We start from the raw sequence: 283179 nt of genomic DNA, 5'->3' as shown, positions 1-283179 counted from the left end.
CTTGTAGTAGTAGTTGTAGTTGATGTTGTTGAGGAACTGGAAGGCAGAGCCTGCTGCTGTTGCTGCTGCTGGGCCTGTGCTGCTGCTGCCTCTTCTTCGAGCTGCTTCTCGAGCTGCGCCTGCCACTCCAAGGCCTTCTCCTCCACAGGCAGCTGCTGCAACTGCAACGAGATGATGTATGCGATTATGACATGGACATGGACATGGACATGGACATGATTGCAGATGATTGTGAAAGGGAGAGTGAGCGGGATGTGTACGAGTGGCAGAAAAGCATTTACAAAAGCAATTTTTTCACGTGGGGTTTGTGTTTTCGTTTTGTTTTTTTTTTGTGAGGCTCGGGCTTTAATCTCTTGTACAATTTCTAAATATATAGATCTAAATGCATATCAGGTAGGTGTACGTATATATCAGTAGGTGTATTTGTGTATGTATATCAGTAGCGCAGATACCGCTTGCGGCTCTCGTATTGCCTTACATAGTTCCAGGGATACGCATGCTTGGCCGCCTTCTCGTAGGCCTTGTACTTCTTGGTCTTCGCATTGTACTTGCCCTGCTGCTTGTCGGGCAGCACAATGGCCGTGTACTTGATGCCCACACCGGGCACATACTGTGCCGCCAGTCCGGGCACCGATGTCACTCCAGCACCGTACACCGTGCTGGCCAGCTGTCCATAGTTGATGGAGTTGCCCCTGGGCGGCAGATTGTTGTAGTTGGGTGGGGCATAGGGTCCGGCGGGTATGGCCCAGGTGCGAGGACGGGATGGCGGCGGCAAGACGTACCTGAAACAGTGAAAGGCAAACAGTTCGAAAGGTGAGACTACCATTCTCCTCCTGAACTCTCTCTCTACCCCCTTACACTTACACATAGGGATTGGGATTGGGTGTGTCATTGGTTTGATCCTCCCAGACGGGCGCCGGCTCGCGGTACGGCTTCTGCGGCGGCTGTGGCGTGGTTCGTGGCGGCGGCGGCGCTATCGGTCCCGTGTTCGTGCCCCAGTCCACTCGTATGGCCTGCGTCTGTAGGCCGAGGCTGGCGACTGTGACTAGCAGCAGGCATGGAGTGAGCTGCCAAAAAACAAGTAACGCATTTAGCTGGCTTACAAAGGAGAATCTTCATCGTGCTTTGCATTATCGTGTTTGACAAATTGTTACATGGCTGTGAACAAACGGCCTTCAAAGGTGGCCCCCCCCCCCCCCCACCCCCTCAACCGCCCCCAATTCATCTCAATTTGCGTGTTTTTTACTTTCGCATAAAACTCGCTTCACCTTATCAACAAACAAATCGAAAACCACATCGATATTAATTAAAAAAGCTTTATATAGGCGCATGGCAAATTGTGGGACACAACACTCCACTCTGGACTTGAACTCGATTCGAGTTGCGTCTCGTATGTAATAATGGCAATTACATCAAGTAATTCCCTCACCCCCCTATCACCAATTCCAAAACAATGTCAAGTGTTCAATGCGCTGCAGCTGTTTCTGTATAAATAGAGAGCCTCAATTGTTTCTTGATTTGTTGTTTGAAGTTAAATGTTGAAAAAGTGCTGAAATGTTCCAAGAAATTGTTACTCCATTGCCTTGCACTTTGGCACTTTGCACCGCCTATGAATTATAATTATTTATATATATATACATATACATATTTATGGGGCCCACTGTTTGTTGGGTTAATTGAATCTTTTGTTGAATCATTTGCTCGCATAATTGATTTATTGTTGATTAATTACATTCAATTCATTTCGATTCCATTTTAATGCGATTCGTTATTGTTTGACACTTTTTATGCTCGGCTCTGCTCGGCTCGGGTCTGTTCTGCTCTTTCTGCGACTCTCAAATCGATTACAATGGGACACAGGCAACACAACGCAACCCGCTGCAGAATGCGACATTATTTATTATTCTGCACTGCCTTGTAGTTATTTTTATTGCCGTCTGGGTGTTTGCTTAACTAATGACCCATTAGGAAGTGTCTACGGTGCCGCGCCGCACCGCGCCAACAAAACGCACCCGAAACGTGTGGCAACGCGGAACAGCAGCGGGTGTGGTGTGGAGCGGGCGAAACCTTTACTCCAAAGATTGGTCAATCGTTGTGTCATAGCTGGCATTTAGTGTACTGCCCGCTAAGGAGGACAGGCATCTGGCAACAAATTTGTCAGCAGAGGTAAATGCCAAAAATGGTATCAATATCAGAGATTTATAGATTCCTCCATTGAATAGCTGGTAAATTTTGGCGCTTGGGGGAAGCCATGGGAGTGGTTTTTCGCGTTATGATACTATAGATTGAAAGCTGCACAAATATGTACATTGAAATATGAGTGGTTTTCTATATGATTGACTTGTAAGTGGTAGGTTTCATATATGGTGCGTGGTATGGGCACTTTTCTAGTCAAGTTCTTAAAAAGAAAGATTGTTAGAACGGCAGGAAAATGGAAATACACATCGAAAGGTTATGTAGATGTCAACCAAAGTTTGTTGAAAGTTTTCTTGAGGAAGAAACTCTGATGAGAAGTCTGATGAATAGATACAAGTACAGATACAAGTATTCCCACAAAGGTATTGCCATTTAGAAGTTGGTAAGTGGCTAACATTCTTGCCAAATGATTTACGACATTGACATTGTAGGTTGGGTCTTTCAACGATACGTAGAATCAAGTACATTAACTATTTCCTTATTAAGCAATTTACTAGCAAGAACTTGGGGCGGGTTGGGTCTTGGCTATATGTATCTATAAAGATTTATAGATTACTCAATTGTTTGCCGGGAAAGTAACCTACTGGCCATATGCATAATCTGAAGCTCTCTTTTCATCATGCAAATTCGCGTTATCCACTGCCATCTCCAACTCCCCTCTGCCTGCATTTGTATGCCTGCCGACAGCGACATGCAAGCCCACCGATTTTATTTATTTTTGTTACACAAGATTCCATGCAAACCAATTGCTAGCCTTGTTTTGGCTGCAACTTTTTTATGATGTCTTATGAGAGACTTGAAAAACTCACTTCACCAATCGGTTAAGTAGAGTAACCCCTCCAAAAAAAAAAAATAAGCAAAAATAAATAAAAGCAGCCCGAAAATAATTGTCATGTGCTGTGTGCATCGATCGTCGATCGTCAAATTGTGGCCTTGATTTCAGCATGCTTTTATGATTGCACACAGCAATGACACACAGACGGACAGGCAGACGGACGGACAGAGCCGAACGGGCCCCGAACAAGTACGGGTATTGCTGCAACCCGCATTGGCTATATGCCAATACTCGTACTTATGCCGTGTGCATAACAAAATAAATACTTGTCAATGCAAAATCGTCAATCAATTAGCCAAATCGAGCCCCAGACCGTCCGACGACAGGCTTGCCTTACAGTCGGGAGCATCATAATTGCTGGCATTAGTCGTCGTGGCACGATCCACAGCCATAGCCAGCATTAAGGTTAGGCTCTGGCGCATGACGTCAAAATTCGATTCATGTGCCAGCAAATCTGCCCGATCATAGTTGTCAAAAGAAATATGTATGTTTTCGAAGCAGCAGCAGCTATTCAGTGTGATCTCAATGGAGATGGAGATGGAGCTGGAGGATGGAGTGTGGAGGATGGAGTGTGGGGGGCTTTGGCATAAGCCTTTTAATGGCTCCAGTTTGACAAGAGCTGTTATTAAGTAGCATGAGATGCCATAAACTCGAATTTGTGTAACAATGGTCGCCCTGCTGCTGGTTGTTCGTTGTTCGTGTCACTTCCGACAGACATAAATGGGCTCGAGACCCTGAACTTGAGAGAACCAGCTCGCCAGCTGGGTCGCCGCCCCCTAGGAAACCGCCAAAAGCAGCCCAAGCGTGTTGCTAGTTTTCTTCTGGCTGGTATCTTTATGGCGCAATGAATCCATGAATTGCGACGTTTGCAAAAGTGTTTTCTTGCAGTTGAACGAACTGCCGGAATGGCCGGGGCAGACTCTCCTCTTGTGGGGTTGCCTTAATTGGATGGGGCGGCACTCCTTCCGCTCTGCTCTGCTCTGTTCTGTTCTGCTCTGCTCCGTCTCGATCTTGATCTCGTGCTTGATCTGAGGCGTTTACCGAAATTCTGCTCACTAATTAAAAACAATCAATAAAAGCTCCGCGCAAGTAACCGTAATCGTAATCGTAATCGTCGCTCGTACCACACTCGATCCATTACAGACCACGGCATTGCACCGCATTATCATTAACTTTGATTAACGCAGTTTAGTACGAAAATAATCATTTATTATCAAATGACTGGCCCGGCCGGCAACAGCAACGGGCTGCAGTTTTTTTTTTTTTTTTATGCCTTGGCTATAGGTTTCTTGTTTTTTTTTTTGGTTGGTTGCTTTGTTTTCCGATCTAAGCTCAAATTAAGTGCTTAGTCAAAAAAACAATATTTTTGCGAAATTTTTGTGCAGCCCAAAATGTATTTTTTTGGGTCAAGCTTAGATTTAATTTAATATGGAAAGAAAAGCAGCCTCCTTAGCCAGCTTGTTGTCTGTCTATCTGTCTGCCTGTCTGTCTGTGGTGTGGCTAACCACTGGCTAAGCAGCTGTGGCTGTGCCCCTTGGACAAATCGCTTAAGATCTCCCGTGCAGCCTGCTTGCGGTGCGGCTCTGTCGCCTAGTAAATCTCTTTTATTGCACAACATTATCAGAGATACTCGTACTTGTGGCAGTCCCAGTCGCAGTCCCAGTTCCCAGTTCCCAGTCGCAGTCCCAGTCGATGGAATCGCTCAAAAACAAAAGCCAGACAAATTTTAACGCTTGCATTTGGCGTGTTCAAATTGTAATTCGATAATAAGTATGCCATAATCATTTTTTAAACGCCTTAATTGAAATAATTTATATTGGCTTATGGGGCTTATGGGGGTAGCCCCAATCGACCTACTCCCCTATCCCCTATCCCCCATCCACCATCCTCCCCACACCCATCGATGGATACTGCTTGTGGGTCGTGCGGGCCGGGCCGTAAAACTGCAATTTAATTATGAATATGGCTTATCGTATTTCTTGTACATATTGGGGAATATTCGGGCTAGATCGTTACGAGCCTTCATTTGTGAATTGCATTTTTCGCAATGCGGGTAAAAGTTGAAGCTGAACAATCGCCTGTGACTCTGGATATGATAAATGGTTATTCCCCGAAAATTAACACTCGTTCGCTCTAGTGTATGGGGGCGATGAAAGTAAGTCAATGATTCGTCTATTGAGGAATCGGGGTTAACGGAGTTCAGAGCCACAGAAACCAAAGAGCAGCAGTGACAGCGATCTGATTAATGAAAGAAAAGGAGAGTTAAGTAAAGGGCAAAGCCGCTCATTCATCAATCAAAATGCTTTCAACACACAATGCGAGTATGGGGGAGAATGTGTGGAGAATGGACACTGCATGTAGTGGGAGATCTTGCATGGATTACTCAAGCTATAAGCGGCTTATTTTATTATTTGTTGCAACGATCTTCTTTATATTAAAGCGTTTATAATGCTATTGAAACAGTTAAAAGCATTAGAGGGGGATTAAAAGTATCAATGCATCAAAAGATTACCAAAAGCATCCATGAAGAATATCATATATTAATTAGTAGAAGATCAAAAGAAGAGCAACAAATGTGAATAATCAAAATAAGATGTTCCAAAGAAGTTTATCCGCAACAATTGATAATTGTTAGATTGCATGAAATGTTTTTTGTTTAGTGATCTTTAAATATAAATGGATTTTCCAGTGGATTACACACATCTGTGTAGCATCCGTTTGATCAGCTCGTTATTCCGTTTGAACAAGAACCACCAGAATGCAGATTAAAAGCATGGTCTGGTAACTACATAGCACCGCCACATACTCGTACACAAATCAAACAAAGTCGGAGCTACATGTGATGGTGGGTGTGTGCTCTGCCGAACGCGTCAGCGTCAGCGGCAAAATATCATCCATAAATCTGGCTTTCCACTTACGCGAGTCCGTGTACGTGTATCTCTTGTCCGAACTTAATCGTAAATTTTACATCTTAATGGGGTTCTGGTGCAGAACGTGAGAAGACATCCGGCAGATCACTGAACTGGCTCCAACTACCCGCACAGTGCGGCGCGGGTATATGCCTGACTGACCGGCGCGTCGGTCTGCCAGTCTGTCTCCATCTACGACTGACCTTCGCTCAAATCGAGAATCATAAATAAAGGGTTTAAGAATAGCAGCAGCAGCAGCAACAGCAACAGCAGCAGCAACTTGGAGAATGACTTCATCTGCCTGAAGTCGAACAGCCGAAGCGTGTCACGTAATTAGCTGCTTTATTACAACGCTGACCGGGCCATCTGGCCGCTGGCTCATTTGCATATAAAGTGCTTGCCTAGCCTCCGATTCCGATTCAGATTCACTCTCGGCTTTTGATTTAGATTCAGCTTCAGTTTTTCCAGTCATACATACTCGTACATACTCGCATATCCATCTTCATCTTCATCAGGCGGTGCGGCGGAGAAGTTCAAGGCTTGGCAAATTGTCGCTCACTCAATGCAACAACCGCAGCAAACCATCCATCAATTAACTCGCAGCGGCCTTGATAAATCAGAGAACAAAACAACCAGACAACATGGCACATTGCCAGTGGCAGCGCACGCCCGCCCCCCGTACTGCCTACCTGCCTGCCTCCCTTTGGTGCCACCCTCGGAGCGCATTAAAAAGCTGGCGTTAAATTTGAACATGGCTCTTTGACGCCAGACCATTATTTTGTGGCTCAATCCGATCCCCGCCACACCATGCCAGATGTAGTTTCGTTTTACTTTTTGGCTGCGCTCATTTGTCACAGCGCAAACTTGTTTAAATTTGTGATGTTGTCGCCAGCGCTTCAAGCATTTGTTTGCCAATTTTTTGCGAGCACTACTTTTCTTTTTTATTTGTATACCCTTGCATGGGGGTGTCTGGGCACTTTAAGCAGAAGTTTGCAGGGCAGACGAGTCTCTCGGCTCTCTGTTACTCGCCTATCCTGCAGCTACCGGAAGAGTTTTCATACAATATATAGACCTGCAAGGGTATCACAAAACTTGAGCCACAAAAGTTAGCCTTCCTTTTTTGTTCTCTTGCCTATAATTAAACTCGCTTTGCATTGCATTTGCTTGGCACTTTACCATACCAAAAATAATATTCAATTCCAGCTTCCTCATCAGTCAGAAGCCATGCAGCTCAACCAGGCCTAACCTTGTGCGGGGAGAACGTACAAGCCAGCCCCTTTGATCTCTGCGTGGATCAGCGAATTGGTGGCTGGTGGCTCACTGGATTGGTGGCTTGTTGGTGTTTGTCGGTGGATCGCTGGAAGATGTGTCTTGAATTATGATAGTTGATTGGCAGCGATTTGTCTTGGCTTCGGTGAAGGTGGCTTCGTGTTTCATATTTGCTCACATTTTAGAATGTCTAGCATCATCCAACAACACTTTGGCTATTGCATAGTTAAGTCGAGTGTTTGCCAACCGAATGGATATGAAAATGTTGAAACCCGTTGAGGGTGCTTCATAAATATATTTTTTGACAGTAAATGGGCCATTGACATAGCAGAATAATACCCCCTTAACTTTCCCTCTCTTTCCCAATAGAGATTTCTATGGTTCAATCTATGGCTATATCTATTTAATTTGCATACTTTCCAAGCCCTAACGAATATACATAAGTATGATTATGCACTTTGATTAATTGCCACAATGTTCCCATGCTATTTGCTGCGAAGTTCAGCCCAAGTCAAGTCCACAGCCCAAAACAAAAGAATATTCAACAATGTCGATAAAAATCGATGGCCAACAAACAAACAAAACCAAATAAAAAAAAATAAAAATAAATGATTTGCGAGTCAAATAACCAAAATTTATAAGCAAACCAGACGTGGGAGTCAATCAGCCAAATAAATTGGCGCAAAAAAAATACGAGACGAAATAAAAAGGTACACACAAAAATTCCAGAAGGTAATAATATATAAGTAGACATCATGTTGATTTCAATTACGTTGGCAAAATGCTGGCCTGCCCTGCCTGCCTGCCTGCCAATTAATGCGCATTTTGAACCTGCTCAATGGGGTTAATGAAATTTTGCGATGAATCTACGATATTTATAAGCAAATTTCTTGTTTCTCGTAGATCCCTCACCTCAATGGCAATGACTGCGTGGGTGGATGATTCTACTTACAAGACCCAGTCATTGTTCAGTTCAGTTCGTTCCCAGCCAAAATTGACGGAGCAGAAAACTTGACCTTTTTCGCGGCTAAAGCTGATTTCACTCTTACGGACAGAACATGCAAGGGGCGTAGGCAGCCCGGCTTTTAATTAACGCGAAAAATTGACAAATTAAATATGTACCTCCTTACAGAAGCGTTCACAGAAGCTGTGGCAGCAGCGGCAGCATCACGAAGGTTAACCGCTTCTCTCTGAAGTGTCCTCAATGAACTTAGCTTCGAGTGGAAATATTTTTAATGAAACTATGCTTGAAAAAGTTATGGATTTAACACCTTTATAATTAAAGTCTGCCTGCTGTGAATGTTCTCTGGAATTTGGCCAAAAGTGAACTCCACTTCCATTAACCCAATGAAATCTTGGAAAGCAAATTTCATCAATCTTTTTTGTCAGTTTAAGGAATTTTTGGTTAATTGTCAATTATTCTAGGCTAGATTGCAATCTTCATAAATAAGTCTTAGGGTATGCCCCAGGGTAAACAAATGTTTTTGTCAGTGTTACCCATTTCTGGTTTATGCTGGCCACTCGGCTGCCTGCTGCCTGGCTGCCTGGCTGCCTGGCTGCCTTGTTGCCTGTTGCCTGTTGATTGACTCCATCTCGATAGCAGAGGCTCATTGAATTTCTGGCATTTTGGGCGGCACAGTTTCGCAAAAACGAGAGAAAAGTAGTGGAAAAAGACCGAGACTGAGTAAAAAAACAAAAACCTTCGAGACGTAATAACTTGCATTTTGAGTAGGGCACTCGAATGCGTCTCGCCGCGGTCGTTCGTTTGGTTTGGTTTGGTTCGCTTGGTGGCCCCGACTAACCTGGGCGCTAATCATAAATCTGCAAACGCAACTGCAAGTCAAGACGCCTAATCAGTGGTTACAGACCCCAAAAGTTAATGCCTGTCAGGCAGTTAAGTGTTTTGAACTTTTCGACTGGAATGTTGTGAAAATGGGGGGGGAGAAAAAATAAATAAATCGTAACAAATCGAATCCAATCGAATCGAATCAATCGAGTGCAAAACAATGGACTCCATCGCTGGGCCCAAGACAATGGATCGATTGGATTTGTGTTCAGGAGGTCAATGTGCTACCGTTAGAGTTGAACAAAATTATAGTTTTGAACCGCAGCAAAAGCCTCACATTGATTGTTTTCCAAACAAACCAAAATCGCCTGTTAAATTGTATAATTAGGTGCTTTGTTGGCATTTCTGCATAAAATAAACATTAGCCAGGGCATGTAATGCTGTTAACCATTATGTACGGATCCAAATATTTGTCAATCCAATGCGATAAATTTGAATTACAATCAAAATGATAACCGTAAGTGCATGACAAATCACTTGGCTTGGCTTGGCCTTTGAGAAGTGTTGAAAGCGATATTAATGATATTTTCTTAATTTGGAGCTGAAGATCATGCAACTCCAATTTGGAATGTGAATCTTTGGATGCGTTTGAGGAAGTCATTTAAAATTAACAATAAAATATGAAATGAGTAAATGGCATATTAATAAATATACTTATGCTTGTCTGCGGTGCGCTGCGGTGGGGGGGCGCTATATCAGCAAATATATACATATACATACATACATGTATGTATAATCGAATACGTTAATTACTTAAATGATGTTGCACAAAGTATTTGTGCCTTTGCCTTTTGCCTGGCGTTTATTTTGACAATTAATGACGCTGATTTCACCAAGACCATACGGACGAGTGTGAGTGTGTGTGTGGTGTGTGTTCGAATTTCGTTTCCGGTGAGACATCAGACTCCACACAAGCCACAAAAGTCATTACCTAAACAAACTTGCCACAAAATAATATACTATATGCACACAATGATGCGTACAGAATAAATACACATAAGAATTGACGACAAGCCACCACACCACACACCACACAGCAGCAAGCTGATTTTGTGGGTCATTGCCTTGTCGATTGCTGACTTACAACAAAAGAAAGATAGACATACGTTTGTTTGTTTGTGGCTTGTCCTTGGGCTAACAGAAATTATGGGAATCCACTTGGGCATTTATTTAATTACTTATTTAAGAGTAGAAATGTTCTCACAGCCACGAGTATGAATGAAAAGCAAATTCTCTTTAAAGAGTTCTTTCCGCAATTAAGGGAATACCCAGAGTGCTGTTATTAGTCTTATTTAATAACATATTTAAGTTAGCTTGAGTGAAGAAATGTTAAGAATTATTCTGTAATTGTAAATCGGCGTGAGAACTTCCCCAAATTATTGAGAATTCTTTTTAAGAAATGAAATCATTATATATATCCGAGTAAATGTTCTCACACATGTCAAAAATATTTTATTATAAAGTAAATTCCAAACCATAAGTACCCTTACTTCTCTTCCCCTTCCCCCCCATACGAGTATGAGGATGAGGCAAGGTCCAATGACACGCCAGAGCCCTGATACCTAATTAATGCAGTTCCCTGGCGTGTGTGACAATTTCTGTTGTTCAGTGTGCACACCGATTTAATTACTTACTCCAAAAAATTATGTGTGAGAAACCAAATATTCGAAATGTGCATAAATATATTGTATTCGCTTTGATTGAGCCAGAGCACAAAAGAAACAATCAGCAGTTGATTGCGGGACATACACGTGTTTGAAATCAATTTACTAAACGGCAATATATATAAATAATAATTGAAAATTACTTACCATTTTGTAATTTGATGTGTTCAAATGAAACTCGAAGCTTCTAAGTCGATCGAAGCTGCAAAAATATTATATTTGAAATGTTTTTAAAAGTGATTTTCGTATTTGACAAACAAAACACTTTGAGGGTCGGTCGCAATGCGAGTATGCACAGAAAGTTGTTTAAGATATTCACAGAGATTTGGCATTAGTTTTTCTAACAGCCAGCAACCAGCAACCGATCGACTGACTGACTGGTCAGTCAGCCTCAATCAAACATCATTCCCCACTCCACTCCACTCCAAACAGACAGACAGACGCGACGCGTCAGATGCCTGGTAATTGTAGACGACTCTGGCATATCGAATGACATGTGGGACAATAATATCAAATCAGATTTAAGGTAAATATCAAATGGAACGGGCCGAGGCCCGCTACCGCCGCCTTCCATTATGCAATCCCATTACTTAGTTGGACCCTAGTGAATGGTTATTTTTTTTTTCTTTTTGGATTTTTTGGCGCTGATTGTGTTGGCGATGGCGATGACGATGTCAGTTTGGCGTCTCAATTGCCAAGTGCCAGTCGGTCCGTCCAATGGCAGCGCACATTAGGGTATCGAGAGCGAGATCGCGACCGAAATTCGCTCCACAAATGGACAGGGGCAGCCTGATAACAGAAAACGGACACTACTTTTGGGCGGTGTCCATTGATGGCGGGGGTGACTACATGACCGAATGACGGACCGACGACGACGACGACGACCTAGTCGCTGGCAAAAGACACGATCTGTCGCGCATGCGTAAACATTGGAACCAATTTAAATGTCCATTTTCTTGAAAATTTAAGGTACGAGTAATTTTCAATTGCCTTTGGGGTCTTGCGGTCGGTTTTTTTCTTTTTGGTCCGCGAACCAACCCAGCAGTGTCGCAAATATGTAGCCAAATGTGAGCCACATGCCACGCATTTTAAGTGAGTCGGCTAACTCTTTCGTTTTGGCATCGTAAATATCCCTGAGACTGTGTCTTTTTGAAGAAGGCGTGCTTGTATGTGGTTTACGAGCCACCGCCAGCGCCAGAGCCAGAGCCAGACCCAGACGCTGATGCAGACGCAGATCAGGCCCAGAAGCAGACGCAGGCCACGCCAACGACAACGCGAGCCCATGTCACGGCTAACACTCGGAACGTGACTATATAGAAGCATGATGTGTGAACGCCTCAGAGTTATCAGTGCTGGAGGAACGTAGCCGAAACTTTGGGCTGGAGGTCACGCACTAATCGCAGCCTAGAATCAGTCGAAAACCCGTTTTCGAGGTGTACTCGTAACCTTAAGTGGGGCTCTTAGGCTCTTGCGCATAAATTTAATTTAAATTTTTATATATTGCAGATAAACTAGCTGAGAATGCGGCACGGTATTCAATTTATTACGTCGTCTGTCCATAACAAAACAAAAGCAAAACTCTCAGCATCACTTTATGAGGTTCAACTCTTGACAAAAACGCGAAACCAATTTGTGCAAATTAACAAGGTTTTTATAATCACACTTTGCTCTCTCGCTATTGCTTGGTTTTTTATACATATTCATAGTCATATTCATAGTCATGGGTGGGCAACACCCAACTTCAAGTACCCACAATTATCTAAGAAAATGTTTCCGGCACATTAAAAAAGGAGAAAAAGCTATAAGGCATATGTAGATGAAACCAAATAAACTATAAGTGTAAGTACATATAATACGAGTGTACATATCTCCTATTATATAGTTAGCATGCATTATGGCCTTTTATTTCAGTCATTTCAATGTTGTTGCATTTAACAAGGCAACAAGCACTTAACCAATTTTATATTTTGTATTTTCAGTTGAGTTTTCCCTTCTCTTCCTTTTTATTTTGTTGGCCAGATGAAAGATTCATGGGCGAATAGTTTAATTTATGGCGTTTCTAGTAAACTGATTTTTCCTTCAGATTCGATTTTTGGTTATTTTATTTGACAAATGTTTTGTTGCAGTGCGTGCCACAAAATGGCTGGAAAAAACGCCTTCAATTTTTTATTTATCTCTTTTGGAATTGATTTATTTATTTGCATAAATTTAACACGCCTGTGACGGCAGCCGCAGACCCACTCGGAGGCGTAGTCCAAGTCAGAGTCGAAGTTTTGGATTGGGAGGAGAGCCTGCAGGCTATAAATTGTCTGCATTGCTGCACGCAAGTTTGTTGCCCAAGTCTTTTGTTTCTTGTTTCGTACTCCTTTTTTTTATTGGTTTTTGGAGTGTCGTATATGGTTTTTTTTTTATTTTTAGCACTTCACGAGAACCTCACAATTGCGAATGGTTAACACGGGTTTTGTTTGTTTCGAGGCTTTTGCATCATCCATTGACACGGCGGCACATACTTTGCTGGTTACAGATGGATGGACGAGTAGTATCTCCTGCTATGGGTAGGGCAAGCTGCTGCTGCTGCTGTTGCAAGTTGCGAGTATCTTTGAACCGGAGTTAGCGCTAAGGCGTGACAAAACAGTTGGAAGACCCGGGCCGCACTGAAAGCAGCGAATGTGGTAGCATCAGCACAAAGTCTCCGTCTCCCGGTTTTTCATTTTCGTCGGGCGCCTCCATCTGGTCATCAGCTGGTTTCGCGAACGAACCCCAAGACCGAACAACAGCCCGAACCCACAGCCCGAACCCCCAGCCCGAGCCCCATGGCCGAACTCCACAGCTCGACCCCAAGAGGAGCGCCGCTGTTTTGTTCGCTTTTTGTTTCGCTTTGCAAAAATGTTGCCAGAGAGCTTGTTTTCCGCCAGCAACATTGTTGCTAGGGCCGCTTCCGGCTGCTGCTGCTGCTGGCTGTGGCTGCACAACATGCTGCTGGTCTGCAGCTAAATGTTGAACAAATAATTTAATTGATTTTTGTTTTGATATTTAAACCATATAAATGCTGTTAGATGAGTAACGACTATAAATTAATACTCACAAATATGAAATTTAATTGAAAATTAATGATAATTTTAAAGATATTTATGAAGTGGCACAGCAGGATTCCCCCGTTCAAATGTTCATAACAAAAGTTAAATTAATAATTATAAAAACCATATATATATAATATAAGTGTGGTTCAATGCGTAAAGTGTATAAATAAATACTCAAATATATATTTTAATAAATAATAAATGATAATTTTAAAGATATTTATGACGTAGCTTAGCAGGAATGGGGAACGAAACCCCCAATAAGTCTGTTGAGCTTGGGGATTTCCCCTTTTAAATATTTTCGTTCTTACAGACTTTTTGTATATTATTTGGGGATTTGGGTGCCTAAAGTAAGACCACCCTCTCATAAAAAAGATTGGAAAAACCTCTTAGCTCTTTTTAGTCACATCTTTGGGCATGGTATAGGTGTGGGTGGGCATCCCTGACCTCTTTTAACAAATCAGTCAGTGATAACGCTCACACAGAGGCACTCTCACACTCGTACTCACACTTGTAGCTGTACTCCAACCGCACTTGACTCACATTACAGAGAGCGATTACGTGAGCGACATTGAAATCGGATATAGTCAGGTCTTTACGCATGAGCTGAAGGCTGACATATTTTAATTTCTTTCATTAAACATTTCAAAGCAGCCTACACACACACACTCCCGCGTGAACATGGAGTGGAGTGAAGTGGCGTGGAGTGGCGTGGCGTGGAGTGGTTGTCCCCATCAATTTGATTGGATGTCAACCGATTCAACTGATTTTATTGCTTGGCCAAGTTAATGAGCTCCAACTTGCAGCATGTCCGACATGCAGTCCACTCATTATCGACTGCCTAATGTTAATGCAAAATATTTGTGTATTTTGCATATATTTAATTTTATTTTATGAGTTCAGAGCAATTTTTAATGCAAATACAGGCAAGAGAGCTTTGGCTTTGGCTTTGAGCTTGAGCTTGGGCTTGGGGCGAGGATTTGTTTCCTCATTAAGATACAACAAAAATTAATTTAAGTGATTCTTTTGGTCAGGCGCGATAGTTCAGGTCAATTAAATTGTAAACGTAATTAAAATGGCATATCAATCAACTGGACCATTGATTAGCATACACAAGTTTTTGCCATTATGTGTGTATGTATGTATGTATGTATGTATGTCGTATCTTTCATTCTCGAATAGTAAATCAACAGAAATGTCTGCTAAGATCACTTGGGTTTGACAAGTTGCCTTTGGTCTGGTCTGGGTCTGTGCTGTGCTGTGCTGTTTAGAGGTCCATGCCATGGTGTGGTGGGACTTGGGTTGGCGGGAGGCGGCGCTCCGGCTCCTAACTCTGGCACAACTCACAGATCAGTGCTGGGCAAAACAGGTCTTACAAAAGATTATTATCGCTTTTATGGTGTTTTGATCGTTTTTACAGCATTTTTGTATGTCTTTATGATTGATCTGGTGAAGTTTTCAGTCTATTTTTTTTTTGTTTGGGCTAAACTCTGACTGGCTGCTGGTCTTTATTTTTATTTTGGGTGAGAGTGTGGGAGAATTTTTCGGCAAAGCCAGCGGACGCAGCCAAATCGGATTTGATAATTTTGATAAATTGGTATTGAAAGTGAGCGGTTAATATATGGTAATTTTACGGGTAGTACCTCGCACGGCTCTGGCTCAGAGCGAGTGATTGGATTGGATTGGATTGAAACTGGGCTGGGAGATCTAGTCGTATCTTTATTGGAATCAAACTCCACCCAGTTCTGAAGATCGTTTCTCATGTTTTTTTTTTTTCTGGTTTCAGTTCTATACCGAATGTACTCGGCAACCCTGTACCCTATATACGATTACCGTTACGGTGACAGAGTTGCGGCGGCAATGCATTAAACATGAACGAGAACGTTCGTTCGACAGGCTACGCTACCAAGATTCGCATTGTTTTCCCCCACCTGTCATAATTCATACAAATGTGCAATGAAAGGCAGCGTCACCTACCACCTACCACACTGTGGGGGTTGGGATTGTTGTTGTCGTGGTCGCCTTTGACGGCCTACGAATATGCAAATTCCAAACACTGAAATATTGATATTGAACGGCTGACTGACTGCAACAGAGTATGCCAGAGACTAGAGACCAGAGAACAATCCAAGCGAACAGCCGCAAAAAGTCACAGCTAATAACCCAGCTAACCCAGCAATGAGACTTCGGTTCGCATTTATCTCTATGAGGAATGGGGTTGGTTATTGGAAACGCAGCAGATAACAGACAAGGGAGTACTGCGGAGTGGAGCACGTTTACGAGTCATTTGCAATATCTCCAAAGCTGATACGCTCGTTTAAATTAGTTGTTTATGTAACACACACATTTCATTTCAATTCAATTCATTTGTTGGTGTTATTATTAAAACGAGATTTCCAACTGCATTTGCACACAATTAAGTGCAACAATTTATGATAAATTGCAATTTAATCAGAAGATAAAATATAATCGACGGCACAAGACAAAAGCCCCCACATTGAAAGCCACAGTCAGTCACAGCCACAGCCACTGCCAAAGCCAAAGCCAAACCCAAAGTAATTTCTTTTAATTAACAATATGTTAATCGATTGGTGGGCTCCCTTTTCAGATACAGCTACAGGTTACAGCAGGCAGGCAGGCAGGCAGGCAGACAGACAAAATTTCAGGTTCAGATCTCACAGTCGCAGTATCAATTTCAGGTTCAACAAACAGTGGAACTAATTTGCAGAAAGCAAAAGAAGGAATTATTATCGGGATTTTGCCAATGAAACTTGGTATTGGATTGGATCCCCCGCCCTCGAAAGCCGTCAACCGGCTGTCGAGTGTTTGTCGCTGCATTAAGCGTATCGGATATGATTGAACGTATAATTAATGGTCGAGGGATTAGCGACAAGTACAAGCCACACATATTGGATGGATGCTGTACAGCCGCTGGCAACAAATTAATCAACACATGCGATACGATACGATACGAATACGAGTACGAGGCGGGGTGTGTGTGTGTGGGTGTCTAGACCATATGGAGATATGGAGAGACAGAGACTCGTAGAGATGTGGAGTGGTAGCACAAAGCAAATGGAGCTGAGCTGGTTCTGAAAGGAGTTTGGCCCCAGAGCACAAAACATAAGTCAATACATCAAGGCCACCATTCATTCGCAGCGAGGGGGGGGGTTACGGTACAACTTATCAGATTCGATATCCTTACCAGCGCATGATGTAAGCCTTCCCATCCGTCTGCCGCTTTTTTGAGTTGAATAAATCCGAGAACAACAATCAAATGAAATCAATTGAATTTAATAATTTCATAACCTGTTCAGCATTAAGGTTCATTTCACATACCATATGCAAAACATCAGGCAAATGAACTTCCCACCCGATGCTAAAAATAATCAGCTGCATATTTCGACTATAATTAGAGCTTGGTTCAAAAAAAAAAAACACACACACATTTTTAATATTTATATCAGCATAACAATGACAAATTAAAGTAAAATGCATTCCCCGAAACAGGAAAAACAAATACATACATACACAATATACACAGTTAACGACGATTGAAACCAGGAAAGACAAAAAAATAGACGAAAAAAATAAACAATATATGTGTGCCATATTTATGAACTACGACAATGGCAATTGGTGGAGACGTTCCATATCCGGTCGCCGCTAATCCTGCTGCGCCGTGGTCTCCTCCAGATTGCAGAAGACATTCCGCATTTTGTCCAGATCGGGGGGCGCCGTATCCGGATTGCGTATCCACATGATATAGGCCTGCTTGTCGGTGCGTGTCAGGGGCTTGAAGTTGCGCGGATTCTGTGCCTCCTCGTCCTGCAGCTTGGAGTTGTAGCGTGCGTAGAGAAAGATGCGGTAGCGCCAATTGTCGAAGGTCTGTTTCCACTCGGTCACATGCTTGATGGCGCCCTGGGGCACCGCATTCAACAGATTGGCCAGCTTCATCCAGTAGGGATCCAGCACGGGATCGTTGCGCCGATGATCGTTGATGAACTGATGTTGCTGCAGAAAGTGCACGTAGAGTTCTTTCTGTCGCTTAGACATGCGTTCCTTGCGTTCTGTGGAATACATTACAATACAATACGACACATGGATATTGAGAATCGCGCGGGGACTCCACTTACGTCGAATGTTATTGCTGGTAGTCTGGCCATGGGCCATGCTGAAGACCTGCTGTGGGGCTGGCAAAGCGTGCCCTCCCGCGGCTGCCTGCTGCTGCTGCTGTTGCTGTTCCTCTTGCTGCTGCTGCTGCAGCAGGGCCAAATGCTGTTGCTGCTGCTGCAAGTGCTGATGTTGTTGCTGCTGCTGTATCATGTACTCGTGCTGGATGCGCTCCTGAAGCAGCTGCTGCTGCTCTTCCTCGTGCTGCTGCTGCTGCTGCTGATGTTGCAACTGATGATGATGGGAGGTTGGTGGCGGTGGCAACGGCAAGGCCGATGGCAAAGGCAATGGCGGTGGTGGCAGCTGCTGTGAATGCGGCGAATCCGGCAGCTCGTCCTGTGTATCGTAGTCCATCTTCGGGCTGCAGGCCTCATAGGCGGGCATACCCAGATCCGCCGAGGCCGCTCCACTGCTGCTTGCCTTGTCGACGCGGTATTTCATGCTCTCCTCGTGCTCCTCGTCCTCGCAGGGTGGCATGGCCAAAATGGGAGTGGTTGTTGTTTCCAATACGCTGCTGGGCTGGCATAGGTTCGTGGGCTCCTCCGGTGTGGGCGAGTCGTTCAGTATTTTCTGTTCCGCGCAACGGCACTGCCGATTCAAGACGTAGCTATCCAAAGCCACATCGTACACTGCAAGAGGAAAGCATAACATTAAAACAGTTGCACAGCGCACAGCGCACAGCGATTCTAAGAACTAGACAATGAAGATGTCAGGCGATGTGCCTTGGCGTTTGTTTTGTAGTTTTAGCTTAAACATATTGTATTTTGCGCTTAGCATTAGTTAAAGTACACATTAACAGTTTTGTATATTGCACATTGCAGATCCCAAATCAATAATCGTAGCTGTTGGTGGCCGTTGTGGCCTCGTCCAGAGGCACAAACAGATCCATTTTCTCATAGTCCTGCGGTGCTATGTGCTTGTGGCTTGTCCACATGGCATAGGCCTTCTGATCGGTGGCAGTGAGCGGCTTAAAGTTCTTCGGATCACTCGTCTCCGACATGCTCAGCTTGGAGTTGTAGCGTGTGTACATGAAAATGCGATAGCGCCAGGCATCGAACGTCTGCTTCCAGTCCTCCACATTCTTTACAGCGCCCTGCGGCACACTGTTCAGCATGTGCGCCAATTTCGCCCACAGCGGTTCGGTGAGGCCATCATGCCGACGATGGTTCGACAGCATGCAGGGATTGTCCTCGAAGAATTTCACATACAGCTCTTTTTGATCCTTGGACATGCGTTCGCCACGTTCTTTAAAGGAAAATATGCAGTTTGATTAGGCATTGGTCAGGGAACAAGGACAGATGTTGCTCTCACTTCTAAACCGACTCATCAGCCCCGGCGTGTAGGGCGACTGCTGTGAGGGATTCGGCGCATTCATTGGCGGCAAACTGTGCGTGTAGTTCGGAAAGATTTGCTGGGCCGGCAACGCGTGCTGCAGTGCGGCTGCCTGCTGTTGCTGATGCTGTTGCTGCTGCTGCTGCTGCTGGTGATGATGCTCTTGCCGCGCCAGAAACCGAGACGCCCTTGCTATCCGGTCCACCTCCGACTCGGACTCCGCTTTGGGTATGATGTCCATGGGATCGATGGACTGCGTCAGCGATTCGGGCGTTCGCTCCGCATAGGTTTGTGTGAGGCGCAGCTTCTGGGAGCTATCCGCATGATCTGAGCTGGAGGTGTTGGCCTGCTGCTCCAGTGGCGAATCCACTGGCTCATGGCACACGCCCAATGCTGGCGAATTTGGCTGCGAGGTGGGCACATAGTCGTGCGTGTGATGGGAGGCACTCTCACTCGAACGCTGCGGCAGTGGCACATGGTGCTGCAGAGGATGATGCTGCTGCTGCTGTTGCTGCTGCTGCTGCTTCAGAACAGCCATCGAGCACGAGGGCTCATAGGACAGCATCTCCTTGGCATGACCATCGTCGAGGGCTGCAAAGGGAAGCATTTTACAATTTGGGTTTTATTACAAATGGCAAATTTCCATAGACTTACAAGCAAAAGCACGTTTACGGCTGCCGCGTCTATATATACACAACAGATCTGATCTATACATAGATACATATATATATATATATATATGGTTTTGGGGTTTCTTGACTCCGAGTCGCTTAAACGCTAATTGAAACGCGGCTTAGCTGCTATACGCTATACATGTGAGTATTTACCTTGACTGATTTCTATAACGAAATTGGTAAGGTCGTGCCTTTGGGCCAGATAGTGCAGCAACAGCTCGTCGGGTATGTTAAAGCCAATTTTCTTGTTGCGAAACTCGAAATTGTATATCCCGAAGGCGGCACGCACTGGAAAATGCAACAAATATTATTTGTATAACCATTTCGGGGGGGGACTATGCTCGTCGCCGCCACTCTGCTATACACACAGACTCGGAGGGCAATGCAATTAAGTTTTACGACCTGACTTGTCCGTGGCCGCCCGCCCCATCCATCCCCATCCAGGGCGCAGCCATCCCATCCAGCTATCGAAATATGCTTACCAACGTTCTTCAGGTCCCATATGTTAAGATTTCGATTCTCCTCGGGCACGCCAATCATGAGCAGCTTCTTTGTGTCGCGAAACTGAAACGGAATTATAATGCCCGACCGCAGCACCATTTTCAATGCGCCACACACGATTTTCACAGTTTTTCATAAATTTTCCACGTTCTTTTTGTGGTTATCTTCCGTAATTGTTTTGGTCTCTCTGTCCCTTCCTTCGTTTGCATGTTTTACTCGTTCGTAAACAGCGTGATTAGGGATGGCAAAGAAACGTCAAACTGTCGTGAGCCGTGCTGCAAAATGTCAAGTGTCAACACTGCGCCGCGTTGGCATTTTACAGCACTCTTTAGCAGCCCACAAGCACGTTCATTTGTCATCTCTAATTTTAGTTATTAATAATAACAAAAACAAACGAAAATGCTCGAAAATTGCCAAAGATACCATATGGTACTGGGTCTGGGCGCCCTCACAGTCGTGACCATACTGGTGCTCATCATAGAATCCCGCTACGCAGCTGAAGGTCCTCGCAGGAGAGAGCAGCAGTTCCTGATCGAAAACAATTCGACTTGCTGGCGCCACGAACCGTATACAGTGGTCCAGGAGTGTCATCCTTGCTCGGAGTTCGACATTGTGAGCCGGAGTTTGGGCGTCTGCATACACACCCACTACAAGGAGTTGCTACGCTGCAAGAGCGGCGAAATTGTGACCAAGAGCTGCGACCGTGTGGCCCTCATCGAGCAGCACAACTTCATCAAGTTCGAGTGTGCCTGCTTTGTGCTGGGCGTGCTTAGCTACCTCATTGGCTATGCCAGGGATCGAGTGCTGTCCCGCAGAACCTACCTGAAGATTGAACGACAGCTGAACCGGGTGCAGTAGCGCGGAGTAGTTGCCGCCGCTCCCGCTGCCGCCGCTGCCAATTGAACGATTGATTGATTGATGATACTCAGTGGATGTGGGGAAGGTACATACATTATTTAATTTGTAGTATTAAGTACATTATACACTTGAAATACCTTGTTAAAATTCATTTCGCTAATACTAGAGGGAAAATATTGCAAGTTGTGGAATGCTTGTTTGTGGCAGGGGTAGGACGATGACGCCACCACACTCCCGCATTTGGTGGGCGGTGGGGCGGCGCATCTGGTCAACACAATTTGGTGCTAATAATATGTATAACATTTTGATTCGTTAATAACAATATTCGGATACCTGCAAGACATCTTTTTGGATTGTTAAAACACCCAAATATGGGAATTTCTTTGATCGATTGCAGTTTAATACCCGCCCGGTAACACTTGCGGCGGCCACTTCAATTGCGCCAGTCGGGTATTAGGTCGGGCTCCACGCCCTTGGCAGCCGTTGGCATCGCTGGTGGTGCCACTGTGGGCAAGGCTGGCGGTGGCGGTGGCGGCGACATTTGCGCCTCCAGTGTCTCCTCGCTGGTGGTGCTCGCATTGCTGCACGCCTTCAGCGAGTTGTCCGTCATGGGCAGTGGTTTGGCCACGCCGATGCGCACCACTCCCTTGGAAGCACCCTTCAGGGCCTGCACGGCCTGGTCCAGTGAGGCGTTCTCGAGATTAATGGAATTGACAAACAGCAAGCGATCGCCTGGAATCAGACGTCCGTCCAACTGGGCCACGCCTCCCGGCACCAGGGAACGGATGACAATCAGTGTGTCATTGGGGTCCAGCGGATCCTGGTAGTCCAGTATAGAGAAGCCCAGGCCGCGGTCTCCCTTGACCAGTTCGATGATTTGCGGATTTGATGACCACATGGCCAGTCCGGTCAGTGGCTCCAAGGAGCGCGATTTCAGCTTGGTGAACGAGTTGGCAGCAGCGGCCACCGAATCGGCGTCGGCCACAGAGCCAGCGGTGGCCAAGCTGCCATCGGACTTGGCCTTCACCAGGCGATCCGTGGCAGGCAACAGATTCTCAAAGTTATTGCTCAGCTTCTTCAGGGTGTCGTCGGAGAAGGGCAGCAGGGAGGTGTTCTTGTTGCGGCCGCACACCATGCGCACATCCAGCGGCAGCTCCTTCAATATGGCCACCACCTCCAAATGATTCATGCCCAGCAGACGCTCGCCATTGACCTCCAGCAGCTCGTCGCCGGAACGGAGCACCGCATTAACGCCCACCGGACCGTCGGGCAGAATGGAGCGTATGTAGTGGTGGGGTCGCACCTCGCGTCCACCCTCCACATCGACGGTTCCCTCCAGCGAGATGCCCAGGCCGCCGACGGCAAACTTTTTGATTTGTGCCACAATAACCTCCACATCGGAGCCGACAATCTTCTGCCACTTGCGAATGATTTCCGTTTCCGCCTCGTCGGTGAGCTCCGGATCCGTATAATACTTGTGACGTGTGATGACGGCACCATTCTTGGCATGCACCGGCGCCTGCAGCACAATGAAAAAAAGCGTTTCTAAATGTTCCTTCAGCGTATTGCATTCTAGAGATGACTCACCTCGAGTTTGTCGGCTAGGGGCACAACATCCGTGGGTATAATCTTCGTGGAGCCATCCAGGGAATCCCTGACAGCCACCAGCTGCTTTCCCGCACCGAACGTACTCAGCGTGGTCGTCGTGGTCATTGCGGTCGTCGATGGCGGAGTGGTCATGAAAGCCTCCGGCGCTGGCAGGGCTTCATCTTCCAGCTCTCGGGTGAGGCTGCGGGAGGGTGTTGTGGTGGCCGATGCAGAGGATGTGGTGGTGCCCACGGGTGTGGGCAGTGGCGCCCGAGAGGGTGTGCCTGGGGCACTGGATGGCAGTTTGTCGTTGGCAGCGATGGCCTGTTGCAGTTGCTCGTACTTGGGACCACGCAGATAGCGTTCCAGTCGTAGGTTAACCACCTGGCCAGACTTCTTGAGCAGTTCGACCGCCTGGTGATTGGAGTAGCCCTGCAGGGACTGCCCGTCCACCTCGATGATGCGATCGTTGACTCGGATGCGTCCACTCAGATCGGCCGCTGATCCCGGCGAGACGCTCTTCACAAAGATGCCCGACAGCTCCTCCTTCTCGCACACGTAGCCGGCAATGGTGATGCCCAAGCCGTTGGCGTCCTTTTTCAGCTCCACCTGCAGCTTTTTCCGTTTCGGGCAGGGCCAGCAGCTCCTCCAGATCGATGGTCGGATCGATGAGCATTGACGTCTCGCCGCGGTACACAAAGCGATCGTCTTCCGTCGTGGTCTGCGGCGTGGAAGCTGTGGAGCTCTCGCCAAAGATCTCCGGATATCCGGTGGAGATAAGGTAGCGCTCCAGCTCGGCAGGATCGACGAGAACACGCGTCGGAACGACCGCACAGCCCGGCTCTAAGGCATACTGAGGTGTTGGCACATTTTGCTCGATGGGACGGGCCACAACGAGACGGACATGGGTCCCCGACTGACGCAGCACGGCAGCCACCTGCTCCGAGACCATCTCGTGCAGGTTCACGTCTCCAATTTGCAGGATATGATCTCCAGAGCGAAGGCGTCCGTCCCTATCCGCCACGCCGCCAGGCAGTATTGTCTTGACAATCACACCCGAACTCCTCGCTCCAATGATGCCGAATCCCAGGCCCGTGCCATCGTTGACCAACTCGATGGCCTGGATCTGGGCATAGTCCGTGGCGTACAGATCCGCTCCAGCCGCCGTCTTGGAGTTCTGGCTCTGGGGACGCTGCTCCTCGCCCGTGGACTTGTCCGGACTGCCGGGCGCCGAGTGCGAGTTTGGCGATCTGGTGGTGGCCGATATGGACTGTTGGTCGTCAAAGTCGTACATCACCTCGCCGCCGTTCAGGCTAAGGACCAGATTGCCAGCCACATCGATATCGAAATCGTTGGGCAGCATGGACGGATGCTGGCCCAGCTGGGCGTTCAGCTCGGAGAGAGAGTCCTGCACGTGGACAATGGTGCGGAAGACGGGGTCCTGCAGGATGCCCAGAATGGTGTTCAGGCTCTCCGCCGTCTGCATTTGCAGCTTGGGGTCATCGCTCTCGTCGATGCCCTTTTTGACGGCCTCGATTTGCTGCAAAGCGCTGGAAATGTCTGCACTCAGATGCATGGTCGTTGGTGTTCCACTTTTGGGCGCGGCCTGCTGCAGCCACTGGAGCGTATTCTACTTCCGTTTTGTTTCGATTCGTTGGTGGAAGGGGGGCGTGTGCTGTTGGCACACTTTGTCCGTGGTATGTACAAAAAAGGGCAATCGAATCGTAAGTGGAGCAGCTACCGAACCTCACTCGGTGCGTCACTGTTCGCTTCTCAATGTGTGGCTCCACGTTCTCCAATAGATTTCACACTGCTCAAATGGGCCTTGTTATGCGCTGCTTTTGCAATTGATTTTTAATTATCCCACAAAATGCATGTCTAGATGGAATGTTGTCTGCCGTTCGCCAGCACCTGAACTAGTCGCTCTTGCGCGGAACTGGTTGAGGCATACGAACTGGTTCACTAATGAACTTTGTTTTTGGCACGTTTTCACTTGTATTTTTAAGTACTATGATACTTTATATATTGTTTAGTATGTATATGCGTATATTTAAAATTTAAAAATATCCATTTATAATATAAAAATTGTAGAATGTGAAGCTTGCGCTGACTAATTTCGTGCCACTGTAGTTCAATGAACTGATTGCAAGGAACTGTTTACTTTTCTGCAGCCCTGGCGCTCAGCTGTTTGCCATTTGTTATGAACTTTAAAATTTAAAAAATTAAGTTTACTAATTACTAACATGCTGGAAGCTGGAGGAGGATGAACAGATCACCCAGCCAGTAATATGAAAGATTATTAAATTTGCAACATTTGTTGCTGGCGGGGCCTTTGAACTCAAACAGATTTAATTTATTTGAAAATTACTTGAAATTTGTTTAGCTTTGCAGGGCACATATCTCCCTACAGCATGCTCCTCTCTTCCTCCTCCTGCAGTTCCACTTCCATCTTGTGGAACTCACGGAAGAACTCGCGCGTCAGGCACTTCATTGTGGGCGTCAAATACGTGGGGAAAATATCTGCAATTAAATAAAACACAGTAATTACTTTTTGGCGGGAATTCGAAGACGGGCAGCTTGACGCACAATTAAACTCAATTATGAGGTCGCCGAATTGGTCAATTTTCTTGTTGGCCTCCTTGATGGCAGTCACTGCATCCAGATTGCGGCACTTGGGCAGACCCTCCAATGGAATCACCTTGCTGTAGCCCGGTTGCACCACATCCGTGATGACGATCTTCAGCTGGCGCTTGTCCAGCGTGGAGATGAAGAAAATGAAGCCAGTCAGTGCCTGGCTTATGTCAATGTCATAGCGATAGACAAGATCGTGAAGGTTGCGACGCTCAAAGTCCGGATGCGGCCTGTCGGCGACTATAAAGATAATGTCGCCCGGAATGGAGGCGGGATAACGATCCCCCTCCTCCTTGAAGCAGAAGCGTGTGCCAGCCGTAGTGCCTGGGGCAATGGTCAGCTTCAGCGTGTGCTTGCGCTTCTCCAGTCGCGACTCCTTGGCGTCGACAATCTCCTGGCGCCACACATGCATCAGCTTAACACAGCCCGAGCGCACCTCCTCCAGGGACAGCTCAATAATCTTCTCCGTATCGGCATCTTTGCTGCGCACCCCAATGCCCATATTCTTGGTGGCATACAGGCTGGGCGGATTGGTTATGGCATCGATGACATTGGCATACGGTGAGTAGCTGGCAAAGACGCCTTCGTAGACCTTCATGTGTTCGCCGTGATATTGATACGGCGGAAAGTAGCCATTGGGCAGCATCACGCCCTGAAAGAGACCCGCCTCGCCGTAGCGGTCGTAAATGGCGCGATACAGATCGTTACCCAGCACATCGAAGGCCATGTTGACGTACGCCCATTGCTTGGTCTCTGCCATGGGCGCCAGATGCGTCAGTCGACCCTCCTGGGCGAGGGGCACAAAGTCCTGCGCATCCTTCTTGTCCCTGTGCGGACAGAGACGTATGGCGAGGCGCCGATAGGCCAGTGTAATCTGCTCCTTGGTGGCACTCCTCGGCATATCGAGCACCGCATAGTAGTCCAGCTCCGGACGATTCATTTTGCAATAGATTTTTGGTTTATTTGTGGGATTTAATTACGTTACGAATGTGACAGAGGAGAGGCAGACGACGGGACAGGCGACGGGCGACTGGGTTAAGGCAATGCGTACTGAGAATTTAGCTGACTTTATTCAAATTATATACAAAAACTCAACTTGGAAAGGCTTTGGATGAATGAATTTGGGTATTATATGCATGCGTGCGTGCGTGTGTGTGTGTGTGTGCGCGGGGGTGGTGGGACAGGACGTTAAGATTAGACTTATAGTGAAGATGGAACAGGCAACACGATTTGCCGCAGCCAATCAGTCAACATCGTCGGTGCTGACGCCAGTGTAAATGGGCTCCTCCTTGGCACTTTCCGACTTGGCATCGTCGGTCTTTTCCATGCTGGCACCGCCAGCAGTTTCAGCACCAGCACCAGTAGCAGTAGCATCAGCGTCTTCCTCATCGTCGGCTCCTTGTGGCATGTCGGCCGCGTTTGGTACCCACAGGCCCGAGTCGACGCAACGCTTCATATGATGCTTGGCCACATCCACGGGCATTGCGGCAATCGTCTTTTGCAGCAGCTCCACGTCACGCGACTCGAAACAGGCTTTCAGCTCCTGCAAGGCGAATCGTCTCGTTTGGTTTAAAAACATTTATTTGAGAAATTAACTTACGTCGGGCAGGGATTCAAAGACATCGGCTGGGTCCAGGCCACCGGGGCCCATGCGTTCTTGACGGTCCTCCTCCTCTGCCTGCGCCATGGCCTCCGCAACCTTTTCCTGTGCTCGCTTTTGGATTCGCTCCTTGAAACCCTTGATCTCGCTCTCAAACTGTTGGCGGTACTCGGGCAGACAGGACTGGATCTTTGAGAAGAACGAGCTGACACAGGCGCGTGGATCCACGTCCAGCTGCTTGGCCAGCTCGAGGATGTACTGCATGCAGATGCACTGATGGGCCACGTGAGCCATCAGTTCGTGCTTCTCTTCCATCTCCAGGTTGATTGACCAAATGACCAGATAGTTGGCCGTCTCATCGCACACCAACTGCAGATGCTCCTGGAGGAAGCGCTTGGAGTCGTCGTATTTGCGCAGCATGCCGTATTGTTTGCACAGCTTCTCGTTCTCCTTGACGAACTGCTTCATGCGCTGCTCCCGCTCCTCCTCCGACAGGTTCTCGTCTGGCTTGCGACCGGCCTTCTTATTGATGACGGTCTTCTCGAAGCCCGGCTTGCTGATTGTGTCCACATTCCAGGGCGTTTTCTTCTCCTTCTTCAACACCTCGTTCTCCACGCGATCCAGTTCCTTGCCCTCGTTCTCGATCTTCTCCAGCTCTTTCTACACGGGATTGCTGGTGAATTACTGGCTGAAAGCCATGAATTTGGGCAGTAACTTACCTTGAGGGCGGCTTCATCGCCATCTTTTTTGCTGATGCGCTCCTTGACATCCAGGAGGCGAGCCTGGATGCTTTGTCGTTTCTTCTTCATCTCCTCCTTCTCCTTGTCCATTTCCTCCATGCGCTCCACACGCGCCTGGTGCCGCCATCGGAACAGTGAGGGCGTATCAATGTTCGGGTGCGTGTCGTCCTCATCATCAGAAATCTGCAAAGTGCACGCGGGCCAGACGCCGGCTCGTAAACACGCCTCCGTACGCTATTATCGCTCGCACTCACCTCAATGTTCTTCCATTTACTGTAGTCAACCATTTTGATAGCTTTGTTCACGTTAATTTTTCGGTAGAATGCTTTTTTGCTTTTATTTTTTTGTGGAATTTCTGGAAAAGTCGTATCGATTGTGTGTGGCCTATCGCTATCGCTATCGTGAGTGCTGTCAAGTGTTTCGAGGGGCTAGTGCTGGAAAGTGTGTGATGGTGGATGCGCGCCATTGACACAAATTCGAAATTGGGACATTAGGCTAAGGTTAATGCATTCAAAAGACAAACAATGCAAATCAACAGGAAACTAAAACTCTAGCCGCAATGTAAATAGGGCGTGGTCAATACGGGGCGTGTCCGAATGCATGCCTAATGCCAATGTCTGGTGCTAAAAGGCCATGGACAAGAAAATTTCTCACAGTTTCTCTAAAATGGCCAACTATTACAGACGTAAAAAGGATGCGGTATTCCACAATGCCAAGCCCATCAACAGTGGCAATGCCCAGGCGTATTTGTACGGTGTGCGCAAGTACTCCATTGGCCTGGCCGAGCGTTTGGACGCTGACTACCAGCCGCCACCCAATGAAAGGAAAAAGAGCTCGGACAGCACGGCCTCCAATAATCCAGAATTTACGCCAGTCAGTTGAATCATTCGAATTTGGTGGCTTGTTTTGTGTAGATTATCCCTTTTCCCTTTTTTGTTTAGAGCGTTTTCTATAGGAATATTGCGCCTGTAAATTGGTTTCTGCGCATCATTGGTGTCCTACCCATTGTCCGACGTGGTCCGGCCCGTGCCAAGTTCGAAATGAGTTCGGCCTCGTTTGTCTACTCGGTGGTGTTCTTCATGCTGTTGGCGGTGAGTCCTTGGACTGTGGCAAGAATAAATTCACAAAGGTTTTACTCTTCCCTCCCCCCCAGTGCTATGTGGGCTATGTGGCCAACAATCGCATTCACATTGTACGCTCGCTGAGCGGCCCCTTCGAGGAGGCGGTGATTGCGTATCTGTTTCTGGTCAACATTCTGCCAATTATGATTATACCGATACTGTGGTACGAGGCGAGGAAGATTGCCAAGCTCTTCAACGACTGGGATGACTTCGAGGTGCTGTACTATCAGATCTCCGGGCACAGCCTGCCGCTGCGTCTGCGCCAGAAGGCGCTCTACATTGCCATTGTGCTGCCCATTCTGTCGGTGCTGTCGGTTGTGATTACGCACATTACCATGTCCGATTTGAACATCAATCAGGTGGTGCCGTACTGCATTCTGGACAATCTGACGGCCATGCTGGGCGCTTGGTGGTTCCTGATTTGCGAGGCCATGAGCATCACGGCTCACCTGCTGGCGGAGCGTTTCCAGAAGGCGCTCAAGCACATTGGTCCCGCCGCCATGGTGGCCGACTATCGCGTCCTCTGGCTACGGCTGAGCAAACTCACGCGGGACACGGGCAATGCCATGTGCTATACGTTTGTGTTTATGAGCCTGTATCTGTTCTTCATCATCACCCTGTCGATTTACGGCCTGATGTCGCAGCTGTCGGAGGGATTCGGCATCAAGGATATTGGACTGACCATCACGGCTCTGTGGAACATTGGTCTGCTGTTCTACATCTGCGATGAGGCGCACTACGCCTCGGTGAATGTGCGCACCAATTTCCAGAAGAAACTGCTGATGGTGGAACTCAATTGGATGAACTCGGATGCCCAGACGGAGATCAATATGTTTCTGCGTGCCACCGAAATGAATCCCTCGACCATCAACTGCGGCGGTTTCTTCGATGTGAACCGGAGCCTGTTCAAGGGTCTGCTCACCACAATGGTCACGTATTTGGTGGTGCTGCTGCAGTTCCAAATAAGTATACCCACGGACAAGGGCGACTCGGATGGCGGCACAAATGTCACAGTGGTGGACATGCTCATGGATAGTCTGAGCAATGATATGACTCTGGTGAGCGCCACAGCAAGCACAGCCACCACAAAGCCAACGGCTGGCACTAAACAGGGTCGTGGGCATAGGGGATAGAGCTGTATACGCACCATGGCCAAATATTAGAATTATTTAGCTGCTTTTTTGGTTGAGGGTTTCCTCTGTTTTTATTTTTTTTGTTTTTTGCTAACTTTATTTAAGTGCTGAAGTTTAATTAACGACATTCACAAACTACACGGATTATATATAGATTTAGATTTAGATTTAGATTTATAGGCCCGGCTAAGCACTACTACCACAAAAATAGTTTATGAATATGCCAACAAAAGATATGGCTGATTCGAGTTGATCGATTGGGATGGATGCACACACACAGGGAGGCCTCCTCTCGATCCGTTTCGTTGGCTATCTAAAATAGTACTCTGCTGTTTCCATATCACACAAATTTTGGAACAAAAAAAAAAAAAAAAAAAAAAAAAAAAAACAGAAAAGAAAAACCAGAATTTGTAAGACAATTTTCAAGACACCTTTTTGGATAGGGAAGTTTAAGAACTTGTTGTTTAACGCTCATTTAGTTGTAGGAGCCCAGGAGCTACGATCTACTTCTGTCCATCTGGGCATTCGGTGAGTATATGCTTGTAGCCATTGCTGCCCAAGTACATGTGCTCGCGACGGAAATGATAGGGAATCTGCCAAAGAAAAAAATAACTTAAATAATTGCCAGCTCTGGGATGTGGATCGCCACTTACGGCTCCTGGTGCCGGACAGGGTATGGCCACAGTGGCAATTTCCCTGAGCTTGTTTATGGTGCGCAAACTCTGATAGAAGCTGTGCATCGAATACCACTTGATGCAGTCCATGCTGAGCAGAGAATAGCAGATGATAACTAGGATTAAAGGGATTAAAAGAATTAGAGTCCGTGGAAATTCAATATATATTTGGAGCAACTCACAGAAGGGCACATTGCCGCAAAATAGCATTGTCAGCTTGGTGTCGCGCAGCATAAAGATTAACACAGCGCAGCCCATAATGCAGAGGAACTCGGTCACCAGCCAGGGTATGATCAGACCCGGTCGACTCTTGTAGACCCCAAAGAACAGGCAGATGGCGCACAGAGCATAGGCGGAAGAGACACCAACCATAATGTACAGGAACTTCTCCATGGCGTCCGACAGCTCGGCGGCCGAGCGCAGTCTCAGATCGTTGTGAAACGGTGCCATAGTGTAGAAGCCATTGTCCTTCTGATCCAATATATCCAGCTCAAGCAGACGATGGATCTGCTCCGCATGTGCCAGGCACAGCAGCATAAAGAACAAAATACAATGCGAAACCAGCTGCGGGTAGAGAGAAACAAAGAGAAACATTAGAAGAAAAAAAAGCTCGAGCAGCGATCTTTTTGCGCATTGAAATTCCCAACTGGTTTTGGCTCTGCTGCCATGGAGTTGCCGCACATTAAGCTTCTTGCTTCAAAAAGGGTATCCGAGTCAGGGTTGCTAGCACCAATTAGCAAGCCGAGTCGCACTGCGCCATTGGGACCATCTTGCAACCTTCGGGTGGCGGGTGGCGAGTTTCCAATCTGCTCGCCCCTTCGATGGATCCATCCCTGTGTGCCCAGTGGGGTATGGCTTTGCATATCCGAGGCTCAATTTTTGAATGTGGGGCTTGACAGCTGCACCTTGCAATGGTCCGTTTGGCAACGGACCTGTGCGCTGCGCCCCACCTGATTAATGCATTGATTTATATAAGGGAATATTCCCACCTATCCTTTTGCTAGTTTCCATTCTGTCTCCGTTTCCTTTGCACTCACCAATTGAAATATGCTCGTCAGCATGGCCGTTGTCCTTAGGTTCCTGGGTGTTAGCGGCGCCATCAGACGATCCCAGAGGCGACGGCAACAGCAGCTCAATTTTCCCGTGGCAAGCAGCATTTTTCGTGGATTTTCGTTTAATGTTTTTGCTGCCCAATCAATTTATGGATTTTTTATTTCTTGTGCACACAAAATGCGTCGCAAACTGTTCCGCGGATGTTTCGTTTCGTCATGCAATTGAGGTTTTGGTTTTGGTTTTTGGTTTGTTGTCTCGCTTGTCGCGGCAGGGAAGGTTAAATTGGGGCACCCAGCACCACCACCCACGCAACCGAAAAAGCTTTTCCCCCACAGTGCTTGGGCTTGTGGGTCAAATTGCACTAGAAAAAACACGACGCGTCGGACGAGCCAAGGTCTGGCTGGGCTTTCATCAATTTGGTTTGACTAACACTATTCTCTAAGGGGGGCTAGGGGGGGGTGCTTTGTTTTGGGGCACTTTTCCCACGGAGTTTGAGCTTTTGTGCGCGCCACTCTCTCTGCCCTTGTGGCAGGCATAAATAAGGTTGCCACAAGCTTCTGCTTCGTCGTTTGCTTGCATTTTTTTTCGGGGTTGATTTTTATCGCGCGAGTTTTGAAGAGCTTTTTGCCGTTGGCCAAAGCTGCCGCCAGAGTTGCCACATCGCGCCACTAAGAAAGCAATTAAACTTGGCGCTTCACCTACCTCCACTCCCCACCCCGCCCCACACTGCACTCTGCCCGTTGCTATGATAAATTTTTGCATTTTAAAAGTCAATTTACACTGAACTATAAAAATGTAACATAAATTTTGCCAAAGCAGCTCATAAAACTCCCGTCATGGAGCTCTCTGGACAAGGCAGTCGTCGTCGTCGGCAAGCGAAGGGAATCAAAGTCGTGTCGTGTTGCCACTGGGCAGCCCATACTCATCCTCATCCTCTGCAGCGGCAGCCTGTTCAACGATGGCGCTCCCGCTGCACGGCCAGCTACTTGTGGGCCCTTAATTGATTGTTTTTCTACGAGCTTCGAGCGGAGGCTGCCCTGCCAAATGGAAACCGATGCCGATGCCGATGCCAATGCTGGTGAGGATGTGGGACTCCAACTATAGGGCTAAGATCAGAGAGTGCTCACAATGTTGGCCTGGCTGCATGATGAAGACCTCAGGGGCAATATATTCCACGTTGTTTTCTGCCGGCTTGTTATCATTGGGCGTGTTTTATTAACTTTTAAGCTGCCATGCACGCGAGGGGCCATAAAAGTGCAACTGGCGGTGGCGCAACAGCAGCAGCAGCAGCAACAACAACTAAAAAAAAAAAATCCAAAAGTCAATTAAAAATTTTTTACATTTGTTTGCACACAAAGAACTTCCTTCAGTGCAGAACTTGGAGGAGTCACAGAACCAAACCAAACCGAAACGAACCTGGCGCGATAATCATAACTGCAAAAAAGTAAGAAAACTACGCGCAGGCGTCGCCCGGCGATAATTTATGGCCCCAGTGGATCCAGCTGGATCCAGGGGCAGTGGCAGGGGGCAGGGGGCAGACCAGGTTGCAGGTGAGTCGAGTGTATTGAAATATCATCTTGCAACCATTTGCCGTTCAATTTGCGTTCGCAACGCTCTTTTGATTGGTTTTTCCAACCCCATGCCCTGCCGAGCACTCTGACTCCCGACTCCCTACTCCGACTACAAATTGATTGCCTTAAAGTAACTTGTAAAATGCATCTAAGAGCTGGATGGGCCAACTTACCCTCTGGAGGAGGGTTCTTCCTCTTGCTCTTCCCCATCCTCTGGTGGTGGCTTCTCTTTCAGCATAAAAACAGAAGCAACATTACAAATGTGTGGCGTTATTGCCACGGGGGAGGAGCGCGCAAACTGCAGCAAAAGCATTCAACATGGAACGGAACGTCGACTGCTTTTGATTAAAAAAAAGAAAAAAAAAAAAGAAGAAACCCAAGGAGGAGTGGGAGATCAACTGAGATTCGAGAGGTGGATCTGTAGAGTGGTGTGGGACAGGGGGGGGACTGTGGGGGGCACTGTGTAGCGCTAACCGAAAAGCAATCGCCGTTTGTTAACAAGCATTTCAGCGCATGACAATTGGCATGCACACCTCCGGGCCATTAATATGCAACCGATGCTGACACATTTGGAGCTGCAGCCTCTTGTCATTGCCCGAGAGAGTGGCGAGGGGCAAGGCAGATTTAATCACAGAAAATCTTATGAACATAAATAACATTTCCGCGACTTATTTGCACAATTTGTTTGCCTGTTTTGACAGTCAGGCTTGCAGGCTTGCAGGCAGACTATCCAAAAGATTGTTGGGGTGGGTCGTGGAGTGGCACGCAGACGTGGCCATGTGTAAGCTGTGCAGCAATTACATGCAAAGCAATAAAAGGCCATTGCATTTTTAGTTTTCATATCCAAGAGATCACGCATAAAATCAACCCACACACACACACACACACACACCACACACACAATGCTTCCTCAGTTACTTCAGACCATGCTATCATTTACATAATTTTGGCTAAACATTTCACACCGCTCAATGCATGCCCAGTGGCAGCCCCCAGGCCCCCCAGCACCACCACGGGGAAGCGTTGTCACGTTTTCGGATACGGATTCGCATGTTTACCCAAAATATCAATTGTCGCACATATTTGCATAGGCCAAACACAACGTAGAGAGGAGCATTTGGGTGGGGGGCCGTATTGTCATCTGCATGCCGTTCCGCCTCGTATAAATTTGCAGCCCCAAAGCCAACCCAACGCATCGCATCGATGACTTTTGTCGCGCATTTTTGCGGCACGGCAACTCTTGCCGTTTCAGTTCCGTGGTGATGATGATGATGAAGATGTTAGCATTTGCGATTAAACGTGCACCCCCTGCACAGCACCCCCCTCGTTGGCTGGTGCACACACTCAAGTCTCAAGGGGGGGTGGTGGTGCTGTTCAATTGTGTCAATTTAACGCCTTTTATGCCACACCAACTCTAACCTAGGGCGCCCCACCCCTGCCCAAGGCTCGGTGGTACATTGAGTTGGTCCTGCCGCACGTTGGGCATATTAATTATTGCAGGGGATGCCAAAAGGATTCAAATAGTTCGGCAGCATCAGAGCTGTTGGCTGTTGGCTGTTGGCTGCTGGCTGCTGGGGCACACACACACACACAAGTGTTAATTACGCCCCGAATGCAATGTGGGCGTGGGCAGATGGTTGTGGTCCATCCGATCGAATGAATCCTCATTCGTGTATTTGCAAAATGCATGCTCGCTTTACGCTTATCAAACATGATTATTACTAGTCGGCCCTGCCCTGCCCGTCTCCGCCTGTCTAAATATTGGAAAGTGACAATATGCCAGCGCTGCTTAAATGGTTTACAGATGCCGATGAATGGCGGGGCAAGTTGCTCGTATGCGATGATGAGGGATACTCGTACTTGTGCAGCAAACATTAGCTGCAACACGGATTAAGGCAGGCTGCTTGGTGTCAGATATGGGCGGGGTTTTTGGCTCCAATAAATTGCTATTTAATTTGGAGTACTCTCTGTTAAATAATATGTCTCTGGCATATAGTAGGAGACCATTTAGCAGGCATATGCCAGCACTGGGGCTACAATTCGTTTGCCCCCCATTCATATTTATTTGTAGCTAATAGTTATGCAATATTTAACTGCCCTTTGGCTATATCTAATCAGTGTTGTCCTAAAGGTACAAATATAGCCCAAAAAAAGTTATCAGCTTTGGCTTAAAGACAGTCGCCACGCTGCTGCAGGGACTCGGACCAGTCTGCGTGTCTGTCAGGAGCTGTCAGGCGCTGCTGCGCTGGTCTGGCAAATATCCTTGATATCATTTAGTCAACTGGAAAAAATTCAATCAGCATACTTGGCAAATATTCAACAACGTTGTGGATGTTGGATGATGTCGACAGGCAGGCAGGCAGGCAGTCAGGCAGCCAGGCAGGCAGGCAGGCGATTGTTTGACTGAATGAGCATAGTGGGTGGTTAGGTACCCTGCCTGTGGGATGCCTTATGGGCTGGGGTGGGGTTTGGTGTAGCAGTCCCAGGGCTGCTGGGGACCGTGTTCGCTGCATAAATCAACAGCAAATAAATGCTGATACGCTGAAAGTTCGTCTTGGGATGCTTTTGGCTGAAACAAAAAATCATGCGAAGCGGAAACGAAAAAAAAAAAAAAAGTACAAAAGGAACAGAGCACAGAAAGCAGAACACAGCACACAGAAAACAGAGAAAGAAAAGCGAGTGGAAGAGAGGAAAAATTCGCATTCGATAATTGAATTTTGCCGTGGAGGAGAATAGGAATAGAAAAAAGAAAGCAAAAGAAATAACTAAAAGAGAAAGAGAGAGGGAGAGGGAGAGGGAGGAGCAGCAGTGGGTAGGTTGAATCCCCCAAAGCAGGCAGCGTGTCCAGCGATGCATGCGTCGCACGTAGCCCCGAGGAGGCAGGCAGCCAGATGGCGGAGGAACTGAGCAGCTACAGCTGAACCAGAGAGATGGAGCTGCTGCCATATTATGTGCACAATAAATAGACGTGATCAGCATGAGCAAGGTGAGGGAGCATCGCTGTCGTTTCTCCATCGTCTCCATCGTCGTTGTCCTTGCGCTTGGCTGAGCGGCCACATCGCTGGCTGCATGCTGAGAAGTAGCTGCGATTTGAGGGGCAGTGTGGGGGTTAGGGGAGTTAAGGAGAGTGTAGCAGAGCCACATGCCTCGAGTGGCAGGAGCAGGAGCAGGCAGGAGAAGGCAGCGAAGGAAGCACTTGAGAGGATGTTGACTGAGTTTTTCTTCAGCTTCTTTTTCTTTTTTTTTTTTGCCGACTGTTTCCGGCTTTTGTTGCACGAAAAGTGCTCGACAGAATCTTTTGTCCGTCCGTTCATCCGTCTTTGTGTCTGCTTGTGGGTGGTGTTCACTTTGGGGGTGGTATGGGCTAAGTATGCCCTACCCCACACGACCGCCCCTCGAGATGTTGAAACTTCCGAAAAACAAGGCGCCGCTAAACTTTTTTTTATGCTAACTTACTTTGTAGTTTCTTCTTATTTGCAACTTTGATTTTTGTTTATTTTTGCTTTCAACCCTCACACAGCAAAAACAAAAAAAAGCAAAAAAAAAAAACGAAGCTCCAAGCGGGGGTGGAATAAGCACACACACAACCCCTAAGAAGGCTAAGGGAGCGCGAGAGAGCGAAGGAGACACAGAGAAAATGGCGGCAAGCGCTGCTGCCTTCAACTTTGAAACATTTCTTGACATGGAAAATTTCCTTGTACTTTGTTTTTTCTCCTCCTCCTGCTGCCTGTTCGAGGCTTTAAAATGCGCCATTTTCTTGTTTGCAGACCCCAAGGCCTACCCAGCAGCCCCTCCCTGCCAACCGGAAGTTTTATGAATTTTCTACAAAGCATCAAAGTTTTTTTCTGCCATCCTGTGGATGTCCTTTGGGTTTCCCATCCTCGTTTTCGTTTGCCTTTTTGGGAATAATGTCTCTGCCGCTGCTGGTGCTGATGCTGGGGAATCACTGCAGTGTGAATAATGACAAAAAGCCGAGCCAAGGAAGTGGAGGAAATTGTTTTTGGTGGTGCTGCGTCAGGATATATTCATAAAAAAAATCATCAAGAAATTCTGGAGCTGAGAAATGTTTGCGTGTCTCTCTTCTTGCTGTCATGCGGGCTGGAATCAAACGAATTTCAAACATTTCACTTAAAGACAATTAAAACCTAACTAAAAATGGTACAGTGACATTATGTCACCCTTTCTTTTAGGGGGTTTTCGATGAAATTACGAATAACATCAACTAATGAAGTTATTAGGCGCGTCAATGAAGGTCAACGAATTGACATTTAATGAAGAGAAGGGCCCGGCCCGCACTCGGCTGAAATGATCTTTTAATTGCCAAGGAGAGCACCTAACTGCAATTAGCTTTAAATTTCGAATTCTTGTACGCATATTGCAGGGCGGTTGATAATGATGTTGCCCCGGACAATTGACAGAGCATGAAGCGTGGAAAGTAATGTGTGGCAGCTAATTAGAGAGTGTCATTTGTTGAAAGGGTTGAAGAAGGTCATTAAAACAGGGAAAATTTCCTAGGAAGGCGCACAAGTTGCTCATAAAATGATGTAAAATGTGAGTAACAATAATTTGCACAGTCTCATTATCACAAAATTTGGAAATTTGTTTAAATTTAAACGGATCGAAACAATTCATGATCATTTTTAAGCTATCGATAGTATCGATAGCAATATCAGCTGAGCGGGAGGAATATCAACGTCTTGTCGTGTCCGTCAGTATATTTACGGTATAGTTTGGCATGGTATATTTGGGTATATTTCTGTGGGTCAGGCGGTATATTTTATTGATAGAATGCAAAATTGAGCGTGCGGCGCGCTTTTTTTCTGTGCGACTTCGTTTCGTTGTTCTGTGTCGAATCTTCGTGCTTTGTGTTATTTCTAATCAATGCAAAATTATCTGGAAATGGAGGGAGAGAAAGAGGTAATAGAGTACGATACTCTTTGGGAGTTCTTAAAGAATATCAAAATGGAATCTGTGTTTGAGGACTTGAAAGGTAAGACACACCAAACCATTCCTGTACACATTTGTACCTAGTAACATATGCAATATGGGCAATAAAAATAATTATACACTTGCCTACACTCGAACATGATTGAACATGATCAATCCGCAAGCAAAAGCTGAGCGCAACGGCACAAAAATAAGACGCCAAAAACGCCGGTTTTACAGCTAAATACACACTCACATGCATACATACACATGTAGATGCACGTTTTTTTTTGCTTGCGGATCTATGTATTTATTTTATAACTGTGCTTTTGCTTGCCGAAAAGACGCATTGATTATACAATGTACGTACATTGTATGAATGTAAAATTATTCAAGGCTGTCGCAAAACATTTTATAACAGGGTCCGCGCTTGTACTTGTGCATATGTATGTACATATGCATGTGTGAGCACATGCGCCTCCTGTTTATATCAATTGGTTAGAAGAGTTCGAATGCATGTGGGGAGGAGATTATTAATTTATATGCACATGTGCATACATACTTACATATGTACATATTTACTTCTTCGCCCTACGTTTTCTTCATTTTACGTCTTGTCTTGAACTTCAGAAAAGTAGTTAGAGTTTCTTCCCATTATTGTATCTATCGCTGACTCTCTTTTAGCATTAATTAGACTGCAAATTAGTTAAAAATAAACTTAAATTTTACCCCTTTTACCCGCAAATATATCCAATTTCCAGCTGCAGAAGTCACATACGATCGCTTGAAGTTTTTGAACAGTGAGGATGTCAAAGACGCCATTCGTTTAGTCGGTCCCCGTGCCGAGTTTCGTGAAAAAATTTTAATGATGAAACGGACAGAGGTAAATAAATGTAGGTACACAGATACAAAGACCTACAAACATATACTAACAAAACATTTGAGACTTACATACAAACTACATACCATTACGTTTTCGCTCTCTTTTGATTACAGTTTGGAAACATAAAGGGATACACAGACTTTAGAGTACAGCACAAAGTAATTTGATTACAAAAAATCACAACTTTTTTTTACTAATTATTTTTATTGCCTAGAATTTGGAACAACTTATAAATAGATCTCCTGAGGGACTGACTGTGCTTCAGTCTTTCAAAACTAAAAACTCACTCAGTCAAGAACAGAGAGATTTGATGGTCAAACTTCTCATAGGTGAAGTCGACACCAATCGCAATGCCATTAAAATGCAAACATTATGCACTTTACTTGACGAAATAGTAGCTGTATTTCCATCTGAAGAATCCAGGAAGGTAATTTCCAAGCCCGCGAAATTGGAGAATTATTTTATTTGCTTACGAAATTTGCGTTTCATTTAATTTTTTTAGATTTTCGGAGCTTTGGAACAACATCCTCTATTTTTTGGTCCAGAAGGCATTCCAAAGCATTTGTATAACGATATATACTAAATAAGTTTTCACATCAGTACAAAATACATTCAATAATATCCAATCTGTTCGGAATTTGTTACCTTAAGGACAATCAAAAGAAATATGTTTTATGTTCCTGTATTTTTTGCATCTCACTCAAACGAAAAAAGAGATTATTTAAAAAGTATGATTTAATTTGATGGTTATTAAAATTATTTTGGCATTCTAACCTCTTGAACTTTTAGTTTATTTAAAGTTTAGCCATTTGCCTTGCTATTTAGTTAGTTTTTTAATTTGTTGGGTTTGGTTTCCCATGAGAATCAGCATAAATTATGCACGCCCACTTGCGAATGCAGTTCGTGCGTGTGTCTCCCCACCCGCTGTCTCACATCATCACTCTCTGGGCTGTTGCACGTGCCTCGCCTCTTGGCGGCATGGGCCGTGTACACAGTACAGGTGCGAGGCGACGCGACGCACAATTAAGCGGCAAGTGGCAAGGCGCGCGGGATGCTCAAGGACTGCCTGGGCTGGGCTGGGCTGCTTATTGAATTTTCATATTTTATGCCTGGGTCCTGGGACTCGCTCAACTATGTAAAGTGAATTTCATAAACGAATTAGGCATCTCGCTGGCTAGAAACTTTGTCCAAACAAACAAATCAACGGCAGCAGCAAAAAAAAAATACAAAATAAAGTGCCACGCCACGCCCCCGCCTCCGCCCAGGAGTGGCGCCTCAGCAGGGGGTCCGGATTCCCTTCTGTGGGCGGGTCCGGGACATAATCGAATTTATTTGTCTGAGGCTGAGGGTTTTCTTTTTGGCCAAAGTTTTTCGCAAAGCTTGCAGCGGTTTCCAGCAGCTACTCCCCGGGTTCTCGAGTTCATCCTCCCCATGGCCCGTCTTCTCTGTCGTCACATCCATGGGTCCTAACCACATTTGCACACGCTCGTCCTCACACGAGATTTGATTTTATTTGGTAGCTGAAATTTTGTGTTGCGGATCCGGATCGGGCTGCTCTGCTGTGCTCTTCCAACTGCTGCTGTGTAAAATTAGCAGCATAAGATTGGATTATCTTTATGTGTTGTACAACTTGCTCGAGTCGAGTATCTGCTCTCAACTCTCAACTCGCATCGTATCCGCCATCCCCGAACCGTAGTTCGACCCTTTTTTTTCCAGTGGCACAGACATCCCATCGCCGCCCTGTGATTATATATGTGGAAGCACGTGCCACGATTAGGCGAACGGCGTTGCGTTGAAGCGTGAGAGGATGGCGGCAGGAGGGGCGGTGAGTCAGAGGCGACACTTTTGTTGAATTGCTAATTTGCTTAAAGTCAGCCTTTCTTTCGGTTGAGTGGAGGCCAACGGTAGCGGTAGCGGTAGCAGTTCCCCCCTCTGAATTGGATTAGGTCGAGAGTGGCATCAGTTTTCGGTCATTGTCATTCCCGATGTGAGCTGATAACGGAAATAATGGTTGTATTATGGGGTTAGTCACACGATTTAATACGATTCAATGGCTGTATCATTAGAACTGTTTACACGGGCCTCAAAACGGAACGAACTTAAAGAGATGTCTTCATATGTACATATGTACATATATCTGATATCAGTTAATTTTTTCCCTGCCCGTAATTCATCTCACAGCTTGGAAAAGACTTTCCCAGCTGCTTTGGCAACCACACGAAACCCCTGTCTAATTGGAACCCCATTGGCTTACTGGCTCTATAATATAGCCATCTCCAACCGCTTCTCGGACTGCGGCTATAAAGTCAATTAATCGACTAAAGTGCGGGATAATAATTCAGAGAGCTCAGAGAAACCGCGACAACCGCCAAAAAGCGGCGAGCACCTCGAGACGTCTCTATATAAATGGGCGCCCCGGACTGGGCAATGGGAATACATACATACATACATCTCTATGCAGGATGGGGGTATGGGGTATGGGTATGGGGGGGGCTCTTGCCAGTCAATGTTTGTGGTGTGTTGTGGTGCCTCGCGCCTTTTTGCTGTTTGTTTTTGATGTTGATGAATGTCGGTTGCCACAACTTTCTGCTCTTTCTGCTCTTTCTGGCTGTTGTTTTAGTTGGGTATACAAACGCCGGGGCAGGGTACCTTTTTATATTTTCTGACCGTTTTCCGTTGTTCTCGTTTAATGTTTTCATTTTGTGGATTTGTCGGTGGTTATATTGCGTTGCGTGCTGCTTGATGCATGTTCCCTCACATTTCATGGACCTGAAGAGTGTGCGAGAGAGGGAGAGGAAGGGAGGGAGATCCACTTAACATCGTGATTGATATGTTGCAATAATTCTTATCAAACAATGACCAAACGGCAATGAAAAATCGACCGCAGCGCCTTTCCCATAGATGGATATCCACAAGCCGCCACCACCCCACTAAAAAAAAAAAAGCCAAACAAAAAAAAAAAAGCTCAATGAGAAAACATTCCAAAATTTCGTGTGTGCACAATTCTCACTTTTGTAAACAGCATTAAGAAATATTAATTTTCATTTATCATTTTGATTGAGCGATCAAATCACAAGAGACGAAGACGAGTCTCGATTCCCTCGCTGTCACTTCTCTCTCTCTCTCCTTCTCTCTCTCACTCTCTCAATCTCCGTTTGTTTTCTCGTGTGATTTCTTTATTATGATAGCAGAGATTCTCTTTTAATGATCTTTCGTCGTCTTGATTTATGATCTCCAAAAACAAAACCCAAAGTCCAAGTGGCAGACCAAGTCGAGAGCCCATCCAAACCTCAGCTTTTGGCCGCAAGGTGTCGAAACTGCAACCGTTGGGGGGCAGGGGCAGGGGCCATCGCCATCCCGTGGCCTGGGAAAGGGAGTACACACGACCGCTTGTGGGCGTGGATGGGCCTGAAAATGTATGTTAAATCATTTCCCAGGCTTAGACGTAGTGTAGTCTTGGGAGGTAGGAAGTCTGCTCAAGAAAACCAAAAGGTGATTGAATTCGATTGAATTTTAAGCTTTAAAAGGCTACGGCAAATCGCATTATATAATTTATGTGTATGGCAGATTGAAGGAAGCTCGAAATCCGTAAGATTCCTAACTTTTACGGATAATTTTGGAATTATTTGGAATCATTTTGAAGTGTGGAAATATCCCTCAAGCTAGGAATTTTTCTGACCTCTGAAGCACTGCTCCCGCCCTGCTTGCACCCACCTCCAACACCCCCTTCCGTGGCACACGAGTGCCGTGCCGTCAATTCTCTCTCTCGACTCTCGACTTTTGTTCTTTTCTTTCCTGTTCAGCCCAAGACTTAACTTAATTATACCCTGTAAATGGGCGTTCAAGTTGTGCAATCCCTTTTGGCCTTTTGAGAACCAGAGGGTTGAGTGGTGGGAGGGGTGGTGTGGTGGGTTCGTCTGATTTCCTGCCGCCAGCGAGTGCAAAAGAACCTTTTGTAAGCCGCTTAGATCCCGAGGGGTTCCCGTTCGGCGAGAGAGAGGTCCCTGGGACCAGTTTTATCGGCTAACAAATGCTGCAAGCGTGCAAATTAAAATTCGGTTTTTGTGGTTGCCACACTTGCATAATACCCCGAACCCCACACAAACACACACACACACACATAAAGATACGTAGTGTGGTGCCACCACCAACCAGCGTCACCAACGTGGCAAACAACCCACACTCCAGAGAGAGAGAGAGAGAGAGAGTACCACACTTAACCACATAGAGACATGTGCTCTATAATTTATTTTGACATGTTTGCCAACACATTTCAATTGATTTTATTGTTGTGTTTGCCCGGCAGAGTCGACTGCGACTACTCGTATATAAAAATGAAATAAAAATAAACTGGAATCAGATGAAATGTATCACAATTATTGAAATATGAGAAGCTTGCACCAGAACGCCCTGCACACACACCGACAGATATGTGTGTGTGTGTGTGCATGTAGTTATGACCGTGTTGGACTCCCTCATCTGCCAAAAAAAAAAAGAAAAAACCACAAAGCAGACAGAGCCAGCCAGCCTGCTCCTCCCTAGGCAACTCCCTCGCTGGCAAATAGTTTTGCGGATTTGAAAATTAACAAATTGAATTAAATGCGCGACTGGGCAGCAGAATAGAACCCAACCAGAAACCAACCAACAACAACCCTGGCAACCAAGGGTACTGGTACCCTCTCCTCTGGCACTCTGGCACTCCGGCACTCTGGTACCCCTCTGTCACTACCTCCCTCCAGCCAGTAGTTTAGTTGTATTTTCGGTTGCATTTACGCCTGTTTGCATTCTCTGGTTGGGCTTATGAGTCTGTCATAAATGTAACAAACAATTTTGCATATTTTTGTTGTCTGCGCGGCGATAATCATCGCGATGATAATCGCCACATACGAGTATGTGTCATCATGTGGCAAATTGCGGCAATTGTTGTTAATGATTAGGCCATGCAAAAAAAAAAAATTATACAGATCAATGGCCTTTGATTGCGGTTACAGTTTGCTGCTGGGGTTTGCTCTTTGGCAGGTGGTCTCTAGGGAGGCAGGCAAGCCTCTCTCTCGCTCTCTCTCTCTCTATGGGGGGATGTAAAATCTAAAGGGTAGCCTTCTAGTAACGCATTTTAAAGCAAAACAGGATTAACTTTTCTTGTGAGATTTTTGTGTAAAAATTGAAAATATTTTGATATTTTTGCATATATTTTAAAGCAAACAATTTGCATGTAAATACTCATACACATATTGCATGTATGTATGTAAGGGGGGGAAAAGTTCTTGTGTGTGTTTGCTATGGCATATGTCTGTGCGAGTGCCAGTGAAAATATTCGACAATATTTTCCAACAGCCAAAGCAAACATCAAAAGGATCAAAAGCAAACGGAATGCCAAATGCTCTGAATGAAATCAGTTAGGAGGGATTACGGTTGGGGAATGATTCTGAATGGATTTGATTTGGGAATAGATAAACTGAACTGATTGGAGGATTGGAAGTAAAAAGGATTATTAATTATATATCTCATTATTGTTTCGATTGAAAGGTTCCACTACAGTTCGTTCAGCAAGGAAGTTACGAAGGAAACCAATAAGACTAGCTCGCATTAGTTTTTATCTTCCATCAGCTTCGAGATACCCTTTCCTCTGTCTCTGTCTGCCATTCCTCTAGTCCTCTTTGGCTGGCAGTAAATATGCATTTTGTTGAATTTACCATTTACCATTTCCCATTTCTCCATTTGGACAACCATTTTGTTCATTTTTATGTTGTTTATTTTTGGCAGCTTTTTAAAAAAACATCAGAACTTTTCATTTACATATTCGCTTTGTAAAGAGACACAGAACGACACACAGAGAGAGATAGAGGGAAGTGGAGAAAAGCCAGAGACAGGGCGAGAGCAGTGTGAGAGAGCTCTCTGGCCTGTGTCCCTGTGTATCCTTCGGAACGTTTGCCACATTTCGCTTGGTGCCGAAAAATTTGCATAATATGCAAATGATGCCAGCCACCAGGAGTGGCGCCACAGAGCCCCAGCTCCCATCTACTGGGCACTGGGAGTCCTTGGTGGCGGGCAGCAGAGAATGAGGAAGGATGAGCTACCTCGGTTACCGCTGTGGCTTTTTGTGGTCCTTTGCGATATCATATTTATTAAAAGGATTATTGGTGCTTCACTGGCATATCCTGTTAGCGCTGCTCAACCATCAACCCGCCAGCAGGGAGCCAGCCAGCCCAGCCAGCCAGCCCAGCCAGCCACCTCCGCCCAGCGGCAGCCACCCACACCACACCACTCCCCTGTCGCATTTATGCAAATGAACAACGGCTGCCTTTTGTTTCAGGTACTACCACACCCACACCCATCCCCTCCCACATCCATTGGAAAATATGTTGAGCCACAGAAATGTTCTTCTTTTTGTTGCTTTCTTTTTCCATGGCGGCGCAGCGCCATATTTGATTTAAAAGTTGACGCCAAATTGTTCAAAGTAAAAAAATGACTAAAATACAATTAAAATACCACGAAACGGGCAGCAGTTCCCTTTACAACTTCGGTGGAATTTTCTTCTTCTTCTTCGAAGGGGGGGGGGGGGGGTGCTCCTCTGTTCACACCTGGCACTTAGCGCCTGCCGCCCGAGGACGGCGCCATCTTTGGACTTGGCGCTTTGTTAAGATTTTCAGTCTATTTACTTGGATTTTCTCACCTTCGAACTCGGTTTAGTTCTAATGAAGTTGAACATTTTTTTTTTATATGCGTTTTATGGGGCACACACAGCCTGGGATAGCGCCCCTGCAATTGGTGAGATTTCGCTGGGAATGGTAAGGATTTGTGATGTTAAGGATGGCTATGGGAATCAGTTTATGGGGGTTTCCCGATAAGTTGGGTTTTGTTTTTGGGTAGTGTGATAATTAATTTGTCTTTTCATCTTTTCATATGGGAGCGAAACTATTGAAGAATACGAAAGCAACTTAAAGCGACTGTGCATCAAACTGGGAGTTAATCGAAAGAATTACAGTCATGTGATTAATAATAAGGACACTTGGCCATGCTTCAGAAAATGCCCTTTTTTGTTCGGTGCGTCATCGACTTTTGGCTGTGCGAAATAATAGGGACACCGAAATAAAACATGTTATATTTCGTGAAAACAGCGTATTTCTAAGAGGTGTTTCGTCTTAAACTATTGATTGTAATTAGTTTTAGTAATTTAAGATATAAAGATTGAAGAATACGAAAGAGACCTAAAGCAACTGTGCATCAAGTTGCGAATTTATCGAAAGAATTATATAGCGAAGGTGGCTCTAAATTCTTTTAATACCCGCCAACATAATTAGCTCTTCTTTAAGGGTATTCCTTTCCCACTTTTACTGTAATTTCTTGAATTCAATCCTCAATCTTTAAGCAGGAATTCCGCCCTACTCCACGCCAGAGAGATCCAAACCAAACCAGACCAGACCCATTTTAAAGTCTTCCATTTTGCCCCCTTTTAGTATGTCAATTCAAGAGTCCCGGACACATGACATATTGTAGCAAGTGGAAATTGCTGAATGCCTGGCGGGCCCCAAACCACTCCATTAAATGCCGCCCAATGCTGCCACATATTCCAGAGGCTGCCTCTTGCCACATGACGTGACACCCACATGTGGCACTAACACCGCCAATTTGACGCCGACTCTGTATGCCTGTGTGTGCTGTGTTCCTACCAACCAACCCCACCCCCACCCCACTTGTATGGCTGGCTCCTCTCTGTGGCAACACTTGTCAGTCATTTTACGAAAATGTTAAAGTATCAAAATCATTCGAATGGCGTTGAGAATGTTTGACAGTTCATAAATGCTCTCGACGCTTGACTTGCATAAATATTTTGCTCGGCCTCTCGAATGCCACAGAGAGGATGGAGAGAGTGTAGGTGGCATGGGGGGCGGGGGCATGTGTGTGCTATTGGAGCACTTGAAAAAGTTTCCATCCAAAATGCGAAAAGTCAAACAAACGTCCGCGCCGAGGCAGTCTTTTTACAGTTCCAGTATTTCGGATATCTCTCGCATCGGTCTGGTGGTCCGCCTGGTCCCGTCGTCCATGGCATAGCGTAGCATTTTCCTCTTTCATGGTTGCCATTTTGTTTTGAAACCCATAAAAACAACAAAAAAAAAAAAACCGAAGAAGAAACAGCAGCAAAAACAACAGTAAAGTTTCCCCCGTTTTCTCTTTGCTTTTGTTTCGCTTTGCAACGCTCTTCACTTGTTGTTTCTGTGTTGGGGGGCTTTTTGCTTCGTTTTATTTTTGTTTTCTCTCAGCTTCGGCGCATGCGCACACCGACAGTCACTCAAAAAAGTCACTCAACAGCAAGCTAGGGGCGTGGCTTGGACTCTACTCTGCTCGTACACGTGCTCGTGTGCGTGTGCCACTCTCCCCTGTGTGTATGCGCGTGTGTGTGTCTTTCGTAGTGTGTTTCTGTGTAATTCCGCTTTTCAGCTGCCAAAAAACAGCTGTTAAAAGACAGAGTGCGACGGACAGAAAGGGAGAGAGAGAGAGCGAGAGCGTTGAGTTATGTCTAAAATGTTGATTCCTCTGATGTTATGGGCCTTTTTTCTTTATTTTATTCTATGGCCAGCGCCAGAGCAGAACTCTCCGTTCGTGGAATTTTGACTGCCAGGAGGCGTCGTTGTCGTTGCTGTTGTCGCACGTTCCAAGGCGATCCGATGTGCCCCTAGCGCCGGCAAAACAATTCAAGAGGCTGGAAATGGCAAAGGTTTTTGTGGTTTTGAAATAAGTGAAAACCTTAGGGGTTCCCAAAATTACATGCATGCGTAATTTGTATAAGAAATATATCAAATTGAGGTTTTATACAGCTCTAAGCAGTGTTTCGATATACCACAGGTGTTTGCGCTACGGGAAAAACATATTTAAAAGTCTTGAAATATTATTTGCCCTTAGAAAAATATTTTTTTATTGGCGTTTCACGTAATGTAGAAGAATTTAAATAAATGTACATATACAGTTGTGGGGGTGGGACTAAACGTGGGATTACTATATTTTTTAATTGGTTTTAATTTAATTTATTTTAATTCCTCAATTTTAATTCATTAAAAAGTTCCTAATGTTCCTTCTTTAGCTTACTATGCTATATAAAAATTAGCAGATGATATTATTATTTATTCCACAAACGTTATGGTTATATGATATTTAAAATTATTAGTTCTTGTTGTTGTTGTTTGATTTGATTTAAATCATAGATTTATGTCTTATTTGTGGCAGTTGCATCTGTAAAGATTTTTTGTTCCAGTTTTTAGATCAATTTCGAGCTCTTTGTTTCTGTAAAAATGGTAACAAAAAGGTTATCAATGACTTCAATTAGAGATTTCTTAGATTTTGAGTACATTTTGTTCTGCAAAACTTCAAGATTTATATTTCTTAGCGAGCATCCGCTGTAACTACAATCCCCACTGTGCCCAACCACTCCACCGTAGAATACCTGCCATAATTCCTCCTCAAAGCGTAATCCTCCACCTGTGCCCATTCGCAGCTCTGCTGGAATTCACTTCAGCCTGAAGCCGCGCGTTCCCGTTACACCTTCAAGTGGGTGTGGTGGTGAGTGGGTGCCGGAGGGGGGGCAGGTGCTTTTGTGGCAGGCGCCTAACAATTCACTTCCGCGTCTACAACCATTTCCGCTGCACTATTCAACAAAACAAAAGGAAAGCCCAGCAACAGAAACAGGCAAAGAAAAGAGTGGAGAAGAAAGCGAGCTAAACGCAAATAAATAATATCAAAAGCTGCGAAAGAGTCACAGAAAACAACAACAAAACAACAACACGGCGACAGGAAAAAGGTGAAAAATTCATGTTGGAGCTTACGCGGCTGCCACATGCAAAAAGTTCGAGCACTGTCCCACGTCGCTGGCCTGTGCCCTGTGCCCCGTGCGCCGTGCCCCCGCAATATTGATGGCTTCTGCACACGAAACGGGAGGAGAAAACAACAAAAGTATGACGCGATTAGAATCTGTAATTAGTTTTCGTGTATCTGCAATTGTTGTTGCTGTTTGTTTGCTGCTTCTTCTCTCTGCCACTGTGATGTGTGGCAGCGCGGGGGGGGCAGCGTGTGGGTGGGTGGCAGGGTGGCAGGGTTGGTGGGAATTGCACTTGTTTGGCGGCAAAACTTAAAAAGGCGTTAAAATGTGTGCCCCAACGCTTCTGACACGCGATGTTTGCCTCAGCCGCAGCAGCAGCAGCAGCAGCACCAGCACCTTGGGGGCGGACTGCTGTGCCTTCAGCTTGATGAATGGCTTAGAAGATGCAACAAGAGGCACTGAAAGCAGCACCAGCAGCAGCAGCAGCAGCAGCAGCCTGGCTTCTTGAAAGCCAATTGCCGCTGTTTGCCACTGGCGCTGAATGCAGCAGACAAATTGAAAAGTCAACAGGCGGAACACGGCAAAATAGTGCAGGGAGAGTCCAGAGGAGTGAAAGGCAAAAACGAAGTAGCACAGGGTATGCGGAATGTAAAGTTATCACTAGAATGCCACTAGCCGTAGGGTGGTATATTTCCCCAGGTTCTGCCATGCCAAAGCATAGCACTCCCGCCTTCCTCCCCTCCCCATCTACTGTACACACTCCACTTAGTGCAGGCTTTTTGGCTTGGTCATCGTTTAAATTATATCGATTTCGTATCATAATCAAATGTTTGCTGCTTGTCGTTTGGCGGCATCATCATCAGGCGGGAATAACAACTACAAAAACAACGGCAGCAGCAGCAACAGCAACAGCAACAACAATAATCAACGCACGACAACAGCAACAACAACAGCAACAGCAACAACCAACAAACAACATGCAACAGCAACAACAATGGCAAACAGTAGTGGCAACAAACAGGCTCATTTGCATATTTACCAAAGACACACTCGCCCACAAACATATCCATACATACATACGTTCATATATATATTGTATATATTATACATATATTTGTACATACATATATAGGGACCCCATTCTGCATGTGTATGTGTGGGCATGCCAAAATATACGATATCGTATGCTCATAATAAGTATCTGATAAGTAATGATATACAAACACAGATACAAAAGCTATAGATACTCGCACAAGCAGCACAAGCAGCACAGCAGCGTGAAAGCATCCACGAGAGTGTCAGTGTGTGTGTGTGTGTGTGTGTCGGAGATAAATGCATTCACAAAATGGCTGCATGCCACAGCCACAGAGCCAACACACGCACACACAGGCAAACACTGGGGACGACCGTTATGCAAAGTGCAATGGCTGCAGTTGTTGCAACAACATGGATGAATGTTGCAATTGCTATTGCTGTTGCTGCTGCTGCTGCTGTTGCACTTTGCATTGGCTGCTGCTGCTTCTAGACCAGCTCTCGTTTGGCTTTGTGGCGCATTTTTGGTGTAACACAAAGTGCAACACACAGAGAGAGAGACAGGGAGAGATAGGCAGAGCAAACCAAAGTCAATGGCAACAGGAAGTGCAACCAGCCACAGCCACAGCAATCCCCAACAGCCAGCCACAAGCCACCGAAACGAGAGCCAACAATTTAATGCCATTAAAAGTGCAGCAAAGAAAAACAACAACAAAATATGTATATGTTGTGTAGGATCTTTGTGGATTAAGAACAGATGGGAAAAGGAACCCCCATAGGGAGCTATCTGCCATAGGCATTCGTATATGTATGACCTTGAGTTGGCTTTCAAATACAACTAATACCATTACAGGCCATAAGCCCAGATAAACCTTAAACTTCAAGCATTCAGAGATACTTATTCCCATTTTGCATTCCCTCTTCCACTCTGACGCACGACAAGTCATCTGCCCCCCTTCGGTGTTCAAAAATAACATTTTAGTAGCGCTGCGTTATCAAAATTCATAAACGATTAAACATTTAAAAGCCCATAAGAGACATTGAAGATTTTCATAAAAAATCGATTTAACTTTGTTGCGCCGTGCCGCCCCACGCTTCCCATTGTCTTCGGCGGGCCAGAGCGGAGGTGCGCCGATCGGCCAGGGACTGGCATTAATATTAAACAAATCTACAAATCTATGGGTAGTGTGTGTGTGTGTGCGTATATGGTAGGTTTTTTTTCTGTTTAAATAATAAAACACACAAAAGAGATTTTTCAACGCAAAAGCCACAGAAATAGACACAGACCAACAGACAGAGAGACAGAAAGACAGAGAATTAATATGGGGATGACGCTGTGGTCGAAGAGCGGACAAAATTAAAAGCGCAAGCTCAAACAGAGGCAATTAATCAAAATTTCTGGGGTCCACTCTGATAACTCTATTATGCACGGTCGATGCTGGGGTCGGAGACATTTTAGTAGCGACTAGATATGGACTTACAATCATTTAACATTTTCTTTCTCCGCTCGGTTTGTCCAGATCCCCAATGCGATTAGATGGCCTGGGCCCTTTCTTCTGGCTGGGCTGCTGTTGTTCTCCCATTTATCTAGATGGTGGCAACTTGTCAACAGGTTGCCACAGACGTACACCCGATACTGGGGGCCGACTTTCCCAAGCCAAACCACAAAAAGAAATAGAAATGGAAATGGAAATCGGTAGGGCTACAATTTATCTGAGCAGCGGGATCGGGCATAAATTAACTTGTTACACAGCACCAAGGGAAAGGAGGAGTGAGAGAGCGAGCGGGAGAGAGATTTCTCTATTGCCAGGAGGTAGATCCACACACAAATGTATCTCTGGGATTGTATCTTACCACAGGAACAGAGCTGAACAGAGGGGGGTGGGGTGGGAGCATTGGGACTCCCAAAAGCCATTGTAATTACCGGATTAAGGACACGTGCCGGCAGCTTCCTTTTGACTCAATGCCCTCCCGTGTGCACTTGGCTGTTTCATCTTTTGTTTACTCGACTCCGACTCCGACTCCGAATCCGAATCCTCGCTACCATATCGTACCACACGCTCTCCCCTCCCTCCCCGCCACAGATGTAAGCCGCGTGCGAGTCTCACTTGATTTAATCATAACTATATGCGATCTATCTAAGGCGAGGACAATTTGTATGCCCAACGCATTAAAAATCAATCAAACGAAATTAACAAGTTAACAATGAGCCAAAGACACAGTAATGTGGGAAGCACCCCCGGCCATACATACATATAACTATGAGTATGGCCAGGATCTGGGCCTGGAGACTGGACTCAATCATTGTGCGACAATTATGCGACAATGCCGCACTGTGTCCCCTGCCCCGTGCCGTCCATCCCTGTGACACGGAAAAAGTCAACGAGCAACGGATAGTGGGGAGGGGACTGTAACCATAGCTCGAGGGCTCTCGACTCATTTGCTTTGATTCTTTTTAGCAATTTGCGTGGGATTCAGGGACTAGTATGCCCCCGAGGATTCGATTCGATTTCTCCAACCATCCCCCACGCCCCAGGAACGCTCATAATTCACGCTCATTGCTGGTGGTGGTGTTGTGCGGGGAGGGGAGGGGAGGGGAGGAGTTCCAATAACATTAGATATTGCTCTAGTTTTATGACGCACTCCAAAAGGGTTTTTCGAATACAGTTAAAATCGTGCTTAAAAATAGATAAAAACCTGAAAAGACCAATAAACCTTATAATTTGTACTCGTATGAGGGAGATGAAATGCCTGAAATGACTTTATTCTTTGGAATTTTATTTTTTAATTAAACCCTGCCCATCCTCCGCTCTGCGCGCCTTCCGTTGGAATAGTTTTTTAATTGATTTTCTATAAACAAGAATCTAGTTTGGAATTATTTAACTAAATATCTATCCATCTTTTTGTTGTTTTTTTTTTTGGTTTATTTGTGTGTGTGTTTGGAGCCATTAAAATAAGAGCTTCCCTTCCCCCGAATTTGATGGCTATTTAATGTGTTGCAGGCAGGGGTTATGTGTGTTATGTATGCGGAACCACTAGACCACAACCAGAACCACGATCCATGATCTATGCTTGGACTCATCAGAAATTTATGCGAGTAAAAACATAAATAAAAATCACTTTTTGGAGTGTCATAAAAACTGGAACAAAGTGTCAAAGCGGGTTTTGTATGTGGCGTGTAGCACGTTCCATGGCTAAATTGTGATTAATGTGAAGAGGTTTTTAAAAAAAAGAATAACAAAAGTGGGCAGAAAGAAAAGCTCCATTTGTGCAACTGGAAACCCAACAACCCAAACTAACATTTAAAGATGCCCCCTAACTATATTCCTTTCCTCACATTATCCATTATCCAACCCACAGAACGAACCCCACCCGCCCATTTAGTTTCCTGTCCAACAATCGGACATACATATTTATGGGGCTGGGCTTCTGCAACCCACCCACAGATGGGGGGCTACCTCAAATCAAATCTATGGCCGGTGGCAACAATGTGGCGGCGCCTCGGCCATTTGCCAATTTTATGGCCCATCCCGACACACAATTTTCCAGTCGAGTGCGGAAATGCGCGCATCATTCGACGGCTGACGACTTGGAACTTGAACTGTGGATGGAACTCCGGGACTCCGGGACTGTGGAGTCCAGTCTAAGCTCAGATTCCAAGCTGCAACTGGAGTCCAGTGCACCTTTCCAATGCCATTAACATGTTGAAAAAGAATGGAAGGGGTTAGGGTATCTTTTGGGTTCTCCACCGACTCCGTTGCGGTTTGGGGACTATCAGCGCGATGGCATCATTGTAATAGACTCTTCACAGTGCGCTTTTTTATGATGCTTACAAGCATTTCAACAAGTTTTACAGCTTTTCCACTAAAAAGCCAGCCCCCGAAATGTTGTCGGCCCACAAATCTTCATGGCGCTCCTCTCGCGCCGCATTCAAAATGAAAATTCAAGAAGAGAACCGAGTCGCCGAGAAGAGGGTCTCTTCTACGGCTGTCCGTCCCTGCAAAGCAAAAGAAATCAATTCGAAATGAGCCATTAAATGCTGCTAAACACGCGGGCATTTTCCAACGTTTCCACAGTTTCCACAGTTTCCACCGGTGGCTACGGTCGCTCTCCGGGTGGATGGGTTGGCCCCTGGGTTCTGCCTACCGACGACTACCTCTCCGGTCCAGCCATAAATTTCCAACAAAAGAATGTAACCCAAGGCCTGAGAGTCATCGGTTCGGCAGGTTTTTCGGTTTTTTCGGTGTTTCGGTCTCGGTTTCCCGTTCGATAGCAGCAGTCCCGATTTCTTCTGAATAAATTAAAATTAAAATAAAAATAAAATATCTGTTGTATGTTTTTGCTGCTCCAAACGTGGGAAATGTGTTCATCACCCCGGGGGCAGAGATACATTTTGGAAGTTCTTCTTATGGCTTACTCGTACTCCCGTACTTCTCCCATCTCCATCTCCTTTTCATTTTCATTTTCTTCTTCTATCATTCGCTCTGTGTGTTATTTCAATTTGATAATCTCTTTAAAGTGCAATAGAGCCAAAAAGCTTGACCAATGTAACGCCAATGATGTCATAATATCTGCATAACCAAAAGAAACGAAGAAAAAAAGGTGAAAAAATAAGCAACAGCCACAGCAGTCAGCTGTCTACCCTCATCGTACCTGTTCTGCCCTGTGTACTTTGTCAGCTAAGCATGACCAACTGATCTAATTAGGATATTATGTCACTTGCGGGAACAGACTCGCATCCTGGGGGGAGATATGCGAAAAAAGGGTGAGCGCAAAAGGGAAGCCAAAAAGAAAGGGAGAAATGAAAGACAGCTAAAGAGACAGCCAGCAAAGGAACTGCACGATATTTCTTTCCCTTTTTAATTTGAGTATTTTTATTTGCATTCGAGAACTTTCCTTCGCGAAAATATAGATAGATAATCCGCCATTCTCAGCTTCAACTGCATTGCCCATATCCTACCCTATTTCAGCCGAATTCCTTATAAAATAGAGCGACGGATGCCATCATAAGGAATTATATCAAGAGCTCAGTCATAGCTTGGCTGCCAACTTCTGCTGCATCTCCAGCTCTCTCTCTCTCCTGCCTTATCTCTGGTGGCTCCACTTGTAAGTTGTCACCGGCCAACAGCCACTAGCTCAATGTAAGCACCCGGCTAAGCTTCCACTTCCACTTGCCCACACCAAAACCAAGCCCCACCACCAGTCTCAGAAGCTGTCAATCCAGACCTGTAGAAAACTCAGCCACAACCCTCTGCGCAGCTCCTTAAAATTCCAGCTAAATATGCGCGCCAGTCCGATAAGATTTTTCCGCCTTACACGACGATCCGCCCGAAGCTAGGGGGACCCAGCAGTAGTCAGCGATTCAGGCAGCCAGGCAGCTCCCAATCTCAATCGCCTGGCCATTTCCATTTCCATTTCGATTCTCATCTGGTGCTCACATTTGACATTTCGAAGCGAGCATATTTCTCTCAAGTCTATGCCGCATGGGCCGCCAAATTGGTATTAAATTACTCACTTTGGTGATAATCGAAATGGACACGACACGATTACAGCAACAACAGAGGGAGCCCCAAAAGGGGGAACGGGAACGGGTGGGGCGGCGGAGAATGCATGCGATGGGATCCCACTGTGAACCAGTTCTTTGGTCTGGCCGGAGATCGTAAAGAAAGTAAAAATATTGAGACGCAGACAAGTTGAAAATGCCACCACATCACATTTTGAGCGTTTTCAAAACGATCAATTTTGTAGATAAGACAAGGTAGGGTCCCCATGTCCGTCCCCACAGTCCATTTGTGTTCCATCTGCAGCAGCAGCAGCACCAGCACCAGCACCAGCAGCAGCAGCAGTGGTTTTTGGAATGGATCCCCAGGTATGCGATCGGCGGAGGCAGTTCTGACCGAACAACTATATTAAAACGGGGTAAAGTGAGTGAGAGAGAAGGGTTCGAGGTGTTGCCTCTTCTGTCCTGTCCTGTCCTCTTCCAGTGGGATGTCCGTTTGGGCAGGGCAGGGTCCAGGGTGCCAATCTCAACATGTGTCAAATTGGGCAACTAACTGACTAATCTCACGGACAAACAGAGGCGCAGGCAGCAGGCAGTCTCGAACAAGTGTTATTATTTCTCTAAATGCTCGGGATCAAAACAATTCAACTGTCAAATGAAAGCACCCAAAAACGGAATCGAATCCTCCCTGCCCCCACCCTCATCGCATTCGTAGAATGGGCAAAAGGAAATCCTATTTGCATTTCAAACATTGCAATCCCAGGGACTATTAAAAACAAATATTTGTGGGCACTACAATAAAAGAACAAAATAAATGGAGGCAGGGGATGCGGTTCAATGAGAGGGTTAAGACTATGGGATACTCATTTGTGGTTTAGGGGAAGGTTTCAGTTGGGATTTCTTAGGTGTAGCGTGGGAGGTATAAAAGGTAGAAGGAAGTTGCTTTTAGGTATATGAAATGCAATCCAAGAAGAGCAAAAGAATTCCAAGTAATAAGAAATTTCTGTGGTATCTGAAAATATATGTTTCCATTCCTTGTGTTCCGCAAAAGACAAAGAAATGAGTGCAAAGAATAATGAAAAATGTAATACAATAAAATAAAATTAAGGCACAGAATTCTGCAATTTGTTTCTTATACCCCTGAAGAAGCCTTCCATACAATATTATATCATAGATTTATCTATAATTAAAAAAACCTACATAAATATGTGCCACTTCCATAGACCTGCAGTGAAACCCAATATACCCTCACAATATATCCACTGCTGGGTAGCGAAAAATAACAAAAAGGATCAAGGCGCGAACACAAAGTGAACATATGTATTAGACGGTGGACACCCCTTTTGGCTGCCTAATCCTCCGGCTCTGCAGCACACTCTCCCTCCTCCCTTGCCCCCGCCCGTAGTCCATGGTAGCTGCTGACTCTGCCCGCACAGTGGACATCGGCGTGGAATCCGAGCTCGAGCTGCAACTCGAACTATCCCTGGCAGCGTTTCCGCCTTGACAATTTGTACAATTGTCGCTCAATTTATGTAGTATGAAAACGGAGGTTGAACGGAGGCTGATCGAGGGGGGTGGGTGAGTGCTGACAGGGGCATGAGGCATGTGGCATGAGGCATGAGCAAACGAACAACTTCCGATTACAACTTCATTTGTAAATGTTTCCTTCGAACAATTTTTATCCACACACACAGAGAAACACAATGCCCTTTGGCACACGTGCCCCCGCCACCGCCACTGCCATCGCCACCAACGCAGAGGGCCAGGCTGCCACCGAATGGGTTTTTGTTTGTAGTCGTCCTTGTCGAGGAGGGTAGGAGGGTAGAAGGGAGGAGGAGGGTGTGCGAGTGCGAGTCCCACCAACCCACATCTGTCAACTTCAATGAAGTGTCGAATGGGAAGTTCATCATCATTCAGAAATAGTTGCCGTTCTGATTCCTCAGAACTCGCTCAACATTTTACTTTTACTTTTCCTTTTTTTTTTTTTTTTGTTTGCTTTTGTTGTTGTTGTTGTTTCTGTTATTTGTTTCTGTTACTGTTTTTATTGCTGGCTGCTGTGCTGCGGGGATTTGGTGCACACCACCCCCACCCCCAGCCCACACTCAGTACGGTAATGTAGGTGTGGGAGTTACGTAAATTAAGCCTCTGGTGTATTTGGATCCCCCAGATTTGGCCACGCTTTAGCACCCTCTCTCGCTCTGCTGCTCTGCTGCTCTGTTGCTCTGTTTCGCTGGCTGTTTCTCTCTTTGAAGGCTGCTAATCACTTTAACATACATTTGCATTGCATTTACACGCATTTTGACCCTCATTAATGACTTGGCAGCGCCGCCGTATAGCCCTAGGGGTAAGGTGGTCCCTTTTTTTTTTGTCCAATGGTTTGCGTTGATGCGTAAGGTTGCGGGAGTCAAACGTTGCAGTGGTGGTGGGGGTGGGGGTGGCTGTGTGGGGTGTAATAACTTTATTATCTGCGATATTGTTCAACAACGTTTTTATCTATTTTTCTTGGGAAACACTTGGGCTGTGGAGTGGGTGTGGAAGGGGATGGGTAGAATGGACGGTTGGGGTAGGAATATATCAAAGATTATTCGGTCTCCGTGAATGTTAATGTAGGTCTACGAAAGACAGAAGTTTCCGCTGCACATTCCCCAAGAAGTATTATCTTTTCTTTTTTCACCCCCAGGAAACCTGCTGCTACAAACACTCTGGGAAAACCCTTTACCCTCCCACAATCTTCTCACTTTCTTACAGGTTTTATGGCTCAACTTTTGGTGACAAGTTTGCCGGCAACTTGAGAAATTTCGCGCGTTCTACGCGTTCAAACAATGAGCTGAACTGGTTGAAGTTAGGGATTGGAATTCTTCTTCCGCTCGAGAGTCGAGACTCTGACAACAGTTTAGGATTTCGCTGGCAGCTGCCGCATGCCGCATGCCTCGTCCCGCATACCGCTCTCAATATATCCTGGCCGTGGCTCATTTCTATTCTTTGGGTATTTTCTTGGGCTGTTTTCGTTACAATTTTAGATTTTAGATGCGGGCTCCTGCTCCTGCTGCTGCTCCTGCTGCTACTGAGTTTCATCTTTGAGTTTTTGTGTGTGTGTGTGTTTTTTTTTTGCGCCGAAAAACTTTTGTTTACTTGACAAATAGAGAGGACTTGCAACCACCCACTCGTGCACCCACTCTCAGCCATAGACAAAGTTGCCACATGCCAAAAACTAAGCGACTGTTTAGTTGTTTTCCCCCCTACAGCCTCTCCTCTCTCTCTCTTTCTGTGTGTTTCTGCAAAGTTGTGTAAAGTTTTTGTTGCAACAAAGTTTTTGTTATGCTTCCTCCTCGTTGCCATCATCATCATCATCATCGGCGTTGCTGTCGCCGTCGTCGTCGCTGGATCTGTTGTACTTGTTGTACTTTCTAGCAAATTTTTTCACAGTTGAATTCACAGAAATTTGTCACGTTTGTTATTTTTGCGAGACGAGAGTTTCGGGTTCGGTATTTACCCAACTGATTTTGATAACATTCGTGCCACATAGCTCGAAATCCATTTTGAGCAACTCTTTTGCCCCCGTGTGCGACGGGCAACGGGCCACGGGCCACGGGCCACGCCCCGTGTGGAGCCGATGCGCCCATAAATCGCAGACACGAGCATTTTGTCCTTTATAAAGTCTAATCCGCATTTATTTTATGCTCGGCTACAAATCGTCGCTTTAATAGTGTCACCATGAGTTATTGGAGCAGATCCTCCATATCTCTGCGCCTTCCCCCGCCCTCTCTCACTCTCTCTCTCTCTCTTATTGTGCTCTCTTCCCTACTCTGCTCTTCCCTGTGGGATCTGCCCCAACAAATAACAAAAAATAAATGCATGCATTAGTTAATGTCCAGTCGTTGTCGTTGTCCCCAGTCCCAGAGCCAGTGCCTGTCCCTCACACACACACACACACACACATACGGGGGCAAGAACGGCAACCGTTTGAGACGCGGATCGCAGCAGGATGCAGTTTATAAGCGAACCGAATCGAGCATCCAGTTGCTCCTGCCCCACTTGCCCCCACCTGATGCCTCTTGTCGTTGTCGTTGTCGTCCGTCGTCCGTCGTCTTCGAAGGCGGCGGCGGCGGCGTCGCTTAAGCCAATTCAAAACGGTGGCCGCTGATCTCCTACTCTGCTCTCTGGTCTCCAGATACAGATACAGCTCCAACTCCAGCTCCAACTCCAATTCCGATTGTGATTCTCCATCTACATGTGGAGCTTCCAACGGTGGACGTTGCTCGCGTATTACATTTCGCGCTCGATAAATCTCCGCTGCCTGCCCGCCCGACACATATTTCATATCAACGCAGATACTCCCCAGAATAGTGGTACAAAATATGATTTAAAATTTACCATCAAATTTAAAACAACGAAAAGGAATTTTTAATAATTTAACGAATTTAAATAAATAAATTTAAATATAAATAAATTGTATTTTGGCGCGTATGTTTGATAGCAAAAGAAGGGAACTATTTGTAGACTATTTTCCATTAAAGATTTCTTGAGTTTCTAACAAGTAAAAAATTTTTTCTAAAAATAGATCGCTCAAAAAGTAATTCCCACCTCTTAATCATTAATTCCCTCTTTTAAATCCAATATTATTTGCCCCACACATATTTCTAAATATTCTTCTATTAATCTTCTAAATATATATTTTTTTTTGAGTTTTGAAGTTTCTAAAAGATCTTTTCTCTGAACCTTTAAATGTTTTTCCCCAAAGAAAGTGTTTCAGAAATTCTCAAAATAATTTTGCAACAAAATTCTAGCGTACTTACACCCATGCCAAGGTGCCATTTCATGCCTTTGGTGCCTGTAAGTTTCTTATTTCGAAAAGGGTTTCTCCATCTTCACTATATCTCGTGCCACTGTGCGTAGAAACGTCGCGCGGTTGCGCATCATAAAGCAAATTTCATTTTGAATTATTTTCTTATATTTTCTTTACTTATTGCAGCGAGAGAATCGCGCTGCGTTTTTTATTTCCCCCTCCCCCCCCATTTTGGCCAGCTTGTTGTTGAGACGTATTGTGCTCCAGTCCACAATGTTCCACAGAGTGGTGGAGTGGAGCGCGGCTCTCTGTGCGGCAGAAAGGTGTTAATGATGATCATCATTATAGTCATCATCATCATCATCATCATCATCTTCAGCAAAAGCAAAAGAATCAGCAGCATACGAGACTCTGTATAGACTCTGTATGCTATTGTGTGTGCATGTGTGTGTGTGTGTGTGTGTGTCAGCTGCCCCATTGATGGGGCCAGAAACGTTCAGAACGTTCTTAAGTAAAATTTAGGAGCTTTTTGGTATCTGCTGTCTCCTGTTGTCCGGGGGAACTGTGCGCACTTTAAGTTGATTTGCTGTGGCGATCATAATTCACTCGCTGGCTCGAAAGGATAGCCCGGATAGGGGGGGGCTTTGCACGCGATAACTTAGGGATTTCAATATGTACGGGCATGTCGGCATCTCAGCAGAGTTGCAAAATTGTCATAATTTATGAAATTAAACCATGAAAATATTTACTCATCAGTAGCTCGAAAGGTGCAGAGTGCCAGAGTTCCAAAGGAGTAGCACGAGTCTCACTCACTCTCACTCTCTCTCTATCTCTCTTGGTTTTGTTGCTTGCTCATTAATTCGGAAAGTGAGGCAAAACCTCGAAGACAAAACCAATGTTGTTGCGGTGGATATGTTGCAACCACCCGAAAGTGGCTAATAAAGCAAATCTTGTTGACAATACTCGATGGTAAGGGACTGAATGCAGCAGCAGCAGAAGTAGCAGCAGCAGCAGAACTCTGTCTGCTTTTGGCTGAGCTCTACATGGAAATTTCGCCAATTAACACCTTTTAGCATGTTGGCCAAAAGACGACAACGGCAGTGGTCGATGCAGCAGCAGCAGCAGCAGCAGCAGGAGGCGACAACAACAGCAACCTCATCGACTGCGTTAATTAAAATTATACTAAAAGCGGCAACAGCCAGCAGCTGCTGTTCTGCAACAGAGAGAGAGAGAGAGGAAGCAGCAGCAGCAGCCATAAGAATGAGAAATGTGGCAACAGACAACACACGAGGCGGCACACACACAAACAATCGCCTGTCGCTCAGCTATTAATATATATAAAATGGCAAATATACGATTAGCCAGCTATTTTTTTTTTTTTTGCGTACCCCGGCAACATGTTGCTGCCCGACTGGAGCGCATAGTAAATATTGACAAACAGCAGCAGCAGAGGCAGCAGCAGCAGCAACATATCCACCGATCCGAACCGATCCACAGGCAGACTGGTGCCAGAGCCAGAGCCAGAGCAACATGAATATCGCACCTTGTAAACTCATTTGCGCGTACGTGTTGAAACAAATGTTTGCGGGGGGTATGAGTAAGTAAAATACAACAAAAAAATTGCCATCCAACAAGCCAGAACAACAACAGCAACATCAGCGGCAGCGGCAGCAATTGGTGATTGCAGCGTGACACGAAAGCTCAAGAAGAAAGTGATTTTATTCGGGATTTTATTGGAGCCAAGAGTCCAGGTCACGCTGTCATCTGAATCAAGCCTTAACAACAGCAACATTTAGGGCAGTGATAGGCTGCAATTATTCCAGACTGAAGCGCACTCCAAGGGAAGCCTTAGCGAAGCCTTTGGGGCTTCTTCTAGTCTGGTCACGCCCCCATCTTTAGTGGCACAAAACAACAGCAAACAGCCAAAACAGTTCCCGTCCCGCCGGCAACAAATGTTGCATTGGCAATTGCCATAAGTCAGACAGCGGCAGGCAGGCAGGCAGGAAGGCAGGCAGGCAGCAGCAGCGCCCCCAAAAGAAACTGCAACTGCAACTGCAGCGCGGTAGCAACATGGCCACGCCACAGGAGTGAATTTCATTGCATGCAGTTTATGTGCGGCCTAATGGGGATGTTGTTGTTGCTGCTGCTGTTGCTGTTGCCCCTCCTGGTGATGGGGATGGTGATGGGAAGCCACCAGCAACACGTCCATCTTCATCATGGACAACGGGTGAGCTCTGCTCTCCTGGCTTCTGGCTTCTGTCTCCTGGCTGGCTTCTTCCTCGTTTTGCCCTGCTGTGCACTTGGCGTTTGTCTGGTGTTTTTTTTTTGGTTTTTTTTTCGGCACCATGACACCAGCAGAGCAGCCCACAGTCTCCCCCCTGCTGCCCACTGTCCACCGATGATCCCCTCCACCTTTATGCAAATGCTGCTGCTGCTGCGTCTGCCACTGCTTCCACTGCTGCTGCTGCTGCTGCTGCTGCTGCTGCGTGTCAATGCAAACTTTGCTGACTTGCATGCGAATGTTGCCTGCACAAACATTGAGGTGTACTGCCAAAGTTGTCGTCATACTCGTAGTCGGAGGAGTCGCCGTTGTCGTCCCCATGTCCATGTTGTTTCTGTTGCTCTTGTCTTGTGCTGTTTGTGTTGCAGCAGCAGCAGCAGCAGCAGCAACGGTTGTGGCTGCCACCGCCTGCCTGGCTTGTTGGCCTGTGCGACCACAGCTGGGTGTCCTGGCCGCCGCCGCCACCGCGCGTACTGTTAAGCAAACTCTGTGGCAAAAGCAAAGGCAAAGGGCAAGGGATTCTCATTCTCGCATCGGCAAATGGAAATTGGACTTGGCCAATGGCCCAGAGGATTGAACAGTAGTCCGAGTGCGTATCAGTGCTGCAATAAACTTGAATAAATAAAAGCTGTTATAGGCTAGGGGAACTCCTATAATTTCTTTGAATTTCCATTACATGGAGAGCTCTCCTACGTAGATCTATATTATCTTATGGAGAACCATTTGCCAAAGCAAATCATAATCTTCCCTTTAGCTTTAGCTTTTTACTGGTCCATTCTGCTTTAGCTTTCTTTTTTTTTGGCTATAAATTAACAAAAATCTCGCAGCACTGATGTGCGTAAGTTGTCGATGCCTCGGAATACCTCTGTGTCCCAGCCCCCAGCTCGCTCCCCCCCCATTTGGTGTTACATTTTTACGTGCTCCAACGCCCAATGATGGCACACAGAGCACTGCTGACTGCTGCTGCTGACTGCTGCTGACTGCCGACTCCTGTTGATGAAGAGAGTGAGGAAGCTGGACAGTTGACCACCGGCCAACGCCTACGCAGGCAGGCAGGCAGTCGGAATCGGAATCTGCGGGGCACTGCAGCATGATAAATGTCCGATCCCCTGCCTAGGTGTAGCACGGCTCTCGGTCTCTGTGTACGTGCCTGACAGCCACGAGACAGGGGCGCCTGCCCGAAGAGGGGGCCCTTCCGCATAGCCAAGAATTTAGCTCAGCCTCAACAGAAATTGGGGTTACGCTACCTGAGTGGAGTGCCCCTCGAGCGAGACGCCTCTGTCGGACTGGCTGAAATAGAACGTGTGCCAGCGCGAGTCATGTGGTGAGGATTTTGGCACCGAGCTTTTTGCGCCCCCTCCAAAATCAATTAAAATGCCAAGCGGCATGAGTCACATGGCACGCACACACACACACACAGAGAAAGAGAGAGACGTAGCAGACCCGGCGACCCATCAGATGAGCGCTGAGGTTGGTCCTCAGAAAGTGTTGAAAGCCCTGCCTGGCAGAAGGCTGGGGCCATCTTTTGTTTGGGACCTCCTCAAAGGCTGATCTGACGATGACGACCGTGACGACGATGCTGATGATGGCCGGCGATGATGGGCCAATAGCCAGAAATTACAAAGCTTATTGCATTGTTGGTTGGCAGGGGGGGGGGACATGCGGCATGAAACGAGCGTTGAGTTGTGTTGTCAGTTGCATGTGGTACGAGTATAAAAATTTGCATACCCAATCATCGAGAGGCAATCCTCACACTTGACCCCGTTTCTTGGCTCTGGCACGTTCTGTAATCGATCATCAATGCTTAAAGTGGCCGCCGCCGCCGCAGCCGCCGCAGCCGCCGCTGTTCATCAAAAGATATACATATGTATATCGAAGATTCCAGCTCCAAGATCGAAGATCGAAGACCAACAAAGCGCATACCACAAATATCAATTAATTTCAGCGGGCCCTGGCAGGGCAGCGCGTGAAACGCGCGGACGTGAAAAGGCCAACAAAATCGTAATAAGTCAATGCCTCCTGATGGACACTGGAGCCTCAGATCGAAGTTCTGGAACTTGAGACCTTTTTCACTGCCTATTGATAAACACAAATAATTTTGTAGCAGGATGGGGGGGGGACTCTGTCTCTGTCTCCATCTTCGTCTTCGTCTCTTGTGTGTGTGTGTCTCTCTCTCTCTCTATATCACACTCTCCGCGAGTCACAATCATCATCAATCGGTTAAGAAAATATTTAACAAGTGTTTGAATGATTTTGAAAAATGATGTGCAGCATGTGCAGGAACAGCAACAGCAACAGCGACAGCAACAGACCAAGAACCCAGCCAAGAGCCAACAGCTTCAGCCTCAGCCTCAGCCTCAAGACCAAAGTCGTCTACAAATTATTGCACGCGATCGCTCATTTCCAGCAGAAATAACACAAACACGGCAGCAGCAGCAGCAGCAAGCAGCAACCAAAACCAACCACTCGGCGGACCGGACGAGGTAACAGGAGAGGGCCCCGCAAAGAGGCCCGCGGAGCAGGCCAGGCCTGGCAGGCCAAAAACTCGAGTTGCCAGTTTCCAATCTTGAATGCGATGTAGATATAGCAAATAAGATATGGCTGGGGCATGTCATGAGGCTCGCGACTGTGAAAACATCTCAATGGCAAAAGTATCACATCATTCATAATTTCATTGCCGTAGAGAAGAGCATGGGATTGTACTCTCGTATCCCCATGATACGATCGAGATCGAGGGGCAGGGCAACACAGAGAGAGAGGGAGAGAGAGAGAGATAGGCAACAGGGGGGGTGTGGGGTGGGGTAGGGGCGGGGGCACCACTGGGAATTGAGTTGTTGTACCTTGCCACGAAAATCTCTCGCTTCAAGTGTTGAATGTTTGCTCAAGTAACAACAAAAACAACAGCAACCAGGCAACAGATCTCAAGATCTCAGATGTCTTTCTCTCGCTCTCCTTCTTTCTCTCTCTCTCTCTCTCTCTCTATCGGTCTCTCGGGAGATCTTTTGGGGGCGCGGTGAAATTTGACAAATGAAGCGAGAAGCCGGAGACCGAATCACAACAACAACAAAAAAAAAACGTATACGATATGTGTATAATACTCGTCGCACTGATAGCAACCCGTGTTTTCAAGTCTGTAGCCCGGAGTGATCATTATTAATGATGACGATTTGTTGATATTTTTGTAACGTGCTGTGGAAAGCCCTTCTGCCTCGTCTGCAATGCGATCGCACAATTATAAACCAACAACAGAAATTACAAACAAGTGCAGTGCCCCAGCAGACCAGTCCAGGCCACAGACCAGAGACCCTGTCGCTGCCCTGTCCTCTCCAAATGTCCAAGTCATTCGAAACCGCCTTCTCATATAGCCCTTTACGTATGATACCCCCGTCAAGCGATCCCAATAAGCATGATCATCATGATGATCTTCCAACACACAAATTGCTTTATCCGAACAGCTGCTGCTTTTGCTGCTGCTGCTGCTGTGGCTGTGTGGCTGCTGCAGGCAGGAAATCTTTGCATAATCTAGGCTTATAATTCAATTAATACTCGCACTCGCACTCGTCCCTCTCTGTGCACTTAACGCCCAAACTTGAAGTGCAACACTAGAATCCAACCACATGACTGGCAACATGAGTGTCCGATCGTCCCAAGTGCAGCAGATGGGTTGATGGGCGATGAGATTGAGGGCCAAGATCGTCGTCACACTGTCTGCTGTAGATGCTTTAGTTGATCCATCGGTGAATGGGCAGAGGTATACCGGTACAGGTACAGCTACAGCTACAGCTACAGGTTGATGATGAAGCTGCACCGGAAATTGATTTCGAGTGTTGCCCAAAGAGATCGTTCGTGGCATTAGCATTAGCAAATGATATTGTCGAGGAGAGAGGAGTGATAGAAATTGAGGCCTAACAAAAGAATTATAAAGGGAAAGTGATCCAGTTTATGTACTAAACGTTCTCTTTGATTTAATCTTCGTTGTTTGAGCTGCAAAAAAAATTCCAATTTCATTTCAAGAAAAATGCATTCGAATTTCTTTTATAAAATGTTTTGTTTTTTTCCATTCATTTCTTTTTAATTGATTTCGGTTCATCATTAATTGTATTTCATTATAATTTGTGTTAACTAAATGTTAGTTTTTTCTTTTCTTTTTTTTTTCATTTTCGTATCCATTGTGGCTATCATTATTATTTACAAAATGCCTGTGCTGGGCAGCTACAGCTACAAATATAGTTTATATATTTATAGCGATTTTTATACATTTAAAAAACAAGAAAATAAACAATAACAACGTTTCTCATGGTAGGTATACGATAAGATAATGATATAGGATAGGCATATACATATACATATATATATATAAATATATTACAGGAGCCTTGGCAAGCAGTTTATCAACCTTCAAATCTTATAAAACAACAAAAATGATAGATCCATTTATGTACGAGGGGGGGTGGTTGGGGAGGGGAGGGCGAAACACTTAGCCACTATCGAATATTAAACTAAATTAAATTTAAATTTCATTTAAATTAAATTAACTAAGCTCTGCAGCTTCTTACACTACAATGCAGGAATGTTTGTTTGTTTGTTTGTTTGTTTGTTTGTTTGTCTTTCTGTTTGTGGGATGAGATTTCTGGGTACGATGCTTGATGGAGTATGCTCAAAGCCTAACTGGGAGGGGGGGAATGCTATGGTATCATGTACTTTTTGTTTTTTGCTGGGTTCTTTTCATTTCATATGCAAGCGTTCACATAAAATTTTGACTAGGAAAGGACGTTTAGCGTTTTCATTCATTTCTTTTTGTTTTTGTTTCTTGATGGTGTGCTTTGAGTGTGTGTGTATCTGTGTATATCTATCCCTTTGGATACACGTAGAGGCGTGCCCCGCTAGCGATGGGCTCGTGCTGGCGAGGACTGCTCTAGTCACACCTCACTGGGCATGCAATGCACATTCGAGTCCTGCGACATCTCATCCATGGAGGATTCTGTGGCAAACAAAAATCATTCAATTAGGAATTTGTCAATGCTTAACGGTGAAATGACTTGGCCTAGGAACTACTGGCTTACCATGCGTCGGGTATAGACCCGCTTTGGAGCCGTTCATATGCATTGGATTCTGTGCGTTATTCTGAAATGAATACGTTAACTGCAGGTTAATATGACGCGCAAATGAGCTTCCTTCCGGTTCGCGTACTGCAATCAAAAATCGTTTGTTGAAAGGAGAAAAAAAAAAAAAATAGAAAAAATTGTGAATACTGGGTGTTAGCATCTTATAATCATTTCTTCTTGGAGGATACTTCTAACTGGCTGTCTACTTGTACAGGATACTGGGATAGTGGATTCTAGTGGGTACTACTTTTGGTTTCTTGGAGGGTTGTGGTGTGGTTGGTTCTAGGGGGGGGTGGGGGAGGGGAGAGCATGCTGCACTAATCCACTACTTACTTTTATTCTTACCAGCATGTATGTGTTTTTTCTGACGCGCACGCGAATTCTGGAACCACACTTGCGTCACACGCTTGCTCAGACCGGTCACCGATGCAATGCGCTCCAAATCCTGGCCATCCGGATTACTGTCAATCTGAAAGTTGGCCTGCAGCACTTGCAATTGCTCCTCGGTGAAGGTGGTGCGTACCCGTTTCGTTTTACTCTTGTGATAACCATCACCATCACAGCCCTCTGTAAAAAAGAGTCAAGAAAACAGAACAGAGAATTCGAATGAGAACAGAGAATCATAAATGGATATTCCGTAGGGCAGACGAGACGACTTATGGGCTCCAACTACTGGACTACTGGGGCTTCTAAAAGCATTTTGACATCCAACCAAATTGAAAATGTCAAAAAGTGTTTATAGTTTATAGTACTTTACAGACGCAACATCTTGGTGGTCTCGCCATGCAGAGTGTAGAATGGAAGGGGAAGGGGGGAGGGAAACGACATTCTCAAGCCGATCACGTCGTCTCAGAGGCAGAGGTAGAGCCAGAGCCAGAGCCAGACCTGACCTGGCTGGAGATGAAGAGTTTGGTTTGTGTTTTACGATTGTGACACGATTTCATCAGGGGAAGAAGGTCGGTTCAGGTCTGGTCTTGGCTCTTGGCTCTTGGCTACTGGCCACTGACTACTGGCGACCGACTGGCGCTAAGTTCTTCCTCTGTTGCTCTGTTTTCACTGTACTTAAAAACAGTGAAGCGTTCCAAATTGGCAACCGATTCCGGCCACTGAAGCGTGCATCATGTTTTCAACTTGTTTTCAACTTGTTGTTGCTTTGTTTTTGTTTTTGCGTTGATGTTTTATGCTCTTTAGGGGCTCTGTTCTGTTCTGTTCTGTTTTATGTTTTGTGATTTCAATTCGCTTACCGTCACTTGAGGTGGTGCCACCCTCGACCGTTTCCAGATAATGAGCCTTGCAGAGCACCCGGTCATCCATGAGGGCAAACTGTTCCCCGGTGGACAGTTGGCGTCCACACTGATCGCAGGCAAAGCAGGCCAGATGAAAGACCAAATCCCTGGCACGTCTCACCCAGTCCGAGGCGGAGATGCCGCGACAGCATTTCGAACATTTGGCGCCAAAACTTCTGTAATTAAAACAAAACATAAAAAAAACAACGAAAGAGAGAGAGAGCGGATATTGTAATCAGTTTTCAGTTTTGTTATAGGTTTGGAATATATATTGAAGATTGATTTTCCAAGCGGAAGTACATAGTGGGGTGGGGTCTGCTCGCTGCCTCTCTCTCTCTCTCTCTCACCCCTGGGCAGCGTTTTTCCAAATGAGTTGGCAACTTTTGGTAGCTTATTGTTAGCCTTTAAGCTTATTTTTACAACAGCCCCCAACAATGTATGGTCTGGGAGGGGGGTGTTGTGTGTGTGTGTGTGTGTGTGTGTGGAGCATGACTCGGACGTGAGTTTGTGGACCTGGACCTGGCTTTGAGTAGCAGATGGAGCTGGAGCCCCTGTTGTATGATGTCTCCATCGGGCAATGCACACTTAAAATTCTTAACTTGAAAAATAAATATTTTTACAGCATCTCACGGCGCGTCTGTTTGTTTATTTTCATTTGGTTCGACGTCGACACCGTTTTCCTACGACTCTCTTTTTCTGCCCCCCCACCCCACCAACTACCATACCATCTATCTCTGGCTGTATCTTTCTGTGTATAAATGTATCCGTAAGATACATTTGCTTGCAAGCTGCAATTGTGTTGGAAAAGTTTTCATTTTGGCTGCGGCTGCGGCTGCTGCATCTTTTTTGTCGTTGTTGACTTTATGGATTAAGTCGCAAACGTTGTCGAATTGTTACAATTATCTCTCTGGAACCCTGGAAGATGTGTGGGAAAACTATTTGGAAAACACTTGTGCACACACACACACCCAATACGAGAGATGGAAAATCAATTGGAATTTCCCAATAATAAAATACCAAAATACGCGCATACCACGGGGAAAGTTCATTGAGGAATATGCATAAGTACTATAGATGATGGAACTCACTTGCTGTAGTCGGCCTTGCAGTAGACCTGCCTTTCCCGGATGAAGCACGACTGCTGGCGGTCCAAGGGGCACATGCACATGCAGCATCTGAGGCAATGGGCGTGCCACGAGCAGCCGCCAACCTCGAGAAAGAATCGATCCGAGATTGGTTCGCCACACGCTGCGCAGGAACGCAGCTCAGTCTGTAACAACAAACAAACAAACAGAAAACAAATAGTGGATTATTAGTTAGAACTTTTAGCTATATGTAGCTCGTATAGTCTATAATGCATATCGATCTTCATCTGTTCTATGCAAATTGTCTTTGGCTTTTTGATCGGACACCGCACTACACACACACACAGAACCGGATCGGATCGGATCGAATCGAATGGGTTCGAATGGGATCGGTTTTGGATGCCGCGTAGTACGATCTCTGTAGCCGAAAAGCGTAGCGCCTCCGTCGGACTGTTTCTTCTTTTGTTGTGCCTTCAAATGAAATCGTTCAATAAATCTGCCAAATGTCCCGGCGGCTTCTGTTTTATTTCTCGGCTGCAGCATTTAACTTATGTATATTTATAAAAACAAAACAAAAAATCTCAATAGCCACAAAAGATCAGCGCCAATAGCAGCATCGCATCGGTTAAATCTTATCACAGACGAGTTTCTTCCTTTGCCTTTTTTTTTTTGGTGCTTTTTTTGTTTGTTTTTTTTTTGCTCTTTTTCCAAAAATTGAACCATAAATTTAAAAATGTTATGCTAATTGTTTGTTGCCCCGCATTGTTGCTGGCGCGACGGCAACTGCTTCAGGTCTACCAGGTCTACTCCCAAAATGTGAAATTTATAGACCCATCTGGCCGAACGATCGATCGATCTAATGAATATTCAAGATGATCTCGCCTGCATGTTACGCCGTTTTAAATGAGTGTTTCAAACAAATTTTATTACATTTCATAAAGTACCAAAAGACACCGAACCGAAACCAAAACCAAAACCGAAACTCAACCAAAAAAAAAAACATGGAGGTATTTTTTAATTGATTTTTAGTGTGCTGCGATGGCAAGTGTCGATTTCAACAATTATTTTAACAGCTGTAAAAAATCTGCATCAAATTGCAGTCACTTATTTATGGAGAGCTTCAATTAGGAGCGTATTATCCACAAAATGTATAATTCAGCTCAGGGGAATATTAAATATAGTCGTTATGGGTATGCAAAGTTATTATTTCAAATATGTACTGGGGTTCAATTTCAAGGTTTAGTATAGGGGATTATGATGGCAATGAGTGTCAATGGTTCTCTAGCTTCGTATGATATAAATAATATAGAAAAAATATAATATAATATAGAAATTAAGATAAATGGCCTACAAAACTTTTCCATATATCTGAAGAATTCTCATACTCCTATATGTGTATATGCTCCCCGAAATTTCCCAACAATTCATCTATCAATCACTTTACGTAATTCTTTTCCCATTAGTCTGTCCACCAAGTGAACTGCCATTGCGAGAACATTTCAACTTGAATGATAATTCCCTCTCATTATCCCTCACTTGATGGCACAGAAAACATTTCAATTACTTGATCTGGTTATTGGTTGATTTTGATGTGTAATTTCGGAGCGCATTTTCGTCTGTTCTGTCTGTTCTGTATGAAATTCAATGCAATACTTGAAGCATTTAATTAATGGCCAGCATTTTGCATGCATGTATGTACTCGTTTTTTTCAGTCATTAATAAAAAAAGCGCCAGAGTGAGAGAGAGAAAGAAAAGCCAAATAAACCGCGACGGGAACGGCCACAAATTGTTTTTCCATTAATCACAACAAAATGGTTTTATTTTGAAAACACCCTAGAAGAGGGTATTACGATTTGGATGAGAACTGTGCTGCGATGCACGAAAGGATGAGAAGGTAAGAATTTGTCATTTGATTATGGGGGGTTTATTCTAGATTATTCATTATTCATTCATTATTCAGTTCATTTTCTGGAATAAAAAAATATGCATCCGCAAGGGTATACTCTGCTTCGACTCCTTCGGCTAGCTTTGCTATACTTGCTTGCTGCTTTTTTTTTTTTTATTATGATATACTTACTCGGTAAATTGCTTGTTGGCAAAACAATTGTCGTTTAGCTTTGAACGGAAGCCGATGTTAACCTGGCTGACGAATGTGTCTCTCTCTCTTTCGTTTTTTGCCGGCAACCACAAACGGAAAAGTGCCATTGACAGGGAATAAATACCGAGTATAAATTTAAGCAAATAAATACATATTTAAACAGAAACTTGTGGCCGTGACTAGGCCCAAAGGCCCAAAGCGGGCGCAGCAGATCAAAGGGCTGCCCCGAAAGCTGCGACTAAAGCAATTAATAAAACAATAAACGAACCGAAAGAAACAAAAAAAAAAAAACACACACACACACAACCGAAAGGTGAAAACCCAGAAGCCAGAGCTAGAGCCAGAGCGATATCGGGTACTCGTCGTAATAGATATCTATGAGAATAATTTATGACAGTCCACGCCACACACAAAAACTATCAGATACAAATGTATCTGCGGCAGGGCCCTGGCCCTCTGGCTGTGGGCTGGAAGGAGGGGGGGCTGAGGTTGAAATTCCATTGAAATCTGACAGAAGAAATGTGCAATATGGACGCCATCATCGGTGGCGCAACATGTGTGTATCTGTGTGTGAGAGATACATGGTGCATGTGTGTGCGTGTGTGGCAGCTATAACTACATCCTAACATGGCCGATGGGCTGTTCATTGCTTTGGTGTGCGCACGCCTGCCCCCCGGCCCCTTGGCCCATGGTCCGCGGTCCCTTGCCACTGCCACAACCGCTGCCATTTAACTTTTCAACTGTGCGCTGTGCTGCGTGTGACACGTTTAATGGCAGCAGTAGGCTGCCACTTTGCCTCACTCCCCTAGGGCTGTCCCCCTACCCTGCTGCTACTCCCTATTCCCTACTCCCATCCCCTACTCTCTCCGCTGGGCCCTCAACGAGCCTGCGCGTTGACTGAATATGCCCCTGCCACTGCCACTGCCACTGGCCCTGTCCTAGTCCCTGCCACAGCCTGTCACTTTGGTTTAACTTTTCACATTGCGCGCCCGAAAAACACAACCAGGAGCCGCCGCAGCCTTGCCACGCGGGCTGAGGGGCTGCATTCGAGGGGTGTTTTTAGCAATTTGTTTTCCCAACGCCCGTTATAACACACACACACACAAACACAGACACACAGATGCAGAGGCTGTGTGGCAAGGCCAGACAGACATTGACTTGACTGGGGGACCAAAAAATATACTAGCTGCGTCTTCTGGTGGTTCGCTTGTCCCCGGTTGTTGCCATTGTTGTAGATACATGGATGCAATTGTTGTTGTCATGTCTATGCCCACTTTTGAAAATATGTCAGATGTCAGACAGCGGCAGAGGGACGGGGACACACCGCACATATCCCCGCTCGTACTCGTGCAGATTTAGGCATGGCATGTCACACAGGAGCAGAAGGAGGAGGAGAGAGGCAGGCGACAACCATTTGAAGTGGCATTTTTGGCGAGCATGTCATTTGACTGTAATTTACTCGTGAGTGTCGTGTTCTGGGTTGTGTTCTGGGTTGACTCACGTGAGTGTTTTTTGGGTGTGAGATGCATAAATCTATCTGGCCATGAATATTAAATGGGTTTCTCTTGGCTGCAAGAAGCTTCGAGGGGAAGCTTCGAATTTGTGGCAAGTTAGGCCCAAGTGTGACACAGCTTGAGGGGAAGACAATAGCTTAAAGAGATATCTGGAGTGGTTCCCCTTTCATTGTATTAATGCCTACATTAATCCTCTGATAATATCCAATAATATACACATAATACTCAGCTGTATATTAAGCTGAGTGTTCGGATCGCAGCGTATCCTACGAAGTATCAAAGATTTCCCGCACCGATAGTGAGTGATGAATTTGCGGAGATCTCTGCGGGTGTCGTAAAGTAGCCAGCCAGTTATCGGTGGCATGGAGGCTAGTTCTGGCGCTGTTCCTTTATCATTTCTCTCTTTTTTTTATGATTATTATTTGCTATGAATACTCGTACTCGCACTCGCACTCGCACTCGCACTAGCACTCACACTCAGCACTCCCTTTGCTGGCCCTCATAAAAATTCCACAATTTAAAACTTGCACCTTGCAACTTTTGGCTCGAAATGTCGTAAATAACACTGTCGGGCGGCAGGCAGGGCAGCCATATAAAGGTGGAAAAACAAAAGGCAAAGATAGAACTATAAAAAAAAAGACAGACAGACGACAGACGACAGACTTCAGCCGACAGACGACAGACGATGGGAAGAGCGGCGGGACGCTGAAGAGTATGCAATAAAATTTACAATCTGCTGCCCCCTCTCGAGGGGATCCACAAATCGGAGTGTGTGATAGAGTCAAGCAGTGAACCGAACCTGATCCAAAGGGAGATGATCTCGACAGTAACTGCAACCGGTAGCCGTAAGGGGGACGAAAACTAAATCATCTTCAGAAAATAGAGCGCTCTCTCTCTCTTCCTCTCGAGACGGAGGAGACACGCCTAGAAGATCGATTACCCGAAAAACGCACGACAATCTTCACGTCATTGCGCAAATTGAGCGATCATCATCATCACACTCTGAATCGATCGATGGATGGATCTATGAATCAATGAATCGCTCGATCGCTCGATCGATGGATGGATGGGGGGGGGATGACAAAAGCCCTTGACAGACTCTGCCACACACTCAATTTGGTTGCTGTGGTTGTGACTTGTCATCTCTTCGCCTTGGCTATCCACCGTGAGAATGTTGAGGAAAAAAAAAAAACTAACGATTCAAGAAAGAAAGAAAAAACCCAAACAAAGCCGCTTGATAGCAACAACATTGACAATGGGTGCGGGCGGGGGGCTATGTGTATATCTTTCAGCTGATATCGTAGCAGTTATGACAACAACTTGAGCACTTGTCACTTGAACAGATTTTTTGCGAATGTTTTCCTAAGGCCTTTCAATCTGACGATCGCTCGATCGTTGATATTTAAGCTGCTTTTCAATACAAAAAAAAAAATACAAGCAACACCAACAGCAAATTGCAGCGAAGGCTATACCCAAAAAATCGTAATAAAAAGAGCCCCAAAAATAAAACTATACACATATACTCGAACTACCACCAATATTTTTATTGTGTAAACTCTTTTTAGTTGATTTATATGCCATGAAAATTTTCAACGGGCGTCTGTGTCAAATAAATATAAATAATTTTTTTTCTTTCTGATTTTTTTGTGTGTCTGGTTTCCTTTTTGTTTCGTTGACTTTCGAAAAAGGCGTATCGCTTTTTAATTAGAGCTACTTTTTTTTTGTGTGTGTTATCAGGGGCTGGCTGCCTAGGCGTGGGCTTTATTGTATTTAATATACATCGAATTATGCTAAAATATTACTACCCAAAAAAAGATAATGGCATTTTACACGTCGGCGTTTGTTTGGCGTTAAGTTCAGATCATCGTATCGTATCTGATTGTTATTTAATGACCCCACGAACTGCTCTTTATGAATGGAGCACGCCCACGATCGACAGAAAAAAAAAAAATAAGAGAATCATCTGTGGAATATCCATAATACGCGCACGCTCCATAAATTCGATAAATGTTTACAAATATTTCATCGGGAAACGGTTAATGGTAATGTCGCTGACGGGACTGGATGGGCTCTTTCTCCCTCTTGTCTGCCTTCCCTATCCATATATATATATGTATGTATTTGTGTATCTGTAGTCTATAGCTTGGGCTGTTGTCGCGCCCATTGATCCAATCAAATTGATGGGCGGCTATAACAGAGCAGGGGAAACGACACACAGCCGCAGTTGCAGTTCCAGTTCCAGTTACTGCCACAGCAATGAAAAGGGCAGACTTTTCTATAGGAATACAGTGAACATTGACTAAAGTTAAGGCAGAGTTTGTGGGCTACCAAAATGGTTTGCTTATCAAAGGTGCTGACCAAATGCTATGACAATATTAATGGGCTCTTATGAGTACTGTCAAAGATCTAATAAAAATTTTGCCAGAATAGAATATGCGCGTAAATTAAAGTATATATTTTTCCCAATCTCAAATAATTTTCTCGCCTTGTGGTTGCTCTTAACGAATCCCCACTGTATCGCTGTATCCAACTGATGCACATATCCACTGCACAAAACATGTTACAACTGTATATATGTATATGTGGTATGGTGTCGTGTGTGTGTGTGTGTGTGTGCATCTCTCCGGCAAACTTAATTACCGCTTTATGTCAATGGTCCAGCGTGTTTTTGTTAAATTTATCAGCGTTATTAAATTTTATCACTGGCGACAAAATGTGCATATGCCATTCAATTTTCACAACATATTCGCACATCGCACGCACACCCAGACCTTATAGTGAGAGAGTGTTGTTCGGGCGGGGGGGGGGCCTTTCAGCCTAGGCAAATATTATGATGGCAGACAGCTCGTCGCACAGATAGGTAATCCAAAGAGTGAGAAAGCGAGAGAGAGCGATGTGGGGCCACAGGGCGACTGTCTTGTTGTTGGTGTTGTTTCGGGGCCTAACAGTTGGCGTAACATCGTAAAATATTTTACGGCCAAATGGATTCGAGGCAGAGTTGCCAACGTTTTTATGGCGGCGTACCCAAATAACGAAATGTTCTGCGATCTGCAGCTGTCTCAAGCGCTAAGTGGCCCATTGACAATTGCCAAAAAAGTAACTAAAATACAAATGTTATTCTTAAAGAAATAATATACAAGCGATCATTAAAATGCCAAACCCCAAAAGAGACACAACAAAATATTGTGGAAAACAAAAAAAAAAAAAAAAAAAAACAAATTAAAAGTTTATACATAAATAAAAAAGACAAAGACTCATCTCAGCTCTGGAGTTTAAGAAGTGTATTCCAGGGGCGGGGACAGGGTATCATCCAGTATCTCAGTGTCCCAGAGTATCCAAGAGTATACCCCCAGTGTTGACAAGTTATTGCCCAGAGAGCGGCGACGACTTAAAATGTCGCACTTTATTACACTACAAAACACAAAACTCAACTCAGCCACAGCCACAGCCACAGCCTGAGACTCATCGAGATGATCTTCGTTCTGGGTTCTGTTCGGTTGGGATATCAGTTCTGTGGACTGGTTGGGGTTTACAGCCCCAAGATGCTGTTCATTCTTGCTGTTGCTGTTGGCAAACATCGGGCTTTGTGTCCGTCCGCTTCCAGACGCGTTTTTTTTTTTTTTTTGTATTTTTATTATAACTGTTGACTGCTGCTCGCATACGAAATAAATTTCATTTTAATACTTTCTTCGTTTTAGTTTTCGTATATTTTATTTAATGGTGGGTATCCAGAGTTTGATCCGAAAGTGATTTGCATAACGGACAAAGAGACGGACACTGTTCTCACGTTATTCCCACCGAAAGATTATCCACTCAAGAACTCGTATATACTCACAGAGAGTTCCCCCCTCGTCCGCAGTCCCCTCCGCTCGTATATCTGTGGTATGGAGATCGACTGGTGATAGATCGCTCGACTTATGCAGCTAATACCGTTTTTTTTTTTGGGGCTTCTATAGCTGCCGCTGGAAATGGAATTGGTGATGGAGAGGGAGTTAGAGTTCGAGTTCGAGTTGAAGATGAAGCTCCTGGACTGCCACTTCCACTGGCCATAAACATAGACAGGTGGCAATGTTCATTTGCATAGACAACGTTTCGATATTAAATTTCAAAGCGAACGACCAGCGTCAACGACATTCCGACAACATTAAAAATAAAAAAAATATAAAAAAAACAACAAAAAGCGCTTTGGAAGGAAAAAAAAAACCAACCAAACTCTACTGGTGGCACTCTGAAAATGGCTATGCGATTAGCTTCTGGTCGCCCCCCGGTCTATAACGATTTTCTAGAGACACCAAAAATGATTTCCTGAACTTGTTTCGTGTTTTAATCATTTGCGGCTTTCGGCAGCTGCCCAAAAACCTAAACCCCGAACCCAAATCGAACTTGTAAATTATATACATGTCCCGGGAGCGATACAACCCTTTTGTTTTTCGGGGATTTCCTTTTAATGGGAGCATGTCGGGGAGACACGTTTTTGAATAGATGAATAATGGTTTAAACTCCAACTTGGGAAATTTTCCTTCAAGATATGGATCTACAATCGATTTGAATATATGTATATGTATTCATGGAAATATAATCGCCTGTAACAATGTCGCATCAAATTATGCTTGATATCTCCTCTCGTATACATTTATTGGCTCTTAATTAAAGATAATCTCTATCGAATTTGTTGTGAATGCATAAAGAATGGCAAGTTATTGCGTTACTTTGTATGATTGAGCGCCCTGTGGCTGTGGCAATAAATTCCACTTAAAGATATGCATAAATATACTTCTTAAATAGACTTGGCAACCCTTTTGGCCAAACATTTCAATTGCCATTTTTTTTTTTATTAATAAATTCGTCAACTTTTGTTTTGCATTTGTATTTTTTATTTATTTTATTTCTATTTCTATTTATTGCTTGCATAAATTTATATGGGAATTTAATCAAACGACAGTTGTGCAAATAATTTCTAGCTAGAGAGAAAATCCCCCCATCTCAGAGGGTGTCTCTGTGGCTCTCTATCTCTCTCTCTCTGGCTCTCTTGAGTGCTAATAAATCGCTTGTAAATCGCCCGCAAGTATCTCAAACGTTTTCGACACGCGTTTTTCTTGTTTTGTATCTCCTCTTTTTGCATTTTTTTTTGTTTTTGTTTTTTTTTTGCTTCGCATTTTTAAGGCATTCATCATAAAGTCGTCTCGACGGGGTCTGTTGAGGGTCGGAATCGGAGTCGGAGTCCGAGTGAATCCGAAACCGAAAATCCGTAATGCCTTTGTCTTTTCGTCAACATGTCACAGCCACTAAACATCAATAAGTTGGCTTTTTATTGATTTCGTTTTTCATTTGTGAAGTTTGTCTCTGTTTTACAGCTCATCTTTGTGCAGAGTTTTTAGGGGGATTTTGTGTGTTGATTTCTTACCAATAAAAATTGGGCATTGGCCACAATTAATTAGCTTAATCTGCATTTTGCATAAATTACCAAATAATATTTTCATATTTCCCTCCTCAGCCCAATCCCAATGCAAATTTTATTGTTTTTCTCTCATTTTTTTTCTGTTTGTTTTTTTTGTGGGGCAATAAATCAAGTCTGAAGCGGCTTTTTTTTGTGGGCCACCGCCAAAGTTCTAACTGATAATTTATTTGGTCTATGGGACAGAGGTTACTTTGAATGATTTTAGCGGTGCTTTTCAAACGCTATCGAAACTTGTTTGGAGGCAGCCCCAGGTAGTCCCCCAGAGCACACCACCGGCACGGCCACCCAATAGAGGCTGAGCAACAATAATAACAATTGGACACACACGGATGGAGCAGGCAGCAGAGCAACATTGTACATTTATTTTGCCAAACGATGGATGCTTTTGGGTAATTTTTTGTGTGTGGGGGGGGGCCAACAATCGATTGGTTTGTCGTTACGGATTGTTAGCCAAGGCCAGGAAAAGGGGCCAGCAACTAGGACCGGAAGGAGCACCAGCAGTGGGACTAGGACCAGGACCAGGACCAGTACGAGCCCTAGGAGATTGGATAGAGCTCCTTAGGGGGTTGTTGATGGTCTGAGGCCTGCATGGCGCACAGCCCTAAACAATTTAGGGGCGGGTTTTTTTGGGTAGATTGTGTCTTTCTGTTTTTCTCTTCTTTTTTTTTTTGTTGGATTCCAGCAGGAGACAGGAGTTAGAATGATTTGTGGCATTTTACAATTTTATTTGCTACGTCTGCCCCTGCCATACCCCTGCCCCTGCCCCATGGCCATGCATCATTTGTAAGCCAACTAAGCGTCCTTTAAGGACTATTTTGTGGATGCACCGCCGGCGGGGCCGGGGTAAACGAACAATTTTTTTTTTAAAAAAAAAAAAAAAAAAAAAAAAAAAAAAAAAAAAATTTTTTTTTTTTTTTTTAAAAAAAAAAAAAAAAAAAAAAAAAAAAAAAAAAGGAGAGGGGGGGAAAAAGGAGGGGTGGGCCCCGAAGAGGCGCCGCGCGTTCCTTCTCGTTTTTGTTGGGTTCCCGCAGGAAGACAGGGTTGATGTTTGTGGTTTTTGCTCGCTGCCCCTGCCTCCTCCCCTGCCCCGGCCATGCATTTGTAGCCACGGGGGGCTCCTCCTGTTCGACTCTCCTCAAGACAATTTCTTTTGTGCGGTTTTGTGCCCTTCTGCCTTCCTGCCCTCTTCTGTCCTCACCAGCCCTCTACTGCCCTGCTGCCTTCTGCATTTGATGTTCATTCGAAGGGGATTTTTCACATTTACCTGCTAAAAGTGCTGCTGAGATTTTGACACGTTTCTCCCTAGAGAATGCCTCAGCCACAGAGATCGGGCAAAATTGCAGTTCGCATGCGCAACCCAAACCCAAAACCAAGAAGAGGACCAAAAACTGACCAAAAAAAAAAAACTATGTTTATCTGTGTGCAGGCCCTCTTGAGAGATCTATTGTCTCTATACGCTGTTCGTGGGGGCATAAACAAAGGTGTGATATTTGTTTCTCTTTTGTCCCTGATCGGGGCAATTGGCTCAAGTCAAGATGCATTTTTGGCTTGTCCATTGTTGCCGCCTGGAGAGGGCCAAGGCGTAGACTTCTTGTCAGCATTGTCACGCCATACAGACGTCGACGCCGCCCTGACAATTAGACAGATTCCGATATTGGACACTGGGCACTGGGCACTGGACACTGGATGCATATGGGCATTGTCAAGCCAATTATGATCAGTGTATGGTGAAAAATCTGTCGCTAGCTGACCGCTGCAGCGGTCCAGCAGCTGTTTTTTCCATACTTCAAGATGCAACTGGCACGCGCTTGGACCAGCGGATTCTTGTGTGGGATTTAGCAGACAATACGAGGAGTTAGGCGTGTAATCTACCAAAAGGTGTTTTGTTCAGCATTCAAAGGTAATCAGTAGTTGGCAGATATGGCAAGTCGGTTAGAAGTTGGGAATTAGCTTAGAGTTATCATGATTATCATGTGTAGATTGTGCGGTTTGATATTCTCTATTGATTTGGCCAATTGTTTAATTAGTAAGTGAAAAAGAAATGATTATAAATTATTACCAGCTAATTTTCAGACGGAAGAACTTTGCTTGGGAATGTTAAAAATTTATCAAAGATTTCTATAGATTTTACTAGTCAGATATAGCAGTCATAACAGAACCCTTAAATGATTATAACATGGCTCTAGCAAGAACTCTGCTTAACTTTTAAAACTGTCTGGTGGAATTTTTAAGGATTGAACTATGAAAATTCCGAATCTCTAGACAATCCCTACACTTACATCTTGCAATTTGAAACAATAATACATAAAAACTAATAGAATTACCCTTAGGCCCTCTCAACTCATGTATTCCTGCTATTTCGTATTAACTAAAGACAAACCAAAATGTATATAAATACAAATCATTTAAAAGAACTTCACTAATCCCTAAGCTAAAACCCAACTCAAATCTCCAACTTCTGGCCACAAATTAAAGAAAAACAAGCCGCCACAGATCATTCCATGAGGATCCCATCCCATATGAGAGGGAAGGCGTCAACAAGTTTTTACACAAAACTTTTGTAATATTTATGGGGATTTCTTTCTTTTTCTATTTATTTTTCTTCTTTTTTTCACTTCTTTCAATTTTCTTGTGAATTATTAATGAAAAATCATTTATTGAAATATGTATGGATGGGTATGGTATGTTGTTGTTGTTGTTGTTTTGTTGTTTTTTATAGTGGCTTTGCAGGCATTCGACATTTAAACGCTTAAATATTTATGCCTTTTTTATATCTCTTTCTCCCGACCCGATACGTACGTACTACCTAAGAGCAGGCAGAAGAAAGACCCCATCATATACATTGTTGAATATTCATAAGCAAGCGCCTAGTGGCGTCATTTTCGGATTTGTATTTGGGATTGAGATGGGGATGGGAACGGGAATGGTTATGGTTATGGGGATTGGGATTGAGCAGCCGAAAGAGCCGAGAATAACTGGGGCGGGGGTCAAGATCGATGATGTCAAGAAAAGGTCTTGGGCCAGCGGCATAGAACTGTTGACATTTGATTTTCAGGGTTCTCTAAGCCCTCAGTTTTTGTGGTTGTAAGCGGCTTCGACTTATGTCGGGATCTCCCGCTGTTCTCACACTGACAGTTATCTCGGTATTCCTCGATCCGAGATGGAAGAGTTTGCCCCGAGAATCTATAACACTTTCGGTCCAGTGGGGGCCAGAGCAATAAGCGTCAGCACCTTGTCCAATTTGCTATGGTAATGAAAATTACATTCGTCGAACAAAGCCATGGCAAATCGATCATCGGCGAGCATAAATCATGATCAATTCTCTGCAGACTCATGGCAAAATACACTCGTATTACGGTTCGTATAGTGAGTACAAGCAAAAACCCAAAAAAAAATATATATAAAAATCCTGTGGGTGGTTCACACAGCACTCACAGCGGGTGCAAAAATCGATTAAACGTTTTAGCCCCAAAAAAGAACCGGATAAAAATGAAATCTATTTTTGTTGAATGAACATTGGGAATTGAGCAACATCATCCAGGCGACACGATCAATGCAACAGCGAGAGAATATGTTTAGCTAATGTTCAACTGAATATCAACTTTTGGTGTGCCCTGGGGTTTGGGGCTTTGGTTTGGCATCCACTGCAGATGGCAGCTCACAGCTCAGATGAGCTTCAATTCACAGCCGACAAAACTTTTTGATTCACTCAAAAGTGTGGGCTGGTGCTGTGTATAATGTTAGACGATCGTCATTCCTGCGATATGCACCCCCAACTGTGCGATCTGTGTGCTTTTCATATTCACCGCGATCCGATGTGGTTTTTTTTTTTGGTCTCTGTTTTTGTAAACTCATCGTTTTCCAGCGGTTATTAGTGCGATCAGATCGCTTTGCTTTTGAAATTGAATTGGATCTCGATCGGAATCGGAATCTGTATCTGTATCTAAATTTCGAGTTTAAGATCTTTGTCTTAACGCTCCCCCACACACACACACTCACACACACATACACACACGCTGCCATATCTATCTGACTGACGCCGCCTGTTGCGTTTTCTGGCCCAAATGCTCTCAGCGGGCTAACAAACTAAACAACAAAAATCATTTTATGGGTCACTGAGACTTGTCTTGTCTTACATGTGCACCAATTAAAAAGGAAAGCAAAATCATAAGCACCGCTGGCTGTGCGGGTGGAATATGAGAGGAATATATATCCTTGAAAGAGCTTTAAATCAAGATAAATGGGAGTAATATATAGTGAGAGATTGGCATGTTCTAACACAAGTTATCTATCACTTAATTAAGGTGTCAAGCCGTGTTTAACCTTGTGCAAGCCATAGCTAAACGATTTGTGCTCATATTTAAATGACAAGTAATATAATGTAAAGTTTCCAAGTATTTTTCAAAGTTTTAAGTTATTTCTCTTCCAATCAATTGGAGGGAACTTCAGACATTTCTGCTTTACATATCAGAACTCTCAGGCATCATCAGTAATAAATGAAATTATTATGGATAACAATTTTGTTTTTACATCTCCTTTTAATTCATAAATTATGATTTACTTCAGTTATATTTCAGACATATTTCCTATGGGCATTTCAATGCTGTAATCCCCCCCAAAACTAACTGCCAAAACTCACCTTCATTTTAATTGCCTCCACAATTTTGGCGGTTTTTAATCCAAGTCTTTTGCACAAAATTCTTTAGCCAGCTTTAGTCAGGGACTGGACCTTAGCGTGTGTGGCGTCGTGTAGATCTTAGCGAGTATCAGATCTAAGGACGACTTGATCAGTGTTTGTCAAGCGTCCAACAGTTGTCACTGGCCTCATAAGATGCTGCTTATATAATATGCTGCTGCTATAAATAAAACACCGACCAATATGCTGTATCCGATGGATCAATTTGCGAGCGTTTGCAACATTTTCATTGATTAGCACATTCGTTAACAGTTCACTCTGCCGTCGGCTATATGGATGTTGGTAGTAGATGTTGCGGCTTTTCGTACTGAGCTCGCACGGGCTGGCGGAGGCGTCGGGGCACCTTATCAAGAGCGACGCGTACGCGTGTCGCGATAACACGTTAGGGCCAAGAACGACGGACGGCAATCGTGGCTCAGACGCAAAAGAGCCACCAGCCAGAACCAGAGAAATACGTTTTCAGAGCGGTATTCGTAGCGGTGCGGTGCGGAGCGGAGCGGACGCGACGTTGTTACAGCTTCGAGGCCACTGCGTAAACTGCCGGTGCTCTAGCCACACGGATCTGACGGCAGCATTGGATGTGATGTTCTGTGACGATGACGCCCGGTTTCCATATGTCCATAGCATACGGCAAACACCACCACAACACGCACACATTCACATAGAGCGCACACACCACCACTACGACCACCACTGCAGCAGCAGCAGCAGCAGCAGCTCCGAATTTCGACTCGAAAACCCGCTCAACTGGTTCTCGAGCCACAGCTGTCGGTCTCGGGGATGTTGGTGATTGGTTGCCATGACTGCCTCCGGGTCGGCGGGCAACGCCCCCTTTCGGAACGAGTTTCCGCTTGTCGTCCCCCATTTTGAGTGGTTTCGAATGGCTCTCGCATCGTATCGCACCACCAGCATCAGCAGCAGAGCACCACTGCGCGCGGCCAATTGAGTGCGCCGGCGCGTGCCGGTGCCATTGGATGGGTGGGTGTTGTTCCTGCTGCTGCTGCTGCTGCCACACTCTGTCTCAGTGGATGGAAGAAGAGTGTTATGCCCCAGTGGATGGATGAATGAATGGATGGATGGAGAGCGGAACTCGGACGCGGCCGCACTTGACTTTTTTGGGGTCAAACCGCTTGACGGGGGAGGCGGCTGCCATGCCATGCCATGCCATTTGACAGTTGTGAATGTTGTTGAATACTTTATACGTTTTTTTCGTTTTTTGGGTATTTTTTTCATTTAATGGAATGCCAGATACTCGTATGATAGTGGAGTAGAGCTTCCTGCATGGAGAACATTTAAGTTACGGCCAAATTTAATTTGGGTAACTTTTAAAAGGGGGTTAAAGGTTACATCTGGGTACGTAGTTTAGCAGAGAATAAGAGATACGATTACTATGTTTTATTGGTGCAGATAGTCGTGCACTTTAATTTCACATTCTTCTTTGCTTCCTTTTAGAAATCTTTCCTCACTCTAATGCACAATTTCCACCTTCCTACTCTTTTTTCCAGCTCCTTATCTCAGTGGAACTTTAAATAATTTCACTTCAAAATGGTTTTGATTTAAATATAAGATCAAAACTTAGTACAAGGAACCAATCGATTAGAAAATCCATTGATCTAAGCATTGAAAAATCATTTGACACTCAAAGATCAGGTTTCAAATTCCCCCAAATTATGATCTGTTGCACTTTGAATAGTTTCCGCCATTTTCCTCCAGTTTTTAATCCCCAAAAGCATTGTTAACTTGAGGCCATTCCATCAGTTAGGCTTTGTTAGGCTGGATCTGCAGGGGTTTCTCCGTATGTAGCCATCATTTTTCAGCATCTCTTGCCCGTGTACTCGATTCTGCTTTGGAGTGTGCTGCCTTTTAAAGCCGCTTGGCATTCAATTGGCATTTTGCTGTCGCCATTCGCCAGCATAGCATCTCCTCCCACTACCGCTCCATTTGCTCGGCTCTCTCCCTCTCCATCTGCCACACGATGCTGCTGCTTCTTTTTTCTTTGCGCCCTGCTCACGTTATTTAAGGATTAACATCATTTTATGCTGCCTCGCAATGCCTTTTTTGCAGGATTAAATGCTGCCGTCTGTTGGCAGTTCTCTCAGCCTCTGCCTCTGCCTGTGCCACACCACACCCCCCCCTTTCACTCCTTTGAATTGATTGCATTGCACTTTTTCCTGTGGCTGGTGTTGTTGTTGCATAGTTTGCGCTGATGCGCCGCCTCCATGGGGCAGGAGCTCCCTTTCGTTTCCCCCATTCTCGTGCGTGCTCCCTCTTTCCAGGCTACAAAGTGATTTTTATGGCTTTTCGTTGAGTCTGTATGTGTGGTGTATCTGTGTGTGTATGCAAATGTTTGCTCTTGTGTGAGTGAGTGAATGCACTTTGATGTTTCCGCATTACAAAGGCGGCACTTTAATGGCCCCTCGCATGCTCGCCGTATATCAAACGAGAGGAAAGCTTGACAGCAGCTCAAAGCTTTAACACGCATACGCCCCGTGGCGGGCCATCTTACAGAAAAGGTAAGGCAAAATATAGACAGCTAAAAAATATATAGATGGGGAGGATACCAAGATGCCTAGATGAATAGAGAGATGCTTAGAGAATGGAGAGATCTAAGAAGTTATGAAGGAATAAGTGCATGAAGGAAAGATATAGTATAATGCAAAGATATGGCATATGATGTAGTTACTTGGAGATACAATAACTTTCAGGGAAGATATGGAGAGAACACATCTGGAGCTGCTAAGAGGTTACAGCAAGGTAAGCAGAAATCGATACGAAACATTAATAGATTCCTTTGGTTTTATCTAACATCTAAGAGCCACATCGATGCGCAGCCTTTCCACTTATCCTTGGCCACATCTGCCCCTAAAATGACTCGATCGAAGAGGCCACTAAATTGATTAACAGTAGCCCCATGCCACAAGCCTTAGCCGCAGAGTGAAAAAAAGAGACAACAGTTCAAGCTGTCAACGCTTCAGCCCTTCCCGGAATGCCTTCCATTTACATGCCATAATTTTCAAATGTCACCCGTTTACAAAAGCCTTGACCATTTGATTTCGACCGCCTTTGGGCAGTAGTAGAGTTTTGCCTTCACTCGCATTGTTTGGATCGGAACAGGTTGAACCTCGGGCATCGGGCATCGGGCATCGGGCCTGGGGCACCGCCACCGCCAGCAGACTACCTGCAACGCGAACCCTAACTGAACTCATCCTTTTCATTTCTTTCTTTGTTCGATCCATAGACCAGCGATATAATATTTATTTGGATCTTTATTGAGCTGCAACCTGTCGTTGGGTCTTGGGTCCCTCTCGCTCTCTCTCTCACACTCTCTGTCTCTCGGGCTCTACCCATTTTGCTGGCAGATTTATGTGCTGCTCCTCCACTAAGATATCATCCAAAGATACCATCGAAGGGCTGGCTGCCCAAAAGAACAGCCAAAAGAACTCTCTCACTGTCTTTGATCGTTGAAAATTTCAGGGTAATTTGTTGGGTCTGCTCTTTCTGTAGCCCAAAAACTGTTGGTGGCATGTTCGTTGGACTGCCGCTGCTACCTATCGCGCGTGTTATGAAGATGTTAACCCCTGGACTATGTCTTAATTGTCAGGGGGTTAGAGCCAGTGCCACAGTGCCTTTTGAGCGAATGTATGTCTGTTTGCATAGTTCCTATCCTGTGCCAGTTTGCTCAAGTTTTATGACCGCTTTGCTAACATGTGCCAGGGGATATCATTTTGTGGTAGTAAAACGACAGTCGAATGCGTTCTCAAACTCCATAAATCATCGGTACATGGCCGGCATGGAATTTATGTTAAATGTGCTCTGGGGGGACATATTCTGGATGAACATTTATTTGCTGGTTTGCCCCCAAACCCACCCACACCCAATTGCAAAACTCAATTTTCATTGCTTTTTTTTCTTTTTTCTCCTTATACATTATAGTATATATATATATGTATATATATATTTGTAATAACTCTCTAGTGTATATATAAATTAAAATAAATAAATACATTTTTTTGGTTTGTGATTTTTTTTTTGTTGGTTTTCTTGTTGTTTTTTTGTTGTTGTTGTTGTTTAATAATAGTTATCATTAGCATCATCATCATCAATGATCATCATTATCGTTATCATTAGAATAATCCTTGTCGGTAAAAACTCCGCTCATTTTTGTCTGTCTTTATATCTCATTGCATGCTCGGGTTGTTCGAGTTGTTCTGGTTGTTGTCGCAGTTGTTGCAGTTTGTCGTGTTGTATATAATTAGTTTTACGGTTTTAGTAGATCGGATTGACTTATCATGATGCGCAGTAATAATAATAATATTCATAATAATAATAATAATGATAATAGCAATAATAATATACTGTATAACATACTCTATTTTTAAGTTACCTTTCGGTCTGCCCATAGGTTCATTCCCATCATTCCCATCTTCCTCACACTACTACCCAATCCCAATCATCCTTCGTAACATTCCCCTATCCTCAACATGCTTTACTCGTTCAACATTTTTTGTGATTTTTTTTCTTACTTTTTCTTTCTATAACAAACAGAGCAACAAACAAAGAAATGCACAACAGGAGCAAATGTTCGATATTTCAGGATACTTTTGATATTCTTTCTACCCATGTTCACTTCCTCTTGCGCTCTCTCTACTCTCCTTGGGGGGACTACTAGGCCAACAAAGCGTTTTCTGTGTTCATATGTGGTACAATACGATTTTGTGCTTATTGATATTCCATTTGTTTTGTTTTGTTTGCTTTTGGTTTTTTGTTTTTTTGTTTTTGTTTCGGTTTCAGTTTCGATTTCGATTTCGATTTCGTGTTTGGTTTTTAATTCGAATCTTGAGCAGTTTTTTTTTGTTCACTAACTTATTTGGTACTTTGTTTGTTTGTATCTTGTATCTTGTATGTTTTTTGTATTGCAAAGTTGTATTGGTTATAATGCTATATATGTATAGTATGTATGTATATGATTTATCAAGCTGAGTTACTAATGCACCTTATTGTGAAAGCTATTCATACTCGTACTCGTACTTAGGTTAATGTTAAATGGTTCATGGTTCATGGTACATCCACCCCCACCTAACTATCCAGCACCACCACCACCAACCACCTCTATCTGCCAACGCTGGCCGCGTACCCGCGTGGTCTGTGGCCGCCTGTGGTCCGTTTTCCGTGGTTCTCCGTCATAAGAGTTTTACTTTCTATGGCCACTACGTGATTGGAAATAATAAATGATCAATTGCTTTCGACCAATACGGATTACCGCCCCCTAACCTATATATATATATATATACTTAATACCTAGATGTAGATATATATATATGTATACTATATACTATATATACTCGTAGTCGCACTTTAGATTGTGGTGTGTAAATTATTGTTATGTACATTTAGACATACGATACAGTTCTAGTAGAAGTTTCCGACTGAGTGTGGGAGAGAGAATAGTTCTGCCATTGCTTTTCGAGTTTCGTTGTACAAAAGCAAATCATAAATCCTTAAAGTAGGTAGATAGATAGATATAGAGTGTGTGTGTATCGGAGCGATCAGATCAGGCTTGGTTCTAGGCAGCGTAGTAAGACCCACAAAAAAAAAAGGTTTTGAGAGTACTACATGCAGGCAGACATACATACAGCCATACATACATACATACATACATACATATGCATGTATGTGGAAATATGTGAAAATGATAAATGATAACGAAAAGTCAACACAAGTTTTTGTAACTTTAACTAATCATGTGGTTTTTCCTTTTTATTATTATATATTTTTCGATTTTCGCATTTTTTGTTGATTTTTCTTTTTTGTTGTTTTTTGTTTGTTTCACTTGCCTATATATCGTATTATTAGATGGTACATATACATATGTAGTTTTATACGCTAAGCTAATTATTTTGTTTAACAATAAATGTATAGCTGCTTGGCTCTCCGTCGTTTTCCATCTTTCCATCTTTCAATCTCCAATATCTTTCTTCTCCATAATCGTTCTTAGTTTTTTGTTTATTTTTATTTTTGTTTTTTTTTTTTGTTGTTTAACTAAAGTTTTGTTGTTGTTTTGCTGCAGCTTCTTTGCATTAAGGAACAGAAAAATTATAAAGAAATTCTATTTCGAAAAGAACATAAACGTAATCGTAATCGTAGCGAATAATTCATGAATGAAAGAAATAGTTAACAAAAAGTGTGTAATAACTTAGACAATTAGAAAATAATAAGAATTGACTTCCTAAATCATAGATATATAGTATTTATATTATATACTTTTTTTATATAATAAACAGATTTAGTTGATTGTGTTGTTGATGTTGTTGTTGGTGTCGAGACTACTATTCGTCGAAGAGCTTTACACAAAATTTTGCAACACAAAATTAGATATAAGACTCTTGCCCCCCAAATCTGGCGGCAGATACGCTGCATAGCTCGAGTCCCAGGTCCAGGTTCAGGTTCAGGTGTCGCGTCAGTGGATGGAGTGGAGTGGTGTGGAGTCGAGTCGAGTGGTGTATCTCTCTCTGGCTTTTGCTACTGCTTTCGGTTGAGATTTCTAACATAATTAAAACGCATTCAATTAAACACACCAAAGCAAGACGGCATCTAGGAATTTTTTTTGTCTTTTGATTTCGGTTATTTGGTAGCAGCTTTGGAAAATATAATAGTGGGTCGGGGACTTCGCTTTCTTCTACTGGGAGATGCTCGGTCATGGCATAGACATGTGGGGTTCCTTCTCTCAGTATGTATGCGTTGTGGACGCCCTTCGAGAGTTCACTCAGAAGCAATGATGGGTGTTTTTTAATGCCAATATCAGCTAGAAAGGGACTGGAAGTCAGTGTGTGTGTAGGTCACGTCACGTTACGTCTGCAGGTCCTAGTACGTTTTTGTTTTTTGGGGCCGTCGTTGTGTGTGTTTGTTTGTTTGTTTAATTATTGCTTTTCCGGGTACTCGTTAGTAGTTTATTAAAGACTATTTTATAATGGCACAAAATATACAGCATTCATATTTCTCATCTTTCGGTTATCGGTTATCCTTTCATCTGTTTCTTGCGGCGACTGCTATTGTAGCTATATCGTACAATACTCCTTATATATATATGTATATATATATATATATTGAGGCTATATGCTATATGCTATGATGGTTTTAATCCCCATTTCTGTTACTGTTTCTGCGGAAGATTCTGTGTAGATTGTGGTGTGTGGTGTGTTGTGGTTTGGTTTGATTTGCTGACACTGATTCCTCAGTTATAAGTCCCTGCCCCAGCGCTCGCTTCAAGCTGCTACCAATACGCTCGTGTATGCCCCACCACTAACCGCTATCGCTCTCTGTTCCGCCAGCGATCGCTCGCCGCTCTGCCACACATATCTCTGGCGATCGCCTTCTGCTCTAGCCCGCTTTCGTTTTCGCTCTGTTCCTTTTCCATTTCATTTCTTCTTGCTTTTTGTCATCTACTTTATGTTCCACTAGATTAGGTTGCTATTTATCTTTATCTTAGGTATGCCGTTATGTTTATGTAGTTTTTGTTTCGCTTTATCTGCTTTTTATCTGGGTGTTTTTTGTTTTTGTTTTTTGTGGGCGTCCTTTCGGTGGATGGCTTTACCGCGGCCGCGATCCTTTGTAGTTGGGATTCGGATGACGGCTGGGATGACGAGCTGTAAACGAGAAAAATAGTATTAGCTGAAAGATCTTTTTGGGCACTGCAAAGGACTCCTCTCCACTCACCTTGTATCATCATTGTGGGATACATGCCGGCCATCTGCGCCATCTGCGGCCTGATATCGTTAGACGGCGAGCGTCGGCTGTTGGGCAAGGCCACCGATGGCTGCAAAAGAAACATTCAAATATATAACTCAACCATTTTCAAGGTGCATCAATATTAATCCGACTTACATGCGCAAAGTACGCCTGGCCATACTTGAAGTATACGCCGGATGCCCCATTCGGATTGTATCCGCCGAGGGCGGCACTCAGCACCGCCGCTGTGGCCTGTTGCCCGGCTGCTCCGGCTGCTGCTGCGGCGGCGGCACTGTGATGCAGCTGAGCTGGAATGTGCGAGGCGCGTGGTCCGCCGGCGCCAGCATTGTTGCCGCCACCATTCGAGCCACCGCCGCCGCCGCCACCACCCATGTAGATCGAGGGCGGTGAGGCGTTCATGGTAGCGCCCGTGGCCTGATCGAGAACGACATAGCCGCCGGTATGGCTGACCAGGGCGGAAGCTGGAGCGGCATTCGGTGTGTTGGCGGCACTGTTGTTGTTGCTGCTGACAATACTGTTCGGCGAATTGTTGCTGCTCTCGTGGCTGCCATTGCCCCCGCCCCCGCCACCACCTCCTCCACCATTGGCGCTGGGCGAATTCCGCTGCGAGACGCTGCGCCGATAGTCCGTGTTCATGGACTTCTGGCTGCGGAAGCTGGCGGCTGCCGCATTGAGGCGCACCGGTGGCTTGGACTCGTAGCTGGAGCCACCGCCTCCGCCCGGATTCGAGGGCGGGGCGTAGCTGGGCGGTGGTCCACTGATGAGAGGCAGCTGATTGGGCTTGCCCTCGCGCTTGTTCATCACATGTGGCGGCGGTCCGCGATGGTGGTAGGGCGGGGCTGACGAGGAGAGGGGTCCGCCGCCGCCGCCTCCCCCTCCGCCCAGGCTGATGCTGGGCGAGGCACGGGGCGTGGGCTCGTTGTTGGAGTTCAGCAAGGGCGTCTTGGCGCCCGACGGAATGCCGCTCAGTGGCACCGAGTGCCGGGGGTTGTAGCCGCCCGGATGGTACGGCTTGCGCGGTGGTCCGGACGAGCCGCCGCCGTTGTTGTTGCGCTTCTCGTAGGACGTGGCATAGCCACCCTCGTTGCTGCTCTGGTAGTAGTGCGGCGTGGAGCTGTTGCTGTGGTAGCCACCGCCGCCGCCGCCTCCTCCTCCGCCGCCGCCGCTGCTGCTGCCAGTGCTGCTGTTATTCGGAGCTGGCGGAGTGCTGAACAACGGCGCCTGACGTCCTGGGGCCGCGGGTGTGCTAGGCGCCGACTGTGAGGCACCCGGATCCACGGATCCCGCCGGGTAGAAGGGAGCCGCCGTGATCAGTGTGTGGTGCGGAGCTGCTTGCGACTGAGGCGGCAGTGGCTGCTGCTGCTGCTGCACCACCTGTGCTCCGGGCTGAGATCCCGCCTGGCCGACAGCTGCTGCTGCCGCCGCATAGGGGAAGATGTTCGTTGGGATCGGGGCCGTGGCATGCTGCGCTGGCAGAATATAGCAGTGGGCGCCAGCCGCGGCCGCTGCAGCAGCGGCACTGAGATCTTGACTGCCCGCCGCTCCGCCATGGGCCAGGGTCAGTGTCGGGAGCGCATGATATGTCGTTGTGCCTCCGGATGGAGCAGCGATGAGCTGTGTGACTCCCGGACCCGGATGATGGGCCGCAGTGGCGTGGCCCACTGATGTCGGCGGGTAGCTGGGATTGTAGTGAATGGAGCCGCCTCCGGGCGTGCGCTTCACACGGGCTCCTCCACCGCCGCCACCTCCTCCCCCACCAGTCATGTAGCCGGACGTGGTCACCACTTGTCCCCCGTTGCCGGCCTGCTGCTGATGGTGATGGTGGTGATGATGCTGGGCTGCGGACACCGTGGGCGGTCCAGCCGCTGAGGCAGTCGCATGCCCCGGCTGACTCTGGCCCGGCAGTGCCTGTGTGGGGGCTCCCTGTCCGCCCGGTGGCTGGGCAGTGGCTACCATTGGCGCGGCAGCCACCGCTTGCTGCGGCACGTAGTAGGGTATCGGGTGGTAGTACGGGTAGGAGTATTGGAACGGGTACGAGGCCATCGGCAGCTGCTGCAGCTGCGGGCCGCCCGGTTCGCTGGAGTAGATCAGCGGTGCCTGGTATATGGGTGCTCCGTTGGGACCAGCGGCCGCAAACTGTGCTCCTGGATAGGCCGCTGCGGCAGGCATTGGCATCACTGCGGTGGCCGGTCCACCCGGTCCCGCCTGGTAGATGGCCTGGGCCTGGATGAGACCCTCGCGCTGCTGCTGGGCCGGATCGAAGACAGGTATCATGTAGGTGCCGCCGGACAGCTCACCGCCGGCCTCCGGCGAGGCGAACAGCGTCTGTCCGGGCGGATGGGTGCTCGTCGTGAGTTGGAAGAGCGGCTGCGAGCCGGCACCGGAGGTGGTCACACCCGGTTGCGGGTAGGCGGCATACACCATACCCTGGGGCACAGCATAGATGCTGCCATCGGGCTGTGCAGGAGCAGAAGGAGAAGGATTAGCTTTAGCAGAGACAGAGCCAGAAAATGGCATGCTTACCCCCTGCTGATATGTGGTGGCGCAGTAAGGAGCCGCCCCGTTCGGGGTGGTGGTGGTGTGAAAGACGGTGGATCCATCTGGGGCCTGGTAGCTCTGCGTGTACGTCCAGGTGGTCTTTGGCTCCTCGACGGGCACGCCCTGGCTGATGCCCTGCAGATGACTGACGGGCTTCGCCTCGCACTGGCTGTAGGGCGTCGAACTGGGCGACACAGACTGCACATCGCAGTTCATCTGCGTGGCAACGACGACTGGCAGCGGTGTCTGACTGCTGCTGGGCGGCATCTCGGCAGTGCCCGAGGACGACGTGGACGAGGCAGAGGTGGATGGTGCCGGGAGCGGCTCGTCCGGCTCCTCCTCTTCGATGGCAGCTGCCTCCATTTCCTTCTCGACAGCGGCACAGCAGGCTGGTATATTCGGACTGGTGGCCTGATTCTTGTACTTTTGCACCTCGATGCGATCGTAGTTCTTGGTGGAGGTCGAGGTCGTAATGCTCAGGCAGGCCGTGGCACTGGCCAGGCTGCTATCACAATCGTCGCCCGGCTTGATGCTGACGGCGTCATTGCTGGGCAGTTGTTGCTGTTGCTGTGGAAGCTGCTGTGGCAGCAATGGTATCTGCTGCTGTGGCAGTTGCTGTGGGATCGTCGGCTGCGGTTGCTGCTGCTGTACGAGCGTCGGCTGCTGTGGCACCAGCGGCAGCTGTGGGATCTGCTGTGGAAGCGACGGCTGCACTGGGAGTTGTTGCTGCTGCTGCTGCTGCGGTGGCAACGGCTGCTGTTCGCTGATCATGTAACCAGATTCGTAACCCTCGGAGCAGTCCAAGCCCGGCGACTGCACCTCCTCGGCATAGCTCTCTGTGGGGCTGCAGGACAGCTCATTTGTGGCATACACCTGCTGTTGCTGCTGCTGCTGCTGTGGAGGTGGCTGCTGCTGCTGTTGCTGCAACTGTTGCTGTGGCGGCGGCTGCTGGTGATGCTGCTGCTGCTGCTGCTGTTGCTGTTGCGGTGGCGGCGGCTGGTGTGGCGATGCCCGGCGATAGTTGGAGTAGCTGCCGGAGTTGTTGTTCCCGGACTGATACTGGTTGCCCGCATGTTGGAGCGCCTGATTGGGCGGCAAATTGGACGGGTCGTAGTGGTAGATGGAGCTGCAAAATCGAAGAAAAATCATTAGAGATCTGCAAGCTCTCGTTTCACATCAATTGGGATTCAGTGTCATTTGGTTTTTTTTCTCGCTCGGCGGCATGCAACGTTCGAATAGGCAATATACGAAAAAAAAGAACCAAGTATAAAGTGTATAAAGGAAAGTACAGTCAGCTCAAGCGGTCTGCTGACAGGGTTGCCACAGTTTTTGCAGTGTGCGTGTGTGTGTAGGTTTGGGTGTGGGTGTGGGTGTTTTGTGTTAGCACGACGAGACGGCAGCGGCAGCGACAGCGACAGACACTTAGTATTTTAAAAAGTATTTTTAAATCGAAACAAAAACAAAAAAAACATCAACATCAACAGAATTGGCTTATTTTGGTTGCAATTTGAACAAACAACAATTAGGTTAAGACAAGTGACAAGACAACAACACTGGCAGACACTGGGGTACAGTACACACATCATTCATTCATTCAATCAATCGCTGAATGATGTGATGTGATGTGACAATATGGACAGTGGAGTGGAGTGGAGGAGAGTGAAGATTGGAATTCTCTGGAGTGAAAGAGTCGAAGAGAGCGGCGCCCTGTGGTGGTATGTGAAGAGTGGAGTTTTTGTTGTTGTTTGTGGAGTTGTGGAGCGATGATCGTGATAGCGAGAGCGAGAGAATAGCGATAGATAATTGAGATTGAGATTGAGAGAGGGTGAGACGAATAATTATATTCGATAGCAGTTGGTGTTTTGCATTTGGTGTCGGTTTTGATTAATTTATCGAGTAGTTTTCGAGTTTTAGGCAGATAATTTACAAAAACAACATCAACAAGTCGTCACAGAACAAATAAAAGCTAGTCATAATAGCATATTTCACACGTTAATAATAGTATTGTATATATATATATGAAAAAAAAACAAACGTATATATATATATTGTATTTATATATAAGTATTAAGAATATTCTATATGGTTATTACTAAAATGGCTAGACATTTGCGAGTTCTTTAAGCGAATATGCAAGGTGGGTTTTGTTGATAATATATCCTCATGTATATATATATATATATATCCTGAACAAACATTTAAACGAAACCAAAAATATATATTTATATATTTAGAAAATAAAAGCAAAAAACTAATAGACTTTTTGTATGTCTAGGTAGAAGTGAAGAAAACAAAGTTAAAACGGGGTAATGTCGGTACCGCGGGGCCGCGGTATCAGTTGCTAAATAGATTTTTCTGATTACTGATTACTGATTCGATTTAACTTGATTTAAATGCTGCCTGAAAACTATTATAATATATTTATGCTATATACAAAAATTACAGATGAAAAAACGAATCGGATCTACCTTGTAACTCATATCTTTGGCATTCTTAAAGAACACATTACAGGTAAATAAATATCATATAATTATCTATAAAAAAAAGTATGTCTGGCACTCCATTTCACGATTCTTGCTAAGCGCAAATTTCAAAGATAAAACTACTAAAATTAAACTTCCAACTCTGGCATTAAGCCGCCTGGCCTGGCCTGTCTGTCGTTTGTTTTTTATGTTCTGCTGTTAGGATTAGTGTCGCAATCGAAATCAAAATAAAACTAGAACAAAACGTAACGTAACGTAACGTATAACGTATAACTTAAGGACCAAAAGCATTGCGATAATTGTTTGTTGTTTTGTTTGGAAAAAAATAGGCTTAAAATTTTGCAGCGATTTTTCATTTGTTTTTTTCTATTTGTTTGTGTGGTTAAAATTTGTTTCGTTTTTTTTTTTTTTTTTTTTTTGGTTTAGTTTTTGTAAATTACCCGTCTGCATTGACAATTGGTTGGAGGGTTTGCGGATCAATGAGGAGGCTGCCAATTGGCACATTCGAAATGTCTGTGACGGCCCACACCAGTCCCGATGATGTCCCTGAGCAATTGGACGCCGATGACGCCGACGAGGATGAGGACGAAGACGATGCTGCTGCTGCTGCTGCTGCGGCTGCTGCTGTTGTGGATGCTGTGGATGCTGCTGCTGCTGCTGCCTGCTGTTGGTACGAAGCGGAGCCTCCGCCGCCACCCCCTACCAATCCTAATCCCAATCCCATGCCCATGCGATTAGGTATCGGCTGACTGAGCTCCGGTGTCTGCCGGTCGCTGCCGTAGCCAGTGGGCGAGGGCGTGACGGAATCGGAGCGCACCGACTGGGTGCGTGTCTTGTAGCTGGAGTTGGTTGGAGGGTGGTAGGAATTTTGGTTTTAAATGTTGGTTGGTTGGTTGGTTGTTTGTTTCGTTTCGTTTTGTGATCGTTTTTGTCGCGGGGGATTTCGCGGTTTTTCGGTTTTACAGTCATATATAATTTATAAAAAATGGAGCGAGAGCGATTCGATTGGATTGGATTTGGTTGGGCATGAGAGGATGTGGAATCGGCTAGAAAGTGGGCATCGGCTTGCTGCTGCAAGTAGTACTCACCCACTGCTGGAAGGAGACAGCCGCCAGGCTGTGCTGTTGCTGCCAGTCGAGTCCTGTTTGGCAAAGCCACCGCGTCCGCTCTTGATCGAGTTGCTGGAGTCGCCGCGCGGCAAGGAGTTGCCACCGCCACCGCCATTGCCACCAGCACTGGGCGGTCCACCATAGTTGCCAAAGTTGTGGGACTTGGGCACTGCACCGCCCGAACGCATGCCATCACGTGATTCCGTCGACTGTGGAATGGAATTTTGCTTAGTTTAGGAGGATATATCATTTGTGTAACGATCGAATCGTACATTCTGCATTTGCAGCATCTTTCCATTGGGCCGCTTGGGTCGCGGTGGCTGTGATTGCTTCTGCTGCTGCTGCTGTTGTTGCTCCCATCCGCCATAGCAATCCTCATCGCCATAATCCTGGGTGCCCGTGCGGCTAAAGATGCGACTACGCGCCCGATCATAATCCTCCTCGCGCTCCTCAAAGCTCTTGGCCTTGCGATCGAGCATCACACGCTCGGGACAGAGATACGGCGACTGGCGTACCTCATCGAAGCTGTGCGTGTCCCGCTTCAGAATTGACTTGCGTACATCATCGCGCACTAGCGATTGGAAGCGGATCTGCAAGGCAAAATTGGCATTGGAATTCAGTTTCAGCAGAATTCAATCTGAGATCAACGTACCTCTGGTATGCGTGTACCCTTTGTGGCAGCCACAATCACGCACTGCTGTGTCTCTGTATCCACATTGTGCTCCATGCCAAAGAACGCAGCCGTGCGATGGATCAGCATGCGGTTATACGAGGAAGCCGGTGGAAAACGGAACTCACAATCGTGGCTACAGAATATATATAGACAGACACATGTATAGATTGAGAAATGAATGAAAACTCATGGTGGGGGGGGGAGGGGAAAACTCACCCATTGTCCTGTATGAAATCGATTAGATCTTTCTCGATTTTCAAGAGTATATTGCGATCCTTGGGATTCTTATTGAGCGTATCGCGAAAGAACATCAGCAGATCGGTGCCTCCGAAATCGGTGTAATGCTCGCTCGAGTTCTCTGATTGATGAAAGACTAGAATCAGTGAGTGACAGTGACATGAGCCGGGTGTGATGGGCCACAGTTTGCGATGCCGCGAAAGATGCCACTTACCGCGCGATATGAAGCCCGATGTGTTGTTGCTCGAATTGTTTGAATTGCAATTGTTGGGCATGCCGCCGCCACCGCCACCGCCTCCGCCATTTGCCCCTCCACCGAATCCGCGTTCGCGTTCGCCTCCGCCGCCATCAATGCTGCCCGACGAACTGCCGCCAATGTTCTTCAAGCGTGGCTTATTCCCCTTTGAATTGGTATTGGCGCGATGCTTCTTGCCACCGCCACCGCCTCCTCTGGGCCCCTCGTAGTGGTAGCTCTCCTCGTCATGGTTATTGCTGAGATTACTATTCTGGCTGGACATCTCATGGCGTTCGTGGCGCTCGTGACGATCCGCGGCCTTGTAGTTCATTCCCGAATTGTAGATGACATTCGCGGCAGAGCTATTGCTGTTGCTGTTACTGTTGCTGTGATGCTTGTTGTTGTCCAGTCCATTGGCCTTCATATCCACAACGAATTTCTTGTTATTGTTGTACTCCATGCCGCTGCCATTGCTGTTGGTGCGATTGTGCTGTCCGCCGCCGCCGCCGCCGCCAGATTTCTTGGGTGGCGACAACTTGGGAAACTCTGCCTCATTGCTGAGTGGCATGTTCTGTGGTGGCTTTGGCGGCGTCTGGTGCTGCAGCTGCTGCTGTGGCTGATGTTGCTGTTGCTGACTAGTGACAATCACGGCAGGTGTCTCCATCAGCGGGGAATTACCCCGAATTCCGGATGATTGTGCTTTGCTGTTGTTGTTATTATTATTGTTGTTATTGTTGTGCTCGTGGGGTTCCCCCTGGAACTGCTGTTGCTGCTGCGGCTCGGAGGCAGCTCTCGGCGTTGGCGTGCGTGGAGGCGATGTGGACTCACGCATGGCATGACTGCGTGTGAGATGTTTGCCCTTCATGTTACCCTGCAAAGCAAAGAACATGGCCCAGTGGAGGGGTAGTAGCAATTAGTTTCAAATTAGTTACAAAAATGAATGCCAAAGTTGAAGAGAAGGGAAGGAGTTGCCCGCTCAGAACCCTGTGTTCCATGATGCAATTGTTGGCACACTCACACACACATAACAGTAAAAAAAAAAAAACAAAAGGAAAAGGTTAGATGGCGGAAAACTCCTCCTCCATTCTCGGTTGCCTTTTGACATTTTTGCGGCACGTGAAGGACAGAGAGAGAGTTGCTCAGGCGCCAGGCATTCAGGCATTCAGCCATCGTTCATGTTCAGTCAATGAGTCAGTCAGTCAGTCAGCCCAAGTCCATCCATTCATTTCGTTCTTTTTACTATTTGTTTGCCTCTGCATTGATTTTCCACCCAAGCCACGAATCTACCGAATCGACTGACAGACGACTGACATCATTAATCAGTTCTAGTTGAAGTCACTGAAAGTCACTCGAAATTGCTGGCAAAGTCCTTAATTAACACTTGATGTTCAATGGAGAACACGAGAACGCTGCTTTAGGTAGCTTTCAGTGAGCGAAAAAAATACTTGGGCCCTCATTGCCTCGCCTGTATCAATCTCTACTGCTCCTAAAACCCCTAATCCCAAAATCCCAACCCCTAATTATCACTACTTCGCTTAGGAATCTTTTCTTTCCCTTTTAACTTGAAGAGAATAAAACTTTCTGGCCTTAGGAAATTTCTTTGAATTCATAAACAGACTTCCTGAAATTCCAAAAACTAAACTTTTAATGTTTAATTTTTTTTTTTTTTTGTGAAAAATCAATAAATCGACCTTGGGCGCCACGCAGCAGCAGCTCCAAAAATTTCTGGTTGTCCCGAGCGCGCACATAAACAATGATTGACGATAAATCCTGCATGAGCGGAGTTAACTAAGGCAACCACAGACCTGCAGACCCACTGCCACCCCCACAAACACACACACACACATAAACCTTGAACTTTGTTGGCAGAAAAAACAGAGACAGAGAGAGAGCGAGCTGTCTGGGATTGTGGGGGGGAGGCAGGCAGGCAGGCAGGCAGGCAGGCAGCCAGCAATCAGAAACACGTTTACCAACAATTGCTGCAACTCTTTGGGACTATCATCGTCCGTAGGGGTCGATTGGGGAATTTCCAGGCATAACCGATTCCTAGAAATGCACACAAACACAAACACACACAGACACCACACCACCCCCTCGACAATACCAATCGCAATTGCACTCTCCCAGTCCCGCACAATCCCTGGGTTGCATTTGTACTACTCCCACTATAGTACCATCCCCCATTTCGCTCCATTCAGATTTTGCCAGTGACCTGACCCACTTTAATAGACGTTTTTTGGGCGTGTATCCTTTGCTCGAGAGTTCAGTTCATGGCTGCTGCACTTATGTATCTGCATCAAAAGAGACAGAGAGTGAGAGAGAGAGAGCACCGAGTCGAGAGTCGAGAGCAGCGAGAGAATGCAACATAAGTTGACACCTGACTGACCTGACCTATATACTCCAATCCATTGCTAGTTCTACGAGTATTATACACACATAAACATATACTTCTCTTAGCCCCAAAGCGATTGACTGACTGACTGACTGACTGACTGAAGGATAGATCAACGCAAAGAAGGGATACTGAATGTTGTTCTTCCTGTTGCTGAAACTTACTCGTCGATTGCCAAAACTATTTTGTCTTCCCAAATTGGCAGCACCGCCGTTTCCGTTTCCGCTTTGAGAATCTTCACAGTTGTTGTTGCTGTGCTGTTGCTGTTGTTTGTTGCACTTGCTGTTGCCGTTGGGCCTGTGGCCACAACCGATGATGAGGTGATGGCTGCCGTTGCTGTAGATGAAGCACCCGATCCTGATCCTGATCCCGATGGCGATCCTGTGATTGTTACAGCTCCTCCTCCTCCTCCAACTGCTAATCCTGTTTGGGGCGTATTTGAGGCAACGGCGGCAGCGTTGTTGGCACTGGCAACCACTACAACGGCGGCCGCAGCAGCCGCTGATGACGATGAGGCAGAAGCGGCAGAGGATATATTGGTTGGAATATTCGTAGCTAGGGCTACTTGAGATTTTGTGGAACTCATAATCACAGTTTATGTCAAGTGTACTGCAAAGAAAACAGAGAATAAAAGCCTAAAATTAGTTGGATAATTCGATAGCCCTATAGATTATAATAGGTAAAATAAATAGTTGAAATAGTTATGAAAACTATTCAATACTCATGGGGGGGAAATCGAAGGAGCAACTTTCTTGACAACCTTTCAAATTGAATTACACTTTCAAATGTTTCTGGTTTCTGGGAATTTACTGAAAAAATTTCGAATATTTTTTGTAGTATTATCTCAGTCTTTACAGGATAGTTTCTTAAACTTCTTAATTTTGACTCAACATCTGTCTTTTTGTAAGCAGATTGACTGATTCTTCAATGCAACTTTTTTTTTAATTTTGGAGAAGTCCAACAACAATAAAAACAAAACAAGCCTTATCAGCAAACAAGCGTTCAGTCTGCATGTTGTTGCAGGAGCGATCGGACCCGGGAGCCATCACACGCACGACATTTATTTTGTTTTTAAATTCTTGGGCATTCTCATTCGGACCAGTCGACAGCAAGGGAATTTTGTAATGCACAGACCAAAGGTATGCACTTTTCCACAGCTTTCTTCTAAGATGATTGTAAGAACTAAAAAACTATTTTTTTAAACCTTTACCTCAATGAGTGTTTTAGACTATTGCATTTTGTTTATACGGTTTTTATGTAGCTCCCAAAACAGTTGGTTTCCTCCTCCTCCTACTGCTTTCACCTCCTGTTTTCTCTTTCGTCCGTTTGATTTGTTAGTTGTTGTCTTTTCTCATAAGAATTAATGCATAGTTCTCAGATGGCTTTTGTTTTTATTTTTTTTTACTTTTTTTACGAGTATTTTTGTTTTTATACGAATAAAATCATATTTGTCGAAAAGATTTTTGCGGCAGTGAAGTTGATAGAATATTTATGTTGCATACAAAAATGTAGAGTAGAAACGAAGAAACTTCGGAACTGCGAAAAAGTCTTCAGTTTTCAGAATTGCTTTTAGATAATTTTGTGCGACTTAGTTTAGGTATCTCTCTCTCCCTCTATAGTTTTTTTTTTTTTTTTTGTTGAGAGACAAGGCTTTGCGATTAGGTAGATAAATAGTTATTGTTCTTTGGAGTTTCGTAGCAAAAAGTGTCGTTTGAGAAAAATAAATAAAAACACTACTTTTCGAATTTCCTTTAGGTTAATTTTTATGTTTTAATTGTATTTAAAACTTGATTCTTTGTTGATTTGTTTTTAGTTTTTTATAACGTTGTGTTTTTTTTTTATCACATTTACACCATATCACCGAAAATCAGAAGCTCGCACTCTCTCGCGCGTTTTGGTTTGGTCTCTGTCTCTTTTTGCACTTCTCTTCGATTTTCTCAATTTTTTGTTGTTGTTTTAAAATTAATTTATGCACTAAACACTTAATGGCTATATTCTATAATTAATTTATATATAATATATATACTATATATGTTTTGTTTGTTTGTATGTATGTATATTGTATAGTTAAAAATATTTTAGTTAAAGCTTTTCTTTCTCTTTTTTTTCTGTTGTTGTTTTTGCTGCTGTCGATTTTCCTCTTTCTTTTGTTGATTTCCCTTTTTTTTTTGTTTGTTTGTTTGTTGTTTAGCTTTTCAGCATTTTTGGTTGTTCTTTATAGAGTTCTTGAGGTTTCGTGAGGATTTCCTTGATTTGTTGTTTGTGGCACACATTTTTATTCTTGCTGCAAGTTCGAAGGAAAACGTTGAGTACAAGTTGAGGGCTTTTCCACGAGAAAAAATACGCGCACGCGATACACACAGAGTGACAGACAGAGACAGAAAGACAGAGAGAGAGAGAGAGAGAGAGATGGCACAAAGATAGAGCAAGAGAGTGGCCACCAAGAGCGGGAGAGATAGATTGTGTAAACGCATACGCACACCAATAAACAATATGACCTTGTTTACGATTTATTTTGATATTCAAAACTGCAAAGAGAGACAGCGAGAGAATATTTCCTGATGCGAATTTTGCCCTCGGCAAAATAAATATTTTTGCATGATTAAAAGGGTGGATACCACCCCTCTCTATCCATGTGGGGTATCCTTAAGCATATGCCCTCTCCCTGGACTGGTTTCTGTGGTTCATCTTTTCGCTGGTAATTATGTATCTTTGATTGCTACACTTTTTAGGTAGCTAATTTTGTTCCCATTCTTTGAACAAAAGGGTTGCTGGCCAGCCAAAAATCTTCTGGGACTCCTGATGCTTATCTTTCGAGTTGAATGGACTTTTGCATAAGCAGATAGAGTCGGTGTTTGAGAGGGTAAGGAGAAGAAGTTTTGATGAACAAAAAGATAATTTTCATAGAGACAACATTTGATGGAGATCTTCAGGTATGAACTCTTTCAAAAGAGTCTTCAACAGCCAAGACTTAGACCAAGATTGAAAGTTTACCAGCCTACAAAATTTAAGAACCTACAAAATAACTTCATTTGGAAGAAATAAGAGAGTTCCAGGCCTTCTCCTAATCGTTTAACCTTTCCTTTACCCAAAATCCACTTAGTCAACCCATTCATATTTTCCCTTTTTCTTTCGTTTTCATTTTCTTTTTCCTTTTGGTCTCTTTGTGAGCATTAACAGGCACCAAATCCGCAAGAAATATTAACAAAAGCTAATAATAAAAAAGAAAGAAAACCTATAGATGAATGAAGGTCTGAGTGCCCCCCCCCCCCCAACAACCCCGCAAAACACCCCCCACTTTTACACCTGACCAAATAGCGAATGTCATGTCAGTCGCATTGAATCTCATATTCTGGGAAATACCCGCGAAAATGGCGAAAAACGTGGAATGGCAGAGAAGCGGAATAAGAATAAGATTTGGAAAAGAGGCAGCGGCAGAGGCAGAGGCACAGGCAGGTGACAGATGACGTAGCCGCCTTAAAAAGAAACACGCATACGACGTGTGGCACACGACCAAAACGAAGCTGATGCGCGCCTTCGTATTTTCTGAGGAGGGTGAAAATGAGGCAAAGGCAAAGTTCGCCAAAGCAAAATTTGGGACAAAAGTCAGGCAAATGCATTCTTGATGGCAGCGGGAGTGGGGGGGGGGGGGGATAGAAGATAGAGCAGTCGTAGGGCTAGAAGAGGAGCACCAAGAGGAGTTCACAGTGAATGTGGCACGTTGATGGCCTGGCCTTCCTTCGTCTGTTTACAGCTGCTCTCCACACACACGCTAAAAGCTTTGTTCTACTAGGAAATGTGTTGCGGGTGTCTCACCAGAGAGAGATCGTGAGAGAGTGTCGCTCGAGAGAGAGCGCGCGCGAAAGCTGTAGGGCGCTTGCGTGGGAGAAAGCACATTCGCGTGCCTGCACTTTCGGAAGCTCGCGAGCCAGGCAGGAAATGCAATGATGGCAAAAGGGAATGGGCCACAAAAATGAGGCACTGAAAAAAGCCCCAACAGCAAAGCAGCAACCAAATAGACAAATGGGGCGTGCATAGAAGGGAGAGCGAAATTATTTTAATTTGTTGACATGCTTGATGATATGTTCCGCCAAAGATTCTATTCCGCTACCAACGCTATATGTCTTTTGAAACGTCACCGAATTGAAAGATTCCCTCCTCACATCCACGAAGCAAAGCGAAACGAAGGCAATCCGAGAGCACACACACACACGAGCCGAAACACGAGCAAAAGAACCGTTTGCCCCTGCCATTATTCTTTTTGGTTCGTTTTGCTGTGTATGTGTGTGTGTGGAAAACGTGTAGCACTGCCTGTGACTGTGTGTATGTACAATATAATACACCAAAAACGTCCTAAAAGAAGAAGCATATCCACACATAAAAAAAAAAAATTTAGGTGGAAAAAGAGGAAAGAAATTGTCTTCCAAATCAAATGAAAATTCCTTGGGAACGGCAACGGGAAACTCAGGGAAAAACTGTATTTTTTGCGTGCACAAAACTCTTTTGAATATCATTTCTTTGGTGCTTTGTTGTTGAAAATTTTTGTACTCTTTTTTTGTGCACATTTTTTGTTGAGCTTTTTTTATAAACAGTTTTCGTAAACGTTTTCCACTTTTTGTACACTTTTTTTCTTTTGCACCAACAGACGAGTATATATTTTTAAACACTTTTTACCCGGCACTGGCACTGGGGGGTTTTCTTGTTCCGTTTTTCCCCCCCGATATATACTCGTACTTCAGTTATTTTGGGGCTCTGTCTGCAGTTTCTTATCTGCTTTATTTGGATTCCGTTTTCAAAATCCGTTTCCAAATTCCGATTTCTTTCTGTTTTTTGTCTTGCTTCGCGCGTGCCATTTTCCATCAGCTTTTCTACCCACCCCACCGGACCACCGCCACAAGCCCCAACCACCGCCACCCCACATCCCCTCACATCACACTATACCTCTCTCTCTCTCTCTCTTGCACACACTCTTCTGCTGGGTTCGTGCTCTCTCTCTCGCTCTCTCTTTTTGTTATTTTTGTATTTTTTTTTTCACAAAAACTAATTTCTTGGGCCTGCTGCCCCGCTTCCTTGCCTCCGTTCTCTTCTTGCTTCATTGTGAAAATGTATTTTTAAGCTCCTTCTGCTGCTAGTCCGCTTCTTCTATCGTGTGCCTGCTGCTGCTGCTCCTCCTCCTCCTCTTCTTCAATAGAATCTTTGTGGTGTGGTGCTGCTGCTCCGCTTCTTCTATCTGTGCTTCTGCTGCTGCTGCTGATTCTGATGGTCTTCTGGTAGTACGGTTGACAATGACAACGTTGACGACGGCTGCGACTGCGACGACGACAAGCGCTGCGCTCCGCTGGCAGACATTATGGGAACACGACCGAATGGATACTGGCTACTGGCTACTGGGTACTGGGGCATCGCATGCTGAAAGTCCCACAGAAAAGCATCGCCACGCTCCGCAATCTCTCTCTCTCTTTTTAACGGGAGCAGCTCTCTCTCGCGTTCCTTTGTGCTTTCCACATATATATGTATGTATGCACAAAAGGGTGGCAAAAGTGAGAGAGCGAGTGCGTAAAAGCTTTGGCGGAAAACAGGTTAAAGCGTACACTGTGTATCTCCCCTCGCACTCGCTCAGCGACACACTCTCTCTCTCTCTCTCCTCTGTCACTGTGTAGAGTTTGGTTTTGATAATGTCCCATGGCCCAGAGCTAAAATGTTTATTGGGGTGGCATTTGGCCGCTCATCTACTACCCCCTTCTACCCCTAGTTATTCTCTTGTTGCTGGTTGTCCTTCTTCCTGGTGCGTATATACCAACTGCAGTTGTTCTTGTTGTTCCATCCTCCTTCTCCTCCTTTGTTTTACCCCGCACTTTGTGTTTCCTCTTCTATCTCCTGCTCCTGTTCGTTCTTTGGCTTCCAAGCAGGCCATCCACAAGACCTTGGACATGGTGTGCGCGCTTGTATGCGTGTGAGAATGAGAGACAGCTAGAGCCAGGCCAGGGAACAGGAATGCTTTCCGGGTGGGGTGGAGGGGTGTGGGGGGGTTGCAGAATAAAACTTTGTTAAAGCTGACAAGAATCGAGGATGGGATGAATTTTTATGCTCTACCTGGGAATCATCAAAATTCAATTTTAATTGAATCTAAATACCAAAAAGAGAGTGACATTTTTCCATCACACCAATCGAATTCGGGCACTTCAAAACGTTTTTAATCAAATTGTTTATGTGAAAAAGCTGCAAGCAAACTATGCCAAAATAGTTGATATAAAAAGGAAATGTGAAAGAGAGAGAGAGTCCTGTGGACTAGCGGCTGCCCCTTAAGGTGTTTTTAGCTCTGGACTGGTCGAAAGCCGATAGCAGAAGTTGTTTAAAGTTGATTCCCATTATAGATTATTGTTATTCATTTGAATATATTTATGTGCTTATCGTTCTAACAATTTTCCCCAACTTTTTCCATATTTGGCGCTATCTTCTTCATAGCCTTAGTACCGTAAACATGAATACATTTAAATATTGTCATACTTATCATTCTACGTATCAATAAATAAGACTTCTTTTCAGCCACTCGCATATTTTAGGCCATCATTCATACCCTGTTATCTCTATAAAAATCTCACCAATTCAATTACCAACATAAATCAGTGCCAAATTGACCAAAAAAGTGCCCATCAATTGAAGCAATCTCCATTTCTACCCCACCACCCACCCTCTGTCCTGTCCTATCATCCCTACCATCCCCTCTTTATGTACGATTTTCTCCCTCCCTTTGCAGCTCGCTTTCTATTCGTTTTTGTACCCCACTTTGGATATCTGTCAATTTGGAGACTGAAATTGCATTGCATTGAATTTGTAACGGGAAATGCAAGTTATTTTATTTTCTCTACTCCATCAATGTTCTCCCCCTCTGTCTCCCTCGCTTCCTCCACTGCTCCTCCTCCTTGTTTCTATTACTATTCGCCTGTGCCACTATTTCTTAGCTTTCTATCTCCATTATCCCTCGTACCTCTGACCATACTCGAATATTCAAATGAATGATAAATGCATTCATCATTTGATTGGACCCTGAAAGGAAAGCTTCTAGAATTTCCAAACGTTAAAGAAGAAAAGCTGAAGCAGAGAAAGTAGAGGAAGATCCTTCAAAGGGACAATCATTGTTGCAGCTTACTACGAGTATAATGGAGACTCGGAAATAATCTTCACCTCTCTGTCAACGCTCTCCTCGCTATATACAAGGTTCTACTGCCCGCATCCCATTTTCAGTGTGGAACGAGTGCATCCCACAAACTTTCAGATAGAGTCAGGTGAAGCATGCCCCAGATTCCACAACAGACACACACGCACACACACACACACACGCACGCACACCACACACAGAGACCTCTTTCAACCCCAAAGTATGCAACATAATTGTTGGGCAAACAACGCAATAGAAGCGAAAACATAGTCGGAAAGGGACCTTGAATTTGAATTCGATCAAAGTTTTGGTGTTTTGGTGAAATTCCAAAAGGAACCCCCTGCCCGCTGCAGCATCTTCCTGCCGCTGAATGCGCTTCTACCCCTGAAGTTGCTTCTATAATTCTCCTCCTCCTTCCACACTCTCCTCTCTCCGTTGAAATTACAAAATAATTTACATCGATTAGGCATCGGTCTCTGTCTCTCTCTCTCTCTCTCTCTCTCACCCCCCTTGGGACAACGGTTTCTTTCTCTGCTCCTTTCAGCTCTCCTGGTGGGTAGGTGAGAGGGTTGGGGGCGGATGCGTTTACCCTCAAATGCGTCGTAATAAATAATTTATGCAAAATGCCCCCCAAAGCGAAGCGGAACGAAATGGAAACGAAACGTAGCAATCTACCGTTGTGGCTTGGAAAGAGGCTGCACGCGAGAGAGCACGAGACTGTTGCTCCTCTCCCGCGCTCTCTCTCTCTCTCGGGAGCAGCAGCACAGGCACAAGCGCTGTAACGGTTAATGTAATTGCATATTCGTGAATGTCGCGCCTTTGCCTGCAATTACGACATCTTATTTGGGTCAACACACGCAGAGATTGCTCTCAGCGGGAGAGCAAAGGAGAGCGCACCGAAGAGAGCGCGCTCGAAGAGCTTAAGCTTGCCATCGGCGCCCCGCCGCCGCCGCTGCTGCTCCCGCTGCCACTGTCGCACGTGTGAGCTTAAAAGCGCAACGCATTTCGAGGCCAAGTGCTGCTGCTGCCCCAGCGCTGAGGCTGCATCGTCTGTCACTTCCGCAGGCAACTGCAATCCCCCACACCAAATAATGGGCGGTGGAGGCTCCTTTTGGGGGGAGCGGAGTACTATGACCAGTGGGTGTGGCCTAGTGGATGGATGCCCCAGTTTGGTTAGACAGAAAGAGATAGACACACACACACACCGACTGAAGGAGAGAGCGCTAGATGAGCCAATAGTGCCAGTCATTAAATCCTTTAGTATTAATCCTTGTGGGCAATATCTCCGAGCAAATCTAATCTAATTAGCCGACAAATGCCAAAGAACAGTTAACTCTTGCCATAGAATCCTCTCCCTCCACCACCCACCCCTTGCAGGCGATGGGGGGGCAGATTTTATGGCGCAATTAAAATGCTAAATGCTTTACGACATCGCCACCTGGGGAGGCGCAGGGCGGAGGCTGGGGGCGGGTAGGTCCTTTAATTAATTTGCACGTCGCACAGGCTAGAACATGCCGTGTCGTCGTCGTCGTCGGCCATGAAAGGTGTTAACAATAAACGCTTGGCTAAGGCTAAGGAGGCACACGGCACAGACGCAGACACAGACACAGACCAGCACAGAGGCGGGCAGGCAGGCACAAACGTGAGGCAAGGACAAGACTATAACATCCTTTCACTCTACCGCTTGACCCAGACAACAACAAGAGTCAAAGCAGACAGACAGACAGACGGACAGACGGACAGGACAGATAGTGAAAGAGCGAGACATGGAGAAGAGTCCCTTGGCTGCCGCCGACCCCCCAAGAGAAGTCTTCATTTAGGGGCTCCTTACAAGACCCCGCAACACCCTGCTGCCTCCTGATTATGCCCCGCTTTGATGGATGTCTCTTGGCTGTCCGTCCTCCTGCTGGGAGGCCCCGCAATCATGCTGGGGGGCTTGTGTGTGTGTGTGTGTGTGTGTGTGTGTGTCTGCTCCTCTCTCCTTACTCTTCCGCTTTTCAGCTGACACATGGCGAAAACTTTTAAGGCCAGGCCCGAGAGCAACATTTCGAGTCCTGCGGCACACTCACTCACTCACTGAGAGACAAGAGCATAAAAAGCTAAGCTAAGCACAACAGACAGCCACATGGAGGGAGGGTAAGACTAGAATAATGTCCTATAAAAGGTGAAGAAAGTTAAAGCCACGTATTTGATCTTTAAGATGCTCGATACTCGGATTTCTCAGTATCAAATTAACATTAGAGGAAGTTGCTGAAAGGGATGGGAACTTTTTTTCCTTACGGCTATAATAATTATTCCTTTGCAATGAATTTTGGTGGACAACATCATAATTTAATATGGAACTAAATCTAATTTTCATTTCTTTAAAATTGCAGATTTTACAACCTGCCACTCAGAGGAGTGTGCTCCACAAAATTGATGACAAATATCAGGTAAAATAAAATATCAGCTATTTATACAGATTAAGCTCTCCAGATCTACCCCATGCTCACTGCTGTTCCTTGAGCTATCCCTAAGCTTCCTTTACAGGGTATCTATCCCAAACCTAAGCTTAAGTTGCTCAAGCTAGCCTAGAAGATGTCCTGTAAATGGCAAGATAAAATAACCAAATCGGGAATAAAAATTTTAAATAAATACAGCGCCAACTTTCCGTCCTAACCCCCTGCCCCTGCCATAGCCATTCATTTGGCATATGAAAAATTCTTGTTGCATACACAAAGGGGCACTGGGGAGCCAGCATTTGGGGCCATTTGATTGTTGGAAAGACTGTCTACGACTAGGACTAGGACCTACGACTACGCCTACGCCCTGTGCCGACCTGTGCAAAAGGAGATTCATGCCACGTAGCCAAAGTCACCTGCGGGAATTATGAAATATGCAAAAAGCATCTGCACGGTGAAGGCCTCTAGGCAGGTGGCTGCTGTTGTCGGTCCCTTGTTCGCAACCTGCCATACAGCACTCCGTCGCCCCATGACGGAATAGAATTTCGCTAGGCAACGCAAGTTTGTCTGCGGCAGATGTGGGACCGGGACACGCCTTGGGGCTTGGAGCCAAATCAAAACGAAAACTGGCGTAACCGATGTGATGTGATGTGATGGGGATGGGGATGTGATGTGTCGTCTGCTCTTATCACAGACGATTATTCATAAGATGCAGCAGAAGCAACAACAACAACAGCAGAATAAGAGGAGGATGCCAAATTCTAGAATGTATTTTAGAAATTGTTTAATACTCGTAAAACAGAAATAAATAGCAAATGGCATGAACACAAAGGCAATAAATTAATTTACACAAATTCCTACACAACATTCTCTCTGTTGAAAAATGTTTCTTTAAGTCAAAAATATTGTGTGTGTTTCACACAGAAGAATCGAACGAACGAAGCGAATCCGAGCGAAAAAAAAACACAGAAAAAAAATTAAACAACAAGAACAAATCAAATCCAAGACGACAACAACAACAACGACGACGCAGAATTTTGTTTATAGCACTAGAACTTTATAATCATCGTCATCATTCGGTTGTGATCCCATAAGAGTTCATTAGAGTAGCTATGTAGCTTAAAAGAGTCGGCGACAATCGATCAAATGATGCAAAAAACATATTAAATTACAATATGAAAAGTTTGTTTGGACTATCGGTGAATACAAAAATGCTGATTCCCACAAATACCTCTAGATACCTCTCCAGTATTTTTCCCCAAATATTTCACTTGATTATTCGCATTCATCAATAACAAGGTCCTGTATACTCTTTAGAAAGGTCTGTAGTTTTAATTTACAAATATATTGGAAATATTTAAATACCCGCCATATGGGCATTTATTTTCACAAATCACTGAAGTATTAAACTCTTTTTTTCTTTAAAAATAAATAAATTTCTCACGTAAAGTCCGAAAGAGCCCAAATTTAATAGCGCTTACTGTAAGTGAATAAAACTTTCATAAATTCCTGAAAGCGCAATCATATCTAAAAAGCAGTGTATTTCTGCCGTAAAGCAGTTCATTCATACCTTACAAGCAGTGCACGCTCGTACAAAATCTGCATTGTTTTCCCCCTTTTTTTCACAGTTACAGCTATACTCTAGCCCACAAATTAATGTCATACCCTTGCCCGGGGTTTAGTGTGGGGTTTGCCGCAAGACAGAGAGAAAGAGAGAGGGCGAGAGAGATCCAACTGACGACATGATCGCTACGCCACCAATGTAAATGAAAAGGCAAGGAGGAGGGAGCGACTAGGAGTACGATCTGGCGGCGGCTATAGCCAGGCTGGTCGGATGATTCGCAAAATAGATTTTCAATAAAAACCCACTCGAAAAACGCCGACAATGGCGGACGCAGGCCAAAAGAGCCATTTCGAATCTATTTTAAACACAAACAAAAGCATTTCTATAAAGCCCCGCAGCAGGCCCCATTAACAGGAAGAAGAAGAGTGTTACAGAAGATGTCGTGACTGAGGGGCGCTGCTGCATAATGATATGTCACAGAAACTTGTGGGTTCATATGGCCACTGGAATCGTTTTTCATCGAAATTTACACACATTTCTGATAAAGACTCGTACCATAAATACCGAACAGATTTTCCAATAAAGTGCCTGAAATTTGAGACCACTCCAGCCCTCAAAACTCACTCACATCGCACCGCACCGAGTGGCGCCTTTCGGGCTCGGCTCCATGTTGTGGTGCAACACAAAAAAAAAAATGCAGCGGCAGCCGGCGCTCGCCGACGATCCGATCCGCAAGAAGACAAAGATTCTACGCATTAAACTCACGAAATTAGTCAGCAGAATGCAAACACCAATTGCACTCATTGCTTGGAATAGTTTTTCGCTACACAATTATTGTTTTACTTGGAAAAAACTCACCTTTTTCAGTTCTGCTGCTGGCCATTGTAAGTTTGCGTTTGGTTGACTGGCGACTCTCTGTTGATTGATTGACTTCACTGCCGTGCCGTGCGGGGCGGTGCGGATAAACTGGAGCAGGGGGCTGCTGGATATTGTTGCAGTTAGTGGCTGGGGGCTGTCCGGTGTTTGCGCCTGGCCTTTTAGTTTGTTTAGTGCTTTGTAGCAGCAGCTGGCGCTGCTTTTTCACTCGCAGTGGCGACCGCGGAAAATAGTGTTGTTGTGTCAAACCATGGGCACTATCGATAGTATCGATATTTTACAGCTAGCCTCTACTATCGATGGTTTTTGCGACTATCATGATAGTATCGAGCTAAAGTCGTTGCGCTTTTGATATGTTTGGATTGGCTGCTATAAAATACTAAGACAAATTTGTAAACAAATCGACAGGTGGCATCTAATTTTTACAATGGACAAGTTCCTAAAAGGTTTCGATGGTTTTTTAATAATTATTTGAGCCCGATACTACTACGATAGTATCGATTGTTTTTTCAAAACATTCAATGTTGATATTCCTCGATTTTGATATTCCGTTTAATATTACTAGCTAGTTGGCCCTCTCAGCGCTAAACAGATAATTTTAGTCGATAGATACATAAATTTTCTACAAGATTGGCAAGTTTTCAGAAGTCTTTTTTATTGGTTTCTTTACATATTAAGGTTAAAACAAAAACAACATAAAACGAATGTGTCGTCGTTTTTGAGGCGCTGCCAGACTCGTGCAATTCGTAGTGGCTACGGGCTGCCATACCATGATATTGCTCGATTTTGATATTCCGTTTAATATTACTAGCTAGTTGGCCCTCTCAGCCCTAAACAAATAATTTTATGCAATTCTCCAATGAATTTTGTTCAGGATTGGCTAGTTTCCAGAACTCTTTTTCATTGGATTGTTTACGTAATAAGGTTCAAACAAAAACGGCCAAAGCATAAAACGTAAATGTTGACTAAATGTGACGTCAGTGTTGCTGGTCAACCAAGTTTCTTCTATGCGTAAGGAATTTTATATACCGTATTTCCTTTAATTGATGTTAAATTTATTGTTCCAAGCTCCATTGAAACATTAATAATGCAGTTTTCTTAGATTGAGATGTTTTTTACCCAGTAATGCATATGTTTTGTGTTTTATAAATACATTTATCCCGGTTCTGATACCTATTATTGGAACCCGTGAGCTGCAAAATTTCGTTAATATCTTTAAAACAGAGACTGAGTAGTTTCTGTATTAATTGGAGCATGAAATTACCAACAAAATCTCTATTCCATAATATCCATTTTCCCAAGGTATGCAGATTGTTGCTCATTCCGATCCGAAGTTGTAGAACAATGCTGCTAATTCATTTCCACTTGTTGCTGAATTTTTTCCCATACAAATCAAATGTATCTTACGGGAACGCGTATGGAATGACGCAACAATGAATCTTCGTTCCGTACGCGTTCCCGTAAGTTGCATGTTTCTCACACCACGAAAAGTCACCACAAAAACGCTCTCTTCACCTCTGAAAAGAGAGCAAATTTTGAAAACCCACCACGAATTGAGAGCGAAAAATGTCAGTATTTAAATGAGTTTGGCGGTTATTTTCAAATGTATATATATGGAAAAATATATAGTTCACTTGATTTGTTTTGTTGGGTGTGACTGGAACACCAGGATTGGATTGCTTACATAATACGTTTTAAGCACATACGGCCAAAGCGTTTTGTTGGTCGTAAATATACTTAATTATTGTAAATACACTTTTATTTACCGAGGTCGCCGATCGATATAAATGCATATTAAATTTCTCTGTGTTCGATAGATCGAATAATGTTACAAAAGTGCATGTTAGCGCAAGCTGTTAACATCAAAGACCCTCTGTTAAGTCACTGAAATGCAAAGTGCGCCTGAATTTGATCTGCGATTAAAATATTTTCATTTGATTCCTGTAATTCGACACAATTCGCATATTTATTATACATTTAAATACAATTCGCAATAGGATTTCGAGTAAACATTTCAAAATTTCAATTCGCAACGTAAGTTTTCGAGTGCAAGAGTGTGCTATGAACAATTTTTGGATTTCTTGGCTTTGGTGCGAGATATTTAGTTTTAGCTATTAATGGATGTATTTAGTTCAACTTGGTGGTACGGCAGTAGTTAACATAATGCTTGGAATACATTTCTCAGCGCAACATTTTCCTCTTTCTGGTTTTTGCTTTACTTTAGCGGAATTTTACAATAATTTATTTATGATTCTTTTCGATTTCGACACAATTCATTTTAGTTACGGCTTGCCGCGTACTGGCAGCGGGCAGACAACTCTTTATGCTTAATTTTAAGTGGGTAATTCCTTCATTTCATAGATCTCCTCTCCGGATGAGTAGCGTACTGTTGGTACGTTCGGCTTTCGTCACACGATTTGTTCAATGTTTTAGTTATTGTTGTTGTTTAATGGCTTATCTAAACTAGCTCCAATCGCTTCATCTCCTTGAAGAGCTCATGGCCCATTTTGGCTGGACTCCTGGTCACAATGACGCCGGCCTTCTCCAGGGCGGCGATCTTATCGTTGGCACCGCCCTTGCCCCCAGAGATGATTGCACCGGCATGGCCCATACGACGGCCGGGTGGCGCCGAAACGCCAGCAATGAACGAGACCACAGGCTTGGCCTTGATACCCTGTAAAAGATCAAAACCAAAAATCAGAAGAGTTCCCCTATACCATATGGACATCCTTGCTCCTATCTTACCGTATTGAACTCCGTGAGATAATCGGCAGCCTTCTCCTCGGCCACACCACCGATCTCACCGATCAGAATGATGCCCTTGGTGTCGGGATCCTTGAGGAAGACCTCCAGGCAGTCGATAAAGTCGGTGCCGTTGAACGGATCACCGCCAATGCCAACGCAGAGGGTCTGGCCGAGACCCACTTCGGTGGTTTGGTGCACGGCCTCGTAGGTCAAGGTGCCCGAGCGGGAGACAACACCGATCTTGCCGCGCTTGTGTATGTGACCCGGCATGATGCCAATCTTGCACTGCATCCAAGAGAAATGAAGAGAAAGAGAGGGAGAGAGAGTATCGTAAGTTAAGGTCAAACCGGTTCTTGAGTCAGACGCAAAGAGATAAGCCGCATAAACAATGACAATCAGAGGAGAGCGCAACCAGGGACCGCTGAATCGATCGATTGAACTTTGCACCCAATTTTACTGGGGCTTATCTCTTTGGGGCGCCTCGGGCATGGCAATGTACGAACCTGTTCGGGCGCAATGATGCCCGGGCAGTTGGGTCCCACGAGACGGGACTTGCTCTGGCTGATCAGGGCATGCTTGACCTTGACCATATCATGCTGTGGCACACCCTCCGTGATGCAGACAATGAGTGGAATCTCAGCTTCGAGAGCTTCGATAATGGCAGCTGCGGCGCCGGGTGGGGGCACATAGATGACAGTGGCATGTGGATCCGTTGCCTTCTTGGCCTCGGCGACCGATGCGAACACGGGCAGACCCAGATGCTGGGTGCCGCCCTTCTTGGGCGAAATTCCGCCAACGAGCTTGGTGCCATACTCCAGAGCCTGCTGGCTGTGGAAGGTACCCTGCTTGCCGGTGAAGCCCTGACAGATCACCTTCGAGTCGCCCGTCAGCTTCAGGTTGCCTCGCGTCTTGTTGTACTGCGAATTGCACCGCACGCCGGCCACGAAGCCATCTAAAAATGGACAAAACAAAGACAAACAGGAGAGAATGATTGCAATTTCCATTATCAATTATCAGCTGTTTGTGTGTGTCTGAGTCTGTAATTATGTTGAAACTTTGTTTGTTCGATGGGTCACATGCGGACCTTGAACAATCGCACCACCCTCCTCCTCCTGCCGCCCCCACCTATCGGACAGTGCACCATCAGCAGCAGCTGCTGCTGCTACTGCTTCTTCTTGCCTCCAGCCACGTCGTTTTCGCTGGCATATTACGACAGTTTATTAATTCCAATTGAACCAGATTAATCCTCATTAGGCGCAGGCATACAGGCACCTGTAATATGCTGCTACTTGTATTCTTGGATTCCCTTTTCGAACCCCATAAATTCATCGAAGTTATATAATTTATGCGGGGTTCTGCTGCGGCCGCTGACTATGTTTCGCAATAGTTTGTTTGTCTCGGATTCTTACCTCGCACTTTCAGCAGCGCTCTCATCGATGCAGCCATTTTATCTGTGTGTTGCGGTTGTGCGATAAAAGCTGTGCAAACTGCCTGCAAATGGTTTTAAACGCGTTTAATTAATGCGAGCAGAGCAGAGGCGGCGCGGCTGTTGTTCCACTGTAACAGCTAGCTGCGATCTGGCAGCCCAGTGCCCGCCTACAACAGCGTTGCCACTTTCCGATTGTCTCGCACATCAAACGATCGATTTAATAATGAAACGCAGTTATCGGTATCAATGAAATAATGAAACTATTGAAATGAAATAATGAAACTTCTTTCATTTACGAAAACACGCGCTATTTTCCCCGAATTTCGGTATTTCCGAACCTGGCCCTGCGCGGTCACACTTTCAATAAAAAGTGGTGCGTTTAAGTTCAAACAAATTAGATAACAGCCCAAGTATAGTATACGCTGCGAATGTTTGTTGTCCGTCATTTAATGTGGGGTGGGCGACATTTTGCCGTGACACTGAACCTTTATTTTTGAGAAATTAAAGCAAAGGACAGTTTAAATATATATTGCCTCACTTTAGACCTAACGGTGGCTAACTTATACGTTGGCTTAAACATAAACTACGTAAACCGCGTATTTAATCTCTAAAAATATCAAAGTTTTATCGTCTCATCTCGTCAATGTTTTTAAAAACTTTCCTAAGGCCAAAAATGGGTACAAAATATACATACGTTTTGTATCAAAGTAATCTTCTCTTCTCTTCCCTTCTCTTCATTATCTTGCTTTTGAACGGAGGGCTATGGTTTGTTAGTTTTGTTGCCAGTCTCTTTCGTGGGTCTTGTTCATAAACTATGTACTTAATTAAAACGCTCATCGGAGATCAGCGACTCAATGTCCTGCTCGGACGGGAGCTGGTCACGATTAAACGCATTCTCTTCGCCCTTCAGCAGACGCTGATAGACCTGAATGGCCCGTCCAGTGCGCAACTGGCGATGCTGCAATAGAGAGGCAAGATTAGGTGGCTGGGCGCCCAGGGCATTGGACCAATCGTTCAACAGGGCCTGGGACTCGTCCATTTGGATTACCTCTGCATGCTCGATGCTGTGCAGCAGCTTGTAGTTGGCCAGAAAGTCGCCAATCTTCTCAGTCAGCGAATCGAACAGCACCACATGCGTGGGCAGTGCAGTGCGTGGATGGATCGGTATGTGAGAGTTTAGCCAGTGATTGGGCGACTCATAAAAGCGATCTGCTTCATCCTGGAAGTTCTCCTGATTCTTCAGATTCGGCTCGCAGGTCAGGAAGCGCATGGTGACATTCTCGTGGATGTGACTGGATTACAGGAAACAGGCAAAAGGTTAGCTTGGGACAGCTGAAAGATATCCAAAGATCACTCACCTGTAAAACGGTGTCGAATGGCATGGCATCAGGAAGAGTATGTTGGCCCGCTGCTCACGCTCATCGCGATATTCCTGGGCAATGTCCCTCAGTTTGGGCATCAGGTCGATGGGTCCCTTCTGGTGCACCGTGCTCAAGTACCAGGCGGGCAGCACATTTCCCAGCAGAATCACAAATGCCGTGCACCATAGCATTGTCGATGAAGCACGATAACTCCAGCGGGACAGGGCATCGACACTCACATACAGGCACAGGGGCAGCAGCGGAGACACAAAGCGGAACTCCTTATGCTCCACGGTACTCAGCACGCACAAAGTGAGCAAAATGGTAATCAGCAGTTGCTTGCTAATCTCGTACTTTTCCGATTTGCGAACCGTCTCCATGATTCCGTATATGAACGGCAGCGTGTTGATGCCCAGCACTGTGGGCAGGCCGACGGTGAAGTACCAATGCCACGGATGCGAACCATAGAAGCTGCCAATGTTGTTGAAGATGTTGTACTTGAGGAACTCGTACGGCGTCACAATCAGCTTGCCGTGCCAGTACGTGTCGATGGCAATGCCCAAGCCGGCAACAAGTAAACTGAAAGAAAACCCAATGAATTAGTAACGAATCCATGGCCAAAGTCGCGTCTACCCACTCACCCGATGAGCAAGAAACGCTTCAGAATCAGCTCCACCACAGACTGGCGGCTCTTGCGAAGATGATAAATGGACAGGGGCAACCAGATAACAGCAGCCGTGGGACGCAGGAAGCAACTGATGGCAGCGGGCCACAAATATGCCGTTCCCTCGCCATACCAGGGGAAGTAACTCAAGGCAATCGTAGTCAGCGATGCCTCCAAGGTGTTGGCCAGGGTGCGCGAGCCCGTGTAGAACCAGAACCAAGGCACCAAGATCAGAAACAAGGCCCACTTACGCTTGCCCGTCCACACATAGAAGCGATAGTCGGAGTAGGCCGTCAATGTGGCCTGAAGGATGCGCGGCAGCAGCACCAGCAACTGAACGCTGTCCAGATGTAGCAGCGGCAAGCACTTTGTACAGTCCGGCAATCAGCAGGGGATACACATAGCTGCGTATACCCTGGACCCACTCCCATGTCAGGTAGCCATATCTGAAAATAAAGGAAAAGATTTCTTAGCAGATGATCCTGAGTGGGCTGGGTCGGGTCTGTCGTTGTCACCTACCCAAAGGTCAGTTTGTGGGCCACTTCCAGGCTCTGCCAGTACTCGTCGGGCACGTAGTAGGTCTTCACCACGAAAACGGAAGCCAAGCGAACGGCCAGAATCAGGCCAAATACGTACAGCAGATTCATCGCTGCGGGGGGTGTGCGCACCACACTGCGTGCGAGTCGCGAGCGCGTGTGCTAGTCGTAGGGCTAGTTTTAGTACAGCTGCCTTGCTGTTGCTGTCAACTGAAATGAATAATGAACGTTGGCCGTACCACATTTACAAATTATATTTTGAACATTTGTTTTTTGCGGCAATCGAACCTAACCTTAAAAGCGTCCACCGTCAGTGGCGAGGCCGGCAGTGACGACGAGGTGCGTGTATATATGTTTTAAAAGGCGCTACACAGTCGTTTACAGCCACAATTTTTTGTCTATTTTAGCGACGAAAACGAAAGAAACTGTTTTTGGCGGCCTAAAAATAACGCGAACAGAAGAGCAAAGCAAAATTGTGGAGAGCGACGCCGACGCAGGGCTGTGCAGGGCTGCAGTGAACCGATAAATCGATACAGCTGTTATGTGGCCGATGCGGCGAATCACCGTTTCACGTCTGTCGTGCAAACCGCCCGCCACTGTATTGGCAACAAGTATTCCCCGAAATTATAATCGGGGAAAGCCCCCTGACAATATTTTGGCGAAAATGTTTGGCAAATATTTGGCCATTACAAATATTGTGGGGTCGGGACTCTTGCTGGTGGCCGGCGATGCTGTTACACAACAATATGAAAGAGCTCGTCATAAGAAATTATTCGACTATAACCGTTCGGGATGCATGTTCGTAACGGGTTTGGTTGTGGGCCCCGTGCAGCATGCATTCTACAGTCGCTTAGATCGATACCTGCCGGACTCAAGCCGCATTACTGCCGTGAAAAAGATCTTTTTCGATCAGCTGTTCATGTCGCCCACCTATATCTTTCTGTTCTTCTATGTGTCCAGCCTGCTGGAGGGCAAAACCATCAAGGATTCAAATTCAGAAATTGGCGAGAAATTCTTTTACACCTGGATGCTTGACTGTATGATCTGGCCATCCGTACAGTATCTGAATTTTCGGTTTCTGAATCCCAGGCATCGTGTGATCTTCATAAACGTGACCAACTGCATGTACATTGTCTTGCTCTCCTATATAAAACACGATGTGGGCGCGAGCAAGCAAAATCCTAAAATAAAAGATAAATCTGACTAAAACGTACAGCTAAGGCGATGGGTATCATTAATGGTTTTTTTATTTATTTTTATAAATTGTCTTTAATACACGTTTTTAAACCTAAAATTAAAACATAAAGCCGGACATTAAGGCGCCAATAGTGATTTCAAATAATTACAAAAATATATTACTCCAGTTGTAACAGTGCCTGTTTTTTTCGCCGCCACTGTACAGCGATTGCCCGTTCACACATCGATTTGTATTTCAAAACAACCCTTCAAAATTATAACGTAACGTAAAATAAATGGAAAAAAGAGAAAAATACAATACACAAAGTGGAACGGAATACGGTAGGGAGACGAGCGTTAATTTTGAATTGTCTGCCTGTCCGCCTGTTGGCAGTGCAGTGCAGAATGTTGACCATCCGCTGTCTGCGACTGCTGCCCGGTGGCCAGAATCAGCTGCGTCCGCTGGCCAAACAAATCGATGTACCTGCCGCCCAACAGCGTTCCTTTACAGCCCTCTCCAGAGTAGTCCGTGCACGAGCACCTGCTGATGTAATCGCTGGAAGAGCATGTGGCCGGCGTATGATCAGCGGCAAGACGGGCGCGCCCCTGACACTGCTCCTCCATCGCTGGACGAAGCTGGCGTGGAGCAACATGTTCGGCAAGTATCTGCTGGTCACAAATGTGCTGGGCTCCGGCCTGCTCATGGTCGTGGGCGATGTGATTGCCCAGGAGTACGAGTATCGCAGGGGACTGCGGCGACACGATCGCTACGATACGGAGCGCATGAAGCGCATGTTTGTGGCCGGCGCACTGCAGGGACCGATGCACCACTACGTCTACAACTGGATGGATCGCATTATGCCGGCCATAACGATGAAAAACATTGCCAAGAAGATACTCATCGATCAGCTGGTCATGTCGCCCGCCTGCATTCTGATATTCTTCTACTCCATTTGCTATTTGGAGGGCCAAACGCTCGAGTCGACAAACACGGAACTGGTTGGGAAATTTCCCTACATCTATCTGATGGACTGGATGACCTGGCCGGCGGCACAGTATCTCAACTTTCGTTATCTGGACACCAAATATCGCGTTACGTTCGTAAACATCTACACGGCCGTCTACAATGTGCTAATGTCCTACATGAAGCATGACTTTGGCATACATTTGCCCCTGGAGCAGGAAACACAACCGTCGTTCGTTGAATCACGCAGCGAGGTATTAAGAGCGCCGACGGCAACAGCACCGCCAGAAGGCCCAACAAAGTCAGAAACGGACAAAACCACAGCAAAGACAGCGCGCTAATCACCTTGGTACTTTTTGTGATATTGATAAACGAATCCACTAAATTCTTAAGTCTACGACGACGTTGTATAACTATTTGTGCACCACACTTGTTGAATAGAAAATAAAGAGGCTATAAGTATTAAAAAAAAATAAAGAGTAAACTTAAAATATATTCCCTTATTAGTCCTAATCACTTGATCTCGATGGTCTCCACGGGCGGGATGCCAAAGATGTGTTGGGCCAGCATTAGCTGCTCCTGGGTGATAAAATTTGCCAGCAATGTGATAATATTCTCATTGCAGCGTGCAATCTGTTGCCTTGTGATGGTCTTAAACTCATCCCTGGCACCCTTGTCCGCACCCCGAGTACCAATGCGACGAGGCGGAACGCTGGCCGTGCCACCGCTTGATACACCTGTGGGTGAACCGGTTAGCTCGAAATTAGAGTCGTCCAGCTGCGAGTTCCATATGTGCGAGAGCTCCTCGATCAAATCGATGGATATGATGTAGGTGGAAAGAGTACGCAGATTGAATGACTTACGCTGCTTGATCACACTGAAGATCTGCTGGGTGAGGCGCGTGTCGTTGAGGAGATTCAACTGCTGCAGCACCAGGAGATCACCAAGCAGACGATCCGAACAATTGGGCTCAAAAACCTGTCGACTGATGCGACTAACGATGGCTCCCGTGCAATACTGAACGAGGGCGGCGCGAGTCAGTGGCAGAAAGACCATGTGACGATGACCCTTGAGCGTCATGTTCTCCAACAGATGGCCATTTGTGGCGGGCAGTTCGCCAATGACCTTCAGTATGCACTGAAAGCCCTGCAGCTAAAGGAGAGGAAGATAATCGTGAGAAGGATTTGCGTATGAGGAGGTACACGGATCTACTCACAGTCATGCTGCCCTGCATCAGATTGAGACTGAGGATCTGCAGGCTCTGCACCAAACTGCTCTGGGTAGTCATTTCCCCCATCAGCTTGTTGGCCTCGTCCCGATGGCCAAAGTAAATGGCCAGATCGAAGAGAAATCGCGATATCCATGGAGCCAGCGGCAGGGCCACCATCAACTGGCTAAAATCCCGCTGAAACTGATCGGTGTTCAGCAGCTGCCAGCACTGGGCCGCGTGCAGAAAGGCATTCGACAGATCCGGACTGATGGGCGTTGTCAGCGAGAATTTGGGCGGCTCCATGCTCTGATCCTCAGAGCCATCAATGAAGCCTTCGACCAGCACATGACTGACGTCCGAATCATCAATGCGCAGCCTGCAGTTGCGTATGTAGCCATACAGCGAGTAGATGAACAGGGTGGTGGCATAGAAGAGGACCTTCGAACTGCCCGGTGGACTGGCGGACAGAATGTCCACCAGTTTCTCCCAGTACACGTTCTGGCTGCACTGCTTGCTGAAGGGCAGAAATGGTTCCCAGCCCATCATCTGGCCGCAGAGCATCAGGACTTTGAATATGGTCTTCCAGGGGTCCGCAGGTTCCGTTTCCGAATCCATTATCTGCCGCAGATAATACTCCAGAGAGTTGGTATAGAGCCTGCAGGCCAGCACTGGCGCCAGCTCTGGCGGCTTGTGCTGTATCATCGGCAGCACATCCTCCACCAGTATGCGCTGATACACATCCGGGTCCGTTGTCATGCCCTCCGCCAGCAGCTCGAGCAGACGCGGGGCATGCGTTGTCACCGACTTGGGGAATTTCTTGAACATCAGTATGTAAATGCAGATGCACTGCTCCAAGTCATCGCCGCAGTGGTTGATGGTGTGCATGAAAATGTTGTGCTGCACATCGGGCGTTAAATGTTTGTACATCTTCACAAAGAACTCCTGCTCCGGCGTGCTCTCATTCTCGTTCCTCAGCGCAGTGGTCAGGGCGTTTATCTCCTGCCACAGCTCTGTATGCCGATTTGGAAATTTGGTGGCTCTGCAAAGGGTATTCATCTAGTTAGCCTATTTAGCCTATTAATTTCAGCCTATTTACTCACATGACACTAAAGCACTTGGCCGCCTCCTCGTAGTTCTTGCCATCGCGCTCAAAAAGGTACGACTCGTATTGCACATTGAATGCACTGGGGTACAACATCTTGGCCGTCATGATCCAGGCCTGCGCCGCATCCGGATCGCTCTTTCGCAGGCTCTGCGCCTGCTTAACCATGTACAATTCATTTTCCTCGTTGCTTGTCATTATTATTTTTGGTCGTCAACAAAACATTTTAGCCGGCAAGCAGTGTTACCAAACGAGCGTCTTCTGCGTCACATCTAGCTTTTTTCACAACAGCAGTTAGCGGGATGGGACAGTCAAGTGGTTTTTATTTGGTTCAGTGTGGGTTTTTTCCATTAATTTATAATTATACGGAGTGATTCAAATTCTGCAATCTGTTATACATATACATGTTTCATATGGTGGTTTCTATATAAAAAAATAAATCTAGCTATATTTTGCAAAAAACACGTGTGCCGTTAACCAGCACAGCTCTGTTAAATGGATTTTACAGCACTAGTTATCAGCTGTGGTCCGCTGATTTGCAAAATCATCTATTAAAATTAATAAAACTGAAACATTTCACGAAGGAATTGGCGCTAAGCAGGCGAATATGTAAACAATGCTAGAGAGATCAATAATGCACGTATTTCGTTGTATATAACATCTTCTGGAATATGTGTAAAAAGAACAAATGCAATTCGTGGGTGACAATGCACGGATAGAACAACAGACAATCTATAATAAATGCAGCCGTGTCAAAAACTTGTGATCATTCTTATTTGGAAGGAAAGGCTTGTTGCATACGCTCTGCATATAATTTATGACCTGGGAATTACGTGAAACACCTTTGCCGTTCATACGTACATATGTATATATGTATAAGAACGTAGAATTCTGATTTTGATTGTCATGCCAAATAAAATAAAAAATAACATTCCCACGAGTCAGAATCGAAGAAGCCAAATTCATACGTAAACAGTAAAATGTCCGAAATTAAAACAGAACCCAAAACCACAGACGGGCCCTCAACATCTGGGACACAGCAGCAACAGCGGCATCAGCAGCAGCAACAGCATCAGCAGCGACAACAACCAGAAAAAGGTGGGTATTTCATACCTGTTGTTTGTTCTAATTTGTACCTCTATAAGTTGTAGCTACTCTGCACTCACCTCGCGCATTCCCCTAGTAGGAATAATTATAATTTTAGTGTTTAATTTTATGATAAATGTGTATGTCGTATAACTAATTCCACCGTTTCGTAGTTGTATAGTAACCACTGGATTCGTATATTCGTAACATATTCGACCGCGAATTCGACCTGGTTTTCGTTTTCTGTGTGTATTTTTCGTATGTAGTGACTAAACTTTTGAGTTATGCTGTTTGTATTTATCTCCCACATCCATCCCGCACTGACCCAATGCCGTGGAAATTTATATTTGAACAGAAAAAATGTAGCCGTTGCGTTCGTTCATTTGCAATGTTTATTTGTGACTGACAGAGAGGTTCTGCTCGCAGGCAGATGGAAACCAAAGAAAGAAAACAAAAAGTAAAAAGAAGATAAGAAGACGTTGCTTCGATGTAAATATACATATGTATGTGTGTCAATATATGCGTGCATTGATAGCAATGGCAATTTTCAACACCCTTTCTCAATGCGAGCATGCTTACAAATTCATTTAATTCAATTTAAACTTAACATTTTAGTAAATTCAACATGCTTTCTCTTAGGGAGATGATTCTTGGTCAAGACATCAGCAATCATATCGTTTGTACTAGCATACTTTAAGTTAACTTGACCCTCTTCTAAAACCTGACGAACGAAATGGTATCTGATATCAATATGCTTGGTCCTTGATAGATGAACTGGGTTCTTAGCTAGCTCCTCAGCGCGCTCAGATTATCGCCATACAGGGTAGTTGCTGTAGTTTTATCTCTACAACCGATTTCGACAATCAAGCGCCGTAAGAATATCGATTCCTTACACGCAGCCGACAGTGCCATGTATTCTGCTTCCGTGCTGCTAAGTGCCACGCTTCGTTGTTTCTCGGATCGCCAAGAAATTGGACCACCTGCCAAAAAATAAACGTAGCCCGTATAGGACTTCCGGTTAGTTCGGTCTCCGCCCCAATCCGCATCCACATATCCAGTCAGTGGCTGATGACACTCATTGTAGTGTAATTTGAAAGCCAGCCAGATGCTCAGCGTGCGGATCTTGGTTTCTCTGAGCCAACTTTGCAACGAAATGCAAAATGTCTGGTCTGGTTGTGACTGCCAGCCACATCAGCTCACCAATCATGGATTGATACTTGACAGGATCAACTCTTTGACACTGCCCATCAGTACAATCTACCTGGAAACCCGCATCCAACGGAGTAGCCACTGGTCTACATTTCTCCATGCCGTGAGCTTGCAATAGTTCTTTGATATATTGCGAATGTCCTATGGTGATAGGCCCAAGCTCACCTTCACGGTCAACGCATTCGAACGAATTGGAAATAGCCGATTTAATACTGAGCAAGTCTTCTTTTAATTGGAATGCTATAAGTAAATCGTCAACATATACCAGGATTAACGATAGGTTACCTTTCCCTATTTGCTGGTAGAGACAAGGCTCATTATCGCAGGCAACAAATCCCAATTTAATAAAGACGCCATTTAGTTTAGCATTCCATTCCCTTCCTGATTGCTTCAATCCATATATTGCCTTTTTAAGCAACAAAGCCTTAGTTGGATAAGATCGTTCAATGTGCCCTTGCGGTTGCTTCATGTGCACCGTATCACTCAGGTCACTGTTGAGGTATGCCGTGCACACATCCATTTGGTTGACAAACAAATTCAATGCTGCTGCTAGAGCGAGAATAAATCGCACGCTCTCCAGTCTGCAAACTGGTGAAAATCAATGTTTTCCAAGATACAAAAATATCAAAAAAAAATACATAGGAAACTGCAAAGATATGATTAAAATTATACAAAATAACAGTTTTATATCAGTTCTTAAATCCATTCACAAATATATATAAATAAAATGAGAAGGAACGTGTGAGTCGCTTCTTAGGACGCGACTCTGCTTATACCCGTACTCAGTCAGTATATACATTTTTGAGCATAGGATTTTTTAGAATTTTAGAATTTTAAAAGAAATTGTACATATTTTTTGCTACATCTGCTATCTACATTTACAATGTATATTTTACATCTAACATGTAGATTATAGATGTACCATTTATATTCTACATCTCCTCCGCTAAGGGAAAAATGTATGGCAGGAGATATGTCGCCCGGAGATATGTCGTTACCCCGTAAGATGTTGCCGGGACGCACAAATATTTTTGGGCTACAGCTTTAAATGGCATTATGCCGTCTGTATTTATCTAAAAATGTAACCATTTGAGCTTGATCTTCTGCTCTCGTTAGGTTTTTCTTTCATAGAGACGACAAAAAAATAAAAACAAAACATCGATGTTTCGATCAAAAATATCGATGCTTATAAAAATTTTAAAAACATCGATGCATCGACAGTAGCATCGATGTTTTTCCACCTCTACTGCGAGCAGAACTTCTCAGTCAGAAATAAACATTGCAAATGAACGAACGCAACGGCTACCTTTTTTCTGTTCAAATACAAATTGCCAAACACCAAAGAAAGAAAACAAAAGGTAAAAAGAAGATAAGAAGACGTTGTTTGGACACGTCTCTCACTCATACATGTAAATATACATATGTGCGTCAATACATGCGTGGATTGATAGCAACGGTAATTTTCAACACAGGTTAGTTTCTACTTGTAATTTTCCTCACTTAAGTACCAAAACCAAACAACAAAAAACACAATCACGCAACTAACTAATCTTTGTATATCTCATAGAGAGCACCCAGAAATAACACATGCCACATACCCAAAAAAAAAACACCAATCAGACCGAAGTTCTTATTGAACCCCTCGTTACAGCGGCTGGGATCAAGCGACGTCATCCGCTGGAGAACACAGAGCCGCCTCTTAATGTCGAAAATGCCACACCGGAAGCTGTGCCGCTGTATATGAGCCAACTGCTGGACCAATGCGCCGGCGCAGATCGCAAAATCCCGCCCGCCGAACTGCTGACGCTGCTCGTCTACTTGGTGGCCATGGAGAGCGGCTTTGTGGAGGTTGAGACCTACAGCCAGAATCGACACAAGCTTCAGCCGGTGCCCGCCTTCAGCAGTTTTCATGCCGGCAATGTGCGGCTTCTAAGCCTCGAGCCGCCCCACTATTCGATTGGATTCAATGACACCGTCTTCACCTTCAATTTGCGCACGCTGCATGACAAGCATGAAGCGGAGGAGGCCGTCCTGATTGCAGTCATGCAGTCCCGCCTTAGGGCCGTGCATCTCGGCGATGAGCTGATGGTTAGCCTCAGTCCCCCGGTGTCCTCAAAGCTGCCGGGCTATAGCATAGCTCTAACCATCGGACGCTATGTCCTCAACATTCAGGCGAAGGGAAAACCGATATTCAATCGCTTTCGTAAGCTGGACAATCTGTCCTATGAGCTGAAGCAGAACATCTTCCATCCGATGCGCACCCAGCAGCTCATGCAGATCAGTCAGCAGCTGCAGCCCTCTCTCGTGGGCTTGCCCGAGGATATCTACCCTCACATATTTCGGTATCTCAATCGCGCACAATTGAATACGTTGGGCAAGGTTAATAGTAGTCTGAATGACTATGTTAAAAATACTTTAAGTCGTCGTAAAATGGCTGGAATTTAGTGATTAGGGATCTTTCGTGTATATCCGTGAAGGTAATTTTTTTGGGTTTATATTGAAATTAAAAAAATAAATGTTATGTGGAAAGAATTCTGGGGTTATGTAGGAACCATAACAATGTGTAACGAATATATATTTATTTTTGTTTATACTAAAATATGCATAAAAAGAATAAAATAAGAAATAATTTAACACTGTAAGAAGGCTATAAAACTCGCCTTAACAATAAAGAAAAACATACAAGTTTCCATGGTTAAAAAAAAATCCTGTTTTATAATTTTTTTTTTTATTTTTTTTATTTTAATAATCACCTTTAAAAAATTATGTTATTGTTTTGCACTTTATATCTTTACCGCCTGCATGTTTTTGTGTTCTTTTCTTTTTGCATTTGTCGTTCAGTTGTGGAGCCCACAACGCCATCGGCTGAATCATGTGATTCCTATAATATATTTGAGCCAACGCCAACACCAATGCCATTGGACTGCCTCAGCATTAAGAGCAGTGCCAGCAATTATTTCTACGATCGTGATAATTTAGGTAAGTGTAAAAATACATCATACTCTACCCTATATATACCCCACCATATACTTACCTCATTTATGCTGAATGAGAGTTGTGCCTGAATTGAGTGTGAGAGAGGGGTACACGCCCCTAAACGAGTCGGCCCTTAACCACAGAAGTGCAGAATGTGTAACAAGCGGCTCCAGCAGCCAAAACACACAGTCAGAGGAGCCACCAGCACATCCCACATCCCACATACCACACCCCACACCACGATTCAATTTTTTTATGCGCACGCAAAATCCACAAAACCCACGCGAACATCACGACAACCAACATCCAGAGGAACCCCATTTTTGAACGCCGAACCCCCAACGAAACTTCCCCTTTTTTCGGTTGGGGGATAGCATCCACAACCTTGTGAATTTCTCTCTCGTTGGCGTCGGCAGCAGCGACACTTGCTGCTCAGTGCTGGGCTCCTATTACGTGTTTATATTACGATATCGACTTTCTCGGGCGACCTTATCACTGAAATAATAAAAATAAAAGCAGAATCAGGGGAAAACAGCCTCACTGGGAAATGTCCCCCCCACTGCACTTCTCTCCGTGCCACCAGCGTATGTTTTTTGGGGGGGGCTTTCCCTTGGGTCCTGTCGCAATTATCCTGCTACAACTTTATCAAAATAACGAAAAACAGTGACAAATGCATAAATAAATTATAACAACAACAACAACAACAACAAAAAAAAAAGGGGAAAAGCCTGCATATTCCTTTGGGTTGGCTCTCACTCTATCGCTCCCACTCCCTGTCACTCTCCCTCTCTCTCCATTCCGCCTCTCTTTCTGTCGAGCTCCATCTCTAGCTGACAGCTTCACAATTTTATTTTTAAACATTGCTGCTTGCGTCTCCTGTAAAGCTCTCGCGAGTAAAAGCTTGTGTAGCCTGCTGAGCTACTGGCTGCTCTTGAACGGGTGGGTCCTCGTGCTCGTCCGCGGCCCCCAGGAGCAGCTGTTTGCCCCCCTTGCCATCGCCCACAATCCCGATGGTTGGGTGAATGAACCTCAGAGCTGTGGGCGTCAGTGGGCCATGCATGCATATCAAGGGCACAGTGGGCTAGGAAAACGACTTAAGCTACTCATAATAATCAATAATAAACGAGAAGGAACGTGCGAGTCGCTTCTGGGGACGCGATTCTACTTATACCCGTACTCAGTCAGTATATACATTTTTTAGCATATGATTTTTTAGAATTTTAGTATTTTAGAATTAAAAAAAAAAATTTTACATTTTACATTTTTTTGCTACATCTGTTATCTACATCTACATATATTATGAATATTCTACATCTGGATTCGTCCAAACTACACCCTCCGCTAGGGGTTGCTCGCGCACTGAACGCGGCAGAGTGTGCGAGCGAGAAGGAAAATGAGTTGCGTTGTCGTTGGCAGGATGGGGCAGGGGAAGCAACTGAAAATTAATTTCTTCATTCCGGCTATAATTATGATCCGATCTAATTCAGATTCGGCAATCTCGTAGATATGGGCATTTCCTACGATACTGCGTTTTTAGTTTTATCGTATCTTTAAAAATGTGCCTGCCACAGATTTTCGTTCTTTGTGTGGGCGGAAGGGGCCGGGGCGAAATTTTGAAATACACTTGTAGTACACTTTTTGAGTACGGGTATAAAAACTGATTAGATTTCACTTGTTTTTACTGTTTCCAAAACAGGTTATTACCCGATTTTAATTTGGGGAATCAATAAAAGATTGATCAACATGTAAGCCTTTTTTAGGTGCGTTATTAAATAATTATCTTATCGCAAGAAAATGCTTAAAATGACTCAAGAATGACATTTATTATTTATATGCCAGTATGTATGTACATACATACATATATGCAGGTATATTTAATTTTCTCGCTTATTGGTGTGATGAACCCCTTATCATTATTTGTTATCTATTTCAAAGAATTCTGGAATGCATTGGAATTTACTAGAAGCTTGTATGAATCAGCATTTAGTTTGAATATCGTCGGAAAACCACTGGAAATATTTGTGCAGAAATTCTTTAGTCATGAATGGGCTTCGCAAATGTTTTTTAGCCACACAAATTCCGATTTTTTGTGGTTTTTAATTGGCAGCTATTTGTTTGGAATTGAAATATGAAAATATGTATGTACATACATACATATGTATGTATGCATGTATATTGAATACAGATTTTTTTTAGTTTAGTTAGCTATTAACAATATTATTTCTGCTTGTATTTATGATGTGTAGAAAAGTAGCTGTTGATCTATATATATATTTATATTATATTATATTATATTATATTATATTATATTATATTATATTATATTATATTATATTATATTATATTATATTATATTATATTATATTATATTATATTATATTATATTATATTATATTATATTATATTATATTATATTATATTATATTATATTTATATATATATATATATATATTTATATATATTATGTATTAATGTATATTTTCATACCAGCAAAACTCTATCAAAAAATCTACACATGCATGATTTTCCACAAACTCACCAATGTGTCCCCCCCCCCAATGTGCACTGATGTTAAACTGTGCCAAAGTTTTCATTGCTGCCGTGCCGCCTCACTCTCTCTCTCTCTCTCTCTCTAACCCACCGCCCACCGCTCATGCTCTCTCCCCTCTCCTTGCATCGTGTTTGCTGTTCTCTAACTCTAACCTAACTGTGTTGTTTCTGTTGTTGTCGTTACTTTTATGGTAAACAGAACTGCGTGAGTGGGGCATGTGGAGGGCGAGCGGAGTGGCAAACATACGCTTCTGATGGGATGCAAGTATAAACAGAAGAAGCTGCATTCCCCACTCCGCCCTCCCAACCACTCGCTCTCTCTCCCAGTGTGGCTGGAACCGTTATCTGTGCTTTCTCTCTCTCTCTGTGTCTCTGGGCAACTCTGGCTCTCTCTCGCGCTCGCTCTCGCTCTCGCAGTTGATTGCGCTTTTGGCAGCAGCAGCAGGCAGCGTCAGGCTACACGGACGATAGCTTTTTCACAGGATAACAAAGCTCCGTGCAATCAGTCGTCGTACTTTAGCTTAACGTCTCTGGTCGGTTCAAGCGGTACTTACACTCTCCACTGGACAAAGAGAGAGAGTGACTGAGCGAGTGAGTGAGAGATTTGCTCTGCCCACCCCCCTCACGGCCGATATACCGTTCCGTTCGTGTTCGCTTCGCGTTGATTAAGGCCTCTCCGTTCGTTCGGTGGGAAGTAGGTCCCCTGGCTCTGACACACATACGCCGTGGTTTTCCCCTCCTCTGCCGCTTTTCTATAAATAAGAGCATCCGTTTTGTGCTGGTGCCATCAGCTGGTTGGACCAAGGACCAAGGACCAAGGACCAGGACCCTGCCTGGACACCCCAAAACAGTGCTACGTCCCGCGACGCTTCTTCTCAATTGCTGGGGCCAATTTGGCCCAAAGACGTGCGAGATGGCTTAATTGAAACGCCACGCAGTCGCCCAGCCGCGTGCCCTACCCCCACACATTGTGATTGTCGCGTCCTTGGCACGCGGAATGCCAAATGAGTTGAGTGGAAATTGACGTATACTGGTCTCATTCGTCGCACAGAACAGTTGAACCTCAAGCTGGATTATAGCGGCGACAGCAACGGACCCTGGGAGAAGCAGACCCAGAGCCAGAGCGCAGTACCATCGAGTGGCAGTGGCAGTGGCAGTGGCAATGGCAGTGGCAATGGCAGCGATAATGTTGCCACGGGGCCAGGCAAAAGCAATGAGCAGCTGCAGCATGATCTGTTGCAGCAGCTGCAGCAGCAATTTCAAATGGCTGCCGTGCACCAGCAACAGCAACAGCAGCGACAGTTGCTGCAACATCAGCACTCACATCCTCCCTTTCAAACGCCGTTGCAACAGCAGCAGGGGCAACAGCTGCCGCAGCATTCACATCATTCGCAGCAGCAGCAGCAGCAAAAGCAACAGCAGCACTCCCATCCGCATCAGTCGCATCATCCGCCGTTGCAGCATCACCTGTCGTTAGGTGGCGCCCCAGTGGCCTATCAGCAGTTGCAGATGCAATTGTTGCAACACCAGCAGCACCAGCACCAGCAGCAACAGCAACAGCAACAGAATTCCACAGCCACGCCCACCGCCCGCCATTGTCAGTACTCGACACCGCAGCATCATTATCGCTCGACTCCCTCATCCGCCACAGCATCCACATCCGTGTCAACAGGCAATGCGGCAACCATTCGACGTCGCACCCTCAGCCATGTGGCACGTTCCTATTCCCTGTGCACCTCCACAGGTGCTGGTGCTGCAGCTGCAGCTGCAGCAGGCGGCAGTGCTGCCTCCTCGGCTGCCACACTACCCACAACATCGACGACCATCACATCATCGGCATCCTCGTCTGCAGCGGCGGCGGCAGCAGCAGCAGTCCAGTGGCAACCATTTGAGCATTGGAGGGCATCGCCACCACAAGACAGGCATCATGGTGGCTGCCTCCCGTTGTCGCAGCCCCATCATGCTATGCCACAGCCACAGCGACGGCGAGTTTCCCATGTATCGAGGTGAGTAGTCCGGGGCGTCAGGGTTCCGGCTCGGATGTGAGTCGTGTCCGCGTGTCAGGAAGCTGCAGGACATTTTGATAGCTTAATTAGCTGCAACCAGGGTGTCTGTCAATCGGGCGGTGGGGGGGGGGGGAATCGGTTAGCAGTCATGCAATTGTTTGATGGATGCAACAGTTTGACAGCAGCAGCAAATTGCATTTGCAATTGGCGAAGGGGAAATTCAACACGGGAATGGGAATGGGAGTGGGAATGGTATCTCACGGCTTACAGTAGTTTTTCGTAGAATTTTTAGCTCGTTTTTCCGATGATTATTTGTGGCATTATTCTGTAAACAGAGAGAGAAATTCGCCCGATTGTGTATACCTAGCGTAGATCATACACAAGATACCTACAGAAATATGTAAGTAAAATGTCCCGGAGAATTTCGGGGAAAGCACAGACTTCCGCAGTCAGAAATATAAAAGAAAAATCAGAGTGCGGCTTTTTTGTTTGTTGCTGGCTGTGAGTACATTAATATGTGTAATTACATATACATAGATGTTACATTACATATTACATTATAGATGTAATATTCTTCACAATTATGTGCTCTAAAATCTTAGATAATCTTTTCCCTTCAGCTGTAATAAATGCCTCTTAATGCTTCACACCTTATCCTTTATCCTTTATAATTTATAAACCCCACCAGAGCACACATATTTCCCCTAATATCTGCCCTAAGTATGCCCAAAAGTCTACAACAATTATTATGCAGCGTTCGAACACACAAAACCCATTCAATTATTGTGTAACTTGCTTCCTTCTTGGTAATTTACCTACCCAATCATTTCCTAATCCCTGCCACCACCATAATAAGCACTCTCCAATGCAGCAGCTAATTTTCATATTTATATGTTAAATAAGGATAATCCCACTGACTGCAGTGCACTCTCCCATTGATGGGTTTAGGTTTTAGCCAATGCCAAATTTCGATTCTATCTGCCTGTCATCTCTCGCTCTGCAGTAATCCTAATAAAAGTCCTTTCTATTTTTCTTTTCTTTACTTTTCCTTTGAATTTTCCCTTTTTATTTCGTTTTCCTTTCATTTGACACTTCTTTGTTTTGCTTGTTCGTTTGGTGTGAAACTTAATTAAATTACAGCTTGAAGAGGATTTTCCCCTGCGCTCTCACTCGCAAGTTCAAAGCGCAATGTGTCGCAACATCCTGCCATTCTGCCCCCCTCTCCTTCTTTATGTCTTTCTCGCTCCCTTGCACACATGTGTTGGCTGGTCTAAATGTGCTTCAAATGATGGAATCGATTTGGTAACATTTGATGAGCTTGTCTCAAAAGGGCGACAGCTGTAAGAGAGTCCTCCACTCCACTCCACTCCACTCCACTCATGAGTGTCCTTACGACATTGCGGGGGTGTTCGCGTGGAATCAAATTAGCTAAGGGAAAGCGCGTTGCAGGGGAAATCAAGTTTTCGTATGTCGTTAAATGTTCTACAAAATGTTTTACCCGAAACAAAACAAAACTCGTATAGCCCAAGTGGAAATTCATAAAAATTTCATTGGAAACTTGTGTGTGTTTTTTTTGCATATAAAATTTGTACGAAACTTTTGGCTGTTGCTGGTTAATGGTCCTCTAAGATTATTATGTAGGTTTTTTTTTAAGTTAATTTTTTGGTTTAAGGGATAAGAAATTTCGAATTTTAAAAATATTTAAGGATATAAACGAAAAGTTAAGCTCTTTTGCCGGGAAATATAAAGAACTAGAAGAGGTTTAATTTATGTTTTTTATAAGCATAATATGCATAATAAGCAGTATGTCTTTTAGCATTTTTTTATGCTAAAGTTTTCTTAATTTTTAAAACTTTAATTTTTTAATTTATTTTTAATTCATTTTTTAATGAATGTTAATTTTTTCCAATTGTTGTTTAATTTTTAAAGTTTTTTATTTTAATATGCGTATAAAATATTTGGATACCCTTTGCCATTTATTTACTGTTTTTTATAAGCATAATAGAGCATGTATCCATTATGTCTTTTAGCATTTTTTTTGCTAAAGTTTTCTTAATTTTTAAAACTTTAATTTTTTAATTTATTTTTAATTCATTTTTTAATGAATTTTAATTTTTTCCAATTGTTGTTTAGTTTTTAAAGTTTTTTGTTTTAATATGCGTATAAAATATTTGGATACCCTTTGCCATATATTTGCTGGAATTAAATCACTTTTATGTTTTTTATAAGCATAATAGAGCATATATCCAGTATTTCTTTTAGGAATTTTTTTGCTACAATTTTCTTAATTTTTAAAACTTAAATCTTTTTTAAATTATTTTTTCCAATTGCTGTTTTAATTTTAAAAGTTTTTTGTTTTAATATTTGGCTGCCCTTTGCCATATATTCGCTGGAATTAAATCACTGGCAATCCTTTGAGCTGATGAAATTAATACGCTCCGCTCCGCTAGTTTTTAATATTTCCCACATGACTTATCGAAGCAAATATTGACAAATATTGGTAATATTTCATTGCCATTGCAGCAGTCTCCCGCCCCCAGCCCCACATTCCCACATCGCTCCTACAACATTTTTTTCTGTTTCTGTTTCTGCTGTGTGTGTTCTTGCCCCTTTTTTCTTTCTTTGTTATTTTTTTTGTGTTTGCTGTCAATATGGCGCCATTTATGACAAACTCTGCAACGATGGTAACGATGGCAACGACAGCTTCCTCTGCTTTAATCACACATGGACCTACACTCACTGCGATCCCCCCTTTGCCCACCTCTTTCTCTCTCGGTGTCCGCTCTGTGGATGTGGATGTGTCGAAACATAATGACTCCATGGCGTGTCTTTAGAGCTCGAGTTAATGTTTCGCGTATTGATTTCGCAGCCCTTTCCTCGAAACCACACACACACACACATCCAGCGCCCTGGCAACCAGCCCAGTGCAAGGGGAGGCTGGCAGAGGAGGCTTTTGGGGGCAACAGCATCCGCATCCGCAGCAAGTTGGCCAAGTAATTAAGGTTCTTGTAGCGTTGGCGGTTGCCTCCGCGATGCCTGCCTGGCTGGCTGGCTGGTGATGGCTGGTGCTGCTGCTGCTGGTGGCTGCTGCTTCCTCCGTCGGGAGAAACGAACGTGCACGAAATCTAAATTTAATTTGCAACTTGTGCCAAACGAAAGGAAAACACGAATTAAATGAAATATTTGTTGTGCATGAGTTTTCTTTCCATTGACGTCATTTGTAGTAAGAATGATGCGGCGGGGGATACTGTGGGGATACTCGTATCTGGCCAAACAGATGGACGAGATTAATGGATAGATGGAGTGGCAGATAGATAGAAGAAGTGGCAGATAGATAGAAGGAGTGGCAAATGGATAGAAGGAGTGGCAGATGGATAGAATGATATTATGCATCAATTTACACATAAATAAATGTGGCCAACAGATGAAGGACAGATAAAGGGAAGCAGTTGAAATGTGCGAGATTTAGTGGTCAGATAAATATATATATAAAGTATATAAGGGTAGAGCCCTGGCAGATTAAATCAAACACCATTTTGCAGACTGTTTAGTGCCCCCGATATACTCGACTAAATGTTTGCAAATTAACTTTAAAACACTTCACAATTTTTCCTCAATCTTTTGAGCTCCTACAAAATCAATTTTCCGAACAAATCGAATTGAAATATTCGACTCTGTGCGCGGGCCAAAACTTAATTTGAGTTTTTGGCCACAGAGAAGCGCTGCAAACAAATTGGACATTGAATTAAGGTCTGGGATTTCACTTTTTTTCGCAGCAACAACAGCCTAAACGAATACAAATGAAACCCCTGGAAAATTACCATGAAAATGCGCAGCGATGGGCCAAGATTATCTTTATATTTTTTGTGGCTGGAAAACAGACACCAACAGTGGGCAAACGCGATGCAAATCAAGTGTGTTTGTGTGTGAGTCCTTGAACCTTGAGGACACACTCTGGCTGGGCCCCCCTCTAACCGCAATTGTTTTTCGTCCACGCTTCTGCTTTTGCTCACCAAAACCACTTGAGTTTTCCCCAAAGTCACATCAGACCAAACGAAACAAAACAAAGGAAAGCCCACAAATAAAATGGCAACAGAAGAACGTCTAAATTCAATGGCCTAAGCTGTTGATGCCCTTAAAGGTTGGATTGGACTGTGTGTGTGTGCTATATGTTATAGTACTACGATTAAGTTGAATATTTAAAGATCTAGAGGACTCCTGGCAGCTACAGATTGTTGAGGTTTTAGTAGGAATATCAGTGCTGGAAGAGAAACTTTTAAAACCCAATTTTGTTTGGTTTTTAAATCATTTTGTCTATGGCAGCTATGGGAATATAGTGAACTGACTTAAATCAGCTTTTAAAGAGCGAATTTATCTTTATAAAAAAACTAAATTTTTACAAGTTTTGTTGATATATTTTTAGAATTAAAAAAATCATTTTTGCATACAAAAACTTGAATTTCGAATGATTATATTATTATTATTATTATTATGTTTATAATTATTATTATTATTATTATATTATATTATTTTTATTATTATTATTTTATTATTATTCCTATGGCAGCTATATATGGGATATAGTGCATCGATTTTGATTAGTTTTAACTAAGCTTTAGATCCATATTAAAAATGAAGCAAAATTCAAAGTTTGATTAAATTATCTGTCGGATCCAAAAGGTTTTCCTCACAAACCATTTATATTCCCAACGATCCTCCCCAAGATTCGCTGATTCCTTTGCTTTTTAAACACCAAATAGAGCATCAAATCGTAGTAACCCTCTGCGAAGTGTACACCCAAACACCAAGTCAAAAGGTAACCAAGAACAGAAAAAGTGAAAGAAGAGACACCGAAGAGACAGCAGCAGTGGGGGGGGGGTGCGGCGGCCGGACCACAAAATGACCAACTTAAGCCTCAATTTGGGTTGTGCCCATCAAGGGGTGGGGGGTGGGTTCAGAGGTAGAGGCAGAGCTAAGGTTACTAGTCGGTTCGACTACCTTTCTGTCAAATTGCCTGGCTTAAAAATTTAATGCTCTTCGCTTATTTGAAAACAATCAAAGTTCCATTTTTGTTTTGTCATTTTGCTGTAGGGCACCGGACACCAGCCCCTACTACCCCCTACCCCACAGGTTTTTGCATCGGTTCGGTACCAAATGGCGGTTATTTATTTATACGCTTGACCCGGTTGCCTGATGTCCATGATGGGATAACGCCCACATCCTTTTCGTTGCCTCTTTCTGCTTACGAAGCTGCTGCCTTGCCCCCATTGCCTGGGCTTCTTCATGCGCTTCTTCCTGCCTTCCTTTTGGGTGGGGAAAGCTCTGCTAGCCATCATTTGCATTGACTGCATTCTGGTCATGTGCTGCAGATAATTGCATTCAGAGCTGCTGCAGTGGTACTTGAGGTACTCTCTCCCTGCTGCTGCTGCTGCTGCTCCTCCTCCTCGTGCCCTGCTTATTGAGTAGCGGGCGCGGTAAATGACAATAAAAGCGGCTACTCATACGCCCTGTTGTCCGTATGTAATTACCGTTCAACAGCCACACGAAGGGTGAGAACTTAAGGTAGGTAAACTTACTGGAGGTGGCAGCTTAATGGTTTAGGGGGGCAGAGAATTCCCTATGCAAACTTTCGGGTTTGCTGACTTTTTGGACATGGATCCTGAGCGAGCGACAAGTTTTCATTGGCCAAAAGTCAAGAGAAAGTTTTCTGCAGAGAAAACTTTAAGAAAAAACAAGAAAAAAATGGAAAGGAATTTTAAAGTGAATGAAAAGAGAAGCCAATGACAGACAGCAATGAAAGATATGCTACGAAATTAGTTACCAAACAAATTATAAACGGAAAAAAAAGCGATGGTAAAAAAAGGAAAATAATTTCAAAATTTATAGGAATATTAATAGAGAAATTTCCTGTAAAAAGAACTGGTTTATTTTAGCTTTAAAATAACTTTTTCAACTAAAAATTGTACCCAAAAATACTTGGTAAAAATTCAATACCAAAATTCACGTCTCTTTTTTTGGTTTTTTTTCACTTTCTTCTGGTGGCAGCATTACGCATACCATCTGGCCCATGTATGACCCACAATTCGCTTAGCATTCTATTGATTTATGTGGGTTTTATGTTTTGCTGTTTTCATTCTTCTGCCGCCAGCGACCTTCGCGGATTCTTCTTTGGGTGCCAGTGAGTGACCAGAGCAGACCTCCCTCACTCAATGGCAGACAAAGGCAGAGCCCAAACAGAACCCAGAAGAACTTAGCACAGAACCATTGTCCGAGTGCAACATTCACTGCCCCCGCCTGCCTGCTTGCCTGCCTGCCCCATTGTGACAGTTTTTTTTTGTATTTTTTTGTATTTTTTGGCCTGCGTTTTGCAATTGATTTTAGTTGTGAGCGAACCTCTAACGGCAATGGTTGAGCAAATTCCTTTTAAAGCAGCAAAAGAAATAATATAAATCGAATAAAAATCGATTATACGCCACGTTGAACGCAGTCAAAAGTAAAAGAGCAAAAATTTGTTGTGCTGTTGTTGTGCTGCGGTTCGGTTTGCCGCGGATTCAATTTAACGCCAGACTTGAGCTTAAGCGTGTGTGTGCTGGAAGCTATAAGATATTAAGTTTAAGCAATGGAAAGATGGTCCCACAGAGGGGGAGGAGCAGCAGCAGCAGGAGCAGGGAAGCTACAGTGAACGATAGATAGATGGATGGATTGCTGCTCTTGAAGGAACGTTCAAGAAGGAGTGAAGGATAGAGATAAAGCTACACTGAAAGACAGAGCAAGAGCTACACTGAAAGACAGAGCAGGAGCTACACGGAAAGACAGAGCTAGAGCTACACTGAAAGACAGAGCAGGAGCTACACGGAAAGACAGCCCAAGAGCCACACTAAATGCTAGAAAAGTAGGCCCGGCCCACAATCAACGCTAGAAAAGAATCGTTGAGCCCGCCGCGATTGATAGATGAATTGCCTTTTCAATTGAGATGCCATCGAGGCTTTGCTTTAGCTGTCAACGACGCTTCACCTCCTCCTGCACGCTGCTGCTGCTGCTCATCAGGACCTTGATTTGTGCCTGCTAATAGGCCAACTGAACGCCTGCACAGGCCCAGGCCCAGCCTCACGACTCTCGACTCTTCCTTTTGGGGGCTGGCAGGATGTTTCGCAAGCGAAAAGAACAGCAATTACGACTAAAGCCTCGACCCAGCGAACGGAAACGGAAATTGTTGTTCTGCATTTTTAACAGAGGTTCGCAATCCTTGGCAAACTGTTGTTCATTTCATTCAGCACTCCACTCCCACTCCACTCCCACTCCACTCCCACTCTCCCACTCTGGCAATGAATTTTTAATGCGTAGGCGTTAAGCCCAGGACCCGCAATTACACATACCACCCCACACACCCACACACACACACACACACACACACACACACACACACACACATATATTCCACTTCAAAGGGGACAGAAAAAGAGAACAAAAAGAATCCTTTAACCCATTTTCCACGAAATGGATACCGAAACCCCCTCGCCGCCAGTTTTCGAGGCGTAATCACTTGTTGAGTGCTTGGCTGGTCCTTGGCTGCTTGGGGTCCTTGCTATATGGGCTAATAGTCGAGCAATTAATTTGCACCCCCCGCTCACGCTTTGGGGCCATCATTAATCAGCGGGGAAATTTGATAAGCGCCATGATTTAATCATCAATTCAAGCCAAAGCAGAACAGCGAAAAATTGCTCATGAAATTTCCTTCAATTTTTATTTTTTTTTTTTTTCCTTTGCAAATATTTACATACATATTTAATAGATTGATTGGCGGAGTAAAATTATTGCATGCCTGAGGCGAGATTTTTTCGTTTAGATTTTTTGTTAATTTAATATTGCTGCAATGCAAACGAGTTTCCTTTTAATTATTTTACACATTTTGAAACTATTTTATTTGCTTTACATAGCCTGAAAATTCATTCATCAATTATTACCTATTTCTATTTATATATCTACTGTCTCATCGTTACATCTTTTCTTCTTTGAAATTTCCTCTCGATTGGCTCCTTTAATGTCTTGAAACTAACTGCTGACAGTCGGGGACATCCATTTTAATTTGATTTGACTTCAGTTATTTGCTTTTTCTTTTTCTATGGCCACAAACAACAATAAAAGGCACAAAAACATTCCACAAAACACACACAAACATACCAAAAAAAAAAAAAAAACAAGACCAATGAAGTGGCAAAATCACATGCCCTATACAAAGTGGGGTACAAGGATTTTAAGCAGAGGTTTGACTTGGGTTTGCAATTAAAGAAATGGGCAAGAATGAATGGCTGACAAGTTATTTATTTTTTAAAAGTTTTGTTAGATTAAAAATCTCAGGCATCTTGGCAATATTTAGTCCGTTTGTTTTCTTAGAATTTATTTCTATCAATTCTTGGTTTTTGTGTTGTGAGTTAGAGTTCCCTCTACTTATGGTTACCTTTTCCTCGCAGAGAGACCCCTGGCGTTGAGGGCATCTCTGCATTCGTCGTATCTGTGATTATCACTTGCTCATTTTATCATTTTCTATTGGCATTTATTTACCTGCTGGGGCAGGGACTTGCCCATGCAAACACTTGACTTTATTTCACCTGAATTATTCGTTCAATTTCTCATGCCTGAATCTCTTTCTGTCTCTTTTGCAGGTAAGTCTAGCATCTGACATTGATGGACTACATCCCACACACATGAGCAGTATAATGAGGCGAATCCAAAGTTCGTGGGCGGATTTTCACAAGAAAAACCGAAGGAGTAAGAAGCGTGGGAGGGAGGGACTTCTTTTGGTCTTACTCCCACCCCCGAAATGTATGCAATGACTTTTGACATTCCCCCACTCTCCAGCGATATTTGGCGTTTGTGGGTGTACGTTTACTTATGGGGCAGGCGGTGCCTTACTGCGTGGGATTTTTCTGCTCTATTAAAGTCTGTGGCAGGAGTCGCCTCCTGCTCTATTGAGTTGCCTTCGTTTCTGTGAAGTCTGCGGCTAGCGAGCGGATGTGGTAGGCGTCGTCGCCTCTGCGCTCCTATAATTCTGAGGCAGGCGTCGCTTACCTCCTCTATCAAGGATGGGGCAGGCGTTGCCGACTTCCTCTATCAAGGATGTGGTAGGCGTCGGCTTGCTTCCTCCATGGAAGTCTATGGTTAGGCGTCGCCTTCTGTGGCTTACCGTCATCCCACCTCGATGCAAATTAGATTTGGATTTGGAAATTTTTCCACATATATCTCAAAGTTTGTTCTAAGCTTATTCCCAGGCAGGAACCTTAAAAAAGAAAAAAAAAACGCAAAGTTTCCACATGGCGATGACGCTGCCTCCTGCTGATGACGGCGGCTTTTATCCTCTCTATCCTCACCCCCTCCCCACCCAGCAGCGTACAGTGGGGGACTTCCGCTGCACAGTGGGATGCATGGAATGGGAATGCAAACAGTTGCCTGTTTGTTCTTCAGCGGAGAACAAAGACAAAGCTCAAAGAAAAACAATGGGGATAATAATGGAAAAATTAAGTGAAAAGTTGAAGTTTTTTTTTTTTTTTTATTTAATTTGAGTGCTTTAGAGGTGAGAAATGGAAAATGGAAAAAACACACAGTTGGGGCTAGAACTTACGATAATAAATGTTGTGTGCTTTGATTTCGTTTTCTTTTAATTATTTCGAGTGTTTCCCATGAGCTTTATCCCGCCATGCTTCCTCTCGTTTTAGCTATTAAACATGTCGTTCTCCAGTGCAGATTTAAATCGAATTCGTTTGCCCTTGCTGTCTCCCATTCTTACCCTGTCTCTTTCCCACTTGCTTGCTCTTGAATTTCCCCCAATTTCCCCCTACTTCAACCAATCAGGAATAACTTGAGCAGCCAATTTCCTTGCTTATCCAAATGCATTTGCATTTATGCCAAACCCACTTGTATTTATGATTATTTCCTACCCCGTTTTCCGTTTTCCGTTACGTATTCATCATTTGGACGCAGTTTTCCTTTTCATTTTGTTTGTTATCATTTGTGACCCAATTTTCGTTTTCGTTTTCGTTTGCATTTTGAATGCTCCTTTTTTGGCGCTGCTTGTGGCATTTGCATTTGCAGCCAATTCCAGACCACGGTGCACAATGCGCCTGAAAGCATGCCACACACACACACACACACACACACTGCACTCACACCAATACCCACACGTGTAATCACACCCACACACACACACACATGAGCACTATGCAAATGGGCGACTAAGAAAATAAAAGAAAAGAATGCAACGGAACGGAAAGTGTGAGTGGGGGGAACGCCGGGGAAAGATATCCCCCACCCCACCCCACCCAAGTGGAACCTGAAGTAAAGTCCATGCAGCATCTTCCCCACTTGTCGCTCCCCTCTTGCTCCCTCTCTCTCTCCCCCTCTTGACTACACTTAACCCAATGCGTGCTCGGGACAACATGCGGCAACTTAGTTGCCATAATTTGCACATTTTAGCAAACGATGCAAATGCCGACGCATGCCACCAACAGATGCCCCCCCCCGCACCCTCTCCCCATTGCCAGCATGCTGTGTATCTGGCTGCCACTTGCAACATGATATACGAGGCGAATGCTTTTGATAGCTCCCACGGAAATTGCAAAGGCAAAAACCAAACAGCAAATTCGTAAATATTAAAAAAAAAATCTCTTGCAACTGCTACCCCTTGCCCCGTGCCCCTTGCTCTGGCACTCACTTTACCCCTCACTTTTGTCACTCCACCCCGCCACCCACGCCCCTCACTTTTGCCACTCCACGCTCCCCTCACTTTCTCACCAACCTGCCCCTGCGGAGTCGGGAAGCTGGAAAGGACAGTAAATAGTTTTCGGGATCTTTCGTTTTTTCTCCATCAGGAATTATCAGTTTTATTCGTTCATTAAGTTGTCATCGGGGCTTATCGTACAGTAAACACTCTCTCCCAGTACAGTAAACACACTCTCCCAGTACAGTAAACACTCCATCGAAAGTCTGAGCATGCATTTAACGTCTCAGATACAGAGAGCTGTAGGGATAGCCCGCGCTGTAGACATAGGGCGAGGCGCCATACACGCCGCTGGTGTAGGCAGCGGTGTAGGGCGAAGCGTAAACACCGCCCGTGTAGGCTGCGTAGGGCGTGGCTGCCACATAAGGCGTGGCCGCGCTGTAGGCGGTCAGAAATTGGGGCTTGGCAGCGGCCAAAGCGACGATGGCGAACAGGCACAGAGCGAACTGCAAGAGAAGACACGAGAATGAGATTTGTGAATGAGCAGCGCCAAGGATCCCCTGTTCTTGGCGGGGGTCCTGTTCCTTTGGGGGGGGGCTCACAAACTTGAACATCTTGGTGGGATCGGGTTGTGGCTGCTGGCGGAACAGAAACTGATATGATTTACCAACCCCAAAGGTGGTCGCTTTTATAGTCAAAGTTTTTGTTTATTTTTCGGTGGGTAGTTAGGTAGGAGCTCTGTGTACTCCGCAGAAGCTTCAGCGGGAGAGCGGGAAGGGAGTATGGGGGCGTGTGTGTGTGTGCGGTAGGTCACTCTTGACCGTGGCACGTTCCCCCCGTTTCTGTTTCTGTTTCTGTGTCTGTTTTGTGGCTACTGTTTTCGGTGGGGGCGGGGTGGTCTTCGGTTTAATTTCGCTTTTTCGGCCCCCAATGTCTCGTCTTTATGGCTGCTTTGTGATTCGTGCGTTGCATTACTAATAAAGGTTTCGTTTATCTAAGCAGAGCGTGTGGGGGGGGGGGGGGGTGGTATGCAGTAGGGAGTCTATGGAGTGGGGGGAGTATCTATTGTGTGTGTGTGTGTGGGCGGCATGAAACGGAAGCAATCTGAAATTCCCCCCAGCCAAATGCAATTTGACCTTTGGCAATGTTAATTTGTTGAGACAATTATCGTTATCGTAGCTCAGTGGTGGGGGGGGATGGTGGGGTAAAGAGGTTCTCCAAGAAAGACTGGGATTTCTGGGAACAGTTCCTTTGAATCCGTTTTCTTGGTAGCCGTTCCCTTTCCACTCCTTTCCACGCGCTCTTCTCGCCACCGCCCTCTGTACAGTTGCTTTGTCTTGCTGCAGTTTATTCTACTACTTCTACTTCTTTTTGGCATTATTAACTTCTCTTTGGTTACCCTTCCAGAGGGTTCCGGTTTGGGCAAAGTTAACTGACTGAAACTAGCAGCAGGAGCATCTTATTTCCTTATTTTATTTATTGCATCACTGTATAATAATCGTATAGCTCACATGGCACAGTTTTACTCCAAGCAAATAAATTTCATCCGATTCCAATCCCTTTGTGGGTACCAAAATATTGCAGGGTATCCCATGCTTCGTTTTCTGATAATAGTTTTTTTGTACTCTTTTTTTATTTTTCTTTTTCTTTTGCTTTGTTCCAGTTTTCACTCGACAAAACATTCAATTTGTCAAGTTGTAAAATTAAAGCAGCTTCTCTTTGCACCCCCTACCTCAACACCACTCCCCCTCTCCCTTTGTTCATTCCTCTATTGTTGCAGTCTCTGCTGCTGCTTCTTCTTCTTCATCTTCTTCTTCTCCTTTGGCTGTTGTGCATTTTGCATCTAAAATACAATATAAATTAAGTTGAAAATGAATGGGCAGCTCTTTTATCAGGACTCCCAAGTTAATTTTGTTGAAGGATAGTCGCGTGGGGTGGTGTATGGGTGGGTGCTGTATGAATTGTATGGAATATGGAATGAAGTGGGATTTTTTGTGATGAGAGTAGGAGGCAAGAGGAAACCGCTCGCCAAACACAATTTTTTTTTATATTTATATATTATAAATTTATTATTTTTTATATGATTTTTATTATATTTATATTTAATTTTAACCACAGATAAACCTATTCCAAACAGTGCTACAAAACCTGAGTGAGGCATAGTTTTTCCCCTAAAGAAAAGCGAATATTTTCCACTCATTATCGCAAAATTTTACAGTTTTACAATATTCTCAACAGTTGCACATTCACGTGGTTTCCTTTTCTACAGTTTTTACCCCTCAAAAGTCCTTCAATCCGCTCGGCAAAAATTTCAAATTCCCCCGAGTTTCGCGCCTCCAGTTTTACATTTACTCTTACAGTTTAAGATGCTCACACATTCCATTGCAAACAGTTTAGCATGCACTTCAATGATAAACACTCTCTGCAAACCACTTTAGCGCCTCAAAAACTGTTGTCAATTTTGCTCTCTCTCTCTCTCTTATCTTATATTTGCTCTCTTTATGTTCGCTCTCTCTTTGACTTGCGCTCTGCTATGGATTTGCCGGCATTTTTGTATTTTGAAAACAAGACAAAAATACAAACAAAATTCCTGCGCCAACGTCACCACGTCCCCCTCTCCATAGCAACCCTTCCCACCCACAGAGAGCTTCCGTTTTCTGTTTCATACACTTCGACGGAAAATACAGTGAAATTCAGCATTAGGGACATCTCCCTACCAGGACAGCTGCTATAGCTTCATAATTTTAATGCATTTTTCCAAATTGTTTCGCCAAAACATTGCACAAAATCACTGCAACGACATGTTTCCGTCTAGGGGAACTTCACTGTACCTATGTATGCGTGTGTATCTTTATATTTTTCCGTGCGATTGTGCAAAAGTTTCCAAATAATTACCAAAATAAAATGTAGGCCTAAAAATAGTAGACGTCATCCGCCACTTTGGAAAATACTTGAAGAGATTTTCCAGCTATTGTTTATTGTATTTCAATGTGTGTGGGTGTGTGCTTGTGTAAAAACAAAGTAAAAGGAAGTGGGGTGTAGTGCGTGCAAAACAAAACATTCTTTGCTTATCGTTTGCTTTAAATTGGAATGTAAATGGATTTTCAATGATACGTAATTTCGACATTTTCCAGACACAGTTTCCATTCAATTGGTGAGATTGGGGAGGTAGTTTTGATTCTGAGGGGCATGAGAGTTTATTGGCATCATCCTTTCCTTTTAATTGCTACCCATAGGATTAGCATAATTCCGTGGATATCAAATAAACAATTTGCGAGAAGAACTCTAAAAAGAGTGTCAAAGTCTCATAGGTTTACATAGCTGGCATTAAAATAAAAATTCGAAAGGGTATCAAATCTTTGACACCCAGAGTCTTATATTTAAGTTTGTTTGCCTTTGCTGGCAACATTTTTGTTTTGCTCACAGCTCTGCAGAATGTTGCTTCGGTTTCTCTTTATTTCTCTTCTTTCTACTCCTCTTTCTTGAGAGGCAAAATCATGATAGAACTTATATAAGGTGGTGGTGTGTTCCTCTCTTTCGGGTCTTGTTCATACTCATACACGTCCAAGCTCGAAAAGAGAGCCCACTGCGGAAACAACACCTTCTACAATTTCATCATGCGCAAAATTGAGCAATTCGCTCTCCCGACAGCAAGCAAGCAACTCAACGCGTTTGGGCAAATTTAAAAGTAAACAGCTGATTTGGTATTAGTGTGGATGTCGTGTGGATTTCGTGGAATGTATTTGAATTCTCTATTCTCTATGTCGCGCGCGTTGCGTTCGCTCTGTTTTGTGCCGCCAAACGTCGAAAATCAGCTTAAAAAAAGCAACAAAAATTAATAGTTAGTTCGAATTAAAGTTAATTTCACGGCTAATAACAAATTTCTAGCCAACGGCAAAATTTAGAAGCGGCTTTGTTGTTTTTCGGTTTTTTTCCGCCTTTTGCGTTTTCGTTTTGTTTTTGCGGCGCGTCGCTTGGCGTTTTTCCGTTCGTGTGTGTGTTGTGTGTGTGTTAGTTTTTGCTTTAATAAATTATTAGTAAATAAAAGAAAAGCAAGCAACAAACTGTGAAATTTGTTATTGCAGTCGCCCCACCAACAACAAGTGTAAGTGTGTGTGTGTGTGTGTTAGAGTGAGAGGAAAAGAAAGATGCGTTCCAAAAGAATGCGAGAAAGAAGAAGAAAAGGCAGCGATAGCGATCTCTGCTTCGCTGCCCTTGAGTGAAAAAGAGACAGCAAACGCTGATCAATTTAACATTTTTTCATCAATAAAAAAAACCAGAGGAATTTCAAACACAAATCGAAAAACAAAGTGCAAAAGGCAACAACAATAAGCGATACAACAGCCGCGCGCGCCCAAAAAAGGAAAATCCGGTTTTACAACTTCTGACACAAGCGGCGGCGTCGTCGTCGTGACGCAGCAGCTGACGTCGCATTCTCAGCCGACTGCGACTGCGCTGCCCGCTCGATGCATTTCGATGCAGAAACCCACTATTTTCTGTATATTTCTTTCGAAAATTCCCTTGGATTTCCATAAAACAAATGTGCTTAAACGGAATAGAGTGTGTGGGAATAAAAGAAATATGAGAAAATATGGTAAATAATAGGCAAAAACAGTTCTGTGAGCCAGCGATAGCGGTGACGTAGCCCCAGACAGGTGTGATCGCATGGCAAACAACAACAAAAAATAACAAAAACAATGGCAACAACACACGTGCGGTTCGGAATGTGTTTTGTTTGTGAGAAAAACATGAAATGTTTTTCAACAAAAAGTGAAATCAATAACAAAAAAAAAATCAAGAAAGTAAGAAGAGGAGAGCCATAAAAATATCAATAACCAAATGAGGAAGAGGAAAGAAGAGAAAGAGAGAGCCATAATCAAAGCATAAACAAATAATAACAGTTAGGCATGACCGTGAGAGAGAGAGCGAGACAGAGCATTTTTCCTGTAGTATAATTAATTTCCCTTTTTGCGAAATTGAATTTTTACACGAAGTAAAGCAAAGTGGAAAAATGTACGGTAATCGTTTTCTGTGCGTGCCTTATCTTATCCGTAAACACCGTTAATGATGTTGCAATCCATTGAATACAGAAAAAAACCCGTAACAATTGTTTCCTTATCGAATAGTGGGAGCGAGCGAGTGAGTGAGAGCGACCGTGCGATAGGAAGAGCTTACTTCATTATTTCCTTTGCTCCTTCTGCTGCGGTATGGATGGAGGAGGCAAACAAATATTTTTATCTACTTACAATGTTGTCTAGACGGATTCTCTGTGCTCCTCTGGCACTTGCTGCTGGTGGTGAGGTTGTCTCTTCGTCGTTTTCTTCTTCTTCTTCTTGATAGTATGTCGCCGCCCATCTCCTTCTTACCCTTACAGCGACTGTATGCTTGTGTATGTGTATCCCAAGAGTGGAGAAATGTTTAACACCCTCTGGCTGCTTTTACTACTTTTTGTTGTGCTCCACTCCCCATATCTCCTCTCTCCCATTCTGGCAACGACTTTCGACCCCCAACATAATCCCGTTATATACAACATTTCTACCCCCTCCCCCCTAGGACACAACACAGCTTCCCCCTAAAGTTGAGTTGCCTGCCCAAAAGCCACCCCCCAAAAAAAGAAAACGCATTCTCTCTTTTATTGCCTTTTGCTGTTCATTCTCCATCCCGCTGCTGGCTCGGGCTGCTGCTGCTGCGCTGCTCTTACTCTTGTTGTTGTTGTTGTGGGCGCCGTTTGCGCGCAAATTTAAATTTATGGGAACATACTGAACGCACTAACTGTGACACCCCCTCTCTGGCCCACTCCCCCTCTCATCTGTCTGTCTCTCTTCCGCTTTGGGGAACAGAACTTTTGCTGCCTTTGGACTCTGCCACCAACAAAAACAACAACAACAACTACTACAATGAGAGGCTGTCGTCTCCCCTCTGTTGCTGCTGCTGCTGCTGCTGTCTGTCCATTGGTTTTTGCTGTCTGCTGCTGTATTGCTTTTGTTGTATTTGCTGTCTGCTGCTGTTTTGCTTTTGTTGTATTTGCTGCTGCTTTGTTGGTGCATTGTAGGCAGAGACAGAGAGAGAGAGAGCAAGAGCAACACACGGCACAGACAGAGCAGCGGCTTCCATTTGCGCTGTTTCTTCCTCTGCCGCCGCTGCCCTGTGTTCCATTAGCAGCAGCAGCCGCCAGCCACCCCGAACACTTGTATTTGTGGATTGTTGTGCAGTGTAAATGACGGCACAGTGGGATGGCATGAGCATACAGCTGGCAAACAACCACTTTCTTGATCACACTACATCATTGCATGCACAATTATCAGTCCCACTGTGCAGTGGCAGTGACGGCACAGTGATTCGGAATTAGCCTGGGAACCTTCGTTAATTTGTTTTCCCTGAAACTCTCTGCATGGCCCACACATCTGCCAAGGCAATTAAGTCTTTCCATTTTATTGCGAAATTAAACACCTGCATTCCACTGTGCAGAGACTCGCTTCGTAGCAGCAGCTGGCTGGTCAAAGAGTTTATTGTTGTTGGGTTTTTGCTGATACTTCTGTTACTGCGGCTGCTGTTTGCCCTAACTCTCTCACTCTCTCTCTTGCTGCTGTACTCTTAAGTTGTGCTCTCTTTGAGCAAAGTTTTTGCGCCTGCTGCTGCGTTTACATATTGGCAGAGACGCTTATACAAAAAAAAACACAGATTTGTTCGAACTGAAACAAAGTTCTGCTTCCTCTTTGACTCCCCCTCCACCCAATGCTATGCTGCCATTATTTTTTTTGCTCTTAATTGGATTTGATTGCTTTTGGCTGTCGGCTGTGGCGGCGCCACTCCAAACGAAATCTCTTTGAATCTGTGCTGCTGCTGCTGCTGCTGCTGCTACCACAAATCGCATTAGTTTCGTTTTTGTCTCCAGTTATTTCTCAGCGCTTTCCCTTCTCGATTCCCCATTTTTTTTTTTTTGCACACCCATTGTTTGCCCGGGCCCCCTGCGCTGTGCGCGTCCCTCTCTGGCCCATGGGGAATGTATGGCGTTAAACTAGTGAACTGTAAATGAGGTTCAATGAACTTGCCTGCAAGTTAGAGCGGGATAGACACAGAGCCTATTCTCTCTAGGCTTTGCTGCTCCCTCTTCTCCGCCAACTTCTTCTTTCTCTTCATATTTAATATTCGCTCGCTGTCGCTGACGTTGCACATGTGCAATATGCCGCCGCTCTCTATTGCTAACCCCCTCTCTTACTCCACTCTTCATATCTATTGGTGGGCTTCCCTACCTTCCCTCGCCTCTCTGTAGAGCCGCGCATTTGCTAATTCAATCGTCTGTCTGTCTGTCTGCCTGTCCCACTCGCTCTGCTCTATAGTATCTGCCTGAATGGAGGAGAGGCCTGTTAAAACTAACAGGCCTGAGAGCATAGAAACTATACTGTCGACTAAAGGATACCCATTATTATGGAAATATACTGGAAAATCATGTAGAATTATAATAAAGAAAGGACAATTTATGCCTGAAACAGTTGATTTATTTTTGCCTATATAAACTATCCAATTTGGATGAACTTTGGTGAATCGGTAGATGATATTCTTGTAGTTTTCGTCGAAATGCATATACCCTCTGTAACCTGCGATTTCTAGGTATTAAAAGTTTGCCCATTGTAATTGTTGCCGCTCTACATTCACTCTTCTCTGCCCCCCTCTCTCATTCATTCTTAAATGCTCGCCTGGCCGCCTTTTTAATGGGCGTCGCGCGCCAAATCCACAACAAAAATGAAGAAAAACAAGCAACTAAAAACAGAATGTAAGCTAACGAGGCAAAAGTCAGTGCACTGGAACAACCACCGCCACCACCACCACCACCACCACCACAGACACAACAACATCTATGGATCCCCTCCCCGCCGCCCATCACAAGCCTAGTGTTACAGTTAGCCAAGATTTCGGCCAACACTTTTCATCGGTTTGGTTCTGTTCTGCTTACCAATTTCTACATTGATGGATATTTTGTGGGCCACAAACAAAGTAACCAAAAACAGAGAAGAAAAATATCTTTAAAATGTTCGTTCATATTTCCGGAGAATGTATGTACAACTTAAAGGGAACGTAAACATGTCTAGGTGGGGGGAGCAGTGCAGGGCGAAAGATGAGAACACGCACATGGCATACCAATTCGCCGTAGTTTTTGGTTCTCTTCTTTGGGCCGCAGCTTCGCCTGCGAGTGAGTGAGCGAACAAAACAGGCAATCCCTTTTTATCTGTCTCTCCTCTCCTCCCTTTCTGGTTCTGTATTTTTGTGTATCCTGTCATCATCAGCCTCTTTCCCTACCTTTCCACTATTCCGCTTACCTGTGCACTTTGCGTGTTCTTACGTCTCCTCTCTCTCCCTCTCTCTGCCACTCCTGTACTTCTCCGTTCGATGGCACTTCTACCTGCTTTTCAATCTGCATTCCAATAAGAGAAGTTCTCTGCTTCCAACTTGAACTCCGCCTGACACGCAGAGCTGCCAACTCATTGCATTTGACCTTTTTTTTTTCGGGGGTGGAGGAGGAGGATTGTGATTCTCCGAGGTGCAGAAGGGATTTCTACAATGTCTGCAATTCACACTCGTCTTTGAAGCATGGAGATTTCCCTCGTTCATGCAATTTATTGGCTTATCTTGAGACCTTCCACATTTCCCATAGCTCCTTGGATATCTAGATATCTTAAAGAGCTTAAATGGGGTATAACTCCGCTCTCTGCACCCACTTCCCTCTCTCTCCGACTCTCTCTCCACTTGGTTACACTCGATTTCCCCTCGAGACACTTCAATTTGGAGCCCCTTTTTACACTGTTTCTTTCTCGTTTTGTGGTTGCATTTCCTTTGTTGCCTTTGGGGCATCCTTTAACGGAGCTCCCAGCCTGCCCACTCTGCCTTCCCATGTCGTTTTCGTTTTCTGTTCGTTTTGTCTTTTGTTTCAGTTCAAGTGGCCAGTGGCATTGCACATGAGAGGATGCTCCATTTCCTAGGATTTCCATTTGGATCTCTCCCTTCTTCAGCCATTCATACGCTTCCTCCAGAGAGTCTCTTTCCATCTTCAAGAGCTCTCCCTCCCACCTTCGTACATCTCTTCCATCTTAACCAGCTGCCAGCAGTGGTAACGTTTTTGATGATGACATCGACAAGTGGCCCATGCCTCCTATTATTGTTGTTGTTGCTTTTTGCTTTTGCATTTGTGGTTTGCAGCTGGTGTTTGCTTGGTTCGTTGCTTGGTTGGTTGGTGGGGCATGCCACTCTGCTGGGGCAGGGCGCACTGCTTGCCTCAGCATTGCTGCATTTTCAGTTAATTTTCATCAAATTGAAAACATTTTGCTGAATGGCACTTGCTCCAGTGGTTGTCGGTTGGTTGCTTGATTGTTGGTTGTTTGCTGTTGAATGTGGGTTGAATGTGCGGTTTATCGCTGTGCAGATTAACCGAAAGAGTTGCTAAAGTGTTGAAGAAGCTTTAACTAAGATTTAAATCTGTTATTGTCTGAAGTTGAACGTTGATTTTGGTGACTTTTTCATTGAAGATTATGTCAAAGTTGGTCAATTGTTAGAGAAAGACTAAAAATCATAGGAATAATTATCGAAATAATTATCGAAAATATAATCTTCGTATTGAATCCGAGTTAGAATAAAGAATTTTATTTTTCTGATGAGTTTTATTATTAAAAAGTGTTCCAAAAGGAGTTCAAATGTTATAGAAGCTATGACGACGTTACAGAAGTGAAATCTTTAAAAATTAATCGACTCTTATCGATTGTTAATCGCTCTGTCATTGAAAATCAATGAAATTCCAATTTTCAAGTAAACTAATTTGAACAAAAGATTAAATCGGAAATAAATGATCTACTGTTATCGATTATTGATCGCTAAATCATTGAAAAATGAACAAAATACAGTTCGCATAGTGTGTCAAAGATGTTGTAAACAATAAGACGAAAGTATTAGCTGTTTGTTGTTGCCTCTTGCCAGTTGACTGTGCCCCAACGCCATCTCTATAACAAGTGTTCTAATTGCAGCAATTAAGCAACAAGTGGAGTAACCAGCAGTTAAGCAGTTGAAAAGTGAAACTTATACAAAAAGTGTGACACGCAGAAAAAAAGTGAAGTGCAGAAACAACCCACGCACGCGAGGCTGTGCCCGGGTTTACCCATTTCCTTTGCTAATTAGTGCGCCACACAAAAGTCACGTGACAAATGGGGGGCAAACGATAGACAGCAATTTCCATTCACGCAACAGCAGAGGAACCTTTCTGCCGGATACAGGCCTGTGCCCTACAGCGAGACACCGCCATGTCGCTGCGAAGCAACAAGTTGCAGAGCCAGCAATCGACGGCCAGCAATGGGAGTGGCAACAGCAGTGGGAGTGGCAGCGGCACGGGGCAACAGTTGCAACATCCGCCGATGGCCTACCAGCAGCAGCAGCAACAACTGCTCGCACAACTGCAGCAGCAGCACAAATTCCAGGCCCAGGCCCAGGCTCAGGCGCATGGGAAGTACGGCCCCTCCCCTTCGCAGATGGGTAGCAACACCAGTCGCAACAATCTGGCCACACTGGTGGCGGCCATCAATGGCTCGCACGATCCAACGGGGGCAGGTTCGCCCGGCGGTGGAGTCGGCTATCAATTATCGCCGGCGGCTGCCTCACGGGTGGCCCATGCACCGCCCCACTCGCCACTGGGTCCGCCCTCGTACAGTGCCGCCACCGCCCAGTCGGCCTTCACTTACTACGGCCAGCATCCGGCAACGCAGCACCAGATGCACCACTCCACATACCACCCCCAGCAGCAACAGCAGCAGCAGCAGCAACAGCAGTCGCTGCCACCGCCCGATCTCACGGATGGCATCGATCTACCCGGATCACATGGATCTCCGCCGGATTCGCCCAGTGCCGCCGCTGCGGCGGATCTCGAGCAGCAGCTGTGCGTCGTGGCCAAGATGCAAAAGTCGGTGACCATCACGGTGACGCCGCAGCGTAGCAACTCCATGGATTTCCTCAACTTTGAGGAGAAGCGCCAGCTGATCGCCTCCTCGCTCTCCCTCTCCGACATTCTGCACAGCAACAGTGGAGCCAACCAGCAGGCCAAGGAGGCAGCGGCGGCGGCGGGAATGTCGATCAATGGGAGTCAGTGTGGTAAGTTTTGTAATCCAAATGGAATAGGGAATGGAATAGGGAACACGATAAAGCAACGGAAAATAGGCCCCAAAAAAGAGGGTCAGAAAAGGACTGAAAAAAGGAACATGGAGTGGCATGCAAATATAAAACAGAAATAACCCAACAAATGTTATATTTTTTCTATATTTATTTCAATTTTCCTTGCGCCATAAATTGTTTCTGTTTTTTTTTACGCTTTTGTGCAGAACGGAAACGTGTTTTTATGTTCTCTCGCCCATTTCTCTGTTTGCCCAGCGACGTGCCCCAAAACGGTTCACTGCACTTGACAGAAGAAGAGTCGTGGAGTGGTGGGTGGGGGGAGTGCGAAGAGAGGGGCCTGCGTGGGTGGGGCCATACCATGGGTTTGTCAACGCTTTTGTCTGTTTGCCCCAAGCAAAACAATACCACAGATAGCAGAGAGAGGGACGGACAGACAGCAACGCCGTGAGATGTGTGGCAGGTGTGGCAGGAAGAGGGCATGGCGAGAAGGGAGGAAACTGTGATGGAATGTTTAAAGCAAACAACATTTAAAGAGATTTTCAGTTTAATTTATTATTACATTTCTCTGCTCTGCAAAACCATTTTATCAGTCTCCGTGTTTATGTGGCACTAATTCAACAAGTCATCATCGTCATAATGTCCGCCCCATATCGCACAATATCAGATTACCATGACATGTCAATATATACACATTATTAGACGACACTCGTGGACATCAATTTCCCTCTTAACCCACTTACCCACTGCCCTGCTCTGCGATCCACTGTGCTCTGCTACGCCATCCACTGCTTTGCTTTGCTTTGCAGCTTAGTTTAGTTTCCGTCTTGCTCTACCTTGCGCCACACCTCCCATGCGATAGACAAGGCCCCGACCGCCACCTCCGATCGGAGTTGAGTGACTCATAATCAGGCATCATCAATCAAAGCAGAAACACAAATTTAAGCAGATCCATAGGGGAATTATAGGAGGAAAGAGAGAAAGAAACGCAAAAAAAACCATAAATAAATCTGCTGCTGAAGCCGACTGGTATATTCTCTCACATATCGTTTGGAGAGTCCAGCGCTAAGTTTATTTTCATTGCAAAATCAGCATACCCTCTGCAAGGGCATAAATATCAGCTCAGCCGTTGGCTAGGAGATAAAGAAAATCAACAAAAAACCGCAAGACAAGCAACGGAAACGTCGCAGCAGCAACTATTGAGAGAGCATCTATTTTTAGCAAATTAACAAACTTTGGGAACATCACTCTCTCGCACTCTCTCGCTCCCTCCACTATCTGTCTTTTATTGGCATTTAAAGATGCAATTAAAATGCTTTGCATTTGCTGTTTTTGTTTCTGTCTCTTCCTCCGTCTCTCTCCCCAGCCCTTGTGCTGTTGGAGTTTTCAAGTTCAAGTGGAGAATTGTTATTGCTTTTTAATGCGTCTCTCATGAGGGCACGTGTGATTGCGAGAGAGAGAGAGAGGGTGAGAGCGAGCTATGGACGGAGTGGGAGTGCGAGAGAGTTTAAGTTTTGCTGCTTATGCATAATTCAGTGTGTCAATGGAGAGGCGATGAATCATTCGCCTTCGATCGTGTGTGTGGTAGTGTTAGGGTGCGCGTTGTCAACGTCTTTGGAAATGCTTAGCATTTGTGATGCCCTTCCATGCACTGGATGATATGACTTAGATAGGAAGCTTGCAATGCACTTTGGCACCTGTAAGACGTGTCAGGGACATTGTCCCGTCCGTCCCTCCTTTTGCTAATGCCATAAGTCTGGTTGTAGCTTCTTGTGTATGGTAACGTTAAGTCCTAAAGGGTATCTAAGGCTTCGTTCTGCCACTTTCCATATTTCTTGTCTTTGTTGCCTGACTGCCTTTCGGTTTAACCGCATTCCTTGAATATTTTTGCAATTATTTTATACAAGTAATTGCCTACGCTTAAATGTTGTTATTTGTTACTTTCATTCGCTGGTGATGTGATGTTTGAATTGTTAAACATTTATATAAGGTTTTGCTTATCTTGCAGTCATCATTCATCTCGGGATCATTATCCAATGGCGGTTCCCATACGGCCATAAAAATCCCCTCTATGTGAGGCGATATTCTTCCCCAATTGATTTGTTGAAATTGTAAAATCAATAAACAACAAAAAGCGAGCAACTTACGATGGCAATTATAATTCGAGCACGCAAAAAAAGAAAGACAGAGTGGAACAACAAATTGCCTTCAATAAAGCATAAATCGAAATAACAGTTAGATCCAATAGCCGCTGCAACCGGTTCCTATCACCCGCCCATCCGCCCCTTTTGTACGTTAGAACTCAAGCGTTTTTCAATTCATCAAACTGTTCATTTCCCATGTCAATAACTCGTACTCACTCTTGCCCCGCTCATCACAGTCAGGAACGATTCTTTGTGCAAGGTATGTTTTGTCGTAAGGTGCGGTATTTATAGACTAGATCTCTCAGAAGGGATCGAAATTCTGAAATTATTACCTTTAAAGCAGGAGCTCTGTCGGGCAGTGCCTCACCTTATACAAAGCATACCTTGTGTCGCTCTGCCCAGCTGTACAAATCGATTTGGTTTTGTTGCTTTTGTTATTTTGGTGCTTTTACCCCATACCGCCTATCCATAATCCATGGGCGGCAGCCGTCCATGGAGTCAACTACAAAATTTTATTGAATTCGGATGCCATTCTTGTTTTGTTTTCTTTTGCTTTTTCATTTGCACGCCAATTCGAGTCGGTTCTGCAGTCGCCGTTCATTAGCTGTAAAAATATGAGTAGAAATGATTGTCGGGAGAGGTGTAGAGTGCAGAGGGGACGGAGTCAGGAGAGTTGAGAGTGAAGAGTAAACAGACACACAGTAGCCAAATGACAGCCAGCAGCAACAACAGTAACTGTAAGCAGACAAAGTAAGCCCGACGATGAGAATGAAGAAGAGTGCAAGCTTAACCCTAGAATATACAACGGAGAAGTTTTATTTTTTGTTTGTTTTGGTAATTGTACCATATGTGGTAAGGATACTAAAAGTACCCAAGAAAGTAACTTTTGTGACTTTTGTGTTTACCTAGTAAATAAACCCTACTAGGGTTAAAGTTGAACTTGAAACTTGACATATGAAGAGAGCCGACGGCCCTAGCTGTGTAGTGCTGGTGAGAGTGGGTTTGTGTGTGTGTGAACGAAGAGTTGGGAGGAGGCTCATTGTCCATGTGTAATTTTTTGTGTGGTGAGAGGGTGGAGGGGGTATGTGCTATTTATAAACCATAAAAGCAGGTAGGCTGTACATGGAAGCTGTTCGAGAGCATACTCTCCACCCCACTGCCTCCCTCTGCCTCTTGACATTCCATTGACTTCCAAATTTAGTTTCCATTTTTGTTGTTTTTCTCTTTCCCTCTTGATGACGAATATTGAAAGCAAATTTGGACATGCCTTTGTCTCTTTTTACCCCTAAACTTCTCCCCATCCATATTGGTTTCTTTTATGGCCCTCTGCTAATCGAACGGCATTAATCAATAAAATGATTAGAATTCTCCTATTTTTGGTCTGTCTGCGAAGAGTGGATTGACGGGTGGGGAGGGGTTCTCGGTGAGTGGTATTCATATTCTTACGTAACGTTTCAACACTTTTTTTCTGTACGGTTCTTTGTGGGACGTTTTTTTTCTGGCTTGTGTGTGGAGGAGGTGCTAATGGAGCTCAGGCCAGAGAGATAATTGCCGATGATTACCGATGAAAGATGATTGCGTATTATGATCTTTCATCTTCAAAGTAGATAAATATTTTGAGCTTTAGAGGTGTCTCCACACATTGTGGGTTCTTAAGTTGCGTGATTGCGCGATAAGAACCAAAGCTTTTTGCATACATACTTTATGGAAATAAAGTTTTGCTATCGCTCTTACTCACCGATTGGAAAGACCTAAGCGATAAGAATTGTTTGCATAAAACGTGCCTTTTCATGTGATATTATAAATAAAAGATAAAGTTAAGATTGCTCAAGGGAGTGTCCACTTGCGGACTGACAAAAAAAGGTGCTAATAAAAGTTATAGTGTTGGAATACTAAATACTAGTGGTATTTAAAAGGTTTTTTGAGGAATATTATAACGAATCAGAGTACATAATCCTTATTTTTAACTGCATACCATTATTTTTCGTTACCCAATGGCCCTACTTTTTCTTTCATATATTTTAACGGAACTGCCCGCTGTTTTGACATTCAAAATCAAAGTTTATTCAACATTTTTGAGACCCTAACTAAACCATGACGGAACTTAATCTGCATATGCCAGCTTTCATCACTTATCCCAACCCAAAAATCACACAATCAAACGATACATATAATCTATGGAAACAATCAAATTTAAATGAAGAGTTCAATATAGACATCAATGGGGGTCTATGCGGCTGCCAAGCTTAAACTTTGTTAAACAACGTTTCGAAAGACTTTTAACTTTTAACAGCTAAACATAGAAACGAAAGAGAGACCTGAAAACCCAGCAACAAATCGAAGCCATGACCCATTGATGATCTGGCGGAAGAGATGATTGATGGATGGGGCTCACACAACGTGTAGTACCCTAACGTCTGTAAATGGCCCTCAAAGCAATGCACTGCTTAGTGACAGTGACTAGGGCCGCCACTAAACGATCCATCAACCATTAACCAGACACAAAACAACAACAAAAAAATGTTTCTTCGATGGCCATTAATCAGGGAAGAGTGTATGTTAATCGGTCAATCGATAGAGTTCAACTTTTTGTTGGGGGGAAAATGAACGAATAAAAGCCGTTTTGCAATCAAAAGAACTTCCAACTTATTGAAAATAATTGCAATTTTACTTGATACAAATGGGGAAATATATGTATGTATCTGTCAGTTTTCATTCGAATGGGCCGCTTAATTAATGAGTAAGAGCTGTGAAAATGAATGCCAGACAGTCGGATGGAGGAAGCTGCATTGCAGGTCAAGAGATTTCTTGCAGTCCATCCACGGAATTGATATCAATTGCTGGTCTGTCTCTCTGACAGTCTGTCTATCTGTCTCTCTGCACTGACAAATCTCTCGTTCTATCTCTCGCTCTATCTCTCGCTCTCATTCAGCAGTACAGTCTGTTCAAAATGTGTCAAAGTAAGTTGTCTTTCATTTCCGTTCGTCTGTCATCTTTATCCGCTGCAGACTTTTGCCAGACACCACCGTCCAGGTGTGTCTGTGTCTGTCTCTGTTTGAGTTTAAATTTATCTTGCTCTGAGCCTGTCTATTGCACCTTTCTCCGACTGTCTCCCGCTGCCCATCGCCCTGGCTGTTAGCCAATTTGACAGCTAAAAAGTTTGAGCCCATTTGTCCAGAGCCAAGGCAGGACAAAGTTCTATGTCACTTGAATGCCCTGGAAGCCGGCAGGGAATGGCAGAAATGGCAACAAATTTTCTATTAACTTTTGTTAAAGTTTATCTTTCAATGAACATTAAATATGATTCAAAGCAAACAGCTGATAATGGCAGATGAATTTTACAAGCAAATGGATAAACACATCAAAAATTGGTTTTTAATTAAATGAAATATAAAGAAAAATGATTTACTTGATTTATTTGAACAATTTTGGGAATTGATGTTGATTGATGTTCCAGAAAATTAATGGAGTTTCGTGTAAAATAAATAATTGCGAAAGATGGTGGTACAACACCTTTTCTGACACCTTCCACCGTATCAACCTGTCACTTATAGACCTATCGAGAACCCACACAAAGAACCCTCCCTCTTTATTTGCTCAGTCTCCAAAAAATGTAAATTAAAAGTTGAACAAACCCTGACACACATTTGTGCAAATTGTTTGTCGAGCTGCTGCTGATAAAACAAATGCAAAAAAAATAATAAATATTCAGAGAGAGAGAGAGAAAAAAGCAAAAATGTTCAAGGATTTTACACAACAATTTTTATGTTAATTGAAATTCAGACATACAAAAGTTTTATTTGTCTGGGCTTTATTTATGCTGTAAGATTTAGGCAAATATTTGGCTTTTACTTTGGATTCGAAATTGGAAGATATTGGCTAAGAGCAGCGTGGAGGAAGAGGAGGCCGTTGAACTATTGTTTGAATCACTTGAGAGCGGAGGAGAGGGTCTTAGATCTTGAAAATGGAATTGGAATTGGGAAAGAAAAATGAGGCAAGTGAACCCGCCCTTTGGACTTTTCCTTAGCTTTTTCTATACCCATTTTCTCTTGGCTTTAATTCTCCCTGGGACTTTGCCTTTATTCTGCCTTTTTCGAAGCTTTTTTTCTCCCTTTTCTTGGCTTAAGTGCCGCCCAATTCCCCTGTGCCCTCATGGGTCAATTAAGTCCCCATGTTCATTTATATTTCTAGTCATAAGAATCTTTGATTAGATGTCAAATGTCATTGCAATTAGCCGCAGCTTTATGGCATGGGGGCATGCCTCATGGAACACAGTTGCACGTGTCCGGCGATGAAAAGAGCTTTTAGCGATTTATAGCCAATCATTTAATATGCAATTTGTTATTGTTTATTTGTGGGTTTCGATCCACCATTCACTCGGATGATTCATTGCCATTCATCCATTATTCATATGGAACTTTTATTGAAATTGTCTCCATGGAGTGGCACCTACAGTGTCGCTCTTTCCCTCTATCTACCTTTCTCTTTTTGTATCATTTTCCATGTGAGTTTTCGTTTAATTTTCAGCGATTGTTATCCGCACGAATTTCCACCAATTACGGGAAAGAGAGAGAGAGAGAGAGAGGGTAGAGCAACGGGCGACACATTTCTGAAAATTGGTTTCATAATTGACTTTGACATAGACGCCAAGCAATTTGTTTGGGGAAATTAAGGGGGATTATTCCTGAGAATGGGATGGAAAATCAGTTGAGGGGGTAGGGAAAATCGGATGAGGAAAATCGAGGAATCAGTTGTGGGAGATAGAATGAAAATTTAGTTGTATAATGCGGTGGAAAATTAGTTGGCGGGGCGGCGAATGGAAAATGCAATTACAGCAGAGAGTGGAATCTCCAGTTGGAACTTTTGATTGCCTTTAGCAGGTGGCAGGGCTTGTGTGTGTGTGTGTGTGTGTGCCACAAAGTTGCATAAAAGTTGAAATCAAATGAATTTCCATTCAATGGGAGATTTCAATTGGAATTGAATGGAAATAAATCAGGAAATTTCAATACAAAACAACAGAATGTCGAAGAGTCTTCATTAAAAGTGTAAAAAATACTGAAAAAAATAATTGAAATTCCAGTGGGAATTGAAATTGAAATTCACGTTATATACACGAAGAAAAAATGAATATAAATTTCGCCATTTTTGCCACTCTTCAAAGAACAATCTTTCCCCACATTTAACTCCCAACTCATATACAATCCACTCTTATCTCTCAATGTCCATTCAACACTTACCCAATAAATTAATTTATCTATATCCATTCAATGTCAAACAACTATCTCTATCTATTGGCATGGAAGCTTGAATGCGTATCTTGTCATTGCCTACGTGAGTGCGTTATGCTTCAGCGATGGGATACACTCATGCATATTCGTTCAATCATTCAATCACTCATTCGCTTGAACACTGAAACTGAACAAATAAACGCCCTAGGAGACACGCCTCTGCCCCGACTGGCCTCCCTTCACGAAATCTCCTACCCTTTTTCGCTGTGCGCAACGTTGCGTATACGTAATGCGATTTTAACATTTTCTGTGCCTGTGCACTGCGGGCCATGAGGCGTGAACAGAGCAGCCGCCCAATCTTTTACTCGTTTCCCTCATTTTTGTTCACCTCTTCCCCCCCTCTTTTCCAACTGTTCACACTCGTTACCCCCCCTCTTTTCCTTACCGTTTCGATTGCACATTCGATTAAAATTAATTACAGGCTTCATATTGCAATCCAAAAATCAGCATTAGACGTCGAAGCACAGAGACACAGCCAGAAATTGGCTCGAATTTTTGTATTGTGCTTTGCGTGTGCAGCTCTCTCTCGCTGTAATTGCATTTCCAGCCATCAATTAGCGCGGAGTGACCTTCGACATGTGGATTTTTAGTGTGTGCCCTGTAAAAAGTGGCTATTAGTAATTTGCAATAGAATGTAGAAAGAAAAAGACAATGGAGAGGAGGCTATAAAGGGGATGTATTTAATGTGGATTATCTGTCGTCTATCTTTGTGCACATGAGGATTATAAAGTTTCTCTGCATTTCCCTCTGGGTATCTGGGCAATTTTTGGAACTGAAAAGAGCATCTAATGCTTTGCTCTACCTCAACTCGTAATTTCAAAGATTAAAATTGAACAAAATCCTCTTTAATTTGCATGAGGTGCAAACAAGCCACACTGATATTCCGTGCAACAAATTGTTCAACTGTTGGTTTCTGCTTTGAAAAATTTGTTACACTTTTTGCTTTTCAAAGTCCGACCGTCGAGTGTTTGTTTCACTTTCTTGGGATCAGCGTGAACCTGTCTGACATTTGCCTCACCTAACTCTTTCCATCTCCCCTCCCCTCCTTTTGTAATTAACTTTTGGTTTTTCTTTTGGGGTTTTTCTTTGCGGCAATTTCTTTTGGGTTGGGATTTTCTTGTGGTATTTTCGCTTTTGACAAGTTGTGTCAATCCAATGTCTGTCTGTCAGTTTGTCTGTCTGCCCTGTCGCCCTCTTCCATAATTTATTTGACTGACAAAATATACAACTCTTGTCGCATGCTTTAGTCTCACTTTTTCACTCTCTGCAAGTCGTATAAATAATTTATACATCTACCGATCTTTTTTTTTGTTTAGTTGTTTTTGCGTCGTTTTTTCTCGCCCCCTTCGCTACCTCTTATTTTATTTGAACAAATTGTTGACCACATCACGTTGTGCAAATAAATTTGTTGTCGTCAATCCTATAGTTATTATTCTTATATTTTGTTGTTGTCGCTGTTTTATTTGCAGTGCGGTTATCAGTAGCAGAGCGACTTTGTTTATTCAAAAGCCAGTCCGACTGGAGGGGAGACACAACACGACGACAATTGACATAACTTTACATAAGATCTTGTCTGTATTTCGTATATTTGTACATATATCTCGTACTACTACGGATCGTACCTTACAAATGCAAGTTTTGGTGGGGATTGCAAAATTCTTGGGGATTCGTGGGAATGGGAAATTAATATGCAGTGAATGGGAATACGATATGGATATGATAGAAATGGATATATAGTGTGGGAATCAGTGGAATGTGGGAAGGGACTAGAGGCTAGACTTAGGCTAGGCTTAGGCTAGGGAAAAGTACAAAAAAAAAGTGTATAAATAAATGAATATTTGAACGATTTTCCCTCCAGGGATTTGCATATAAATGTAAAGTGTAAATTCAGATAAAACGCTAACCCTTTATCGCATAATCTGCTCATAGGAAAAATATGCATACTGCTGGTAACAATTTATTTGAACAATTTATACGCACGCATATCTAATGGATATTTGTCAGGGTCTTGTGCCAGAGAGAGAGAGAGAGAGATAGAGATAGAGAGAGCACTCTTATTTCTTGACTTTGCAGACATTTGGCTCCCCTGTTTATGGCTTGTTTTTGCCGCAAGAACATGGTATAACCCTCAGCCCCAATACCCCAATCTTGTTATCTACTCACACTTGCCTCTTGTAAGCCCCCCTCTCTGCTGTGCTCCAGTCATACGCTACTCTTGTAACCCTCTCGCATGTCCCCCCCCGCCCTGTGTTGTGCCCCTACGAATAAGAAGAAAAACACTTTTTTTCAGCTGGAGTCAGCCATATTTCTTGTGGATTTTGCTCTCTCCCTCTCCCTCTCGGTTTTGGCTTTTGGGTTTTGGCCCTCAAGTGCGCGCGTCTGTTGGGCGCCAAAAAAAACGCCACTGGAGCGAGAAAAAGCAACAATAAAAAAACTGCAACAATTACTACAACAATTAATGCAACAGTAAATACAACAAAAAATGTAACTAATAAATAAAAGAGGTAACTCTACTCTACAACGACACAACCAAAGCAACTACAAGTTACACCAAAAACAAACGCAATCTGAAGACAAAAACTTCAACAACAACAACAACAATTCCCTACACCATAGTATACTCTACAACAATTACAGCAAAAACTAAAACAACCACAATGACGACAACTTTCGCGAAAACCCGTTTTCCATGCGTTCGCATAGCATTACTTTATCTTTATCTTTATTTTTTTTCTTCTTTTTTCTTTCTGTTTTTGCTGTTGTACCGCGCCCTTCACTCGCTTTTGTTGTAGCTGTTGCCGTTGAATATTGTTGTTGTTTTTTTAGAAGCCAAAATCTTGAAAACTTTGAGATGGAAGCTGCTGCTTGCTGCTGCTGCTGGCTGCTGCATTCATTCAAACGTCGACGACAACGACGAAGCTGTTCCCCAAAAACAGGTTTTTTTTCTCCCCATATGGAAAAAAGCTTACAAAAAAAAAGAGAAGAAATAAAATTATTATATGACGACAACGACGACGTTGACTGCGCAGCAGCAGCAGCCGGTCTCCCGCGCGCCCCCGCTGTGTTGTGGATTTTGCATATAGTTTTGCTTTATTTTCTTTGACTTTTCTCGTCTCTTTTTTCCCACACAACATTCTGGCCTCCTGGCCATACCAAAAAAAATATAAGCAGAAAAAGCGAAGAAATTGTTTTTGGAAAACAGCAGAGAATCGGTTGGTTGGTTGGTTGCTTTGTTGTTGATGTTGTTGTTGCTGTTGGTTTTGGCCACAACAATTTTTGGTCTCGTGCTGGGAATGTAAAATGGAACGGCGGGGCACATGGGACGGGGGAAAGGAACGTGTAATGGCACGGGGGAACTGAGAAATCTGATGATCTGTAGAGGGTATGTTGGTTTTTGGGGGAAAGATGTGACAGGAATATAATAAATAATCAGAAAATAATAGAATTTTGGGTGTTAACTTTTTTATAAAATATATAGGGAATGTGTGTAAAAATGAAGGATATTTCCTCCGTCTATACCTTCTTTATCAGCATTTACTAACATGTGTCTCTTCCCCACATTTGCCATTCATCCTGCCTCCTCCAATCCTCTCCTCCCTGCACCCTTTTGTCTGCTCTGTTGGCGCCATTCGAAATGAGCCAAAGATTTTTCATTCCTTCCTTATTGTTGTTGTTCTCGCTGTCACATTGGCGACCGCCCTCTGGGGGGTTTTCCTGCTTCTCTGTGGTGGCTGATTCTTGCAAAAGTTTTCCGCATCAAATTGACACAGAAGTGACTTAAAGATGTTGTACTTTCAACCCACCCACAGCCCCCTCTTCTTTCCCCCACCCCTCGTCACTTTATTATGTAACTTGAAGCGTGGCAGCCACTGGTTCTGCGGCTGCTGCTGCTTCTGCTGCTTCTGTTGACCAACAATTGACCACAATTGGAGCACTGGCACTCCATTGCCCAGTTGGCTGGCTCAGTGGCTCAGAGGCCCAGTTTGTGGAGAACAAACGAATGATACAGCAAGAAGAGATCATCATGGAAGCCAAATAGTTGTTGCTGCTGCTGGCTGGCCCATTTGCAGTAGTTTTACAGTTGTCTCTGGCTACGTTTTGCACTCCCCTTTGCCTCTGCTGGTACTCTCCCATCTTCCTGAGTTTGCTTAAACCTCTACTCCTCGTGGTCTCTTTCAGCATTTTCTGTTTCCCCTCTGCTCCAGCCTTTTCTGTTTCCCCTCTGCTCCAGTCTCTTCTGTTTCCCCTCTGCTCCAGCATTTTCTGTTTCCCCTCTGCTCCAGCCTTTTCTGTTTCCCCTCTGCTCCAGCATTTTCTGTTTCCCCTCTCTGGCTTAGTTTTTTGTTTTGTGTGTGCTTTTATTCGTATGTATTTCTATTCCCCTCCCTCCCCCTCTCCATTACCAAGCACATTCGTAGGTAGCCTAATTTCAACGCTTCAATGCAGGCAGGCACTTTAAAGTGTGTCTGCGTGTGGGTGTGCATGAGAGTGCGGTGTGTGTGCGTGCGTGTGTGTATGTGACAAAGCTTATCTGTAGGCAGCATCAACATCAACAGCTTCACGGCAGACAGAGGGAGACAGCAGCAGCAGACAAGAGGCTGAGAGAGCAGGGTATGCTAAAGTGAAGGTAGGGCAGTGCAGAGAAAAAATCTTATCGAGGTAAATTATTACACATCAACAGCAGCATTCGAGACTCGCCCCGAAATGTTGATTTGCCTTGCCTTACCTATGAATATGCCCTGCAAGTCGGGCTTCAGCTTCAGCTGACTTTTGAAGATAAGTAAAGTCAGCAAGAGGCTGCCAGTGAAAGAGGGAATGGAAGACACTCTAAAGGGAGCGGCGGCTCCTGTGTTGGTGTGTCAGGAGTCGTCCCAGCCACACAGCATGAGACGATATTTTCTTTTGCCTATTTTTGATTCTCCTTTCGCCTTTGTCCCTGTAGCCTGTCCCTTATCTACCTTTCATTCTGCTGGCTTGCTCCGGCTACCCCCGCACTCCCTCTCTCTCTCTCTCTCTCTCTCTCTTTCAGCAATTGTTTGCCTTAGAAATTTCCTAAAGCCAAATGCAAATAGCAGCAAAGGAATTTCCATGTTTGTCTAGTCCCAAAAAAAAAAACGAGAGAATATCCTGCCAGAAGGAAACACTTTGGGGCTTTGATTTTTTGTTTGTGGAAGTATCACTGAGAAATGATAAAAAATCTATTAAAAATTATTTCCCTTTGAAAAAATCAATATGAAAGCGTATCTCAGGCAACTCATCTCCGCCTCTAGTTTAGCTCCACTTGCTACCTACCTAATTAAGTAAAAAAGCCCTTGGAAAAATCTTGGGAATATCACGAATTTATTCACTATTCACTGGTCGATTTCCCATTTGTATGCAATGCCGAATGCTGATGCCTGCAGCTATTAAAATGTTTCCAAAGAATTGTAAGCAACTTATTTTTGTGTTGTTGGTGGTGGTGGGGTGGGGGGGGGGTTGGATAAACTCGCTTTGAATTCCTAATTTCCAAGAGACCAAAAGATGATTGCAGCACAAAAGGCAGCAACGAGTGGCCACAATAAATGCTGCCCCACTGCCGCTGTCGCTGCCGCGCTCTGCTTTGCCTCTGCCTTGCAATTTGTACAATTTTTCAGCAGCAACAACATTCCGCTATGCCAAATGCTCCATGCCCCATGCCGCATGCCGCACAATGCCGGTAAAAGTGGGCGAACCACAGCCACTGCCGGTGGCCCCAAAATGGGCGGAACGCCTTTTTCCGCTTCCGTGGAACGTTTTGATTGAAATGCCGGAGATACATGCTAATTGTTGTCTCTCTTTTCTCTCTGTCTTTGCAGCTAAGAAACAGAATGGAGCTGCCATACGCACAAACAGCCTCGGTTCGGGCACCCGCACTCCGCCCCTGGAGCGGAAGAGCAAATTGAGCGCCCTGGGACGCTTCTTCAAGCCCTGGAAGTGGCGTCGGAAAAAGAAGAGCGAAAAGTTTGAAGCGGCCTCCAAATGTAAGTTTGCCATTTCCCAGCACATCCGAAGATCCTTTAAATGCTCATGTATCTGTTGGATATCTCTTCTGTGTATTTTTGCAGCTTTGGAGCGCAAGATTTCTGTACGTGCCAATCGGGATGAGCTGGTGCAAAAGGGGATACTGCTGCCGGAGAGTCCGCTGGGGAATATCCCGGAACCGGGTAAGTTTTCTTCAGCTTAAAAGTTTTTTATAGGAATAAGCTATGGTAGTTGGATAGTTTTTGGCTTTTGCAAAGGAATTTGGCATGAAAGTTGCCCTAATCCGAGACATGTAACCGTGGAAGGTATTTATTTATTTATTTTTTTTTTAACGTATTAAAGGAAGTCTGCTTAATACATCCGTTAGGAATTAATTTTTCTGTTACTAAAGGAAGCTTTAAGATGATTTTTTTAAAATAATTTATTACATGTAAACTTGCCCCTTCCCTAAGTTAAACTGACAGTTTCCAAAGAGCACTTCTTCAAACCACCAAGAAAAATTGCTCAACAGCTTCCAACAGCACCTGAAAATACCTCAGACAAAACACCTGAAAACCTCTCAAAACGTTCTCAACATTCCTTTTAAGCCCTCTGCAATGCCCTTTACCCCCTCCTTCCTCTGGTCACCATGACTTTCTCCTATTTTTCTCCCCTGCAACTCTCTTTAGAATTCACAAGATACTCGCGAGTTTTCACTCACTTATTCGCTTACATTTTCTCCCCCACACTTATTCTCTTCCGGTTTCTGCTCCACACTGTTTCTCTTCACCATTTCCACATCACATTTTCCCCCCACTGTTGCTGCAAGTTTCTTGAACATTTGCGATGAGCAAAAGAAGAGCCAGAAACCATAGCGGAAATTGGCCATAAGCCACGCACGATTTAGCCAACTCTGTTGGCTTATGCCAACCAACCAACCGCCCCTTGCGCCTGGAATCTACACCCCCTCTCCCTGCCACACTATCAAGCGATTTGCCAGACAGCTTTGCACTTTGCTAAATTGTTTGCTTAAACGCAAAGAAGAGTCGCGAGTCGTCGGGAGTCGCGTCGAGAGTCTTGTCTTCCTTCCGCCTTGCGCTGATATGAGGCGTGACAGGCAACAAGACGAAGACGTCAATTGGTCAAAGGCAGGGGCGGAGAAAGAGGCGAAAGAAGGATGAGAAGGAGGTGGAGGAGGCGGAGGAGGAGGAGGGAGAAAGCCCACTAAGAAGGAGGCGCCTTGTCACAGGCCGCTGTCGTCGCTGTCGTCGCTGTCGTCGCTGTGTCGCGACGCGTCGCTTAAATGCCAATTAATCAGTTTGCTGAACCGACGGCTAATTAGCAAGAGACGAAAAGAAGGAGGAGTAGTAGCAGGCACAGGAGGAGAAAGAAGGAGAATAGAACGCGAAGTGCATTCAAATGAGAGACAGACAGAGAGAGGGAGAAAGGGGGAGGCCAGACCCTAACCTGCCTCAACTTGATGCCGCGTGTGGCAGTCCCTGGCAAGCACTTAGTTTCGCCACTCGCCCACAGATGGCGCGTTAGTCAGTGAAAGTTTATGCTAGAAAAAAAAGCTTTATGCAGACAAAAGTTTACCGGTGAAAGAATCTGAAAGCTTTTATGAATGACTTGTGGGTTCTCTCTCCACTCTCTCTTTTTGCAGGCGAGGAGTCGTACTACAACAATGGAGGAGGAGGTGGAGCCACCGCCAATGGCTCTTTACTCAGCTCAGCCGTCCACAATAATTCCATGAATCAGGCCAATAATTCCATAAATGCCACCACCTATGGCACGGCAGGGAATCCCCTCATTTCCGCCAGCCAGCAGCAGCAGCAACAGCAGTTGCAACAGCAACAACAACAGCAGCATGGTCTTCCCAATTCGATTTCCGTGCAACAGTTCAACGGAGGAGCCGGCGGCCAGCCGCAGAATTCCATGGCCAATGGCTGCCTCATTGGTGGTGGTGGTGGCGGCGGAGGAGGTGGAGGAGCAGGTGGTGGTGGGGATGGCTCGTCGGACACATCCTCATTGAGTGGCGGTGTGCCCCATTCGCAGTCGGCGCCACAGCAATTGGGCGTGGGCCAGCAGCAGCCGCCGCCGCCATTGACACCGCTGGCGCAGCATCATCAGGCGCTGGCACAGCAGCTGCAGCAGCGATTCGCCATCAGCAATAATAATGGTGAGTACTACACTATATACTATATAATACCCTATATGTATAAGAGTGTGTGTGTGGAATGGCAATGAATGAAATGAAAGCGCTGTTCAAATGGGACTTTATTCATGTTTTTTCTTTTTTTTTGATTGGAGTGATCTTGGAATGATCAGCCGAAAAGTAGGCAAGGAAAATATGTTACACCAGGGCTTAAGTGCAAGGGGGAAGCAGTCGACAAAGTACTTGCTATTCCCCTTACCTCTCTAAGAAATTTAATTAACTAAATATTTCTGTTGGGAATTTTATGTCTTAAGTGCGCAAAAATTTAACCGAAATTCATATTCAACTCCTAAAAAGCAGTAAAAATCAACCAAATAAATGTCTTTCCCATAAAGCAGTAGAAAAGAAAAGAAAAAAAAAATGCCTTTGTTCTTTTGGGGAATGCAATATGCAGCTGTAATCTGACTTTTATGCACATATCTCTTTCTCTTTTAGCTTCTATAGCCTTCTCATTTTAACATACACATATCTGTGTATAATCACAGACTACTGTCTGCCCTTAATGTTCTACTTGATTGTCATAGCCATAAGCCATAAATTAGAGACACTTGAAGCCCATTTAAGCTCAGTTAACGCCTAGTTAAGACCCTCCCACACACACACACAAACACACACACATACCACATGTGCCATGTGCCACTGCCGGGCAGACGATTTTGATGTGCTTGCTTTTTCAGTTTTTAAATGTTTATCTCGCTTGTTTGTTCAATTTTCAACCGAATAAAATGGGAGGAATCTTAGATAAAAAAAAGTTGATGCGTGTGTCCACAGGGGGCGAACAAGAGAGGGAAGGGCAGATTCAGAATGGATTAAGGCCTAAAAAACTGGTTAAATTTTCACCGGAGATGCTTTTTAGTTGTTGTTGATTTGATTTTGAAGCTTTTTTATTGTCGCTGCTGCAGCTGCTCTCTCACTCGCACGCTTATAGAAGCTGCAACCGGCTTAAACGCGCGTTTTCTCTCTCTCTCTCTCTCTCTCTTTGACTCTCTTGATGCGCACGTTTTGTGCTTTTGTTTGTTTTGCGCTATGCCAAAAGAACGAAGAGCGGCAGACGGGGGCAGTGTGTGGAGAACCAGCACTAAATAATGGCGTGAGAGAGCAAGTGCATGTGAACAAGTGCTCTCTGGCTCTCTCTGTGGAATGACGCTTTTTGTTGTTGCTTTTGCTTGTGCGCTCACTCTCTCTCTCCGCGTTGTGCTCTTGTTATTATTGCCGCCGCTCTCTCAGATTATGGCACACATGCTTTATAGCAAACTCTATTCCGCTTAAATCGCGTCTGGCGTTTATTCCGGCCGTCAGTTAACAGTAAAACGCGTCGCGTTGTCCTCCTACCGATGCGTCTGAAAATATAGCAGCAAATTATATCCCCCAGAAATACCGATATTATGTGAACGAAATAACCAAAAGAAATATGCACAATTAAGTGTGATTTAAGTGTAGATCCAAACGGGGTTTACTGTACCCCCCAAGTGGGGCTTACAGAGGTTTACTGTACCCCATTGAATCAGCATTCGCGCGTGTGTCAGTGTGTTTTTGTGTGTGTGTGTGTGTGTGTGTTGGCGTGTATTCGAGTGCTTTATAGAAATACGTAATTTACGAATGTATTTAATAATAATATCTAAATAATATATAGCACCCAATCCACAAATTATACTTAGTTATATAGTGAATCAACTATCTAAAACAAAGTAAAAAAAATAAAAAGTAATTGCAACTAAATGTTTCGACCAGAAAACCATTTCCCAAGTTCATTTAGTATTTTGTGTGTTACCTTTCGCTTTTTGTGCTTCGATTCGTGTGGCAGGGTAGGGTGATGGAGGGTTATGGGGATATGGCCAAGGAGAATGCCGGGTACGAATATTCTGCACCGGAGTAAACAAATATTAATCTACGAGGAAGTAAATGTTTGAATTGCCAAACAGTTTAAACAGAAAACGGAATATCGTTTGTTTTTGGTTGGAAAGATGCTGATAGGAGGCTGAAGTAAGGGAAAGAGCTTGATGGAAATTTGAGTAAATATGTCACAAAATAAATGATGAATATTAGCCTTGCCAAGAATTCATATTTAAGACTTTTAGGATGACTTTTGGAAAGGAAATTCTTCTGACATCCCACGGGATGTTGTCAAGAATTGCATTTTTGATACCTTGGAACATCTTCCATAGCCATAGGGCTATATTTACTAGTTTATATCATAATAGCAGGACTATTCGTATTTTTTTTAAATTTTGTTTTGAATTTTAAATGCTTAAGAAAACTAAGAACTCAATAAAAATTTGGTTGAATAAAGTTTAATTCGATATCAAAGTAGTCAAAAATAAAGGCAGTGTTCCGAAGGTAGTGCTCTATAATAGATCTATTCCATATTTCCTTAACTTTAGTTTGTGGCAAAACTGTAAAGAAGTCCGGAAATTCAATGGAAATACAGACTAAAAGTGTTTCATAGACATCAAAGCTTCTAGGAGTCATGGATGCCTCATAGATTCACAGTCAGTGCATTATAATTTCGTCCTATTCCCTTAGTTTTCATTCCATTTCCCTTTTGTAAAGTTCACAAAAATTTAAATGAAATGCAGTGGAAATTAACTTTTGCTCTGTAAACAAAACAATAAGAGAACTCTTGACCCAAGGGAGAGAGCGGGTCAGGGAGACACAGAGAGAGCACAAAAAAAAAGGAAAAAACATTTTCAGTTGTTGCAAGTTTTTCCGCCCCCACGAAAGCGAAACAAAAATATTTTTATTTCAAAAAGTGGGAAAAAATAATATGAAGGAAATTTGTTGTGTAAATGCAACATGCGAGTAAAGAAGATGGGGAAGCAGAAAGTGAGGGTTAGAGAGATAGGGACAGGGCAGAGAGAGAGAGAGATTGGGACAGCGGGGGCTAAGTGGAAAAGCAGGCAAATTAAACACAGTTGCCCCTTGTTTTCCTCTGTTTTCCTCACCTCGAAATACATTTTAAATTTATATGTATGTCCGTCTACTGGCTGCTTCCTGCCACACTTTAGCCCTCAGCACCACCCACCCCCCTGCAGGAGGACACTGCCTCTACACCCCGCCTGTTCCTGCCCCTCTGGGGGCTCTCTTGTACGCATTGCCACGCCATAAATAGCGCTCATGCCTGCTGATGGTGCTGCCTGAACGTCAGGAAGTCGTTGGAGCTGTCCAAAAGGGTTGGGGGGGGTGCACCCAAAAGGGTGTGTTTTTGAAGAGAGTGAGAGAGGGGGCAACGTCAGACAGGGGCACGGAGCAGGAGACGTGCAACAAAACTGTAATTTTCCGTCATTCCACTTTAGCAGGGCTTTTCTTTTGCTCACATTACGCATACGCCGCGTTGTCGGACGGTCGTAAAAGTGTTGCCTACCATTGGGCGGGCAGCCGCGCTCTCTCTATTTATTTCCTCCGCTCATCTCTCGCTGTTACAAGAAATTCTCTCCTCGCTCTCTCTCTCTGTATCCTTTTTTTACTCTCTCTCTCTCTAATATTTTTGCAAATTTTTTTTCTCTTTCCATTGTTTTGCTTTGGTTTTCCTCAGTTTTTTCTGCTCACAAAACAGGAAAAAAATCTCTCGATTTATGTTTAATGAGTTCAAAAATACTTTCAATGTATTTATTTTAAATATAAATTGCTATTGAATTTTATATTTATATCAATTCAAGAATATTCTTTTAATTACTCAATTTATTTGTTGGGCTTTTTTTGTCTTTCTCTGTTTTTCCTGTTATTTTCTTGCTTCTGTTTTTACTCCTGTTTTTGTTGTTTTAGAGGTGCCTCCCTTTCTCCCTCTCTCCCTCTCTTTCTTTTTTTGTTGCTTGTTTTGTGGCGGCTGCATCCCGTGGCGAGGTCGTCCACCTTTCTCCTGTTTTCAATGTATTGGTTTGTCTGTGTGTGTGCAAAGAGTTCTGTTTATGTGTGTGGATAAGATTTGATTTTGAAAATGATTTTTTTTTGTGCATTTTTATCAATGATAGTTTCTACATTTATGTGGTTCTTTCTACTGCTCTACGGATGAATCATATTTTGTAGGGCTTTGAGACTTGTTCTCTATTTTGAAGCACTCTTTCTTTCCTCGCAACAGTTGCGGTAGGTCACGCACTCTGTAATGAGAGCCGATGGAGTACCTGCCGCCCCTTGTGGCTCACAGCGCACAGGGGATTACCCCAGTGCGTTTTAATGGCCATTAGGGCTACATTTTAATGGCCCAGAGGCTATTAAAGGAAACTGAAAGTTTGCATGGGGAATACTTGTAGCAAAAAGATGGATAAATATATACCAGAATTTGTATTATCTAATATTTGCCTAGAAATAGCCATCGCTGATATCTATGCCGCATTCTAATCTAATAATGATTCTTTGGCTTCTTTTTTCTTGGCTTGGAGAAGAAAGAGAACCGCAAATAGCTAAAAAGATAAGCAACGATGAGGTTTATATGTATCTGTATCCATGAATCTGTAGCTCTCTGTATATGTATGTCTGCGGTATGTAGTGTACATCCATGGCTAATTGAGTCAGGCTGATAATGCAATTAAATGTGTGGCATTGCGGGCATGAGGAGATGGTGTTGCTGGGGATTGAAAGACTGCCTCAGCAATCTTCTCCTCGCTGACTCATCGTGTAATCGGATGGCTGAGAGGAAGAGCGAGGGGAGTGGTGACTGGACCCGTGCTACAAGGCGAACTTTGATTGGGTTTTAATCGTATTTTGTGGAATATGAAAGATACGTTTTTTTTTAATGAAAAAAAAAAAAAATACTCAAAGATATATAGATTGAAAAAGCTATATAAAAGTTGTGTGAAATGTTTCTCTAATAAAGAAAATAAACATTAGCTAAAATGCTGTTTGAAATCGACTCCCAACTGAAAACGATAACCGCTAATGAAATAAATCTCTCTCTCTTATTCTTATACTCAAATATTTGCTCTACTAATAAATAGTCCCCAGTGAATGGTGGTTTACCTCAACTATTTTCCAGCATTTCCATTGCCTCAGTTGAGGAGGTCACATGATGCATGAGAATTCATTTCAATTTGTTTATATTGTACACCCACTGCCGCCATTGCCACCTACCATCCACTGTGTCTGTATTATAATTGAAATTAATGTGGAAAATACACAGCACATACGTGTATCTATCTCTATCTCTATCTCTATCACTATCACTATCTCCATCTCGTTTCTATTTGTTGTTTGCTTTGGCTATGCATCGATTTTCATTCAACGTTTCGTTTGCCACCTGCTCTTTGCCCCCGATCGTGGGGAATGTGAATTTAATTTGGCTAATTAAAATGGCCCAAAAACCAAACCCATCTTCAACCCCGAAAGTGAGGCTCCGGCCGTGTCAATAGCCAAATCGAGTGACCAAATAGAGACGTAGACGTGTGGCACACCCCGAAAATACTGGCCTCTGAATTGTTGCATGTTTTCTGCTCATTTGGATATCCATATTCATCCAGACGCCAGCCAAAAACACCCAGACTATGTTTTCAACGCTTTCCTTTTTCAGTATTTTTCTCCAGAGTGGGCTACTCCTGCTCCAGCTGCTCCTCCTCCTCCAGGGTGGTCTTTTCAACTTTTTGGCTAATTTGTTGAACAAATTTATATATTTTTATGGACGAACATTCGACCCTCACGAGCTCTCATTAATTAGGAAATTCTTTTGCGCCTGCTTTTCCGATTTATTGTTTTTTTTTCTCTTTTCTTCCACACACATTCTTCTGTGTAAACATAGTCCCTATGGGTGGTTGAGAGGGGCGAGGCAGAAGTATAAATTGGCCGAAAAACAAACTGCAAAATTTTCATGCTAACAAGAAAGAAAAAGCGAAAAATTGTTCATTTTTCATTGATTACCCTGTATTATTGGGGGGGTTGTATGATTTTTAGGTGAGTTTGTGCTGTTCATAAGAGGAAAATTTGATATGAGATTCTATGGAAAATTCCTGTATGGGGAATGTTACAAATTCCCTTCTTAAGTTTCTATTTGTTTTTATATTCTTCGATTTCTTTTGCTTATTCCAACTGAAATTCTCCATAAAATCCACGAGTACCTACCCAACTCGTATACCCATCCCAAAATGCCTTTGCCTCCGATTTAAAGGGTATTCCACATTCGTTTTCGACCGTCTTACTTGTATTTCCTTCTTGGCACATGCTTGCACAGTGCTTGCGTTTCGCCATTTCCAGCAAGAGATGGCAACAATTTCCGAGATACATTTTTAAAGGCGCCATAAAAGTCGAAATGATGACAATGTCAATGTCTTGCCCCCGCTACTGTGGCTGCTGTTGCTGCTGTGGCATGTGCTACTGACCTCCAGCCGGGGCCATAAAATCCGACATCTACGGCACAGACCCCAAAGACAGAGATACAAAGATACAGCTACAAAATGATACACAGTGATACAAATACAGAGCAGAAACATCGTAGCCGAATGATATATTAAAACAGAAATGTGTGTGTTGTGTGTGTGTTGTGTGTGTGTGTGTGGTGGGCGCCGCAGAATCAATTATAATTCTCGCGCGCGCAAAAAAAAACATTCACTTTTATGGTGGCGTATACTTGATGTCACTCGTTTGTCCGCTCGCTGCTTGATTTTCCCATATTCGTTCTTGTTTTTTGTTTCTCTCGTTTTTTATTTCATGTTTAATTATGAACAATTGGTTGGGTTGAGAGAGAGAGGGATGAATGACCAGGGGGGAATGGGCATGGGTAGATTGGGCGCGAAATTCGTCTCACTGCAACTTCCGGTATTTCATTTCTCATTTGTCAGGCGGCTGACATGAGTTTTTCCCCTGTTGCTTTCCCTGCCTTTTTCCCCATTCATTCTCTCTCGGAATCCCATTGAATATTCTTAATTCTGATGGACCTCTCCCCACCTCTCACTCTCGCCTTTCTTTTTCGATTGTCTCTGCTCTCCCCTCTCTCCACTCTCTACTTCTCTCTATCTTTTGTTTCCATGAATTAAATTTAAATTGAAATTTTGCGGCTTTTGAATGTGTGTTTGTGTGTGTGTGCTGGTGTCTGTGCGTGTGGATTTTTGTATCAATGCAGTCACAACTTTTGTGCCTTCTCCATGCCATTGATGCTCTTTTGCTACCCTGGGCGGGAGGGTATAATGAGTCGGAGATGGTTTTGAAATGCAGAGAAAAAAAATTCTAGAAAATACTTTTAGGTATTCCTCAGTCTTTAAGCTGTTCTGTCAGGGTATCGCACACTTCGGGTTCCATAAAATCTTGCATTTTTTTTTGGAGGGCGTCCATCGGCTTGTGCCTTGGCGTTCCATGGCGTGCCTGTCGCATTGGCTTGCGGATAATCTTTATCAATTTGTGCCACTGACAGTGGCACTGCCTCTTCTGTGTGCCACTTGCCTCCTCTTCGGATGTGTCTTTTATTGCCTTTTATTTATGGACAATGGGCTGCGTTATTTAAGCAAATATGGCGACAATACACAAGCCATTCTTCAATTCGCAGGGGCAGTAGGTGTGGGTGTTGCCGCTGCTTCTGTTGCTTTTTTCCATTCGAAACTGAAATTAAAACCACAATGTGGTCGCAGATGTCTCAAGTGGATTCAAAGATTGGGATTGTATGTTTTGTGGCGATTTAATTCCCAGAATTCAGTTGAAGATGTTTTAATTTGGGCTTGACATTCTTACTGTGGGAATGTTTGTGATTTGTAAGTGGTTTTAGTGATGCTTAAGCTGTGATATCCATAGATTTTTCAGCTACTAAAGAAAAGGAAGTTTCTACTTCTATGGAACTTTTTATTTCAAAGAGCTTTTTGTTACAGTTTATCTTTCTGGGAAATTTATCTCAGTCTCATCCAAATGAATGACGAATTCTGTTTTGCACATTCCATGGCAATACATTATCCCCCCCAAAAGTAAATGACCTTGTTGCTCTCCCATAAATTCATCTTAATGTATCAACCCGAATTCCCCCCTCCAAAAAAAAAATACCCCTGAATTTTGATGCACAAAAAGCGTTTACCGCAACAGCAACAACAACAACAACCCAAAAATTTTGTGAATAATTTGACATAATTATGTAATAATTTTAATTGGTTTTCCCCTTCCCTGTCATGTCAGTGATTCTTTTGTGATATTATAAATTAAAATTTGAAGCAACAACCGCACAATCAATAAAAAAAAAAATATTAAATGCAATTAAAAACTTGACAAAAAATTCAAACAAAAATCTACAACCAAAAAGCCGCAACGAATGAAATCATCGAAAATCGAGCAAAAATTTTCCACCATCAAAGCAAAACGATAAAGAGCAGAAAGGAAATCAAATCAGAGAATCAGAAAGACAAGGAAACCAAACAAATATTCAGTGATAATTAATAAAAAAAAAAAACAAGTACTTGAAGTAAAATCAAGTTGTAAGGCTTTACTAGCTATAGAATACCGATTGAGCACTCAAGAAGCTACAACAAAACTAAGCTAAATCAATAAAAAGAACAAATATTAATACCCTCAAAGAAATATCAATCTATACGAAATAAATAACGTAACATGCAATCGAACAGATACATATGATAGCCACAATCCAATCTAAGTGATCATATAACAAACAATCTATCAGATAATACGTAGAACATCAACAATCTATGAGAAATAAACATACAATCTATGAGAAATAAGCATCCAATCTATAAGAAAAAAAAAAACATCATATAAAACCAATAAAAAAAAATCATAGATATCTATAAGAATATATATTGTGATAAAAGTCAAGTGTAAATCAAAGAAAAGAGTTACAAGATAGTGAAAAAACGCCGCTACTCAGAAACGATAGTAGGTGACGTGACATACAAGTGTTTTATTGTGGACGATATGTGGGGGGGGGGTAAAAGGTGTACTAATAGTAGCAGCACCGCACTAATAAATAAATATTTCATGAAGCTTATTGCATAAATTGCCGTTAACCGGTGTGAACCGTTAACCGTTAGTCGGTTAAGTGTGATAAGGTCGGACGCAAAGGCCTCATAAACACAGATTGTGTGTTAAATAATACATGCATATGCGATAGAGAGAGAGAGAGAGAACGAAAGCACAATCAGAAGGAGACAACAGCAGCACCAGGAGACAGAAGACACACAGCACAAAAACAGAGAGAGACTGACAACAAAAGAGAGTGTGAGAGAGAGAGAGAGGAGAGGAACTGCCGCCGCCTGCCCTGCCATATATTCAACTCAAATCCCGATGTCGTTCACTTATCCAAGACTTCAGCAACAAAAGCAAATACAATAAAGGAGGAGGAGGAAGAGGAGAACAGGAGAAAGAGGCTGCAAGAAAGAGCGGAGCAAGCAGAAGGAAGAGGAAGAGGCAGTGCCAGAGCGGGCGAGAGAGAGAGAGAGAGAGACAAAAGCGAAGGCACCTTGAAGGCGACATCAAAGCCACGCTGATGATGGGCTACATCATGGGTTGTGCTTGTTTCAAAGGTAATGGATAATAATCATACACGAATAAGAGCTTAAGGATGTGAATATATATGTGTACATAGGTGTGAATATGATGTGAATGAGCGCCTGAATATAGTTTCAAATAAGAGGCTACGAATTGGTTGTTCCCAGTGAAAGATGTAAACCTGGAAAGGCTTCGACTTTCCTCCAGAATGGATTATGTTTTGCAGATCTTATACATATTTTTTTTTATTCTTTTGTAACTACTTTAGGGTATAAGAAATTCAGTGTGCAGCATTTCTTGGCGTTACTCTCATCTGTCAGCCATTTGCCTTCCCTCACTGCTTCCCGCTACGCTCCGCTACCGCCACATCCTGCCCCGCCATTCGCATTCGTTGCTTCCTTCCGCTCATTAGGCACCTCTCTCAACGCATTGCGCCTTGGGGCTGATGATGCTGCTGCTCTCCTTTTCCGCTTGCTTCTCGCCCTTCCTTCTTCTGTTCTTTCCTTTATTTCTCTTGCGTATTCCTTTTTTGTGCCGTCTTTCTATACACGAATTTTCGCATTTTTCTATGCAACGTCATTGACGACGTCACGGAGAGAAGAGAAAAGGAATGAATAGCCAGAGAGTGAAATCCTGCGCAAGGAGAGTGCTCTCCTTTACTCTCTCTCTCATTCTCATTCTCTGTTATGGCTTAACATTTTATTATGGCAACTTTTCCTGCTTTTGCCTGCTTGCTGTTGTTACTGCATTTCCCCTCTGCTACTTTTCCTAACTTTTATTTGTTTTTCCTTTGATTTTTGTGGGTTTTTTTTTTGTATGCTGGTTTTCCTTCCGTCTGACTTTTCGCCCCTGCCTTTTGCTCGTTCTCTTTCCGGTGTGTTTTTGTGTGAATTATTCCAATAGATACGTCTTTTTGAGTGCAATGTGATTTCGATGTTGTCTTTTGCACTTTCCTTTGCCTTTGCCTTTGTTGTTGTTGTTGTTGTTGTTGTTGTTGTTGTTGTTGTTGTTGTTCTCTGTGTGGACTTTTGGGGCTCGTTTAAAATGATTCAGTCCTTGAGTCCTGCTTGTTTATCTTTCGACAGCATATGCACGTGGGATTCGTTCGTTCGTTCGTTCGTTCGAGAGATGAGATGAGGTGAGTGAGTGAGAATGGGAGAACTCTTTTCACTTTTAGAAATGATTTGCTTTGTGGTTTTTGTGGGTAAAATTGTAGTTCTGATTGGCGTTGCGGTATTTGAAATATTTAAAAGAGTTCTTGAGAGAGATTTGGGCATTGTTTTAAAGTCAAATTCCCCAGCAATTTGATTTTGTTTCAGTTTTTTTTTTAACATTTTTTTTAAAACATATTCCACAGCTTTGAGATGCTTTTTGTGTGCATTTTTTGTTAAGTTCTTGAAGTATTTTCTGTGTGTGGCATTTTCTTTGGAGATGGAGAATTTCTCTGGTCGTACCAACCGCCCTCTCATTCTCTGTCACGGCATTCCCTATGGCTGCAGCTTCACGTGCTGCCTCCTGGCCACCGCCTGCTCTTCGAAGCTCTTCTGTGGGTTCGGATTCCATAAGCCACAAAGCACTTAACCCTTGCTTCGTTCTAACCCACCTCCCCTATTCCTCTCTTTCTCTCTCTATTTCTCCCTTTCTCTTCTTGTGTCTCGCTGCATGTGCCTCTGCCTCTTGAACTCGTGGCACGCACATTGCAAGTCTAACCTTTCACATTTATGCACTTTCCTCTGGTTACAACCACACCCCGACACTGCTCTACTGCTCGACCTTTCTTCAGCTTCTTCTCTCGGTTTTTCCGTCTCTGTTTCTCCCGCTTTCTCTCTGCATTTCTCTCTTTATCTCTAGATAGTTAGTTTTATTCAATTTTAGCGCTTTTTTTACTGATGCAATTTTCCCAAGCGCGTAGCGGCGACAACGCTGCACGGAAGCCGAGGAAATCGAGACAGAAACCCAACCAGGAAGAGCTGGCTGTATGTATGAGAGTTATTGAGGGGGGAGGTGGAGCGTCGGGTGCAGTGGAGGATGCCTAAGTGCTTCGCCCATTAAAGTATGCAATCATTTTGCGGTTATTTGACCTTTTCTTTTGCTCCTAGAAACAGGGAGTGCTGCTGCACCTCTCACTCTCTCACCCCTCTCTCTCTATCTATCTATCTATCTATCTCTTGCCCCTACCCTGTGTGGCTTTGCCCCCTCGGAACCACTTTGCGCCAATCCTTTCCTACCATCTGCAACCATTTCTTAACAAGACTAACGAGTCTTCAGGAGTCCTTAAACTATAACGACCTTCTGCCTTACCCTACCCTTTCCCCCCCATCTGTTGCCCTCCCCTTCCTACCCCCCTTTACCCACCTTGTGTAATTGGATACGTATTTTTCCCCATCATTTTCCTGCTCAAATCTTTCATCTTTGACATTACCTCAATATATATTCTTTTGCCTTTTTTCATTCATAAACAAATTAGTGGCATTAGCTGGCTGCTGCTGCTGCTGCTCTTCTTCTATGCCACATGCCGCACCACACAATTAAAAGGGGGAAAAAAACATGAAGCCACGCCCACTGCCCCCCCACCCAATCAGTTGCCACCTCCACCCCTTTAGCCTTCTTTAGAAGCTTCGTATAAATAAATAAATAATAAATAAACAAGCGTTTAATTGAACCGGAAATTATTTGTGGGTGTGTGTGTGTGTGTGTGTGTGTGGGAGGTTGATGCGGTTTACTACCCCTCTCCCATTCATGGGGCACTCATGTGTGAGTGTGTGTTCGCGTGGGTGTATTCATGAATTAATGTGTGAATGCATTCAGTGTGTGTGTGGGTTTCTTATTGAATTTTTGTGCTGTTCATTTTTATTTAGTCAAGTTTTACGAGTAGTTTGCTGCTCTCCCCATGTCATGGCTGTCTCTCTGCTCTCTGCTTTGCGTTTGAGCTCTTGAAACTTGTTTGTCCACTGGTCTTTATCAGTGTGCGGGGAAACTGGGGGGGTTTTCTATCAGAGTGGTAGATTATGGCGAGGGAAAAAAGGGTGTTTGGATTGCCAGAGACGAGCGTCGACAAGATTACATGCCAGCTAGTTGGCTGGCTGGCTGGCTGGCTGGCTAGCATGACTCGCATGCTTGCTTCTTGTTTGCTTAACTCTTTATACGAAGAGAAGCAATACACACATTGAGCACATAGTACACGTATATATATACTTATATATTAGTTTGTCTGATTAGTTTATAGTATACCCCATTTGGTAATACAGTGCGAGCCGCATTGCAGGGGAAGAGTGCAGGGCACAGGGCAGGGTACTCGTATTAATCTTAACGTTTATTGCACAATTTCCTTAGATTGTTGTTTGTTGTCGTTTCTGTTGTTGTTAGTTTCCAACGATTCGTGCCACAGCTGCGTTTCTTAGTTGCATTTTATAGTTGCTTTTCGTTTGCTTTTTTTTTGTAGTTTATTCCTAAAGTTTCTGCTGAGTTCTACCGCAATAGTTTTTTTTCCGCATATTTATCGTTTAAAGTTCATTAATTTATTCAATGATTTCTTTCTGCAGAAGCTTCCAAAATATTTTCTTTCTACGCAGTTTTCTCATGTTTCCCTCTGCTAAGTTCCCTTCTTAGTGGCTTTCCTAGGTCCCTTCCAACGTCCCTTTTCCTTAGCAATTCTTCCTTAAAGCCTTTTTCTATTTCCTAGAGCATTCATTCTTCGTCTATTCAATGCCCTGGTAGACCACTTTATTTTGCATATTATATGCCCCATTTCCCCATTAATGTGCAACCTCTCGCGCATTAGCGTGATACTTCCACTGCGATGCACGTGTGTGTGTGTGTGTGTGTGTGGCAATAAATTACCGTTGACATTTGGTTGCATGTAGTGCACGCCCTTCCGCTGTCATTGCCACGCCCACTTGTTGCCACCCCAAAAACTATCTGCCATATAATCATGAGGAGGCAAACACACACATATAAAGACTCAAAATGTGCTAGAGGATCGCTTTAGTACGCTGCAGAATGTCCTCCCGCCTGGTGGTGGCTTTCAATCGAACGGTCGTCGAGTATTTCCGTAAGACGAGCCTCAATGGATTCGGTCTGTTGTATTTCATAAGGCGACGTCGCGTGCAGCGTATATTTTGGTTTTGCTTCATCTGCTGTGTCTTGTTCTTTGCGGGATATGCGGTATTTGCCATGATATTGGAACTACTGGATAACTCGACGATAACAGTGCTTTCCGAGAGAGATTTTGGGCAGCATGGTGGCTTGAAGTTGCCTTCGATTGGGCTCTGCAGTGGCCATCGATTCAGCAAGAGAAAGATGCAGGAATATGCACAGATGTTGGCCAATTCCAGTGACAAATCGTTGGGTTATTGGTGGCAAAAGATACAGTTACTTGAGGGCTACATGGATCCCATGTCTGTGGAGGCAGCAGAGGCAAAAGAACTGCAAGAATCTTTGGGATTTTTGGGCGATATGCGGCTCCATTTGTTGACTCTATTGCCCGCCTGTGCTGCTTTGATACTCAAATGTCAGCAGAATCGTGTAACCATCAATTGTTCAGAGATATTTCAGCTGCAAGCCACACATTATGGACACTGTTGTGTCTTAAGGGACAGGCATATCACGGGTGAACTTTTCCTGTCGCTGGACACCTCCCATGAAGATGAATTTCCAATGGAAAAGAGCAGCAGTTCTCCCGGTTTCCATTTGCATATTTCCAGTTGGTTGGGCCGAATAACCATTGGGCAGGGTGAAAATTCACTCGTGGAAGTGAATGTCATGGAACTTGAGGCTAATGCGCAGCTACGCGAATATCCTGTGAATAGACGTGACTGTTATTTTCGCCATGAGGGTGACAGCCGGGAAAAGTGTCTGCAGGAGTGCAGGATCAAGGCCTCTCTAATGAATTGCCAGTGTGTGCCATATCCCTTTGAGCGAGATGCGAAATTAAAGCAAAAGTATTGCACGCTAGAGGACATTGCCTGTCTGCAAATGGTACAGGGTAAGGAGTTCGTGGTCTAGGCTGCTTTCTGCCCTCTTTTATGTGTATCCTTTTTCCCTAAGCGAATTGGTCACCCAATCAGTGTACGCATTGCCTGCCGCTCTGCAATCAAATGTTGTACAGTCTGCACAAAAGTATCCTCGGCTATATGCATCCCTTTAGGAGCACGCTTGTGCTACGCTTTAGGGCTCCCCGCTGGAGCAATTATGCGCAGGATAAACACTATCATTGGTACCAGATTTTGTGTAAGCAAAATGCCCAATTAAACGCTGTAGTTTTTCTTTTAATTTGCGGCTTTCTTTTGCAGCAAATATTGGCGGTGTTTTGGGCATTTGCATTGGCTGTTCGTTCATCAGTGGCTTTGAGTTGATTTACTTTATGGTCTTTCGCTTTTGGTCAAACTTTCGGCAGCAGCAGCAGCAGCAAATAAACTAATAAAGAAAGAAATAATGATTGAAAGAAATGACTGCATTTTTGTGTAATTTAAGGGATAGTGCGCAGGGGATGTGCGCCGTGTGCCGATCATCAAGGTTAAGTGGTCTACAGAGCCTTCTTTTGCCTCAACGCCTTGGCGGCGGGAGGGTGCGCCCCCTTGATGACAACTGAATAACACAGAAAATTGTCTCTTTTCTGTCCCACACTTTCTCCCTCTATCTCTGTTTCTATGTGTGTGTGTGTCTGTCTCTTGTACCTTTCTTAAGTGCACTTCAGCGTGTGTGCGTTTTTATTACTGTCTTGGTATTGATTTTTTTTTTCTAAGACACAGCGCACAACATTTTTTATTCTTTACTGAAAATCTAATTCTATATTTTTTCTTTTTTTTTTGCAGGTGAGTTTTCTCCTTAAGGAAAATTTGTGGGTTTTTCGTACGTATTTTTAGAGTAAGTAAAAATTTTTTGTTTGTTGTGCCCATAACAGCGGGACTTAACAGCATGTTAAGTGGCAGTAAAAGCTTTGTCGAAGCTTTCTATGGCAAAAAACTTTGCTAAATTAAGCTCTGGCATGGGAAAAAGCTGTCTGGGTAAGCTTTTACTGTACGAATTTTTACAGTTGAAACGTATTAAATGTTTTGTCTTGTATTTTCATGATTTTTAATGGCATTTTTTAACTGCCACACAAATCATTTTCAATCGATTGAAATATAACAAAAGGAAAATATGTGAATGGCTTTACCATAGATTGAGATTTATTTTCTTTGATATTTAATACACATCATGTGCCACATTATACAGAGAAAATTGCAATCTAAGCAGCAGCAGCAGCCTAGGGTAGGGTCCTCCTATTTAATAGACCTCCTGTGGGTTAGCCACTGATTCACGCCCACATTTTCTGTTAAAAGCTGCTTGCCCCTCCCACTTTATCTCTCTCCATGGCGTGTGTGCGAAGGGCGAATGTCTCCATTAATTTTAAAACCGCCAACTTATCTCAGGCCGCGTCATGCTCCTAAGTGATTTTCCTCAAGCTTCAAGCCTCGCTGATTTACCGCCCATGAAAGACGATGGGGGGGATAAGAAGGACATCCACTCCACTCCGTTGCATACCCTATAGATTCCACATAGGCGAGGACATGCCGGACGTCCTTCACCTTCGCGTGGCTCTCACACATCTCCCTCCTGTTCTGCTCTGTGCCGAAAAAAAAACAAAAAAAAAAAAAGAAACGGAGCAGCAGCACAAAAAAATTTATACATAAATATCTCTCTGAAGAAGAACCTTCGGCAGCAGCAGCAGCAGCAGCAGTGGCAGAAATTCCTTTTGAAAGTAGGTATTTCGCATGTGGCTTTGCTTCGCCCTGACATTATTCTATACATTTATTTTTTGCCTCGGCTGATGAGCTGCTGATCAAAGGCATTCCTCACCCGACGCACAGCCATATAAAGGACCCCATTTTGTGGGTGGGGGTGCGGAGGAAAATAGAATTGGTCCCTTGGCTAATGTGTGTCGCCTTACAGTCAATTGGAATAGTTTTGATTTTGTTAAGGTCGATTGGTAACTGGTTTTAAATGGTGCAAAAAGGTGAGAGATCCGATATGACTTTAGGTTTGTGTTTTTTTTCTCTTGGATAATGGAAGGTAGCCTAAAAAATACATAAACATCGATCATCTTTAAGCTTCTTACCCACTGCCTGAAGACCTGCTTCGTTTTCACTGCTTTAACTGCTTCAACACACATTTTCCCATGCTTAAAAATTCGTCAACTCGGCCGTTTCGCTTTTTTTGTTGTCCTCCATTGAATATTGTGGACTACGTTTCCGATTGGATGCCATCCTTGGGGTTACACTCATCACATAAGGAAACATGACCAGCCACCACCCCAAAAAGTGAACCTCAATGCCAAGAGACCTTCCGCCTGTGGATGTTGCTGCTTGTCAGCTCATTTGCATAATTCTAATATGGAACATTTTTGGCCAATTCCCATTCTCCGACCAGTGTGTCCACCCACAGACAGAGCCACAGGACTCACAGACAGAGCCACAGAACACACAGAGCTCTGCTGCAGACACACAGCACCCACCCATCCCAGGGCTCTACACACGTAGTAGTCACATTTTTGTGTGTCCTGGGGGCCAGCAGAAGATTTGCATAAATAAATGTTGTAGTTGTTGCTTCGTGGCTCCTGCTGTTGTGGACTGTCCGTTCCGCCTGTCACCGTAAATTACGGCCATTTGATTTCGGGGCAATTACAACGCATTTTTGTGCAACAATCTCTCGTTTTTTGTGTTCCCCCCCCTCATGCCATGCCCCCACCTTTTTGATTTATATTCGTTTCGTGGACTTTTTTTTGTTTTGGGTGGGGGGGCAATTTCAATTTCAGTTTTGCAACATTCGACATGTCGTTGAGAAAGTTAATTATGAGTAGGATTATCCTTGGACTTGTCTGCAGTGTCCTCTTGTCATCCGGTCCTGTCGTCCTGCTCCTTTTGTTTGACTATTTATTGCCCCAGTATTTTGTGTGTTGCATATCTCTCTTTCTCTCTGCAGGATTTCCGTTGTCGTCTGTCGCCGGAATCCATTGTTGGCCCGTCTGTGAGAGAATGTTTCTGTTTAGCTGTGTGTGTGTGTTTGTGTCTGGTCAGGCGAAGGTTGCAACATTGTGGCACCACCAACCAACCGAGAAGGTAGACAACCTTGGCCATGACAAGGACTTTACTTTTTTTTGTTCTTTGGTTTTTTTTTTTTTTTTTGCTTCTTTTGTGCTTTGCTTTCTTGAGGTTTTCCTTTCTCAGTTCGAGTGTATTTTACAAGATTTTTCCTACTCTGGGTTTTCCTCTAAATTTGCATGCCATTTTCCCTTTTTCCGCTTTTTCCGTTTTTCCGTTTAGCTAACTGAAAATGATTATCATTTGTTTTCGTTAAGCCCCGAAATGTCCAAATAGCCAAAGAGCCGCACAGCCAACAAGTTGTGGCAGCTCATAAAAATGAATTACTTGCGTGCGCTCCCAAGGATTCTTCTCTTTAGTTTATTTTTGTCAGCTTTTGCCTGGCGGGTAGATTCCAAGGGATAACTATGGCTCCTAAGGGGGGTTATGGTAGGTGAATGATATACATTTATTTATGATTTGCGACCATATTAAAGTGACTTTTCAAAAGGAAAATGGCATGGAGCTTGGACCGAAGGAAAAGTACCCAAGCTGAGCTAGAGATATTTTCTTGTAATTTAAAAGTCTAATTTGGTGCACATTTCGAGCTTCTATTTAGGGATAATCTATGACAATCATCTTAGGCATTTTCGGTATGTGGGCGTTCTGTTATTCTGATTAAATCTCATACAACTTTTAATCATTGTAAATTCCACCTGCCCAACCTTGGGATTTTTTTTTTCCTTCATAATAATTTCACATAATTCGTAATCGATTTAAAGATGGAAGCATAAAAAGCCTGCCTTTTCCTCTGACATGCATGGGCTTCCTTCATTCTTTTTGATTTACATGATTTACTTAGCCGCTCGCTAACAGATTTTCCGCTTGTGTCCCCCAAACCATGTTTCTGTCAGAGTTGCTTCGTTGCCACCCACGCAAAAACATATTTTTTTTTTTGCAACCAAACCTCAGGATTCCCATCGAATTTTTCACATCCTTGAACTGAAACTTTGATTTCCATAGGATTTTCTCCTGCCTGTGGCTCTACTTTGTATCGGAATTTCTGCTTTACAGCACCTCTGCGCCACCGTCCAAGAGATTTTTCCTTCACTTCCCCGAATTAGGAGGCCAGTCAATACTCTTCCGTGCGTACCTTTTGACCATTGTATAAGTCCCCGAGTCTTATGCAAATGTACACACTCTCTCTCTTCAGGAGGAAGAGCCTCGAGGCATGCGATTGAGGCATGGACTGTGCCCATTGCGACGGCAAACGGTCCATTCAATCAAACGTTGACATTGCCGCCTCGTGGCAGTCATCCGCATCATCCGTTGACGTTGTCATTGTCATTCAAAAGGGCGGGGGGGGATTAGTACACACAGGGGAAGGGGTATGTAGATGAGGGGACCTTAAAGCGATTTTATTTATGCAACGGCATGTGCTTGGAAGGAGCCCAGGCTTTTTGTTTTGGGCGGGGGGTGATGGCGGCCCTGTTTCTTAACCAAATTTCGAATGCAAATTTTTGCACGTGCCCAGGATTTCTACCCCGGCGTCTTTGTGTGGGCGTGGTGGCAAAGAAAAGCCTTCCTTTGGCTGCATTTAATTATTAAAATTTAATTTGGCCAATTCACTGGCGCTCTGCTCTTTGCTGCTGCCACTGCCACGAAAAAGCAGATTTCTTACACTATTTTCTCTCTCTCTCACTCTCTCACTTGCTGTGTGTGGGTGGCTTATGAGGGCATACGCCCCGTTAGCCCGGCTTAAACTGCTTGAAAATTTTGCTACTCGGGGCTGCCTTTTGTCTTTCGTTTGCGGGGGGCAAACAACCTGTTTGCATCCATGGAAAAATAAACTATCAAAAATTATGGAACTAAAATAGTTTTTCTCACAAAAAAAAGAAGAGAAATGAGAGGAGAAGGAAGGAGCTTTAGGAGGGAAAAATATGGGTGGGAAAAGTTTAGCAGAGAGTGTGTTAACTCATCTGAGGACACCCACAGACAATTGTTATTCCTGTTGCTTGCTGCCCGAACCCTCTCTCTCCCCTTTCTTTCGCTTGTTCTCTGTTTGTTGATACATTTTTGATAACTTGCGTCACTTGCATTTTAAATGGAAAAAAACGTCGCAAGAAGAGAGCGCAAGAGAAAGTCAAGTGCCAAGCTAAGAGCGACACTAACAGAGAGAGAGAGAGCGAGAGTGGAGAGTGTGGAAAGCTTTCGGGGCGAGCTTTTACCAGCACGTGCGACCACTACTGTCGGCAAAAAGCGAATTCAAGTTCAAGTCTCGCACACAAAACATTGAAAATCCAAGTTCAGAGGCGCTTCAAGGCTTGCTTGCACTCTCTCTCTCTCTCTCTCTCCCGTTCCGTTCCCGTTCTCACTCATCGGAGAGAACATAACGCTGTCTCTTTCTATACCACCCACCCACCGCTCCCTCCCTCTCACTCTCTCTCTCTCTCTTTCTAACTGCGTGTGCGTGTATTTTTGTGATTATGTAAGCAGTTTTTTGTTGGTTTCTACTTTTGTTTTGTTATTTTTAGTTATTTTTGTCTCGCTCTTATTTAGCATTTATTTTGGTATTTTCTGTTTGTTTTCCTTATTTTTAGTGGTATTTTTTTTTGTATTTTTGTTTGCTTTTCTTATTTTTAGAATATTTATTTGTTTTTTTGTATAAATATTTTTGCTGTATTTTTTTTTCTGTTTCTTTTTTTTTATATTTTTTTATTCCTTTTTTTTGCGGCAAACAATTTTCAATTGCATTTTCGGCTGCTGCTGTTGTTGTTTTTGTGATTTTCTGGTATCTTTTGTTGGTATTTATTTTTTAATTTTACTTGGAATTTATTCTCCGCTGGCGGCCATACTTTTTGGGATTGTTTTCTGTAGACCGCCGCCGTTGCTGCTGCGGCTGCTGCTGCTGCTGCTGCTGCTGCTGCTGCTGCTGCCCATCCTCCGTTTGTGTCGGGTTGGACCTTGTCAATGCAGAAGGGAAAAAGAAAAACAGTAAACGGAAGGACGTTCGCCATATAGTTTTTCGCTTGCTGTCCACTGTCCCTGTCCCTGTCCCACATGTCCCTGGTGCATCTCTCTTTCTCTTTCTAGAGCTATGAAATATCTTTGCGTTCCTTTCTACTGCCTTGAATATAGCTCCCTTTCTCTCCTTTCCCTGTGAAACATCTACCAGACTCTTTCTTTGCCTTTGAAACATATCCCTGTCTCTTTATGCTGTCCTTAAACAATCCACTCCGTGCCCCCCATATTGCGTGGATGCCACACATATTTTAGCCCAGAATCCATAAACTTGTGTGTTTTTCCACTTCTGACCCTCTCCTGCAAGGGAATATCTGGCCCTCTCCTGCAAGACAATCTCTGGCCCTCTCCTGCAAGGGACTCGCCTTCACAAGAAGACGAAGACGAAGAAGGAAGGTCTCATCTGTGTGGCTCGCATTTGTTGCGCATTCAAGATGAACTTTGATTTGGTTTTCCCCCACGAGGCAGCAGAGCAGAGCAGCCCACGTCGTCCTTGATTAGCTTTTGGTTTGTTCTGTTGTGCTGTTGTGTTGTGTCCTTCGAATGGAAATTCCATGGTGCATCCATTGATGAGAAATATGATTAAGAGTACGTGCCACATTTTCAATGCAAATCAATGTCCGTATGGCTCATATTTTTAGATGTTGTTTAACCATCAGTCAGGGCAGGGCCCACTTCCTGCTGCCACAATGCTGTTGGCTGGTATTGTGATGCTGTGACAATGATGTCGCCTGACATTGATTGGGGAGGAGGCCCTGCCACAGCCACAGGCACAGGCACAGGAATACATACGACAAGGACATGGCCAAGGACATGGGTAGCCAGGAAACAGACAGGCGACAGTCGACTTCGGTGCCAAACACAAAAATATGAGTGAAGTGTTTGTTCATCAGAGAGCCATTGCCAGCGCCTCCTTAGGCCTCCACTCGAGCCTCTGGTAGGTCTCATCTGGCTCTTCCTTTAGGACCCATTCCGAGCTGCTTTTAGCCCCCTGCTCCTGGTGCTCCCTTTTAGGCCTCTTCTCGCCGCTAATGACTCTGCCCCCAAAAAATACTAATTTGCTGCCTTGTGTCCTGCCTGCCACATGCCATTCTGGTATTAATTTCATTTCTGGCTCTCTCTCTCTCTCTCTTGGAAAACTGCTATTTGTGCGCTTTTCTTTCCACTTAATTACAATAATTCATCAACTTGTTTTGCCTCTGTCTATAGAAAATTCGGCCATAAAAGAGTAGCCCAACCAACCAGCAACCACCAGCAACACCAAACAGTTTCCATCCTTTGTTGGGGTTTTTATTGTTCGCAAATTGTATGCTTAATATCGCTATTGGGGTGGTGGGGGTGGGGGTGCATTGGGGGGTGTGGGTTTCAGTTCCTTGATATTTGATTATTTGTTTTTGGCTTGTGGTTTGTAGCCACTGTCCACTGATGGCTGCTGCTGATTGTGTGGCTGCTGCTGTTGCAGATTGCAGATGGATGTGCAACAGGCAAACACAAACATAAATAGCCATGAGGCACGAACGAACATGGCCATGACCATGGCACATGGCAATTGCAGCAGAGCGTGTGGCAGCCAGTGGCAGTGGTGGAATTATCATCATCGTCGTCGTCGTCGTCCTCGTCATTTGCTGCATTGACGCACACACAAAACATCCTCGCCTTCCCCTGCCTCTGCCTCCGTCACTGCCACACTCCCACTCCTGCCCCTGCCACACGCCCTCTGAGTAGCCGCAATATTCCTCCCTATTTGTTGATTTCAATCAGACGACGACTGTGGTGTGCATTAACGGAGCAGAGCATAGCAGAGCCAGAGCGGGAAACGGACGGAATGGGACGGAACAGGACGGACTATGACGAGGACCAGGAGACGGCAGGACTCGACTGAGCCGGGCCAACAAACAGGCATAAACAAAGCACACACACACCCACACCCACACACCCACACAGAGACCGACCACAGCAAACGGAAGAGCGAAAGCGAGAGATAAGGAAAAAGCTTTTATTCTTTTGCTTTTGCTAAGAGAGCTTTTTCTCTCTTTCAATATTTTGGGCTCAGAGATTCAGAGATGCTCATGGGAATGAAAAGAGGAACATGAACACGGAATGATATGGATAGAGGAGAATATCCATAGTAGTTGGATGAATATTCCGAGATATTCAGGTGAATATTCCGAGATATTCAGATGAATATTGAATGAAAAGAATTACGAATGATTCACAAATAGAGCAAGAAAATATTTTTTTCAATAGAAATAAAAACTTTCAAAGATCTTAATACCGAATAAATACCGCCGAATACTCTTTGAAAACTCATGTTCATGATAAATTAATTAATTAATTAAAGTGAAAAGTGGAATTGGTGATCAAATAAAAAATATGTTCATAGAATTAACTGATTAAGAAGTTTCTATTAAAGAAAATTGCAATGGACTTAAGTTAGTACCATCGAATGACATGGAAAGATCTTGAGCTATATTTCAACCATAATTTAGGCATAGATAAATGTATAAATCAGTATTTTGAATGTTCATAGCTGTACTAGTTTTAGCTCCAATACAGTTTTTTTTTATTTTGTTAGTTTTTGCTTTAGTTGTTCCTCCATTTTAGCCTTAGTTGTTCCTTTATCCTCTTATATAATGCGTTCTCTTTGGCTTCAATTTCAATTAAAAACTTTGCTAAATCTCCTAAATTATTCAACTGAAAGGCGACGTTCTAACCCCCATCCCATCCAAAGGCTTGAAAAGTGTCATTAATAATTGCCTTATGGCGCCATTGTCTTGCAACATTGTGTGGCTAATTGACAGACCAATGTGCAGCAGCAGCAGCAGCAGCAGCAATAGTTCAGTTCTCTGTTAAGAGAGAAATATACGCTCACTCTTTCTCTTTGTCTTTCATTTGGTTGGTTTGGTGGAAAAAGCTCTCTCTCTCTTTCTCTCGCTCTTTTCTTATCAGCGGCTGATGCTGTCGCTGTCGCTGCTGCTGCTGCCGCTGCCGCTGCCGCCTTTGGTGGTGTCTCCACTTGTCTTGGGTGGCACGACGCGTCCTCTGTGTGTGGTTTCGCGTCGCTGTCGCTGCTTGTTTGCGCGCTCTGCTGTGCCGCAGTGCCGTAGCCGTAGCCATAGCCATAGCCATTGCCGTCGCCCCGTGTCATGAAAAACATTTGGACGGCTTCCGTTTGGCATCAGTTTGTTGGCAATTCTCGAACCCGTCGGCCGCAACAGCACACAGTCCCCAAAGCATAAGAAAATCTAAAAAAACTTTGAGCAAGAGAGACAGCAGAGATCGATCAGCAGCAGCAACAGCAACGTGCAACACAAACAAAAACATTCACCACTAAAAAGCGCGACAAAAGACACAAGAAATGTTTATCAAACAAAAAAGCAACGAAACATATGTGATGTGATACGAAGAATCCAAACGCGACTTTTCGGTTTTTCATTGAGTTGTTGTTTTTCTTCCCCCCAAACCCCTCGTTTGACTTTTCCCTCGGTTTTAGACCCGTTCCTGATTTTTTGGTAATTTTCGTACATTTTTTTACGAGCTGCTAAACTGTTTATCAGAGTTTGTGTGTGTGTGTTTGCGTGTGTGTAAAAAAGTTAATTTAACAATTTTTATGTCTGCACAAAAACGTAGGCTTTTATGACTTTTTCTTTTATTTCAATGGGAAAATATATAAAATAAATTATCAGAGAGAGAGAGAGAGAGTGGATCATAAATTGGAAAATTTAACAAGTGCATTGACTCAAAAACGAAAAAAAAAAAACAGAGAAGATCGGCGACAGAGAAGAGCCAAAATATCCAAGGCACAAAGTCAAGGTGTTTTTGTCACCCGACTTTGAAAATCCAATAAATTCTTGTTAATGTTTTCAACAAATTTGAGTGTATTTTTATGCGGAATTTATGCAAATGACACAACGAAATAAACAACAATGTAGATTGAAACAATATTCAACATTTGTGTGCTTTGAAATAACAAAAAAGAAAATTGTGAAAACGTAAGGGAAATTGTGCGGGAATATTAAGTGTTTTAAAGTAATGTAAATTTTTGTTTAAGTAAAAGCTAATTCTCCTATTGTTTTAAGAGGGTTTTGAAACAGCGATTTAACAGAAAATGTAGAGAAATTGTTGTTGATATTATTTGATGTTAAATTTCTCAAAAACTAAATACATATCATAAATGCGAATAAAATTTGCAGTAGTTAAAGTTTCTGCGACACAATTTAAAATTTTCAAACAATTAAACAAGTTTTGAGGGCTTTAGAATTAAAATTGGCTATAATTGATTTAAATACGATGATCTGATTAAATCTAATTGCCTTGAAATTTAAATTAACAAAAAAATTGTTTCACTTGCAATTACTTAACAGAATATATTTTTTTTTCACTAAATTATTCCCCAAATCAATCAATTCTTCGCTTTAGAAGTCAATTGGAATAAATAATCGTTTGAAAGTGATTGTGTTTCCCATTATAATACTCTATTTAATCGCATTAGTGATGGGTACTGGTCTATAGTATTTCCTCCTCACACTCAGAAAATAAATGCAAAATAATGAAAATAAATGTTTGTTTTTTGGAGAGTCAGCTTTTCCTCTAACACATACTCCCCGGAATACACACACACACACACACACACACGCACGCACATACTCTTTGTGCCACGCCCCTCTATGTTGGAAATTGCCATTCAATTATAAGTTTTATTTGCTACTAAGAAAAGTAAATCACCGAAAATTTCAATTTGATTTCGAGGCTCAGAAGAATAAACAGGAAGGAAAACCACTCACATGAGACATTATTCATGGGTGATGTGGGGGGGGGGATGGAAAAAGTTTTGCAATTAGGAGAAGTCGAAGCTCAATCGAGGGATGAGATATATGGAGAGAGAGAGAGAGGGACAGAGAGGGAGGGATATAGAAAGAGGGCGGATATAGATGGATAAATAGGAGAAGGAAATGCCGCTTCAAGTGGAAAATTCTACATCGTTATCCTCTGGTCCACTCCACAATTATTATTTACTTGGGGAGCTTGTGTTCCCGCTCTCTTGCTCAGTAAACCAGAGGGATACGCACCTGGGGAGAGGCACGTGTATCTCTCAGATACATAAATAATAATATGGGAGAGACAGGGGAGGCCCTAGCAAATGGCCATCGATATCCGGTGAATGCCACAGCAGCAGCTGCTGTGGATGCCATATTCTGGAGTGTCCTTCAGAGCAAGAAAGAGAAAGAGAGGGAGGGGGAATCCTGTCTTTTCTCCAGAGGGTCCCTGGTCCAAGCTCGTTCTAGTAGGTGGAAAAAAAAACCTAAGCAGCGGCTTATTGGTTGCTGCCACGACCCCGCAAAAAAGCTTACGTGACTTTTGTGGCATGCTCTGGCATAATTCTTTCTTCGTTTTCCATTTGCCCCCCCCCTCCGCCTGCTGCTTTTCGGGTGCTCTTGCAAGTGAAATTAATGAAGCAGTTCATCTGACACTGAATTGATTGGCTTATTGCGCAGGCAACTCGATAGCCGCCATGGCATCCATCGCCTGCCAGAGGCGCCACCAATCGAATGGAACAGCTGCTCCTACCAGTATCTGGAATTTCTGTCTCATCCTTTTTGCTGTTGCTGTTGCTGTAGCTGTCTCCTAGGACTACGATTGGGGATAAGTGGAGTGCTATGACAGGACATTTCTCTGCTTGATTGCATGCCTCATTTGTCTCTGTTTCTGTCTTGGCCACAGCATATGGAAGAGAGACCTCTTCTCATAATTGAATTCCCATCAAAACCGCAAATAACATCAAAATTACATTATCTCTCTCTCTGCACTTTCTCTGTCTCCCTCAATGTCATTTCTCTCTCTCTCTCTCTCTCTCTCTCTCTCTCTCTTAATTGCAAAACATTTCAGACATTTCAGTCACGTTTCAGTGGCAGCATCAATATGCCACACCACCAAAACCCAACCGACAACTCAACCCCTCAATCTATCAATATTTGGCATCCCATAGCTACTCCTCTTTTATTTTATTTTATTTTTTTTTGTTTTTTGTGTATTTTGTTTTTGGCCTTCCTCAACTTTTTTATTCGCCTTTGAACCATTAATTTTTTGGTTGCCAAAAACATTTACATAATAGCATTAGGAATCAGAGGGATGATGGTATGGAGTTGAGTGTGGTGTGGCGGCCATGTCCCATTCTCCTAGAGTCATTTGTTTGATTAGCAATTTCCATTGGGGCGTGACACAAACACTTGCGGGGAAAATCACCCAGGAAACTCGTACAAAAGGAATAAAAAAAGCTCTTAAGGAAGATTAAATATATTTCCAATTTTTGTTTTTGTTCAAAACAGAAAGAAATAATCCCAAAAGGAGAAGAGACATTGAAAAGTTACTATACTATACAACAAACAAACAAAACAAAAAGAACATACTAAATATTGTGTTTCCTGCAACAAAAATTCAAATCTACAATAAATAAACAAACAAGAAAAATACAAACAAAATATACCCAAAATAATACGGAAAAAGCGAACTGCAACAACAACAATTAAAATCTACAATAAATACAAAGAAAAATACCAACAAAAACTACGATTTTAACAGAAGGAAAGAAAACGAAGAAATCTACTTGAACGGTTAACAAAACTTGCAAATTAATGTCAACTACGGGTCGGTTGTTCTACTATACACAAGGATTAACTATAAACTAAACTCAACTAAACTAAAATACTAAATACTATATTATATATACCATACATATATATATACCACATAATTATACAGATATATTTATCTACAAGCAAAGAAAAAAGACAAAAGCAGTTAAAGAGGCTTTCAAACTAAATAAACACTAAAAACATTCAATGTGAACAAAAATTCAATTTTAAACAATAGACATAAAGAGTATATACAATATATATAAATATATAAATATAAATATTCAATAAAAATACCAAAAAGAACGCTTACAGTTTGAACGTTACAAAATACCAAAAAAGTAAAAATATTTTTAAAAGAAAATTAAATATTTAGCATACAAAAAGAAAGCAAAGCCAAACAAGCAACAAAGTCAACTAAATAAGTAAATATTTGTTAATTACAATACAAAAAGCCAAAGCAAAGCAACAATAACAGAGAAACGAAACGAGATACGGAGAGTGGAGCAACAAAAGCAAAAGATATAGCAAGATAGCTAAGCAACAGTGGTAAAGAGCAAAACACTAGAAGAACAAAACAAAAACGCAACACAAAAGATACAAAACGCAGAAATTGAAAGCTTCCATTTATTGAAAAAATAAATAAATAAAATAAAAACACACTACAAATACAAAAGAGATATACCCAGAATATATATATATATATATACACACACGATATATGTATATGCATAAAAGTTACTATTTTCTATAAATTTATCAAAGATCAAAGCTATATATTATACATGTTTGAGCCGACTTTGGGGCTATATTTACAACAATAAACAAACCTATATAAAAAAAGACACACAAAATAAAACAAAAATTTGGAGGCTACACAAACACAAATGCTGCAATACGAAACCGCCTGCAGTCATCAACAGCAACAACAAGAGAAACAGATCTTGCAACAGGATCAGCAGCAGCAGCAGCAACAGCAGCAGCAGCAGCAAAACTTGCAACAATTGCGCCAACAACAGCTGCCACAGCAGCGTAAACAAACCTACAAAGAGTATTTGCAGCAGCATCAGCAGCAAAAGCAACAGCAGCAGCAGCAGCAACAACAACAACTACAGGGTAGCAAACAGCCCGTACGCATCTTTCGTGTGCATTATATCCGTTTAAATTCCAAAGACGGCGTACCGTCAATCAATCGTCAGGCGGCTGCTGCGTCCGCCGGATCCGGGAATCATCAAAACAGCGGTGGGGGCAGCACAACAAATGGCTCCAAAATGAAGACAATTGCCCCGAATATACGTCGGAGGCGACGCTGCGATAAGCATCACCTGGAGCTCTACTGCAATGAGACGACAACACCGCCGACGCCAATGCCCTCCAGCAGCCACAGCCACAGCTGCAGCACAAGCGGCACCGGCAGCAGTACTTGCCACCAACTAAAGCCCGTGGCTGGGGGATTGCGTCTGAGGGAATGCATCACGGCACCGTCAACGGCCGCCAGTTCTCCGGTGGATGAGCACATGTGCATACCGGCGCCACCAATCACACCGCCGCCGGCCTTCCTCACCGAAGGCTATAAGCGATCCAGCACATCGGTGTCCACCTCGGCCTTGCCCAGTGCCACGAGCAGCAGCGGCAGTGCCAGTGCCAGTGCCAGTGGCAGCAACCATGAGACGAAACATCAGACACCACAGCGGACACCCAGCCAGACGCAGATTCAGCTGCAGAGGCAGGCACTGCTGGCCACGACAACGACGATGCCGATGCGGCAGCAGAAACCATTTCCAATTGTTGGCAAACTTTCAGCTGGCATCAGTGGAGGAGGAGGAGGAGGAGGAGTAGGAGGAAATGCGAGTGGAGGAGGTAGCAAGCCACGGACAACGGCCACCATAGCGGTCACATTGAACAGCGGCAGCAACAAGCCACGTGCCACGGTCAAGCGGAGTTTAGGTAAGCGGATGTGTCAGAGAGCTTAAGCGAGGAGAACGAATCGGGGAATTCTCCACAGAATTCTCCTCCAAAGTATGCTATGAAACATGGCCGATGGGCATTGCAACGTTTTATGGCAACGGCCATAAAGTGGAGGGACTGTGCCACAGTGTGTGTGAGTGTGGCAGAGTCTTTAAGAGTGTGTGTGAGTGTAGCAGAGTCTTTAAGAGTGTGTGTGAGTGTGGCAGAGTCTTTAAGAGTGTGTTGTGTGTGTGTGTGTGTGTGTGTGTGATGGGTGTGGTCAAGCCATAAAGACGACCAAATTGCAGCTGCGTCCAAAGAGGCGTGCTACCAAAATGGCATGGGGGATATGTGGCGTGTGGCATGTGGCTGGGACTATAGCGCGATGCCTTTTGTGGGTGTGGTTTGGTGTGGGCGATTAGGCTTAAGCTTGCAACTTTATTGAAAAGTTTTATGCTTCAAACAGCTCTGAAAGTGAGGGAGATTTACAGCGCAGATGAAGGGCGGGAGCACCATGGTGATTGAGCGGGAGAGTGGCTGAAAAATGAGAAGAATATTAGGAGCGTGTGGAGAGTGCATATTTGTGCTTAAATAAAGCTACAAAACTGTCGATCCATGAGAACATTTAATGGTTTATGGAGAAAGTACAGAAAGTACTTGGCTTTAAAGTGAAAGTACATTTAATGATGCCTCAATGGTTGTGGACGCTGTGGATGATTTTCCGATGGCTGCTGCTGCTGCTGCTGCTCTAAGCAAAAGTTGTTGCTTCTATGGAAAATAACTATTCCCTCATTTTTATTTTGATTTATATTTCCTTATAGAACTAATTCCTTAATTAATTTGGAATTTTGTGGGTTCTTTATATTGATGATTGCCTGATGGCTTTACGCTTTTCCCACCATAAAATTTCCCATGTAAAATCAGCTCTGAATAAAGAAAGTTTTCTTACACCACAAGAAAATAGAGAAGAGAAAAAGTGAGGCAATCAACACGACGGACAGACAAGACAGGCAAATTGGCCCCATGCGTCCATGCAACTATTTGTTTGATTCCGCGTGTAAATAGCTCCATTATTGGGTGGCACAAGCACACCAGACAGACGTGTGAGTGTCACGTCAGTCTGTCTGTCTGTCTGTCTGTTTGTCGTCTTTGCCACACTTTTCTCCACTGAAACTGCTACCATGGAGATGTCTGTATATATGTATGCAAATGTTGAACATGAGAACGGAGCAGAACGGAGGGAGTGCTGCAAATGTCAATAAAAATAAGTTTCAATGCAATTGTCGCCTCGTTTTCGTATTTCGTATGTCGATAGTTGATTGCATTTGCGCTTCTGAGGCCAGAAATTGCATATTAAGGAGGAGGAGCATTCAGGCAGGAGTGGCAAATGGAAGCAGGGACAAGCACAGAGAGAATGGAGATTGTTGGATGCCCTCGGGGGAAAATAAAAAACGAGAAATATTATAGTTTTGGGAATGGTCATAACATATTTCGATTTAAAATAAACTTTTCTAATTTCTAGAGAATTTTAAACTCAAGGAATATGAATAATGAATGAATAATTTGCGGAGCGTAGTGAATGCTTTTCCTTGATTTCTGAAGGATGTTCTCCTTCACCCAAAAGTTCATTTGTGATTTTCAAAGTTCCCTCTAATTCTTTGGGCATTGGGCTGTACCACCTATTAGGCTAATGATTTTAGACCATAAATTGCATAAGGTACGAAATACCAGATTCTGTTCTGTCGAAAGAGAGGCTTACACGAGCTTGCCAAAAATTCTGTGTGTGTGGAGGCCATGAAATGCAGCAGCAGCAGCAGCAGAGATTTCATAATAGATTGATGGCGAAGTGAGTGAAGATGAAGGTGAAAAGGGCAGAATCCAGGCCAGAGGCAACACCGCAAAAGGAGGCGGCAGGTAAGGTAGATGGAGCAGAGTGGCAGTGGCAGTGGCAGTGGCCGAGTGCATGTTATGAAATATTCAATCAAATAAACAATTTTCAAGCCATAAATCCGACCAAACAGTCAAGGCTTGGGCTGCCTTCATGTCTCCTTTGGCCAGCTGTCTGTCAGTGAGTCAGTCTATCAGTCTGTCAGTCAGCGAGTGAGAGCGAGTGAGGAAGTTCTTTACCTTCATCTCAATCTTTAGTTGAATAAGGCATTCATTTCATTATTAAAATATTTTACCTGTTCCTCGCTCCTATTGGCTTTTGCCTCCATTTACCTAGCAAACTATTTGCCTGCACAATTTTCCGATCAAATTTTCTTTAGCAGTTGCTTTTGCAATGACAGCAAAGGGAAAAAAAAAACTTGTGTAATATAATGGAGAACCCACCTAATGGAGGAAAACTTTAAGATGAAAGGAAGGAAGGTACGGAAGGAAGGGAAGAGAGAAGGGCGGAAGGTAGAATGGATGTTTCGTCGTTAGTTCTGGAGTGGGTTCTTGGATGGGAAAGGTACAACTTTTGAGAGTCTCCTCAAGTGAAGAGTTTTTTTTTCCATTTCTCATTTCACTTTTCACTTTAATGGGAATTTAATTTGTACGATTTCTTTGCACTCTCTTCCCCCCCTATCTCACTCTCTCTCTCTCTCTCTCTCTCTCTCTATCTGTCTGTCTCTTCCTCTGTGATTATTACACTTTTTTCCCTTCTCTGATTAATACTGGTTCTGTCCCATCTCCTTTTATTTTCCCTGTCAAATTATTTCTGCAACATTTTCTGAGAATTCTCTGGTGCATTTGGTGCTTACTTCTTGGTAATCCCTTTCCATCCGAAAATTCAATAAACCCTTTCCCAGAAATGTGGCAATGTCTGTTTGCCAATTATTTCCTGCAGAAGTACTCTCATATGATGATTCCAGGAACCAGTTTTCAACGGAAACACGAATTCATATACTTAAGGGCTTAGCCCGTAAATACATTGATTCGGTTAGCTTTTTCTGCCTCTTGTACTCCGAATTATTTTTCCCTTAATTAAAAAACTCTACAAGAAACCCTTCGTGCAGTAGAGGGAAAAACTTGCCTTGCCTGACAGAATGACCAAAAACGTCAACGACTAAACCGAAGAAGTTTCCATTGAATTTTCGATTGAACGCTCGTCGACGGTTGCTGTTCAAAATTAATTGCCAATTAATTGGGAACTTTCGAAGAAAGTTTGACTTGCATGCAGGGCCAGTAGTTTCTGCAGTAGGTTAAGGTCTAATGGAATGTGTGCGTGTGTGTGTGTGGCATGTGGCATGTGGCATGTGCTTCATGTGCTGCCTGCAAACTCGAGTGTAAAGTGAGAGCCAAAGGAATTTCAGTGTTGCAATTGCTAATGTGGCAGGAAAGTTTCCATTTTTGCCTCAGAGGAGGAGGAGTGAACTTTCCACTGTCAGGAGAGTTGGGTGCGGGAGGAGTGGCCCACTGCCACTGCCGTCTGTTAATAATTAAATGCATTATGCAGGACGGCACTGTACTTTTTGTATTTCCACTCGTATTTATTATAAGCCAACTTTTCCACCAGAGGCCTTGCCAGGCGTGGGCGGCATTATAATCTGCAAACATTCAACATTCTCCCTGCCGCCACTGCCATGCCCCAAAAGAGTGGCAGAGTCATCATGGAAGGAGCGAGGAGGCGAAGAAGTGGCAGGAGGGAGCGTGGCATGCCCGTAGCTTTTTAATTGAATGCGTGACTTGTTGAAACTTTTTGTGATTTGCCACACAGAGCGAGACAGAGACAGGGAGAGAGAAAAGAGTGTATCGGGGTGTGTGTGTGTGTGTTTGTGGCAAATATAAAGCTTGCCACGTGGACAGTTTTTGGGTGGCGCTGCTGTGGCTTCTATAAGTCGATTAAATGAAGCAGCAAATGTGGCAAGCTTATAATTAGAAGTAAACCCAAAATATTCCGCAGCGAAAGTGTGGCAAAGAAAGAGTGAGACAGGGCTAAAGTGTGAGTGAGAGTGCGAGGGGGTATCCATTAATTACACAAATTGTGTTTCGATTAATATTTAACTACATAATTATAAGCCTCCGGGGCTGCCACAATTTGATGGGGGTTTTGGTTTTCCTCAAGGGTTTTACTACATTTAAATGTAAGTCTTGATAATTCATAATTTATTAATCGATTGTCTTGAATTGAATCATTTGTTAATTTATTGTCTTGAACTTGATTATTAATTAATTTATTTTCTTAAATTTTCTTCCATTTTAAGGTGAGTTTCAAGTTCAGAGCCGAAACGCTGTCAATCTTAAGCGAAGCAATGGAATTAGACTACAAAGTAAGCTAAGAAAATGTGATTTAAACTATTTTGTATTGAACATTTTTTGTTTTGGATAGTTTTGGCGTATATTTTTTCTCCTGTAAAGATTTAATGATTTTAGTGGAAATTTAGTTAATTTTTACATTTACATTTTATGCACTTTTTAAAGCTTTAACTTGCATTTTTTGTTTTTTATCCTTTCTTACCCCCTAAAAATCATGCGATGTACGTTTTTTATAATCAATCAAAATGTGTCTCCGACGGCCATCAATTCACAATGAAAATGCGGCAAAAGTGTAATCAATTATTGTGTCACGACAAAATCTGTCCCAAAGGAGCAGGCTTCACTGTACCCAGCCAGCCAGCCAGCCCTTCTAGGTGCTGCTCGGTTTTTCCTCCTGTTGATCATCTCTGCGCTATGGTGGAAAAATGAAAAAGTATTTTCCTGCCAGCGCGAAACAAACAACGAGGAAAAGGAAAAAGAGAAAAAAGAGTGGAAGATGTCAAGTGAAAGTAATCTAATAAAATTGGGGAAATAGAAAAGCGTTTATTTATGATACTCTCCGCAGAGATGTGGCAGGGTGAGAGAGAGAAGAAGTGAAGAAGTGAAGGAGGCAATAGCGAGAATACTGAGGATGGACCATTCGAGGTATTTCATGTGGAATATCTGCTGGCAACACTGCAATTGTAACTGCAACTGCAACTATTTGCTAAAACAATTTCAATGAAATTACTTTCACCCACACACACACACCCACCCACTCAAACATACACAAAGAGAAAGAGAGAGACAGTTGGAAAAAGGCAAACAGGCGCACAGGCACAACGTTGCATACTTATTTGGGGCAGCATTTAAATTGCCATTTTTGACAGTTCTCCCCCCAAAAATCTCTGCCTCTCTCTCTATCTCTCTATGCTGTCTGTGGCACATTCCCCACTCCTGTTGTTGCTGTTTATTTTTACAGCAGTTTTACATAACAATTCCGTGTGCTGTGCTGGCATTTGGCCAGTGTAAAAAGTAACCAAAAAATTGCATACAAAACATTGTTTGCTGCATGCCACGAAAATATGTAATTAAGAATCGTTTTCTGTGGATAGAAGTGAGCAAGGGGGGTGGAAAGAAGAGCCGCCTGCCACCAACAGAAGGAGGATGGGCTGAAAACTTTCCGAAACGCACTTTCCAATGCGGCACGTGGGCGCAGTCATGTGTGCGTCTGTTTATCAGCTCCTGCCGCGTCCTTGCACACAGCAAAAAAAAAAAAACAGAAAAAAAAGTAAAGACAAAAAAGAGCAGCAGAAGAGAAAGAGAGAGAGAGAAAGACAGAGATAGGGAGAGGAGTGAGAAAGAGGGAAATGCAACCATGGGAATCAACATCCGGCGCGTGTGGCAATGTAACAGGAAGGCTGAGGCAGCAGCAGCAGCAGCAGCATCAGATTCAGATTCAGTTGTGGCAGTGGCAGTGGAGCAGTCAAGAGTAGTGACAGTGGCAGTGTCTGTGTGCAGCAGCAGCAGCAAGTGGCAAGAGCAAGGTCAGCTCCTGTTGAAGGACAACAGGATGCCAGTGGAAAAAGCAGCAATTGCAGCTACCTCTCCCCTGTCTATCTCTATCTCTCTCTCCTGTCTATCTCTATCTCTCTCTCTCCCCCCATAGTGCACTTCCTTCCTTCATATGCCACCCTTTTTGCCCTAACCCTTGGACAGCGTTTTGCCTCGTGCTTGCCTCCTCCCCCCTCGCATTTCAGTCAACACAATGCACAATTGTCGCGCGCGCTCTCTGGTTTTTGTGTAGATTTGCTGCTGCATTTATTGTACGATTGTATTGTTGTTTGTCTTTCCATGTGTGTGTGCGCGTGTGTGTGTGTGTGTTAACCATTCTGCTGCTCTTGCCCTGCCTGCTGTGACGTTTCATTTCGTTTCGTTAAACATTTTGCGGTTTTTTGCGCGCTTTTCACTTTAATTGTGGGCCCAAGCGAGTGACTTTCGGGAATTGCAGCATGGAAACTGAAATTGGGGAAAACACTCCACTGGGTGAAAAGTGGCCACCCAAATTGGGGGACTGAGTGGTAAACTATTTGCACGTGTTTTTTGCGTGGAAGTTATGGGACGTTGGAAAAGAGCAGGAATGTGTGGAAACCAACATGCACTTCTTGGTAAATATCTTTTTCTTTGGTACTTAGTACATACACACGCAGAGGTATATGCCTAACTATTACTGGCTCTGGGAGAGTACTTTTATGACTTCTTGTATGACTTCTTAGAAAACTTCTAATAAGACTGCTTGCCAGCCTGAGGGCTCTGAATAAAACTATTGATTGTTTATTTTATTGTATTTAATTATTTATTGTATTTATTTATTTATTGTATTTATTTATTTATTTATTGTATATATTATTTTGTATCTTAGTTATGATTAGCCTTAGTTTACAGTTTACAGTATAAATAAATAACTACAAATTCTAGTCGCACTTCTACTGCTTCATACACAGCTACTGCACTGCTTAAGCTGCTTCTTCTTAAACTGCTTTCCCCCAGAGGCATTTTCTACTACTTTTCCACTCATTCTATTGCTACGTTGTTGCTACCACTCAACTTTTGCTGAAACTTCTTGAGCCTTCATCTTTAGCTGTTTATCTTTCAGTTCAACTTCAACTTCAACCTTTCCATTACGTTTCTCTTCAACGTCAACACCTTTCTACCCAGCCACTTCCACATAATTTGCTAGCCCCACCACCCACCCCGACAAAGTTCAAGGCTGCAACAAGTGTGCAAACAATCAACGAAACGAACTGATCCCTTAGCCCTCTCGCTGCCATGTTCCACTAATTCTATACTCATTTATCAATGTTGCCCCAGAGCCATGGAGTACCCTCTATCCGTTATTCCTGCCATTGCCGTTGGCCCTGCATAATTTTCTATGGCACATAATTCAAATTTCTGAGCTGCCTGCCGCTGCCTGTGCTGCCTGCCACTTTGTTTTGGGGGGCTCGTTAAATAATTCAATGCTAATCTTTAAATTAAAATCAACTCTCGACTCGACTCTAGACCATTAGGAACAGACACCGCAGGACGCAGACACCGAAAAACTGTTTGCACCACAAAATAGAAAATAGAAAACAAAAGCAACGACTCTGACTACGACTACAACAAATATTTTAATATAATAAAATTAAAATGATATTCCATTGTTGAGTGCCGCATCGCCTTGTCGGTTCGTTGCCTGGGTTGCACATGCCACTGGAAAATTCTATTCATCGTTTTGCAGGTTGTTTTTTTCACGTTTTTTTTGTCTGCAGTTTTGTCTCTCTTTTTACGATTTTTTTTTTTTTACGATTTTGCATAAAATATTTTTAGCAGGAGCTTTGCGAAAATTCAGTAAAAAATTGAGGGAAAATTTATGAAGCGTGGCGTGGCTATGACGCTGTCTGCTCTTCTCCCCTCCCCTCCTCTCCCACTGTACCTGCCTGTGTGTCTCTGTCTCTTTGTTACTCGTAGATGTGTGTCTGCCTTTTGGCCCTGTGTCTTCTCCTTTCAATCCTCCTGTGCCCTGCTGCTGGCACACTGTCTCTCGCTTTCAGGCTCTATCTGCCATATAGCCTCGTCTCCTATTTGTGCTCTCTATCCACCCCCCTATGGGGGCCCACTCTACTGCCTCCTGCTCTTCAGGGTCTGCCCTCCAACAATTTGCTCTGAAAATTTGCACAATTTTTGGTGCCCTGTCTGTGGATCTGCGGGCCTGCGGGGGTGTCTGTGTGTGTGTGTGTGTGTGGGTTATATAATGATGGGGGTGGGCCAAAGTTTGCACTCACTTAAATAGATGCCAGAAAAACATATACCGACCGCCTGGCATAATGTGGCAGGATCCCTACAGCATGCCCCGGATTCATCGTGTGTCAAACTAATGCTTAAAGTGTCACAGAATGTGCCACAGCAGGGGGGTAAGCGAAAGGCTGCTGCGGGAAATTAAAAATTCAAATGAAAATTGCCAAGAGAAAGGAAGAGCGGGGGGCAGGACACAGCTGGAAAATTAGCGAGTGTGAGAAGAAGAAAGAGAATAGGGAGAGAGTGGGAGTGGGAATGGGAATGTGAGTGGGTGTTGGGGTGGAGAAATGGCAAACAAATTAAGGACTTCCTTGTAGAAGAATTTCCTTTTACTTCACTTCACTGGATGACTTGGCACAACACGAAAGTGCCTTTCTCTTTCCTTTCGTCTTCTATACGTTTTAGCCACTTTATTTACTGTTTTATCTCCTCCGCCTTTTCTTCCTGTGTAATTCCCACTCTGCTTGGGCTAAAATTTTAATTTCCTGCTACTCAATGCGGACTTCCTTCCTACGATTTGGCGAGTCTCGACTCTACTGGTGGTCGCCTGCCTTTCTTACAGCCACTCCACCACTCCCTCTGCCTCTTGCATCCTCCTGCTCTTGCAGCACATATATTTTCAATCGAATTGAGGTTTTTACCTCCTTAAATATTGTCACAAGAGGGAAAAGCTTTTCGGACAGCTGTAAGCAGCTTATAGAAGAAATATTATGAAAAATAACACAAAAATATTTTCCTGGAAAAATGTTGAGGCAAAAAGTAGTTACACAGGATTTTCCGATTCACTTGAGTTTCCCCCTTTGACAAAAAGTACGGGAAAAACGTAGACTAAAGCAGAGAAAAGTTAACCAATGAAAAGCCGCGAAAAGAAGGAGAAGGAAACCAAAAGAAAAAGGCGGTGGCGTAGGCAGAGGCAGAGAGAGGTTCCTGCTGATGAAAGTCAAAAGGAGAGGGGGAGAGGATAGGGTAGGAGAGACCATAAAATTTATTGCCTGCTCCGTGTGTCTCGTGCACCTTTTGAATGTGGGCGTAGCTCAACTTTAATTAACCCTTTTGCCACACAGATTTTCCAACGCTTTGCCCGCGCCCGCTCCCTCGCCCCCCTCCCGCTGACAAAAGGAAGCCAGAGGATAGGCCTGCCTTTAGATAAAATGCCAGGCGAAAATTAAACAGACAAAAAAAATAAAGCAGTAAAAGCGGGAAAAGCGAGACAAGAGCAGGAAAAACCTTTTACAGATTTCGTTTATCTTTTTTTCGTTTTCTGGTTTCTGGGTATTACGCTTTTTCCCAGGGTTCTTTTGCGGCTGACTGCGGCTGCTGCTGTTGTTGCATAATTTTCACTTGCTTAAAGTCAAGGCCGTCCGTTCAGCCGCAATAAAATGCAGTCGCTAGGCTTGTTTTTTTTTTGTTTTGTTCCTGCGGTTGGTCGATTTGTCCTTGATCTTGGTCATCAAAAGGAACGAAGGACGCACACTTTTTGCCTGCCACTGCCACTGATGATGCTGCTGCTGCTCTGCTTCATTGCTCCTGTCATCATTATCTTTTGACCCAAATCACATCAGCCACACACACACACACATATCTGTCTGTAGCATATTTTTTTTTGTGATATGACTAATGACTGTCAGACGTTGACTTTTGACCACAAAAGTTATGCCTATGCCTATGCCCTCTCTCTGTATCCTTGTCTCTGATGTCCTTTTTAGTTTAATTTCCCTTTTTGATTTATGGTAATTTACTCTCGTATAGTATGCCGCCTGCATCTGTCAGCAACGTGTTCCCTATCTCGTATCTGTAAGTGGATGTGGCAACTACATACATATATCCCATAATTACATGGCAAATCTCTCTCTTTCAGTGTGGCTGTGGGTGTGTCCTGTGTGTCCTTCAGGTTATCATGTAATTAAGCTCGTATCAAAGTTGGTCCATAAGGTAGAAAGAAAACTCTTGGAATTCAATTAGGAAAAGCCGACAACTTTATGCTTTGAGTGAGGGAAAAGGAAAAACTTCAATTTTTTTGGGGAAAGTAAGAAGGAAACACCCACTATGTAGGTAGCTCCACACTTTGGGTTAATGAATAAAAAACCCTACTCTTCGGAAAAGTACGAAAATAGTCTTAATTTACCCAAAGAAAATGAACAAAGTTAAGTTATTCAGATTGCAGTCTCATTGCTTTCCGTTGCCTCCAGTTGATGGATTGATTCGTGTGTCTTAATTACACTTTGACCCACCAACTTTTGCCAAAGATACCCCTACCCCTCCCAACCATCATATTACTGTAATCCACTTTGATGAAGGGATAACCGCCCACACACACACACACACACACACACACACACCTACCACTCATTAGGATATCGTATTATGTTGTGTTGAATGTTTGTGCGTGATCAGGAACAATCGAATTAGTGGGTTTGCTTTATTTTACCTGCCCAGATTTAAGCGCAGATTAAATGGGATTTGTTTTGGCTTTTGGGGAGATTATTGAAGTCAGCTAAGGAGTGTATTTTGTGGCAAACTTATGTTAGGTAAAAGTTTAAGGAGAGTGATTTTTGGGATTAATAAAGCAATAAGTGCTCAATGGCTACCAATTGGTTGTTAGACTCCTGAAATTTGTGTTTCCTATGTCAGTTGCGTTTGCAGCATTCTTTTACCCTCCTTCCGGTCCATTTGCCATCCATCTTGTTGTCCAATTTTAATCAAATTAATTGCCCCCATTTATTTGCCAATGAAATTTAGTTTCCGCTACTCCAAAACAAAACAAAAAACAAAAGATTATCCCACAAAATGACGACTAAAGAACGCATTTCCGCACATTCTGCATCGTCAGCCTATGAAAATACACAAAAAATTCAAGCACACACAGAGAGAAGCAGAGAAACAAGGAGAGAGACAGAGAAAGTGAGGAGAGGTAGCTATGTTTGGGATGGAACAACGTCATCAAGAGATGACGCCCCCACCATCCATCGTTTTGGGGGCCAAGAAAAACAAACAGAATAAGCGGGACACAGCAGCAGCAGGCAAAAAAAAATTTCCTCCAGCCAGCCGTTGTGTCCGCCACATGCTAACGATAATGATGATGAAAATGGAAATGGAAATGCGAAACAACAAAAAAAAAGCACAAACTATTCCCCAATGACCTTCACCCAATCGTTTTGGCCGTCTATCGTTTCTTTTTTTTGTTTGTGTTTTTTTGTTGAAAAACTTTTGAGTGACGCGGAATTTTAATGAACTTCACCTTGTGGCAAGGCAACAGAACAGATCGCCACAACATACAACATTTAGAAAGCAATTTGTTGCAATCTTTTGTACATGTTAATGAACTGATGATCTATTCCCCTTGATCTGCGTCTCTCTTTCGCTCTCTTCTGCTTGGGTTGTGGGCGCATATTACGAGTATTTTTGAGAGGTGGCTGCTGCTGCTGCTGCTGCTGCTGGCATATTCTATTTTTGGTTGCCGCTCTTGATTATTTATTTATAACACATTGCTCTTGCCTCAATGAATATTATAATTGTGTGACACATTGAGCGGGAATTTAAATATTTTTCTGCTGCTGCTGCTGTTGCTGCTCTTTTTTTTCCCCAGCTCTTTGTATGATTCATGGCAGAGAGATGAAAATCCTCAGCGTCGCCACGGTGAAAATTCGTTGACGCCATTGAGCTATAGGGTACATTTTTTTTTCTGTTTCCTTTGTATATTTTTTTTCCCCCGTCTTTCGCTCGGTTGTCTCTTTAATGTGCGAACATAATTCATATGTTTTATTTCATTTGGCTTAAATTCCTGCGCCACACAATACACAATTCCTTGCATACAAAAATATTTTGTTTTTGGTATTTGCTTTCTTTTAAACGACTTTAAATAAATACAATATATATTGTACGAGTATGTTGGATCCGCCGAACAGAAAACATCAAAATATATAAATCAAGGCGGCAATATATAAATGCTATAAAAAAAACCTCACCAACAGGAAACAACGTCAATCCTGTTGAATGAGGTTTTGAGAAGCTTTTCTCTAATTTTTGTTGTTTTTAGTTGTTTTCTTTAATTTCAAGAGATTAGCTAATCAAAGCAGTTCTTTGTGGTATTTTCTGGCAAAGAATAAAATAATAATAAATAAAAATATTACAAAAAGATGGGAATTAATGCTCTTAATATATGCTGATACCACAAGATGGGATAATAAATAAATAATAATAAAAACAGAAAAATATTTATTGGCTATGTTCTCAAATATTTTCGAGATATTTTCCAATCTGCACAAAATAGAGAATTGTTTTTCTTATCATACATTATCCAATGCCCAGAGTGGCGAAATTATGCCCCTAATCAAAGAGCCAGACAGAGAGTGAGAGCAATATTCAATCAACAATTGTCTCACACAAATGTGAGCACAATCAATCATCATACGCAGGAGAAAGCTTCATTAATTTCGCTATGGCATCATCTGTGATGACAATTCCAACAGAAACAGAATGAGAAATACTCCTTGAGTTCTAAGTGGGAAAGACAGACAGAGCCGAGCGACAGAGCGACAGAGCGAGGGCGGCGCCTCCATCAATCATGGGTAGCCAACTCAAATGAGAATCCCTAGAGAAAATCCTTGGCGCTACTTGAGCTTTAATTTATGTTTATTACTTTCACTCTTCTTTCTAACTTTCGCAACGCAGGCAGCAGGGAGAGAGAAAGTAGAGAAAGCAGTAAATTATTTCGTTTTAATTATGTCATTTTTAGCGGCACTATGTGCCTTGTTGTCAACAGATTCTTTAGCCATTTTTTCGTTCGTTCGAAACAAAAACAACAAATCATCATCAGCGGGGCAGCATCTGTAGTACTGGGCATTGCCATTATCATCATCAGCATCATCATCATGAGATTGACCTTGCCGTCTTCCGCTGTTTTTGGCCAATATGATGGCTAATTTATGGCCAAAGAGCGACCTTCACAGAGCGGAGAGCAGCAGCCTGTCGCTAGCAGACTTTGCCTTTCGAATGTGTTTTATCTGGGACCCACTTCCGCTGTCAATTAAAGCAATTTACTGCCTACCCAAGATGCGGCAGATATTGTATACATATATATAGGCAAATACTCTATGTAGAGGCGCAGCTACGTATATAGCCAAAGATGGGTGCTGCATAATTCAAGTGCCTAAATGGAGGACAACTAATTGCTGCTCCTGCTGCTGCTGCTGCTGCTGCTGGTGCGACAGGAGCAACACATGGCGTATGATTAATGTGGGGAAGCCAGGGTCTGAGAGAGAGAATCAGAGCCAAAGCCAGGCATCGGTTCATCATTTTTATTATTAAGGGAAATATCATACATAAATATAGATGGAGTGTGTGTGTTTGTGTGTGACCTTCAGCTATTGATTGAGCAGGAGGCAACGCCCTTAAGTGTTTTCCCAGAAAAACTACAGAAAATAATGTATAGATATTTTGTTGCAAAAACCACCGAAAAAGGTGGATTGACTCTCGCTCGCAGCGGCTGCTGCTTTTGCTGCTTTTGGTATTGCAATCAAAGCCAAAGCAATTTGTCTGCTCTCTCAGCCTTGATAGTAGGATTTTGGCCATTGCTTGTTTTTCCCCTCTGTATGTTGTTACGTATACGTGTTTTTCTTTACGGTTTCCGTTTAGGCTAGGAGCAGGAGGAGAGGTAGGAGGCAGGAAATGTAATCATAATTCGGAGTATGCGTTAAACATAACAAAAAATAGCTCAAAGCACGTACCAACACACAAAAACAACACAGAGGAGACATACATTTATGAAGCAGAAACAGGGTTAGAGAGATGGCGAACGAAAGAGAGAGGAGTAGAGAGAGATGTGGAGTAGAGAGAGATGTGGAGAGACAGAGAGTGTTGTATATAGAGAGGGGAAAAGTGGCGCAGAGGAAAACACACAGAGAGATGGTAATAGAGCATGAGATATGGGGACAGACAGACAATACCAAAGACATCGAGATTCGGGCAAGAACAGAGACATTGTTGTGTATTTTTCTGCAGGGTATTCATAGCATTCGAGGGTGTATTGCATTCGTAGAAGGGTATGTCAAAGGTAGAGGAAATATATTACCATTTTAGGGATATAAAGAAAACTAAGCATCAGAAGCCTTGGATTCCGGAACCAAAGTAGACCAAGAGCTACGAAACATTGTGGCAGCCAACATTTTGTTATTGTTTAGAGCTCGTTCTCTGCCTATCCACCAATATTCAGATGGATTCAAATATCATATCAATAGATTCCAGGCAGAATGTAGGAAAAGATAAAGAAAAAGACTTTCCCAGAAAAAAGAGATGTTCCGCCATAGTTTTCGCTTCGCTTCCCTTCGCATTCTTTTTTCTCAATAGCTCTCCACTAGAAAGGATATCTTTCAGTCGTATCTATATATGTATATCCTTTCTTGCTTTTTTCTGGCTTACTACCAAAATTGTGTGCCTGCGAAAATCGTTTAGCTTTAGGGAGGTGCCACCTCAGCTGATGCTGCTGCTGCTGCTGATGCTGCTGTTGCTGGTCCTGGTCCTGTTCCTCTTCCTGCTACCTCAGCTGCTGCTGCCCATTTTCTCCCCCCTGTCGTTGTTTTTTCAGCAATTGGGTGTGAAAAGCACTTGGGCTGTTTGCCTATCGCCTGCGTGCGTGCCCCCAAAATGTGTCCCGGGGCTGCCACACACACATCAGCCAGAAACTCGTTTAGCCGACGAGTGGCAGTGGCAACGCTAAAGTGACGTTTACTGTTGGCGCCCGCCCCCCCCCCAACCATCCCAACCCCCAAAACCCAACCCGTGTCGCACGTGCCACAGCCACCTAGTCGTTCTGGCCCTCGAGGCGCAGGCCTAGTCAAAGCCGAAAAACAAAAAAAAAAAAGGAAAAAGGATGCCTAGGACGAAGGCATTTAAGCCTTTAGGCAGCTTTTGCCAGCTCGTTAATGTGCCTCTCGTTTCACTTTCACCTTTGGCCTGCCGTCTTCGTGCCCGTCTGGGGTTTTGTGGCAAGTTAGAGGAGAGGCTTTCATTAAATTTAAACCCGAGATCGAGTTCAATGGAAAGACCGAAAATCGGCTAAAACAAATGTGGCAAGAGTGGCATGCAGCAGCAACAAATTGTTGCCCCGACAGCAAATCCAATTTTTGATGAGCTTCCCTTTCAGGGGCTGTCTTTCTGCATTACTTTTCTTTTATTTCGTTCCTTTTCTTATTTTTTTGTGTGGCCTTGTTAAGCAGATTTTTCTTGTTAAGAAGTATTTTGTCTGCAAAAGTATCTGTTCTGTTCTTGAGTGATAAGTATCTGCTGCTGTCGTCTGCCCTTCCCTTCCCAAAAGGTATTTTGTGAGCAGATGAAATTGTAATCTATGTGATTTGTCGGTGAAAACCTCTTGGGGCGATAATAAATTAGAGTTATTTAAAGATTGTCAAATGCAAATGGGATCACAGGTAATGGAGTAAGGCTAATGGCTGCTCTAGCAATAAATGTCCCATATTATTATAGGTATTAAAGCGAAATTGATCAGAGTTGATTGATTGGTCTTTAGAGATTAGAGGCAATTGGAACTCTTTCTTCAAGCGGATCAAATTGAGGCTCTATGTGGGTCCATCAGGCTCTAACATTTTATGGACAGTTTCAAAGCCAACAAATATATTTTAAATATATTTTAAGCAGATAATTATGATAGAAATTTTTGTTAAAAGCTTTTCCCGAGTAGTTCTTAATGTTCAACGTAGAATTTCCACCAAAGACTGGACCCAGCACACTTCCAATTAAAATTTGAGGCTCATGGGCAGATTTTCGTTTCCAATTTGATGGACGGAACGAACGTAGCCACTTGTGATACGTATGGTGGACCTTTTTTGTGGGGGGGGAGAGAGAGAGAATTATTCCATCTCTAATTGGAATGCCATGTTCTCTCAGCCTCTCTGTCGTTCACTCGCTCCTTCCTTTAGCAGCCCCAATCCTCTTTCTCTTGCTATCTGCCCCCCACATTCTCCCCCCACCCACACACAGTCTTTTCGGTGTATGGTTTTTGTGCCATTTTGTGTTGCCTACTTTTCAGGGCGCATCTATAAAATTTACACCGCAATGGCGCGTGTGTGCCTACGACTGTGTGTGTGTGTGTGTGTGTGTGTGTGCTGTCCATGTGTCGAGTGTGCGGCTCGTAAAGTTTCTACAGGCACTGCCCGTGTGCCACAGACCGTGCCCCGTGCCACACTTGTTGTAGGTCTTTGATTATGTTCGGCAAAAAGCCGCAGTTCAAGTTGCCACACACAACCGATGGATGGACCTCTCACTGACCCCCGCCCCCGTCCCCACCCGCATTTACAGTTTGCCAACTTTGGTAGAACTTTTTTTTCGCACACTCTCACTCAGGCCCTCTCACTCTTTTCCACTACTCTCTATTGCCTGCTCTGTCAGTCAGTCATTCAGTTGTTTGTTGAAATTTCATTTTTATGGCATTATTTTTGTTCGGTTGTGGACCAATTTTTTTCGCCTGCGGGCGAACTGTCGAAACGGTTTTTCATCAACTTTTAGGCCAAGTTTCTCTGCACCTCCTCCTCCTCGTCCTCGTCCCTCTCCTTTTCACTCTCTCGCTCGCTCTTTGGGGTCGTTTCCGAGTTCAAGAAAAAATTAAATGTTATTTATGCTTTTCTGCGTTTTGTTGCTGCCAGAGCCGGCTCATTTTTTACGATATGCAACAATTTCATCGGCGGGGGCACCAATAAATCAGTAGAAAGGAAACAGCAAGAGCACGAAAATGTGTGGAAAGAGGGGCACGAGCACAAAGTGGCGGGAGGGGAAGGCTAGAGATTTACGCACCTTTCATCCCAATGTCTGACCTTTTTAAATTAATTTATTTAATGCCTCTCTTCGATGCTCATTTGTTTTCATTTTTATACACATCTATTTATCCACTCTTGCTGCCCCGCTGCCCCCACCCTTCCTCTTGTCTCTCTTTGCTGCCTCTTTCCCCCCCGCTTTTTCAGTTCTTGTTCTTTCTTGATCTCTCTTTCTCTTTCGCGCATTGCTGGGCGCTGATTTCATCTATCAAATTAAGAAAGTAAAAGCTAATAATAAAAATGGTTGCTTTCTGCCGCTGCCCCGGCCGCTGCCGCTGCTGCCTCTTCTCGCTGTCCCCATAAATCTGTGGCGTTATATACAACCAAATTATATAGATATATCGCTGCTATATTGAGTAGATTGAAAAATACATACTACATTTATTTCGTTCTGTCTGTCTGTGGTGGGCGGCACAAACATCACGCAAGCTATAGGCTATAGATTCCACCTCCCTTTTTATTTTGAAAGGTGCCACAGATGAGTGCAAGCGCAGCGTCAACTGTCATTAAGTCTTAATTTTAAACGATCATCATCATCATTTGCGTTGTTTTGCGTTGGTTGGTTGTACTTTGACAGGCAGCATGTCAAAAAAGTACTAAAATAAAAATAATAAACAAATCTAGAAATTGTTTAGGAATGCGTTTATCTGTAGATTATATTTCTGTTTACATAAATTAACTTTAAGAACCAATTGATTTTTAAGAGTTTTTCTAAACATTTCAGAGAAATTTGTGTGTGGGCGGGTTGGGTAACTCGACTAAGTTATAGCTGGAACCTCCTTGTATAAGCAAACAATTTCTGGATATATATATACGCAGAATGATGACCCAAGGGGTAGAAAGAACTTGCATATTCGATAATTTAATAGATATAACTTATAGAAATGATCTTTGAATCATCAGATTTGTTGCAGATTCCAAAAACAACCAGACCCAGATCCACCCACACTTCCACTCGACTGAGTGGCCATCAATCATCAGCACTCTCTGCATTTGATTTCCCCTCTTTTCCGCGGCTTATTTTCCACACTAAATATTTCATTGGGATACCACACGCAATACACCAATTCTCTAAGACGCGATGACAAATCTTTTGACTAATGGGGATCATGAAGGAAATGTTACGTTTGGAAGGAAGCAGTGGCTGTTGCAGAGGCAGTGTAGCTAGGCGAGTGGGTGGGTGAAAACGACCTTCACCTTTGCATAAATGTTTTATGAGGAATTCCTCAAACAATATTTAACTTTTTCCTTACATCTGAGCAGAGTAAATGTCTGCCCCGCCTGCCTGCCGCCTGCTGTGTGTTTGTGTGTTTGCCATTTGGTTTATAACAAATGCCGACAGGTGGGAGGGAGCAGAGCAGCACAGATTGCTGGGGGGGGGGAGGTATTCGAGTAAACTTAATTTATTTTTAATCGCCTTTTAATTTCAAACGCTGCTGCATTGTTTTCTGTTTGCGTTTCTGCCGCCGCGTTAAAAGTTTTAATTGTACGCAAAGGTATTTGTGCTCCTCATTGTTTCTGTTGCTGTTTGATGTGTTTATTTTTGCATTAAACTGTTAAATGCCAAACGCATTTCAATCGCGGCCAAGTGGAGTCTTCTGCCCGCCCCCCCACTCCCCAGCTCCTCAAATTGTGGGCCAATGTGTCGTTGAAATCCCCGCGAGAGCAAAAAACGGAGGCCGGAGCGGCGTTTACGTTTTATAACACTTTTGAGTGAGGTGAAATATTGAAAGTAAATACAAACAGAGAGAGAGAAAGACGGAACAGAACACAGAACGAAAAGGTCAAAGGTTTGGATGATTTTTATACGCGGGAGTATTTTTTTTTTTATCCGCGAGGGAAAATGCCACCACAGTGGCAGTGACGGTGGCTGCTAAGTAGCCTGACGTCGGAATTTACGAGTGGATGTGTGGGATATATCCTAATGGAATCCATCCCATATATTGTTGCTGCTGCTGCTGGCACAACCGAGTGGGGTAACGAAAACTTTGTCCAAAAGGTGAAAACATCATCACAGTGCGGAAAGTACTTGCCTCAAGGAAAGCCACAGGCCACACACTTTTCTTCGAGTCGAAAGTTTCCTGCCTTCGAATGCCTTTCTCTGGGTGTAAGTTTCCTGGCAGCAGATATTTTCTTTCGAGATGTTTCCTTTCGCGCAGCAGCAGTTATTATCTTTATTTTGGGGCAGCAATTCCCATTATTCTGAAATAAAAATTCACCACCTTTCTTGGGGAGAATTGCCCACATTTCTCAAGGATATATATCCATATTTCTCAGGCTGAAATTTCCATATTTCTCAGGCTGAAATTTCCATATTTGTAAGGCTGAAATTTCCATTTTTCTAAGTCTGAAATTTCCATCTTTCTAATGCTGAAATTTTCCGCTTTCTCTAGCTAAAAGAACAGAGAAAACTCCCATAGGCACCTGCCTTTACATTCAATAAAAATTGTTGCACATTCTACAAACCATTTTATATATTTTTTTTTTGTTCGAAGAGCTTACAAGTTTAGTATTTGTTCATGTGGAAAACTTTGAAGCAGCAAAACGTTTTTTCTCCTACTCTTTTTGCGCTTCGCTTTGACAAACACCAAAAAAAAAAAAGGGGAAAAACTGAGAAATGGTAAAATGGGGCGGAAAATTGATGAATCGAGAAACGAGAGTGAAGAGTTTGACAGACAGAAGGGCCCACTCGATGAAAGGTAACAAGTGGAAGGGTTCCCGTTCTTCCAAACGAATATTGAATGGAAATGTGCCCCTCCAACTGATGCGCAGGCTGCTACCTTTGCTGTGCATGCCACATGTCGCATATATGTAGCTGTCTTTATAATCAAATTGATATGCCAGACGACAGCAATTGGCTTGCTCTTATTTCTGTTGGTTTTTTTTTGTTCTTCTCTTTTTTCTCTGTATGCTATAAATTCAATTACATTTGAATCAACGAGAGAGACGCAGACCCATGTGTGTCGGCGGAGGTGGTGCTTCACGTTGGTTGTGGCTGTGGCAGTGGCAGTGGCCTGTGGCTGTGAATGCGATTTTCTGTGGGGGCATTAATTAAAATTAATGAATTGTGACAGAGTGTTGATTTAATGTCTACGCTGCAAGGGTAAAGAGTGGCAGAAAATGAATGGAGGGAAAGAGAGAGGGAGTATGTTGCAGGCAGGCAGGCAGGCAGGCAGGCAGGCAGGCAGGAAAGGCGAAGAGAACCATGGCTAATGGCAGATGATGGAAGGGGAGACATTAGTTGGTAGAAGGAAAAGAGCAATGCCAGGCAGCAGCAGCAGCAGCAACAAAGAATGGAAAGGGTTGAGCAATTGAGCAAATTTCTTGTACAACGCTATGGCGGGGGAGGGGGCGTATACGTGATGTAGTTTTGTAATTTGTAATTTGGAGGCCAAGATGCAGTTGTAACATGTGGCACACACACACACAAATCTCAGTGTGTGCCAGGGTCGGGCCGTGGAGTCAAGTGCACGTGTTGCCTGCCTGCCGGATGACTAATGTAATAAATATCGTTGTGACGTCAGTGCAGGAAGCCCCCCGAGAGCCTGTCAATGTCTGCCACTGCTTGCTGCATGCCACATTGTACTAGCAGCCCCATGTGTTGTGTATTTCCCAAATGCGCTCGGAAAATGAGCTATGAAAATATTTTGGCTTCTTGTTTTTTGCAGTCCCAGGACTGCTACTGGCACTCGCCACTCTCTGCAAGTGCCACAGGGAACTCTGCTTCACAACTCTCTGCTACTGCCACATAGCTCCCTCTGCTACTGCTCCTGCCACTGCCACAGCCTCTCTGCTCCTGCCACTGCCACTGCCTCTCTGCATCACTCAACTTATACACAATGCTCATTGCTTATTTATCAGATATATCCACACATTGCCTGTAGATGCATGCCCCATTCACCCACGCGTTTTTCCCTGCTTTGATTTGATATTTCATATGCGACTCTTCCACCCCCTCTCTCTCTCTCTCTCTGCCACTGTATTGCATATATGTGGGTTGGCCGCACAATTAGTTTGCGGCTTCTTAACGAATTGTTGCTGTCGCTTTCTGTTCTTTTGTTTGTTTTTGGCAATGGCACCCGCCCCCCTCCGGCATTTGACTTTGGGGCATCCTGAATTATAAATAAATCTCGGCATTACGTTTAACATGAAATTGAAATCCCAGCTGACGTCACACTGTGTCGCCCACACACACACACACACACACACACACACACAGACACAGACGAATGGAGATAAAGTTAAACTTTTAGTGAGGTTTATGCCCGAGAGAGATATCACGATGCTGGAAGACTTTTAATGCAATTGTTTTGTGGCAGTGCAAAGAGACTGGGAACAGAGAGCGGAAATAAAGAGTGAAAGAGGATTAATTATCCTTGCAAATTGTTTGAAAGGTTAACTTTTTCCGACTTTAAGTGAGCTTAGGCCACAGCATTTAGCGAGATTTGGAGATGGAGAGGGACTTCTAATGAAATGCAGAATGAAAAAGATACAAGTTAATTTTTTTCCTAGAATTTTATTGACTCTAGGCCGATCTTTTTTGATATTTAAATGAATTTTAATAGAAAATTTCTTAGTTAAGTATTAGATATTAATTAATAGCTATTTAAGTTTGTCCTCTCTTTAGTACTGTTTATGCCGCTTTAGGCCACCGCATAAACGTCTTTGCCTTCGACTAGTTTGCCTAATTTTGGGCCTTCGTCCTTGGTCATTCAGTTTCCGACACGAATCTCATTGTAATTGCCAGCCACACTAACGATAATTGATTAGAGTTTGGCTTTAAGTGTCGGCTGTTGGCCAAGAGAGAGAGAGAGATGCAGAGAGAGAGATGGAGAGAGAGGGTAATGCTTTTGGCCATGTTTGTGTTTGTCTGCAATCGTGTTCCTGTGTGTTTGCTAATTAGAGGCCAAACTTTCTGCTTAATTAATGTCATTAGTGGTGCGCTTTGTTTTAGCCAAAAGGACAGAGAGAGAGAGAGAGAGCGAAGCAAGATGGGGAAATGTAAGAGATGGAAGAGAAAAGTTCTGAGATAGAGAGCAGCAGAGATAGAGGCCCAAGAAAACTTTGCCTACCCACACACAAAAAAATGATTACACGAGACAGGTTTCAGAGATGAAAGCCACTTTCAGATTAGCCCATGAAGATTGGGTGGAAATTCGCAGAGGCGGCGGCTCGGCTCGGCTCTCCCACCCTTGCAGATTGTGGCCCACAGATAGCCGACCCAGAGCCGAGCCTGTCAGCCCTCTGCTCCTACTAATTGATATATGACCGAACCGAGAAGGAATCATCTCCTCTGCCATCTCCCATTTGCATAATTGATGTGCAGTCTTAATTGGTTTTCATTTCGCTTTTAAATTTGTTTACATTTGCATTAATTCTCTGGAGATAAATAAACAATATTTGCACCTATGTCAAAGTCAAGGCAAGGCAAGGCAAGGCATTTTCCCCACTGCTATTTTTTCTTTTCTTTTTCTATATATAATATGCATTTCCTTTTCATGAACTTGATGCATGAAATGTCTTGTGTGTGCGCTTGGTTTTTTAAAAAACAATTTTTCAGTAATTTTTTGGTGTCAAACAAAAAACGAGAAATGAATGCGGTAATATACTGATCTTTCCTTTTTTTTTTCTTTGGTTTTGTTTAGAAATAAATATTTAGGCAAACACGTCAGGCCGGGCCGTCTGTGCCTGTGCCTTTGCCTTTCTTTTCTTGCCTCTGCCGTAGCGTCTGGCAGTGGGCCAACGGAATTTGTATCTGTTTCAGATACTCGTAGTTTGAGGCATCCAAACGATCCGCACACTATAAGCAGAGGCATCATCAGTTCCATTCCCTATATGTATCTGTTGTTGCAGATTCTCTCAATTTGTGCTGCGTATTTAGAGGGAAGATGCTTTGATTAGCGAATTAAAATTGGAATGCAATCTCGTAATATTTTTAGTGGGATTATTCACAAACAGCAGAATGCGGGGCAGGCGGAGACTGTTGAAAATATTCACATTAATTTCCCGCTGCTTGATGTCTTACTCCCTCGCCCCTCTGCCTGCCAATCCCCTGCCACCGCTTGACTGCCAATTAATTGCGTGATGGTTTTGCACTGAATTTTCCGCCAGTTTATATTTTGCTGCTCTTAGGCCATAAATATTTTTGGGATCTTTCTGCGGCTGGCTGTCTGTCAACCGATCAGCATTTAATGACTGTCCTGAAGTGTAAGGAAAATGTGAGCGCAAAATCTATTTGGAATTTTCTATTTAATTGCTTTTGGCGATGGGCATTTGTGTAAGTGATCTGCTCCTCCTCCTCTCTGCGCGAAACTGTGGGAAAATGTCTATTAAGGGAAGAATTTTAATTGCGTGGAAAAATAAGACATTTTCCGAAAACAGAAATTTTTTTTATTTTTTTTTTTGAGGGCAATCTTTGGACCCATTTCCGTTGTGGGTACGGGCATCCGTTAGCATTTCTTTCTCATTATTTCGTGTACCTTTTTAAACGGAAATAAATGGGAAAAGTGCCATGTGAAGTGCGGTTCGTAATTGTAAGACCACTTAAACCTTTAACAACAATTAAATAAAAATATTACTCCACGAAAGCACTGGGCCACTGGTAGAGCACAGAAGGTGCTTTGGTCTCTGAACAAAAGGATGTGCGGAAAAACGAGAAAAACGAGAGACACACGAAGGACATGTGTATCCTTTGGCTTTGTGGCCACTCAAGTGGCAAGCGGTCTGCTGGCGGGGCGGGGGGGCTCTGTGGGCAGGGCAATTTTCCACTGACCCAAAGGACTCTGTGCCAGGCAACTGTTTTCTGTGGCCATGCCCACCGACCACCGACAATTAAAGTAAAAGCTTGTGTCAAGTGGGGCATGCCACCACCACACTGCCTCGCTGGCTGTCTGGCTGTCTGTCGAGTGGATTCATGGCATACTCTTTTAACTATAAATTAGTTTACTCTTTACTCACTTTATCCTCATTCCTTTCCCTCTGTTTGCCTCTCTGTTGCAGAACCAAGAAAAGACAAGACTGATGCACAACAACAACAACAGCAACATGGTGGCAACGGCACAATATCCACTCCCAACATCGAGCAGCCGCAATGTCAGGGTTCCATGCTACCGCCACCAGGAGGCGGCGGCGGCGGTGGTGGCCATCACCAGGTGGATGGAAAAATGGAGAGGCCCAACACATTGGGCGGCGCCAATAAGCTGACCCGCCGAGGGGTCAACATTTGCTACCACAACGAGCACATGTGTAAGTGCAACATGCCCCGTCCAAAAGATTAATACTCTTGGAATACTCATAGAACTAGAATCAGTTTTAGATGGAAAGGCAGGGAGGGAGAAACTTAAATTCGATACGATTGAAAAACGTAAATTATTAAAATTAAATTTAAATTCGAATCGGTAAATTATCGAAATGTATCGATATATTTTCTAAATGTATCGATATATCATCGAAATGTATCGATATATCATCGAAATGTATTGATATATTATCGAAATGTATCGATATATTATCGAAATGTATCGATAATTATCGAATCATAAATTATAAGAAATATTCGATCTATTAAATAAATTGTCGATAAAATCGATATGTAACTTTATCTCTCCTTCGCCCGCCCAAGCGACTTCACTCACACTAAACCCACAAAGCACAACGCCACACGCACACACCCACACCCGAAACACTCACTAACCCACCCCACACGCACACACACACACGCACACTCACAGTCACACACACCACCCACATTTATTTAATGGCTAGAATCAAGGAACAGTTCTCTCGCTCTCTTTATTCTCCTCTCTCTCACTCTCTCTCTCGAAAAATATACCACTCGCTCTACGATTCCCAAAACACATTTTCTGATCTCCCACCCACAGATGGCGACGATGGCGGCAAGATGGTAGGCGGTCCACCGGGCAGTACACCACCGCCATATGCGGGCGGGAAGCTGCCACCGGGTGTGATGCTCAGCGAACTGCCAGAGCCACCGATACCGTTGTCGGAGATCGGACCGATCCCACCGCCGCCAATGTTCTCCACGCCGAGCCCCACGCTCATCGCTGGACGACCGCACGGGCCAGGCGCCATACACGATCAGGACTACCAGCAGGACTATGACTATGATGGTAAATCGATCGATGACGGGGAATTCCTCCACTCCATACATATAATCTGATCCCAACCCAAGCCCGACCCCAACCAAGACAGCCTCCAAAAACCCTCCCGTTTGATTAGCTCATTACCCAGAACAAAAATGCGCACTTCATAACTATGCTAGTGCTCTGCGATGCAGCCCGCCCCGCCCCGCCCCGCCCATCCCTACCCTTCCGCCGCATTAGCTATGACCCTCGAATGGTGATTTTATTGCCTTACTGATGCTTAATTCATTCCGATTCGCCACAGATCACGATCCCGATCAGGATGAACTCGATTCGGACGATGAGTATGCCCCATACGGTGGCGGCAATCATGTCCGCATGATGGACACCCAACGCGTTGAGGAAATTCCAGCCAAAGAGCCAAAGCCAAATGCAGTTCCTCTCAAATCGGCCCTCAAGAAGAAGGGCGGCGCCCTGCCTGCCTCCGCCTCTACGCCCGTGACACCCACCCAGGAGCACCATCATGGGGGTGGACCAGGTGGCGGCCAAAGTGCAGCCACAGCAGCGGCCATATCCAATAGCAATGGTGGCATTGGCTCCATGGCAGCAGCAGCCGCAGCAGCGGCCCAACAATCGGCCAGTCAGCGACCTCTGGTGGTGCGACAGGATGCGGCAGGGAATAACTATTCGCTCAAGTGAGTAAAAAAACTATTAAATGTAGAAATAGGAGGGGTTTTTATCGGTTGGAGCTTTGACGAAAATAATCCAAAAGAATCAAGAAAGATTAAAGGAAATTTGCATTGAAGAAATTCCAACAATTTATCGAAAATTAAAGGATACTCCTCAGAGATGAAATGGATTTCTTTGGTCAAGATCCCAACGGAAAAACCCTTTCCTTTTATAAGTAGCATATATTTTGTATGGTTTTTTTTTTACTTAACTCCCAGTTAAATCAAATCCCGCTCTCCGAACACCACTCACATATTTTGGTAGTTTTTTCTGTTTCAAAGAAAAACTTGTATTATTCACCAAAATAAAGATAAGAAAAACCCCAACAAAAAAAAATTCCCACCCCGTAATAATACCTTTCCTTCTATTATTTTGAGCTGTTTTTTTTTCTTTTTTCAATTTGTTACTTGAACTATTTTTCTATATAACAACAATTTGTTCTCTCTCTCTCTCTTCTCCGTTTTTTTTCCTAACCCACCCCCCCACTTTACGTACTGTGTACTACTGTGTTTGTTCTTTTACATCATATTTGATTCGTATGAACACGTTCAATCAATCAATCAATCAACAAACAAACCAACCAACCAACACCCTACTCCACTTCTATATCTACAACCTACTACTACTATTCTGATCAACAAAAATCAGGCCAATACTACGACCACGGATTAGAATATGGTAAACCATTTTTTCGATAATTTATTTGTTGTGTGAGAAAAAAAATCATGATGAAAAAACAAAAACAAAAACAAAAAATCCCCAAAAAATATACGTATGCAAAATGCTTTTAGTGCACATCCTTCCATACACACACACGCATATGTATCTCTCCCCCGCTCTCGCTCTCACTCTTCTGCTATGACTGTTGTTATGTAACCGCCCCCCTAATGCAGTAATCCTCTCACAAAACAAAATACAACTGGAATTCTCATATCCCCCAGGCACTCACAGTCTCTCACACTCACGTCCTGCACTTCTAAAACACTCTGAACATTCGTTTTTGTAGTAATTTTTTGTTTAAGTTTGTTTTTTAAACTTTAACAACACTGAAACATACACACACACACACGCCACAGCCACACTGCAAAACAACAACAGCAGGAACGGGCACACTATGCTGTGTAGTACACTACTTACTTTCATTTTGTTTTATTAAATTTACTAACTTACTCTGTTTTCTCGGTTGTTTTGAAGAGGAAACTTGGTTCTTTTTCTTAGAGATCCTGCTCTCAAGTACTCTTACACATTTTCCCCTGTACATGCGTGTGTATGTGTGTGTGTATCTGCGTGCAACTGTGTGGGTGTATTTTTGCTCATAAAAGTTTCTTTGTCTTCCTTTACACTGTCTATACATACTACTCGAGTGAGGATGGGGAGAGGTCCTGTTCTTACTGCATGTTTCATTTCAAATAAGATTTTTTTTCAAATTACAATTTTCCCCCCTACATCGCACGCTCTCTCTCGCTTTGTCCCTGTCTCTCTCTCTCTCTCTCTATTTTAATTTGATATTTTTCACATTCGAAATATGCAAAAAGAAAACGAAAGCAGGAAATGAGTTCGAGTTTTTTTTTTTTTCATTAGGCAAAAACTTTTGCCTTAAACTTTTGGCCCAAGGCGTTCGTACGAACGAAGCAAAGCCAAAGCCATGGATTGAAATTCAAATTCAAATCGAGGACAAAAAAAAGCAGCTGAAACCGAGACAGACGCACATGCGAGTGTTTTTTTTCTACTCCAAATATTGAGCCAGAGAAACGCAACATATGTCAGTGTCCCTCTCGAAAAATCGGAAGAAGAAAATCTTCAACTGGAGAAGGGTTTTTTTTCCTACACTCTCACATGTGTGAAATTTATGCAGTTTATTGCAAAAAAAAGCAACAAAAAAAAAAAAATTAAAAAAGAAATATGTAAAATAGATGCAACAAAGCGTAAACGCAGAAGCCTGCCCTGCCATGCCATGCCATGGCCCAGTACGTGCCTGGAAAAACATTTTCCTGTCTGCCGGAATGCCTGTCGCCCTGCCATGATATCTATCATATGAGCAGAGTGTGTTCCATGGCGCACAGCAGAGGCTCAATTGAGTGCAATTTATGGATCTGTCAAACTATGAAGCAATTTCGAATGGGTAGGAAAAGTTAAATGGATCGAAATATGATTCAGTATTCTGTGAAGAGGTACAACACCAAAGTGGTCGTAGTGTACCCTTCTATTTATCTGTTGATTTGACATATTTATGGGATGGCTAGAAATTATTCAAATAAGAAAATGTTTACCAGAAGAAGTATCATTAAAAGTTGATATAAATATGGATTCATACTCCTTATGATATGTCTCTTATTTCTATGGATAAGCCAATGTTTGTCTCGCAAATAAAAAAAGGTGACTTCCTAGCTTCCAATGCCAATGGCAGCCAGTGTACGGACGACTTCCTCCGAGCATGAGGATGAGCATGATAGTTGCTATGAGCGACTATTGTATGTCCTCCCCAGGGTATACCGCTTGCGTCACTCCCACGCAGTGCATGGAGAATTCTTCTCTTCTCCTTTTCTTTTCTTTTTTTTTTTTTGTTGTATCCACAATCGTGTTTGGCATTAACGCCCCAAAAGTGCGGCGGAAGCTGGCAAACAGGATATGGCATTCAAGGCGAACGAGATTCAAGCCGAGAGCCAAACGACGACAGCTTTAAGTACAATACAAAGTCAAACACACACACACACACACACACCAAACGCATATACGGCACATACGAGAGTACACATATATGCATGTATTTTGCATATTATATGCTCGACAGTGTGTGTGTGGTTATCTCTCTCTCGGATGAGTGTGTGGCAGCCAGATGTGCACTCCACGTGCCGTTAAAAAGGAAAAGAAAACAAAATTGCCGCAGCAGCAGCAGCAACGAGTGAGTGGGGAGCGCCAGAAAAATAAAGAGGTGAAAAAATAAGCATTTTTCGGTTTTGGTGACAAAAAACTTTAAGGACAAAACCCGCAGTGAGGGAGATAGAATGTAAGCTCCAGAGATGTGCTAAAAAAAACTAGTGAAAAATAGCACAAAATCTGACAAAAAAAAAACGAGTGCAAATAGAGCGGGAAAAGCAGTGAGATAGAACGATAGCTTCGGCAGAGATAAAACGAGTGGCTGTATGAACGAGAAGTGAATGATCGATATGATAGAACGAGAGTGGATAGAACGCGAGGATATTTTAATGAGAGCAGACAAAATCCAGGCTTAATAAACGAAAGCTGCTTTATTGAGAGCAGATAGAACGAGAGTAGCTGAAGATAGAACGAAAGATAAATGAACGAAAGCAGCTAAAACCAAATCTAAATAACGAGAGAATACATACCGAGAGACTCTGAGAGAGAGACAACGACAGAAAATAACTAGAACGAGAGATTCAGCGAGAGCTGATAGAACAAGACCCGTTGCAACGACGCCTTGGAGTTTCAATAACCTGAAAAAGAAAACATCCTTCACCTGCATGCATGTGTACATATGTGTATGTGTATTAAAAAACTGCTGCTAGTACCTGTGTGTGAGCATGTGAAGTAGCAGAGAGTATAATCTGGCAGATTGCCCCCAACCAGATTACAAAGAGATTAAAGAAGTGCAAGAGTGTAAGAGACATGCATGAGTGTTACCTTCATTTGCTGTTGTTTTTTTCGGTGTCGTGTGTAGTGCAAATGGCGGCGTTAGCTTTAGAGCATCGCAGTGTATACTATAATACCACCACAAAGCTAATGTGCCTTCCCTTGGATGCTTTTTCCCGCAGCAGGCAGCAAATGTTCAACATCCAGTTGCCGTGCACCGTGGAGAACAAGGAGAACACTCGGCCCTCACATGTGATACGGGAGAGCAGCAGCGACAGCGACGAGGGCGATGGTCATATCGTCTATCGCGATGACGACAATGATAATGTCCGTTTGGCCAAGCTGGCACGCAAGGAGTCGCTGTCTTTGAAGCTGCAACTGCGACCGGATAAACAGGATCTGATCAATCGCAATATCCTGCACCAGGTCACCGACAACGAGATCAAAGAGTCCAAGGAGGCGATCGGAGCTCGTCTCATACGACGGCTATCGATGCGGCCCACCGCCGAAGAGCTGGTCGAGCGTAATATCTTGAAAAGTGAGTACGAAAAATGAGATTTTCCACCCAAAAGAATCGTCCATAATCCTTTTGGATTCTTTATTGTGTAGCTCAATCACCCGCCGAGGAGAAGAAACAAAAGGAGGAGAAAAAATCGTATCTGCTGCGGAAGCTCAGTTTTCGGCCCACCGTTGAGGAGCTCAAGGAGAAGAAGATCATTCGGTTCAATGACTACATCGAGGTGACGCAGGCCCACGACTATGATCGCAGGGCGGATAAGCCATGGACAAGACTGACGCCAAAGGACAAGGCCGCCATACGCAAGGAGCTGAACGAGTTTAAGTCCTCCGAAATGGCCGTCCACGAGGGCAGTCGGCATTTGACGAGGTATACAACATAGACAGTCCGGCCCGTCCCGCCCGTCCGGCCCGGGCAGTCTCTCCTTTAGCTGCTTTTCGGCTCTTTGCAAATTGCTCTCCTGCGTCCAAAGCAATCTAACCAGTGTGGGGGTCCCCGGTTCCACGTTCACTGACAGGCCACTGAATTATGTAGCGGATGTCCTTGTGGGGCCAAATCGAATGGCGAATGAAAGAGTGAAAGAGCCAAGCAAGCAAGCAAAAAATTGCCAATGCCAATGGCCAGTGAAGTGTCACGTGCATGCGGCAGTGGGAGTCCGAGTGCGAGTCCGAGTCCACACCATGCCACACAAACACACACACTATTACATCTCGTTTTTTTGAGGACGATATGTAGCCACAAAGGATTTAGCGGTGGTACCATTTCTATTTCCATTTCGATTGCAATTTCTGTGTAGAAGAGTGTGTAATGGCTTTTTGGAATTTTCGTGTGTGCCGGCAATGGCTCAGACACAGGCCCAGGCCCGAACCTTAAAGCCAAATGGCTGGCCAGCGGCAAATCAGGAGAGCAAAAGCAGAGCAGGAGCAGGAGAGCAACTTTTGCGACCCCATAAACTTGCTGCGTGTTGCACACACACACACACACACACACACAAAACTAATCAAAACTTTTCTCCTACTTTTCTGCAGATTCCATAGGCCATGACGATTGCAATGGCAGCAACTTTCCAGCAAATTGCAACAGAAGCAACCCAAGAAGAAACAACAATTGTATTTTATGCAACATCAAATTGTCAGCAAATATTTAAAGGCAACCAATTAAGAGAGCAGAAAAAAAAACAGTTTTTCTCCCAGATAGAAAATTCAAATAAAATATACAAAAAAAAAAAAGGAAGAAAAGAAAAGGGAAACAAAGGAAGAAAAATGAAAAGAGGAAAGAAAAGAGGAGAGTCCACATTCAAGAACATAATTTAGGTTTTGAGAGAGCGCGCGTTCCGCTCTCCGTTTTCTAATTCTAAGTTCTTTATGTTTTTGTTCCACCTATTTTCTCTATTTGTTAATTATATTAATTGTAAATAAATTTTCATTTGATATTCAAGCCAATTTTGTCAAGATAAACGTTAATCAAAATACCGATATGTCGATTCGTTGTGTAGAAAAATGTTAAGTCGCTTTTGTCAGCGCCCAACCATCGCGCTGAAGGCACATTATGTATTATATTATATAAAAAACAAAAAACAAAAAAACGAGAGAAAACACACACATACAAAAAGATATTAAATTTAAATGGTAGAGTCCCAAAAAATGATGGCTGAGAGAGGGAGATAAAAATTCACTAAAGTTTAGGCCTTAATTTACAATTACTGTTGCTTTCCATACATTTTTAAACAAAACTTTGATTTAAGCCACACACACAAAAATAAAACAAAAATATAAAACACAAAAAATAAGGTAAACTATAACCCGGAAATGAGAGAATTCTAAACCGTTAATTTTTAAAAAACTATGATTATTAATTATTGTAAAAAGCTTAAACTTAAAAACGAAAAACAACACATTAAAATATAGAAGAAGACTACCACATAACGATACGATACGATACGGAAAAATAAATGCAAGTTTTTCGAAAAGACACTCAAGTATATTTTGTAGGATAATTTTGTTTGTTTTCCATACGTTTTATTGTCAATTTGTTCCCTTACAGCCTCTTGAGTTTTTTCTTCTGTTCTTCAACAAAACATGTACATACATATCGCCAAAGAAAAATCTAATAAGAAAACTATGCATGCAAGGAGGCATACGAAAAGAAAAGCCAGTAAATGCTCAAAACTAAAAGGAAGAGAAAACCAAAACAGAGAACACAAGAAAATTCGTATATCAGGAAAATATTAACTGAATAAAAGTTTGGACCCAGAATGAAGTTTTTAAGAGAGAAGAGAACCAGTAAAGAATACAATATTAAAAAAAAAATTTACATTTTAAGATAAAAGTCACGTAAACAATTTTTAGAGAGAGAGACAGGAAAATACGAAATAGAATGCGGAACAACAGATGGAACAAACATCCTCCCTCCCCCTCTGATGATGGGTTGGAATTGATGAATATTTATTTTGTAAAACCTCCCCCCACTCCAACAAAAAAAAAGAGGAGTGGAAACTGAAAACTTTTACTCACAAAAAAAAAACATTTCAAACAGAATAGTAAACTTAACCAGAAGATGAAAACAAAAACTAAAAATATATATGTATGATAACCAGAAGAAGAAAAGAAATTTTACATTTTTGAGGCAAATGCAAAATGAAATGCTCGCGCGTGCTCGTGAATATTTAAACTTAAAGAAACGTAAAAACAAACTAAAAGTAAAACGTAAAATACTAAAAAAATCCGTTTGGAAATTTAGTAAGATATACAGATACACACACACAGCTACAGCTGCAGATAAAGCATATAAATTTAAACAAACGCAAAAAAAAGCAAAAAGAATTAATGGGCAAAAAAGAAAAAAACCAATGGAAATTTAGTTCTAATCGATAAAGTGGCGCTTCCTTTTGCAAAAACGTTTCATATTTCTCGAGAAAACCGACTTGAAGCGAATGAAAACGAAGACTTGTGTTTCATGTGACAGATGTTTAGAGGATTCAACTGGGGATTCTACGGATATATCAATAGTTTTTTTGGCTAGGGCTTGGAACACCAAATTGGGTTTCTCTCTGAAAAACAAGAGAAGAGAATGAATCTATCTTTCTCGCTCTCTCTATCTCTATGTCTGCCTCCTGCTTCAAAGCGTTGCATTGTCAAAAAAACAAAAAAGTTAAGCAATATATATTGCATATATACATATATATATATATATACATACATAAATAAATTATACATATTTAATGACTATACAAAATACAGGTGAGAGGCAGAAGAGAATACCGAGTATATATATGTATTGTATATGTATACACCTATTTATATGACGATGATAAGCGATAATGATGATAATGATGATGATGAAGCCGAGATGATACTATAAAGAACTCTATCAAAATATGGGATAGTAATTAGTTTACACTTTTTCTATGGAGCGATTTATAGAGCCAGAAGAAGAGAAGAACCAGAAACAGCACCACAGAGAGAGAAAGAGGCGTCGCGACGGTTTCGAAACCCTCGTACTCCCCTGTTCTATCCGCGAACGAAGTCGAATAGTAGGCGGCGAGCTATCTAGAAACGAATTTTTAGGTTCTCCAGGTCCCTAATCCCCCCCCACCAGCCCCTCCCCATTAGTTTCTGCCTTTTGGTTATATGTACTCCTCGATTCTATCTGATTCCCTATTTTTCGACACATCTTTGCCAATTTTTGCAGTTGCCGTTGCAATGAGATACAAAAAAAAACAAAACAAAACAAAAAAACGAAATAAAAACAAAAAGAAAAAAACTCTTTAGCAATAATTAAGAAACACCAGTGGAATGAGTAAAAGTCAAGTGAAAATATGTGCAGAAAGTAAAACCCAAAATGGAATATAGTTGTGAGAAAAATTTGAAAAAAATGCAAAGGAAAAAATAAAACGTTAAAAACAGTAGCAGAATAAGCTTAAGGGATAGATTTTTGGCGGCTAAAAACAGAGAGAGATAAGTTACCGAAAGAAGATAGACGAGAGAACACAAATAAAATGAAATGAAATGAAAAGAAGAGTAAAACCAAAAGAAAACTCGAACAGAAAAACAAAAGAAAACCAAGAAGAAAAATATTGAATAATAATCACCGACAAATTGAGATTTAATAAAGATTTAATTACTAACAAAAAAAATAGTTATATTATTTGTTATGCACATGAGTGTTACATGTTCTTTTGTCTAAGAAATGTTGCATATATTTCCGACTTAAGCTTCGAGGGAATTTCAGCTGTGGAAAGGTTGAATAATTATTACAGATACATTACTTATTCATTTCTTTACTTACAAATTGTAGGTGAGTCGAACCGCTTGCCGAGTAAACATCTCGGAAAATATAATTTCCGAAAAATCACAAAAAATTTAATAAACGAAAAAAATGACGAAAAAAATTAACAAGTGTTGACATTTCCCCGCGAAGCATTTAGAAGGTGTAATGGTGGATCTTTGCGTACCGCCTGATAAGTTGATAGTGATTTAATTTTTGTATTTTTAACCCCATCTTCTCTAAATATAGTAAAAATATTACAGAAAGAATGGAAATGTTCTTACTTACAAATGGTAAAGTTTTTCAACTAAATGATTCGTATTCCCTGAAGTGCAAGAAATGGGTGAAATATTTCTGATACTCCTGCAAAAATATGAAAATTTAAGAACGAAATTATTGAATATTTGACGACTTACCACGACTTAGTTTTGAAACTTCATAGACCTTTGACTGGCGCATGTGTTAGTTCTAGGAGGAGAGCATCGCACCACTTGATGAACAGAAGTAGGGTCTCTGGAATCGCCTACTGCTGTATCTGCTGCGTAGATTTAGTCTCCGCATTGATCATCTTTTTTAGTTTCGGCCGAAAGAGTTTCAACAAAATAAACGAGTAAAAAATATAAAATAATGAATTATTCGAGTGATCTGACTTTGTGGACTAATACTATTTCAATGAATTGTAGCTGAAACCTACTTAGATGCCCAAAAGTATGCTTTCAACGTGAGAGCAAAACAATCCATGAAATGCTTGTCTACTTTTGGCAGCGTGCGTTTCCCCGCATTTTCTCGTGGAAATTCCACAAAGGCTTAACCACTCCTCTCCACCCCACACCTCCTTTGATTCATTCATTTTCCGTTTTTAGCCAGAATCCATTCATTCATGAATTCCTTGGCATTTTTCCATCATATTTCACATGCCACGTACCAGAGCAAGTGCCTCTGTCGCAGCCCCTCTCTCGTCGCTCGTTTGCATCTGTATCTTTTGCATCTGGTTTTTGGGGTCGAGGTGGCCGCTGCCTGCGTACGTGCCAGACAACAGAAGAGAGCCACTCCACACACTCTCCTCTCAACTGCCCCGCAGGTGAGGAGGCGACACCAATCACAATCATCATAAGACCAACGCCATCGCCATCGCACGTTGATTATGATGTGGTGAGGGGGGGGGACTCCGCTGGCTCTGGCTCTGGGGCTCTTCTCTGTAGATCTTTTGTCGAGTGTTTTTTTTTTTTTCTTTCGCGAAAGTTTCTTTTTATCGCCGCGGCAAGATTCTAACATTTTTGTGTGCATTCCACTTTGGTGCGTTCTGGCGAGTTGTTCCCTTCGAAGCTGAGCTCAGCGGCTGCTTCACGAGTTCTCTCGAGTGTTCTCTTCGTTTTGGCCATAAAACGTACTCGAACCCATTAAAACGCGCCACTCTGATAACCGCAAATGGCCAAAAACGCAGAGAAGTGTAACCCGAAGAAGAGACTTCCCTCCGCAGACGTGTTTGCATGTGCGTCTGTTTTTGTGCTGTTGATTTATTTGATGGCCAGTTAGCGTAGAGATGATGATGTTCCCTCTGATGTAGAGGCTGCGGCACGTTGCAGCAGGACGGGAAGGCTCAGCGTGGCTCTTCTTGAAATGGGCCAACAGATTGGGCCACCAATTATCCGGGTTCATGTTCTTGTGTGTGTGGGAAAACGTTGGGATTTGAGGAAAGTTTATGGAGGATTAAGGTAGCGGTTGCCACAGATTTCAAAGCAGCGGAAAGAAATATTTTTTGTTGGAATCTGCGAGTTGGCAGTGGAAAGGTAAACTTCCTGGAGATTGAAGCATGATTAATAGATGCTTTTGCCATGCAGCAATCGAAGGAGCATAAAGAGATTCAATCCTAAGCAAGGGAATCGCTCAATCTCTATAACTTCTTTAGCTTAGATCAGCTCCACATGTGCAAGAAACTGTTGGCCCAGGCCAAAGTTTATTGCTAGCCAAAAGCTCAAAGGGTAATGAAGACAACCATTTGGCATCCATCCTATCCTGCCATTCCATCGATTGTCCTGCAGCTGTTTGTCCAGCACTATCAATCCCACTGCTATCAATCCGAACAATCGGTTAACACTTCAGCTTGAACTGCAGGCTGTCTACAGTGCTGCGTCCATTGTTTAGCCGGTCAGAGTCACAGAGACACAGAGTCACAGAGCAAAGATAGAGGGGAGGCGAAATTTGCATTTGGCCACAGGTTGCGCGACTCTTCCACCAAGTGTGGCCTCTCCCTGGGCTTTGCTTTCTTTATGACCCATCCAGACGATGTTGCCGCTTTGCAGTTTACAGTCTAACAGTTTTACCTATGCATTTTTCCACCTCTTTGCCTTGCGCTTGTCCACCTCTTTGCCTTGCTCTTTTCCACCTCTTTTCCTTGCTCTTTTCCACCTTTTTTTCCCCTGCTCCACACCGCCTTTATTGTATATAGATTTTTCACTATTGCCTTTTGTTCGCTGTTGTTTCTGGCAGTGAAAAACTTTATTTGATTCTATTTTCATTTTATTTGAATTGTGTTTTTTTTTTTTGTTTTGCGGCTTTTATGGCGCGACCGACTCTCTGCCGAGATTTGTGTTGTGAAAGTTTGGCCAATACACAGTTTTTGGGCCGCCACACAATCATCGATGAGAAGAGTAGCGCTGCCGCTGCTGCTGCTGCTGCTGCTCCTCCTTCTTCTCCTTCTCCTCTTGGCTGTGTGCCGCTGCCTGCCTTTTGCTGGTGATTGTAAAACAATAAAAGCAACACCTGACTGCCGTTTCGTTTCGTTTTTGGGGCTGCAAGTGGCAACAACAATGGCGATGACTTTGTTGGTGGCCCAAAGAGCCAACAGATCTTATCCTGGCCCTGGCCTAACCAAAAATGGCCAAAAACCAAACAGAAACAAACATGCTTATTGTTGCATGGATGCCAACATTTCAATTGCGTGGCTCAAGTGCGTTTTTCGGCTGGGAATGGATGGGTCTGCTTTTGACACAACAAATTGTGGCGCTAAAGGGAGGATATACCCAGAAGATACTTTTTTTTTTTTGTGGGAGAGGCTGCTGCAGAGTGGGGCAGAGAGATGGTTAGTTTGAAATTAAATCTAAATCTAAATAAATAAAAATCGTGCACTGTTAAGTGAAAGGCAACGAAAGACGACGATCTGCTGTTGCTGCTGCTTGCTTGCTTGCTTGCTGCGCTGCTGTTGCAAATTTAATCAATTGATGAGGCAGGCAACAAACAGCATTGGTTGCACAGGTTGCACATTGGTGCCCGTTGCTTTTATTGTTGCTTGTCGATGGCTGCCAAGCAATTTGGATTTTGTGGCACCAACAAAACCTGACCAAAAAGACATTTACATTCTACTGTTTCTACTGCTGCTGCTGCTGCTGCTGCTGCTGCTGCTGCAAGTGTCGTTGCATGCAACAACAACACTGCCGCACACTTTACACGCTAGAAACCGTGACTTTAATTTACTTCCATCTCTCTCCCCCAATCACACTGCCTCCTGCCACATTTTCCTTTTGTTTTGATTTGTTTTTTTCCAACCAATTTTTTTCCTCTCTTTTATATAATTTCCCATTAAATCGGCTCGCAATGTCGCACAGCTTTTTGTGGCAGCCAGCAGCAGCAGCAGCAGCGATTGTGTTTCTGTGGCATGCTTTTAATTTGTAATTATATTTTACTTTCGTTTGTCTTGGCGAGCATTGATTTATGGCCCACAAAACAGAGAAAAGTCCGAAATGTCCAAACAGCTCGAAATGGCTAAATGGCGAATGCAATTGGAATCGTGAGTTAAAGCGCTTGTCAAATTAACAGCCGGCTGAAGTCTCGATCCAAATGGAGATTCAGAATGAAGTCCATCGCCAGATGATGGGTTCAAACAGCCGCGGCACTCGCTCTCTCTCCCTTACATAAAACCTTCTTTGTAGGTGGGTTTACCTTTCCGCTTTCTTGGCCTTTAATTTGATTGAAAATGTTGCAATTTTTGTGGCTGTAAAGCAGTAGTGACACTGCTGATATGTGGCTAGGGGTATAATTCTTTAGAAAGGGAAGCATTTCGCAGGCCACTAATTGATCAAAGTTCCAAGTCTTTTCCACAAAAAAAAAATCAATAAAATTCCTTACATTAAATTGCTTTTCATTCACCAACTTTCCACTGAACTTTCCTTAACTTACAAACAAAAATACTTCCGCAGTCGAAAGCTACCAGATCGAAGCTTTTTTATCATATATCTCCCATAGAAATAAACAATCCTTAAGGGCAACAATCTTTAAGTGTATCAAAGTCTTCGTTTCCTCCCCCCAAAAGTCAGCCTTTCTTTCATTCCTTTTTTTCCTTTTATTTTATAGATTTGTGGTTGTTGTGGCCTTAGTTGTTGTTGCGGCTGCAGCAAACACGCAATAACAGGCAACATCAACAACCAAAACACCCACTCGCTCGCTTGTGGCAGGCAGCGACAAGCAGCAGATGGAGGCAGCAGCAACAACAGCAGCAGCAGGTTGGAGCACGAAAAATGTGCAACCAATTTCCAAAAGCGATTCTATTGACAACATGCCACATGCAGCAACATGTTGCTGCAACATCGAAAAGACCCATTGATTAGGGTGACCCTTGTAGTGGGTCTCGCCTCTCCCTCCGTGCCTCTTGCCCATTGACTCTGTTTGCTGCAACTGTTACGAGGTTGTCGTTCAATTGATTGAATTACATACGTGCCACACGGCCACGGCTACGGCCTCCTGCCACTGTCACTGGCTTGTTTGCCCCTGACTGCTGACTCTTGTTCCAGTTGCTGGCCTCCCTTTGTGGCAGACCTTTAAGTCCACCTCCGCAAAGTTAGAGCCTGACTTTTGAGCCTTGAATTGGCAAACATTGGTCGCCATGCGACTTCTGGGGGCGAACTAGAGTTTGGGGCCAGAGTTGGAGCAGACTTTGGACAAGAGTTTGGGAGCACTGTCTCGGGCCCAGTGTGGCAGCAAGGTCTGGGGCAGAGTGCTGCCTGGTTAGCCAGTTAATTAGCAGACTGCCAGGCAGCCATTACCAACTCCTCGTTGCCCCTTGTGCCACTTGTGAGTGGGAGCTGTCGAGCAGTCGAGTGCGAGTGGGTGGCAGCAGGGGGCAGCCACAGATGCAGCTGCTGCTGCTGCTGCTGCTGCAATCAAAACTGAAGTCAAGGATGGCTTAAGATATAAGCAGCGATACGCGTGCTATTTGGAGTGGCAATAATTCCCATAGCGAGGCTTAAGATACAGTTTGGAAATATTGCCACAACTTGAGATTACAGTAGCTTTATGTGCGCGTACAGTAGCCGCCATACGTGTATATTTTATCGCTAAAGACAAAATCCTTTAAGCGGCTTGCAGTGCGCCGATTGGGCTGCTATATCACCTTTAGCATTGGTTGCCTCCAATCACTCAGTGTCCAATTGCATAAGCCATCAACCCTGCCGCCACTGTTAATTCCCCCCCGCTATTCCCGCTGACCATTGCAACAACAAGCCACACAACAAAAACCACAGCCAAAAGCCGCAAATCCACGACGAACTTGTCCTTAAAATGTCAGCCAAAGTGTTCATTAATTTGTGTATCGCATGTCTCTCTCTCACTCACTCTACATATCTCTCCTGCTCCCTCTGTCTACCTCTTTATTTGTTGCTCCATTTTGTTGCACGTGTGTGTGTGTTTGTGTGTCGCTGTGTCTAGTCATTGATCATGAATTCCATGAGCTTTGGCACTCGTGCCGTTGCCGTTGCCGTCGACGTTGCATGCGTCATTCCCCCTAACCAATGCATATGCCACCAGCAATTGGCGACACAATTTTTGTGTTGCCTGGCTTTGGCATGTGCCTGTGTGCCTCCCTCCCCCTCACCCTCCCACCCTGACCCAACCAACGTGCCACAACCTACGCAAGAAAAATAATCTCCGTTCCGTTGAGTTGAATGCTTCGACTGTTCGTTCGTTCGACTGACTGACTGACTGACGGACTGACTGCTCCGCCAGTAGTTTGTAATTTTCATGTAAAAGTCGCGCAAAATGCAAAATGGCCCTGCAACAACAACAACAAAAAATGCTGCCGCTGCTGCAGTGTTGACTGACTGGCAGGCCACGCCCCCCTTGCCTCCTCTTTCAGCCCTGATTCCAGAGCAGAGCCCAAGGCCCCAGGTCGAGTCTGTTGGGGTCTCCTCTACCGAGCTCCCCATCAATCTCAATTGCTTCGCATTTTCATATGCGACTCTTCGATCATTTTGCGGCACGAAGTGACAGGCAACAGGAACCCATACAAAAGATACAACAACGGTAATAAAAATTGCAGATTTGTCACAGCATTTGTTGTTGTTGTTGCTGCTGCTGCTGCTGCTGTAGTTGTTCAGCGTGGTTGTTGTTGTTGCTGCTCTTGGCCTGGCCTGATTCTTTTGGCTCTGTTTTGCCTACGTCGCGTCGTGTGCCTGTAATTACTTTTTATTATGTGTATTTTTTTTTTTGGCGTATACCCTTTTCTGCAGGGTGTTGTGATTTTTAAGAGATTTATGCAATGCAGAGGGATTCAGAATTTCATGAATTAGGAAATTTAGTGGATTTATTAAATATTCTAGGTATTCCACATTAAATTCCACTTTTAATTACATCCTCAGTTACATTCTTCATTTGATTACACTGCGCACATTACCGACTGCCAGCACTGTACCAAGAACTGTTCTACAATAACGTTCGTTCTATTAGGAGAGTGAAAAGAAGATAAGCAAAAACCGTTTATGCATAGGGAGAGGGAAACGAAGACGAGCAGAAGCACATGCGTCAATTTCCAGTGAGAGCGAGCAATTAGGAAACGAAAGAGGAGTAGGAGGAGAGCATGGAATGAGAGAGATCATTTAGCTGACCTACGCATCTGTACCGCTCTGCCAGCTTCCAATGTCAGTGCGAAAAATGTGAAAATAAACGAAAGTATTGTTGCGCAGTAAAGTGAAGTGGAGTGGAGTGTTGTGTAGTGAAGTGTAGTGAAGTTTAGTGAAGTTGCAGTGCAGTGATTAAACATAAACAAAATATCCCAAAAACCAGGTGTAATAGTGTTTAATAGTGAAAAGTGAATAAGCTGCGTGATCAAGTGCGTTGGCGGACCATGTGCGGAATATAGGGAAATATGTTTGCCAACATAGCAATACAAGTGTGTAAAATATTTAATATATTAAAGTTGAGCAATTTCTATTTTTTTCTTGTGCAAAACGCAGCTAAAATCCATAGGCGCATGGTTCCGTTATGTCTGGAGATGTCTCAAATTTGTTCGTTCGTTTGTGAGCGCGCGTGTGTGTGTGTGAGTGATAGAATGCAAAAGCAGCAGCAAGTCGCTCTCCATTCCCAGAGAGCATTACACCAGTGAGCAGCAGAGGAGAAGAGGAGCCAGCAATGCTCTCGTTTGCAGACTCACGACAATGTGAGGTGAGGCTTTCCAATTGCCCGAAGATGTTACGCTCTCCCGTCCAACCACTTGATCAACATAAGCGATTGGCGTGGGAGTATGTGCCCTGTGATGCCTCCACCTTATAATAATCTATCCCGAAATTTGTGCTCTTATTGGAATTGGCACATTTCAAATCCATTTGCGTTGTGCTGGAAGAAAAAGGAACGGTACATGCTCGTGGGCATAAGGTAAGAGAAAGAAGATTATTGTTCCTCCATTTCAAGCGCATATTCTTATATTTTTATTTTTGTACACTATTTAACTCTCCCTCTTATTCCTTTGATGACTCTTGAAATTAGGGTATACATAATTCGGCACGCCGAAAGTTATTCTTTTTTGCAGCTTACAATATTCTGGTTTCTGGGACTTTGTTTCTGGATTTATCTCGCCCAAATGTCTACGCGTGATTAAACGTTTAAATTGCCAGATATGATATATCCCCGAGAGCCTGTCGCCGTCTGTTTTCCTCGTCCAACTCTTGACATACGACTCTCGGTAGGTACTGGGGTACAGCCTGTCGCTGGGATTGGACTTGGATTGGATTGTCTTCTGGTTCTGTCTTCTGGTTTTCTGTTTATTGTTGTTCTTTTTCGAAAGTCTCTCTGGCAGTGTCAGCTGCTGCTGTCGGTGGCCTGCCTGTCGATGTTTGTTGTCTGTTTGCTGTCTGCTGTCCTCGTTTGTTCTCCCCAATAAATTGGCTTCAGGCGACAGCCAAAGTGTGACAAAATATTGCCTGCTTGAAGCGGGGTAAATAAATATAACAATTATTTGGGAATTTTTCAGGGAATTTTTTTTTTGTATAAATGCCATTTCCATCACTCAAAAGCCATGGACTATCGCTTTCATCATTTTCGTATTAGTTTAAGGTTTTATTCAAATGGGAAAACTGTTCACACGATCGCTTAGATGTCCCCCCAACTTATAACACATTAATACTTAATAGTTGAAGACTTTATTCAGCGCCCACATACCAGCATTTAACAAGCAACATCCAACATCCAACACCCTTTTAAGCCCCTACTTCACGCTTAATTAGTCGCATTGTACAAATGGCTTTATCGCGAGGGTCTTAAACACAGTCTTTAAGTCAAGAGCATAAAACACGCTTTACAGATCCAACCAGCGGGTGTCAAATGAGGGGAAGGGAGAGAGTGTATGCCAACGACGACTCCAAACCAAAAATGGTCAAAACATGAAATCCTATTAGACAAATTGAAATTACAAATGAGACAACAACGAAATTAATTTATTAATTAGTCACACTCCATTATGGTCAAACAAAGCTGTTGGCCTGCTGGCCTGTTGCTGGCTGCTGGCAGAGGAAAAAGAGTTAAGTGACGTAGCAGCAGCAGCAGCGGCAGCGGCACAAACAGAAACAGTAGCCCCAAACGGCTGCCCACGACATGCCGCTTGAAATGTCTGACAGATGAAGCTGAATGTCTGAGGCCATAACTGATGCCAAAAGCTGTCGTTCGAACCATTCCTGGTGTGAAAATGCTTACGAGAGAGAGATCCCATTTGGTGGGAGTGGGGGGGGCCTGCAACAACCTGCCTGCTGCACGCAACGTGGAACGATCGTCTGTCTGTTTGCGTGTGTGTGTGTTGTGTGTGGGTTGTGTTCCTCTTTGTTGCGCTGCTTGCTGCCTGACATAATCAATGATAAGCGATCGCTAATTAAAATTATTAAAACCCAGAAATCTACACAGCGGACAATGAAAATGAAAATTTGTGCCATTCTGGGTAGTCAGTCGCTGAACGGATATCGGGGATATCGCCATCCAGAGATCTTCTGTACCGCTGGTACCACTGTGCGCGGGTTCCATTTTCAGGCAAACGCTTGGACAGGTTGTTGGCAAGACAATTGCAATCGGTTTTTGGGCCTGCAGCCAAAGAGTTATCATGTGAAAATCCACAAGGAAGTATGGAATGGAATGGAGGAGGAGGCCTCCTTCCTCCTTCCTCCTTCCTTCCCACTGCATTCATTTCATTACGGGAGCATTTCATTTCTATTTCAGCCTTCATCATTATCAAGTCTTTTTGCGCTGCTGCTGCTGCTGCTGCGATAGCCATAAATGGCGCAAAGTGAATGCCCGGCCAGGCCAATGAGGGAGGCAATGCTTGGCCAAAACGGCATTCAACGGCATCCACTAAGGCGTTTCGTTTCGTTTTGTTTGGTTTTTTTTTTGTGTGTCTGCTAATTAAGACTTTTTCTGGGTGTCAAAGGCAGTCTCTACCTGCCGAGCATAATTCATATTTGTAGGCCTACATTCGATTACATTCGTTTCCATTCGATTCGATACGATTCAGTTTTCAGATTAATTTTTGTTTTTGTTTAGTTATACAAGTAGCTTGGCTGGAGAAAGTTTATTTTTTTTTTGTTTTTGCTGGTTGGGCATTTTTATATTTTTAGCGCCATAAATAAGCGTTTTTATTAATGGCAGCCCATTAACCCCGACTAATTAATTAACAAAACTCTGAAATATAAATGTTATAACCAGCAGAAGAAAAAGAAGGCAACAAAAAAGCAAATACCTGGAGGCGCGCTCGCTGGTACAACATTTCAAGCCGCATGACTGGAAGACTGTCTGTCAGTGGGGCAGACGATTTTGATGTGCGGCTGGCTCTCAGGCCATAAAGCCACTCTTCGGGCACTCTGGCTGATCTTCCCAATCTACTGCCACTCTGCCACTCTATACGACTCTTCTTTGGTGATGAGTTTTCGAATGATGCGTATCCAATGTTTATTTGAATTTTTTCCATATCAAATATTTATGAGATGCTCGTTAGATCATTCATGAATGAAAGACTTGGGGAATTTATATGACCAGATCATGTTGGAAGGCAGTCTGAAGAGCTCTCCTACTGATGGATCTATCTGTTGTCTGTGAATGATATTTTTGGGAGCAGACATCTCGCCCTTTGAATATTTTTTTTTAACATAAATCTAAAACGAACGCCCACGTTTGTATCTGTTTTTTGTTTTGTTATTTTTTCTTCCTCGATAGTCAAAATTATTTTTTTTTTCTGTGTTTTTGTTTTCTTCGTTGATTTTAACTAATTTGCGTTGCGTGGAATTTTTCGTTGATTTTCTTTCTAGCAGTTTGTGTTACCTTTTGGGCTGTGTGAAAAGCGTTTAATAAAAAGCTGTAATAAATACTTAAATGCTGAAAGATATGAAGGAGATCATTGGCATGGCAACGAAGACAATGGGCCACATTTTACGTTTTTACGTATACGTTGAAAATGAAAAAAAAGTATTCAAAGTGGTGCTCCGATCATGATGATGATGATGATGCTAGTGGTGGCTCTCGTATAATCGTAAAAAATTCATTGAGGCAATTGTGTGGCTTTTTGCAGGCAGATTATCTGCAATATGTTCCCTCCCACAGGTCAAGCGTGGCACATCAATTACTTTGTGGCACAGGCGCAGGCGCACTCGCAGGCACAGGCTCAGACCTCCCTCTCTAGACAGGAAACACGCACACACAGACACAGACAGACAGCCTGTGGATGTGGCAGATACACAGACACACAGGTTGACCTCTCAATTTAACGCTTTATTCGCTTATAATGCCAGGAAATGCCACAACATCTTCGATCGTTGGAGGAGGAGGAGACTTTGGTCTTTGGTTGTTGTTGTTGTTGTCTTTTGGCAGATACTTGATCTTGGCATCGGATTGTGCGTTGATTGTTTTATTATGAAGATGTTTGGATAGCGGAGAAAAACATAATTCCCCCAACTCCTGATTTTATGGCTATATTATTAAGGTAATCTGTGACGATCAGCAGAGATCTGAGTTGTCAACAATTCGGGGGAAAGCTAATGGGAGGTGAAGCATGCCAGGGATCGTTTGAGCTAGAGCGTGGGCTCTTTTGGGTCACCAATTCTTTGGGGATGGGATCATTGCAGCGTAGGAGATTATTTGAGGTATTGGCCATAACACTTCGTTTTGATATAAAATAAAAGAAAATCATTCCAGGGAATGTGCCTGCACGATCGTCATTCGAAATGAAAGACTATCCCAGTTAATATCTATTTTTCTGGGCACTAAACGGAGGATCCAGGTGTCTTAGCACTCGAATACGAATAGAAAAATAGTCTAGAGAATTGCCAGAGTCGATCTTCATTAGAGAATGAATTCATTTCATTCATTCTTAGCATACACGCTCCTTAATGTCTGACTGAATGCCCCCCGATTGGCGATAGTCTCATTACCATCTTCATTCGTATGGGGGCTGCCACTCAATGTGCATGCCACATGGGCAACAGCTACTCGTGGCTCGTTTGGCCAACAATGCCATACATATATCTAATTAGTCGATCCATTAACGTGACACCAAGAAGGCGCCCCCAAAAAAAAAACGCAGACAAACGGCCATTAGGCGGATTGTCAATGCGCTTTTTATTATAACTTTTTATAATTCTGTCCGCATTTTGCCACAAAACTTCACTCGCCCGCCCGACTGCCCGCCCGTCCACCCTCTCTCTTTCTAGCTCTCCTATGGCCCCCCTCTTTCTATCTCGCTCTCTTCTAGCCATGTGGTGGCTGCAACATTTCATTAATCGAGTCACGACATTAGACATTCAACAGAGTGAGAGAGGGGGGCAGGCAGCCCATAACCAGGCATAAAGACAGGGAGGAGGGATAGGGGCAGGGGCAGCCGAACCATTGGAAAAGCCAAAAAGCCCGGGCGTATGGCAGAAATTTTTCCTCCATTGCGCTTTTGGCCAAAAAAAAAAAAAAAAAAAAAAAAACAAAAATTGCAACTTTGACAACTTTATCGCCGCTAAGCGATCGACAACACAAGAGCCCAGGCAGGCAGGCAGCCAGGCAGGGATGTCAACAGCAGGGCTGCTGGCTGACAGCAGCAGCAGCAGCAACAGGGCGGTGGGCGGAGGGAGAGGGCTGCAGACTGCAGAGGGAGTAAAACATTTCCCAGCCAGCCTCAAGGAAAAAATACTGTCAACGGGGCCCAAGCAAAGGAATCTAAATTAAATCACATAATCGCTTTGACGGATTGTCCCGCCGATTTGTTGAGTCTTTTCGATTCGATTCTACTGCTGATCGAATAAAAGACTGACTCTCTAAGCTCCACTTTGCCCCCCCGCTCCACGCCACAGATAATGCCACACACATGGCAACAGCCGTCTAATGGCCCCACTAATGGCAGCAGCAGCAGCGGCAGTCATATCCGCCAGATTGAGAGTCTATATGGCTGCATATTAATTGCAATATCAGGCTCCACAGCCCCCCCTACTACTACCGCAGCCAATCGCTGTGGCTGTTGTTTGCCTATGAGAGATGTGGTTGTTGCTGTTGCTGCTGCTGCTGCCTCGTTAGTGCTCGATTTTTAGTTCAACGGTGCAATAGGTTGAAAATAGGTTCGTGTCTCTGTACCTTTTGGGGGAGCAATAAAAGCGACAGCGATACTCTATGAAAGTGAGTGTAAACCCAGATGAAAACTGAAGGAAATTGGATAAAATTTCTTTGTATTTTAACTGAGAAATGCATGGAGAGGGAATCCCAAATGAGAAATATTTTGGGGTAAACCTTAGAGAGAGATTTTTGGCAAATCTAACTTGGAGGTAAATATCTTTGCCTCAGAGGAATAACACTGTTAAAGATAACCTTTTAATGCATTCCAGCTAACCTAATATTTTGGATTAGTTGATATACCCGCTGGCTATGGCAGCGAGGGCATAACAATTGAATTGAAATGCTTGAAAGCATTTGGCAGTCGGTTGGGTTGTGTGTGGGGGCGTTGCACAAATGAACTTTCCCACACACTCGACACCAAACCAAACACAACATTGATTCAATTACGTGTCGACTGTATTTTATATGAGTGTGTTTGTGTGTGTGTATCTTTATGTATGTATGTCAGCCATTGCATTGCATGTTAGTTAGCATTTAGCGCGGGAAATATTGTACAGCATTTGGCTTCCTGCTCCCATAATGAGAGTCAGAGTCAGTGGCAGAGTCGGTGGCGGAGCGCAGTCGGAGTCGGTGCTGCCCCCTGCCACTGCCACTGCCCCTGCCACCATATCATTATTATTATTACATTTTTCGCACTTTAATTTATGCACCTGCTGCTGATTCGTGCAACGAGTGCAACGCCGCCGCTATGGCCGCCCTGGCCACACCCACTCTGAGACAGTAATCGATTTTTTGTCTATGGATATTTTTATGGGCAATAAATTTCACTTTCAATTCGATTATTTGTGTTTATTCGTGATAATTTATATTATTTTATAAAAATTCGTTTCTGTTTTAGGTATAAAAATAGGCATAACATTTAGAATAAAATTTTAGCATACAATTTGGTATATTATAGGGCATAATTTAGGTAAAAATTTTGGCATAAATATAGGCATCGAGTTAGGTATAACTTTAAAAATAAAATTTGCCTAAATTTAGGTCTAAAGTTAGGTCTAAATTTGGGTCTAAGGTTAGGTCTAAATTTAGGCATAAATGGGTTTAAGGTTAGGTCTTAAGTCATGTCTAAAGTTAGGCCTAAAGTTAGGTCTAAAGTTGGGTCTAAATTTGGGCATTGGGATCGAATATGCGACAGAACCCCCCTTCGAAAAGTGCGCTCTAATTGATCTGATTACACGATTTGTGGCACCAGCAATACTCATGACTCCCCTGACTCTTCGACACTTTTGGGGGCAGATCCAATCGATTCACACACACAGCATTTCAGCATTTGAGCATTAGGCATTAAGCACCTGGTCAACATTTCAGAGAGGTGCCTTGACCCGCAACCCCACCTCCAAATGCAACACATTTTCCGCTTGTGAACTTTTCGGGGCAATGGAAATACTGAAAACCGAAAAACAATTGGCAAGGCAGCAGCGCCCGCAGTTTTTGTATTAGTTTTACCGCCGCTGCACTGCGTTTTCATAACAAAATGTTCTGCTGTGTGTGTGTTTTTTTTTGGTTTTCTGGCTTTGGTTTTCCTTTTCAGGCTATCAGTATCAGTGTGGCAGTTGAAGTTGCAGGCAACAAATCTGCAAAAGGTCATAAAATGTGCGCTGTGTGGTTGTTGCTGTTGTTGCTGTTGTTACTGTGGTCGTGTAAATTTTTACACGCCGAATCACACAGCCGCCAATTGTTTGACTATGCCTGCGCCTGCGCCTGCGCCTGCCCCATCTGACATGCAACATTGATGCGGACAGAGTGGAGTCTCTCTGACTCTCTGACTCTGACTCTGAAGTTGGACTTCGACAAGAGGCATTCAACTGTCAACAGTTACTACCGAAACGACCGACAAGAGCCCCGCTAAATGCCGCCAAATAACTCACGAGAGGCACCAACACGCTCCTCCAATGCTCCTGCTGTTGCTGCTGCTGCTGCTGCCATTTTGGCCGCAACTACAAATCACTTTTACTGCAGCGCTCCGCTGCTGCCCCCCAAAAAAGTCGAGCCGACAGTTGAGCGAGCGCCTGGCCAGGCAGCCCAACAAAAAAATTATTTAAAATATAAATAAAATTCTCTAAATATTTGCGCATTGATTTTGCATTTAGCCGCACTGCAGGTCCGGGCGCCTGCCTTTGCCGTTCAGCCGTTCAGCCTTTCAGCGGCGGGGCAATTAAGGTGCAATAATTTCGGATCATTAGGTTAAATTTGTCACGACCCGCTGCACGAACCAAAACCCCACCACAGTGCGCCCAGAGGGGCAGCGACTGTCCAGACATGTCCAGACTGTCCGTCCAGACAGTTCAGACAGAAATGTAAAAGCTCAAGCGACGACTGCTCGGACAAGTCAAAGCGCCCTGTCCATTTGGTTGTTGTCCGTTGTCCGGTGTCCCATGCCCCTGGCAGATTAGGCATAATTTTCAGTTTTCAGTTTTTTTAGGTTTTCCATCGTACAGTTTTTCCCCTCATTTTAGTGCTGCTGCTGCGGCTGTGCTAGGTGGCACTCTTTACAAATTATGACACAATTTGTTGGCCAAATTTGGTAAGCGGTTGACATTTGGCCATGTTTCTTGTCGATTATCATCGCTGCGCTGCGCTGCGCGCTGCCTTCGTTGTCGCTGTCGATCGTCGCTATCATTGGCAGGCCCATTGGCGCGCTATCAACATGTGGCATAATGACAAGGAAAACGCCACACGGCACACAGCAACACTGCAACACACTGCAACATGGGGCAAGCAGGCTGGCAACTCGCTGGGAAAGTGATGCCAAACAACGCGTGGGCGATGCAGGTTTTTTTTATGCAAGCTAAAGAGTAGGCGGCGGGGGAGGGGGAGGTCTGGAATTGCATTCCACAAATCGATTGGCGCGCTGCGCACACGCACTGACCGCAATTTTTGCTGCATGATTATATTTTTTTTTTTTTTTATTTTGCTCAATGAATCATCGAATAGAGCAGAGCGATGGGGCAGATAAAAATAGAGGTGGAAACGTGAGCTATTTGAAGATACAAAATATATGGTGAAGTGTGGAATAAAATATGAGAAATGCTGGCAGCATGGAAATTGCAAAGAAAACTCATTGGAAAATTATTTTGTAAATATATCAATGAAATTTTCACTCCAAGGAAAATTTAATTCTTTTATTTTAATTTAATAATTCCTTTCAAAAATTTCTATTGATTTTTATTGATCACCCAGTCTGCTGTTTGTGCTGCCATCTCTAGCAATTATCGCGACTTACATTTGGCTGCTTCCCAGGAGACGACAAACGAGCAAAACCCGCGGGGCACGGCGTCAGGCTGCACACCGATGTGTGTGGCATTTCTGTCACTTGACGCTGAATTATTTTCACGCCTTTTTACAAATGTTTGAATGGTTGGAAAAGCGCAAGCACCATAGCCATAGCAGCATAGCCATAGCGGGGGCGACAGACAAACAGACAGACAAACAGACAGCAGTGCAGTGCAGTGCAATGTGTTCCACTTATGGCTAACGCCATGCGGCAAGGCCTCAGCATAAAAACTTGGACTCAATCCCAGTGACACACACACACACACTGGGGCAGCCCAGTGTCCGCAGCATACGTTTCGGACACGGACACGGACTCGCCGACTGACTCTCGACGGTCACTATGGAGATTTGCTCATAAATCTGACAAACTCAACGCTAATATTTGCAGACTTCGTTAGACACACGGCAAATGCATTTGATATGCCTTAAACGGGGACCTCGACTCTCGCGACGCTCGCAGATCGCAGATCGCTGCTGGGGGGCGGGGAGTGCGGCCAGGGCCGAAACGAGTAGGTGGTGGCAACACACCAAGACGCTGTTGCTGTCCCCATGCTTCTGCCACAGCCACAGCCACAGCCACTGGCACAGCCACTGCCTCTCCTGTTGCATTCACTGCCCCTGCCTTTGACAAGTGTAAAGAGAGCTGACAAGGCGGCAGGCAAGTCACTAAAATGTGAAATGCGGACAACATTTTTATCAGATTATAAGTTGAACAAATGCCTATAACCGATGGTCCAGTGACCAAGTCAGAAATGCAGGAAAAACTAAGGAAAAAGTCAGGAAAAAGTGGCGTACAAACTGTGCAAAAATGAAAGGAAAATCTGGCGAAATATCAGAGTGAATGGTGGCGGCGGCAGCGGCATCTGTGGTCGGTTCGGTGGCATCATCCATTAATCTAAGGCGCCTCAACATTCACTCTCTTGACCTCAGACCTTTTAGCAGCACTCCTCCTACACTCCACTGTGACTTATTCATTCATTTATTCACTTCATCATTCACTCCCGCACAGAGTTTCTCTCTTTTATGTGTGTGTGTGTGTGGGCTTTAAGTACAAGCAACTAATTTAATTTTCATTTATCATAAAGGCAGCAACTAATTAATTTCCCGCTGAGCTGACGCTGCGCTGCTGCTGGCCTGCCTGCCTGCCTGCCGGCCTGCCTGCTGCTTGCACTTTTGATTGTGCACAGACATTTTAATTATTTAAATGCAGGCCGAAGGCTAAGTCTGAATCGCAAATCATGGCTCATAAATCCATCAAAATGGCCAATACCAATAGCCAAAGCAGCAGCCACAGCAGCCACGAACGAAGCAGGCCAGAACTCAGAGCCACAAAGTCTTGGCCAAGTGCCATGCAAATGTTGTACAACATTAAAAGGCTACAAGAACAATCCATTGAAACATGAGAGAGGCATGAGGCATGGGGCATGCGGCATGAAGCATGAGGCATATTGCAGAACAATTGTTTTAGTAGCAATTGTTGTTCTCGATTCGGTGGCAGCAACACGCGCGGGGACATTGCTGGCAACAGACAGAAAATAAACTGCGAGACCAGCGTCTGGTCTCTGGTCTCTGGTCAGACATTGACTTCCACTTTGTATCTGCGGCTGCAGCGGCTGCTGCTGGATTTTGGTTCACGATTCGCATTGAAATGTTACTGTTACGATAAGTCCAGCCTCCTTTTGCCTCCTGTCTCCCTCTCTCTCGTGACCCTGAATTGTTTAGAATAATTTGCAATTGCCATAATATTTATTATGATTTATTAAACGCATTCAATCGCGGCAGCAACTGTTTCTGTTTCTGTCTGTGGCAAGGGCCACTCGACTCTGTCTCTGGTCGGTCTCTCATGTTTGAGTACTGCTTTGAGTCCGCAATTAAATTGTTTACCTTTTGTGTGGCTCGGCAATTTATTAAGAATGCATTAAAATACATAAATAAATCGCTTGCCATTAGAGTTTTCATAAATTTCCAGTCGTTTGCCGGCCAATCCAAAGACGAAGCCAATCGAAATCCAATGAAAATGTCACCAAAGTAATTTGTCGTTTGTGGTTTTCCCCTTTGGGGGCAGCTAATATAAACTCTGTGTGTAGGGTTTTCCCTGGGGTTCGTAATGGGAAATCTTTGGGGAATATAAACTGCAAATAAGAGCAGGATTATTGTTTATTTATTCTTTACATAGATATCAATGTGAGGAGCCTGTAATTACCTTTCATGTGCGTAAATTCTTTGGCTGCATTCCTTTAGTTTTCCCGCTCACCAAAGTCTTCAGCTAAATGTATCTATTACGCTGAGAAGTGCCCCCCTGCTTTAACCTTTTTTTCGCGCTTCAAAGTGTCTCTAAATTTTTCCTTTTGCGGTGACAGTTTACAGTTTTTAATTTGTGGCAAAGGAGTTAAGAAATTCGGGGTACTGTGGAGCGAGAGCAGCGTTCAAGGGAGTCTAAAATAAAAAAAAAACAAAAGGCAGTAGTAGAATCTCTAGAGCACAAAACCCTGAAGATCTTTGAAAAATCTTCCAAATAAAAAATAAAAAAAAAGATCATCCATCAGGCAGGCACCACTGTAGACCGCAGCATATGACAAATGTCTTCTAATTACCCCCAGTGGCAGGCAGGCAGGCAGGCAGGCAGTGAGTGTGTGGCAGCCACATGTCAGCACGCGATGCAACCTGTTGCATGGCAACGACAGTTTTGTTGCCGTCGAAGCGAAAGAGCAGCAGCGTAGCACCTTAGCCATTTGCAGTTTGAGTGAAAGACTAATTAAAAAAGTGCCATCAAAGTGTGAGAGGGAGAGGAAGAGAGAGAGGTAGGCTATGTGCGTGTCACGAAGGATGGGGCATGGAGCATAAAGCCAATGATTTTATGGGGCAAGCGTTGGCTCTGGCCACTCTTTGGCTTTTCATGTTGGTGGGGTGGGGGATATCGATATCGATGGTGGGCACCCACTGGGTGGCATTTGCAACATGGCAACATGGAACAGCAGCCGCAATATAAACAAACACATGTTAGAGCCAAGACGCTGCCTCCTCCTTCGCCTTGCTAGCTGCATCTGTGTGTGCTTGTCTGTGTGTGTGTTTGTCTGTGTGGCATGCAAAACAATATTCCCATGAACATGAAAACCACTTGCTACAAATTGTTGAACAAGAGGCAGGCAGCAGCAGCACTAAAGCAGCAGCAGAAAAAAGCTCTCTGCGCAGTGCAACATTTTTAAACGGATGCAGATAACGATCGTCGAACACAAATGGTGCAGAAATAAACACGAGTGTAGATGCAAATGATATGATAAGCAGTGCGGGGAACGTACCACAGATTGTGGCAGAGTGCTGTGAGTGTAGAGGGGTAGTGGGTAGGGGTAGGGGGTAGGAGAGCAAGCCCATGTCCATCACAAGAGCGCGGCATAAATTGTGCCACAAATGCAAATTAAATGATCAGCGCGGTAAACGGGTTTCCACGGTCCACAAATTACTGTCACAGCAAAGTCGCCTCCTAATCGAATGAATGCTGCTGCCCCTCCTGCAGCTGCAGCTCCTCCTGCTGCTGCTGCTCCTTCCTCTTGCTGCTGCTGCTCCTTCCTCTGGCAGCTCCTGTCCTGTCCTGTCAATTATGTGTAAGACGGGGAGCAAATCCCCAAGACTTGCCACTGCTATTTGCCGCATCATTATAATCACGTGTTGATTGCTTTTTAAACTTTTGCGCCAGCAGACGAAAGACCGACCGACCGACCGACCGACCAACCGATCGACTGCGGGCCTAAACAGTTGACTGTCTGGCTGTGGCTGTGGCTTTGGCTTCTGGCCTAAACAGGCCAGGCTCGTCTTCTTGTGGAACGTTTGCTGCGTATCGTGCTGCCTGGCCTGGCCTGGCCTTTAATTTCCATGCGAAACGAGGCGCCAGGCAGGCAAAAACATCGTTGCAGCAGACATAGCAGCTTGTTAAGCAAATGCTGATAATTAGGAGGCAGTGGCAGAGGCAGAGGCAGAGGCACTGCTGCAGCTGCCACAAAACGTGGATAATGGGTCATTGGATGAGGCGCACAGGACAGCGAACAGGAAACCCCCCCTCACTGTTGACATATAAAGGCATGATTAGAGAGGGGGGCATGATGGGGAAGGAGCAGTGACAGAGGCAGGGCAGAGGCAGGAGCAGCAGCTGGGGCAGGGGCATGAGCAGGCACAGGGGCTGGGGCAGGAGCATGGGCAGGGGCTTGGGGGCATGCATAGCGAATGACCAAAATGTCTTAATTTCAAACAAAACAAAAAGAAAAGAAAATCCAATCTAAAAGTAGGAGGAAACTTTTGATTTTTTGGGCTTAACCACAATTTTCCACTCCATGACACTACACTCGCGTGTGGCGTGTGGCAGGCAACCCACGCAAACTGCTGCCCAATGGAATTCTGTTTGGCAGGATGGCGAAGGTTTATTCATATTCATATTCATACGAGTATATTCGTATTAAAAGCGAAGATGAAATTATAATGAAGACATCAACAACGAAGTAAATCGCCAGCCCACTTTGATTTTTATGGCCATAAAGGTTGCAGAGAGGGCTAAGGGGGGTCGGCGGTAGAGAAGGTTTCGACCTCTTACCGCCAGAGAAGAGGCCTCTGGAGCATGGGGCATGCAGTATGCAGCATGCAGCATATGGACTGCATGGAGAGTAGTAGGTGGTGCCCAAAACAAATTGCAGGCAATCGCAGAGGCCGTAAGTATGCTAAATTATCAGGCGTCCGTTGTCTTGCGCTGCAGGGAATACCCTATAGCGGGGGGTATGCTTACATCTTCAAAGATTATGGCACGGAAATCTGACATAAAAAATTAAATTTAAATTTAAAATTAAAATTTAAAATTAAATTAAAATTACTCTCTGATATATTTGATATTTTCTAAGAAATAAAGCCAAGCTTCGTTTAAGACTTTTAATTTTGTTTTTCTCAAGCGAAAATGTTCATAGAACTGTTGCCAAAGGTAGCTTCATTTTCTAGAAATAAAATGGCAAAGCTTCTTCTACAGATCCTTAAATCTTTTAAAATACTCCAACAAATTTTCTATTAAAAAAAATTCAATTCGTTTCTTTTATCTCCATATTCCATATTCATTCTCCTATTCCATTAGGGCATCTGCAGATTCGTTCTCCCATTTGCCACTCTCTTTTTACTTTGCCTCCAATATTTTTCAGAGTTTTTCCGGGATGGCTTTCCAATGCGAGTAAATGGCCTTTTGAATGCTAAAGGCGGCCGAAAAAAATCCACACAAAACAAACAATCGCTTGAATGAAAAAAATAAGAAAATAACAACAAAAATAACAGCGAACGACCGACTGTTCGGATCGTCGATCGGCCTGGTCGTCGGGTGTATTATTATGAGAAGTACGAGGCATTAACATTATTATTGGTACGCTGGACAATTTTGGGGGGGCAATAAAAGACACAAATTGCTGCTAATAATGATGCTGAATGGTGGGAGGTGGAAGGCAGCAGCTCAAACCAGAGCCTGCAACTGCTCTGGCTACACTCTCCGCTCTTCACTACTTTTCCACCATTCCTTTCTGGAGTCTTTCCCCCTTTCTTTCTGCCATGCTTAGCCCCACTATTAGACGCCTCTTTCTCCAATTGTTCTCCGCTCTTGGTTGCCTCTTTCTCCACTCTCTCATTCCGCCCCATTACTGCCCCCATTCTTGCCTCCTTTTGCTGCGCTCCCTTGGCGTTGCCAGTTCGTTGCTTAAGTCTTTTGTTTCAGCGCCTCCTTGTGTGTCTTTTTGTTAATATTTTTACATATTTTATTGAATGCTACGATAGTTGCATGGCCTGTCATGTTCTCTGCTCTCTGCGCTCTGCTCTGCCGCTTGCCGCTTTTTGTTGTTGCTGCTGCCTTTTCGTTTGGGGAGCAGTTTGGGGGCTGCACTTTTTGTTGTTGTTGTTGTTGTTGTGGTCTGTTCGCTGTGAAACATTTGTCATTTTTACCATTTTTAGCCAAGCGTGACAAGCGTTTCTTGGCCATGTTGCCAGCATGCAAATGCAGCAGGCAGCAGCAGGCAGCAGGGAGGCAGCAACAATGGGTCTATGTGTGTGTGTTGTATGTGTGGATTGCTTTTCAATATGCGATAAAGATCTCAAATATTGTTAAAACAAACAAGAAATTTATTGAATATGCAATGTTTTTTTTTTTTTTGCGCGCGCTGTTTTGCATTTGTCTCTGTCTCTGTCTCTCGCTGCAGACAGAGAGGGTGAACAGGGGGGGCTGCTTTTTATTGTTTTATTTATTGTAGGTGAGAAGTCAAATATTTGTGGGTGGCACAGCCACAGAAACAGCAGCCGCAGCAGCAGCAGCAGCAACGACAGTCGAAGCGATTCATAAATGGCACAGTCGCACATCTCGCCTTTGCCATCGCCATCTCGCCATGGCACAGGTTTTCGGTTTCCCACTGCCTCAGGAATTATTTTGTATTTGTACTCTAAAATAGAGAGAGAGACAGATAGAGATAGAGAGAGGGTATTATGATTGCGATGAGAGCTTTGTAAAGCATAGATTTAAAGCCTAAAGATGTGCAAGTAAATGCTGCCTTTGATTTGTTATTTGCTGATAGGATTCCCGCAAGAATATAAATATTATAAATATTATAAATTCCATATAAAATAGCAAAAAAAGGAGGACAAAGAGGGAAAAATTCTATAGTTTCATACGCTTTTACATAATTTTCTATATTAGTTTACATAATTTCTTTATGGGATTAGATCATTTTATATACAAATAAAATACGATTACTTGCAAGTGTATCTTTAGCTTCGATTCGCGACTTACAGATACATTGAGATAGCCTTTGCTTTGTCGCTTTTTATTTTAGTTGCAGGCGGATATACAGACAGGCGGTACAGACGGTGCACAGGCGGGTATGTTGCTTGTTTGTTGGCCATATAAGTCATAGGCGTATAACGGCGGATACGAGCACAACATATGTCTCAGAAATATACGATATGTACGATCTATGGCTTGGACCCGAGGTTAATTCCAGCATTAAATAAAAGCCAAAAGACAAGCCTAACATTTGCACTGCCTGCTGCACTTGCAACCAAATGATGCAATCTGCATTCAAGAGATGAGAATCTGAATCTCTGTTTGTTTGTGTGTGGTGTGGCGAGGAGCGGGGCGGCTGGATGGTGCCTCACTTTATGGATCGGTGCTGCTGCTGCTGCAACCCACGCTGCTGCCGACTGCTCTTCCTCTTTTCGATTTCCGGCCATCTCTGGGGTCCTGCCGCCACTTGTCCCCATATAATTTGCTGCACTTATTTAGCGGCCCACGCATGTGGCAGCCACAGAAACTGACAAAAGACAAGAGACAAGAGACCAGAGACACAGCAGACAACAGCAAAACGCAGACAAATTAGGCCCAAGCCAGACATTTGGCCAAGAGCCTTTCACACATATTTTCGGGGAGCTCTGTGCGGGGCATGCAGCCGGCTACAGGCCTACAGGCTGCAGGCTACAGGCAGACCCCAGAGGCGAGGTCAAGCGCTGGAGCATGGGAGAGACACACACAGAGACGTTGCACAACCCGAAACTTGATTTGCATATGGGGGGTTTTGGGGCGATTTAGTTTTTCTTTTTCTTTTTTGTCTTTTCATCGATCTTTACTTTAGTTGGTGGCTTTTCAGCGTTTTTCCTTGCAGATTTCTTTGGGTTTTGTTTCCTTCATTGAATGTAGTGGAACAGGTGACGCTTTGCATATCTTGGGGATACGCCATACGGCATACGGCGCCGTAATCAATGAGGAAACCTCTCAAAAAGGGACTGCTCTGGGCTGCTCCTCTCCCTCGCTACACACATATACTCATGGCTGTGGCTCTGTGTCTCTTTCGTTCTTGCGCTGTCTGTTTCAACGTCTGGTGGGCGTGCAACTCAAAAAACAAAAAATAATAACAAAACAAAAAGAAAACCAAGAAAAAAAAAATCCAAGCGACGACGTGAGGGCTTTCTGGCTCTCCATTGTCTGGTGGAGATAATCTGTGATTCGTAAACTCCCACAGGTCAGGCGAGCACATCAATTACTTTGGCACAAGTCCAAAAGCGACAACCATACACTGAGAGAAAGCCAAAAGCTATCAATTAATGAGGCTTCAAATAAAATTGCCAAAATTAATATTAAATAAATTAATTAATTCCAAGGGAAAACTTTTAGGCAGCAGAAAATTAAATTAAATCTCCTTTTGGGCAGTAATATTCTTTATAATATATTTCTATACTTTTTCTTGCAGTGCCCACCCTTTGGGGTTCTGTTTGGAGTCAAAAGTCTTTGCGGGGCATCATGGGCATTGCATCGCATCGCATCGAAGCGCCATCCGAATGGCAAAGAGCCTCGAATGACCTCTCAATTTATTGCTGCAGCGCCTTTTATCCTTTTGGCATATGCGATTTGTATCGACTTAAGCACACACCAGCACACACACACCACACCAGCCATACACACTTAAGCACATCTTCCAAAGCCAAAAGAGAATCTCTCTGACTCTGACTCTGCCTGCCTGCCTGCCTCCTCCCCCCTTCTATAAATGCCTTACGTTGATTGTTTTATTATGATGATGTTAAATTATTGTAATCCATGGGCGCAATCGCAATCGTTGTCGACATCATCATCAAGAGAGGAGGGCAGGGAGTGTGGAGTGGGGAGTAGGCAGATCGCTTGCCATTATATGTGCGTGTATGCCTGTGTGTGTGTTGGCTGCCTCCCCCAATGCTCGATGCACAAGGGCCTTATCTTCTTTTTTTTTCTGTCTGCTTCTCTCTTTGCTTTTCCCTATGGCCCAGCCATGCCATGCCATGGCTCTGCTCTGCTGGGCTCTGCTCTGCTGTGCTCTGCTCTGCTGGGCTCTGCTCTGCTGGGCTCTGCTGTTCTGTGCTCTGCTCTGCTGGGCTCTGCTCTGCTCTCCTGTTGTTGTAGGCGTTGCTATCCTTTGCGTAAAATAAATAAACACAAGCAAAAAACAAATAAATGCTGCGGCATTCGATGAAGGTAAAGTAAGAGGTAGGGTGGTATGGGTAGGGGGGTATGGCTAGGGGGAAGATGTGTGTAAAGGAGATGCAAGATGGAAGTGTAGAGTTGGACTGCAGAGAGAGAGAGTGGAGAGCGGCTGCAAAACACTTACAGATTACGATCTCTCGGAGGGGAGCCTTGGCCCCAACTCTCTTGGTCTCTCGGATCGGATCGTACTGGATCGGATCGGCCGCGTCGGTCGGCTCGGGTCGGGTCTGTGGCTACGTTCCGGTGGTTCGGTGGTTCGGTCTGTTGATGCCAGGTCCGTGATAATTTTGGGTTGCACGCTTATTTAATATGCGAATTTTTACAGATAAATGGTGAGAAATAATTTGCGCTACGCCGCTCTCTGTTCTCCACTCTGGTTCTGGCCTTTAGCTTTGCTCCCCCCACCCGCTTCTACATATGGCTTTGGCTCTGCATTTTCTATAGCATTTGCTTGTGCGCGATGTGGGCGTACTGTTTGCCAAAGGGGGGGCGTGCACAAATGTGATCATTTCATTTCCGTTTGAGAGAATCGTGAATGCTAGTGTCCTACGAGTCCAGAAATCGGCTTCCTTCAAGGTTCCCTGCACTGCCACACAAAGAGTGATTCGTTTCACCCAAATTTCCTTGGACATGTTCATGTTTGCTGTCTGAACTTGTCCTTAGAGTGGTTCCAGCTCCCACCTCTGTCTCCTCCTGCTCTCAATCTCCATTGACTTGTCCCCTTAGATTGGCCTTTGGCTTTGGCTTCGGCTCGGTGTTGCCGCCTTTCCAGTCGACTGGCTGCCAAATGGTGCTACTGGTTTTGCGCCTTGTGCCACAATTCAGATCAGTTCAGGCCCCGAAGTGGGAGCTGGAAGCTGTGCGGCTGCTGCTGCCTTATGGCATTTGCCAATCTCTGACATTTACACGGGGCGACAATCGGCGACAAAGCCAAAAGCTGCTGCCGAGCTACGCAACGCCCACGCCACCAAAGAGAGTTGTGCCACACGAGTGATAGAGAGAGAGAGAGAGAGTGGAGGTGGGGGCGAGTGGGGGCGAGTGGGGGGCGCTAACTGTGGCATTGACATTCCATGGTAGCCGAAGAGGAGGCGCCGCCGCCGCCGCCTTTTGACAAGAAGGCATTTTAATTGTGTGAGAACCCATGCAACCAAATGTTGCAGCTAATCAAGTTTGTTGTTGCATGCCACATGGGCCCCCCTCCCCATTAGATTACAGATATCAGACAGTTAGAAAAAAATAGTATCTTCCAAAGCTATTTTGGAGACTTCGTTTGGCGCCAAAAAGATTCTTGCCACCACCGGCTGCCCGTAGGGTGGTGCGCTGGCACAGTCCGATGTCCGTTGCCCGATGCCCGATGTCGATGCCGACTCTAACTTCAACTCTGAATGCTAATCAAGATGCCGCCGCCGCCGGACAGCAGCAGCAGCAGCAGCCGCAGCACAAACGCCAAAACGTTTGCCCGCTTCGATTATGCAAAAAAAAAATACAAAAAAAAAAAACGTCCAATGGATCCGACCCCCAGTTTCGGCCTCAACTTGAGCCGCCGCAGATTTCAGGCTCCAACTTGAGCTCTCCAGCTTCAGCCTCATGCCGCATGCCTCATGCCTTCATGTGTGTGTCTTGGAGATCTTTTTTCTTGCGCTGCGGGTGCTGTGGCGTTTGTTTCTGCCTGTTGTTCGTTCGCTGGCTTTGCCTGATGCCCAAATAATAGCACATAAAACTATAATAGTAATTTTCAAATGGAGGAGAAAGAGCGATGCAATCGCCGATCCCCCAGCCACACAGAGCCACAGAGCCAGTCGGTTCGTACGGTTCAGGCCTGGCCAGCTGTGCGGGCCTTAGTCATAGAAAGGCGGCGGCGTCAGTTGACCACACAGCGAGCCGCTGCTCTGCTCAGCGATGAGCTGGATACAGCGCTGGTCCGCAAAATTTATGGCCAGTCAATGCCACAAGCTCCATCCATATGCGCCAAAAGCAACAACAACAACAACAGTAACAGACAAAAGTCACCCCAAAAGAGCCACCAAAAAGAAACCAAAGCAAACACTTTCATTTTTCACAAATAACGAAAAAATGTTTTTAATTTTTCGCCGATTTTTCGACCTCTCCCCATGATGCTAATTTATATGGCAGAAAGAGTCAGAGCCCCCCACCCCCACAACCCACCAATACCAAATAAAGAGGAGAGTGGAGTGGAGTGGAGAGAGCATTTCAGGTTCAAGTTCGGTTCTCGGTTTTGAGTTTCGATCTTCGTTTCAGGTGTAAATTAAATACACTTTGGAGGAGCACACACATACACACACACGCGACAGCAGAGATCAGACTTCATTAGAGACAGAGGATCGCAAGACAGAGAGAGAGAGAGAGAGAGAGAGAGTGAGCCTTGGAATGTTGCGATCCTCTCGAGATCATTTAAATAGCTATAAATTAATAAGCATCCATTAATTTGGCCCAAGGGGCGTTGCGCATAAATTTCATGATTCCTTTTCGGATGTATCCAATGACCCGATCAGCGAGGGATTGGGACTGGGGCTTGGAGTAGCCTCCTTCGTTAGCCAGTGGATGGGAAGGGGGGAAGGCAGACAAATTATGTGGTTTGCAACACACGCGCCATAAATTTGTCACTTATGAAAAAAGAGTGGTGTGGGGTGGTGGGGGATCAGCAGAGGTAAGCTCTGCTTAGAGTGGGGGCAACATGAAAACAATATAATGATGGCTTATAAGGAAATTTCAGCTGACTTTGAGTCTATCCCAGGGACTTCCTAGAACTCTGACAAATTGAATGTTTCCAAAGTTAATTGCAAGACGCCAAAGATGATGACACGCCAGACGCCACTTCGTAGGTTGACTTCTATGGGGAGCCTGACAGCAGCGGGAAGTCGCTGACTAGAGGACAACCAACCACTGGAGGCGCCACAAAAGAGCGCGAGCGCGCGCTCGCACTGTGTGCCGCAGGTGGTCATGCTGTGCCACAGAAATACTCGACAATAAATGCAAGCAAAAAGTAAACATTGCTAATGTTTGCATTACCAAATACTGCAAATGCTGCTGTTCCCACGCGCCATTAAAATGGTGCTTGGGTAGGGGTCGGGGTGTAGAGGGGAGACACATGTAATTAGAACAATTATGCGGCATGTCATTGCGAATGCAATCTCTCAGGGAGATAAGACGCTCAGAGAACCAACCCCACCAGACACCAAGAACGAGGCAGGGGGGGGGCAGGCACGCACACTCTCCAATGCGAGATGCCAAAGTAGTTTCGTCATAGCACACAACACAACACAACACCCGATACTCGTACCCGTACCCGTACTCGTACTCGTACGATCCATTCCGACTCGATCCGATGCGATATGTATATTCTCCATTCCATTCCATGCCATTCCACCATTCCATGCCATTCCGATGCGATCCGTTTCGAGACGCTGAACTTAATTTGCATAATTGCTGCGTAAATATTGATATTTGAATTTTGATATTGACCGCGGGGCCATACCGTACATATCGTCTGGGCTAATGCCGATCTACTCTGCCCCGCTCAGCACTCTACACTCTCCACTGTGCGTGTGTATGTCTCTGTTTGCATTGCCCAATCGACTGTCAATAATTTCACATATTAAATATTGAATAAAACGAGGCGTTTAATCAAATGCTCTGCCTGCCCCACAGCTACACACAGCTGCTTGCTTGGCCTGTGTGTTGTGTGACACTCACTTTGATAGCGCTTCAATTCCCACGCTCTGAACGGCAGTGTGTCCCGGGGCTGTCTGTCTGTGTGTCTGGCTGTGCCTCCGCGGTGCGTTAAGGCGTCGTCGGCTACCGAATTAAGATATCACTCCGAGATCTGAGTCAGTGTAGGGGCATTCCAAAGATTCGTCTGGGCTGCGCGAGGAATAGGCTACCCAATAGGGTAGTCAGACTTTGCTGGCCGCTAAAGCTTAATCTTTTCTATAGATTTGCATGAGAATCATTTGGCGTTTCCAGCAGTGCACAGCACCCCCTTCTACGCCTTCTAAGCACTGCAGAGCTTACATTTAAAAGCACCAAATAACAACACGAAATATGCCTCTGCTGCTGCTGTCACAAGATCAAAACAACAGATAAGCGCACAGATGAGCAACAGTCTCAAGCGAGCATGATCGATCATGCGCAAGAGAGCAAAAGCAAACGAACGCAGTAAGAGAGCGCACGATGGCTTTCGGCTGCGCTGCGCTGCGCTGCCTCTCTGCTTTTACCGCTCTCATTTTTCGTTTGTGTTTATCCTACTTTTTGTTCTTCTTTGCTAGTAATTTACTATTATTTGTTGTTGCGTGCTGACTTTAGAGAGAGATACAGAGGGAGTGTGATAGAAGTCATATTCGTATTTATTTGCTCTGTTCTTCTTTTGCGCTCTTCAAAGTGTTGGGTGGGGGTAGAACCAGCAGCAATCACTGGTTTATCACCTACAAATTTATCACCTACACAGCGCACACCTCCATCCAAATCTCTATACAAATTTAATTTCCCTCCATAACTTTTGCCTGCAGTTGCATTTTCCATTTAAAATTTATGTTTGTTAAATTTGTTTTAGTAAGAAGCTCTTAATGGGATCTCTCTCGCAGGCAAACAAGAAAAATTGTCTTTTTTTTAGTTTTTGTGTGTTGCAGGCTGAAAGCGTTGTTGCAACAACGGCAACAGCAGCAGCAGCAGCAAAGTATTTCAAGTGGCGGCTGCTGTTGCTGCTTGCTGCTGCTGCTGCTTGTGGCAGGCACATGTCCAGCGCCTTGTTAGGGGGCAACCGAAAACACAACGTGTAAATTATGCTCTAACACAATTAGCCACTTTAGAAGTGGCTCCATCTACCCCCCTCCCGCGCTCCGTCTCTCTCTAACCATCACGCTGTCTCTGTTTTTTTTTTTTGCTGGCAGGGGGAGGCTCTGGGCTCTTAGCCATTTGCCACTTACATGGAGGCTGCACATAACATTTTGCAACATGAAACTTTGCTACAAAAATTTGTTGCAGTTGCCTAATTAAAAATAATAAAAACGCGAGACACACACACACACACACACACACAGAAAACGGAGTACTTGGCCGAAAGCTAAGCTGCTGCCAAAAACAGGATGCTACTCCACATCAGCAGCAGCAGCAGCAGCAGAGGCGGAGAGGGTGTAGGGGGTCGTGTGCTGCCGTCTAAAATTAAATCAAGCAAATTACATTTTATCTCTGGCACGCATCTCAAAACGCAAAAGCTTAAGCCGCAGAGCTCTATGGAATGGAATGGGGAAAGGAGTATAGTTAGGGGTGGGAGAGATAGAGAGAGAGAGGGGGTATTGGAGGCTAGAGTAACGTCCGGGCCAAGTTGCGGGCCCCTCGAGCGCACTGCATAAATTAAAGTCAACTGCCGGCTAAGTGGCGGGCTTTTATTATTAAGCCCGCTGAGCTGCCTGCCTCCATTGCCTGCCTCCACAGCCCCAGCACAGCCAACTGTGCAGCTGATCGATAGCTGTCTGTCTTGGCAAAGAGCAACAGAGTAGAGCAGAGAGTGGAGTGGGACAATGCAGAGCAGACAGATATTACAGCTGGGAGTCCCAGTTGCAGTCACAGAGCAGAGGAAACACTGAAGTTGTCTTTGTCACACAAGCGGAGGAATGCCTCCTAGTAGGCACAGTGGGCAGCAACAGAGAATTTCCGGAGAGATTTTTAGAGGGATCGGCAATGGTAGAGAGAATCCTCAATATAGTCAGGGATAAGTAGAGTTCTACAGGGAGTCACTTTGATCCATGGAAAGTCTTGAAAAATTATCAAAAAAAGGAACACTTTGGTAATGAAAAAGATTAAGTAAATAAAAGGTTGCTCTGGGATTGTGTTTTGGCATATGAAAGCTGTGAAAAGTAACCCCAATGGGATACAAATTCCAATGAAAATTATTTGGGTAATGGAAGAGTAAAAACCATTTATGAAAATGGATAAAAAAAACATTGTATTTTTTTTTCTCAACAGTTCTCAACAATAAACAGAAATTGGAGTAGGAATAAATTGTAATAATTGTTTAGGGAAACTCCAATAAATCTACAAAAATCGACCAGTATAAAGCTCTCTATTATCTGCATATAATCCTCAATTATTCCCTTTATCTGCCACTGTACCAAAACCCCCCATGGTCTCTTTCTTTCTCTCTATTGTGAGTATCGCCTATCGACTATATCAATATTACGTACGAGTACGAGTATATGGCTATCCAAGACACTTTGTCAGGCACTGGAACCCCAGAGCAGATCCCAAGCCGATGCCAATGCCGATGCCGGAGCTGAAACTGAAGCTGAAGCTGGCAACTGGAGGAGGAGTGATGGCGATTGCTCGCCCGCCTGTCAAATTAGTGGCATGGCTATTGAAAAGTGAAAAGCGTTTTTCAGGCCCCCACCGATCGATCAGAGTGGCCCCCATCGAGTGGTAATTGCAGCACTCGCTCTGGTGTACCCTCATGTACCCCATGTGCCGATGGTCCGCCCTCTTAGAGGCAACAGCCACACATCCTCCTGCATCATTCCGCTTGCTGCGGCAAATGATTTTTCAAGATTCGTCACAGCTGTGTGTCGACGATTTTGAAATTCATGCGATCTCGCAGATGGATGCAGACAGAGGGAACGAAACGGAACGGATGGTCGATTGTCGATCGTCGATTGTCGACGTAATCGCATGCAGCAAACAAGTTTCAAGAATTTATTTTTATAATTTTTTTCCCTGTTTTCGCATACAAAAGTGTTGCAGCAGCCGCAGCCAAAGACGAAGCAGCAGCCAGCCCAGCCCCTCTCGCTGCAATCCCAGGGAGCCTTTCCAGCCTTTGTTTTTTCTGCTGATGGCTGGCTGGCTGCTGGCTGGCTGGCTGCCTGCCTTTGCCTGGAGTTGTTGCTGCTTATATTTATGGCATATTGATTAAGTTATTAACATTTTATTAAGGCATTTCCAGTGAGCCCCGACGGCTGTGGAGCAGCCAAAACTGATTTTTAATTGTCGCCACAGACGGACGGACGGACGGACGAATGGACGAATGCGAACGCGTATTGAAAATTGTTGAAATGATTGCCGCGCGCTGCATACTACAATGTTGCCTCGTTGCCTGTTGCCTCGTTGCCGGTAGCCTGCCCCGTGACTATCAAATGCCAGGCATTTATTTAATTTATTTAATTTAACTCAATTTGTTTCGACTGCTAATTGCAGAGAGCTCGCTGTAAGAGAGAGGGATAGAAATGTGTTCCTCCCCCCTCCCCCCTTTTCTTGTATTTATTTTGATATTTATGCTTTAATTTTAATTTTATGATTTCATGGGCCCCTGCCCCCTAGGCTTCTCCACCCCTTAATTCAGCACCGAATAATTTCCCATTTTATTTTCTTTGCCACCCATTTATTTTTGTACCCCAAAGTATTTATTTATATTTTATATAAATATTTTTTATTTATGTTTTTCTTTTTATTTTTATTTTTGCAAACAAATTTTTCTAATTTATGTTGTGTGTTAAATGTCGGGGCAAAGCAACAAAAACAAACAAAAAAGTGACAACCAAAATGTCAAATTGCTGTTGACAATCCGGACAGTGCCCGGACAATGGTCTGCACTCCACGCCACTCCCCTACCCCCGCTGGCTGCCACCCTTAACATGGCTTACAGTGGGGGGGGTCCACTGCTACTCCTATCTCATGTCTGCAATCACTTTACTCCGCAAAGACAATGCCAGCGCATTATATAAATCATTTCGAATGCCATGCTCTTAATAGGGCCGCCAGACACCTCCGACATGGACACCACATTGGACATGGTCAACAGCCAGTACACAAGTGTCTCTCTCTCGCTCTCTCTGGCCAAAAGCTCTGTCCGTTCCGTACGTATGTCCAAAGCGATCGCCAGCTGCTGTGCTTACGCTTCTGTAGAGCAAAGGGGTGGTGTCTGCTTTAATGGGAGGGGTGTGTGCTTTAAGGGGAGGGTTGTGTGTGCTTTAAGGGAAGGGGTGTGTGTTCTTTAAGGGGAGGGCTGTGTGCTTTAAATTATCGCTTGAATGTCAATCAAAATTATGGGAAATTGCAAATGGGAGGAGAGGGAATAATTGAAGCCCACTTTCCAGTGTTTATAGTGGCCATTAAATGTCTTACCAATTAATTTAAAAATGCTCTAAAGGAACCCCCTTAATTTATTATAATTATATATTTTATTAACTGCTGGCAGCAGCACTTAATACATTCAAAGAACTCTCTCTAGGCCGGTGCCCCACTTCTATGCTGCTTCTGTCCGCTTGCCTTCATTCCTTTGTGGCCTTTCTGGAAATCCTGGCAAAAGATTTTCGCCGCTTTACATTGCGATGTTCACCAGCAAAGCCAACTCCATGTAGCGCGCCTTTTCGCACTTGGCCAGCTTGCGGTAGCGATGGTGTGCCACTCCCAGGATCTCGGCCTTGCTGAACGTGTCCTCCATGGACATGTCTTGCAGAATGTGAATCATCTCCTCCAGGTACATCATTGTGGGTGTAACCCGGCGCCAGAAATGATGCTTATACCGCTGGATGGCCGAATCGATAAGCAGTTTGTGGGAACAGTAGCCGCTCTTGGCCATTATTGTGGAAAGGGGTTGGGGGGGGTAGGGAAAAAACGAGTACAATTTTGCTTACTTTCACCAGAGGGAAAAGTTTAAGGAAACCAAAAAATATGTATATTGTGTGTTTACAGTTGAACGAATGGAAACGTAATGAAGGGGAGTAAGGGAGGAATGGGAGGAATAGTGTGGGGGAGTAAGAATTTTGAGGCATTGCCTGCTCAGAGTCTGACATTTTAATACGAGAATCGAATGAAAAAACCAAACCTAATTGGCCCACAAATCCAAAGCCAAACCTAATGAACCCCCAAGCCCCCAAAGCAAAAGCAGCAGAGACGGAGACAGAGACAGAGACGGAGACGCCGCCAACGCCACACAAACAAGACTCCAAAAACTATGTAAATCGATTTGTCGATTTGTCATACGAGTCAGCGCGAAACAGACACAGAAACTGAAAAAAAAAAAATTCAAGCAACAAAAAAAAAAAACAAAAAAACAAAAAAAAAACCGAAACTAAAGACTGGAAACCGAAAGACCCAAAGAAGACTGGCCTGGCTGGAAACTGGAAGAGAACTGCAGAGAGTTCCACTTCCACTTTGGTTTGGCATCTTCACAAATGAAAATGAAAATGAAAATAAGTGTGAGGCGCTCTGGAGACGGGTGGGGGGTTGCCGTTGCCGTTGCCGACACGCTTGTAGGTCGTCAAAGGTCCTGCCGTGAATTGTCATTGTCGTGAGTTGCATAATGCCGCACAAAATCGACACAACAATGCAACACAGGCAAACATCCAAGGGGGCAAAACAGCAACAGTATCCAAGGGGCAGCCAACAGCAGCAGCAGCAGCAGCCGCAGCAGCTATCAAAGCACTTAATACACTCAAAGAGCTCTCTTGGCCTGGGCCCCAATTCTATGCTGCTGCTGCTGCTGTCTGCTTGCCTCATTCCTTGCTGGCTTGGGCCAATTTTCAAAGCAATTTTCAAGCACTGCTGTGGCAGTGGCAGCAGTGTGGCATCAGTCGTAAATCAAACACAAGAGCAGCAGCAGCAGCAGCCAGCAGCATTTCAACACCTTCGCTTAGACCTTGACTTGAAATGAAATCGAAATCGAAATCGGATACAAATTCCGAATTCCGAATTCCCCCCCAAATCCAAGTCCAAATCAGTAGCATTTTGTTGCATGGCATGGCATGGCATGGGGGCAGGGCCGAGTGGAGTGGAATGGAGTGAAGTCTGCTGCTAATTTGGCTCATTTTATTTTTAAGTAATTTGTAGCGGTACTTCCCCCCCCCCCCCTGTGCGCTTCCTCCTGCTGCTGCTGCTTAAAGTGCAAATTTTAGTGCCTTCAAGCAGACCCTCCCTCCATCCCTCCATCCCTCCATCCACCCTTCTCCTCCACCACCCCCAGAGAGCTCTATTCTAGCCATATAATTAACGTTTTCTTTCAGAGGCGGCAGAGACCGAGACCTGGCCTGGGCTTAGACCTTGGCTTGTGCGATTTTTGCCAGATAAAATTGCCCCAAAAAAAAAAAAAAAAAAGAGAATCAAAAGAGAATACGGGAATTGCCATTGACTGGTGGTTGGGCTGGCTGCTGACTGCTGGCTGTTGGCTGTTAGCTGCTGTCTGTCAGCGCAGCCAGCGGTTGAATTAAAATTCAAAACTCGTGACTTATTTAATTATAATGAGTTTAGATTAGAACGGTTTTGCAGCACGGGAGTTAGCAGCGGTACACAAAGCGGCACACAAAGCCACAAAGTCACGGGGTTTATGGGAAACGAGATACAGATACAGATACAGATCGATACCGTGGCAATGCCACGGCAGTATGGTAATTTGTAACGAAAACCCAAAAATTCGCTCATATATCAAACGAATCTCTCGGGCCCCAAAAAACAAAAACAAAAAAAACAACAACAACAACAAAATAAAATACAGTACAAAATTTTCGCAATTAAAGTTTTTATAGAGTCCATGTTTTTTCATTCGAGGTCGAGTTGCTTGCAACATCTTCAATCAAACAACCAAGCGGCAGAGGCAGAGACCAAACACCTACGTGGCAAACAAATCACAAAAAGCCATAAATCCAAATCCCATTTGTCAGCATTAGAAAATTATGCAGCAAGCAACATGGACAGAGAGACAGAGAGAGGGTAGAGAGAAGAGAGAGAGGGCAGAGAAGTACAGTACTCGGTACAAGACCCCCTCCATCTGCAGAGATTCATAAATTAAATTACACGACAAGCGCAATAATAATAAAAACGATTTGAGGCCCACACGCAACCCGACAAAAAAAACTGCATACAAAAAAAAAAAAAAAAAAGCAAAAAGAAACAAGAAACCTGCACAAAGATTCATTAAAGATTTGCCCAAAAACAGCAACAGCAATCACAACAAACACACAAATACAAATAGCAAAAAAAAAAAAAGAATTAAATAGAAAAAAAAAGAATTAAAAAAAAGAATTAAATAGAAAAAAAAAAAAAATTTAAAGAGAACAGCAACCGTTTTTATGCATGTAATCTGTGGAGGGAACATGCACAATATGTCCAAACTGCTGAGGGAGAGGGAGAGCAGTGCAGAGAGAGAGAGGAGAGGAGTTGGTGCTGCCAGTGGGGAGTAGCAGCGAAGTGGATGGACGAGAGCGGTAGAGGTAGATCCACATGGAAGCCACAAACCAAAAAATTCACAATTAAAATCAAAATAAATGATGATGATGATGATTATGGCAGCAGCAGCAGCAGCAGCAGCAGCAGTTTGTTGTTGTGCAGTGTGCACCACCAACAGTCCACCAACAGTTGTTGCACGCATGCGCGGGCGCCATCATCAGCTGCCATCCATCAGGGGGCAGCCATCGTTTGTTGGCTTATTGCCAAATTTGGTCAGGCGCAAAAGAGCCAACACACACACAGCACAGAGACAAGCGGAAGCCACCACAGAGGCAGACACCGACTGTCGCAGAAGTGTCATACTCGTACGGTGGAGAGCCATGGGAATCTCTGGCCAGCGAGTGGGTGCCACAAAATGTGATTGCTGTTGCGGCTAAAAGGTGTGTGTGTGTCTCTTTGTGTCTGTTGGCCAAATGACAAAAGTCTTCAAGCAAAGAGCAACAGCAGCAATTGCAGAGAATCAAATGCAGTAAATCAAACAATTGGCTGGAGTGCTGCAGGGGCTGCTGCTGCAGGGGGTGCTGCTGTTGGGGGTGCTGCTGCAGGGGTAATGGCAAATATGAATCATTGCCGTGTTTCTGCAGAGGATGATAGATGCACACATGTGAATCATTTGAAGAACACTAAGTGATGATAGATTCTGCTACAGATCGAAGTGGGAATCATTGAAAGATCATTGAAAGATCTGCAGTAGATCGATTAGTAGATCCCTAAAGAATCCCCTATGGATCTTCCCTTGGCTCTCTGTATGAATCACTAAATAGAGATATTTAAAGAGAGATCTGCTATCCGCTATCCGTTATCCCCCATCCGCCAGCCTTGAACCAGTTTTCCTTGTCAAACTTGCAATTGTTTTGTGCCGAAAATTTGCGAATCAATTGAACGAATCGTATGCGAATCAGCCAACAACAACAACAACAATCAGTCAATCAGGTCAGCAATTGTTATTGGCTTTTTCCGCTACACCCGGCCACCACCCGCCGTACCCCTCCTCTTCCTTTTCGCAGCAGCATGACTTCCCAAAAAAAAAACAAAATCAATTATATGCATAAATTTCCAAAAACAATAAGCACAACAAAAAAGGAGAGAGACAGCAGACAGCAAAGGCAACGTGCGACTGGCAAATCGATCAATGTCAGGAAATGATGGCAAGGTTATGACAATTATCAACGCGGCAGATTGGCGGCCGAAGCAGAGGCAGAGGCAAAGACAAAGGCAGTAAAAAAAAACAAGCCACCAAATATTAATTATGTCCATCATCATTATCAACATTGGCAGTGGGTTCGTTCTGGCCAACAATTGCAGACTGGCTAATGGCAAATGGAAGTTGCCCAAGCTGTTGTATGTATTAATTATACGCCACGTTGACCCATAAAACTCTTTTTGCAAACAAAACAAAAAGAGAGACTTTGACAATTGTTTTTGGCGCAGCCGCAGCCGCAGCAGCCCACAGTCGTTTGTTCTCTGTGACTCATTGTAGCTGGCCTCCCATGCCGCTGCCACTGCCACTGCCCCTCTTCTGTTGCATTGTGCGTTGCTGCTGCTCTAAGGTGCGTTTTTCTTCTTTTTTTTTTTTGGCTTAGAACCGGGTCTGGGCACCGGGTACTTGGGGCCTGGCTGCTGCCAAGCCATTTATTGCCTTCATGGCACTCAATTTGTTTGGCCTGCGGCAGCAGGCTGCAGCGGCTGCAGCGACTCCATAATAAAATGTTTTTTATTATACAATTTAGTTGCTTTAACTTGCGTGTAAATCGCCTTTTGCATATTGACACATAATCATTGTCTTGGCAAAAGGCTTTTGGCCACAAACAAGACATACAAAACGGAACCGAACAGGAAATGCTCTGCCTGTGGCAGAGAAACTGAAAGATTTCCCCCATGGGAATATGCTCAGAAAGGGTATAGTTCCTGGGAAGTGCTTTAAAGAGTTAGTAGCCTTCGGGTAAATACCCTCTCAATGATGGCTTTATTGGTCTTTAAATCCACAGAAATTCTTTTCGTTTTCGTATCTATTTTACCTTGTTTTACCTTAGCCACAAAGAGCGCCTAAAAACATCGCAAAAATGTAGACAAAGGACTCTCTCATGTGACATTGCATATACCCTAACTGTGGCAGGGTACATTCGAATTGAGACAAAAAACTTATTACATGTTGCGCTGAAAACCGTTGCAAATCTAATGAACATTTTCATTTTGCAGCATTTTCATTGCGTGGGCGGACTTTGGGGGCTTGGAGTCTTTGGGGAGTCTTTGGAAGTCTTGGGCTTGTGCATTGAATGGAATGGAGTGGAATGGAAGGAGAGTGTAGTGTGGCTGCCACAAGACGGTGTGCCGCCATAATTCAACGATTCTAATAAGTGGGAAAACGAAACCCGATTACACCTCGTGAGGAGTGGAGTGTCCCTCTCTCTTTGGCGTGGAAATTCCTAGCTAATGAGGTTAATAATCCAACGAAAGACATTTAAATGAGCGATAGAAAGAGAGAGAGAGAGGGAGATGTTAACAAGGAAAATGAGGTCGATTCACAGGCTGTTTGAGAGAGGATGCGCGGAATTAGCAGATAATCCGCGAGTAGAAAAATAATTAGAATTTCCTGCAGTTAAAAAAGAGTTGCAGAAAAGTAGGATAACAGCAGGGGAGGGGATGATGTTGATGGCCAGTTAATCTTCCATTTAACATTCCACTGGCCTCCCTGCCTGCCTGCCACCCTGCCTGCCTGCCTCCTCCTCGCTGATCCTCCAACGAAAGTGTATGCCTCCCCTCAGTCGCCTCTTTGCCGCAAATTGGGAAGCTGACCTCAGAAGAGGGGTCTGCAACGTGCGTCTGCTCATACGATGCAATCGATTGTGCAAGCAGGCACCCAGCTATCATGCAACATGCAGCATGCAGCATGAGGCATGAGTCGATGGTTAAAGCCTACACCAAGGCAGCCGCATGATTGAATTACATTCTGTTGCAAGGCAAAGGCAGCAATCGAAACATGCAGCAATGTTGCAGCAGCAGCAGCATCAGCAGCAAACGGTAGCTGCCATGCACGTGTTGAACGTTGCTGCTGCCACTGCTCTGCCACTGCTGCTGTGGCATGTTCGCCTGGCTTAGTGCAACTAATTAGACGTCATTGTCTGGCCAGAGAGCAGCAGCAACAGCAGCAGCAGCCTCGTTTGGCATTTGCGGGGCATATCCAATGCTGGACCAGGCAGCAGCTGTTTTCGGGCTGCCTGCCTGGCTCCATTGTTATCTTTTGGCAGCGCTAAAAGGGGTCATTATGTCAAGGATTTCACTGTACAGTGGCGGGCCATCGACTGGCAGATCTATTCCACTGTGGCAGGTCGCCTCTTTTACGCTGCCTGCCTGCCCGGCTGCCCGCCCGCCTGCCTGCACTTCCTGATAGCCACAGTCTCTGAGTCATGCCAAAACGGTTCAGTGTCATTGTTGTGGCGGCTGCGGCTACGGCTACTGCTACCAGTTGCACGCTGGCAGCGTTCTTTGTGCCGCAATTAAGCGCCTGACAAAATGACTGACAATCTGACTGTCGTTTGTGCAGCCTTTTGCGTCGAGATCTGTCTCTAGATCTGCCCCAGCCCAAGTCCCCCTTCTGTCTCGGCCACTTTATTTTTGGGTAATTGCTAATCCCCGCTAACGAGGCATTGAGCCGCCATTTGAGCCACTGCCACTGCGTCGCTGCACTGCCAAGTGTCCAGTGGGCGTCGCGCATTAGTTTTCAATATCTGCCTGCCGCCGCTGCCGTTGCAAGTTAATGTGGCGTTCAATGATTGCGTCTAATGATTGATTGCCACAGATATGCAAAAACAAAACAAAAAAATCAAAACCCAACAAGCAAGTCTTCTCCTCCAACGCGATCCTTCAACGAGCAAACGAGCGAGCGAGGGAGGGAGAGCGAGAGAGTGAAACTCTGAAAATGAAAACGAAATTGGTCTGCAACTGCAACTGGTTCCTGTTGCATGCTGCATAGTGCATGGTGTGCTGCTGGCGGCTTTAAACGTGACGCTGCTGACCCACTGAACCCCACCAGAGGCAGTCCGCCGTCGCAGCAGTGGGTGATGGGTGGCGGCACACAGTGCCAGTGTGCCTTTTGGGTGCAAATTGTTGCAAGGCAACCGGCAGGAGAGAGAAATATTGAAGCACACACAAAACGACGTCCCAGAGCGGAGCTTGAGCTGGTGCTGGAGCTCGCAGCTCGTGCATAAAAGTTTATTGATTCTGTGCCAGCGATATTAACCCCCCCCCCCCACCCCTCCCCCGCGCCACACCACTTGATGTTGCATAATTATTTTCAGCATAATATCAATTTAAATATAGACACAGATATCGATTATCCATTACGGAATGGGGTCGCGTCGCCAATCGACAATCGAAAATGGAAATGGAAAATGGAAAATACGGTTCAAAAGTGCAGCCTGCTAAATTGAGCCAAGATTGTGATTTGTCAATCCGGTGAGTAGGAGAGCAGGCAGGTGCTGGCTGCCATTTAACGGTGATTGAGAGAGGACTTAGCGAGGGAATTGGGAGAGGATTTAGCGAGGGAATTGGGAGAGGATTTGATGAGAAATTAAAAGAGAATCCACTACAGGAAATAGAAAGTGAATATCGACAGTGAATACAAGAGGATTTTTAAGGGAATTAATAAAAAAATTTACAGAGGAATGGAGAGAGGATTTCCGGGGCAAGTGGAGTAGGATTTCCAGGGCAAATGGCGTAGGATTTTCAGGGCTAATGGAGTAGGATTTCCAGGGCAAATGGAGTTGGATTTACAGAAGAATTTGTATACAGAGAGAGAGAGAAGATTTCCGTTCATTTGCGCTGCTCCAAATGGGAATGGGATTGCTGCAGCCGCAGCAGCCATAAATCCCTATAACACCTGAGAGAGGAGGTAGAAGTCGAGCGGAGTCGGAGTGTCGAGCGTCGGAGTGTCGATTTTGGCAGAGTGTGGCGCAGACAACTTCATAAAATGTTGGCTTGCTCTAATGTCAACGCCTAACAGGTAACAACATATTGCAATTTGGCCAAATTGCTGCGCGGCTAATTGGCACGTGTTGCAGGGGCACAACACTGCGGCAGCAATAGCAATCGCCTCTTATTTGTGGAAGAGAGAGAATTCCACTTAAAATGCAAATTTTTGCAGCGTTGCACGTGCAACACAAGCAACGAAAAAACAAACAAAAACAACCTCCCATAGAAGGATGCCGCCCCGCTGTCGATTGGTTGGGCTGCCTCGTAATTTGTACGCAACACGGTGGGGGCATCTGTCGAGTAGAGCAGAGTAGAGTAGCGTAGAGAGTGGCATCGTGTGGAGCGTGCAACGTGTGGCAGTACTGTATCTCCCACATCTACCGAATGAAGACATAAAATCGACTTTAGTATCCCCCGTGTGATTGGTGGAGTGCGTTGCATGCTCTCCTTTTGCGGCATGTTAATGACTTTATTTGACTATTTTGTGGCACAGTGAAAGCTTTAGCTAGTGCCTGCCTCCGCTTGCATGCCTCCTCCCTCCCTCTGCTGCTGCCACAAACAATGAAATGTGCAACAAACTAAAGTGCAATTTATGCCCCAATACGTGTAAATAAACCAAATTGGTCACGTTTTAACCATTCGAATTAAATTATTCACACACACACACACAGCACACCACACACCGCACACACCCCACGCCACACACCGTCGAAGACGCGCCACGGGGGAGGAGTGAAACATACAATAAATACACACCAATTTATTTGGCAGCCAAAAACATAACGATGAACCATAACGAGCTGGGGTGGCTGCATTCCGTGTAGTCGAAGCTAAAGATACCCTGCAATATTTGAATATGAATTCTCGAAGCTTCCTTTGCATGATGTTATTTCAGTTAGAAACAAAAACAGCACCAAACGCTCTCACGTCCAATTCCCAGATTCCATTTCGCTTTCCCTCTCAGTCAGTCAGAAACAAAAACAACAACAATGCGCGACCCGCACTCGACAGATTCTGCTACCTGCGTTGCTCCGATTCTTGCACTTGCGTGAACCGCAATTGTATGTTGCTATCTCTCTCTGAATCGTACACGAAACTTCACTGCGAGCTTCGCTACTCTCGCAATTCTTTCTGTGATACTGTCCCATTGCGCTCTCAGCAACAACAATGCGCCCATCCATCCATCCTCGTCTGAGAGCACGCACTATGGAAACATTTTGGTGGTTTTCGTCGCGCGCCTTTTGACTTTAATGGAATCTATTTTTGTGCCGCTTTTGCATGAAAGGTGCCCACAGTGCGACTCTAGGAACTTGGAACGCTTGCGTTAAGCATTGCAAATAATTAACGGGATCTATTCTTTGCTGCGTTAGTTCCTTGTATTTACTTCATTTGCCTTTTGAATGCTTTTTGATGCTGCTCCAGCCAGAGGCTTTCCAGTGGCTGCTCAGCGTTGCCTTCAAACCTCCTGCGGGTAGCAAACCGCTGCCCAAAATCATCATACCCCGCCAGCAGGTTAGCCAAAACACTTGCGACTATGTATCAGTTTCCGTGCCTCTTCTGCTGTTGTTGTTGTTTGGCCGCTGCCTGCAACATGTGTTATGACCATTATGGCCGGTTGTATCAGTGTTTTTTGCTTGCCGGGGTTGTCAGGGGTGCTCTCTGGGGGTTAAGAGCTTTAATAATTTCATGAAATTTAATATAAAACATTTTGACCGCCTGCCCCCAGCCACATTCATTGCAGGAGTGTTTCGCGGGCCGAACGCGAAGGCTTATCAAAAGTGCTTTGTGGCATAAACACTCGCGGAGCAATTTTTGGGGGCGACAGCACGACGGGACTGACAGCAACAACAATTGCTGATTAGCCGCCTGACATATGCCCCAGAACGTAGCACAGAACGATTGCATTTTACACAATTAGCCATTTTGCAGCAAAAGCAACAGAAACAGCAACATTTTTGTCACCACGAGGCAATGCCAAGCGACGCGTTGCATGTGTAGCAACAATGTTTGTCAACACAATTGTTGCCTGTCTGTCTGGTCGTCTGGCAGCTGGGTTGTCTGGGTTGCATGGCTATGGGCTATGGCTGTTTCGGTTTGCCATGACTGTTGCACTGTGGTTTCTGTGTGTTGTGCGGAATTTATGCAAATGATCGTCAGGCCAATGCGTTGACAATATGTCACATGTCACTTAGTCGCCCGCCAATTGCCATGCAAGCACAAAGCACACACAGGCACACACAGAGACACACACACCAATACCTGAAGACAAAGGCAATTTGAATCGATAGATGGATGGATAGATCGAACTATAGATTTCTTATGTGGTTCCAAGGCACAAGGCATGCATAGGCACCCGCACGTTCTGAACTCTGGCTACGAACCCCCAAAGCAACAGAGCAGCAGCAGCAACAGAGCAGCAGCGACAGCGAAACGAACGACAGCAGTGAACAAACGAAAATGGTAAAAATCGCAGGCATTTGACCTCAAAATAGACAACAACTCTGTGCAGATAGACTTTGAATAGGTGCCTACACTTTTGCATACAGCCAGGCATATGGGCTTAATTGTGGGCTATGTCATGCATAGGCTTAAAGACTTAAAGATTGTTATTTATACTATGGGTATATAGTAAATGAGGAGAGACTTTGAGTGTGATTATTCCATACATCATGGGGAAACAGAGAGGTAGATAGTTTAGCAGGATTAAAATTTACTTTTTAATACACTTTTGAATAGATTTTCGAATGATTTTTTCAACAAGAAAACTTTTGTTTTCTTGGATGAAAATGCAAGTATTTTCCGAGGCAAACCAGGGACCGCAAATAAGAGTTATGAATGCTAATTTTAAGTAAATAAATCATTGTGAAGGGAAAACGTTACGGAAACATGGAATATACTATAATTTATAATTCAGTCATAATAAGCTATATCAGCAACAAATTTCTATTTACGATTTATATATTATAAATCGTTTTTAATTCTTATTTTTAATTTTTTTAATAGAAATAGAAGTAAGCGATATTTTTAATTTATATTTATAAAATTACAATAATAGTTATTTATGATTTTCTAAGGAAAACTGTCATTAAACTATGTACATATGTATTTGTACTTTTCTATACAATTTATAATAATTTTTGTTATTTTTTGTTTCCAGGTTTTCTGTAAAAGTACACAAATATAAAAAGAGACATTTGATATGCAAAAAGTAAGTTCAACCAACCGAATATTGGACAAGTGTATGGGTTTACTTACTTAATGAATTTCCATTGAAAATAAAGAATATTTAATAGATTTTTAATGCGCAAGGCTATGGGTATCCGTGCCTTAACCTTTTTTTATGTTTACTATGCATAGAATATAGAACAGAAATAACCCGTAATAATCCTTACATATTGGGGTCGAATAAATAAAATATAACAAAAATAAAATAAGAATAAAAATCAAATTCCTCTTACAACATTTTCTTAGGGTATCTCTGCGCTCAGTGTGTGCGTGTGGGCTATATCCTGTAGCGATCTATCGATCGTGTTGGCTGCCTGCTGACTAATGCCTCGATTGTTTGTTGCTGCTGCCTCATGCTGCTGCTGCTGCCGCTGCTGTTGCTGTGGCAATTGATTAATTGTCAAATTGCTGAAATGAGTGCAAAGACTTGTTCGGCTGTCGCCTTGCGTAAATCATTTTTACGCGCTCATGAATTTTACACGCATGGAGTTTTCCTTCTTATTTTGTTGTTGTTCCCTCTAATACTCTAATGAAGTTGTTTTTTCTGTGGGCACCCCACCCCCACTCTGCCCACCGCCTTCTCCTGGTGCTGCTTATCCTGGCACGCGCGTGCGTGCTGTCTTTTTGCGAGATGATTGCAATCGACACAAAAAGAGAGACCCAAAGCTCCAGAGCACCACAGCTCCACAGCTCCAGCTACGACTCCAATTCCGTGGCGACTCTAGAGCGCGGAGCAGAATGATTTATATGCCGTTGCAATCAGAGGCAAATGCGATATCCCAGCGCCAGTGTTAGATTTTGATATATTGTCTGCGTGTGTGTCTCTGTCTGTGTGTGTGTGTGTGTGCATGTTTGGGTTTCGCTTTGGGGGTTTGGGGGCACGCGCAGGATGTGTGTTTTTGTTGCTGTTTTTTGGTTCTGTTGTTGTTGTTGTTGTTGCCCCATGCCAGCAACAATTAACGCATGCGTGCCACAAAACACCAACACCAGCGATAAGCATCAAAACTCGTTGTAATCCCCCACACCCATCCCCCTTTCAAATGGGGTTAAGCGACTGTAGGCAGACTTCTTCTATAACCGTAACGAAAACGAAACCGAAAGAGTCCAGGCCAGGCCGCCAGTCCGCAAAACCTTGCGCCATTATGTGGCACAAATATTTGCCAAACAATAAGGCCAGGCCAGGCCAGGCTATGCCACAAAGAAACGCCATTAAGGCCGAAAGCAAACGTTGCAGACTCCGGACTCCCCCCCACTGGAGGCTGCTGCTGAACTCTAACCCTCATTTGCGATCGATTCGTGGCGATTTTCGTGGCGGCGGCAACGGCGGCGTCTGGAATATTTTCGTGCCGCGCAACGTGCAGAAAACCAAAAATCGAAAATTTAGTTGCTTACTTTTATGTAATTTCCCTTTTCTTTGTGGCGCAGAGGGGCAGGGGCAGGGGCAGGGGAGTGAGCCTCCCCGCTGCTCTAAACGAGCATGAAAGTGATTGCCAATAATTGCATAATCAGGCCCCCAGAAGAATCGCCTCAACAGGTTGCTGGCTGGCTGCTGCCACAAAAAAAGTGAAACTTTGACATTGGCTTGCTTAGCGGCCAGACAAGGGGTTAAGGAGGACAGGAGCGCTTGGAGTTCATTTCAGGTGAATGTTCCATGGACTGGTCAACGACCCAAAACGGAAAGTAAAAATTTCGAAGGCAAAAATTCTGTTGCAACAAAAGAATCCACAGAGTTGCCCTGCTAACATGCCTTTGGGGGGCTACATTCTCACACGAAAGACAAATAAAAGTGAATTTATCACGCACTCCCATGACTAATTCTTTGCCAGGGATTTACGACACTATATTATCGGTTATATATCGGAACAGTGAACAGTCGAGGGGAACGCAACAGTTGCGAGTCACTCGTTAAATTCCAATAAAAAACAAAGTTGAAAGCGAAATCGTAGCCAGAGAGTTTCAGTTGCATTTTTCCTGCCATTTCCATTTTCAGTTTTGTTTTTGTTTCTTTTTCTCTTCTTTTTGCAATATTTGTTTCTCGTTTTTCCTTGTTTTTTTTTATTATTTGTTTTTATTTAAATTCAATAAATAAAAAAATCATTTTTTACAGCAAAATTTCTGCTAAATTATTGCTCAAGTTTTATGTGTGTATTTTTTTGTTTGTTTGAGCAGATGACTGATGCCGAAGCCACATGCGATCAATACGCAGGGGGGAATGAAGGTACTCGGAGGCACTGGCCACTGGGCACTGAGCAATTGCGAGTGCACTCACTAGTCACCGAATTACGCGATAAATATTCATAAATTTATTGATCAATAAATGTACTGGGAATGGACGACCCCTGTGGGGGGGGCAAAAGAAAATGCCATGGAAAGTGTAAGGAAATGCAACTGGTATGAAATCTTAGGAGTTGTTGCTGTTTTTTTTAACGTCATAAAATAGTATTTAAATTGCAGAAAATTAACTTCTTTTTGCGTTGCTTTCTTTGAGCCTTAAAAAAAATATTAATTAAAATTTGTAATTGAAAACCTTAAATAAATATATTGCTGGGAATCCCATGAAAAGTCCTTTTATTTTATTTTAAATATTTATTTTAAATAGCTTCCCGAATATACGTATATAGATTTTCCCAATTTCCCAATGCACCGCAACAAAATGCGAATAAATCTTCAAGGCGATTGGGAAATACACACATTTTTACAGCCACCAAAACAGAATCGGTGCTGGTGGTGCAGGGGGTGGCCAGACGCCAAAAACTAATTATGTACGAGAAAACAACTTTAGATATTGCCAATGGAATGGGAGTCCATGGATCTGTAGCGACGGGGGAGGCTGCTGCTGCTGCTGCTGTTGCTGCTGCAAGATACATTTAGATGGAAGCGGAGAAAAACCAGCAGTGAAAAAAAAAGATCTGAAAATACAAGTACGAGTACGAGTGCTCGGTACTCGAAAAATTGAACATGATAAATTCATAATTGTCCATTCAACGAACACGAACTATAATTCATGTTAGAATAATCGAATCGGACGCCATTCAGAGACCATTCCGACCAGAAAGCCATTCAGAAAGCCTCAATTGAGGACGCAGACGGCGACGGCCAAAGCCCAACGTAAAGAAAAAAAAAACCACAGTAAAAAAAATGGCCAACATAGGTCAGGCGTAACGAGTCATTCATGTTGCAGCATGCTGCAACTGCAACTGCAACGCTGTTTTGCTGCAGTTGCAATTGGTACAGTTTTTGCTGCTGCAGTTATTGTTGCACCCACATAAGTCACACCCGATGAGGAAATCAAAGGAAAATCAAAGGTTTGAGAACTTGAAGGAGAATATTTTTTGGATAAATTTTGGGAAAAATAAAAGTAGATTTTCCCTCCAAAAACTCCAAAGAGAAATGTTGAGCTCATAGATGTTGCCATTCAAAGTGAGTTTTAGCTCCCCCCCAATGGCTTTGGCAACATCAGGTGGCGCCACTCAATTGCCGTCACGTTCAACGTTCAACGATTGCTGCAAAAACAACAGCAACAACAACAACTGTGCAACTCTGGGCGCTTGGCGCTGCTGGCGATTAATACGCAAAACGCTT

At 44.0% G+C, this 283179-nt stretch overlaps 20 protein-coding genes, 2 long non-coding RNA genes and 1 other non-coding gene across 42 annotated transcripts in view; 10 read left to right on the top strand and 13 right to left on the bottom strand.

Annotated features, from left to right (window-relative positions):
- Positions 1-13496, bottom strand: part of LOC111071153 (transcription elongation regulator 1) — a 13897-nt gene extending 401 nt beyond the window's left edge. The window contains exons 1-5 of the mRNA XM_022362322.2: positions 13230-13496; positions 10867-10921; positions 865-1067; positions 479-782; positions 1-161 (exon numbers count right to left, since the gene is read on the bottom strand). The exon at positions 1-161 is cut by the window's left edge and continues 401 nt beyond it. Of these exons, the coding sequence (XP_022218014.2) occupies positions 1-161; positions 479-782; positions 865-1067; positions 10867-10869 (671 nt within the window). The 5' untranslated portion in view covers positions 10870-10921; positions 13230-13496. The remainder of the gene's footprint in view (positions 162-478; positions 783-864; positions 1068-10866; positions 10922-13229) is intronic.
- A 3727-nt stretch (positions 13497-17223) lies between these two features.
- On the bottom strand, positions 17224-20794 carry LOC111071222 (AF4/FMR2 family member lilli). 3 transcript variants are annotated; one of them, XM_022362439.2, is made up of 4 exons: positions 20461-20794; positions 20132-20266; positions 17936-18601; positions 17224-17869 (listed from the first exon to the last, which is right to left on the bottom strand). In XM_022362439.2, the coding sequence occupies exons 1-4, from the start codon at positions 20576-20578 to the stop codon at positions 17466-17468; spliced, it is 1323 nt and encodes a 440-aa protein (XP_022218131.2). In that variant the 5' UTR covers positions 20579-20794; the 3' UTR covers positions 17224-17465. The 3 variants fall into 3 exon arrangements, with proteins under 3 accessions (XP_022218131.2, XP_022218134.2, XP_022218133.2); XM_022362441.2 differs by lacking the exons at positions 17224-17869; positions 17936-18601 and adding exons at positions 18664-19217; positions 19284-19895 and having other exon boundaries at positions 20461-20779; XM_022362442.2 differs by lacking the exons at positions 17224-17869; positions 17936-18601; positions 20132-20266; positions 20461-20794 and adding exons at positions 18643-19217; positions 19284-19895; positions 19959-20044.
- A 10-nt stretch (positions 20795-20804) lies between these two features.
- Positions 20805-21484, top strand: LOC111071226 (protein JTB). The gene has a single exon (XM_022362446.2). It carries the CDS (start codon positions 20879-20881, stop codon positions 21335-21337), a length of 459 nt encoding a protein of 152 aa, XP_022218138.2. The 5' UTR covers positions 20805-20878; the 3' UTR covers positions 21338-21484.
- Positions 21415-24845, bottom strand: LOC111071221 (patj homolog). Its single transcript, XM_022362438.2, is given in 3 exon segments — positions 21415-22856; positions 22925-23542; positions 23544-24845. Coding segments are annotated over 3 exon segments (2661 nt in total). The 5' UTR covers positions 24501-24845; the 3' UTR covers positions 21415-21770.
- A 410-nt stretch (positions 24846-25255) lies between these two features.
- LOC111071224 (dnaJ homolog subfamily B member 13) lies at positions 25256-26501 on the bottom strand. Its single transcript, XM_022362444.2, has 2 exons — positions 25511-26501; positions 25256-25444 (listed from the first exon to the last, which is right to left on the bottom strand). Exons 1-2 carry the CDS (start codon positions 26493-26495, stop codon positions 25329-25331), a joined length of 1101 nt encoding a protein of 366 aa, XP_022218136.1. The 5' UTR covers positions 26496-26501; the 3' UTR covers positions 25256-25328.
- A 102-nt stretch (positions 26502-26603) lies between these two features.
- LOC111071223 (hsp90 co-chaperone Cdc37) lies at positions 26604-28283 on the bottom strand. The gene is made up of 4 exons (XM_022362443.2): positions 28150-28283; positions 27875-28078; positions 27156-27815; positions 26604-27098 (listed from the first exon to the last, which is right to left on the bottom strand). The coding sequence occupies exons 1-4, from the start codon at positions 28180-28182 to the stop codon at positions 26799-26801; spliced, it is 1197 nt and encodes a 398-aa protein (XP_022218135.1). The 5' UTR covers positions 28183-28283; the 3' UTR covers positions 26604-26798.
- Positions 28284-28552: 269 nt separating this feature from the next.
- Positions 28553-30149, top strand: LOC111071121 (gustatory and odorant receptor 63a). The gene is made up of 3 exons (XM_022362279.2): positions 28553-28768; positions 28837-28986; positions 29049-30149. Exons 1-3 carry the CDS (start codon positions 28562-28564, stop codon positions 30147-30149), a joined length of 1458 nt encoding a protein of 485 aa, XP_022217971.2. The 5' UTR covers positions 28553-28561.
- A 438-nt stretch (positions 30150-30587) lies between these two features.
- Positions 30588-32270, bottom strand: LOC111071225. The gene is made up of 4 exons (XM_022362445.2): positions 31861-32270; positions 31006-31387; positions 30803-30939; positions 30588-30742 (listed from the first exon to the last, which is right to left on the bottom strand). The coding sequence occupies exons 1-4, from the start codon at positions 31978-31980 to the stop codon at positions 30653-30655; spliced, it is 729 nt and encodes a 242-aa protein (XP_022218137.1). The 5' UTR covers positions 31981-32270; the 3' UTR covers positions 30588-30652.
- On the top strand, positions 31522-31772 carry LOC121404787. Its single transcript, XR_005968217.1, has one exon. It is a non-coding gene; the product is annotated as a U11 spliceosomal RNA (small nuclear RNA).
- Positions 32271-38232: 5962 nt separating the features above from the next.
- LOC111071148 lies at positions 38233-40029 on the top strand. Of its 2 annotated transcripts, none has more exons than XR_002607460.2 (5): positions 38233-38437; positions 39135-39266; positions 39370-39414; positions 39471-39683; positions 39759-40029. XR_002607460.2 is itself a non-coding variant. In XM_022362315.2 (5 exons), exons 1-5 carry the CDS (start codon positions 38329-38331, stop codon positions 39837-39839), a joined length of 570 nt encoding a protein of 189 aa, XP_022218007.2. In that variant the 5' UTR covers positions 38237-38328; the 3' UTR covers positions 39840-40029. The 2 variants fall into 2 exon arrangements, 1 of the variants encoding a protein (XP_022218007.2); XM_022362315.2 differs by having other exon boundaries at positions 38237-38437; positions 39135-39256.
- Positions 40030-66704: 26675 nt separating this feature from the next.
- Positions 66705-84469, bottom strand: LOC111071182 (LIM/homeobox protein Awh). 4 transcript variants are annotated; one of them, XM_022362369.2, is made up of 6 exons: positions 83852-84469; positions 70146-70327; positions 69016-69233; positions 68105-68338; positions 67730-67855; positions 66705-67647 (listed from the first exon to the last, which is right to left on the bottom strand). In XM_022362369.2, the coding sequence occupies exons 1-6, from the start codon at positions 83855-83857 to the stop codon at positions 67586-67588; spliced, it is 828 nt and encodes a 275-aa protein (XP_022218061.1). In that variant the 5' UTR covers positions 83858-84469; the 3' UTR covers positions 66705-67585. The 4 variants fall into 4 exon arrangements, with proteins under 4 accessions (XP_022218061.1, XP_022218063.1, XP_022218062.1 ...); XM_022362371.2 differs by having other exon boundaries at positions 68117-68338; XM_022362370.2 differs by having other exon boundaries at positions 69016-69230.
- A 5727-nt stretch (positions 84470-90196) lies between these two features.
- Positions 90197-103285, bottom strand: LOC111071181 (protein encore). The gene is given in 13 exon segments (XM_022362366.2): positions 90197-91551; positions 91622-91721; positions 91790-94111; positions 94178-95318; positions 97116-97514; positions 97764-97993; positions 98057-98374; positions 98437-98590; positions 98674-98815; positions 98909-99800; positions 101486-101574; positions 101577-101930; positions 102532-103285. Coding segments are annotated over 12 exon segments (6174 nt in total). The 5' UTR covers positions 101908-101930; positions 102532-103285; the 3' UTR covers positions 90197-91495.
- A 12181-nt stretch (positions 103286-115466) lies between these two features.
- Positions 115467-117684, bottom strand: LOC111071213 (succinate--CoA ligase [ADP/GDP-forming] subunit alpha, mitochondrial). The gene is made up of 4 exons (XM_022362427.2): positions 117516-117684; positions 116610-117058; positions 116107-116391; positions 115467-116035 (listed from the first exon to the last, which is right to left on the bottom strand). Exons 1-4 carry the CDS (start codon positions 117550-117552, stop codon positions 115820-115822), a joined length of 987 nt encoding a protein of 328 aa, XP_022218119.1. The 5' UTR covers positions 117553-117684; the 3' UTR covers positions 115467-115819.
- A 300-nt stretch (positions 117685-117984) lies between these two features.
- LOC111071212 (GPI mannosyltransferase 3) lies at positions 117985-120597 on the bottom strand. Its single transcript, XM_022362426.2, is given in 7 exon segments — positions 117985-118493; positions 118584-118827; positions 118894-119475; positions 119538-119917; positions 119919-120006; positions 120080-120306; positions 120390-120597. Coding segments are annotated over 6 exon segments (1560 nt in total). The 5' UTR covers positions 120208-120306; positions 120390-120597; the 3' UTR covers positions 117985-118355.
- On the top strand, positions 120107-121431 carry LOC111071216 (mpv17-like protein 2). Its single transcript, XM_022362431.2, has 2 exons — positions 120107-120435; positions 120504-121431. The coding sequence occupies exon 2, from the start codon at positions 120638-120640 to the stop codon at positions 121301-121303; it is 666 nt and encodes a 221-aa protein (XP_022218123.1). The 5' UTR covers positions 120107-120435; positions 120504-120637; the 3' UTR covers positions 121304-121431.
- A 116-nt stretch (positions 121432-121547) lies between these two features.
- LOC111071215 (mpv17-like protein 2) lies at positions 121548-122724 on the top strand. Its single transcript, XM_022362430.2, has one exon. The coding sequence runs from the start codon at positions 121678-121680 to the stop codon at positions 122575-122577; it is 900 nt and encodes a 299-aa protein (XP_022218122.2). The 5' UTR covers positions 121548-121677; the 3' UTR covers positions 122578-122724.
- LOC111071211 (integrator complex subunit 10) lies at positions 122578-124931 on the bottom strand. 2 transcript variants are annotated; one of them, XM_022362423.2, is made up of 4 exons: positions 124547-124931; positions 123453-124485; positions 123100-123388; positions 122578-122973 (listed from the first exon to the last, which is right to left on the bottom strand). In XM_022362423.2, the coding sequence occupies exons 1-4, from the start codon at positions 124744-124746 to the stop codon at positions 122750-122752; spliced, it is 1746 nt and encodes a 581-aa protein (XP_022218115.1). In that variant the 5' UTR covers positions 124747-124931; the 3' UTR covers positions 122578-122749. The 2 variants fall into 2 exon arrangements, with proteins under 2 accessions (XP_022218115.1, XP_022218114.1); XM_022362422.2 differs by having other exon boundaries at positions 122578-123388; positions 124547-124929.
- A 147-nt stretch (positions 124932-125078) lies between these two features.
- LOC111071214 (protein nutcracker) lies at positions 125079-129436 on the top strand. 2 transcript variants are annotated; one of them, XM_022362429.2, is made up of 2 exons: positions 125079-125646; positions 128495-129436. In XM_022362429.2, the coding sequence occupies exons 1-2, from the start codon at positions 125529-125531 to the stop codon at positions 129286-129288; spliced, it is 912 nt and encodes a 303-aa protein (XP_022218121.2). In that variant the 5' UTR covers positions 125079-125528; the 3' UTR covers positions 129289-129436. The 2 variants fall into 2 exon arrangements, with proteins under 2 accessions (XP_022218121.2, XP_022218120.2); XM_022362428.2 differs by lacking the exon at positions 125079-125646 and adding an exon at positions 128162-128315.
- A 12068-nt stretch (positions 129437-141504) lies between these two features.
- Positions 141505-232704, top strand: LOC111080106 (phosphatase and actin regulator 4). Of its 12 annotated transcripts, none has more exons than XM_041592924.1 (13): positions 148866-149194; positions 155103-156216; positions 169501-169665; positions 169750-169848; positions 171309-171824; positions 205107-205172; positions 224796-225041; positions 225677-225925; positions 226203-226593; positions 227276-227305; positions 230404-230756; positions 230828-231104; positions 231764-232704. In XM_041592924.1, exons 2-13 carry the CDS (start codon positions 155376-155378, stop codon positions 231777-231779), a joined length of 3249 nt encoding a protein of 1082 aa, XP_041448858.1. In that variant the 5' UTR covers positions 148866-149194; positions 155103-155375; the 3' UTR covers positions 231780-232704. The 12 variants fall into 12 exon arrangements, with proteins under 12 accessions (XP_041448965.1, XP_041448976.1, XP_041448929.1 ...); XM_041592908.1 differs by having other exon boundaries at positions 230401-230756; XM_041593031.1 differs by lacking the exons at positions 148866-149194; positions 155103-156216 and adding an exon at positions 141505-141610 and having other exon boundaries at positions 230401-230756.
- LOC111071155 lies at positions 145245-145757 on the bottom strand. Its single transcript, XM_022362324.2, has 2 exons — positions 145692-145757; positions 145245-145595 (listed from the first exon to the last, which is right to left on the bottom strand). Exons 1-2 carry the CDS (start codon positions 145701-145703, stop codon positions 145368-145370), a joined length of 240 nt encoding a protein of 79 aa, XP_022218016.1. The 5' UTR covers positions 145704-145757; the 3' UTR covers positions 145245-145367.
- LOC111080105 (sodium channel protein Nach) lies at positions 185058-186678 on the top strand. The gene is made up of 3 exons (XM_022375550.2): positions 185058-186243; positions 186306-186488; positions 186551-186678. The coding sequence occupies exons 1-3, from the start codon at positions 185259-185261 to the stop codon at positions 186676-186678; spliced, it is 1296 nt and encodes a 431-aa protein (XP_022231242.2). The 5' UTR covers positions 185058-185258.
- Positions 232705-234857: 2153 nt separating the features above from the next.
- Positions 234858-235356, bottom strand: LOC111080107. Its single transcript, XR_005967743.1, has 3 exons — positions 235290-235356; positions 235023-235235; positions 234858-234965 (listed from the first exon to the last, which is right to left on the bottom strand). It is a non-coding gene; the product is annotated as an uncharacterized LOC111080107 (long non-coding RNA).
- A 6342-nt stretch (positions 235357-241698) lies between these two features.
- Positions 241699-279557, top strand: LOC111080104. The gene is made up of 3 exons (XR_002608435.2): positions 241699-242160; positions 242225-242642; positions 279530-279557. It is a non-coding gene; the product is annotated as an uncharacterized LOC111080104 (long non-coding RNA).
- The last annotated feature ends 3622 nt before the right edge of the window (positions 279558-283179 follow it).

Source organism: Drosophila obscura, unplaced genomic scaffold (assembly GCF_018151105.1).
Source record: "Drosophila obscura isolate BZ-5 IFL unplaced genomic scaffold, ASM1815110v1 contig_1, whole genome shotgun sequence".
In the NCBI taxonomy this organism is placed as follows: Eukaryota; Metazoa; Arthropoda; class Insecta; order Diptera; family Drosophilidae; genus Drosophila; species Drosophila obscura.
Note: the sequence above shows the minus strand (reverse complement) of the source record. Positions and strands in the feature narration are given on the sequence as shown.

Bases quoted from the DNA above. Each gene is read 5' to 3' on its own strand.
- LOC111080106 (XM_041592908.1), top strand. From the start codon at position 155,376: ATGTCGCTGCGAAGCAACAAGTTGCAGAGCCAGCAATCGACGGCCAGC. The intron at 169,849-171,308 runs GTAAGTTTTCTT...CTCTTTTTGCAG, and splicing joins GGGGAATATCCCGGAACCGG to GCGAGGAGTCGTACTACAAC. The intron at 230,757-230,827 runs GTGAGTACGAAA...TTTATTGTGTAG, and splicing joins CGAGCGTAATATCTTGAAAA to CTCAATCACCCGCCGAGGAG.
- LOC111071213 (XM_022362427.2), bottom strand. From the start codon at position 117,552: ATGGCTGCATCGATGAGAGCGCTGCTGAAAGTGCGAG. The intron at 116,392-116,609 runs GTTCGTACATTG...TCTTGGATGCAG, and splicing joins GCATCATTGCGCCCGAACAG to TGCAAGATTGGCATCATGCC. The intron at 116,036-116,106 runs GTAAGATAGGAG...GATCTTTTACAG, and splicing joins ATCTCACGGAGTTCAATACG to GGTATCAAGGCCAAGCCTGT.
- LOC111071148 (XM_022362315.2), top strand. From the start codon at position 38,329: ATGCAAAATTATCTGGAAATGGAGGGAGAGAAAGAGGTAATAGAGTAC. The intron at 39,257-39,369 runs GTAAATAAATGT...TTTTGATTACAG, and splicing joins TAATGATGAAACGGACAGAG to TTTGGAAACATAAAGGGATA. The intron at 39,415-39,470 runs GTAATTTGATTA...TTTATTGCCTAG, and splicing joins ACTTTAGAGTACAGCACAAA to AATTTGGAACAACTTATAAA.
- LOC111071216 (XM_022362431.2), top strand. From the start codon at position 120,638: ATGTGGCCGATGCGGCGAATCACCGTTTCACGTCTGTCGTGCAAACCG.
- LOC111071222 (XM_022362439.2), bottom strand. From the start codon at position 20,578: ATGGTGCTGCGGTCGGGCATTATAATTCCGTTTCAGTTTCGCGACACA. The intron at 18,602-20,131 runs GTAAATACTCAC...TTCCTCTTGCAG, and splicing joins CGTTATAGAAATCAGTCAAG to TGTACGATGTGGCTTTGGAT. The intron at 17,870-17,935 runs GTAAGTGGAGTC...TGTATTCCACAG, and splicing joins TACCAGCAATAACATTCGAC to AACGCAAGGAACGCATGTCT.
- LOC111071214 (XM_022362429.2), top strand. From the start codon at position 125,529: ATGTCCGAAATTAAAACAGAACCCAAAACCACAGACGGGCCCTCAACA. The intron at 125,647-128,494 runs GTGGGTATTTCA...CCCTCGTTACAG, and splicing joins GCGACAACAACCAGAAAAAG to CGGCTGGGATCAAGCGACGT.
- LOC111071223 (XM_022362443.2), bottom strand. From the start codon at position 28,182: ATGGTTGACTACAGTAAATGGAAGAACATTGAG. The intron at 28,079-28,149 runs GTGAGTGCGAGC...TGCACTTTGCAG, and splicing joins GTAAATGGAAGAACATTGAG to ATTTCTGATGATGAGGACGA. The intron at 27,816-27,874 runs GTAAGTTACTGC...AATCCCGTGTAG, and splicing joins GCGATGAAGCCGCCCTCAAG to AAAGAGCTGGAGAAGATCGA.
- LOC111071121 (XM_022362279.2), top strand. From the start codon at position 28,562: ATGGCCAACTATTACAGACGTAAAAAGGATGCGGTATTCCACAATGCC. The intron at 28,769-28,836 runs GTCAGTTGAATC...TTTTTTGTTTAG, and splicing joins ATAATCCAGAATTTACGCCA to AGCGTTTTCTATAGGAATAT. The intron at 28,987-29,048 runs GTGAGTCCTTGG...CCTCCCCCCCAG, and splicing joins TGTTCTTCATGCTGTTGGCG to TGCTATGTGGGCTATGTGGC.
- LOC111071224 (XM_022362444.2), bottom strand. From the start codon at position 26,495: ATGAATCGTCCGGAGCTGGACTACTATGCGGTGCTCGATATGCCGAGG. The intron at 25,445-25,510 runs GTGCGTCAAGCT...ATTTAATTGCAG, and splicing joins CCTCATAATTGAGTTTAATT to ATATTTTCCCCACGTATTTG.
- LOC111071226 (XM_022362446.2), top strand. From the start codon at position 20,879: ATGCTCGAAAATTGCCAAAGATACCATATGGTACTGGGTCTGGGCGCC.
- LOC111071225 (XM_022362445.2), bottom strand. From the start codon at position 31,980: ATGCTGCTTGCCACGGGAAAATTGAGCTGCTGTTGCCGTCGCCTCTGG. The intron at 30,940-31,005 runs GTGAGTTGCTCC...CTTTAATCCTAG, and splicing joins TTGCGGCAATGTGCCCTTCT to TTATCATCTGCTATTCTCTG. The intron at 30,743-30,802 runs GTAAGTGGCGAT...TTTCTTTGGCAG, and splicing joins CCTGTCCGGCACCAGGAGCC to ATTCCCTATCATTTCCGTCG.
- LOC111071215 (XM_022362430.2), top strand. From the start codon at position 121,678: ATGTTGACCATCCGCTGTCTGCGACTGCTGCCCGGTGGCCAGAATCAG.
- LOC111071211 (XM_022362422.2), bottom strand. From the start codon at position 124,746: ATGACAAGCAACGAGGAAAATGAATTGTACATGGTTAAGCAGGCGCAG. The intron at 124,486-124,546 runs GTGAGTAAATAG...TACCCTTTGCAG, and splicing joins GCCAAGTGCTTTAGTGTCAT to AGCCACCAAATTTCCAAATC. The intron at 123,389-123,452 runs GTGAGTAGATCC...CCTCTCCTTTAG, and splicing joins TGATGCAGGGCAGCATGACT to CTGCAGGGCTTTCAGTGCAT.
- LOC111071182 (XM_022362369.2), bottom strand. The intron at 67,856-68,104 runs GTAAGTAGTGGA...TTTTGATTGCAG, and splicing joins ACATGCTGGTAAGAATAAAA to TACGCGAACCGGAAGGAAGC. The intron at 67,648-67,729 runs GTAAGCCAGTAG...TGTTTGCCACAG, and splicing joins GGGTCTATACCCGACGCATG to AATCCTCCATGGATGAGATG.
- LOC111080105 (XM_022375550.2), top strand. From the start codon at position 185,259: ATGTCCTCCCGCCTGGTGGTGGCTTTCAATCGAACGGTCGTCGAGTAT. The intron at 186,244-186,305 runs GTAAGGAGTTCG...TTTTTCCCTAAG, and splicing joins CTGTCTGCAAATGGTACAGG to CGAATTGGTCACCCAATCAG. The intron at 186,489-186,550 runs GTAAGCAAAATG...TTTCTTTTGCAG, and splicing joins TCATTGGTACCAGATTTTGT to CAAATATTGGCGGTGTTTTG.